At 45.2% G+C, this 230,487-nt stretch overlaps 3 protein-coding genes, 1 long non-coding RNA gene and 1 pseudogene across 9 annotated transcripts; 3 read left to right on the top strand and 2 right to left on the bottom strand.

The window, feature by feature from the left end:
* Positions 1 to 850: 850 nt before the first annotated feature.
* On the top strand, positions 851 to 105,930 carry MYO5C (myosin VC). 4 transcript variants are annotated; one of them, XM_024232524.2, is made up of 41 exons: positions 851 to 1,045; positions 12,104 to 12,214; positions 15,324 to 15,489; positions 15,978 to 16,122; positions 19,259 to 19,415; positions 22,258 to 22,401; positions 23,140 to 23,221; positions 25,109 to 25,216; positions 30,668 to 30,774; positions 33,836 to 34,101; positions 38,325 to 38,406; positions 41,630 to 41,770; positions 43,576 to 43,701; positions 46,276 to 46,359; positions 47,448 to 47,582; positions 48,026 to 48,123; positions 48,995 to 49,081; positions 49,572 to 49,683; positions 50,470 to 50,681; positions 52,818 to 52,983; positions 55,113 to 55,259; positions 57,335 to 57,499; positions 59,110 to 59,203; positions 61,869 to 61,932; positions 65,107 to 65,287; positions 68,907 to 69,000; positions 69,302 to 69,365; positions 69,459 to 69,539; positions 70,716 to 70,896; positions 73,164 to 73,257; positions 74,601 to 74,664; positions 75,730 to 75,898; positions 79,735 to 79,822; positions 81,138 to 81,236; positions 82,542 to 82,696; positions 85,796 to 85,885; positions 88,482 to 88,632; positions 89,301 to 89,583; positions 101,831 to 102,005; positions 102,841 to 102,921; positions 104,190 to 105,930. In XM_024232524.2, the coding sequence occupies exons 1-41, from the start codon at positions 1,019 to 1,021 to the stop codon at positions 104,340 to 104,342; spliced, it is 5,229 nt and encodes a 1,742-aa protein (XP_024088292.2). In that variant the 5' UTR covers positions 851 to 1,018; the 3' UTR covers positions 104,343 to 105,930. The 4 variants fall into 4 exon arrangements, with proteins under 4 accessions (XP_024088292.2, XP_054387464.1, XP_063572226.1 ...); XM_054531489.1 differs by lacking the exon at positions 81,138 to 81,236 and having other exon boundaries at positions 867 to 1,045; positions 104,190 to 105,927; XM_063716156.1 differs by lacking the exons at positions 101,831 to 102,005; positions 102,841 to 102,921; positions 104,190 to 105,930 and adding an exon at positions 90,014 to 91,573 and having other exon boundaries at positions 867 to 1,045.
* On the bottom strand, positions 88,568 to 118,103 carry LOC112129051 (uncharacterized). The gene is made up of 3 exons (XR_002911461.3): positions 117,968 to 118,103; positions 117,169 to 117,321; positions 88,568 to 89,559 (listed from the first exon to the last, which is right to left on the bottom strand). It is a non-coding gene; the product is annotated as an uncharacterized LOC112129051 (long non-coding RNA).
* Positions 118,104 to 118,460: 357 nt separating this feature from the next.
* On the top strand, positions 118,461 to 176,744 carry GNB5 (G protein subunit beta 5). 2 transcript variants are annotated; one of them, NM_001131488.1, is given in 11 exon segments: positions 118,461 to 118,601; positions 143,957 to 144,093; positions 148,101 to 148,142; positions 150,519 to 150,595; positions 156,820 to 156,952; positions 162,199 to 162,342; positions 164,493 to 164,584; positions 169,731 to 169,779; positions 171,954 to 172,050; positions 173,351 to 173,517; positions 175,209 to 175,775. In NM_001131488.1, coding segments are annotated over 11 exon segments (1,062 nt in total). In that variant the 5' UTR covers positions 118,461 to 118,489; the 3' UTR covers positions 175,221 to 175,775.
* Positions 176,745 to 184,967: 8,223 nt separating this feature from the next.
* BCL2L10 (BCL2 like 10) lies at positions 184,968 to 188,460 on the top strand. Of its 2 annotated transcripts, none has more exons than XM_002825465.4 (2): positions 184,968 to 185,505; positions 187,756 to 188,460. In XM_002825465.4, exons 1-2 carry the CDS (start codon positions 185,017 to 185,019, stop codon positions 187,879 to 187,881), a joined length of 615 nt encoding a protein of 204 aa, XP_002825511.3. In that variant the 5' UTR covers positions 184,968 to 185,016; the 3' UTR covers positions 187,882 to 188,460. The 2 variants fall into 2 exon arrangements, with proteins under 2 accessions (XP_002825511.3, XP_024088542.2); XM_024232774.2 differs by having other exon boundaries at positions 185,017 to 185,574; positions 187,755 to 188,270.
* A 13,497-nt stretch (positions 188,461 to 201,957) lies between these two features.
* Positions 201,958 to 202,445, bottom strand: LOC100446395 (small ribosomal subunit protein uS15-like; annotated as a pseudogene).
* Between the last annotated feature and the right edge of the window lie 28,042 nt (positions 202,446 to 230,487).

Below are 230,487 nucleotides of genomic sequence, written 5' to 3'. Positions count from 1 at the left end.
CTTTTATTGTTTTTCCATATAACGGGCCCATCTAATAAATTTTATTTCCCTATCTGGTCCTTAAGGCTACCATATAATGTAGGGCCCTGGGGGGCTCCAGCATGTTCCATTACTCACGTATCCGTTCTCATGCAAGTGTCACACTGTTTTAATGACTACTGCTTTGTTATGTCCCTAAATATATGGCAGGACAAATCTCTCCTCTTTGAGAATTGTCTTAGTTATACAGGGCTTTTATTTTATATGAAATATAGAATCATTGTACAATTCTCCAAAAGTTCTGTAGGATTCTGACCCCAATATATTAGGCATATATATTGATTTGGGTAGAAGTGACACCTTGACCATATTAAATATTCCCAGCCAGGAAAATGGCATGTATCCCGTTTACCTGGGCCTTCTTTTAAGCTCTTTAAGAGAATTTTAAACATTTTCTCCACAAAGGCCAAGGGCATTTTTGCGAGTGTAATCTCTGGATACTTTATATTTTCACTAATATTGTAAATATCTTGTATTGCATAGACAATGCTCATGTAAAGGACCATTACTTATTTTTGTATTTGATTTTGAATACGATGACCTTGCTGGACTCAACACTTTTCTTTGTGTTCAGTACATTGATTCCCTTGGGTCTTCCATTTAAATGGTCGTATCCTCTGCTCTTTGAGGAGCTAACACTCGGGCCGGGCAGCCTCCGGATGCATCTGCTCCTGCCTGGCAGCGCGCCCCGGGCCCCAGCCTTCTCCACCCGCGCTCCCGCCAGGTGCAGCCGCCCGGCCCCGGCCAATGGCAGCGCGGACTAGCCGGGCCAGGCTTGGAGGGACCAATCCCGCCGCTGCCCCCTCCCCTCGCCTCCAACTCGGGAACGGGAACAGGAGGCCGTTGGAAAACTTTGGGCAAGATGGCCCGGCGGTGATTTCCGTGGCGGTCTTTCCTGCGCCTGGCCTCTGCGCCGCAGGCCGAGCCCCCGAGCCTCGCACGTGCGGCAGCCCCGGCCCGGCCCCGGCCCCTCCTGCCCATGGCGGTGGCCGAGCTGTACACGCAGGTAGGAGGGTCCGCTGGGCTCCTGGGAGCGCTGTGGGGGAGCCGGCCCTGCTAACGCTGACTCGACCTGGCGCCCGGGCCACACCTGCGCACCTGACACTGCAGGGCGGGCGGGCGCGCGCTGGGGGCCGCGGGGACCAGGAACACGAGCGAGCGTCGTCCCTCCAGGGCCCCGGCGTGCTCCGTCCCTGCCCGCGGGTAAGCCCCCTCCTGGCTCCGCTCCGCCTGGGTGCCCTGCGGTGGGAAGACCCTGCGGGAGGGGCCGCCCCCTCCGCCGCTCCGGCCTCGGGGCCTAGAATCCCCAGTGCCCAGGGGTCGCGCGTGCGTCCCCATCTCCCGGGACTGGAGCGCCTGGGTCCCTTCCTACCACACCACGGGTGGAATCAGAGTTGCCCATGCGGACGTAGGAAGCTGAGACGCCGGCCAGTCTCCTGGCCCCTCTTGGGACCCCCTTGAACGAGTTGGCATAGAAGCTTATGGCCGCAGTGTTCGGGCTGCTTTCTAGAATTGTCTTCAAAGTGCGTGAACGTGCATGTAGGCTCATCAGAAGCTGAAGCAGCCTGGGTCACAGGCTTGAGGGCACTGCAGTGGCACCAAGCGCTTGGGGAGCCCAGGGGCCACGAGGTGCAGTCGTAGGCTCTTTGCCTAACATCTGTACTGTTAGCAACAGTACAAACACTACAGTTTCTAAAGCGCCTTTCATATACCCTGACTCTGGGAAACACTAGAGCATTCCTCAGAAGCTTCCTTTCTGCTGGCTGGGGCTCCACCTCTTACCTCGGAAGGGCAGCGTTCCCACATACGCCCCAAACCCTCTGAGATGGGCTTGGGTAATTATTTGGATAAAGAGTGTGACAGTGTTAGGACTTTTGAAAAAAAAAATCCATTTGAATAGCCATAAAGCCTGATCCTCCTATACACCAGTTGGGGATATCTAGAGACCTCAGTATTCAGACGAGTGGGACTAGAATCCACCCATTTCCCCGGACACATGCTCTAGCTTTCTACTTTAAAAGATGCTTTTGCTGTAGATAGAAAAGATAGTCATTTAAAAAATCATGTTTCAATGGTTTAAGCAAACGTTTTTCTTCTACTTTGATTACTTAGTAACAGTCCGGACACAAAGCAACCGAACTGTAATTTCTCCTCTAGTGCATCTCCATTAACTGGAGTTCTAAATGGACAGTGTTTGAATTGCCCTAGTTTTGTTCTAGAATATTTTCACCAGTGAGAGTGTGAGCCCTCAGACAGCCAACAGCGCTTCTTCAGCCTTCAGTTTACTGGAAGTGAAAGAAAAGTCTTGGACTAGTCTTCGATGATACTTTGGAGGACAGAGAAAAATGCTGCTGCTGAACCTATTTGAGGTGACAGTATTTCCAGAAGCAGAAACACACAGGTGCAAGCACCCCTATTTTCAGGTGCCTCAAACCTCAAATATTTATTAAATGTCTAGTAAGTACCAGGCACAATGTAAGAAAACTGATAGGAAGGAGTTTAAAGGTACAAGCTTGGAGGGAATGAGAATCTGAGAATCCCAGAGACTGACGCAGCCTGATGGCCAACCCCACCGACCTTGTGTCCAGGTAGACACCTGTTCCTAGGCTGCCACCTCCCTTCCTGGTGGGCAGTTAGCCCCCATTTTGTCTGTTCTAGAGGTGGGAAGGGGAAGGCCATGGCAGCCAGAGTGCGAGGTCAGGGCTTTATTCCCCAGTGTGGGTTTTGAGTGGGGGCTGGCAGAATCCAGGGTGGTGTGTTAGGACTGTTAGATTTGTTATGTATGCCAGCAGTGCCCTTGGGCTGTGGAGGAGAGAGGCCGGGGTCACGTAGCTGAATTCTCAGGTCATTCCAGCTGTTGGAGAAGAATTAGAGCTGCAGTGTTGGCCATGGAGGGTGGAGGCAGGTGAGGCTGAGAGGCTGGACTGGGGAGTGGGGTGGGGGTTGGAGGGACCAGCCAAGGATGACATTTGAGGTTAGAGTCTATATGAGAGACAGCAGGGTGGTGCCCTTGAGTGAATTCGGGATGTGGCATGAGGAGGAAATATTTCTTAAGAAAGTCATCAGGCAAGTTCTGTATTTGCAGGGGTTGAAGGGGTGAGGGGACTTCCAAGGGAAGGTGACTTGCAGGGTGGGAGGCGTCAGAGGGAGGGGATGGGCCCTGCCAAGGGTCTTCTGCCCAGAGGTGGTCACTGAAGCCAACAAGACACTGAGGTCTCACCAAAGTGGGAGAAGGCAGACAGAGAAGAGAGCGAGGGACAGGCCAGCAGGGAATGCATCTGTGCGAGGAGTGAGAGGAAGCAGAAGGGCTGAGATGGAGCCATCCAGAGGAGGAGCAAACAGGGGAGCTGGAAGGCACCCTGTGGGAACAGGGAAGAGGGAACTCCGGGAGAAGTCTTGGTGAGGGGAGCAATCGCTGCCAGGTGAGGTGTAAAATCATCCATCTCTTTTTAAAAGCTACAGGTGCCATGCCTTAGAAATGTTCAGAGCAGCAGTTCCCCTATTTGAAATCTCTCTAAGAAGAGCCGGTCTGGCATTCTCTGCTCGACCACCTCTAGAGGCTCCCATTGCTTTCAGACTCACTGACCAGCCACGAGGTCCTGCCTCTCTCCCTGCCTTCCTGCTCTTAGCTGGCTCACGCTCTGCCAAACTCCTTGCCATTCCCTCAATGCCTTGCCTGCACGTTGCCACTGCGCGCCTTGGCACACGAACTCCACCTGTCTGAGGCTGTGTCTGTCACCTTTGCTCATGGCACCTGCACCTTCCACCTTCAATTTGAGCAGGACCTCTTCTGAGAAAGCCTCTGCAGCTAGCCCCTCCACACGGCGCCTTCCATATTGCCTGTTAACAGCTCGTGAACTCTGTGTCTCCACCATTGACCAAGAGCTTTCAGTGAGCAGGGGACAGTGGGGGCTTCATAAATGTTTGATGTGCATCTGTGTGCATGACTGAACGTTTCTGCTTACAGAAATAGCTAGGACCATGGAGACGATGATATGGATGATGTTATTTTTATCTCTATGTGCTAGATGCCATCCTCAGAGTTTCATGTGCCCCATCTCGTTTAATCTGAATAAACAACTCTGTGTGTTAGATGATGTCACACTTTTAGAAATGGCTCAGGTCAAGTAAGTTGCTAAGGTAACACAAGTGATGGAGCCAGAGTTGAAAACCTCTGTTCTTAGTGTCTCTCACCACCACCACCTTGATTCAACCGCCTTTATTATCTTCCTCTTCTTCAAGGGATCTGACCTTTTCCCCGCACACAGTGGGCTTGTGAGAAGTTCATCCACTTTCTAGCTACCTCTCCTGACACCTGCTTATTTATATTTTTCCTTATAATAACTAAATTGGAACCAATCCCAGTGTCCAGCAAGAGGGGTAAAGTTAAGTAAATTATGGAAGACTCACATGGTAAAACAGCATGAAGCCATTAAAAGTACTATTTCTGAAGAGTTCATAACATGAAAACATGGTTATGTGAAAAATGGGGCACAACAATTGTATATACTGTGTGAGGATAAACATAAAATATGCGGCCGGGTGCGGTGGCTCACGCCTGTAATCCCAGCACTTTGGGAGGCCGAGGCGGGTGGATCACGAGGTCAGGAGATCGAGACCATCCTGGCTAACACGGTGAAACCCTGTCTCTACTAAAAATACCAAAAAATTAGTGGGGTGTGGTGGCAGGTGCCTGTAGTCCCAGCTACTCGGGAGGCTGAGGCAGGAGAATGGCGTGAACCCGGGAGGCGACGCTTGCAGTGAGCCAAGATCGCACCATGTCACTCCAGCCTGGGCGACAGAGCAAAACTCCGTCTCAAAACAAAACAAAACAAAACAAAACCCCATAAAATATGCAAACAAAGAAAAAAGACCACATGTATCACTGCCTAAAGATTGGACGGTCTTTCTTTCTAGTAGCTCCAGAGAAGTCAACGAGGATGAAGGCTGGGGATGGGTTGTTAGATTTGGCCACTAGGTTTGGTCCCTGGCGTCGTTTCTGTTTGGATAGAACTGTGAAGGGGAAAGGGAAACTCTGACATGACCCGCTAAAGGGAGGAAACCAGCAGAGGAGTGCAGTTTGAAGACGTAAGAAAGGCACCAGGCATGGGTTAACCTCGGAAAGGAGTGAGGGCCTGAGGCCACAGTGGCAGGAGTTGAAGGCTCAGAGATACTGACAGAGAAGGAAGAAAGCCCAGAGAGCTTGACAGCTGCTGAGCAGGAAGGGTGGGTAGGACAGAGGGCTTGAGGAGAGTGACAGTGCCACCAACCATTTCTCCGACAGCATCATTCCAGACCCTCAGCATCCAGGCCACCTTCCTCTGGGTGAATTTTCACGCCTTGATGCTCATTTTAGTGGCACTATTCTCTAGCCTTGATCTGCTCAGCCATGAGTACAGTGCAACTTCTTGTGAGCATCCCTCAGTGCATCCTGGCATTATGTTAGTGCTTTAAGCAGAGCTGGTACATGCTCTGCCCCTGGTGGGTCAACTCAAGTGCTGGTCCTGCCCCTTACTAACTGGGTGACACCAGGCAAGTTATTTAACCTGAGTTTCCACACCAGTACAATGGACTGAATCGTGCTTACCAGCTGAGGAGGTCACTATGAGGATTAATGTGTGTAAAATCCTTAGCACAACACCTGACACATAATGCTTAATAAAGGTTACTCAGATACTGATGCTATTATAATACGGTTGATTTTTTTTTTTACCTAAATACAGACTTTACATTTATCCCTACAAAATTTTCCATTTTATTTAGTGCCCAACGTTTCTGTAGCTTGTAAAAACCTTTCGAATCTTGATCATCTTTAGCTAATCAATCATTTCATCTGCTTATTTGATACATGTGTTTTGTTTTTTCATCTACAATACTGGTGAAAATGTTGACTGAAAAGGGAGGCGGTAGAGCTCTGTGGTATGCCTCTGGAGACCTTTTTTTTTTCTAAAGGTTGCTTTTGCTCACTAATTAGAACTCAGGTTATGACTGTTTAGTGACAGATTCACTATAGTCATTCCTCCATCTGTTTCTTTCACTTGTGCAAGAGGAACTCACAAATATCTTCAAAGTTCTGCTGAAACTCAGATGTGCAAGGTCAAAAGAAGTGTCTTGGCTATCAGTCCAGGGTCGCTGTCTAAAATGGGGTCAAATTTCAGTGTAATGATTTTTTTTTAATTTGGCTAATTCTAAATAGTTTTTAGACTTCTATACACCATTAACAACTCTGGAAAATTAAATGTATCCATTGTATTATGTATGGGTAGTTCAAAGAGAAAAAAAAGGGATGAAAAGACTGAAATACTAAGTTTAGTCTTTAATTGGTGCAACTGAACCACTGGGAATTTGAATTTTTGTTCAAAAGTTGTTTATGGAGTGCTAGTTATGGGAAGTCTTTGCGTTGGATTCCAAGCACAAAGACTAGGCTCTTAAAGTTCAAATGCCAGTGGGGGAGATGGGAGGCAGCCCAGATACCTGAGGGAGGGGCAGAGAGCACTCAAGGGAAGCATCCAGCTCTGCTAGATGGCAAGTGGCAAGGAGAGTGCCAAGATGAGGAGTGTCTCCAGCTACTCCAGACTGTTCAGAGCTGTTTGCTCTTGGATGGGGAGAGGATGGGTGGGGCTAGGGTGGAAGGAACAGAAGTACACAGCAGAAAGCCAAAGAAGGCCTGCCGTGTTCCAGAAGGTGCTAGTGGTTTTGGGTGGCCACAGGCAGAGGGTGGATTGAAAAGAGGGTGAGGGCTGAGTAGGAAAATCGGCCAGAATGCTGGTTGCCCAGGCCTGGCTCTTTCTCAAAACCCATGTGGGGGTTGATTTTCAAAGCTTTTCTCTTGCCAGGCCCCACCCACAGGAATTCCAATCAAGTACGGATGAGAGAGTCTGTCTGCTCAAAGAAACCTGGTGCTCAGCCTGGCTGAGGAAGCCTCCGGGGGCTGCTGCACCAGTCAAGAGAAGATTGGTGGGGGTAGGGTTGGGGGCTGACTTATGGCCATGGCAAGGGGGCTGGTGGGCAGAGGCGGACAGGAGAGAGCTTTTAAAAGGCAGTCTTTTCCAGCACCTGGTGACCATTGGGCTGTTGGGGTGGAGACACAGAGGGGCGCCCAGCACTGTCCCAGGCTTCTGACATGAGGGGCAAGAGAGCTAGGAAGGAGGAGCGTCAGCATCACTGGAGTTTGGAATTTATGAGTCTACGAGGACATTTAGGGGCTGACATCTTGGAGGCAATTGGAAATGTGTAGAGCTCCAGTGCACGATCTGGGTGGGAGGTCTCAGATGCACAGGTGCCAGGAGGTTGCAGAAGCTGTGGAATTAGGTGGAACTCTCCAGAAACAGCCTATCGTGAGAAGAGGCTGGGAAGGACCTTGGGAGATACGGACATGGAGGAGAGTGGGAGGGGCAGGGGAGCCAGGGGAGGGGCCCGTGAGGAGCGAGTGAAGAGGAGGAGGAAGAGAGGGGCATGGTGTGACGATCTGGCCTGGCTGACCTGGAGTGTGGACACTCCCAGTCCAGAAAGCGGTTCTAGGAGGGAAACTCATGTCGTCCCATCTTGTCCCATCTTCCATATAAGTCTTCAAGTCATTTCTGTGGCTGATGCCAGAAGATCCCTCAGAAAAGCAGGCGGTGTGAGAAGATGCTGTTCTCATCTCACCCTGTGTGCCTGGGGGGGTGGCTGGCATGGTCTTGAGCTCATAAGGTTCCGTGGTCCCGAGCCTCTGCCTCAGCTTGGCGCCTTGGCATGGGAGGGCACTCGGGAAAGTTGGGAGGTGGCCCTCTCTTTCTTGGCTCTGCTGAAGGGCTTGGCAAGCCGTTCCATCCCCGTCCGCAGACTCCTGCCTCATGGGAAGGCCCCATATTCTGGAGGTCAGTTGACAGCTGGTTACATTGTTTGCATGGACTGCGGACTGCATCTGTTTGGATGAATGCTGTAAAGTTAGCTCTTCCTCCAGTCTGAAGCATTGCTTTGTGGGTAGAGGAATGTGAGGGAGGAGTACACGAATGAATGGGTGGAACTTACCCAGAGCTAAGTAAACTCACCGTGTTTACTTACCAGGCTGGGTTTCAGCTGCAGGGCACTCAATGCCAGCAGAGGCACCAGGATCGCAGGGTGTGGGTGGCCTGGGGTACTGGGCTGAGGAGTCACTGGTCTTCAGAAGAGAGGCCGCCAGTGTTTACGTATGTCCTAATACTGCCTGCCATTTAATACCACTTTTAGCTGAAACCAATCCTAAATTATAGTTAGGCGAGCACATGGACTCTCAAGTAGATGGTTGCAGTTCAGAGTTCAGGATTACTTTCAGGGCCAGATTCGCTTAATTAACACGGAGTTCAAACTAGGAGTCACAGGCCGTAGCTCTGCTGGAGTCCTGGTCCTTTGAGACTCTGTGTGCTGTTTGGTGAGTTATTTCTCTCTGGGCTTCAGTTAGGTGCTCTGTCAAACAAAAGGATTGATTGGCCTAGTGACTTTCACATTGCTTTTCAGAGCCCCGCTTCCTTGGAAGGCCCCCAGGGCTCTCGGCTCCGGCTCCCATCAGAACACCTCCACTTTCATCTGCTTCGCTTAGCCAGCTGTCACAACTTAATTTTTTTTTTTTTTTTTTTTGGGACGGAGTTTCACGCTTGTCTCAGCTGGAGTTCAATGGCAAGATCTTGGCTCACAGATACCTCCGCCTCTCGAGTTCAAGCGATGCTCCTGCCTCAGCCTCCCGAGTAGCTGGGGTTAGAGGCATGCACCACCACGCCCAGCTAATTTTGTATTTTTAGTAGAGACAGGGTTTCTCCATGTTGGTCAGGCTATTCTCGATCTCCCAATCTCAGGTGATCCACCCGCCTCAGCCTCCCAAAGTGCTGGGATTACAGACGTGAGCCACTGCGCCTGGCCAGAACTTCCTTTTGAAGTAGGCTTTCTGCAGCTGTAAAAAGGAGTTTGACAAACAACTTGGAGTAGATAATCAGTTCTGAGACTCTGTAGTGGCCAATTCTTGATAAATTTGGTAATTCATATACCATTCTTTTGGGGGGCATATATTTTGATATTTGCCTTTAAAGATTAACATTCATTGTTCTGATTATGAAAGTAATAGGTACATATTGTAGAAAATACATCCAACTCTCAGGTGTCTCTTATGAGGACCTCAATCCTAATCCATTTTAATGAAGTGAGCTTCATGAGGTTAGTAATAAATGTTTTCAATAGCAGACCTGGGGTAGGAGCTGTGTAGCCCGTGGCAACAAGGATGGGTGTGGATGTGTGTGCCTGAGACAGGCGTGTCTGTGTGTTTCTTTATGAGGCCTCCATCCTCCTATTTGAACAGGAGTGTGTGTCACTGCCTGCCAGGTCATTCTTCCATTCTCACTCTCTCAAAACTTACACATCCATGTCACGTTTCGGCAAGCTTCTGCTTTTTGCTAGCTGTTAAGGATTAAAGCAACTCAAATGATTTAGGGTTAGTCATGATTGATATCCATCCAGTGACTTTTTTGTTTTATTAAGTAAGGCGATTTATATTAACAAATAGATAGGTTCCTCATCCAACATTGTCCTAGTCTAGTACTTGTACTGTGAACTTTGTTTTTTGTTTTTTTTTTCTTTTGAGACAGGGTTTCACTCTTGTCTCCCAGGCTGGAGTGCAGTGGTGCGATCTTGGCTCACTCCAACCTCCACCTCCTGGGTTCAAACGATTCTCCTGCCTCAGCCTCCAGAGTGGTTGGGATTACAGGCGTGCACCACCACACCCAGCTAATTTTTGTGTTTTTAGTAGAGACGGGGTTTCACCATGTTTGCCAAGCTGGTCTCCCAACTCCTGACCTCAGGTGATCCACCCACCTCGGTCTTCCAAAGTGCTGGGATTACAGGTGTGAGCCACCGTGCCCAGCCTGTTTTATTCTTATTATTTATTTCCTCCAGCATTTTTATATGACCATCTTAATCATAATACAATGTTGAAAGAAATTTACAGGTCAGGCACAATGGCTTATACCTGTAATCTTAGCACTTTGGGAGGCTAAGACAGGAGGATCACTTGAACCCAGGAGTTCAAGGCTCCAGTGAGCTGTGATCACATCACTGCACTCCAGCCTGGGCCACAAAACTAGATCCTGTCTCTTAAAAAAAAAAGAAAGAAAGAAAAAGAATTTTATAGTGAACACCTGTTTTACCACCTGGATTCTGGTGTGGACATTCTACCATATTCATTGTATCCCATGTCTATCCATCTTTCTTTCCTTCTATCTGACCTTCAATTCATCTCACTTTTTTGAAGCATCTTTGAGTAAACCATATATCAATACACCTTCTAAATATTTTAGTATGCATATTAACTAGAGTTCCATATTTGTTTAATTTTTTGTGTAAAATTTACAGACAGTGAAATGCACAAATCTTAAGTCTGCATTGTCTGAGGTTTGAAAAGTGCTTAGCCCCTATGTAACCCAAGCTCCATCAAGATACAGAATGTTACCATCACTCCCAGAAGATCCCTTCATACACCTTTGGAGTCACTCCCTGGCCCCACCCACCCTCAGAGGCAACTACTGCTGTGAATTTTTTCCCAGCATGCATTAGTTTTAGCTGTTCCACAACTTGATTTGAAGAGACTCACATAGGAGGTACTCATTTGTGTAAGGCTTCTTTAACTCAGCGTGCTTTGGTGACTCACCCATGCTTTTGCTTACATCAGTAGTTCATTCCTTTTTATGGGTAAGTTGTATTTCATTGTATGGGTATTCTGCAGGTGTTTTTTTTTTTTTTTTATTCTCATTAATGGGCATTTAGTCTGTTTCCAGTTTTTGGCCACCATAAATAAAGTTACTGTGTCTCTTATCACAGAATTTATGTACCATTCTTTGAGGGGGGGGCTTATATTTTGATATTTGCCTTTAAAGATTAATATTTATTGTTCTGATTATAAAAGTAATAGATGCATATTGTAGAAAAAATACATCAAACTCTCAGGTGTCTCTTATAAGGACACTAATTTTTAAATCCTGCCAGGTGTGGTGGCTCATGCCTGTAATCCCAGCACTTTGGGAGGCTGAGGCAGGTGGATTGCCTGAGGTCAGGAGTTTGAGACCAGCCTGACCAACATAGTGAGACCCTGACTCTACTAAAAATACAAAATTAGCCAGGCATGGTGGCAGGTGCCTGTAATCCCAGCTACTCAGGAGGCTGAGGCAGGAGAATCACTTGAACCCGGGAGGCGGAGGTTGCAGTGAGCCAAGGTTGTGCCATTGCACTACAGCCTGGGCAACAAGAATGAAAATCCATCTCAAAAAAAAAAAAAAAATCCTATTGGGTCGGTGCCTTACCCTCATGACCTCACTGAACCTTAATTACCTTCTGAAGACCATTCTCAGATTTAGTCAATTGGGGGTTAGGGTTTCAACATATGAATTTGGGGGACACACAGTTCAGCCCACAGCAACATGGTTCTACCTAAAGACTTGTACATCGGTGCTGAGCCAGGCGTGCCATTGCCTGCTGGGAATTGAGCTGGGTGGCTGTGTCTGGACTTCTGCATTTCCCACTGTGGGAATCCTTGGCAGCCCACCAGTGTGATGAGATTATGATGACATTGCTGTAACAATACTTTCATAGCATTTTACAAAGTTCTTTCAAGTACGAAGTCTAATTTAATCTCCCAGGGAACTGGTGAAATAGGTATTGTGCCAATTTTATGGATGAGAAAAATGAGACACTAGAAGTTAAGTGTCTGGCCCAGAGTTCCATAGTCAAATCAGTGGTGAAAGAAATCCCTCTCCTCTAACCATGTAGACAGCCGTGAGATGTTTCCATTAAGGGACTCGTGGATTTCTTTCCCGGGTACAGGCTTTCAGTGTTCAAGGTTTATCTAGGAGGCTTTGGGAGTTCCGTTGCCTGTAAACTGAGGCAGCCAGGCGTGGTGCATCACAGATGCATGAAAGATCACCTCATAAGCAAAATTAGGTAGACGTATTCCTCATGAAGGAGCTGACCTAGTGGACAGAAAGAAACCTTCCTGTGTCTAACCATGCATTGATCCATGCTTTTGGAAGTCCTGAAATTCAGCTTTTCTCGTCCTGTTGATCAGTACAACAGGGTCTGGATTCCCGATCCTGAAGAAGTTTGGAAGTCTGCTGAAATAGCCAAGGACTACAGAGTTGGTGACAAGGTCCTGCGACTCCTGCTGGAGGATGGAACGGTGAGGGTCCTTGCTGTTCACAGCTACATCGATGTGTAAAGTGGTAGCTGGGGTGTGTGTGAAGATGGGAGCACGTGGACCCTGTGGGAGGCACCCAGGGGAGGGCGCACGAGTGGGCACCAGCACCATCCCCAAACGGCCCCCTGGTGCCAGGACTCACTGATGTGTCTGTACTCCTTCCCTCCCGCCCCTGTGCTGCCCTGCATCCACCGGGCCTTTCTCTGTAATGAGGGCCCAGCTGCAGGAGCCAGGTCTGTGCCACAGCACTGCATTTCCAGGCACCCAGCATTACTGGGAGAGTGCTGAAAAGTGATTCGCCATTTTGGCTTCCTGGGTCTCAGCCCAGAGATTGGGCAAAGATGAAAAACTTGGTGAGAAGTGGTTTGAGCCTAAGGCAGACACTGGTAGAGAAAAACATCAAGACAGGAAGGGGAGGAAAATGAGAAGAGGGAGATAGAAAATAGGCAGGGAGAGGGGGGAGTGGGAGGAGACTGGAGGGAGTCGGTCCACGGATGTATAGAAATGTGTAAGGGAGGGAGTGTGGCAGGGACAAGAAGACATGGACACCCAGCTTTGTGTGACATTATGAGGTGCCTCTGTTGGTGCTGGTGTGGTGAGGGGGAGGTGAGGATGAACTTTAGCAGTTGCTCCTGTGATGGGATGAGCTAGTGAGGAGCTTCCCTGCAAGGCTGCATGTGCCTTCTGATGACGCAGCTTCTGAAGACTTTGCATTTGCTCTAAGTGTCCCTCATGAGTTGTCCTTGCCCACCATTGCTGTAGTGACATCCCACTGGATTAGTAGCCTAGGGTGACTGGACGGGTTTAGAATCAAGTATCTGGGTAGAGAACTGGGCAGGGGATTTGTGCTCCATCTAGATCCCAGAGGTGGGTCTGGGGAGCATCATGTGAGGATTAATTGACAAAGCATGTAAATGGATTCTGCAGGCACAGGACACACTACTTCTAATCAGACTGTCCTGGATTTGGGAGACATTTCCTGAGATCCTGGGAAGGCAGATGAACACAGCGGTTAAAGACAGACCCTCTAGAATCAGATGGTCTGGCGTCAGATCCTGGCATGGCCACTTGTTAAGTCTTTGGCAGCAGGCCCCCAGTTTCCCCATATGTACAAAGGAGGTAATGACTATGCACTGTCCCAGGGTTGCTGAAGTGCGATGAGACAATCCTGTGTGCATGTTTGAAGGCAGGAGCTCTGGGAAGAGGCTCCTGCTCCCCGGGGCTTCCCTTTCCAACAGGAGCTCCTCGCAGTTTTTATTGAGTGTCTCCTGTGCACAGTCTGGGCTCTGATTAGGGATCAGATGGCTTTGTCTGGGAAGGAAAATCTCAAGGCAGCAGCTGCAGTGGCAGTTTGCTGCTTTGGTAATATCTGCAGGGCTTCAGGTGGCTACATTCCCGGCCTTGACCCGGCTGCAGAGGCGAGTAGGATGGCGAGCAGCCAGACCGCTCTTTAGCTCAACCCTTTGTCAATATTGTAAGAGACAAGGCCTGTGTGCTGTAGGAAAATGTCACCTCTGCCTCCACCTGTCAACATAATGTTCATTACATTTTCTCCCCTCCCCCAAAGACTGTCTGTTCTTTCTGTCTCCCTGTTGCTTTCACACATAACACACACAGAGGCCAAACCAGAAGTGGGGGTTGTGGATTTACAACAGAAAAACAGAGACAAGGGAAGTCAGTATGTATGAGAAGCATTTTTCCTGATTTTATTTTCAAAAGTGTTTAGGTTGAGAATATTCTGGTCGGGGTTAGGTCACAATACAATTGCATTGGTAACAGGGGAGCAGGAGCTGGCCTGAGGATCCGTGTCCAGTTGTGGATTGCCCTGAGCTGCTCGCTTTATGCAGAACAGACCAACCAGCCAGCAAAACCCCTGCCATGGACAAGGAAGCATTGTGCTAGTGAGAGAGCACAGGCTTCAGAGTGAGGCCCAGATTAGCTGTGTGACCTTGGACAACAAACTCCAACTTTCTGAACCTGTCTCGTTGACTTTCTTGGTTGGGGTAGTCACGTCCTCCCTGGAAGGCAGTTTTGAGGATTAAATGAAACAATCCATGCCGAGTGCTTGGCATGGGGTCTGCACAGTGGCACTTGCTGAAGGGCAGCTGGGCCACCTTGTGGAGCTGGTCCAGGACCAGAGATCAGAAGGAATCCAGAGATACTGACTGAGTACCAGGAAGGCAGCCTAGGAAGGTGGAAGAGAAACAAGTATGCTGGGTAACCTGCTCAAGTCGCTTTAGTTGGGCTTCACTTCCCCCAGCGGTGAAATGGGAGTGTAGGAATTAGAATACTCTGACATTGGAAAGGCCCAGTCGTCTGTGGCACAGATGCCACGGGGCATGCTCGCCTCACCTTCGTTCTGCGAAGGCAGCTGCTTTGGGAATACTAAGTTAAATCTAGCAGAAGAGGAGCAAGCCTGGGAAAATTCCTTGGCCCAGGGCTGAGAATGATAGGAATAGACAGCCCTGCTGGGGGAGCTGTGAGCCGTCGGGCATGTGGGCCACTGCAGACAGGAGACACCTGCACCAGGGGCCTTTCACGGAGAGACCACCACCTGCATGGACTCCTTTAGGTATCTGTCACCACCAAGTGTGTCAACTTTGAGCAGAGACTCAACAACCTTAGAGTTAAAGAGACCTTAGGTCATTGTGTCATTTTAGCTGCAGCGTCTTGTTTTCAAATGAAAACTTGCATGGCCTCAACATTTAAACCACATACAGGTAGAGCCCCTGTGGGAGATTCAGGAATGGGGCACCTGGATCTCTGCCCGTGTAGCTTCCCCAACACCCCTTATTGAGGCCACTGTAGCTCTAAGGACCCCTGCTCTAGCTCCTCTTCGCAGATGAGAGAAGTGAGGCCCAGAGAGGGTGAGTGACTTGCCCCAGTGCACATAGCCAGTGCCCTAGTCCCCTGCTCCTACTTTTCATTATTCCAGGAGTCAGCTGTGATTTTCTTGTTGCTATACATACATTTGCTTTTTAATGTCAGTGATGACTCTGATGGAGGAGTGGATAGGACAAAGGACAGTGCTTCAACAGAAACACCAAAAATCCTTTATTTCCAGAGCTTTAATTTTTATCTTTGTCCATAGGAGCTGGATTATTCTGTCAATCCAGAATCTCTGCCTCCACTTCGGAATCCTGACATCCTCGTGGGCGAGAATGACCTCACGGCTCTCAGCTATCTTCATGAACCCGCGGTGCTCCACAACCTCAGAATCCGCTTTGCAGAATCCAAACTCATTTACACCTACAGTGGTAAGGAGAGCAGTTCTAGGAAGTAAGGAATGGCACTGGAATGTAAGCTTGCTGTCTAGAGCCTCCTGGTTGTTTTACGTTTATACTGAGCACCCAGAGTTTGTTGTAAAAAGAAGTGTCTAGGTGGGGAGAATCTTCAACAAGAACTAAGACTGGACTACCGAGAAAAAGAGATGTAACAAAGCTTGTGTTTGAGTTTCTTATCAGATTTCATACATTTATTACTTATTTTGGGCAATGATATTACTTACATTGCAAATTGCAAAAACCTCTCCGTTTGCGAGCATTTCTACCTGTCCTGTCAACCAACCATCAGACCAGCCCGAGGGTGTAGGTGACTGGCAGGGAATTAATTCAGTGGATGAAGTGACTTGCCCAAAGTCACACAGCAGGTTTAATAAGCGACAGAGCGGGGGTTTCTTAAAAAAAAAACTGGAGATGCATGTGGCAGTAAGAATCTTTTAACTGCATCTAACATCTTTCCCCAGGAATCATTTTGGTGGCCATGAATCCTTACAAGCAGTTGCCAATATACGGAGATGCCATCATCCACGCCTACAGCGGGCAGAACATGGGTGATATGGACCCACACATATTTGCCGTGGCAGAAGAGGCATACAAGCAGATGGCCAGGTAGCTTCCTGCCAAGCTGGACTTCCCCTTGCTCTGCCAGTGCTCCCTGCATTTGCCAGACCATCACAGTGGAGGGGAGATATCTAGGTTGGGCTCATTAAAAGAGATAGGCCAGAGGTGGTGCTTTGTTGAGCCGACTACCTGGGATGAATAGCAAACGACTGTTCCATGTACCTGACCTGTCAAGACTGGAGTTTCCTGGGTTTTGTTCCTTCAAGGTAGTCAAGTCAGTCCTACCAGTCTGGGAATAGCAGATGCTTTTCTTGCAGTGTGTTTGGTTGGAGGAGTGTTGATTGATTCTCTGCTATGAGACGTTTAAGCTTTTTTTTTTTACCCATTCAAGGAAGTAGGATCTGATGACAGGGGTTTCAGCTGCAGGAGGTTTTAGGTGCAGGAGACTTGGAATTTTATCCTAATTTCACTGCTAGGTGTTTGTAGGGCCCTGTGGAGTTCTCACTTCACTAGTGCACATGTATGAAAAGCCTCCTGTGAATGAGGCACCGTGCACACATTCCCATATATCATCTGGGATGGCCTCAGAATAGCCCACGATGCAAATGTCTGGGCAGTAAACAGCTTCAGGGAATACCCAACCCAGGTTAGGCAGCAAGTAAAAGGCAGATCTGGTATTTGTGCTCAGATTTTTAAACTCTAGTTTATTTTTCCCATAACTATCACTTTTGGCTTCAGTGTCTTCATCTGTAAAGTATGGAGAATAAAAACACCACTCTATCTTTGTAGCTGCCTTTACAGTTTGCAAAAGAACTTTCACATACAGTGGTCTCCCTTGAGTCTTACAGCACTCCTGTGAAGTTGACTGACTTCATTGCCCTCATTTCACAGATGGGAAATCTGAGGCACAGGACCTGGACCTGCTGACTCTTTACCTAAATCTTTACTGTATAACCCCAGCCGCAGCTCCTGAGCTCCCTCCGCTTTATGTCTTCGTCTGTGAGCTGGACTCTCAGAGGGCACCCATTCCTGGTTCTGCTGCTTATAATGAGGGGGCAGGTGGTGCTTATGTGAGGTAGAACACATGCTGCTTTCCTGCACAGATGTCTGATGGGCAGTCTGGGGCTAGACTGAGCTTCTTCAGAGTCATCAGAGACCTGGTGCCGTGCAGCTCCCTGTCCCTGGGGTGGGGCCGTCATCCTCAGGGACAAGCTAGTGCTCACCTCTTTCTTCCATATTCTAGGTAACAAGGCATATGAGGGGAAGGGTATGGCCCTCCAGGTTAGGGAGACTTTCCGGAAGCCCCACAAAGCACTTCTGCTCACAGCTCGTTGGGCAGACCTCACTCACGTAGGGAGGCTGGGATGTGCAGTCTTTCAGATGCACAGAGGGGCACTGCCTGGCCACTGGGGCCTAGTCTCTAAGAAGGAAGAGGAGAATGCAAATGCATACTAGGTAGAGAATTAGCAGCTTCTGCTGCACCAAGATTACTTCTAACCCTAAAACCCCTGTGGTTCTGAGGTTTTTCCCTGGCTCCCTGCAGGTCTCCCAGGTATCGTGGTGATTAGGGTCTGGGTATCGGTGGGATGAGCTCTTTGGCACTGTAGGGCTGTGCTCACTTCAGCCCTAAAGAGCCAGTTTCTCCTTGGAGGTCTATCTGTGTAACTGCCATAACAGAACGGAGCCTAAAGCAGGCTCATGTTGGCCTTGTTTGATGCTAGACAGGTAGTGTCCCTCAGGGCTGTAGAACAGGGCTGGGATTACTAAAGCCCTGTTCTATGCCCTGAGGGACACTGAGCATGTCATTTCACTTCTCAGAGTCTTCATCTTCTCTTTGAAATGAAAATATTGGACTGGGGCTCTGTGCCCAAAGTCTGTTCTAGCATTTACATGAGAGGCTGTGGCTCTGTGCTCTGGGTCAAGTCACTCCACCCCTGAGTCACCATTTTACTCTTCTGTAAAAGAGATATCTATGTCGTAGGATTTTCGTGAAGCTTAAATGAGAATCTGTATTCACCCAGCACCTGGCATGTGAGCGGTGCCACATCCACCATGTTAGAAGCTTCCACCATCACAGTCTTATGACATGAAAAGTTTAATGCATTTTTAAAAATCTCTAAATTATATAACAGAGCATGTTGGCTTACAGAGCGCATATGTTCCCAAGCATCTTTTGAATAATTGCTCTCAAAATAATGTCTTTGAAATGTTTTTATATTTAAGTGGGATGTGCAGAAAGGAGTTGACATAAGGCCTGAGGCTGCTATCTTTAGAGGCCTGCTTGCAAGGTGGCCCATGGCTAGCCTCTGATTTCATGACAGTTCCTGACATTTCTTGGTTGAAAAAGTGGCTCATTTTACCTAAACTCAAGCTGTTTGTGTAAATAATGTGCTTTATGCTGAATACCTGCTTGCCTTCTGGGAGTCTGGAATATTGGCATGTGCTAGTCAGGAGGTGGGCACTGCATCTCTAATGAGCTTCCCTGGCAGCCAGCATTTCACATGTGCCGTCAAATTCTTTGCTGGAAGAATTGAATGTGTCCTGTGTGACCCGATTGGGAGAGGACCCCTGGAAGTTTGCATCCGGGTTCCACTGGACCTCGCCCCGTGTGCCTTTTACCCGTGCTGCTTTTGCTCTGTATCCTCTTGCTGCAATCAGTCTTAGCTGTGAGGATGACTATATGCTGAGTCCTGTGAGTCCTCTTACTGGGTCATTGAACCTGAGGTTGGTCTTGGGGCCCCTCGACATGGTACTCAGTAAATACATGTTGGCAGGCAGCATGATGACCTGCACAGGGTCCGTCTAGAAAGAGGGTGCTCAGGAGAGGGTGGGGAGGGCAGAGGAGAGATGAAATTCAAGAACAGAGTTTAAAAGCAAAAATCCTGCCCAGAGATTGGGAAGGATGGGAAGGAGTGGTTTTTTGGTTGAGTGGAAAGGTTGAGTAGGGAAGCAGTAAGGAGTAGGGATTTGAATAAAGATTGGATGAAAGATGTGAACTTTTAAAATTGTGTGTTGTGCACGATCACATAGAAAAAAAAATCTAGAAGGAAATTGATTGAGATTTAAAAATAGTAGAGTAACAAAACAGTTTCCCTCTTTTGTCTTGTCCGCATTTGTCTTAATTAGCACATATTGCCTCTTTAATGGGAAGAAACTAATATTTGAAAACTTTTATTTGCTTTAGAAACAGCAGAAATCAGTCCATAATTGTAAGTGGGGAGTCAGGTGCTGGAAAGACAGTGTCGGCTCGCTATGCCATGAGGTACTTTGCCACTGTCAGCAAATCGGGCAGCAACGCTCACGTGGAAGACAAGGTCCTGGCATCCAATCCCATCACCGAGGTGCGTACCACTGCGGAAGGCAGCCATGTGTTGGTGATGGAAATGGGGGTTGGTTGGTTTGTGTGCTCTCGTGGCTAATTCAAGTTCCCACCCTTTAAAGACTAAAGAAGTGAGGGCAGGAAAGACCCAGGAAGCCTATTGGCTGGTGGGATTTGAAGGAGATGGGGGCAGAATTGCTAATTTCAAGGCTCTCTCCTGCTCTACCTGCTGGGCTGGAAATCTACCATCAGACTCCAGGAGTCGTCTGTTTACATTTACATCCCAGGGGAAACCAAACATCACTGGTACACTGAAATCGCTGGTGTTCTCCACCCAGCTGGCATCAGCATTCATGAGCTGATTGTTAAAATATTCAGGAATTTTGCAAGCTGATTGATAAACCTTTGGTAGTTTGACATCAGTCAGGGGAGGAGTATTTATACCTTCTGCCTTGTCAAAGGCCACATGTCAAGACTCTTCCTCCTGCCCTCCCCGAGAGCCAGTTCATCAGCACACTACTGACTGGGACAGAGAGTGGGCAAGGCCAACCGTGACAGTGCCCAGGGGGGTGAGGAGACAGTCCTCAAGGAAGAAGAGGCACCCAAAAGGCACAGAGGACGGTCCTGCAAGCCAACTTCAGCTGCCCCGCGAAATAGAAAGAGGATTGATTTGAATTTATTTGGAAGCAAAGCAAAAAATTAAGAACATTAGACTACTAGACTTCTTCTCCCTGTTTTCTCAAATCAAAATCCTCAATGAATATTTATCAGACAATCTACTCTGTTGAAGCCACTGCTTAGCTAATGTGGGAAGTGATGGAAAAGAATAAGACCCAATCTCCAAGTGTAAGATTCTTCTAACCTAATGTAAGAATATTTTAAAATTAAATAGAAACATATGTAGGGGGGGTACTAAGAAACACTGCAAAGCTCATAATTCAGAGCCATAGACTTACTTAGAAACATAAATTACAATCCAAGATACCAATAGAAACGTTATCAAGGCTGGGCGCGGTGGCTCACATCTATAATCCTGCACTTTGGGAGGCTGAGGTGGGTGGATTGCTTGAGCTCAGAAGTTCCAGACCAGCCTGGGCAACATGATGAAACCCCATCTCTACCAAAAATACAAAAAATTAGCCAGGTATGGTGGCACTTGTCTGTAGTCCTAGCTACTCAAGAGGCTGAGGTAGGAAGATTGCTTGAGTCAGGAGGTGGAGGTTGCAGTGAGCCAAGATTGCACCACTGCACTCCAGCCTGGATGACAGAGCGGGACCCCGTCTCAAAATAAAAGTTATCAAGAGCCAGTGCCAAGTTAAATGTCCATTGGATAATTTTGTGTAAATGTTTAGGGTTTGTCTCCTCTACTAGACTGCACACTCCATGAAAGCAGGACTATATCTATTTGGTTTACCTTTGTTTACCGAGCGCATGGCACATAGTAGGTGCTCAGTAAATACATGTTGGCAGGCAGCATGATGACCTGGGCAGGAGTCCATCTAGAAAGAGGGTGCTCAGGAGAGGGTGGGGAGGGGCAGAGGAGAGATGAAATTGAAGAACGTAAGTAAAAAGCAAAAATCCTGCCCAGAGAGTGGGAGGGATGGGAAGGAGCAGTTTTTTGGTTGAGTGGAAAGGTTGAGTAGGGAAGCAGTAAGGAGTAGGGATTGGAATAAAGGTTGGATGAAAGATGTGAACTTTTAATTGAGCATCATAGGTATTTGGGGCCTGAATGAGTTGAGGCACCTCATATTCTCTCATTTAATCCTCCCTACTCTGTAAGTGTTCTGGTCAGTCTGGGCTGCTATTATAATAATAAATATAATGTACTTTAGTATAGTATACTTTAGTGTCATTGACCAGGTGGCTAATAAACAACAGAAATTTATTTCTCGCAATTCTGGAGGCTGGAAGTCCAAGATCAGGGTGCTAGCAGGGGTCAGGTTCTAGCGAGGCTTCTCTTCTGGGTTGCAGACTGCTGTCTTCTCACAGTACCCTTACATGGCAGAAAGAGAGCAAGAGAGGTCTCTGGGATCCCTATTATGTAGGCATTAAAATCCCACTCCCAGGGGCTCCACCCTCGTGACATCATCACTTCCCGAAGGCCCACCTTATGATACCAATACATAGGGTTAGGATTTCAGCATGAAGATTTTGGGAGGACACAAACATTCAGTTCATAACGGTGAGTTGCTTATGATTCTCATATTACAGATAGATAAATTAAGACCTGGAAAGATGAATTAACTTTTTTGTTTGTCTGTTTTTGAGACAGGGTCTCACTAAGTTACCCAGGCTGGAGTGCGGTGGTGCAATCATAGCTCACTGCAGTCTCCAACTCCTGGGCTCCAGCAATCCTCCCATCTCAGCTTTCTGAGTAGCTAGGACTACAGGCATACACCACCATGCCTGTCTAATTTTTTTTTTTATGTTTTGTAGAGACGGGAGTCTCACTGTGTTGCCTTGTCTGGTCTCAAACTCCTGGCCTCAAGTGAATTTCTCACCTCAGCCTCCTGAAGTGCTGGGATTACAGGCATGAGCCGCCGCACCCAGCCGTGAATTAACTTTTAAGACACTATACAGATAGCGAAGATAGAACCCAGGACCCTGAAACATCGGAACCTGTGCTCTTTCTGGTCCTCCCCAGTGTCTGCCAGTGGGACCAAGGAGAACCTTGAGCAGCAGGCTCATGTTCTGATTTGTCATGTTCCCTGCCAGCCTGGGGTTGCTTTCTTTTCCCAGACCTCCCTCTGCCAATCAGACCTTCCCCTAGGGTACAGGATTGCATTTTACTAAAAACTCCTCCAATAATTTTGAGGCAAAAATCTTTTAATGTTGTTATTTCAAAAGAGTCTTATTTTTTTTAGGCTGTTGGAAATGCCAAGACCACCCGAAATGACAATAGTAGTCGGTTTGGGAAATACACAGAAATCAGTTTTGATGAACAAAATCAAATTACAGGAGCCAACATGAGAACTTACCTCCTGGAGAAATCCAGAGTTGTCTTTCAAGTAAGTATTAAATTTCCTTTTCCCCAACTTTTTGAGCATTATTTACATTTACATACTTATTATACATACTTAGGCAAGCCACACTATGCTGTGAGTCGAAGAGTAGGGTTTTCTTGTCTTTCATTTGCAGTTTGGATTCTTTTTTCTGTTTATTAAAAATTGATGGATGAATAGGTGTAATATCAGGTGAGTTGTATGACTGCAGGAAAAGGTTAACGACTTTTTAATTTGGGGGATTTACAAAATCCTTATAGTTTAAAAAGCAAGTATCTCTTTCTAGAGTACAAAAACTGTTTGAAATAGACAAAGCTGACAGACTGGCTTTCCTATCAGGAAGCGAATGGGATCAGAGCTATTGAGAGGGTTTTAAAAGAAAGGCTTTTCTGCCAGTAAATGGAGAAATTTCTTCATCGTTTTGGCCCAGGAGAAGAGCAACAGTATAAGCCTTGTATTGCAGGAAGTTTCTAAAAATTTCACTAGGATAAGTTACGCCATTCCCATTTCATAGGACATTTTCATTTAATAACACCTTCTCTGGGTTGCTCGTTACTTGGAAGGCCATCTCAGGCCACCCAGTTCTCAGCTGAGAGGAAGGGCCTGCTTGTGAACTGGCCAGATCACATCCCAGACAGAGAATTATCTATCCAGATTAGATATCTAGGACCCTCTAGTTAAAATCCTGGCATTTTTGCTTGTAAGGATTTGATGTAATTTTGAGGACATTTCTTTATCTTACAGTCGGAAAATGAACGAAATTACCACATTTTCTATCAGCTTTGTGCATCTGCACAGCAGTCGGAATTTAAACATCTTAAATTGGGTATGTGTTGGATTGTGTATGAAAGGGTCTCTCTTTTATGGGGGCTTACATTCTAGGTTAACTTTCTTCTTATAGTAATATATTTTTTTTAAGTATTTGCCCAAAGATACAAGATTCTTTGGTTTCAAGGACAGAATTGGTGCATCTAATTAAGGGGATGGATTTGGGCCGGGGGGATGAGTTTAGAGAGAGGGGGCACTCTTAAGCCTGAGGGTTATTTTTAAAGCTCATTGGGCCTGTCATGGTGGCTCACGCCTGTAATCCCAGCACTTTGGGAGGCCAAGGAGGGCGGATCACCTGAGGTCAGGAGTTAGAGATCAACCTGGCCAACATGGCAAAACCCTGTCTCTACTAAAAATACAAAAATTAGCCGGGTGTGGTGGCACGCACCTGTAGTCCCAGCTACTTGGGAGGCTGAGGCAGAAGAATTGCTTGAACCTGGGAGATGGAGGTTGCAGTGAGCCGAGATCGTGCCACTGCACTCCAGCCTGGGCAACAGAGCAAGACTCCGTCTCAAAAAAAAAAAAAAAAAAAATAGCTCATTGGGTATTTATGGTCCTCCAGCTAGAACCACCTGAATAAGACCTCCTGACAGCTGGAACATGTGGTGTCACCAAACTTTCCATTTTATTTGAACATGACATGTTAACCCACTTATTAAAACAAACCACTTCTATCATAATTTGACCTTCCTTGATGGCTCAAGGTCATTCATTATTTGTAGTCATAATTAATTATATTCCAGAGATGGCTAAAACACAGGGCTGTTTGTCCTTCAATACAAAAGGCCCCGATCCCCGTGCTGTCACGGCTCTCCTGCCTTAGCCATTTGTGCTATGCTGGTAGATGAGAATTGTTGGAGATAACTTCTAGTACGTTGGAGTTGAACTCACACTCTCTAATTTTGGAGAAGTTGCTTGTACTCTTAGAATCTAAGTTTCTGCAGATTTCACATGAAGGTAATATCCTTGGCCTTGTCTGCCAAACAGAGTGTGAATAGCGAACCTGCAGAAGGGCTTTCTGCAAGATCCTCTACTATTTAAACATTAGATGTATGTGTATATATACATACATATATATACATACATACATATATATAAATGTATATATACACACATACATATATATACATATATAAATGCGTGTATATATATACATATATATATAGAGAGAGAGAGAGAGAGTCATTATCCGGATTGTGCTAATGGTTTTATAAGAGTATATGCATGTCAAAAATTCATTAAATTGTATGTGTTAAACATATGCAGCTTATTGTACAGTCAGTAAACCTCAGTAAAGCTGTATAAAAATGTTAGGTGCAGGAACAAAAACCATGAGCTTTAGAGTTAGGCCTGCATTTAAATTATTGTGTGCCATCAGCTATTGGAACTTGAGAAAGTCACTTCGCTTTTTTGAGTCTCAGCTTCTGCGTCTGTTATGTAGAATTTTTTGTTGTTGTTTTGTTTTTGTTTTTTTGAGACAGGGTCACTGAGGCTGGGGTGCAGTAGCGCCAGCACGGCTCACAGCAGCCTTGAACTCCTGGGCTCAAGTGATCCTCCCACGTCAGCCTCCTGAATAGCTGGGACCATAGGCATGTGCCACCACGCCCAGCTAATTTTTTGTAGAGATTTGGTTTTGCCCTTTTGCCCAGGCTGGTCTTGAACTCCTGGATTCAAGCAAGCACCTTGCCTCAGGTTCCCAAAGTACTGGGATTACAGGCATGAGCCTCCAAACCTGGCTGTAATGCTGAGTTCTAAGGAATAAATGGAATAAACTGTGTAAAGTGCATGACACAGCTCGTTAAGTATGAACTTCTGTTCTTCTGATAAATGTGTATGTCCAAATTTCTGTGTTACAGACATAACAAATCTTACTTTTTGATTTCAGGGAGTGCCGAAGAATTTAATTATACGAGAATGGGAGGCAATACTGTCATTGAGGGTGTGAATGATCGAGCTGAAATGGTAGAGACTCAAAAGACCTTCACGCTTCTGGGTAAGGGAAAATATCCCATCCAAGTATGTAGCCATTTTCTCTTAAAAAAAAAAAAAATTAAGGCCAGGCGTGGTGGCTCACGCCTGTAATCCCAATACTTTGGGAGGCTGAGGTGGGCGGATCACAAGATCAGGAGATTGAGACGATTCTGGCCAACATGGTGAAACCTGTCTCTACTAAAAATACGAAAAATTAGCCAGTCGTGGTGGCGGGTGTCTGTAGTCCCAGCTACTCAGGAGGCTGAGGCAGAGGAATCCCTTGAACTCAGGAGGCAGAGGGTTGCATCGAGCCGAGATCGCACCACTGCACTCCAGCCTGGCAACAGAGCAAGACTCTGTCTCAAAAAAAAAAAATTAAAAGGTGGGGATTCCCATCAAATGTGTGTTCTGAAGACTCCTAATCAATTCTAATTTTAGGACAAACCATCAGAACATATTTGGAGACTAAGTGGTCAAGACTGTGCTTTTCCCTTAAAAGAGCTAGAAATTAACTCGTTTTTTCCCTCAGCCTTCTTGGCTCGCTGTTAGAGGCGTGGGCTGCAAGCCCTGTGACTGCCGTAAGCTCTTCTAGGCTGAATACAAGGATGACTGGTAAAGCCAAGGTCCAATTCGGTTCAGAAGTGGAATGTTGGCCCTCTGTGGCCTTCATAGGTCTCCTAATGATGACAGTAAAATAGTGAGCACTCATCTGGAGCTTACAATAAGCTGGGCACCATCCTAAGCACTTCATATCCCTGTGTGAACTCATTCAATCCCTACAAGCACCCTAGGAAGTCAGTGCTGCTGTTTCTCCCATTTTACAAGAGGGAAACTAAGGCACAGAGATGGGAAGTGATTTACCCAAGGTTAGGCGGCTGATTCAGAGTGGAACTGGCTTTTGCACTCCAGGGTCTTCAAGCATCTCATTTTGGTACAGAAAACCCCATCTTTTATTGCTCAGATGCTGGCACAGGTGGAGCAGGCACGACTGTCACAGCACAGCCAGTTGTTCCCAATCCTTCTCGCCTTACTTTTCCCACACAGAGCTCATGTTCAGAAAGGCTGTCTACCAGATGGTATTTATAAAAACAGGCATTCACTCTCTCATTCTGTATGAGTCTAGACATCCACATGAAGCTGCCAGTCAAAGCTTCTGATCAGGGTGATGCCTTCAGCCATTTCTTTCTTTTTTTTTCTTTCTTTCTTTTTTTTTTTTTTTTGAGACAGAATCTTGCACTGTCGCCAGGCTGGCCTGGAGTGCAGTGGCACAACCTCTGCCTCCCCGATTCAAGCGGTTCCCCTGCCTCAGCTTCCCAAGTAGCTGGGATTACAGGCACGCGCCACCACACCTGGCTAATTTTTTGTATTTTAGTAGAGACAGGGTTTCACCGTGTTGGCCAAGATGGTCTCAATCTCCTGACCTCGTGATCCACCCGCCTTGGCTTCCCAAAATGCTGGGATTACAGGCATGAGCCACCGCGCCCGGCCAGCCATTTCTATGTCTTGCTGAAATCTCTCTTGCTGAAATCTCCCGCCGATTCATACTAAGTGCTTTCATTCTTGTGGCCTGGTTGACTGTATCTGAATGTAAAAAGCTAAGAGTTTCAGGTTAAATATGTCCAAGGAATAGGCAAGACGATCACAGCTGGATAATGGAGAATGAAAACAAGATGGTTTTCTAAGCAAAATCACCATCAGACTGTTCCCTCAAACCTGCTTCGAGGAGAAAGGCAGTTTAAACATTTTATAATAATAGGATAAACACTTTCGGCACTGACTTACATTTGCTGAAAATAATTATAGTCGTCATTTCAATCTTTGTATAATGTACTCCACGGAGAGGGGGCTCGGTGTGTGAGGAGGGGACAGGTGATCAAGCTCTGGCTGGGCTGAAGGATATGCCCTGCCCTGCCCACCCTCATCTCCCTGATCCTTCTACTCTCCCCTACCTCTATCATGTCCTCCTCCTCACGGGAAGATAATGTAGGGCAAATAGAGTAGGCTTTGGGATCAAATGAACGTGAATTCAAATCCTAGTTGGTATGAGTCTAAGGTTACCCACTCTGAGACTTGATGTCTTTTTTTGAGATGGAGTCTCGCTCTGTCGCACAGGCTGGGGTGCAGTGGTGCAGTCTCGGCTCGCTGCAACCTCTGCCTCCGGGGCTCAAGCAATTCTCCTGCCTCAGCCTCCCGAGCAGCTGGGATTACAGGCACATGCCACCGCCCCCAGCTAATTTTTGTATTTTTAGTAGAGATGGGGTTCACCATGTTGCCCAGGCCAATCTTGAACTCCTCAACTCAGGTGATCCACCTGCCTCTGTCTCCCAAAGTGCTGGGATTACAGGCATGAGCCACCGTGTCCGGCCAAGACTTAGTGTCTTGATCTGTGAGTGGCAACGCACCTTACCTTTCATGACAACTCGCGAGGAAGTGTATGTAAAAGTCCCCAGCACCAGGCCAAGCACACAGCAGGTGCATGGTAACTGTTACTCCCTGCCTTCTAGCTCTCTACATTCCCAATTGTCCAAACCCTCACCATACTTTGAGTAAAACCATCTCTTCTTCCATGAAACCTTTTCTAATTGTTGGAGATCAGCAATTTGCAGCCATTTGCCCCCATGTTTCACACAACTTAGGTTATGTTTACAGATTTCCACATCACGTTCCTCAGTCCCAGGGCCAAGACTGGGACGAGATGAGAGAGGCACTCACTCTCAGGGCCCTGCACGTGCAGGGTTGGCCCTGGACACTTAGCCTGTGCACAGACTTAGGCGTTTTGGACAAAGCCCTCTGGAGTTTTGTGGAGAGGTGGAGTACCGTGTCCTCTTATGGCGTTAATGGTGATGGCTGCCTGCTGTGCTGTGTGAAGTGGGCAGGTGGTAAGAGATTGGGGCCACTGCACCTCTTCCCTGCAACTCTCCCTTCAAGAGAGGGTACCTCAGCTCAAACTTTTCCTTTGTCTTGCACGAGGTCATCAGGGACTTCTCTGTTTAGACACGCTAGGGTGAAGCTAGATGGCTTCATGAACGCTGTGGGTCTTTTCTCATATTGCGGTGGGCACTGGTGTTAAACTGCTTAGATATGCCTTACCCAGTGTAACCTCGGGTGAGTTCCCTAACCTTCCTATGCCTTAGTTTCCTCCTCTGTGAGATGGAAACAATACTAGGATTCCTTCGTGTGGTTGTAGTGAGCATGAGAGGAGCTGATGCGTGGAAAATACCGAGGACAGTGCCTGAGGCAGTGTTCCCTTCGCCTTCCCCTCCGTTTCTGCTGCTGAGATCCCTCAGCTAGCAGCGAGATTACCCCTGGAGAAGTGCGAGGGGATGCATTTTGATTAAAAAATCCCTTTCCTCTGCCCTTTTGCTGTGTCTTTCTCATGTGATTCATCCACTGATCCCTGCCATTTGAGTGTTGCTATGACCCTTGCCCTCTGACGGGACGAACACCTTGGAATCAGGCTGCCCCTGGGACCTCAGGCTCTAGGAACTTGACCAGTGAGCTCCTCCTGGAAATCTGATTCAGGCTGGCATTGCTTTTGTGTGACAGGCTCACTAAGGATGATTACTTAACACAGGTCTTGAGTTCTTTCTTTCGTATTATTGCTTTGGAGTTGTCATCTCCCTTTTGTGTTTCTAGAAGGCCTGGAGTAGTTTAAGGGATTTAGTTATGGATCACAGAAAGCAGGGAGGAGTGTGAGAATGGAGGCTCCTGCACTTGGCGTTTTTAGTTGCTGCTCATGATCACTTAACCTGTCATTACCATGGTGGAGGCCTAGGGGTATATTTCTGTTGGACACATCTGTCCTTCAGATGGAGGAGTTACCTCCAAATGGAAAGGCAGCAAGTGCCTGGACTTAGCTGGAGCTGGAGTCTTCCCTGTGTTCTCGGATTGAAATCTTTTGAGACTGATTTTATTTAATCTTTGTAGTAGAGGAGACTCTGGGCCAGGTGCAGTGGCTCATGCCTATAATCCAGCACTTTAGGAGGCCAAGGAGGGTGGACCACTTGAGCCCAGGCATTCAAGACCAGCCTGGGCAACATGGCGAAACCCCGTCTCTACAAAAAATTAGCTGGGTGTGGTGGCGCACATTTGTAGTCCCAGCTACTCAGGAGGAGGAGGTGGGAGGATTACTTGAGCCTAGGAGGTCGAGGCTGCAGTGAGCCTGATCACATCACTGCACTACAGCCTGGACAACAGAGTGAGACCTTGTCTCAAAAAAAAAAAAAAAAAATTGTAGGTTTTGAAATTGTTAAAGAACATGACCTACCTGCTGATGAAAACTCCAGGTATCCTCAAGTGAGGGGTCACTGGCTTCCATTCCAGTGTCCATTCCAGGGTGGACCAGGCAGCCTGCCTGGTGTGAATGAGCCTGCCTGCCACCTCAAGTGCATCTCTCAGCTGCTTAAGTCACCACGGTGTCATTAACACACACTGGGGGGATCCCGACCTGGCAAAACCGGGCTCACAGCGTGCAGGTCTACACTGTGATTTACAGGGTTCAAACACAGTCCTTTCTAGCAGCTGGTTTTCTTTCTTTTTGGCTCCAGGAAATGTGCTAATCCCCTCCTGGTGACTGAATATGTATGGTATGTAGTCATAATTTATATTCTACTTACTACACTGAAACTCCCAGTAGGAAACATGGGGCAGGCTCACAATAGAATATAAGAGGGAGGGGTTATTTATTATTTACAACTACAAAGGTGTGAGTGGAGTCTAGGGGAGCTATTAATACAAGGGGCAGTGGGCACCTGGGGGGCAGCAGCAGAACTGTTCACTGCTCTTTCCCATGTGGGCATCCAAGTGTTTCTGGAGCCTAGAAGGAGACTTGGGTAAAGTCAGCCCCAGAGGAGTGGTGACCTTCTGTCAGTCAGGCCATGCAGCCAGTTGGAGGCAGCTTTGCAGGGAAAGGGGCTGGGGAGGACGCACTCGGAACCTTCTCTTCTCCTTTCTCTTTTCTCCTGCCGGGGCTTCCCATGAATCAAACCCAACCAAAGGCCAGAGGGCATGAAAGGCCATCGCCTTGGTTTATAGCAAGTCCCCTGGGGCAGAGACCAGAGAATCTGGAGGGGCAAACGGAATCCCTCCAGCAATCCCACCTAAAAAATAATTCAGGGATTCAGAGAGCTTGTGAGCAAAAAGAAAAATGAAAAACATTCAGAATCAAGCACAGAATCAAAGCAAGATGACTCCGAGGAACCTGATGCGAAATGGTTACTCGGATATTAATTTTTGTGTTCAACTTCCTAGCAGCCATGGCAAAGGGGAAACCTGTGTATAGACACTTATGATAGGTGTCTACAGAGGTCGACTAGAAGGAACAGTGCACCAGATGCCCCTGGGGTCCACTTCATGTTCCTGTCCCAGAGCTTGGCACTGATGCTACCTGCATATCTCGCATGAATCCAGGTGCCCATCTTACTAGTCAGAGAAGAGATGCAGTATTCTAATCTGGGAAAATGTTTGTTTTCAGGTTTCAAGGAGGATTTTCAGATGGACGTTTTTAAAATCCTGGCAGCCATCCTACATCTGGGCAATGTGCAAATCACCACGGTGGGCAACGAGAGGTCCTCAGTTAGTGTGAGATGCTCATTTTACTTTTCCTTTGTCTAAGGGTCATAGTGGAACCGGCTCGCAGCTGACCCGCCTTTGCTTTTTAGCACCAGGCATAGTTGGCCTCCTGGGTAGACTGGTTTAACAGGAAGCAGGCGGCAAGGGTTTCCAGGGCTTGCCTTCAAAGAGTAAAGCCTCCTCCCCTTGCAACAGTAGAGGAGAGGAAATGGATCTTCTGTATGATTTTCTTTTACTCAATAAGTATGTATGAAGCACCTACTAAGTGCCACGGACTGTCATAGCATCTGGAGAAACAGCAGTGAACAAAACAAAGCAAGAAGCCCTTCAGAGAGCTTATGATCAGGGGTAGGGAGGAGACACGACAAGCAAATATGGGCTCCGACAGCTGGTGACGGCTGGCACAGAGGAAAGTAAAGCAGAGGGGGCATGCAGAGGCGCTGTGTCTTTCATGTGGGGTGGTCAGAGAAAGACTTTCTGAGAAGGTGGTGGGCAGCGGCCTGAAGGGGATGAAGAAGCAGGTTGTGCCTGTGGATGGGGGAGGAACAGCAAGTGCAGAAACCCGCAGGCAGGAGACGTCATTTGAGAAACAGCAGGAAGGTCCATGTATCCAGAGGGTGAGTGACAGGGAGGGTGTGGATGAGACCAGAGTGGGGAAGGGGGATTGCAGACCATGTAGGACCTTAAGGTCACTGGCTAGTTTTCAGCAGAAGGACACCCACTACCTCCTTACACCTGCTTGAATCAGACGTCAGTGGTGCTGGCTTCCTGGGAATGTATTGTAAGTTTTGTGAAAGATTTCTTTATTTAATGGACACAAGTTAATTTAATGTGTGTTTCTTCTATGACACATACTATGAGTAGTGATTCTTGGGGGAGGGGTATGTGTTTAATTAGTCTCATCATTGTCCATGTAAAGAAGAAAACAAATACAAGTAAAAAATGTTTCTATGAAACACGGAATCTGCACACCTGTAAAGCTTTGCATTAACAATGACATGTCTGTCCTAGTCAACTCAGACTGCCATATCAAAATGCCACAGGCTGAGTGGCTTAAACAATAGACATTTGTTTCCTCACCGTTCTAGAGGCTGGAGGTCTGAGAGCACAGTGTCAGCCTGGTCGGTTCTGGTGAGGACTTCCTGCCTGGCTCCTAGACAGCCACCTTCTCATTGTGTCCTCATGGTGGAGCGAGAGCAGACACTGTGATGCCTCTTATGAGAACACTGATCCCATCATGGCAGGCCTCACCCTCTCAACTTTAGCCAACCCTGATTATCTCCCGAAGGCCCCATCTCCAAATACTGTCACGTTGGGGGTTAGGACTTCAACATATGAGTTTTGGAGGGACACAAATATTCAGTCCGTAACAATGTCTGTTTTCATGTCCCTCAAACAACTGATGGGAATAGTTGATCATTTTGTGTAACCAGTGAGTTCTTGGCTGTCTGCTACCAACGGTTTGGGGAGAGAGCAGAGCAGAGTGGAGCATGAGCTCCTGGCTTAGCGTTTTAGGCCTTTTGCCATGACCAGGAAGTAATTCTCCTTCTTTTCCTCCAGCTTTCGCCTCAGCGTCCCCCCCATCCTGCCCGCAGTGTCCAGACCTCGCAGAGTGAGTCAGTTCCCCAAGTGGGAAAGCAGGGAGAGAGGTGACGAGAGGCCTGGGGGAGAGTGTGGTGTGTCTGAAGTGGCACATCCCCCTCAGTTTCCTTGCTCAGTTACCTCAGAGAAGCTGGGCTTCTGCCCTTTTTTCCCCAAACCCCCATAGACTAAAAATGTGATTTCTACCCAACAAATGCCATCACACTGAGCCCTCTCCCGTGAAGCTTCTTATTAAGGTAGCATTTTGGAGGAGGAATTAAAATTGATTGACTGAAAATCCTTTGGAAAGTCTGCTAAGAATATTTGTAGAAAATTCCCAGTCCTATAATTATTGATCCTAGATTTGGGATCCATCTCCACCCATTTGTATCAGGAACTTGAAATGTTGGACATGTTAAATTTGGATGAAGCCATCTGACTTTTTGAAAAGCTGCTGCCCCTTTGCATTTTTTTCCCATAGCAGCACCTGCCGCTGAATTGTTTTTGACTCAGAAGGTTTCATTCTTTCTTAGAAGGAAGGAAACCAAATGCCACCGCCAGTCCCTTCCCTTATGAGGTCAGGCACGTCAAAGCCAGCTCTGTGTTACTGTGATATTGGTCAGCAGCGGGTGTGGGTGGAGCGCAGGGAGGGGCAGGACTGTTTCCATGGCTTCCTGCACTGTGTCCTGAGGCTTTTTAGTGCAATCATGTGGGTTTCCTGGTGGGCTGGAATGGTGCCCACAGGGGAGCCTGCCTTGGGAGTTCTCCTGCCTGAGAGAAGAGCTGGGAGTCACATCCTTGCCTGAGGACAGGAGCACTTTGTTCACACCGGCTGAAGGGAAATGGGAGCACCTCTTCCCTTTTTTTATCTGCTGGCCAGCAGGGCAGCTCTCATGCCCAGTCTTGGGGGAGAAGCAAGATTTCACTTTGTGTATTCAGGAAAAGTCCCACCCCAGCCCTCGTGTCAGCTGAGGCACTAGCTCAGCCACGGGACTCCCACCAGCTTCTGCCTGGCAACAACACCTGGGTACCTCCTGGACCAACCATCCAGGCAAACCGCTGGCAACACGAGGTGGGGCAGGGTGAGTGCACACTCTGACAAGTGGCCCAGGATGGTTCAAAGGGAAGAGAGAGGGCTGCATCCACATCCACAGGAACAGGGCGGGGTCTAGAGAGGATGGTTTCTATGGCGTTAGTCACCGCTGACATTCTTTGGTTAAAATGAAAAATCAATGTGGGACGCAGCCCTGGACTCCCCGGCATTGCTGCAGGGGTGGTCTGCCAAGGGCCAGGTGCAGGACCCGTGCTGCTGCAGCCCCCTTGCTCTACTCCCAGGTCTGTCTCCACCTCCTGAGGCTGGGCATCCTTGTGCCAGCTACTACTCAGCTGTTGCACAGGCCTGAGTGTGGGCATGGGAGCCTTGGCCAAGTGGGATTGTGTGTCTTTGGATGGCTGGGCCACCTGACGGGGCTTGTGCTTGTTTTTGAAGGAGGATGACAGTCACCTGAAGGTGTTCTGTGAGCTCCTGGGCCTGGAGAGTGGCAGAGTTGCTCAGTGGCTGTGCAATCGCAAAATCGTCACAAGCTCTGAGACGGTGGTAAAACCCATGACCAGGCCTCAGGCTGTCAACGCCAGGGATGCACTGGCCAAAAAGATCTATGCTCACCTGTTCGACTTCATTGTGGAGAGAATTAACCAAGCGTTGCAGTTTTCAGGCAAGCAGCACACTTTTATTGGTGTTTTGGACATTTATGGGTAAGATTCTCTTCAGTGAGCCTGTCTTTCCTCCTTTAAATGTTGAGGGCCCCATGGTTTTTAGATCATTTTGTTCTGGTTCTTTTGTATTTCACATGATTAGAAAGATAACATTCTCTGCTTTTGCCCCTATAGATGCTAAGTACACTCTCCTGGGCTATGGTGCCATTTATTTAAAGTGCATTAAAGAGATGCTGAATTAGGAATGACCAATGTCAAGAGCTTACTGTGTGCCAGCTCTGAGGCTGCTTGGCTTCCATGGGCTTTCTCACTTAATTCTTAAACAACCTTATAACTATCCCCGTTTTAGAGCTGCAACAACCAAGACTTAGAAAGAGTCAATAACTTGGTCACAATTGCTCTGCTGATGGGAGAACCCAGCACAGTTGTGAGGCTCCTGCTTCTGCTTTTCCCACCAAAGGCCCCTGAGGTGTGGAGCCCCGAGGTCACTTCCCATTCGAATCACAGGGGATGACAAGTCACCTAGGCTTGCACCTTGCCCAAGCCCAGCGGCCAGAGGTGGACTGAACCCAGGTCTCTGATCAACCACCCCCCGACCCCAATCCTTTTCCGTTCTTGGGTGAGAAGGTCTTGGATTTTCCCCAGCCCTCCTCCAGGAGGTCTTACCCTTCATCCCACCCTGGAGTTGGGTTCTTTTTCATTCTCTCTGCCTGGTCCTCCTTTTCTAAACCCCGGGCTCAGCTCGTGCTGAAACTGCTATGGAGTAACCAGAGTGGAAGCTGGCATGGAGGGCTCCACGGAGATTGTTATCCCTCAGGCTTTTCTAGCAGCTGGCCCCAGTGCCCAGCCCTTGTCCCTCTCCTGGGACCCACCCTGGTTTCTTAGCAGGAGAAGGGGAAGATTGACCCATGAAAGGCATCATGGAGTGTTCACCTGGATTGGGGAATCGTCCCCACACCATGGCAAAAAGCAGCTCAACCCCATTCCCCATGCAAAGGGGAGAGCCGAGCCCTGGCCTTCATGGCCCTGCTGCTGCCTCCTGGGGAGGAGGGGACAGGGCCACATCACGCTGTTGGACTTGCACCCAGGTGGAGAGGCAGCTTTTCCCATAGCTGTCAAATGGGAGACAGTGCCTCAAGGGAGTTGCTTTGTTTAATTTAGATCCTAAGTGAATACATATGGCTCCCAATTAATAGTACATGTCAACAGTTATAAAATGCTTAATACATTACTGGGATAGCCTAGTCAATTATTTACCTTGTCTTCTTCCAAGAAAGTGTTTGAGCAGTCAGTTAAAAGCTTAAGTCAACTTTTAAAAATGGATAGTCCTCATTAAAAATAGTCCTGTTTCATTGTGGTGGAAATACGTAATTGTTCTGTTATTTCCTGTTCTTTTGGGTGTTTTTAAAATGTATTTTTAAATGGCTGTCCTTTATTTTAACAGTATATTATTTCTTTCTTTTTTTTTTTTTTTTTTTTTTTTTTGAGATGGAGTCTTGCTCTGTTGCTCAGGCTGGAGTGCAGTGGCACCATCTCAGCTCACTGCAACCTCTGCCTCCCAGGTTCAAGTGATTCTCCTGCCTCAGCCTCCTGGGTAGCTGGGACTACAGGCACCTGCCACTACGCCCGGCTAATTTTTTGTATTTTTAGTAGAGACTGGGTTTCACCGTATTAGCCAGGATGGTCTCGATCTCCTGACCTTGTGATCTGTCCACCTCGGCCTCCCAAAGTGCTGGGATTACAGGCGTGATCCACTGCACCCGGCCATTATTTCATATTTTTATCTAACAGATGTTTATGTCCCAGGCACTGTGTTGGAGGCAGTGGTTGAACAGCATAGACATACGGCTCCTGCCACCATGGGACTGAGACTGGTGAGGGCGGCAGGCCAGCAGTAGAGGTTGGGATGAGTCCTGGGAAAGGAGGAAGGTGTGCTGGAGGTTAGCAGGGGGTGGGGACGGAGCAAGGGCAGCCATGTGCAAGGAGTAGTGAGCTGGACGGTGGCCCCCAGGCAGGATCCAGAACCACTGTAATAAGGAATTTGAATTTTTCAGCTATGTGGAAAAACCTGAGACAAGAGTATTTATAAATTCACAAAGACTTGTTAGAGTAAATTATTTTAAGATTCCTCTCAAAAATTCTAACAATAGCCTGTTTGCTGCCACCCTTGAGTTCATGATACACCTCCAAAAAAATCAGCTTTCCTCTAGGCAGCAGGGCCGCAGCCTGGGGCCAAGCCTTTCCCGCCCCCTCCAGCAGCCTCGCTTCTAGGCTAACCCTCGCCCAGGCATACCTGCAACTTTTGAGAAAGCTCTTTTTGACTTGGAAATAAGGAAGACTCAAAGGAAGAGTTAGCATCTTTGAAAGCAAGTAAAGCTGAAGCTGTGAGCTTCAAGGTCTAAGCTGAGAGCAAATGAAGGCTGGTGACTCCCCAGCCTGTCGTGTATTTATGTTCTTTGGACCCAGAGTTGGAAAAACCTGGGTCTGGGGGTCAGACCCCTGGGGGTGAGCTCCATAGCATACCAGTTACGTGACCGCAAGAAAGTCACAGAACCTCTCCAAGCCTCAGTTTCTGCATCTACAAGATGGGGCCTCTCTTGCAGGGTGAGTTTGAACATATGGTGGAAGAAATTATGCAGGTACCTTGAAAACCATAAGCATGGTTCCAATATGAAGTGCTGTCATAGCCAATGTGCCTCTAGCATTTTAAGTCACAGATCTAGTTCTTTCCATGGGTCCTAAACTTCAGATCTTTGTGCCCTAAAATAATGCATTGATGTTTGACATTTTGCCAGGTTCTAGAAAGCTCTGCCCTTGGCCCCAGCTGTGAGCTGCAGAGCTCAGTGAGACCCTTTTGAATCTCCCCCAGGCCCAGCCCTGGCCTTGCTTCCATGAGCAGACCAGCCTCCGAATCTCTGAGCCACCAAGGCTGCATGTGGAATGGGGCTGTCAGAGCTGCTGTGAGTCACCCTGGAGCTGTCTAGAGGACAGTCCAGGTTCTTACCCTGCCCAGGAATTCCAGATTGAGCCAAACCAGCTCAGTCAAGTGAGACTCCCAGGGGACCTGTGGTAGGAGCTGGCAGGAACCTCTCAGGATTAGAGCGATTAAGAACAAAGCTTTGGAGGCACCAAGCATTGGGGTCGAATTGCATTTCTGGCACCACTTGCTGGCTGTTGGTCCTCACCATGGTCACTCCTTCTCTGACCCTCATGTGTGACAGTGGAGTCACAGGAGCCCTTCACATAGGGCTGTGTTAGGGTTATGGGAGGTGACGTGCATAAATGCTGACACCTTAAAGCGCTCAGCAAGCTGCCTTCCAGCAGGAGCTCATCTGGCCAGGTGGTAAATTTGGTGCCTCTGTTTTGTTCGGCCCACACCGTGTTTTGCAGAGTGGGATTATTCACTTTAAAGTCCCAGTTTTCTGACTTTTCTTAAGAATCAATTAATCTAACAACCTGGGCCGCATTCATCCATGGCTACAGCCAGCAGGAGCTGAGTAGCAGCTGCCCCTTGGACAATCCTGATGGCTCCAGGCCCCATGTGGCTCACTGTTGTGCCGTATCCAGTCTGCTTCCCAGGCCTGTCCCCAAGGGCTCCTCTCAGTTCTTGAGCTTGCAACTCCAAGGCAACTGCAGAGGCAGCTGATGAAAGTCTGAATATGGAAGCCAGCTGTGTCTGTCTCATCCCTGACGGGGTGTGCTAGGCTGTAGGATATGAAATGACTTTGCCCTTTTCCTCTAGGAACTATGAAAGCACCCCTTAGGGAGGCAAAACTGTGCTGCAATTGTGCTGCTCGTCCCCTCAACAGACAAGGAGAGAATAGGAAACCACATTGCCTTCTCATTGGAGGCACAGGCATCACAGTCAGGCAGCTTCGCAGCTAAGTTCTGACACAAGCTGTGTGACCTTTGGCAAGTTTCTTAACCTCTCAGGCTTATTTTCTGACCTATAAAGTCAGAATAATAATTGCCAATATCACTGTTGTTGTGTGGACTGCACCATATGGTGACATGCCTATTTTAATGCCTGGCTTGAGGTAGGTGTTTTATACCTACCAGATTTCTTCCAGGGGACAACCAGGAAAAGGGTTATTTATAAACTGACTACTAGGATATCATTAAAACCAGAAGCTGTGAGGGGTATTTAAAACTTGTAGAAGACATAGCAAACGTTTAGGCTTTTAAGTGTCAAAAAATATCTATAAACAAATGCATATGTCTTGCTTCAGGTTATGTTTTAACTTGTTTAAATTGTATTTCAGTTTTGAAACCTTTGATGTGAACAGCTTTGAACAATTTTGCATCAATTACGCTAATGAAAAACTGCAACAGCAGTTTAACATGGTAGGTGACCTTTCTGCCTTCTTGACTAGTTCTCAGCCGTGTGTGTGTGTGTGTGTGTGTGTGTGTGTGTGTGTGTGTGTGTGTTTGGGGGGTGGGTGGGTGGGTGTGTGTGATCATGGAAAGAGGCATTCTTCCTTCTTGAGGTTTGAAATTTTTATGCAAGGAGCCTCACGCTGGGTCACTGCACCACCTTGTGGCCAAATCTTGAAATCACACCCTCTCATCTATTTCATCTTTTTTTGAATCACCTGCCAATGTGTGAGCCTCACTGCCCTTCTTGGATACAGACCCTCTGTGCAGCCAGGCAAAACTATTTAGTTGGTTGCCTGAGGCCTCCACTTTCTTTCGAGCCTCTCTGTCTTTGCATTTGCTGCTTTCTCTGCCTTAACCCACGTGCTCCTGTTATTTCCCCATTGCTTTATCTTCACGTGGCCAACTCCAGCTTGTGTTTTGAGACGCAGCTTCCCTGAGAGCCTCCCGCGATACCTCCTGGCCTCTTCCTATGTGCTTCCTTATTGCAGGCCTGTCACATGGAATTATCATCATTTCCATGCAAGTCTCCAAATAGACTTGGTCACCTGGAGAGGCCAGGACTGGCATTCTTTGTCTGTCTCAGCCCAGTGCTTATCTCGACGCATGCAGCACTAAACAGCAGATGGCCAATGGATTATGGGAATGAGTTTCTCCAACCTTAATTTAGAACAAGACATATATGGTACCTTCCTAACTAACAATAAGATCAAATGTATTCTCCCATGGAAACAGACAGGAGATGGATTCCAATTTTTTTTTTTCCACTGGGAAGATTTGTTTATTCCAAAGACGTTTTTGAGTGCATACTGTGTATACCAGGTACCAAGTTAAGTGCTGAGATAGATGAATAAGACAATTTTAAAAATGTTGACTAAATGCTACTTGTGGCTGTTTGGGCATTTATTATTGCTATGTGTATTGAATACAATTTCAGCCTCTTAAATCAGTTCCCTAGATGCAAGAACTTTATTGAATTCACTTTTGAATTCCCAACAGTACTGACGCCTTTCTGCTCCTAACAGAAATCGATGAAATTAAAAGTTGATTGGACATCTTTCTACATTGGCTCTACCATGAAACTACTCTCATATGTTTTTTTTTAATTGCCTCCTTAACATTTATATTTGGCTCTGTTTCTGAAAAGCCATGAAAGCCGAAATGCTTTACTAACTCACATTTTCCTTTTAGCTTACATCCTAAACTTTGGCTATGTGTTCATGGGAAGAATGTTGATTCCAGTTCATAATAGAAATCACACTTTAATACCCCAACAGTTACTCCAAGGAAAGGTTATACCTTTGTTAGTGTTCAGTCTTATGCTCCCTCAGAACCCCTGAGGAAAACATAGCATGACGTCTTGGAGAGCATGGGCTTTGGCTCAAACTAAATTGGATTTGAATTTCAGCTCTACCACCTCCCTCTGGGACCTTGGGCTCTCTGAGCCTCTGTTTCCTTGTTTTAAAAATGAGTCATCATTATACATTGTATGTATGTGTCAAAATATCACATGTACCACAAAACTATGTACAACTATTATGTATCAATTTAAAAAGAGTCAATAATAACTGTCTAATATTGTTAGAAGACCTAACATTGAATCCTACTCAGTAGAAGTTTCTTTTTTTTTTTTAGCCCAGAATTAATTCATATATAACCATTAAATTTCATTCCATTGTAAATTTCTATTTCTTTAGCATTTGCAAGGCTTTCCTGGAAGTTTAACATTAATAACTACAGCTGAGATTTATTCCAAGTACATATTCAGTATAACTCACCTGAAGTCAAACTTTCTGTGGCTGCTAGCCTGTCCCCTGGCTGCAATGGTGTGCTGCTCCCCAACATGTCTACCTTAACCTCAAAGTGGCACTTACACCAGATGTCTTGCCAAAAATCACAAATCAGAAGCTGTAATTCTGGTTGTTTTTTTTTTTGCTTTTGTTCTCCTCTCCTGTTCTTCCTCTTCCATTTCCTTCTCTTTCTCTTCTATTTCCTCCTCCTTCTCTTCCTTTTTCCTCTTCTCCTTTTTCTGAATCATCCGTCAATGTGTAGATCCTCCCAGGAGGGGTAGTACCTTCAATTGTCGGCACAGAAAGCTTTGGGTAGGACTCTCCTGATCTCCAGTCCACCTCTTCTGGCTGCCACTGGGCCTTGCACCTGATGCCCCCAGGGAGCTCAGCAGTAGCAAGTGTAGAAGTGCAGGTGCCACCTTCTCCTCTCAGCCTGCTTACCCTCCACGTGACTTTCTGTGGTCAAGTCACGCCATGGACCCCATGTCCTGAGCCTGACATTCATCCTGACCTCTTCCCTCCTCTTCCTCCTCCCTGAGTCCCAGCCATCAAGAGCATCGGGCTGAGTCCTCATTGGTCTCACTGCCTCTGGTTCTTCCCTCCTCTGAGCTATCCTCCAGGTCTCATCTTAACCCCTCCGCCCTCCAGTGGGTCCTCACTGCTCCTAGAAAAAGGCCATAGGCCCAGAATTCTCTAGGGAGGGTGTGAAGGTCTCGGGTGATTTGACTGTACCATTCTTTGCCACCACATTGCCTGCTGTCCTCCTGTAATTTCTAACCTGCTTGAGGAGCGTTTCTCAAGCACCCATTGAGCTTTCGTGTGGTTCCCACTGGGATTCCTCCATAGGAGGGTTTTCTTGATGCCCCACCCCACCTCACCACCTGCCAGCCAAACTTTCTTTCATCCTCCGTGGTAAGCCTGAGTACATCCTCTGGGAAGCCTCCCTGATACCCTTACAGCCCAAGTAAGTAGTGCACAAAGATCTCTAAGCGGTGGGCTTCTCCCACCGGCCCTGCAACTAGCATTCTCAGGTAGCTGGCTCCACCCAGCCAGGCTGCATTAGGCCAAAGAGGCTGGATCTGTCCTTGGATAGCTGCTAGCAGGAAGGGGCTGTAGGACCACACTGAGTACCATGTGGTGCTGGTGGTGACACAGGCTGGCCCAAGCCATGTCCTAGGAGGTAGAGACCCACTCAGACTAGGTGGGAGAATGACAGCTAGACTTGCTTTAGGAACTCAGCGGTATTGATCACGGTATGGGCCTTGTCTATACTTCAGGGTCCTTCTTTTTAAACATAAATATTGCAGATCAACCACTTACGTTTTCCAAATGCTTACATCCTGCTCTTTGGAAACATATTTTAATATTCTGTTTTACTTTCTGTATTAACTTTGGATTCCCAGCATGTCTTCAAACTGGAACAAGAAGAATACATGAAGGAAGATATACCTTGGACGCTGATAGATTTTTATGACAATCAACCAGTTATTGACCTGATTGAAGCAAAAATGGGAATTCTGGAGTTACTGGATGAAGAATGTTTGGTAACTTTTAAGAATAATTGTTTTTTCCAGCTTTTAAGTAGTAACAGATGAGCATTTTGCAAAGCAGTTTTTTTGAAGTGTGTTTGTAAAGTCCTGATGTTTACCCAATTGGTTGGATGGATATTAATGCTTGGACAGCATCCACAGCAGGGACCCCAGAGGGCCAGCTGGGCCTTTTGCCCTCAGCCTGTGTAGACCACCCTTGGGGAGCTGTACCACCTCTTAGGTGACGTCCAGCATGGAGGCTGTCCCAAGGTGTATGTAGAAACGTGCATGGAAACAGCAAGTGACTCCACTCAAGTTGTCGGTGACTAATAAGAATTGAGTTTTCTTTTACATCCTGATTCTTGTGAGTCGTCAAGAAAAATCAACATCGTATGATTCACCAGAAGAGCTCTCTAGAGTTTCCTTCTTACCATTTCCCTCTGGGAAGCTCTGAAGTAGGCCAGCCTGGCAGTGTCTCTCATGGGGGCACAAGAACAAATCATCCTGAAGAGAGGATTAATAAGGTTTCGGGGTTAAAGGATTTTTTTTATTTTTTGAGACGGAGTCTTGCTGTATCACCCAGGCTGGAGTGCAGTGGTGCCATCTCGGCTCACTGCAACCTCCGCTTCCTGAGTTCAAGTGATTCTCCTGTTTCAGCCTCCGGAGTAGCTGGAATTATAGGCGCACACCACCATGCCCAACTAATTTTTTGTATTTTTAGTAGAGACAGGGTTTCACCGTGTTAGCCAGGATGGTCTCGATCTCCTGACCTCGTGATCCACCCACCTCGGCCTCCCAAAGTGCTGGGATTACAGGCATGAGCCACTGCGCCCGGCCAATTTTTGTATTTTCAGTAGAGACGGGGTTTCCATCTCAAAAAAAAAAAAAAAAATTCACATGTATCAAGAACAAATTTCGCAACTAGCTTAGTACAACGAGGTATGCCCTTATTTCAAGGAGTGAGTTAATTAGGAAGTAAAATAAGAAAAACTATTTTCCTGAGGCAGGGGAAGGGGAGGACTCTCTATTCAGGTGCCAGTCCTTTCCCATTCACCCGTGAATAAAGGTCATGTACATGTAATGGAACCCACGCTCTTTTTTCCTGAACCTTTAGACTTCTTTGGGAAGAAGTAAAATACTGCCTATTTTATAGACATAAAATTCTTCATTCTAAAGTCATTGTGTGACCATTTCTTTTTAAAGTTTTGTTCTTCTAAAGGGACATTGATGTATCCATTAAAATATCACCTCAAATACCCCACAAATATATATAATTGTTATTTGTCAATTAATAATAATTTTTAAAGTGCCCTAAAGATTAAGATCAAGGACAAATTAATGCCTAAAGTTGCTTTTTTAAAAGCCTCTAAGGCCAGGCACAGTGGCTCTTGCCTGTAACCCCAGCACTTTGGGGAGGCCAAGGTGGGTGGATCACTTGAGGTTAGGAGTTGGAGACCAGCCTGGCTAACATGGTGAAACCCCGTCTCTACTAAAAATACAAAAATTAGCCAGGCATGGTAGCAGGCACTTGTAATCCCAGCTACTTAGGAGACTGAGGCAGGAGAATCGATTGAACCCAGGAGGCAGAGGTTGCAGTGAGCCAAGATCGCGCCATCACACTCCAGCCTGGGTGGAAGAGCCAGACTCCATCTCAAAAATAAATAAATAAATAAATAAATAAATAAATAAATGAAAAGCCTCTAATTGAGAGCAGTTCACTGCGTGCCAAATCACCTTGGTTTCTTAGAATTAGTGCTTTTCCTCACCTGTATGAATCTCTGGTTTTCTTACTTGCTATTTGGTTTATTTTTCTTTTCCAGTTACCACATGGAACTGATGAAAACTGGCTTCAAAAGCTGTATAATAATTTTGTCAACAGGAACCCTTTGTTTGAAAAGCCTAGAATGTCAAACACATCCTTTGTCATCCAGCACTTTGCTGATAAGGTACTGCAAAGGTCTCCATCAATGCTGTCAACCCCAGAACCCGTACAGCCTCCAGAAGGAGTAGGCAGGCCAGGAATGTTTCTGGTCAGATTCAAGTCACACTTAACATGTAGCTTTGATGAGTGTGTGTTTAACAGTTCCTGATTTGTTTTTATGGCAAAATACATTAGTTTCAACTGTACTACTTTAAAGACGAATGTGTTGTTAGAAGACCTCACTTCTGATTTTGAATTTACTGAAGTTACTGAATTTCATTAACCTCTTATCAGTTTATTTTCTGTATGAAATTATGATAATCAAGACAGCATAATTCTTTCCTATGATGAAAGCTATATCTTTTTCTGAGGTTCTATTTCATTAAACTGGACTATATTACAATTGCAACATAGGTTAACTCAAGATGATGATGGGTTATCTTTGTGCTTTTTTTCATCTTTTGTGTCTTTTTTTTTCTTTATATGTCTCCTTTTTCTTTTTACTAAACAAATGTTACTTGTCTAAAATGAAAAATTTTTGTTAAAATCGCATTATAGAAAGCTTAGAAAACAGAAGGAAAAAATTGCCATAACCACCTGCCCTGAATGTACATTCTTATTTGTTTTCCTTCCTTAAGGGAGCTCCTACCTCCTCCCATGTCCTGGTTGGGTGTTGCCTTGGTGGCCTAGCCCAGTGCCAGGGCTCACGGGAATGGCTTGTGCTTGTCTGTTTATCACAGAGGCTGGTGCTGTGAGTCAGAGCTGGTCACTCCCAAGTGACTGATGGTGGAGGGAGGGGACAGCAACCTGGAAAGCTGTGATCACCTTTGTGTGCTAGCAGAGTACTGTAAAATATTAAAATATAGGATTGGCCGGGTACAGTGGCTCACACCTGTAATCCCAGCACTTTGGGAGGCTGAGGTGGGTGGATCGCTTGAGGCCAAGGAGTTTGAGACCAGCCTGGCCAACATGGTGAAACCCCGTCTCTACTAAAAAATACAAAAATAAGCCAGGCGTGGTGTCACGCACCTGTAATCCGAGCTACTCAGGTGGCTGAGGCAGGAAAATTGCTGGAACCTGGGAGGCGGAGGTTTCATTGAGCCAAGATCACGCCACTGCACTCCACCCTGGCCGACAGGGTGAGACCCTGTCTCAAAAAAAAGAGATAAGTTTTTAGTGCTTAGACTTTTTCAGAAGGGCTCCTGAAAAGATGCCTATGAAATGAATGATCATATGTCAAATTATATTTTCTAGCTGTTGTCTTACAATTTCAGGGTTCTGGTCCCATAGGAAAAGGGAGGGGGAAAGACCAGACTCCATAAAAAGCACATATGGGATTTCTTTCAAGGGTCTCTCTTTATAGGATGTAGTTTCTGTAAATGTAATTCTCTCACCTGCCACTTCCAAGAAGTCTCCCTTAAAAGAACTAGGCAGCGTTTGGGCTGGACTATGGATTGATTGGTGGGAAGAACCCATACACACTATGGGGTTAGATTAGGTTTTCAATCTCATTGGCCAGAGAAATCAGGTCATATTGAATGCAAGTCAGCTGAGCTTAGATGTAGCAACTCAGCACATCTTCCCTTGGTCCCAGAGTCCCCAGCAGAGGCACCAGCTGCCTGTGACACTGTCCCCACAGATGGTCGCCTGGACCAGGAAAGCTCTATATTTGCCACCTTTGCCTGTCTGTGCTAGTGGCTCACACCACCATTCTAGAAGAATTTGTACAACAATCCACGTACTTCATTCACAAAGAAGTGTTTACAAACAGCCGGTGTTCCTGGATCTTAACCTACTGGCAAGGATACTTCCTTACCTGGGGGACAAAGCAGAGGCCATGCCCAGGGAACCCTCTGCTTCCAGATTCTAGCACTCTCCCGTTTCCTCATTGTCAATTTTTTAAATTAATTTTAATATACGTTTTTAGTTTATGAAAAATATATTATCACATATTAAGATATGCAATCCAGAGGCATAAACTAGGAGGGGTTGAATGTTTAAGCAGCCACCCTGGATATGCCATGGTTTGAGGGATTCAAGAAGCCTTCCTCATCAGAAAGGGCAGCATGTAGAGTTTTCTAAGCCAGATTTAAGCAGTGCAAATGTTGACCCATTCTAAACCTGACTCTGAGGGCTTGGCGGCTCTTGAAGGCTTGGTGGTCAGCTGGTCGGTTTTTCTATCCTTTCTACCACATTAATGTTGATTTAGGAAACGATGTCTGTTTGAACCCAATGAACACCACTAAGCTTTTTCCTCCTCCTGGTGGCTTCAAAGGCAAAGGGAGACCTAAGTCAGGTGTTCTTGTATGAACTGCATATATCGCAGGGCGCAGCTGGACCCCTGTGGCCAGAGGGAGCCGACAGGTGAGTGCAGAGTGATCAGCAGGCAGGTGAGAAATCCAGGTGGTGGGAGAGAAAACACATTCCCAGCTTATACATAATGGGGCTGCTGCCATGATGCACAGAAGCCAGACCTCTTTTTGTAAGATTGCCTCTATAGCCTTTTTTATTAATCTTTCTTAAAAAAGAGGTGAAACTTGTGCTTAGAGGCTATATTGTTTGGCCTCTTTGGGAATAATTAATTCCTTTCTCTGTATAGGTAGAGTATAAATGTGAAGGTTTCCTGGAGAAAAACAGAGACACCGTCTATGACATGCTGGTTGAAATCCTGAGAGCAAGCAAGGTCTGTAAAGTCCTAGGGGTAACTAAAGTTGTTATATAATTGACATGGATCTAGATGTATATAAGGAAAGAGTAAGGAGAGAGAGAGTGCGTGTGTGTGTGTGTGCGTGTGAACTCTCTGGACAGTGGTAAGTTGTAGCTCACAGATACAAAAAGATAACTACCGTAAATCTCTACTATATGCAAAATCAGAAATCAAACATGCAGATGACAGGAAGGACAGCTAATAGAACCATTAAAGAATCACAGTTCCAGCCAGACGTGGTGGCTCACGCCTGTAATCCCAACACTTTGGGAGGCGGAGGCGGGTGGATTGCTTGAGGCCAGAAGTTTGAGACCAGCCTGGCCAAAAAGGCGAGACCCTGTCTCTTCTAAAAATATAAAAAAAATTAGCAGGGAGTGGTGACGTGCCTGTAGTCCCAGCTACTTGGGAGGCTAAGGTGGGGAAAACTGCTTGGCCCTGGGAGATAGAGGCTGCAGTGAGCCATGATTGCACCACTGCACTCTTAGAGCAAGACCCTGTCTCAAAACAAAACAAAACAAAATATGAAGTTCACTCTGAGAGAAGATAAGACATTTAAAGAAATAACTGATACAAAGCAGAAGGTAGTAAGTGCTTTAAACGAGGTACAAATACAAGATGAAGACGGTTCAGAGAAGTTGGAATTAATTCATTCATTGCGAAGGGGGTGGGGCTGGAAAACATTTTAAGAGATTCCTGGGTAGGGTTTGGATCTGCAGGGATGAGAATGTGGAGTAGGAAGGAGGAGACTGCAGGTGGAGACACAGTGTGAACCAGGCACGGAGGTGAGAATTAGTAGATGTTTCCACTTTCTGACACTTAGAGTGATACCCACATACAGACATTTACACGCTTTTCTTCTCTGTTCCCATTCTTGGGAAAGAAGTCATGGGCCATCCCTAGGGAAGACGATCCTCTTGTGGAATTGAGATTTGGCTGTAGACGTTGGTGAGGTTGTTCACCACCCACTAGTTTAGCTGAGTTGTTGTCACCATTTACGTGGCTTGTATGAGTGAGGACTGTGGGCAGTTGCTTTTGGACATTGAGATTGTCTCTGTTCCTTCCAGTTTCATCTCTGCGCCAACTTTTTTCAAGAAAATCCAGCTCCTCCTTCTCCTTTTGGTTCAATGATTACAGTTAAATCTGCAAAGCAAGTCATCAAGCCAAACAGCAAGCATTTCCGGACCACAGTTGGGAGCAAGGTACTGAGAAGGTGTTTGAGAGTGAGGGGTCTAAAGGCAGAGCCAGGCCCTGGGGAGCCAGGGCACTCAGAGGACCCAGATTCCAGGCCTGGACATGGACATACGCTGGGGCTCTTCCAATCTAACATGGACTCCACTGCAAAAAGTTCATCGTTGTCATTCTTCCACTTCCAAGGCAGCACACACTGGAGCAAACCACGCTTTTGCACAATAACATGCTTTATTCAGTTCTCTGCTGTCTGGGAGTATTAGTGTTCTGTCCACAACAGTAGGACATGCTGATAAACCACAGTCGTGGACTGAAACCTTTCATAATAGGTGTTTATGCATGAGGTTAACTTTTCTTCCTATTGAGTAACTTAACAAGGTTGGGCTGCTTTTTACCATGATGTAAGCAGTAAATTATTTCAGAGCCATGTTTGATCTGTAGCTTTGTTTCCTAGTTCCGCAGCTCTCTGTACTTGCTCATGGAGACGCTCAATGCGACGACGCCCCACTACGTTCGATGCATCAAGCCAAATGATGAGAAGTTACCCTTTGAGTAAGTGTTCTTATGCAACACACAGTGAAGACGTGGGGAGGCAGTTTCTGCCATAAAGTTGGAGAATTTGCTTCCAATTGTCTGGAGATTTACCCTGTTTCTGGGTTTTTTTAATGATTCAGAACAATGCTGCCCTTTACATAAAATGTTAGCTCAGCCCCTCTGGTTAAACCCCCTCATCTCCAGGGCTAAGCAAAAGGGCTAGATTTGAAAGAATCTTCTACAACTAAAGTTTTTGCAACTTGAACCTTTTACTTGATTAAAAGAAGAATGAGTATGTGTGTTTGCAGAAGGTCATAGAAGGTCAGAACATTTGTCCTCACACATGACGGCATGAGGCATTATTCTTGTTCTCTGGGACCCATGGAGGAGACCCAAAGCTTGTAAATATAAGGTGTAACGAGTCCCTTGTAGCTTACTAGAGCTGAAAGAGGTGCCTAAAGGGGGATGAGCTGTCTGGAGGTGGTGAGTGTGTCTGTGGGTCACCAGATGGGCGAGACCTAAGCTGCAGAGCTACCTGTTGGGTGTTCTGTAGAGGAAATTCAAGCATCAGTGGGTGCTTGGGCCAGGCGAGCTAGCATATTTCTTTCCACCTGGTTGTCGTTTGAAGCTCAACTCAAAGGCCAGTCCCCCCAAGGTCTTCTCCCTGCCATCTCCATCAGAGTCAGCTGCTCCTTTCTCTATATCCCACTGCACCTTTCTGGACTGTTTTGCAGAGGTGCTATTTTTCTTGGTCATGCAATAGAAACATATTAAGTATCTGCCGGGTACCTGGCATAGGGTCACAGTCTAGCCAGGTCTGCTGTGTCTGTTTATGGGCATGTTGAGCAATTACGATGCCTTAACACATAATAACATTGTCTTTTTAAAGATTTGACTCCAAAAGAATTGTTCAGCAGCTGCGAGCCTGTGGCGTTTTAGAAACGATTCGCATTAGTGCACAGAGCTACCCTTCCAGGTATGTTGTCCGTCCTTGTCTTGGAGGGAAAAGTACCTGACATCAGAGCTATACTGAGAACCAAAGACATGGCTGCCATGATTTTTGTCACATACTTTTGGCTTCTGTAAAGTGCCCCCAAGATTTTCCCACTGCCCTGTGGAAGTCCAGAAGAGGGTGAGAAATAGGCTTTGTGGGGGACGGAGGCCACCACCACCTCCTTACCCCATCACTGCATCTCGGCTGCTGGTGGCGGCCCCACTGCCTCCCCCATGTACTGGGGAAGACGCTGAGTGGGAGAAAGAGCACAATTGCTGGGGCAGACAGGTGTGCTCAGGGTGGTCTTGGTAGTGTCCCAGGCAGGCAGGGTATCAAAGATCAGTGCCTTTATCCTCAGGACAGATTCCACCACCCCGGCCCTATGACAACAGTGGCAGGTAAGGCAGTGGAGTCCCCAGACACGATGTGCTTCCTCTGACACTCCTGGCTTTGATCCCCTTTGATTTTCCAGGTGGACACACATCGAGTTCTACAGTCGCTACGGCATTCTCATGACCAAGCAAGAGCTTTCCTTCAGCGATAAAAAGGAGGTGTGCAAGGCGGTTTTACACAGACTCATCCAGGTCAGTTTCCCCACTTCCTGGGATCATGGTCTCCTTCCTGGAAGCACATCTCCCAAACATGCTGTGTCATCTTTGTCTCGGACGCTCAGGACTGTAATCATGAACACCTGAAAGGAAAGAAAATGTGCCCCGAGCATTTGTCTACTGAAGAGACTATAGCACAGCGCTCACTGGGCCATGAGTCCCCGTTAGGGACCCACATCCGAACTCTGGCCTCCCCAGTGTCCTCGTATCCTGCTTTGCTCTCCCACAATCTAACCCAGTCCTCTGTGGACCAGGCCTATAGGATATGGTCAACTGGGGTTGTCACCAAGCCACGTGGGCTCCAGGCATGGTGCCTTGTGTGGACTGGCATCATTGCTGCAGCGATGAGTTGTGATGGGAAAGAGATGGGGAGTTACAAGGTCCAGCAAAGGGGATGGTGAAGAGAATCCAAAATGGAGACAGAAAACCAAACTTCCCCAGTTTCTTCTCCTCCAATGTGGAGACCATGAGAGAGTGGCTGAGGTTCTCTGGCAGCCCAACTGAGAATCACCGCAAGTGACACTCTCCCCTTCTCACCCACAGATGGATTCCTCAGCCTAAGTCCCATTTCTTCCTCCAGGGTAATTTTAAACAAACAACTCAAAGTATACATTTCTAGATCATGATGTGAGTTTTTCTGCCTTAAATGTCAAAATCACAATATTTCTGGCACCTTTGAATCCCTAAAGGTCTTTCCCAAATACTGTACTATAGAAAATCTGACAGATTTTAATTCTAACTATATCATTTTTTCTCTTCCAGGATTCTAATCAGTACCAGTTTGGTAAAACCAAAATTTTCTTCAGAGCAGGACAAGTGGCTTATTTAGAGAAACTTCGATTGGATAAACTGAGGCAGAGTTGTGTTATGATACAAAAGCACATGCGTGGCTGGCTCCAGAGGAAAAAATTCCTCCGAGAGAGACGAGCCGCCCTGATAATCCAGCAGTACTTCCGGGGTCAGCGAACTGTGAGGTATGTTGGAATCAAGGAACACATGTGGAACTGTGGGGCTTTCTGTGCTGATCATCTCCGGTGGGGAGGACCCATCAAGGACAAGGGACCTTTCTCCTGTGACCCAGGGTGCAGGCGTGCATGGGTCCCCTTTGTGGTCGTGAGCATTAGGGCAAGAAAGGTCTGTCTCTCAGGGGCAGGTAGTGCTGGCTCTGCCTGGCGTCTGTGTGATGAGCCGACACCCAGGGCCCTGCAGGGAGGAAGCCCTGGTGAGAGTGTTACTAAGGAGAGTCAGGGTTCCGGAAGCTCAGGGAGAGGCCCGGGGCCCCTTTCCTCTGGGAACTGAAAATGCCTAAGACCAGCAAGGCCCTAGTGAAGATCCAAAGGACAGATGTCAAGAATAGCGACCAGCCTGCCAGCAACAGGTGGGGTGCACCATGGCAGAGGGGGTCCCTGGCAAGGCCTGGCAGCAAACCAATCGCAGAACCCCTGAGCAGGAAGACCACAGCAGCCCCAGCCAAGCCAAGGGCTGAAGGGAGGGTGGTCCACCAGCTGCGCTGATCCCATCTGCCTCGAGGGGTCCTGAGAGTCCACACAACCCTGCCAGCCCACTGAAGGACCACGGTCATTCCGGGACTTCCAGGGCTTTGGTGTACCTGCTGGAAAGCACGAGACCAGGGTGCCCCTAGATAAACTTTGCGTTTCTCCCTGCCTGCCCTGCCCCTTCCTTGGGATGCTGTGAGGATGCTTGAGAAGGCTAGTGTTTAGGGTCAGGCTGCGTCTGCAAGCTTGACTTCTTCCTGAGCTGGAGGCTGAACTGTGGCAGCATCTGGCCTTCTCTGCATGTGTGTGGTGTGGCATGGATCACACAGCTGAGCTGGCTTGCACTCCTGTGCTTCTGGGCCCAGTTGATAACAGCAGTCTTTGGGGAAGGAAACCACAGTTATCTTCCCTGCCAAGGCCACGCTCCCTTCCCATTTGGGGCTCACCAGGGCCTGATCATCCTGCCCTGCTGGCCTCTTGCCTATCCCATTCATTCCATCCCACTCCTGCCCCCAGTTTAGGCTCATGGCATCACCTGCCTTGCACTCTGATGGCACCGTGCTCCACCTCCTACCTCCTTCCCATCTTCCTACATCAGAGCCTGATTGAGCCACTGCCCTGCACCTGCCTTTAAGGCCCGTGTTTCCTACAGAATAGCATTCAGTCTCTGACATGATATTCAAAGCCCTCCGTAGCCTGGGTGCATTCATAAGAATGGAAGCTCCATGAGGGCAGGGGCCACACTTGTCTGGTCATTCATACCGAGACTTAGCATGGTGGCTGTCATAGAAGGTGTTCAACAAATATGTTTTTAAAATAACAAATGGTGCACATCTATTTTTCTAACCTCATTGATGTCTAATTTTCTTCATCCATCTTATTTTAGTGATTCCAAACAAACTCCTTTTCTGAGTATTTCAGGCACTGCAGGGCCTCCATGCCTTTACTCATGCTGGTCCCTCATCCTGAAAGCCTTTTCCAGCCTTCACTGTGTACAGACATCCTACTGCACTGGGGGCTGGCTCACATATCCGCTTTCCCCAAGCAGAATAAGTGTTTTTTTCCCCTCTCACTTACAGATCTGGTTAGGTGGTATTTTATTTTTCCTCTTTCTTGGCCATTTATTAGTCTTTCTGTACATGAGGTTGTAAACTGTAAAGGTAAGGACATTATCTTCACCTCTAGTCATTTAGACAGGGGCAGCAAACTTTTTCTATAAAGGACCAGATGATAACTATTTAAGGCATTGGGGGCTTGCAGTCTCTCCTGCTGCTGTGTCATGAAAGCAGCCATGGGGGATATGTAAATAGTACATGAATGAGCAAGTGCAGCACCAGTGCACAGTCTCATCATGGTCTCTCTGGGTACCTGAGTGGAGGTGAATCGACTGGCCTGAATGAAAAGAGTGAAAGTTCCCATGTGGTTCCTCAAGGACAGGGAACTGGGGACTGGCCTCAAGTAGGCATTAGAATAAACCGCCCACAGAGTTTAATGTGGAGAGGTGCAAAATATTTGAACCTTCCTTATAAACACATGCTAGCCAAGCTTGCAGCTGTGTTATGGAAGTTGATGCTCTGTGGATAACAGACTCACTCTTCATCCTTGTTTACCAAGGAAAGCTATTACTGCAGTGGCCTTAAAAGAAGCCTGGGCAGCCATAATCATTCAGAAGCACTGCCGTGGGTATCTTGTTCGCAACCTGTATCAGCTGATTCGTGTGGCCACCATCACCATGCAGGCGTACACCCGAGGATTCCTGGCAAGGAGGAGGTATCGAAAGGTAAGGCCAACCTCTGTCTAGAGGAAGGGAGGGTGTACGGGCCTTCCCTACTGAGAACAAAACAGGGCCCAGGGAAAGACTCCACTATGGGCAACCTCACTTTGTACAAAGTGTCAGCCAAGCCAGAAAGGAGATTCTTCCAGGTGCTGTGGCTCATGCCTGTAGTCCCAACTACTCAGGTTGCTGAAATGGGAGGGTTCCTTGAGCCCAGGAGTTCGAGGCTGCAGGGAGCTATGATCATGGCAGTGCACTCCAGCCTGCGTGGGCGACAGAGGGAGACCCTGTCTCACACACACACACGCACACACAAGAGTTGCACTGTTGGTTTCTCTTTCTCCCAGCTGGCCCCAAAGAGACCACACCAAAGGAAAGTACATTTTAAGCCAATAATGTGCACCTAACAGACAGGATGTACACCTAACAGACCTCACCTAAAGCAGAGACTGGGTTGGGGAAAGAAACTTTGAAAGATCAGCACACTGGCTGGGCACGGTGGCTCACACCTGTAATCCCAGCACTTTGGGAGGCCGAGGCGAGTGGATCATGAGGTCAGGAGATCGAGACCATCCTGGCTAACACAGTGAAACCCCGTCTCTACTAAAAATACAAAAAATTAGCCAGTTTGGTGGCGGGCACCTGTAGTCCCAGCTACTCGGGAGGCTGAGGCAGAATGGCGTGAACCCGGGAGGCGGAGCTTGCAGTGAGCCGAGACTGCACCACTGCACTCCAGCCTGGGCGACAGAGCGAGACTCCGTCTCAAAAAAAAAAAAAAAAAAAAAAAACATTAGCACACTGCCACCCCACAGACTGTAGAGAGCTCTCCCAGCCAGATGGGATGTCCAGGGTGTCCAACTCCAAAGAAACAAATTCAAAGTAATATGAAATTGAACAAGTTTTCTACATAAGCTCTTCAAGATTTCTCCAGCACTGACTAATACAAAGCACAATGAGATGGCTCTTTTAGAGGCAGCAGCTTTAGACTCAGAAAAGGGTGATGAGATGAGTTTCATATGGCAAAAAAATAATTTTCTTTCTTTCAAGGAGGCCAGAAAGCAATAAGTGTTCACTTCAACATAAGGGGTGCATGATCCATCCTGTTAGTGGATGGGAAAGGGGTTGAGATAGGACAAAAGTTTGGTCTTAGAGATTTCACAATCTTAATTCGGTCACTTCTGATGAAAAAGTAAAGTTGTCCAAAGATACTTTAAAGCTGAAAACCTGAACAGTATATTTTGGGGGGTTTCGTTCTGGCTAACTCCTGGAATCACCTTTTTAAAAAAATTTATTTATTTATTTATTTTTGAGACAAGGTCTCACTCAGTTGCCCAGGCTGGAGTGCAGTGGCACAATCATGGCTCACTGCAGTCTCAGCCTCCCAGGTTTAAGCAATCCTTCCATCTCGGCCTCCTGAGTAGCTGGGACCACAGGCGTGAGCCACCATGCCCAGCTAATTTTTTTTTTTTTTTTTGGTAGAGAATGAGTCTCTATGTTGCCAAGGCTGGTCTTGAGCTCCTAGGCTAAAGGGATCCTCATGCCTCAGCCTCCTGAGTAGCTAGGACTACAGGTACGTGCCACCACACCTGGCTAATTTTTAAAATTTTTTTGTAGAGATGAGGTATTGCTATGTTGCCTAGGCTGGTCTTGAACTCCTGGCCTCAAGCGATCTTCCCTCCTGGGCCTCCCAAAGCACTGGGATTACGGTGTGAGCCATAGGCCCAGCCCTAGTGCAACTGTTTTGATGCTGAATATGACAAGTATCTTTTTGAAATAACTAGTCTCTCCAAAAAAAAAAAAGAAAAAGAAAAGAAAAAAGGAAAGTTATGGCAGAGACCAATTTCTTGGGACACGGGTTTCTCATACCATTTTTTACCAACAATAGTAAGACTGTTTTTCTGCATAAAGACCTTCCTGGAGACAGGGGGTTCTAGAATGAGAGTGTCTGTTCATACACACCTGCTACAGGTAGGATTTGGTTATTGTTTGAAAAGTCTAGGTGTAATACGTCTCTGCAGGTTGACAAGAAGAAACTCATTTTCTACACTGTGGTAGTTGCATCTTCCAGTGTTGGAGGAGTTGGTTAGAGAAGCAGTTGGGATCCAGTTTATGTTTCACAAAACCTTGTTTTAAAGATGCTGGAGGAACACAAGGCTGTAATCCTGCAGAAATACGCACGGGCGTGGCTGGCCAGACGCAGATTCCAGAGTATCCGACGATTCGTGCTTAATATTCAGCTTACTTACAGGGTCCAGCGTTTGCAGAAAAAGCTGGAAGATCAAGTAAGTGCTCATAGTGTGTCTTTTACATTTACTTTTTCTTACATGGCTGTAGTTTGTTCTGGAGCAGTTCCTTAGCTGTGCTATTAAAATTTATGCCCATGTTAGGAGGTTCAGTTTACGTGGACCACCTGAGCTAGGAAACAGAAGTACACTGTAAAGGGTCGCTATGGTGGTTAGGTTGTGTACTGCACAAGTGTGCTACCTCAGAGGGCAGGTGGGGCTGAGATCCAGCCTGGCTCCACTTGCCAAGGCAGGTGTCCGTGTGTGAAGCTGTGTTGCCTTGAGGCAAAGGTACCTCCTAATTTGCTCAAAGATGCTGTCCACATGCCAAGCGTGCTGCCTTGGGATGACATCAGCTCAGAGGAGCTGCCATTTCTAATTTTCCCACAGGTGCCTTAGGGTCTAGCTGCAGCCCTGCCTAGTTTGGGAAGATTCCCCATACCATTCCCACTGGTATGAAAAGAAACATCCAAGGCCGGGCGTGGTAGCTCACACCTGTAATCCCAGCACTTTGGGAGGCCATGGGGGGCGGATCACCTGTGGTTGGGACTTCGAGACCAGCCTGACCAACATTGCGAAATCTCATCTCTACTAAAAATACAAAATTAGCCGGGCGTGGTGATGCATGCCTGTAATCCCAGCTACTCTGGAGGCTGAGGCAAGAGAATCGCTTGAACCTGGGAGGCAGAGGTTGCGGTAAGCCAAGATGGCGCCACTGCATTCCAGCCTGGGCAACAAGAGCAAAACTCCATCTCAGAAAAAAACAAAAGAAAAGAAACATCCAGCTGGGCGCGGTGGCTCATGCCTGTAATCCCAGCACTTTGGGAGGCTGAGGCGGGTGGATCACGAGGTCAGGAGATCGAGACCATGCTGGCTAACATGGTGAAACCCCGTCTCTACTAAAAATACAAAAAATTAGCCAGGCGTGGTGGCAGGCGCCTGTAGTCCCAGCTACTCAGGAGGCTGAGGCAGGAGAATGTCGTGAACCTGGGAGGCGGAGCTTGCAGTGAGCTGAGATCACGCCACTGCACTCCAGCCTGGGCAACAGAGACTGAGACTCCATCTCAAAAAACAAACAAAAAAGAAAAGAGAAGAAAAGAAACATCCATATGCTCTCAGCTGGTGGGGAGGGCTATGGAACACACAGTGTCCAGATCCGTAAAACTCACTCCCAGGCCTGTTTCCACTAATCCTCAGGCTCTCCTAAGGTGAGCTTTAAACTTAGCCTTAAGCTATATCATAGGGGTCCTGAATGAAAGGGTGAGTGGGTGAACAAATAGACTTGGCGTCTGGTGGGGTTTCCCTCATTGTGCTGTTGTGTAACAAGCCTGCATGCTACAAAGCTTGTGCAGAATAGCACTTAAAAATAGCCGCGGCCGGCCAGGAGCAGTGCCTGGTGGGAGTCCCGATGCTGCCTGAGCTCTGTCCTAGGTGTGTTAGTTTGCTAGGACTGTCATAGCAAAGTGTCACTGACTGGGTGGCTTAAACAACAGAAGTTTACTGTCTTACAGTTTTGGAGGCTGGAGGTCCCATAGCAAGGTTTTGACAGGGTTGGTTTCTTCTGAGGCCTCTCTCCTTAGCTTGTAGATGGCTGCCACCTCCCTCTGTCTTCACATGATCATCCCTCCATGCCTGTGTCTGTGTCTTAATCCCCTTTTCTTCTAAGGACGCCAATCTTATTGGACTAGGGCTCACCCTGAGGGCTGGTTTTACCATAATTCCCTCTCTAAAGACCCTGTCTTCAAAACAGTGATATTCCTAAATTCAGGGGTTAGGACTTCAACAAATGAATTTTGGGGGGGCACAGTTCATAACACTAGGGTTGTCCTGGTTTTCCAGAATTGGAAACTTCCCACATTAAAATAGCCACCAGTTTGGGAAGATGTGTACCCAGCACAATCTGCCATACTGTTTCACCACAAAGAAGATGCTAACAAATGTCAGTGCAGTGATAAGTGTGATCAGTGTAAAGCAACCTCTCAAATTTGGATGCTGTGTCAAAGGCTATACGAATTAAATGGAACAGCATCTTTGTTTGGATAAACCTCTAAACATCTGAATTTTCTTTTCTCTAGAACAAAGAAAACCATGGGCTGGTGGAGAAGCTGACCAGCCTGGCTGCTCTTCGAGCTGGGGATGTGGAAAAGATTCAGAAGCTGGAAGCAGAACTAGAAAGAGCAGCCACTCACAGGCGAAATTACGAGGAGAAGGGGAAGAGATACAGGGATGCTGTGGAAGAGGTCAGCTGCGGGCGTGTGAGATGGGATGGAAATACACAGACTCTCTGTGGAAAAGATGAGCGCTGCAGGCTTTTCCTATGAAGTGGATTTCTGCAGAGCAAATCAGATTTTGCTATCAACTTCCGTTACCAAAGGGAGCCTACCTTTTAGGAAAAGCGAGATCAGAGGATTACAGTCTAGGAGAAGGGAGGAGGTTAATAATGAGAGAAATGCAACATAGGTTTTCTCTTTCTTTCAAGTTTTGCAAAATGATGACAGGCCCAAAGAGCCCTGGCTGGCTGCTTCCCTTTCTTCCAGGATGACCTTGGTTTCCTATCACTTGTCCTTAAGGTCTATGCCCTGGAAATGTCTTCCCCTGAACAGCGATGCAAAGCTAGGGTAGGGTTTTCATCTCTGGTGTAGTGAGAAGAGCAGTCAGCATAAAAACCAGATGCCCTAGATTCAGATCTTGCCTTTGTCTGGCTGGGCAGCCTTGGCTAAAGTCCCTTACCCTCTCTGAATTTTAGTTTCCTCATATAAAAAAATAAGAATAACAAAAAAGGACTGACAGAATTGTCGTGAGAATAAAATCATCAGATGAAATACTTTAGCCAAATGCCTATGGTGAGTCCCTGCAAAAGTGTGAGCTAGTGTGTTCTAAGAAGGTGATCTTTATTACCATCCACTCTGCTGCATTTTGTTTGTTTTTTTTTTTTTTTAAGACAGAGTCTTGCTCTGTCATCCAGGCTGGAGTGCAGTGGTGCGATCTCGGCTCACTGCAACCTCCACCTTCCAGGTTCAAGCAATTCTCCTTCCTCGGCCTCCCGAGTAGCTGGGATTACAGGCATGCGCCACGACGCCCGGCTAATTTTTTGTATTTTTGGTAGAGGTGGGATTTCACCATGTTGGCCAAGCTGGTCTCGAACTCCTGACCTCCAGTGATCCACCCCTGCTTGGCCTCCCAAAGTGCAGGGATTACAGGCGTGAGCCACCGTACCCAGCCTCTGCTGCATTTTCAAAGTCCTAGCACCCAGGGTTGGTGGCTTGGAGGCCCAGAAGACATCCCTTTGCCCTCCCCATGACCCGGTGCTGGGTGCACCAACACTGCTGCCGTGGGCATCGCCAGTTGCCAGTCACCATCAGTCAGCACCACGGGGCCTGCTGCCAGCCCAGCAGACACTTCACCAGGAGAAGTTGAAATGACAGGAATCCTGCTGTGCTCACACATCCTTCCTGAGTCTTAACAGTTGCAAAGTGTGAATCCCCTTTATGCCATCAACTGTGTAATCATAGCATATTCGATATATAAAGTCCCCTGGCTATTGAGAAGCTCGGCTAAAGGAAGAGGTATGTCCTTGACATTGAGGAGCACTTGGATGTGTCCTTTCTCCTTGTTTCAGTCATTGCTGGCCAGGTCGTGAATAGTGTCACCTTTGAAGTCACGTTGAGCTCTTGCATGTGAAACTAATGGCAGCGTCTTACAGTGGCTGGTGCTCGCTGTTATCTATAGACAGGAGCTGAGAAAAAATAAACTAATTTAAGAATATACATCTTTTTGCCAAGAAAGGCAATGGTGATAACTTGAAGTGAGGTTTTCAAAAAAGTTTGTTTTTCCCCCTTCCCTCTGCTAGAAATTGGCAAAGCTTCAGAAGCGTAATTCAGAACTGGAAACACAGAAAGAACAAATACAGCTGAAGCTTCAAGAGAAGACTGAAGAGTTGAAAGGTAAAGCTCGGGGGACTCAAATCTAGACATTCACTGATTTAGTCACTCAGTAAACAATACTGGGGTTGACCAGTTTTAGAACCAGGGGTCTCTGGTGTACACTTTAGTGAGGCAATTTTTGCTCACAAGGAATAGCCATATTTAAGTCGTGGTAACTTTGCCCTGCAGATTCGTCTATTTTATTTCTGTCTTTTGTCAGACAGCACAGCGTTTCCTTTCTGTGCCTCAGAACCTCCTGGGCCCTTTGCAAAGTACAGATGGTTGGACCATGAGCCCGGGACTTTTGCATCGTGAAATGGGTGTGTGTGTCTTTGCGTGCACATGGGTGTGTGGTGGTGTCAGAGGTGGTTCAGACATCTGTAATTTTAGAAAACCTTTATGGTAATCCTGATGTACACTCAGAGCAGTGCTGCAGTCATGTTTGGTGCTCACCAAAGATTTGCAGAAAAAATTCCGATCTGTCAGAGTTACTTAGCCTAAGTGACACCCATGTCCTCTGCTACTGTCCTGCCCTGAATGAAGGGCAGACCCTGGAACCAGTAGGTATCACTTCCTTTTAGGGGTATGGAACAGCTACACTTAGCCTAGCTCTATACATTTGAGCTTTTCAGCTCAAATTCAACTTGACAATACTTGCTGTACCCCAGAAAAGGCAACAGGCAACAGAGCCTGGTGGTCCCTGACCAGATAGTTTAAATCACCACTCTCAGTGATCTTGCTTAGGGATCTCTTCCTTGAGCTCCAACATGGGGGCAGCAGGAACATGAGGGTTCAAGCCTGGGGATTCTACACGCACCTCCAGCCCAGCAAATGGTGGATATGATGGGACCCAGAGGAGCGCAGAGCCCTGGGAGTTCAGGGCGGAGAGTGGGAGGAGCGAATGTTGGTGAAGAGGGAGTAAACAGCCTAACACCAGGGCACTGGGGCAGGAAAGGCTGTGCAGGCACTGACGAGGAGCAGGCCGTGCCCTCCCGTTCCAGGTGCTGTGTGCCCTCCACCCTGTCTCTGTAGGGCTGCTGGTGTGGGCACAGAAGCCATGTGAGTGTCAGAGATGAACAGGAGCATGTCAGAGGTCCGGGAGTAAACCTTGAACCTGAGTTAGGAAAGGGTTTCCTCATCTCCACCCTTTTTATTACAGCACATTCCTCTTGGGTGGTTGTTTTGGGTTTTTTCCCCCCTAATTTCAAATAGAATTTCCCACAAGGGCATTTAAATTCTCAGGAATATAACCTGAAAATTATGTTTCTGAGACCATGTCATGTTTGGGTGAGTAATTTTACATCCTCTTCCAAAAAGGCCGTGAAAACTTTCAACGTAATATTTATAAACTGCTTATCCTGTGCGCCTCCCCCGACGTGGCAAACAGTGTTTTGTGAACAGCACCAACCTTTACCTATGCTTGTGACCTAAGACCCAGGGATGCTATCAAATGCTGTTTCCCCTTTTTGAGATTCTAACTTAACATGGACATAATCCCATTCCTCTTGAGAAGTAAATCACATTCGAGCAGCTTCTTTAGCCCATCTGCAAATGGCCTAAGATGGTAAGCACCAGAATTAAAGCCAATGCTTTTGGTTAATTGAAAATTGAAGTTACATAAAACGTGTTGGCTTCTAAATTAAAGCTTGAGCATTTTCCCCAGTATTTCCTGGCTGCCTTACAATGTTCTGAAGCAGTCATTTTGATTCAGAAACATTTGGCACTACGTTAGACAAACTATCCGTTGGCTTAAAAAAAAAAAGTAATTTGGAGAATTGCTATCAACATTGCACCCCGAGGACTCCTTCTGGTGCGGGGCTCAGAGGTGAGGTAGAGCTGAAGGATGAGATGTCAGCTCAGTGCAAATAGGGACATCACCGTTTGAGGGGCTGCACTGCCATTCTCCCATTTTGATGGACCCTGTGGCATATGGGTGTGTTGGGAATGTGGGGTTGTCATAGCCATGGAATGTCCTGCCGCTCGGCCTGCAGACTTTGTGTTCGCGACTCTTGTATTTCAGTGTTAACAGCTGCCTTTTTTGTACTTCCTCTTTCCCAGATAAAGACAGACACTTGATTATTTTCTTGGTTATCACAGATGAGTGGTTCTCAGCTTTGCTGCCACCTCACCCCCAGACATTTGCCAATGTCTGGAAACAATTTGGATTGTCACAACTGGAGCAGAGGTGCTACTGGCTTCTAGAGGGTAGAAGCCAGGGATGCTGCTCAAAATTCTGCAATGCATGGGACAGCCCCCTCTCCACAGCAAAGAATTATCCAGCCCAAAGTAGCAATAGTGCCAAGACTGAGAAACCTTGTCACAAATGGACCATTTTCTTCCCAAAGGGTTTCTATTTATTTTTAATAATATTCATTGTCTCAAAGCCAATATATCTATTTTAATAAATAACAGACCAATAAAAGTACTATAAATGAAACTATTTATTGATAATTCCAACCTGACAAATTTGTGAGAATTATTATTTTGAAACCCCCTTATCTGTATTTCTTGTTTATAAAAAATGAGCTATATATACTCTCATTGTATATATATACTCTCATTGTAAGTCCTGTTAATAATAAACATCACATGATTGTCCTGACATTCTCACTTTCTTAAACATAACATGAAACAATCAAGGCATTGATTTGGCAGATGTATCTCAAAAAGCATTCTCTTTTTACAGAAAAAATGGACAACCTCACCAAGCAGCTCTTTGATGATGTACAAAAGGAAGAACGACAAAGAATGTATGGAATCTAGTTTGCCTTAAAGCTACTTTCTTTCTTCTGTCTGTGCTGTTTTATATTTTCCATCTCAGTTTGCATATAGCAGACACAGATACAAGAAAGTGGGGTGTGACTGTTTTTAGGAAGTGAGATTAGAGATTTATGAGAGCTAAGTTCCACAATGTGTACTGTCAGATGCTGAACACATTCTAGTGTAGTCCATAAAGCTTCTGCTGGGTGGGTACAGTGGAGCACCAGGAATTAATTAACTTCTTTCTTTCTTTTCCTCTTTCTTTCTTTCTTTCCTTCTTTCTCTCCTTCCTTCCTTGTCTCTTTCTTTCTTTCCCTTCCTTCCCTTCCTTTCCTTCCTCTCCTTCCTCTCCTTTTCTTTCTTTTCTCTCTTTTTTTTTTTTTTTTTTTTTTTTACTTTATTGCTAAGACAGTGCAAAATTCAGAGACTACCACCACCTTCAACTTCCACCAAATCCAAGAATTAAGATTCTTGCCTAGGAAATAAACCTCCCTCCCTTCCTTCCCCACGTATTGTACTTGTTAGTTTGTCTTTTATCCCAAAAGATAAGGTAAGTAATGCACCTCACAGAAATTAAGGCAGGTGCCTGACCTTGTACTGTACCAGCCCACCTTTCCTATCTCAATAGCAAACCCTTTGCTAACCTCCAAGGACTCCAATCTGGGCTTCCCTTCTCTTAAGGAGTCAAAGGTTTTTAGATCTCAAAGTTGGGGTGCATGGCAGGGTCCTGGAAAGAGATAGAACATTCTTGGCACATCTCTTTTGGGGGCTAGGAAGCTCAGGGCTGCCTGTGGTGGTAGGATACAAAACTTCCCCATGCAGTGAGCAGGACAGCCTGGGTCTGGGTGAGGAAGTAGGATTGTAAAGAGAGGAGGGAATATCACAGAATCGCTCCAGGAGTTAACAAATATATGAAGTGTTTCATGATCCTCCGTCAGTTTTTAAATATGTCTAATTAACTCATTTACCTAGAAAAATATAATTGTCGATGAGTTTTTAATGTGAGGAGAAGAGCTCGGCTCTCGGCATCTATCCACATGCAGGGACCACTTGGGAGTGATCATTTCAAGCAGGGGGCTTGGAGAGCCAGGCTGAGGCCAGGTCATTTTGGGCTGTTTGCAGTCCTAACTGGGTCAGGGTGAGGCAGGCCAGTGAAGGGAGTAAAACTCTTCACCCTTTTTAGGCCCGTGTTCTGCCTCCTCGTTAGCACTCATCTGTAGCTTGGTTTAGTCCCTGGTCAGCCAAGTGGGGAATTCCTGGCCCCTGTCACAATTCGCAGGAGGCTCCAAGAGGCCTGCAGTCTGTGGGCACCCTCCTGACCAGCTCAGGCTGTGGGTCTAAGATTCTTTTTACATAAGACTTCTGGACCAGGCGTACTGGCTCATGCCTGTAATCCCAGCACTTTGGGAGGCCGAGGTGGGCAGATCACCTGAGGTCAGGAGTTTAAGACCAGGCTGGCCAACATGGTGAAACACCGTCTCTACGAAAAATACAAAAATTAGCCAGGCGTGGTGGCAGATGCCTGTAATCCCAGCTACTTGGGAGGCTGAGGCAGGAGAATCACTTGAAACCGGGTGGCGGAGGTTGCGGTGAGCTGAGATCGCACCACTGCACTCCTGCCTGGGCGACAGAGTGAGACCTTGTCTCCAAAAAAAAAAAAAAAAAAAGGAAGACTTCTGGTTGCCTTTTTCTTTTTCAAAGGCATTTTGCTGGTCTCTTGGGAGCACTGTAGTTTTTTTTTTAAACCTGGAAACAAAGTTTGTTAATATCTATAGAAAAAAGAGGCTATGTGCAGTGCTCACGCCTGTAATCCCAGCACTTTGGGAGGCCAAGGCAGGTGGATCACCTGAGGTCAAGAGTTTGAGACCAGTGTGGCCAACATGGCAAAACCCCATCTCTACTAAAAATACAAACATTAGCTGGGTGTGGTGATGGGCACCTTACAATCCCAGCTACTTCGGAGGCTGAGGCAGGAGAATCACTTGAACCCGGGGGGCGGAGGTTGCAGTGAGCTGAGATTGCGCCACTTCGCTCCAGCCTGGGTAAAAGAGCAAAACTCCATCTCAAAAAAAAAAAAAATCTATAAAAAAGAAATCAAACAAATTTATTAGGAATGTGGCTGTCTTTCTCAGAGTTTTCCCTTTGTGCTATAAAAGCAAGTTATAAAAGGAACTGAAATGACAGCTCAGCAGGTAGAATGATTTAATAAACTCATAGAGCTCCTGGCACTGCTTCAGGGCCCCTATGGGCTGTGTTGGGCTTGTCTAGGTTATGTATCTCTTTTCAATTATTTTCTTAGTTAATCATCAATTTTTAATTGAGCAACCTTCTAGAGCAGTTGGATTTACATGCACTTTTGGGCCTGTGGATTTGCTGCCATTTATTCTAGAATTTTTGAAGGGCTAGACATAGCAGATAGCTCTATTCTTTAGGATCAAACAAACCCCCAGCAGGATCCTTGGAACGAGGAAGGAGCCAGGACTTAGCAGAGCACGCCAAGGTATTCGCTGAAGGAAACTGGCCCTTCCAGGGGATTTCATGGAACCCGGGGGGTTGGGAATACAGTGCCCCAGAACCCAGTGTGTCTTTTAAGTTCAGCCTCCCTAGCTAGTGTGCCCTGTGCGTGATCACTGTAAAGCCATACCTTTCAGATCAGGAGGTATAAGAAGTTGCCTTTAACCTAAGGGAAAAGGAAACAGTTTGCTACAAATAAGGCCATTACCTGCTGGAACTGTCACAGTAGGTTCTAATTAACTTGTGTCCTCCTGTTGTTTTCAAAACTATGTATTCTAATTCAAAGTAAAGACTGTAGAGACAATTCTAAATTATTTTCTTCTTTTTTAGGGGGTGTTATGGGGAGGGTCTCACTCTGTCACCCAGGTTGAAGTGCAGTGGCACGATCTCAGCTCACTGCAGCCTGGACCTCCTGGGCTCAAGCGATTCATCCACCTCAGGCTCCTGGGTAGCTGGGACTACAGGCGTGCGCCACCACACCTGACTAATTTTTATATTTTTATTGGAGACAGGGGTCTCTCTTGTTGCCCAGGCTGGTCTCGAACTCCTGGGCTCAAGGGATCCGCCTGCCTTGGCCTCCCAAAGTGCTGGGATTACAGGTTTCAGCCACTATGCTCAGCTCTAAATTATTTTCTTCTTTTGCTGCCTAGGCTTCTTGAAAAAAGTTTTGAACTGAAAACACAAGACTATGAGAAGCAGATTCAGTCTTTGAAAGAAGAAATTAAAGCTCTCAAGGATGAGAAGATGCAACTCCAACACCTGGTGGAGGAGGAGCAGGTCACTTCTGATGGCTTGAAGGCCGAAGTGGCCCGCCTGAGCAAGCAGGTCAAGGTAGAGCGGCTCTCACGTTCAGCCCCGCCCTCTGGTTATGTCATTTGATTGCAATTCCAAGTTCCCACAGATTAGACAGCTAAAAGCATCTGTGTAAAGGCCACAGGCAACTGGAGCCTGATTCCTTCAGTCCTTCCAACTGTGCACCTCCAGGCTGCCTTTGATTTAGCAATCATTGTATTCCATATTTTAAAAGTCAACTTTCTAACTTTTTTGAAATTACATTTATGTAAAGTTATTTAAATATGTCGATGTAGAGAATACTCCCAAATTAGACTGTAAATTGAGGTGAATCCTTATTATATAATCCATCACTATAAATCTATAAACACCTGCATTAAAGTTAAGTTACCTTATTATCAAAATCTTTCATTTAAACTGTTATTAGAAAATTTACTAAGACAATTATCCAATGCACAGTGTGGTGAATGTAGTTAATAAGAGCATATTGTACATTCAAAATTGCTATGAGTAAATCTTAAATGTTCTCACCACAAAAAGTGACAAGTATTTGAGGTGATAACGTTAATCAGCTTGAATTATTCCATATTATATTCATAAATTATAACATCAATAAAGCTATAAATTGTCAATTAATGGTAGAATTTTTAAAGTAAATTTTTATAAAGCTGAGAAGGAAAAATCACATAGAATTTTTAAAACTGCATAATCATACATAAAAATATTGTTACCTGCCGGGCGCGATGGCTCACGCCTGTGATCCCAGCACTTTGGGAGGCCAAGGCAGGTGGATCATGAGGTCAGGGGTTCTAGACCAGCCTGACCAACATGGTGAAACCCTGTCTCTACTAAAAATAGAAAAATTAGCTGGGCATGGTGGCGGGTGCCTGTAATCCCAGCTACTCAGGAGGCTGAGGCAGGAGAATTGCTTGAACCTGGGAGGCGGAGGTTGCAGTGAGCCGAGATCGCGCCACTGCACTCCAGCCTGGGCGACAGAGCGAGACTCCATCTCAAAAAAAAAAAAAAATTGTTACCTGTAGTTATCATTAAAAATATATAAATATTCCTGGGCAATTTAATAAAAAGCTCTTGAGAAAAATGCATGAATGGATGAAGTAATGATCCATGCTCGGACAATCAAGGCTTAAGTGAATTGTTTCCCTACCAGAAAACTTAAACCTGAGTGTACCTATGTTCTTAAATGTAAGACATTTCATCATTAAGTTGGAAAGCTTTTAAGCTTCTACTAAATATGTGAAATACATATTAGTAGAGTATTTGTAGGATCATGGAAATATTCTCTGTAATTGTCATGAACCAGCCATGCGTGGTTTAGAAGAGCTTTTGGAATTGCATCCGGGTGGCCACTGAATTCCACAGCTGAAATGTCTGTCTTCTCTGGGCCCCGTCCCCTATTGTTTAAAAGTAGAAGGTCAGACCACATGATCAGGAAGGGTCACTTTCATTCCTGTGACTGCTTCACTCTTAGCAGCCACATGAGCCTGATGTCAGTCACTCTGTGGGAGTCCTGTCATCTGGCTGAGGTCTGAGGTCTGTATCTTAAATGCAGGAAATTGTGAGACTGCGCTTGCAGAGAGGTACCAGTAGATGTCACTCACTTCCTGTTTGGTAGCTAAGACTGGTTCACTCTCCAGTGTGATCTATTAAGATTACTTGGGGCTGGGCGCGATGGCTCAGGCCTGTAATCCCAGCACTTTGGGAGACTGAGGTGGGCGGATCACGAGGTCAGGACATCAAGACCATCCTAGTTAACACGGTGAAACCCTGTCTCTACTAGAAATACAAAAAAAGAAAAAAAAAATTAGCCAGGTGAGGTAGCACACACCTGTAGTCCCAGCTACTCGGGAGGCTGAGGAAGGAGAATCGCTTGAACCTGGGAGGTGGAGGTTGCAGTGAGCCGAGATTGCACCACTGAACTCCAGCCTGGGTGACAGAGCAAGACTCCGTCTCAAAAAAAAAAAAAAAAATTACTCTGGGTTTTTGTTTTTTGTTTTTTGGGGTTTTTTTGAGACAGAGTTTTGCTCTTGTCACCCAGGCTGGAGTGCAATGGCACCATCTTGGCTCACTGCAACCCGCCTCCCAGGTTCAAGCGAATCTCGTGCCTCAGCCTCCCACGTAGCTGGGATTACAGGCATCTGCCACCACACCCGGCTAATTTTTTTTTGTATTTTTAGTAGAGACAGGGTCTCACCATGTTGGCCAGGCTGGTCCTGAAGTCCTGACCTCAGGTGATCCACCCGCACTAGCCTCCCAAAGTGCTGGAATTACAGGCGTGAGCCACCGTGCCCAGCCTACTCTGGTTTTCAAAGAAAATAACTCATCATCATCAAGTTATATGTGTTACAGTCAGTCTTAAAAGCCTAAGTAAATGCAAGTCTGACTTGGAACATTTACTGAAACATTGCAAAGAAAAGCATGGCCTTCAGGATTTGGATAGTCCTGAGTCCCTCATAAACCTGGTATGTGACCCTGAACGTGCCAGTCAGCCTTCAGTTAAACGTAGCTGCTGTTAGCTGATTGAGAAAAGGTCACTCTACTTACCTCGTAGGCATGTTAGGAGGATTAGGTCTTCTAGGTAAAGTGCTCAGCACATATCAGTTTGATTCTCCTGCTTACTCTCTGTAGAAACAGGGGCTGGAGCCCTTAAATACTCAGGATAACTGAAAAAATATCAAGGAGAGTTTATTCACCTCTGCTGTCCCTGAAAGTCCTTATATCTCCCTTAGATACAAAAGCAAAAGCACAGACCTGTGATTCTTATTCAAGCTGAGCTCACAAGGGAGAATAAAGGCAGAATACTGCCTCTTCACCACAACCAGAGCTGCCCAGGCCACCTCCTTCCCAACAGCCAGCTAACTCCCAGACCTCCTGGACTCACCAGTCGCTGCTACTGCTCCACATCTAAGCCGAGCTGAAGCCAAAACCCACAGTTATGAAGGTGGCAACTTTGCCCATGTCCTTACACTCAATATTTTATTATCCATTAAAAGAGAATTTTAGCCCCTGTGATTTTACCTTTCTCAGTCTTCCCCCTGTCCCACCCCACCCCAAGCTTATAGTAGGTATTTTTTTTTCTTTATGTAACAGAGCAGTTAATTTTTTTTTTTTTTTTTTTTTTTTTGAGGTGGAGTTTTACTCTTGTTCCCCAGGCTGGAGTGCAATGGTGCGGTCTCAGCTCACTAAAACCTCTGCCTCCTGGGCAAGTGATTCTCCTGCCTCAGCCTCCCAAGTAGCTAGGATTATGGGCATCTGCCACCATGCCCAGCTAATTTTTGTATTTTTAGTAAAGAAGGGGTTTTACCATGTTGGTCAGGCTGGTCTCAAACTCCTGACCTCAGGTGATCCACCCGCCTCAGCCTCCCAAAGTGCTAGGATTACAGGTGTGAGCCACCATGCCCGGCCCAGGGAAGTTAATTCTGCTGATACAACCCATTAGATCTGGCATTTTGAATAGCTAAGTATGCTTCAAGGCCAAGCTGTGTGGGCAGTGATGGTTTTACAAGATTTTAGCTAAGAAAGAAACTGCAGTGAGGATGTCTTGCATAGACACGCGACGCTGTAATTGTGTTCCCTTTGTCTTATATAAAGCATAATCGTTGTTTTTTCTTTACCTGATTCCATCATTGCTGTGATTCAGACAATCTCTGAGTTCGAAAAAGAGATAGAACTACTTCAGGCACAGAAGATAGATGTGGAGAAACATGTGCAGTCACAAAAACGGGAAATGAGAGGTAATAAAAATATGAGTCTCTTAGTCCATGGGTGCAGACTGAATTTATCATAACTGTGTCGCTGCTAAGGAAACGTGTCCTTTGGTATGAATTTGGTTGGACATGTGGTAGATTGCTTAGTTGATAGGTTGAATAGCTAGTTGGTTGAATACCTGGAAGATTGGTTAGTTGGTTGATTGGATAGCTGGTAAGTTATTTAGCTGGAGACTGTGAAGCTAGAAAACTGGGCCCTGGAAAGGGAATGGGAAAAGATAAATCATCCACAAATGTAATGTATACAACTCTGCCTTTCCAATTTCAGAAAAGATGTCAGAGATCACCAAACAACTTCTCGAAAGCTATGACATTGAAGATGTAAGAAGCAGGTAATCATTTTTGCATTATCAAACATTTTAAGACATGTAAACATGTAAAACATGACAGAGATGATAGATTTTCTTATCTTCCTTATTTTGCAGGCTCTCTGTGGAAGATCTGGAACATTTAAATGAGGATGGAGAACTTTGGTTTGCTTATGAAGGACTAAAGAAAGCAACACGGTTAGAAATTCTCCTCAGGGATCTTCTTTATTTTTCAGAGATAATAAATAGACAATTGGAAAATCCAAAGTTTACCTTACATAGATTGATACACAAATTCCTTATAGTAGAATGACGGAATAACCACTAGAAATATTTTTCTGAGAAGTAAGTAATTAGCTTATTCATGAAGAGCAATCTCTTTGTGGGATAAAATGCCTAGTTAAAAAACCCCATAACCCATACAGTGAAAACTGATTATCAAATAAGTTAGTTAATGTTGCCAGAGATACGTAGATACATTTAAATTTGAGGCATGTGCTGCATTTATTTAAATTAATAAACTTTATTTTTTACAGCAGTTTTAGGTTCACATCAAAGTTGAGCAGAAATACAGAGAGTTCCCGTATATCCCTGTCACCACACACACACAACCTCCCCCACTATCAACTTCCCAAACCACAGTGATGTGTTTACTATGACTGGTGAACCAACACTGACACGCCACTGTCACCTAAAGTCTATAGTTTACATTAGAGTTCACTCTTGGTGTACATTCTGTAGGTTTTGACAAATGTATAATGACTCGTATCCACAACTGTAGTATCATACAGAACATGTTTTGTTTTGTTTTGTTTTTGAGATGGAGTCTTGCTCTGTCACCCAGGCTGGAGTGCAGTGGCAAGATCTCGGCTCACCGCAACCTCCACCTCCAGGTTTCAAGCAATTTTCGTGCCTCAGCCTCCCAAGTAGCTGGAACTACAGGCATGCGCTACCACACCTGGCTCATTTTTGTATTTTTAGTAGAGACGGGGTTTCACCATGTTGTCTAGGCTGGTCTCAAACTCCTGACCTCAAGTGATCCGCCCACCTTGGCCTCCCAAAATCCTGGGATTACAGGCGTGAGCCACTGCATCTGGCCAGTATTTTTTAAACTATTAAGAGTGTAAAATATAATAACTTCTAAAATTTTCTTCATTGTTAACTACATGTTAACCCCCACATAATGCTTCCTAACTAGCTAGAAGATTTTACAATTAGGCATTCCTGATTCTGTAGCCTGTAACCATGAGTGCATAAGTAAACCTGATGTACTTCGTGCACGGCTCTTGTTGTGGGTCTTCATAACTGCCTCCCAGCAGTACGTACAGCAGAACAAAGGCCATGTGGTTTATTTCTCGACCCCTCCTTTAATAGTGTTTTGGAGAGCCATTTCCAGTCTCAGAAGGATTGCTATGAAAAGGAGATTGAAGCTTTGAACTTCAAAGTGGTGCATCTAAGTCAAGAAATCAACCACCTGCAGAAGTTATTCAGAGAAGAAAATGACATCAATGAAAGCATCCGTCATGAAGTTACCAGGCTAACATCAGAGAACATGGTATGGTCTCAGCCAGGGGCCCCAGTCGTGGCCATCATACTAGAGATGTTCTTTGTCAGTGGAGTCAAATTCAGTTTCTTGGCAGTAAAAGAGTGGATATAAATTACTTTTTCCAGAAGTGAAATAACTCGGTCTGGTGATTAAACTATAAAATGACTGCAGACCAGAGAGCACTCTGATATAAGAGTGTGTGTGTTCACCACAGGATGGCTGCAGGTGCTGTGACTGTGTGTGTGTGTGCGTAAGTGTGTATGTTTTAAAGTCTGTATATTTAAATCAAGCCCTAACCCCTGGGAAAGTGACCACAAAATTGAAGGGTAGCTCTTGAGACAGGAGTTAGTCAGAAGGCCAGTCCTCATGCCTGAAATCTCACCTTTTTTTTTTTTGGAGATGAAGTCTCACTCTAATGCCCAGGCTGGAGTGCAATGGCGTGATCTCAGTTCACTGCAACCTCCGCCTCCCAGGTTCAAGCAATTCTCCTGCCTCAGCCTCCTGAGTAGCCGGGATTACAGGCTCCCACCACCACGCTCAGCTAATTTTGCATTTTTAGTAGAGACAGGGTTTCACTATGTGGGCAAGGCTAGTCTCAAACTCCTGACCTCGTGATCTGCCTGCCTCGGCCTCCCAAAGTGGCATAAGCTACCATGCCCAGCCTTCAAATCTCACCTTTTCAAGGGCTTCCTCTTCCATGACGTGCATTCCTAGCCACTGCATTTGTCTCATTCTTTCTTCCAACTCATGCCTACTGGCCTGGAGAAATGCTTTAGGAATCTCCTCACTCAAAAAGCCATCTCTGTCTTAACCCCACACTCCTGTGGCCATCACCCATTTCTTTGGGGAGTTACAAAGACCCTCTAGGCATACTCCCTCCGCACACCTCCCATTCACTGCCCACCACACCATTCTGTCGTGTGCCCCCACCACTGGCTGACTCTGCCTGCACGGAGCTGAGCACTAAGGGTTCTTTTGCACCCTCATCTTAACCCAGTGTCTCAGCAACCTCTGGCGATGCTAATCTTGCCCTCTCCACCTTGTTCTCTTGGCTTCCAGGACACCCCGCTCTCACAGCATTCTTGTCCCGCCTCACTGCTGCTCCCCTACTTCCTTACTACCCCCTCCCCTCCCTAAACTGGGAGTGTTAGGAAATCTCGGGGCTGTAGCAGCAGTTGAGGACCAGGGGTGGACACCGGGAACGGTAGTGGGGGACCTTTACATCTTTGTTTATTCCTTGGATGAAACTTTAATGAGGAATTTGCAGTGAGACCCAATTGCACAATCAAACAAGTACAGATGCTCCTCAGCTTACCATGGGGCTATGTCCCAATAAACCCATCGTATGTTGGAAGTATTGTATTGTAAGTTGAAAATGCATATAATACACCTAACCTACCAAGCATCGTAGCTTAGCCCAGCCTGCCTTAAACGTGCTCAGAATGCTTACGTTAGCCTGCGCTTGGGCAAAATCATCTAACACAAAGCCTATTTTTATAATAAAGTGTTGAATATCTCATGTAATTTATCAAATACTATACTGAAAGTGAAACACAGAGTGGTTGAATGGGTACTTGAAGTATGGTTTCTACTAAATGCATATCACTTTCACACCATCACAAACTCGAAAAATAGTAAGTTGAGCCATCGTAAATCAGGGGCTATCTGTATTCTTCATTTAGACTTCAGAGGCCTGGATCTCAGCCACTCAGTTTTAAAATGAGCGTGTTTATAAACTTGGGGAAGGAAAAAAACCCTGTTTTAACCTAACTGGGGGGTGGAGGCGATGGACATTTAAAGAAATATACAGATAGGGACAAAGGATTGAGAAACTTACTGGGTGATTCCAGACCTCCACTAACAGAGCAGTGCATGTCCTTGAATTCAAAAGTTGCAGTGGGACCCTTTGAGATGGCTTTTCCTGTTCCTAGATGAGGAGACGATGGCTCTGGGCTTGGACCAAAGGGGCTGGCTGCCATTTCTTCACCTAATTCCTCCCTCAACTCCGCATAGGATTTCTATACATGTACACATCCTTCTCTCCCTGTCGTAGCTGTGTGAGTACTGCTTCCTCTGAGCATACTGGTGTTTCCTGAGACTATATAGGTTTTGAGGTTAAAAAAAAATGTTAATCCAGTCCAATGTCATGGCTAGCTCTTTTACACAGCTATATGTTCCGCAGGCTGAACACCAAGACAGTTTAGTTTGCTTCTGAGATTTTAAAGTTCATAGATCAAAATATTTTATATTCTAATATTTCTAATTCTTCTCTAAAGATGATCCCAGACTTTAAACAGCAAATTTCAGAATTGGAGAAGCAGAAGCAAGATCTTGAAATCCGCCTGAGTGAACAAACTGAGAAAATGAAAGGTAACTGAAACCCTCATGAACCTTCTTTTAGAAAACGGTTTCCTGTACCCCAGGAAATGACATTGAAATGTCCTTGTACTCAGGGGTTTTAAACTCTGGTTCTCTAAGGGGCTGGGCAGGTGACAAATGTGAGAACGGGGCTAGTTGAAAGATATGGGAAGGTATTTAGGACATTTAAAGGAGGTGCAGGCTGAGTGCAGTGGCTTACACCTATAATCCCAGCACTTTGGGAAGCGGTGATGGGTGGATCATTTAAGGCCAGGAGTTAGAGTTTGAGACCAGTCTGGGCAATATGATGAGACCTCATCTCTACAAAAAAATTTTTTTTTTTTTTTTTTTTTTTTTTGAGACTGAGTTTCACTCTTTGTCGCCCAGGCTAGAGTGCAATGGTGCGATTTCGGCTCACTGGAGCCTCCGCCTCCCAGGTTCAAGCGATTCTCCTGCCTCAGCCTCCTGAGTATATCAGATTACAGGCACCCACCACCACACCCAGCTAATTTTTTTTTTTTTGTATTTTTAGTAGAGATGGGGTTTCGCCATGTTGGCCAGGTTGGTCTTGAGCTCCTGGCCTCAGGTGATCCGCCTACCTTGGCCTCCCGAAGTTCTAGGATTACAGCCGTGAGCTACTGAACCCAGCCCAAAAATTTTTTAAAAATAAGTCAGGCTTGGCAGTATGCGTCTGTAGTCCCAGCTATGTGGGAGACTGAAGTGGAAGGATCACTTGAGCCCGGGAGGTGATGGCTGAAGTGAGCCGTGATTGTGCCACTGCATTCCAGCCTGGGTGACAGAGTGAGATCCTGTCTCTGAAATAAAAACAATAAAATAAACAGGCTGCTGCCTCCAAGCTCCACTGATTGTTGCCCAGTGGGAATGTGGGCCCAGTATTGCTAGAGATTCCTATTTTTAAAGAAAACCCAGGAATCCAGATTTTTATGTGGAATATTACAATTTTTAAATGATGGTTTAAAAATGTTTAACATTGTTCAGACCAAATAAAAGTTAATCTCTGTCTGGATACAGTTTAAGACAAGCTTGTTCAAGCCGCAGCCCATGGGCCACATGCAGCCCATGAGAGCTTTCAAGGAGGCCCAACACAAATTCGTAAACTTTCTTAAAACATGAGATTTTTTTGCAATTTTGTTTTTCAGCTCATCAACTATTGTTAGTGTTAGTGTATTTTATATGTGGCCCAAGACAATTCTTCTTCCAATATGAGCCAGAGAAGCCAAAAGATCGGACACCCCTAGTTTAGGACCTCTAAAAATTGAAAACAATACCAAACCCAAATCAGAATGCAGTGATATGCGCCCCCGCCAAAGTACTGACAGTTCTTCTCATTATAGGAAAACTAGAAGAATTGTCTAATCAGTTACATCGCAGTCAAGAGGAAGAAGGAACACAAAGAAAGTAAGTGTAAATATGTGTGTACCTCAAGTTCATGCTCGTGTAATGCTTTTCTGAAACTGTAGAATATACCAAGATGTGTTATTAATGCCAAAAAGCAAGATGCTAATTAATATATATGACATATTGCTATTCTGATGGGAAGGAAAGAAATATGTGTATGTACAACACACTCAGCAGCAGCAGCATCTCTGGGAGATTGTTAAGGAACAAAACATTGGTTGCCTCCAGGCAGTTGCCTCCAGGCTTGGTGACTGATACACAGAGGAGGGGAGGACATGTACTTTTCACTGTATGCATACACTTGTACCCTTGAAATGCTATACCATGCACTTGAATTATCTGTTCAAACAACGGATAAGAGTGTGTGAGAGAGAACGGTTTCTATTAGCAGACTATTTAGGGTAAGAATTAAAAGCCCATGTTGATGGAAAATCTTCATTGCTAATACCCCCAAATTTCCATCACGACACCAACAAAGGGCCTCGTGCCCTGGCAGAGCCTTGTGGGGAGAATGTTCTGTTTTGTTGCCAACTTGTTGAGACACTTATTTTTCCAAAATAATAAATGGGCACTTGACATCCCCAAGAGCATCTTTAGTCATGTGACTTTATCAGTAGGATGAGGACCCAAAGTAGTGGAAAAGGAGTGAGGCACCATTTTGGAACTCTTCTCGTGGTCTCTCCTCCTCTCTTCTGTCCGATCCCTGGCTTTGTGAGTGTCTGGTCCCCAGGCTGGTCACAAAGGGGATGACTGCTTAGCTGTCACAGGGTATGGTGGGCGTGGATGTCCCATAGGAACAGTAAGTGGGGCTGAGGTTGGGTGGAGAATGGAACTCTTACTGGGTGAAGGAGACTAGAGCAGTCCATGGACAGTTTTCTATCCCAGCCAGTCCTGGTCTCTTTTCCTTCCCCTGGAAGGACACCCCTATTCGAATACTATTTGCTTTACACAGAAATTGGCCAAGGTGTTCTTCCATCTTTGGAAATATCAGCACTTGCTATGACAGTGAGCGACTTCTCCATGACGGTCATACTCATACCAGCCATTTCTCCCTCCCTTTCTCAGGGCCATGGAAGCCCAAAATGAAATACATACCAAAGAGAAGGAGAAGCTGATTGATAAGATTCAAGAAATGCAGGAGGCCAGTGACCACTTGAAGAAACAATTTGAAACTGAAAGTGAAGTCAAGAGTAACTTCCGGCAGGAAGCATCCCGGCTCACTTTGGAAAACAGGGTGAGAAGTCTTCTAACTTGGTGATAAGGACTGTGTGCAGATGTTGCTGAAAGGGGGGACATGCCACCTAAAGCATATGATTAACATCTATAGAACAAAAGTCCTTCCATCAGAGCAGTCTGTTTTCTTATCCCAAAAGACAGGTGGTCTCTGAGGTTGGCTTTGGGAAGGCCTTGGGGACTTACAGGCCTCAGAGACTTACAGGCCCGCCTGGGGAGGATGAAGGAGGAGAGACAGAGAGGTGCAGGCCATAGTTCCCCAGCACTATCAGTGGATGGCACCATCCAGGATGGAGTCACTGTCCTCTGGAACACACTGAGGATAGCAAGGCCTACATGTGAGTGCTTTACCCAGCAAAACTCACCCCATATAAGTGCCCATGCTTTCTTCTGGGGGTATGGCCTTCCTACAATTTTTAGAGTCAAAATGTTCTTCTATGAAATGATCATGATGTCAATGGAAGGCTTAAAAACTTTTTTAAAGTGTTTAAGGTCTTTTCTGAGTTTTAAATGCCCTTACCAAAATGAAATTGGGTAACCCTATATCAATTCCCAGCAATTATTTTGAAATTGTGATGCTGTGTGGAACCCAGAAGACTGAGAAGTGCTGAAGTGACAGATAGGCCACTTTCCTAGGAGCTGGGACCCTCTCGGGCCCCTTCGAGACCTGAGAGCTTCCAAGAGTGTGACCCAGGAGGGCTGACGACTCCAGTGGGTCAGTGTGGACATGCCCACGTGCCCTTCTCCCCACTGACAGGGCCCCCATTTCCGATCTCACAGGAAAACCTTGATAGAGGAAAAACACATTTTGAGTGTCAGGGTTTAACTTTGAAGAGTGGTTACATCCAAAAAGAGAAATTCCAGGAGTTTAACATTTAATAGGAAGTAACAAATTCCAATCAGTGACACCTACATGACAGCTGCCTTCTCTGAGGTGGATACAACTTTCTCAGAGACTGGAATCCTTGTATTACAACAGAGAAGCAACCGCCTGCTGTCCATGTGTGTGAGGCTGCCTTGCCTTGCCTCCTGTGGGCCCCTGGGATCTCAGTGGAGCCAGCGGTCAGGGAGAAGCTACATGGGTGGGTCATGTGTGTGCTGCGCATGTCATCCCATGTGATCCTTTACTCTGACTGTCCCTGTGCATTGTGATGGATTTATGAGTTTGTTCCTGGTGCCCTGGAGCACAGCCCAGTCCTGGCACCCTCTTGTGGAGCTACTCCGAGTGTCTGGCTCTGCTCCTCACAGGTGCGCTGAGCTAGGGAGCTGGCAGGCCTGACATGCTCATTTCAATAGCTCTTTCTGAACCCAGAGTAGCCTCACTGTTACATATAAGCAGACGGACATGCAACAAGAGTATCATCTCTATACATTAGCTGGCGGATTCCACCCACAAATGAGACCTGATCTATATTAGTTTGCCAGGGCTGCCGTAACAAATGACCACAAACCAGATGCTTTAAAACAACAGAAATGTGTTCTCTCAATTATGGAGGTCAGAAGTCTGAAGTCAAGGTGTCAGCAGGACACACTCCTCCGAAGTCTCTAAGGAAAACCCTTCCTTCTCTCCCAGCTTCTAGAGGGCTCCAGGCATTCCTTGGTTTGGGACAGTGTAACTCCAGCCTCTGCCTCTCTGCACCTGGCCTTCTCCCTGTCTCTGTGTTCTTTTCCATCTGTTATAAGGACACCTGCATTGGATTTACAGCCCACCCTAAATTGTAGTAGTCACCTCTCATACTGACCCTTAGCTTACCACAGCTGCAAAGACCCTATTTCCATCTAAAGTCACATTCTGGAGTTTGGGTTGGACATGAATTTCAAGGTGACACTGTTCAAACCACTATGTGATGCTTTGAGTCAAAGAAATTTCTTTTTTTTTTTTCCAGACTGTTTTGTCATTGAAAAGAAATTCTTATTAAGAGATAAAAAACTTTTAGGAATCATTTCACTATTTATCAAAGAAATTCAAAATTAAAACTAGGTATTATTTTTGCCTGTCAAATTAATAGAGACCTGGGCCTGGCACAGTGGCTCATACCTGTAATCCCAGCACTTTTAAGATGTCATGGCAGAAGTATGATTTGAGGCCAGGAGTTCAACCAGCCAGGGCAACGTAGTGAGACCCCATCTCTACAAGGAAAACTTTAAAAAAAAAAATATGGTGGTGCATGCCTATAGCTCTAGCTACTCAGGAGGCTGAGGCAAGAGGACTGCTTGAGCCCAGGAGATTGAGGCTGCAGTGAGCTATGATGACACTACTGCACTCCAGCCTAGGTGGCAGAGCAAAATCCTGTCTCTAAAAATACTACTGCTACTACTACTAATAATAATTAATAGAGATCTTATGCTGCTGGAGAGAACATCTTGAAATGGGCACTGTCATACATGGTTGCTAGGAATATAAATTGGTATAAACTTTCTTGAGGGCTTATTTGAAGGTATGGATCATGAACCTTTGGAAAGTACATTGCCTTTGACTCAGTAACACAACTTGTAAAGTTCTGTCCTAAGTAAATACTTGAACATGTGGACAAGATTTTTGTTCAGAGTGATCATCATAGTGTTATTAATCATAGAGAAAAAAAGCAACCCAAAGGAAACAAATGCATATCTAACCATAGAGCAAAGGTTAAATTGTTGTGTGATATAATATGACTTGGCTGTTAAAATGATGGTTTGGGTATATTATCAATGACATGGGAAAACGTCTGCAGTATAACTAGAGAAAAATGTAGGATATGAAATTTTGCATGTAATATGATCCCAATTTTATAAAATGTACATTTACCGTATTGGGAAAAAAGGAATGAAATCAAAATGTGAAGAGTGTTTTTTTTCTGGGTTATGGGTTGATGGGTGACCCATTTTATTAGATATATTATAAGATGGGCTTGAATTGGAGGGAAGAAGCTGTACTGACACCTCCGCTTCTAAGGTCAATAGAGTTCCTAACATGTCTACCCAGGGACACAGAATGGTGGCAGGGAGAGGTGGCCGCACAGAGTAGAAACAGCACAATGTCCCTCGGCCCCAAGAGTCCCTAGACGGCACACAGCTGCAGTGACCCTGCATGGTGGGTCTTTCTGGATCAGAGAAGCCTGAATTCTATATGTGTCAAATGCTCAGATCTGGAAGAACTTAAACACTGTATGTCCTTTATAGGAAATATTTCTAGGTATCCAAGGACTCTCCTGGTTCTTGAGCCAACTTCAGCATGGGCAAGGCCACCTCCTTATCAGGAAAGAAAGGCAAAACCAGGCCCAAATCTTTGCACATTTCTCTGGCTCCAGCTTCTGACACCTAGAAAGCCCATTTTCCCACATTCATATTTTTAAATTCTCTATGATGGGCACTCCTATGTAATAAGAGCAAGATAAATGTAGTATATGCATATAATAGGATATTATTCAGCCATACGAATATATGAAATGCTGATACATGCTACGACATGGAGGAATTTTGAAAACCTTATGCTAAGTGAAAGAAGCCAGACACACACACACAAAAACCTATTCTATGAATTTATATGAGATGTCCAGAATAGGCAAATCCGTAGAGACAGAAAGTAGATGAGTGGTTGCCAGGTGCTGGAAGGGAATAAGGAACTAGAGAGTGACACTAAAGGTTAGTTTTCTTTTTGGAGTAACAAAATGTTCTGGAATTAAATAATGGTGATTGTAGCACAACTCTGACTACACTAAAAAACCTTTGAGTTTACACTTTAAATGGGTGAGTTGTACGGTATGTGAATTGTAGGTCAATAAAGCTGTTACCAAAAAAAAAAAAATAGATTAAAGTGCTTCTAAGCTAAATCCTGGTTTCTTTTTATTGCTGTAGGATCTTGAAGAAGAACTAGACATGAAGGACAGAGTGATTAAAAAGCTACAAGATCAAGTCAAGACACTAAGCAAGACAATTGGCAACGGTAAGAAACAATACTTTTCTTATTCTTTTGAGCTACGGCTAACATGCACTCAACTGTTTATTTTCTTTCTGGTCCAAACCTTATGAAACCCAAAGGAATGATTCTCAAGTGGTGAGGTGTGGGACCTAGTGCTGGGCTAACAAAAAGATCCTTTGGGTCAGGAAGACAGCTCCCTCCCGCTCAGATGATACCAGATACGTTCATGTACTCGCAAGAGACATCCTATAATTAACACATTAACCTCTTCCTCTGTTAGCTCCCTTTTTTAAAAAATGAAATTGTGAACAAGTTTTCAATTAACTGCTTTGAAATTCACCTTCTCTCCCTGTTACATATGTAGGATCGGTAAGTATCCAAATTTCTATTAGAAAAGTAGAGAGCTAAGAAGCAGACATCCTGAACATGGACTGCACGGCACACATAAAGCGTCCTCGTGAGCCTCTGTGAAAGGGACCCTCCTCCCTTCTTCCCTCCTTCTGCTTCTGTCACTGAACTTTTCTGTGTTTGGCTCCTGCTCACATTTCTCACTCTTTCATTCTTTATTACCTTTTCCCCTTCCTCCCAGCCTTATTGCCAAGGCTGTATCTTGTTCCTTTTTCTATATTCATCTCTTTGAAGAGCAGCTTTATTCTTACTTATCCAACTCTCACCTCAAATTTGAAATGTCCACAAGCAAACTGAGGATCCTTTTCCTTCAGTAATAAATGACAAATGGCAGTCTGCCCCATGAGAGCAGGGCCCAGGTCTGTGCTTCCCAGCCCCTGCTGCATCCCCACTGCTGGGATGAATGAATGAACCACCATTCACCACCCTGGCTCACCTTTCAGACTTCTGACCTCCAGAGCTGTACGATTAAACATTTGTGTTGTTTTAAGCCTCTATGTTTGTGCTAACTTTTTACAGCAGCCATAGGAAACTAATACAGCCCTCTCAGTAAGGATCATGCACATTGGTACTTTGCACACCAAATGTTTCACAAGTCTTCTTTCACAGTAGCATCGGCATCTTGAAGACAAGGCAACATCTTGGATTTCTTTCCTGTTACCATGTGCTGGATACATATCAGGCACTCATAAGGCTCTTCAGAGGATAACTGGGCCTTTTCAGCAGCAGCTGTACTCACTGATATACTCACAAAGAGGAATCACTACTTGGAGAAATTCTTCAGGATACAATACAGTACAGTTTTAATGTATCTGAAAGCCACAGACATTTACATGCAAACCAGCCAGAATAGGGTAGGAGAGTAGTCACACTGTGAGACCTGTGAAAGCTGCTTTTGGGTATTTAGCTGATTGTTTGCCTCTGTCTACAGCCAATGATGTGCACTCGTCCTCAGGACCCAAGGAGTACCTTGGAATGCTGCAATACAAGAGAGAAGACGAGGCCAAGCTCATTCAGAACCTCATTCTTGGTAGTGAAACCTGGAACTCTGGATTTTTGCTTTCTCTTTGAGAACTTGCACATCAGTCAGTGCCAAAGTCCTGGGCAGGGGTGGTCCTTTTTCTGCTTTCTTCTTCCACTGCTTCTTCCCCCAGCCCAGAGTTTCTCAACCTCAGCACTGTTGACCTGTTAACTCTGTGAATGGGGAGTAACAAAGGATGGAGCAGCATCCTTGACTTCTACTCACTAGAAGCCAGCAGCAACCCCTAGTGATGACAATAAAAGATATCTCCAGGTATTGCCGAATGTCCTGTGGGGGCCAAACCTGTCCTCAGTTGAGAACCACTGCCCTGACCTTTTCCAAATTGTAGGGCCAGGGTAGAAAAGAAACATCACCTCATTTTTGTGTCTCAGCACAGGAGCCACCATGGAAGTAATCGTGGCTCTGTGCTCCATTTGACTTCTGAGAAATTTCTCTGCGGACAATGTGATGGGGCTTCCCAGCCATGCCTCAGTTACAGGAATGTCCCATGTGCATGCTCAAGAGTTGGTGGTCATAGAACCAATCTTACTGCACTGTCTTCACTGTGACCTTCCATGTGGTTTTCTGGCATAGGGAGAAAAATCTGCCTCCCTATCAGCTGGCCCCAAGATCTCAAACAGAAAGCCAACGTGTAGCCTTCCTTCCTCTTCTGCCAGTGACCCCCTCGGCTCATGTGAGCACCTCTACCCCTTTCTTTTCCCCCATCACTGGTGTCATGCAGTGTGAGCCTCTTCTTTGTTCTTCTGTCTTCCTGCAGCCAGGGGGACATCCTTGTTTGCTTATCTTAACTTTTTTTGTAAGATTTCTCTCTGCCCTTCATCCCCACTGAGCGTCTCCACCATTCTGTTCTCCCCAAGGCCAGCCAGACATCCTCTGCTGCACTGGGTATGCCTGCTTTCCCTATTCAAGGCAGCTTTATGTGATTGTGGACACTGTACCCCATCCTCATCAAAGCGCTTGGAGTAGGGGTGCATGGAACTGGAGTTTCTTTCTTACAATGGGGGTCTGAAATCCAGGGTTGCCACACCAGGGAAAAATAAAGATTCTGTCTCTTATTCAACCTTTTAGGAAAGAGAAAGTCCTTTGTAAACAAAAAGAGGAACAAGTGCCACCTGTGTATTTTGTGCCAAGAAAGGAGCCAGATGGAAATCCTCAAAGAGGAAATAAATCCATACACATTCAGGCACTGTGTCAAGCACAGAAAAGCAAACAAGCCCCTGCCCCTAGTCACAGGTTCCTTAGGAGAAGAGCTGACCTGTCAGCTGTAATCCTTATTGGCTCTTTCTGCTTCAGACTTGAAGCCCCGTGGTGTGGTGGTGAACATGATCCCTGGGCTGCCGGCTCATATCCTGTTCATGTGTGTGCGCTATGCAGACTCTCTGAATGATGCCAACATGCTGAAGTCCCTCATGAACAGCACCATTAATGGCATCAAGCAGGTGGTTAAGGTAGGAAATGCCTTTGACATTGGCCCCTGGTATCACATCTATGGAAATAACCAGATGCCCAGTCTTTGCCCATCCTGAGCCTCCATTGTGTGGTGAGCCACGTGATTCCTCAATCAAGTTTGAGGCCCAACTAGTGAAGGGAGCCACGCTGTTAGGGAAAGATAAATGGATGAGCATCTGCCATAGGCCTCAAAGCCTTACCGGCGAGACTGCAACCTGGTAGCCACTGCCCCACCACTGCTATCCCCTTAGGGTGTGAAGTTATCAGCTGTGAGGGGTATAGGTTCTATCTCTGTAACAACAGTAAATCATGAGAAATGAAAAGGAGTGAAAAATTACTCATCTCTTCCCTTGGCAATTATATAATTCTTCTTCCTAAAAGCACATTGTGTATTTTTATTCCCAGTCCACAAATGAAGATGAACTGTGTATTAGTTAGGTTAGTTACTTAGTAAAGTTAAGCTATTGTAGCTATGAGACACCTGCCACCTACCTTTGCCCAATATACAGTGTCTTAAAGAAGATGGAGGATTTTTCTTTGCTGATAGCAGTTCCATAATGAGCCATCTATGTTGGAAGGTAGCTCTGTTCTACGTGATCATGCAGGGACCCAGGTTCCTTCCAACTTGCTGTTGGCCATTCCCTAAGTTGGTGTCCTTATTGGAATGACTGGACAAGCAGGCAGCCAGCAGTTTACCACTGGGCAAGAGGGAACCTACCATAGGACACAGACCATGTGTGTATGGTATACATATCAGAAGTCACCAACTGAACTCTTTATGAGCAATCATCTCTTCATGGTGTGACAAGTGGATAATGATCAAAAATAACAATGACAAAGGGCGGGATTTTGTGAAGGCTAACTTAACATTAACATAAAGTTTATTGCTAATTTCCTTTCCAACTGAAACATAATCCTAAAATCATTCTTAGCATACTGATTATTTTTCCTGGAAACTCCATAAGTGATCAATGAGTAAATAACTGTATCTAAGCGTTGAAGATTTTTTTAAACAGACCTGGATCCTTGCTTACAGGGATAGTTGCTTTGTAAAAAGAGTTCTCTGGTAATGCTTGGTGCATTCTGGAATCTTGGGTGTGGGTAGGGTGGTTGACTTAGTTCTAAGCAAGACCTGGTGCTACCCTGAGTGTGGAAATTCCAGTAGCCACAGTGGAGTCAGTACAAAAACCTTCTCTCTCTCTCTGTTTTTCTAGGAAATGACCAGTTTACAGTTATGTTAAAAAGTACCCGTTTCTGGGAATTACAATGTACTGATCCATATTGGAAGGGGGCAGTAAGACATAAATAACACTAAAATAACAGTGTTTTCCATGCCCCTCCAAAAGGGAACTGATGTTTGATATTAGGATATATTTGAATTTTTAGTTAGGGAGACCCTACCTCATTTTTAGTAAAATATGTGTTCTAAAGAGTAATGAGGAATTAAATTCTATTTTAAATACTCTAGGGAAGGCCAGGTATGGTGGCTCACACCTGTAATCCCAGCACTTTGGGAGGCTGAGGCAGGCAGATCGCTTGAGCTCACGAGTTCAAGACCAGCCTGGGCAACATAGCAAAACCCTGTCTCTATAAAAAAGACAAAAATTGGCCAGGTGTGGTGGTGTGTGCCTGTAGTCCCAGCTACTCAGGAAGCTGAGGTGGGAAGATCACTTGAGCCCGGAAGGCAGAGGTTACAGTAAGCCAAGATCACAGCACTGCACTCCAGCCTGGGTGACAGAGCCAGACCTTGTCTCAAAAATAAATAAATAAATTAATTAATAAACTCTAGGATGAAAGAAATATAAAAACTAGATTTGTGAGAGATCAGAGTATGGTAATTCTCCTCTCCTTCCAAAAATATCATGAATTCATTATTTATCTGGAGTTAGGAATAGAAAATTCACATTTGTTTGGTGCTGGATACTTTATAGTCACCATCTTCACAGGAGCCACCAGAGTGTTTTTGGAAGGGGCTCCCATAAATTGATGTTTTCCCTGTCCATATTTGCATAAATTGGGTTTTCGTAAGACAAGCTGGCATTGTGTTCCAGCCCAGGACACACAGTATTTGCCTCCCCTTGATGCTCTGGAATGTTTAGCCAAATATTCATAAACCAAGAGATGCGTGGCATGAGGACTATAAGACCCCTTTCTCACCAGCATCTTCAGTCTCAACTTCTCTGTGGCCCCCTCCCTCTGCCTTTGCATGTGCCCAGGACCTCCCTCTCCCCACCTCCAGCACACAGCAGTTACAGCAATGTGCCCACATACCCTCTTCAGCCACTATTCCTTTCCCTCCACCCCGGACTGCCAAAGTGCTTAAACTAGTGTTCTCCACCAATTCTCTTTGTCACTCCTTGCAATCTGGCTTCTAACCCATCACTCTACAGAGAGATCACCAGTAACTCCTATTACTAAAACCAGTGGTGTTTCTTTACTTTGTATTCTCTTTAAATTGACCAAAGCATTAGCACCATCTCCTTGAAAGCTTCCTCCCTTGTCTTTTAAATCCCAGGATCTTCTCTGTTTTCCTCTTCCCCCTCTGATCACTGTAGCTCTGCCTTCACTGCTTGTTCCTCTTCTTCCGCCCTGTAAGTGGAGGCCTGCTCCCCAACAGTCCTAGTCCTGAGCCCTTCTCTCTCCACCCATTTCCCTCAAGGGCTAGACCTCCTGCCTCTCTGAGGTTTCTCCGGCTGCTCTGCCTCCCCATCCTCTCTCCTCGTCCTCTGAGCTTTGGTAGCACAGTCTACAGCCATCGTTTGGGCTCTTGACCACCTACTAACCTATGTTCTATCTATCTTCCCAGTGAGAGTGTGAACTTAGGAGAGCAAGAAGTGAAACTTGCATTTCTCATGCATCCCTTCAGGACCCACTTCACACTTCATAATGAGTGACACAACCTGTACAGAAACATGTTACAAACTGTGACCTATTAAATAAATATAAGCTCTTATAATTATAGTATGAACTGGATAAAAGCTTTAGTGAATAAAAGAAAAATTAATTTTGGTCAAAAGCTACAAATAACCAAACAGGTAAGATGCTCAGAGGTACAAGTAATCATCAAGTCCAATTTTGTCTTTTCTTATTTTTCTAAGGAACATTTAGAAGACTTTGAAATGCTGTCCTTTTGGCTTTCCAACACTTGTCATTTTCTCAATTGCCTGAAGCAGTACAGTGGAGAAGAGGTAGGGGGCGCCCACCTGCTTGTTGTTTTGTGCTGACAGCCAGTCTATAACCTCCTCCTGAGCCAGAGCTCAATAGAGCCTCTATTCTCTCCACCCAGGAGGCCAACAGCACATTATCTGTTGGACTCTTCGGTATACACCACAGGTAGGAGACTTATGGAAGCAGCTTAGATTTTGGGCATGGTACTAGGCCTCCTAGGTCTCCATTAATTTTGAATCAATAGGTAGATAAGATGAATTTTAAGTTTCCTTCTGGCTGTAAGACGTTTAGCATTATGACTCTAAAATACAGGCTTTGGTTTAAAATGCCTGTTCTTCACAGCTGTTCTCTCTACAGGACCCTGACTGTTCCTCCATAATCTATAAATATGTTTCCTTTGCCATTCTGACTCTGCTTCCAGGAGGCTGATGTCATAAAAGAGTTCTCCACCTTTAAGTACTCGCAGAGAAAAATTTCATTGAACTAAAATAACAAAGTGGCTTTCAGGGTTTTCAGTGCTCTCCAAAATGGCTGTACCATTTCACAGCCCCACCAGCAGTGTATGATGTTTCCAGTGTCTCATACCTTCACCAACACTTGGTATTGACAGACATTTTTATCCTTTACCAGTGTCAGGGTAAAAAATTATATCTTGTTAACTTAAATTGCATTTATTTGGTCACTAGCAAAGTCAAGCATAATTTTATATGTTTATTGGTCATTTGGGTTTCCTTTTGAATTGCCTAGTCACATCTTTTCTTTCTTTTTCTTAGGGTTGGTTTTTTTGTTATTGATTTGTGGGAGGTCTTTATATCATATGGATAGACTGTAGCTTAGCTTCTAATTTTCTTTATGAAGTCCCTTGTCACACAGTTTTTGAATTTTGATATGCTGAAATCTGTCAATCCTGTTCTTTTATGATTTGTGTCTTAAGAAATTCTTCCCTGCCCTGAGATCATGAAGATACTCTCTTCTAAACTTTTGTAGTTCACATTTAGAGTTCACAATTAATTATGTTTTTACCTATCCAAAATTGATATGTAAGGTAATGATCTAATATCCTCTTCCATATAGATAGCCAGTTGTTCCAATGGAAGGAAGTTAAAATAAAATATAACAGCAATCTTGACTAGTACTATAGAACAAAAGGAGAAGTAAAGAAAATCTAACCTCTGACTAAAAGGAATACCAAAACAGGAGGCACAGACTAGTCCATTTACAACAAACTGGCATCTGTGAGACATTAGTGGAAGAATGTTTTATTCAGCACTGTTTTATTGTCCTTTCTTTGCCCCCTTCAGCCATGTATAGAATGTTCTTTTCCCTGTCTGACTGCTTTTTCAGTTACCATATTTTTATTTCTAAAATTTCTCTTGTTCCTTTTCACCTCTGTCTCTTACCACAATGTCCTATTCTTTTTTTTTTTTTTCTTTTTCTTTTTTGAGATGGGGTCTCACTCTGTCACCCAGACTGGAGTACAGTGGCACGATCTTAGCTCACTGCAACCTTCGCCTCCCGGGTTCAAGCAATTCTCCTGCCTCAGCCTCCTGAGTAGCTGTGGCTACAGGCATGCGCCACCGTGCCCGGCTAATTTTTGTATTTTTAATAGAGACGGGGTTTCACCATGTTGGCCAGGCTGGTCTTGAACTCCTGACTTCAAGTGATCCGCCTGCCTCAGCCTCCCAAAGTGCTGGATTACAGGCGTGAGCCACCACGCCTAGCCCCATAATGTCCTATTCTTAATTTTTTCTTTTTCTTTAGTCTCTTTGAACATGTTAGACATATTCCATTAGTTCACTCAGGCTACTATAACAAAATACTGCAGGCTGGGTGGCTTAAACAAGAGATTTATTTCCTCACAGTTCTGGAGGCTAAACATCTGAGATCAGGGTGCCAGCATGGTCACTTCCTGGTGAGGGCTCTCTTCCTGGCTTCCTGACAGCCACTTTCTCCATCCCTGTGTCCTCACAAGACCTCTCCTGGGTGCATGGGTTGGGAAGAGGGAGAGAGAGGGCAAGCTCTCTCTGGTGTCTCTTCTTATAAGGACACCAATCTTATTATTAGATCACGGCCCTATCCTCATGACCTCATTTAACCTCATTACCTCCCTAAAGGTCCCATCTCCAAATACAGCCACACTAGGGCGTTAGGGCTTCAATGTATGATTTTTAGGAGGACACATTCAATCCATAACACACACTTTAAAATATTTCAACTTTGTCTGTACCCTGTAATTATAAGGTTATGAATCTCATTTATTGTATCCACTTACCTCTTCATAGCAGTTTGTTTCCTTGGATGCTCTGCAGCTTTGTTTCATTTTCCTATGCACTTCCATGGGCCTTCTATGAGCTTTTCCACTTAGTCTATAGGTTCCAGGGACAATGTTTGTAGGGAAGTGGGTGGGACAATGATAGTATGACAGACTGTGATCATATAGGAAATCAGTGCAATTTTTTTCTTATAGAAGGTACATGCTACCCCAAGCATCATTAACTCATTTAATATACATCAGACATTAAGTTTTAAGGTAAAAGAGTTATAGTAGCTGATTATTATGTTAATTTCCTACCTATTTGTATTATTCTAATATTTTATGTTTAAAATTACTTCTAGGAATTCATGAAGCATAATAGTCCACAACAGAATAAGAACTGCTTGAACAATTTTGACCTTTCAGAATACAGACAGATTCTCAGTGATGTGGCTATACGAATATATCATCAATTTATTATCATAATGGAAAGGAATATCCAACCGATAATAGGTAAGAAGAGAATTGATGACCAAAAAATATTTATAGTAACATTAAGACTTTTTAAAACATAACCTTGGTATGTGTAATGTGTGATTATGTGTAACATTGTTTAAAAAGCCGAGGAAATATAATCATGTAAATATCTACCTTTTAATTCTTTGCTTGCTTAAAATGATTCCATAAATAATAGTATGCTGTTGGTAGTTTTCTTTCTATAAGGATGATTTATCCTGAAGGAAAAAACTTGGGTAAACTTCTACTACTGCTATTTATGTGGTACTTCTACTTTTTGGCTTAGCCAAGTATTTTTGAAATCCTAAAGCCCCATTCGAATTCTTGTATACTTTCCTTAATTTCCTGAAATTTAAATACTTTAGGCTTTAACGCCCAGGCCATGAGTTGTCATGCTAACCAGCTTTCTTTCCTGTGAAGCTGAAAAACGTGCTGCTTCAAACCTAGAAGAGGAGCTGCAGCCCCGCTGGAAACAGCCGTCCATCCCTACCCCCGACACACACCCTCGTGTCCCAAACCCATGATTCTTTTGCTTTCTCTATCACAAGTACATCCACTGACTCTTGTAGAAAAATGTCCCATCTCCTGAAACAAACAGAAGAGCGTCGGGAACGTTCCGCGTGTGTCTCCTGGCGTGTCAGCGCAGCCTCCCTGTCTCTCCGCAGTTCCGGGCATGCTGGAGTATGAGAGCCTGCAGGGCATTTCCGGCCTGAAGCCCACAGGCTTCCGGAAGCGCTCCTCCAGCATAGACGACTCGGACGGCTACACCATGACTTCCGTCCTGCAGCAGCTGAGCTACTTTTACACCACCATGTGCCAGAACGGCCTGGACCCCGAGCTCGTGAGGCAGGCGGTGAAGCAGCTCTTCTTCTTGATCGGGGCGGTCACGCTGAACAGCCTCTTCCTGCGCAAGGACATGTGCTCCTGCAGAAAAGGGATGCAGATCAGGTAAAACCCAGAAACCGCCGCTCAGGCGGAGAGGCCTGTAGGAAGGATGCTCTTAAAGTCCAAGGCCTCACAGGCCTGACCCTCCCTGCTGCGATGTCAAACCCCTGTTGAGGCCCTACTGCTGTAGGGATATTCGAGTCACCCTAAGAACCCCCGGATGCTGGCGCCCAGGGCCTACTCCCCTCACACCACACCCTGCCAACTAGATGCACTGGCCTAGCCGCTTTAACCGAGAACCAGTAAATGTTTATCTTAAATGCTGGCCTTCTAGGGTGGTCGTGCACTCAACCAGTAGTGACCACCTTCTCTGAATAGCACTGCCAGGGGGAGAACACAGGAAACAAGGATTAGTCGATATGATCCCTGCCTTTGAGAAGCTCAGAATAGCTAAATAATAATTAAAGGCAACTATGATTAAATCACAAACAAGTGGTGCAGGAAATGTATCAGAGAGGAGAGACATTGCAGACGGAACAGTTGGGGAAGCCACAGAGTTGTGCCTTGAGTGGTAAAGGAAACAGAAGAACGTTCCAAGCAGGAGAAACGGTCAGAGGCATTGCAGGGAGTGAGTGAGGACCCCTGCTCAGGCTGCATGTGGAGTAAGCAGAGGCTGGTGTCGGGAGCAGCAGGACCAAGGTAAAGAGGTAGGTTGGATCCACACTGGGAGGGTCTGGAATGCCAGGCTAAGGCATTTGGAGTTCATCCTGAAGACTTGGGAATCTAGTTTTGAGGTGTGTCTACTATCTCTTAATTGAGAGACCATGGACCCTGAGCTACTATTTGAATTAACACTGATCAAGTGATTGGAAAACACATAATATAGGATAGATATTTAAGTTTCTTATAGTGTGTGCAGAAATTTGATACCTGTATCTGAGAACCTGGGGTAGTGATGATGGTAATGATGTAAGGGAAGGTGACAAAGAAAGTATCTATCATTATGCTAAGTGAAATAAGCCAGGCACAGAAAGACAAACATCAGAGGTTCTCACTTATTTGTGGGAGCTAGAAATTAAAACAATTGAATTCATAGGTGGTTACCAGAGGCTGGGAAGAGTAGTGGGGGGCTGAGGAGAGGTGGAAATGGTTAATAGGTACAAAAAAAGATAGAAATAATGAATAAGACCTACTATTTGATAGCACAACAGGGTGACTGTAGTCAATAATAAGTTAATTGTATATTTTTAAATAACTTAGAGGCCAGGCGGGGTGGCTCACGCTGGTAATCCCAGCACTTTGGGAGGCCGAGGTGGGTGGATCACATGAGGTCAGGAGTTTGAGACCGGCCTGGCCAACATGGCAAAACCCCATCTCTACTAAAAATAACAAAAATTAGCTGGGCGTGGTGGCACATGCCTGTAATTCCAGCTACTCGGGAGGCTGAGGCAGGAGAATCGCTTGAACCCTGGAGGCAGAGGTTGCAGTGAGCCAAGATCACACCATTGCACTCCAACCTGGGTGACAGAGCAAGACTCTGCCTCAAAAATAATAAAAAAGATAAAATAACTTGGAGTGTAGTGGATTGTTTGTAACTCAATAAATGCTTGAGGAAATGGATACCCTATTCTCCATGATGTGCTTATTTCACATTGCATGCCTGTATCAAAACATTTCATGGGCAGGGCACAGTGGCTCACGCCTGTAATCCCAGGACTTTGGGAGGCCGAGGTGGGGGGATCATTTGGGGTCAGGAGTTCGAGACCAGCCTGAGCAACATGGTGAAACCTCCGTCTCTGCTAAAAATACAAAAAAATTAGCCAGGCCTGGTGGTGCACACCTGTAATGTCAGCTATTCGTGAGGCTGAGGCAAGAGAATCACTTGAACTGGGGAGGCAGACGTTGCAGTGAGCCGAGATCGCGCCTCTGCACTCCAGCCTGGAGAACAAAGCAAAACTCCGTCTCAAAAAAAAAAACAAAAAAAAATTTCATGTACGCCATAAATATATATACCTACTATGTACCCACAAAAATTTTTTAAAAAAATTAAGTATCTTAAGTCAAAAAATAAATGTGAGAGGCATCCCTTATACCTTTTTAGCATTAGTGAAACTTTGGAGTTGGAGTCAATCCCCATAGACCATTCCCACAAATTCCAATGACAGCAGGGCGTGGTTTTCAGATAGGAAGGGGTATTCAGAAGGACTAGTCTGTGCAGATCTTTATGTCTTCATTGAGAAATGAGTTATGTTTATTTCACAAGCTCCAAGCAGATCCCGTAGTCCTCCGTAGTAGGTTTCAGCCCTAAAGTTCAGCCACATCAGAGCCTTTGCTCAACTCAATTCTCACTCCATCAGTGGATCCCCCAAGACTGAGTAGAGACATGAATGAAAAGGATCATGAGGGAGACACATGACTCTAGGTCTTAGAACAACTTCTTTGATGACAGGCAAACCCCTGCCCCCCAGGTACCCAGTACGTTTTCCCTTCCACCAGGTGGAAGTGGCCATCAGAGAAGTAATGCTTTGATAGTGTTTTGCTCTGAGGAGCATGTGCATTTTAGAGGCTTTCATTTAGTCATTTGGATATTCGTTAAGTGTCTGCCATAGCAAGACTTACAAAGAATTTGAAGTGGCTTTACAGTGAAAACATAAGCAATAAAATAATGAAATATGAACACAAGTAGAAAACTAGAACCAAAGAAAATAAAAATGTAAATAGTGGGCAGAGTAGCTTGAAAACTGGCTCTGGGCTTCCTGGTTGCCAGGACAAAAAGCAAAACATGATCAGCTCTTAGTTTTATTGGGTATTATAAAGCTGAGTGATTCCTGGGAAGATATAAAGATTTTTTCCTAGTACCTAATTATTTTTTGTTCCCAGTCACGAATTACAAAAATAATGCCTCACATGGAACGTTATCTCATAATCACCGCACTAACATTTTTACAGCAATTGCCATTGTGGCTGCTTTGCCCAGTGTCTCATGGAGACAGTTCTGTTAAAAACTAGAATAATGCAGGCTGAGGAGATCTGGGAGAATATGAAAGGCAAGGATTTAAGCCTTGAAGAACAAGTAGGATTTCAACAGACCAAGAATTACACAAATGAGCACATGGTGAAATGATGGAAAACTGAAGGCAGGATATGAACAGCCCGTTTGAATGGAACACACCAGGAATGATGGAAAAATTGGTTAGAAAGAGAGTGGAATGCTAGGGTGAGAAATGCATGGTTTATTTTTGTTGTTTGTTTGTTTGCTTGTTTTGAGATGGAGTCTCACTCTGTGGGTGAGTGCAGTGGTGCACTCCCAGGCTGGAGTGCAATGGTGCGACTTCTGCCTCCCAGGCTTAAGCGATCCTCCCACCTCAGCCTCCCGAGTAGCTGGACCCACAGGCGAGTGCCACCATACCTGGCTAATTTTTTGTATTTTTGCTTTAGACAGGTTTTTGCCATGTTGCCCAGGCTGGTCTCGAACTCCTGAGCTCAAGCGATCTGCCTGCCTTGGCCTCCCAAAGTGCTGGGATTATAGGCGTGAGCCACCGTGCCCAGCTGAGAAATGCATGCTTTAGTCCCTCAGCAGAAGCAGCCACTACAGATTTTTTTCTTCAACAGGTTTGAATTATGAATTCAATTGCTTTAATAGCTATAGGACTCTTCAGGTTATATATTTGATCTTAGGTGAGTTTTGGTAGTTTGTGGTTTTCAAGGAATTGGTCCATTTCATCTAATTTGTTGAGTTTATGTGCATAGAGCTGTTTATAATATTTCCTTGTCATCCTTTTAATTTCTGCAGGATTGGTAGTGATATTTGTCTTTCATTCCTGATACTGGTAATTTGTGTCTTCTGTTTTTCTATTGGTCAGATTTGCTAGAGGCTTATTAATTGTATTGATTTTTTTCAAAGAACCAGTTTTTTATTTCATTGATTTTTCTTTTCTTTTCTTTTCTTTTCTTCTTTTTTTTTTTTTTTTTTTTTTGAGATGGGGATGGTCTCACCATATTTCTCAGGCTGGTCTCAAACTCCTGGGCTCACACAATCCTCCAGCCTCAGCCTCCAAAGTAGCTGAGACTACAGGCATGTGCCACCACACCTGGCTAATTTTTAGAGACGCAGTGTCTCTATATTGCTCAGGCTGGTCTTGAACTCCTGCCCTCAAGTGATTCTCCCACCTCAGCCTCCTGAGTAGTTGGGATAACTGCCATGAGCCACCGCACCCAGAATTTTTTTGTTTTTAATTTAATTGATTTCTGATATTGTCTTTGTCATTTCATTGCTTCTGCTTAGTTTGGATTTATTTTGCTCCTCTTTTTCTAGTTTCTAAAGGTTAGAAGCTTTGATTATTGACTTTGAGAACTTTATTTTTTTCTAAGCATTTAATGCTATACATTTTTCTCTTAGCACTATTTTAGCTCCATCCTACAAATTTTGATGTTTTCTTTCCATTTTTGTTCAGTCCTAAATATTTTCTAATTTTCCTTGAGGCTTACTGTTTGACCCATGGATTATTTAGAAGTATGTTAGCTTCTAAGTGTTTGGAGACTCTCTTGTTATCTTTGTTTTTGATTTTTGGTTTAATTCCATTATGGCCATAGAACATACTTTTTCAGTAAAACTCTTAGGAACAGAAAGTAGAATGGTGGTTAGGGGATTTGGGGAGTGAGAAAAGGAAGTTGCTGTTCAATGAGTATAGAGTTTTGGTTTTATGAGATGAAAGAGTTGTATAGATCTACTGTATAACAATATACATATAGTTAACACTACTGTACTATAACAGTGGTTAAGATGGCAAATTTTATGTTATACGCTTTTTACCACAATTAGAAAAAAATCTCGGTGTGCATACAGGTTGAAATATACTGTAGATTTTGATACTGAAATGGAACCTGTATGGACTTACCGTTCCACCTTGCCTGGGACTTTCCCAGTTTTACTTTAAAAATAAAAATCTCTAAATATTTTTATGTTTTTTAAAAAAGAACATACTTTAAGGCCGGGCATGGTGGCTTACGCCTGTAATCCCAGCACTTTGGGAGGCCAAGGCAGGCGGATCACGAGGTCAGGAGTTCGAGACCAGTCTGGCCAACATAGTGAAACCCCGTCTCTACTAAAAATACAAAAAAAAAAAAAAAAAAAAAAAAATTAGCCAGGTGTGGTGGTGTGTGCCTATAATCCCAGCTACTCGGGGGGCTGAGGCAGGAGAATTGCTTGAACCCGGTAGGTGGAGGTTGCAATGAGCCAAGATCGTGCCACTGCATTCCAGCCTGGATGACAGAACGAGACTCCATCTCAAAAAAAAAAAAAGAACATATTTTTTATTATTTAAACCCTTTTAACATTTGTGAAGATTTGATTTTATGACCAAGAATATGATATGTTTTTGTGAACATTATGCATGCAGCTGAAAAGAATATGTAGTCTACTCCTGTTGGCTGGAAGGTTCTATAAACATCAATTAGACTTAGTTTGTTGATGATATTCTACTAGTTCTATTAATTACTATAAGGAGTGTTGAAGTTTCCAACTGTAATTGTGAATTTGTCTATTTCTTTTCTCAATCTGTCAGTTTTTGCTTCATGTATGTTAAAGCTCTCTTGTTTGGTACATACACATTAAGAATTGTTATGTCTTCTTGGTGAATGTATTCTCTTATCATTATGTAGTGTCCTTCTTTATCCCTCTCTGGTAATTTTCTTTTTCTTTTTCTTTTCTTTCTTTCTTTTTTTTTTGAGACAGAGTCTGACTCTGTCACCCAGGTTGGAGTGTAGTGGCGTCATCTCGGCTCACTGCAACCTCCACCTCCCGGGTTCAAGCGATTCTCCTGCCTCAGCCTCCCAAGTGCTGGGACTACAGGCGCATGCCACCACGCCCAGCTAATTTTTGTATTTTTGGTAGAGACGGGGTTTCATCACGTTAGCCAAGACGGTCTCAATCTCTTGACCTCATGATCCGCCCGCCTCGGCCTCCCAAAGTGTTGGGATTACAGACATTTACAGACATGAGCCACTGCGCCCGGCCTCTCTGGTAATTTTCTCTGCCTGCCCCAAAGTCTACTTTGTCTGAAATTAATATAACCACTACAAATTTCTTTTGATTAGTGTTTCCTTAGTATATATCTTTGCCTATCCTTTTACTTTTAACCTACCTATATCATATTTGAAGTGAATTTCTTGTAGGCAGCAGATGTTTGTATCTACTTTTTTTTTAATCCAACCTGACAATCTATGCTGCTGCTTCTTTGTTTTGTTTTTGGAGTCAGGGTCTCACTCTGTCCCTCAGGCTGGAGTCCAGTGACATGATCATGGCTCACTGCAACCTTGATCTCCTGGTATGGTGGTCAGATATGGTGGCACTCGCCTGTGGGTCCAGCTACTTGAGAGGCTGAGGTGGGAGGATCGCTTAAGCCTGGGAGGTGGAAGTTGCACCACTGCACTCATCCACAGAGTGAGACTCCATCTCAAAACAAGCAAACAAACAACAAAAATAAACCATGCATTTCTCACCCTAGCATTCCACTCTCTTTCTAACCAATTTTTCCATCATTCCTGGTGTGCTCCATTCAAAGGGGCTGTTCATATCCTGCCTTCAGTTTTCCATCATTTCACCATGTGCTCAAGCAATCCTCCCTCCTCAGCCCCACAAGTAGCTGGTACTACAGGCATATGCCATTTTTGTAGAAACAGAGTCTCACTATGTTGCTCAGGCTGGAATCTATGCTTCTGAACAGGGACGTTTAGATTATTTTAATGTAATATAATATTTATATTTAGGATTACCATTTTATTTCTGCTTGTTGCTTCTGGTTTTCATTTCTCCATTTTCTTAATCTGCTTCTTTTGGGTTATTTGAAATTTTTTAGTATCCCTTTCTAAATTATTATTTTTTTTTTAGTATTATCCCTTTGATCTTTTTTGTTGTTGTTGCTCTAGGGATTCCAGTATATATACTTAACTTTTCACAGTCTATTTAGAATCAATATCTTACCACATCAAGTGGAATGTAGAAATCTTACCATCATGTAGGCCCCTTTAGCCTCCCTACTTTATGTTGCAGTGTCTTATATATTAGATCTACATACATCAAAAACTGTACCATACAATATTGTAATTTTAGTTTTCAACCATCAAACATATTTTAAAGAACTCAATAAGAGAAGAATAGTCTATTATACTCAACCAGGTATTTACCATTTCTGTTGTTTCTTCATTCCTAATGTTCCAAGTCTCATTTTTTTCCAAGTCTCATTTTGATATAATTTTCCTTCTGCCTGAAGAAAGTATTTTAGTATTCCTTTTAGAGCAGTTTCACTGGCAATAAATTCTTAGTTTTCTTTCAGTTGAAAATGTCTTCACTTTACCTTTATTCCTAAAGGGTATGTTTGTGGGATGTAGAATTCTGGATTGACAGTTGTTTTCTTTCACCACTTTAAAAATGTTTTACTTTTTTTCTAGCTACTGTGGTTTCAGATAAGAAATCCATAGTCATTTGAATTATTCCCCATAAATAATGCATAATTTTTCTCTGATTGCTTTTAAGATTTTTTTTGTCTTTGTCTTTAGTTTTCCACAGTTTGTGATGTGTCTGGGTATGGATTTCTTTGGGTTCAGCCTGTTTGGAATTTCCTGAGCTTCTTGAATCTGGCCATTCACCAAATTTGGTACATTTTCAGCCACTATTTTTTTAGATATTTTGTCTGCATCATACTCTTTGTCTTCTCTTTCCAGAACTTCAGTGAACCAACTGTTAAAGACTTTTCATTATTGTCCCACAGGTCCATAAAAATCTGCTCCTTTTTCTTAGTTCTTTTCTTCTGTGCTGTTCAGATTGGATAATCTCTGTTAATCCTTTCAAGTTCACTGACTCTCCTCTGTCATCTCTATTCTGCTAGTAAGCCCATTCAGTGAGTTCTTTTATTTCTATTATTGTATTTTTCAATTCTAAAATTTCCATTTGGTTTTTCTTTATATCTTCTGTTTCTTTTCTGAGACTTTATATCTTTTGATTAATTACAAGAGAGTTTGGCTTTACTTTTTAGAGCATTTTTATGATGACTTCTTTAAAGTCTTGGTCAGATAATTTGAATATCTGTGTCATCTCAGTGTTGACTTCTATTAGTTGTTTTGTTTAATGTGAGTTGAGATCTTTCTGGTTCTTCATATGCCAATTTTGAATTGTATATTGGATATTTTTAAATACTGTATTATGAGACTCTAGGTCTTCATCTTTTAGTTTTTTTATGTTTTATTATTATTATTATTATTATTTTAGTTACCCAGGCTTGAGTGCAGCAGCACAATCTTGGCTCACTGCAACCTCTGCCTGGGTTCAAGCGATTCTCGTGCCTCAGCCTCCCGAGTAGCTGGGATTACAAGCGCCCACTACCATACCTGGCTAATTTTTGTATTTTTAGTAGAGACGGGTTTTCACCATGTTGGCCAAGCTGGTCTCGAACTCCTGATCCCAAGTGATCCACTCGCCTCAGCCTCCCAAAGTGCTGGGATTACAGGTGTGAGCCACCATCCCTAGCCAAGACTCTAAGTCTTTAAATCATATGGAGAACGTCAGTATTTTCATCAGGTGGACAATGCACTTGGGTCCAGACTGCAAGTTCTGACCACCCTCTATGCTTTGTGGTTCTCATGTCATTTCCATGTGTAAGGGTTTTGTGGTGCGCTTTGGGTCCGTTTCATATGTGTGAAAAACGGTGGCCAGCTTGGAACTTGAGTAATGGTATGTTTCATAGTTCAGTTCTCAAATTCTGTATATGCTGTTTAGGGTCAGATTCATGCATGGGCTCAGGGATAAACCCAGGAGTTAATAAAGAACTTTAACAAATTGCGTTTCCCAACTTTCCCAGGCTCCTCCCTTTCTGTGGCATTCCTATTACTTTCTGCCCCCTTTTTGGTGCTTCAGCTAGAAAACTGGAGCGTTCCTTAACTTGCTCTGCAGTGTACTTACTGCAGACGTCCCTATCTGGAGCCAGATGGTGAGGGCAAAGAGAGAACCTTGAACCACAGATCCTCCAATTGGAAAGGAAGTTTCCCTTCTCTTCGAGTTTTGGGTTCCTCCTGGCCTCCTTCACCACCACTGCTGTCGACATGGGATTGGAACTTGAGCATGAGAGAACAGAGAAAAAGGAAAGGGAAGAGGTAGGGCATTGAGCATTAGGAGGCCCCTTTTCAGCTCCTTGAGCTAGAACCAGAGAGCTCCCCTGCAGGTCTTTGTTGGCATTGATGCCCACCTCTGAGTTTAAAACTGTGGCAAGTAGAGGCCAGTGAATAGCAGAGGGGAAAAGTGATGATCTCATTTTTGACTTGGAAGGATTCAAATTCTGGTCATCTTCCCCAATACACCTACTACTATTTACTTTTCCAAGTCCTCAAATAGCTGCCCAGTGCATTCCATCCAGGCTTTATAGCTGTGTTCAGTGGGACAGACAAGATGGAGTGTGGTTACTCCGTCTCACCAGGAACTGGAAACCCACCACACATCTTTGAGTGGGAGAATTAATGTGCTCAAAATTGAGATTTTAGAAAGGACTGTGGCAGTATTTGAATAGGGTGAATTAGAAGGGCTGAGATGGGAGCCCCATTAGAAACCTGTAATAAAAACTAAAAGTAGGGCTGCGCGCGGTGGCTCACGCCTGTAATCCTAGCACTTTGGGAGGCCGAGGTGGGCGGATCACGAGGTCAGGAGATCAAGACCATCCTGGCTAACACGGTGAAACCCTGTCTCTACTAAAAATACAAAAAAATTAGCCCGGTGTGGTGGCGGGCTCCTGTAGTCCCAGCTACTCGGGAGGCTGAGGCAGGAGAATGGCATCAACCCGGGAGGCAGAGCTTGCAGTGAACCAAGATCATGCCACTGCACTCTAGCCTGGGTGACAGAGCGAGACTCCGTCTCAAAACAAAAACAAAAACAAAAAACTAAAAGTAGGCCAGGCGTGGTGGCTCACACCTGTAATCCCAGCACTTTGGGAGGCTGAGGTGGGCAGATCACAAGGTCAGGAGTTCAAGACCAGCCTGGCCAATATGGTGAAACCCCTTCTCTACTAAAAATACAAAAATTAGCCGGGCGTGGTGGCAGGCGCCTGTAGTCCCAGCTACTCGGGAGGCTGAAGCAGGAGAATCTCTTGAACCCAGGACGTGGAGGTTGCAGTGAGCTGAGATCGCACCACTACTCTCCAGCCTGGGCGACAGAGTGAGACTCTGTCTCAAACAAACAAACAAACAACAACAACAACAAAAACTAAGCAAAAGTAATAAGAACTCAAACGAGTGGGACAAAAGTAGCAATGCAAAAATGGGGTATAGTGAGAACCAACCCAAGATATATTATCTCACACTCACTATCCTATGGAATAACATTAATTCAGCATCACTGTCCAAATGTTACAGCCAGGGAGAAGACCTACATGGGGCATTGCTAATCCTTAAGGTCACAGCTGGGACTGACTGACTTTATTTTGTGAAAGTCTCACTCTATCACCCAGGCTGAACTACAGTGGTGCAATCTCAGCTCACTGCAACCTCCGCCTCCCAGGTTCAAGTGATTCTCCTGTCTCAGCCTCCCAAGTAGCTGGGATTATAGGTGTCTGCCACCATACCCAGCTAATTTTTTTGTATTTTTAGTGGAGACAGGGTTTTGCCATGTTGGCCAGGCTGGTCTCGAACTCCTGACCTCAAGTGATCAGCCTGCCTCAGTCTCCCAAAGTGCTGGGATTATAGGCGTGAGCCACCATGCCTGGCCCAGAGCTGGAACTGACTTTAGAGATCACTTTATTCAACACTCAATTTTTTTTAGCAGTTTCATTGGTATGTAATTTATATACCATACAGTTCACCTGTTTAAAGTATATAGTTCAGGCCAGGCACAGTTACTCACACCTGTAATCCCAGCGCTTTGGGAGGCTGAGGCAGGCAGATCGCTTGAGGCCAGGAGTTCAAGACCAGCCTGGCCAACATGGTGAAACCCTGGCTCTACTAAAAATACAAAAATTAGCCGGGCGTAGTGGCAGGCACCTGTAATCCCAGCTACTCAGGAGGCTAAGGCAGGAGAATCACTTGAACCTGAGAGGTGGAAGTTGCAGTGAGCTGAGATCGGGTCACTGTAATCCTGCCTGGGTGATAGAGGGAGACTCCATCTCAAAAATAAATAAATGAGTAAATAATGTGTATAGTTCCATTGTTTTTGATATATTTACATAGTTGTGCAACTATCACTATAATGTAATTTTAGAACATTTTCATCCCTCCAAAATGAAACCTTATACTCATTAGCAGCCACTCTCATCCCCCACCCCAACTCCCTACCCTGCCCAGCCTAGGAAACCATTAATATGTTTTCTTTCTCTACAGATTTTGCCTATTCTGAACATTTAAAAATAAATGGAATCATAAAATGTTATATTTTGTGGATGGCTTCTTTCACTTACGTAATGTTTGGGAGGTTCATCCATGTAGCAAATATCAGCACCTCATTCCTTTTTATTGCTGAATAATATCCCATTGTATGGATAATGCCACAGTTTGTTCATTCATTCATCAGTTGATGGATATTTTGGGTTGTTTTCACTTTTGGGCTATTATGAATAATGCTGCTGTGAACATTTGTGTACAGAGTTTTGTTTGGACATGCTTTCACTTCTCTTGAGTACATATCTAGGAGTGGAATTGCTGTGTCATATGGTAAGTCTGTATTCAATTTTGAGAAACCACCAAACTGTCTTCCCCAAGAGCTGTACCATTTTACTTTCCCACTAGCAATGTTTGAGGGTTCTCAACACTCTCATTGTGCCCAGAGAGGTCGATTAACTTCCCAGGCTCACACAGTGGATTGGCAGGACTAAAACCCATGCCTCTTAACTCATAAACCCATGTGGCAATTAGTGACAGAAATAAGAATAAAAACTGCAGTCGACTCAAAGAAAGCCTTCACTAGTTGAAAGATTTCTGCCAATTCAAAAGAAAACAGTTTTTTATACTTATGGAAGTCTTCTCTTCAGATATCACTGTTTCTTTCCTTTAATCAGTTTTCAAAATTGTATTTTGTAAGTGATTGCAATCACTGTTCTTTGCTCAGATTTTCCCCAAAGTCTGTAGCTGTTCTGGCCCCTCAGCCTAGACCACCATGAGTCTTAGAACTCTGGATTGGGAGAGCTGATTATCGGTCCAACTCCCTCATTTTGCAGATGAGTAACTGCTGACCTGTGGTCTTAAGGATCTCAGCGAACTCTGGTACCCTCTCAGGACACACAGGGTTATCTGGCACCCTTCCCTAAAGTATTCTCTGTTCTTCTGCCTTTCCCTCCAGGTGCAATATCAGCTACTTAGAAGAATGGCTTAAAGATAAGAACTTGCAGAACAGCTTAGCAAAGGAAACTTTGGAGCCCCTCTCTCAGGCAGCCTGGTTGCTTCAGGTCAAGAAGACCACAGAGAGTGATGCCAAGGAGATCTACGAACGCTGCACCTCACTGTCTGCTGTGCAGGTGACCGGGCTTGCCTAGTGTCTCCCTGGCTCTTCCCTGACACATCAGTGCAGTGGGCATTGCCTTTCTTGGTTTAGCCAGCTGTGGGCACCCTGATTCTGTGTGTACTCCCGGGAGCATACCTATCACCCATGGCCCACCGTTTTATCTAATATTTATTAAATACTAACACTAGGTCTTAAAAACATAGAAATGGGCTGGGCGAGGTGGCTCACAGCTGTAATCCAGCACTTTGAGAGGCCAAGGTGGGAGGACTGCCTGAGCCCAGGAGTTTGAGACTAGTCTGGGCAACATAACAAGACGCTCTACCAAAAAAAAAAAAAAAAAAAAGCTGGGTGTGATGGTACACACCTTTGGTCCCAGCTACTTGGGAGGCTGAGGCAGGAGGATCGCATGAGTCCGGGGGTTCGAGGCTGCAGTGAGCCATGATCATGCCACTGCAGCCCAGCCTGGGCAATAAAGGGAGACCCTATCTCAAAAATAATAATAATAATAATGACACACACACATATACACAAATGTCTATGATGCATTCATTCCCTGCCCATTAAACTCACAAATGTGTATGTGGAGGGGTGGGCATGTGGGAGGTGGGGAGGCTAGAAGGGGGCTCCTCTTACTGTTTTTTGATTATCTGATTTGCCTTTGCTCCCTATGGCACTTTTCTCCCCTTGTTTTCTTTTCTTGGAAATAGGTAACATACAGTTCCTGAACCAAATTATAGGCTAAAAGAACCACCTGTGCTTCCCAATGGTTCTCAATAACCAGAACCATTATTTTATGAACAGAGTTATTATTTTGCATGGTCTAACACCATGTTATGTACTGTTTGCAGATCATAAAGATCCTTAATTCATATACACCTATAGATGACTTTGAGAAGAGAGTGACTCCATCCTTTGTTCGCAAAGTACAGGTGAGATTCTTAAGGATGTGCCTTTTAATTTTACTAACTATGGTATAAGATGTTGATACTTAATTAACATTATAGAAATCCAGGATTAAAGTACATTTACCCACATATACAAATGAAAGGCACCCAGCTCAAAGGTAAGCAGGAAATTTTCCTGTGAAATTTTCAGAATCCACCTTAGTCCAGGTGGGAAGGGAATGAAAACACCAAAATCATGTTTCCCATGCTGTATTCTGTCAATATATCTTATTTCTTACTGATCGTTGAATACTGTGCAAGTGGGCAGAGGCTGAATGGAAACAGAGACCATTTTTCTTTTATAATCATTTGTATAACCATTTTTTCTTATATAATCCCTAAAGTTTCTCCCCTAAGGAACTCTAGGGCAGCAGTTCTCCAAGTTCGGCTCAAGGATCCCTGGGAGTCCTTGAGACACTTTCAAGAGGGTCTGCAAACTCTTCCTTTTTCTAAATATGTACCTGTGGATTTTCTAAATAGGTATCTGTGGATTTTCTCAATAGTTATCTGTGGATTTTCTTCGTGTACTTCAACCAAAATAACATATCACAACAAATTGAATGCAGAAGCAGATATATATGATATATCGTATATATGATAATATAGCATATATATTAAAACATGGCATATATAATATATGGTTATATATGATAATATATTAAGTCAGACATGAAAGAGATTTGCAAAAATTGAAAATACCACTTCTCACTAAATTTTGTTTTGGAAACTTACGTTTAACATGTATTGAGCTTATTTTAATGAATTAATAAATCATTTTAATTACTAATATGGCAAATACCTATAGTTATACCCATATACACAAAAGCTTTTGGGGCCTCAGTCATGTTTTAGTATAAAGCGGTCCTGAGACCAAAAAGGTTGCAAACCCATGAATGAAGAAGAAAGATGGGTTCAATAAAAATGTAATACTTGCAATCTACTCATGTTTGACCTTAGAATTATGCCATGAGAATAGATTAGAATAGAAGACAGATTTATGGTCAGCTCATCCCATGGGAAATTAACTTCTGAAGTGAAACAGGGCAAGTTAATTGTTCATGAGAGCTGATGTGGAAGCCCTGGATAGACTTTGGAATTGTGCTGTTATTAAAAAGTTCTCATGTATGTCATTTCATGTGATGGTGCAAGGAGCTCTCCACTAGAGATAGCTGTGTTTTGCCTTGACTTTCAGGTAGCAGTAAAGCAGAACATGTTAGTTTCCTTACTCATTTTTCCTCTGATTCTAATTTCAGGCTCTCCTAAATAGCCGGGAGGATTCATCACAGCTGATGTTGGATACCAAATATCTCTTTCAAGTCACATTTCCTTTTACCCCCTCTCCACATGCTCTGGAAATGATTCAGATCCCCAGCAGTTTCAAGCTAGGCTTTCTGAATAGGTTATAGCAGGAGAAAAAGTCAATGCACTTTTTCTTCAAAAGCTAAGTGAAGGTTCAATATGAGGGATGTGTTTTATTAATTGGCAATGGAAATTGGAATGTGATTTAAGGAAGAAAATAGACTTTTCTCAAATGGACCACATCATTTGTCACTCACAGTGACAGTGCTGCTGCTGTAATTTTGTAAGAATTCACACACACCAGCTGTATTTGGAAAAGCCATGTCTCGCTCTCAAATCTCAGCTGGTTTTCACTGAAATTCCTGGAGGGCTCATATTTTCTTCCACGTGCCTCTTGATCTGTTCTGTCTTGTGGCAGGGCTCTACCAGGAGGGAGTGAGATCTGGGCACACAGTGGCTTCCAAGTTTTCTAAGGTTCATGTGAAACCTGAGTACATTTACAAAGCTGCAAGTGGATTCTAGTGCCAAGTCTTCCAGGAAAAAATCCCATTTGGCCACCATGGCCTGCCAAAAGCTCTCTTGCCCCATGCCTGCTGGGGACGGAAGGTTTTCATGAACTCTTTTTACTGAAAATGCCCTGCATTTAAAAATGTTTATTTTAGACCCTTCTAAATTTTTTTTTTTTTTTTTTGAGACTCCGGAGTCTTGCTCTATCGCCAGGCTGGAGTGCAGTGGCATGATCTCGGCTTATTGCAACCTCTGCTTCCTGGGTTCAAGCAATTCTCCTGCCTCAGCCTCCTGAGTAGCTGGGACTACAGGCACCCACCATCACGCCCAGCTAATTTTTGTATTTTTAGTGGAGACAGGTTTCACCATGTTGGCCAGGATGGCCTCGATCTTTTGACCTCGTGATCCACCCACCTCAGCCTCCCAAAGTGCTAGGACTACAGGCGTGTGCCACCGCACCCGGCTGACCCTTTTAATTTTTAAGAGAGTGTTCAATCTGAGATGAATCATATGAAGTATTTTTATATGTATATCTATTTAAAACTAATATATTATTAAAGCTTAATTGCCATGCCATTTATCTTCTCTGAAAGAACTTTTCTTCAAATCTTACCTGCCAACATATTCACCATAATTTTTTTATTTTTTAATACCTTTCATACAATAACTTTTTTAAAAAAATACTCAGATTGAAAAAGCAACCTAAATTACTTTTGCTCTCTAATCAGCATTTCAATGTATTTATTTTTAAATTTTCTCAAAAAGTAACTAAAAAATTGTGTCGGACCCTCCTTTTGAGAAATCTATGTTTCCCAAGTTTTATGGGAACTGGCTATTCCTTGTCCTGGCACACCTTCTCATTCCTTCCTTTCAGAGCCTAAAACCTCATTTGATAAGCACTCCTAGTCTCTGGCCTGTGGATCCAGTGCTGTTCTGTTACCAACCTAAGAATCCCAATTGCACCTTCTGTTTCTGACAGTCACAGGTGACAGCTATGATTCTATAATACAGACTGGTGTCTTAGAGGTAGGAATAATACATGATTATGAAGCAATATCACCCTGCTAATACATAATAATGTCTTTTCATATTATAAGTGATTAAGTTTAGTTCATTTTAAGACATTGTACATGAAAAAATGAAAAGTAGAACTTTGTAATACTTTAATCAATAAAATTAATTACCAAATGAATTGGGTCAGATTCTTTCATTGCGAGGAGATGACATGTCTCTTAAGTGCACAAGTTTTATGCCTTTCTTTACAGTCATACTGAAAGATGCTAGAATCTTTATAGATTCATAATATCTCATTTAAAGTATATTAAAATGTTTAGAGAAGAAGTAAATATGTCATAAGTGCTGGCTTAGGCTGTGTCTCCAGGGCACTTCCACACTGTGTCAGAATGAGGGGCTACTTGGCAGAGAATTGGCAGGGTTTCTGATCCTGAGCTGCGGCTTCCATGCCCTTTCTAGACCTTCCCAACACCATGAGGAGCCATCACTGTTGGTTTTCGGCTTCCATAACTCAGGATTTATGCCTGTTTTATAGCACTTACCCTGGGCTGGAAGCCAGAAATGCTGCCCATTTCCTCTGTAGGCCTGTGAGCCCCAGAGGGCAGGTGCCACATCCTCCTCATCCCTGCCTTCATCCTACTGCTGATGAGGTGGGAGAGAACTGAAGGAGCAAAGTCCCGTTGGAGGACTGTGTGTGTGTGGTGGGGAGTCAACCATGGGAAAAAGTAGGTCATGTTTGGGGATAGGGAGACCTGTGGAGGCTGAGGAGTTTATGTGTGGAAAAATGGGGAAAGGGAGGCACTCACCCCACAGTCTTGATCAGCTCTACAAAGCTGACAGTGGCAAGGAGACCAAAATAGAGAAATGTTAAGAACATGCGGCCCAGGTGAATGTGAGGGCTGCTCAGTGAGTGGGCACAGACACAGAGGTCAAACCTGCCCAGGTCTCCCTCCACAGCGGGGCTGGGCAGAAGGTTCCAGGGGTGAGTGAGGGATGCAGATGGCAGTGCGTGCCCAGCAGGGAGCACGGAAGTGCTGTAGAGGAAGGAAGCAAGCTGAGCAGCACTCTGAGAAGATAAGGAGATTAGCCAGTGGGAGACGTGCTTCACACCTCAAGCTGCGCGCTGGTCCTCACCTCTCACCGTCTGCTCTGTGGCTCCCAGTGCTGACTCTGGAAGGTATGTGCATGCTGACATTCGGTTAAAATACTCCAGCTTTTGAAATGCTCAGAAAAGCATCCAGATGAGTACAGGCCACAGTGTTAGCAGGTCTTTCTGTGCGGTGGGAGCATGGGTGAGGGGTTTTGTTGTTGTTAATCTGTAGAATCTAATTTTTCTACAATACACATGAATTTATTTTGAAATAGTAAAGTGTTTTTTACATTAATATTGGCATCAGGAAAGAGATTAAGCATACTTAAAATCACTAAGTCAGTTTTAAAATTTGATCCAGGTGACACATGACAACATAAGCCTCTGAGTACAGCTTATGGGGTTAGAAAGAGGTTTTTAGTTGTAAGTCTGAGATACATCCACATTGTTGTGTGTATCAGTTATTTTTTATTCTATGCTCACTTCACAGTTTAGTCTATGACTGGTGAACATTTGGGTCTTTCAAGTTTAGGCCTTCTATGAATAGCTGCTATGACATTTATGTTTTTTTGTTTTGTTTTTGTTTTTGTATTTTAAGGAAATAAGCATTATTTTCTGTGGTGTATGTATGCAGGAGTAGAATTGCTTGGTCATAGAATATATCTGTTTTACTTTAGTAGCTCCTACCAACCAGTTTTCTACAGTGGTTATACCGACTTATACTCCCACTAGCAGAGAAAGGCAATTCCAGTCTCTGCATCCTTGCCCACACTTTGTGTTGTCAGGCTTTTTAGGTTTTCTGATGGGTAAGTAGTTGTAGCACATCGTAGTTTTACTTTGTATTTCTTTGATGACTAATGATAATGAGCACCTTTTTATATGTTTATTGACCATATAAGTATCCTCATTTGTGAAGTGACTACACAAGCCTTTTGTCCACTTTAAAAATAATCTTTGGGCTGGGCACAGTGGCTCAGGCCTATAATTCCAGCACTTTGGGAGGCTGAGGCAGGTGGATCACGAGCTCAGGAGATCAAGACCATCCTGGTTAACACGGTGAAACCCCATCTCTACTAAAAATACAAGAAATTAGCCGGGTGAGGTGGCGGGCGCCTCTATTCCCAGCTATTTGGGAGGCTGAGGCAGGAGAATGGCGTGAACGTGGGAGGCGGAGCTTGCAGTGAGCTGAGATTGCGCCACTGCACTCCAACCTGGACAACAGAGCGAGACTCTGTCTAAAAAAAAAAAAAAATTATTGAGCTATGATGTCCACGTTTTGTTTCATGTTTTAAAACCCATCATTTTAAAACATATTTCAGTGTTTTTTTAGTTTACAAGGATTTGCAACCATTGCCACTAACTCCAGAGTATTTTCATCACTCCGAAAAAGAAATCCCATACCCCTTAAGCAGCCACTCTCAGCTCCCTCCTTCCCCCTTATTCTCTCTACCCTCTACCTTGCAACTACTCATCTGCTTCCTGTGTCTATGGATTTGCTGATCCTGTACACTTCACATAAATAAATCATACAATATGTGGCCTTTTGTGTCTGGCTTCTGTCATAGGATAGCGTTTTTAAGGTTTGACCACGTTGTAGCATGTGTCAGAACGTCATTCTTTTTTATTGCTGAATAGCAGCCTACTGGAGGGATAGACATTTTGTTTTTCATTTGTCAGTTGGTGGACACTTGGGTTGCTTTCACTTTTGGCTAATAATGCTGCCATGAAAATTAGTATGTACATTTTTATGTGAACATATATTTTCTTTTTTTTTGTTCTCAGACGGAGTCTCACTGCATTGCCCAGGCTGGATTTCAGTGGCGCGATCTCGGCTCACTGCAACCTCCATCCCCCAAGTTCAAGCAATTCTCATGTCTCAGCCTCCCAAGTAGCTGGGATCACAGGTGCCTGCCACCACGCCTGGCTAATTTTTGTATAGTAGATATGGGGTTTCACCATGTTGTCCAGGCTGACCTCAGGTGATCTGCCCGCCTGGGCCTTCCAAAGTACTGGGATTACAGGCGTGAGCCACCATGCCTGGCCAGTGAACATACATTTTCAAGTATCCTAGGTATATATCTAGAAGTAGGATTGCGGGATCATATGGTAACAGCTGTATATTTAACGTTTTGAATAACTGCCAAACCGTTTTCCACAGCTGCACCATTGGAAAATGGCTACCCCACTTTACCTTCCCACCAGCAATGTATGAAGGTCCTTTTGTCCATTTTTAATTGAGTTAATGAGGCAGTATTTTAAAAGTAAAAACTGGATATACCCTATCTATCCAAACACAGGAAGTTGGTTTAATAAATTATGACACTCCACAGTATAGAATAATGCTGAACCTATTACCAAACAAGGTAGATCTATAAGTGTTAACAGAATAAGTTAGATGAAGAAAGCAAGTAGCCCTGTTTGCATGACTACCAAAGCTGTATCTATGTGTTTGTACCAGAAAAGTCTGGAAGAATAAACAACAAACTAAGGGCAGTGAAAATGCAGGGCATGTGATGGGGGATTCAAGTTTTACTTTCTCATCTTTGGTATTGGTTCTTTTTAAAATAAACACGTATTTCTGTGGTAATTTTTTAAGTCATATATTTAGGTAAAACATATCAAAGAAAGTTTGTGCTTGGCATAAGGTTATTAGGGGAAGGTTTGAGAAGTTCTATGAACTACTGCAGAGCAACTTCATGTCAAAATTTGTTAAATGGGGCATTTTTGTCTTTCTTGTCAAAATGCTCATCGAAACATTGGCTCTGGCTGTGAAAAATTCTCTCATAAAAAGGATATTAACAATAAGTACAACAAAGTACTAAAATTACATTTAGCTGATATAAATACTAAGTGAAAAACATCAAGATATAGAAATGTAATCAGTATACATGAACAGTATGACCTCAGTGGTCTCAAATCTATTCTTGCTATACCAAAATGTAAAAAGAAGTTTCTCTGAGTGGTGGGATTATAGGTGATTATCTTCTTCCTTATATCTTTTTTTCCCCCAAACTTTCTACCATGCATATGTATAACATTTACAGTTTAAAAATACTTTAGTTTGTAGCTGGCCCATGTTTAACCAGTGAGGTCTAAAATGCTAGCTATGTGATATGACTTAAGGCCCATATGACTCAAAAATTGGAGTCTCCGTTAAAAAATGGTGTTTTCCAGGAATATGCAAAGACGTGAAGATGAAAATGCTATTATATAAAGTAGTATATGGCATATAATTCCATTTTTTTAAAAAGTACACACATATATACTTATAAAGATACTAGAGGAAAACATAAAATGCCAACAGGTCAGTTATTTGTTGGTGTAGGACATGTGGGCGATTACTTTCCCCTTTTTGTGTCCTTCTGTTTCCAGTTATTTATTTATTTTTTAAAAAAAATTTTTATTTTCTTTGAGATGGAGTCTCACTCTGTCGCCCAGGCTGGAGTGCAGTGGCGTGATCTCAGCTTACTGCAACATCTGCTTCCCGGCTTCAAGTGATTGTCCTGCCTCAGCCTCCCGAGTAGCTGGGATTACAGGTGCACACCACAACGCCAGGCTAATTTTTGTATTTTTAGTAGAGATGGGGTTTTCTTATGTTGGCCAGGCTGGTCTCAAACTCCTGGCCTCAAGTGATCCACCCGCTTCGGCCTCCCAAAGTGCTGGGATTACAGGCATGAGCCACCACGCCTGGCCCTCTGTTTCCAGTTATTTATAATGAACATTATCAGCATCTTTTATAATTTGAAAAAATTCAAAATTCAGTTTGAGAAGAAAAACATTGGCTCTATCTAGATATGGAATATCGGCTATCTTTTCAACTTGTCTTTCTCTCCTGTGCCTCCCAGCCATCCTTTTATTCCTCCTCCACTTGGTGCCATGGGTTCCTCTCGTCTTCCATTCCCGTAGCTGCTCCTCTGTCCGCAGCTCATTTCCTCTTCTCTAGAACATAGCAATCTCTTAACCTAGTTTGTTTTCCTGCCATCTCTTCTCTCTCTCTCTCTGACCTACTTCTGGAAGCACAAATGCTGGAATAATCCACGTGGATGACACTGCTCCCTTGCTTAACGGCCTGTGGCTCACCGTCCTAATGCTATTACTGGGAGTGCTCAGCCCGACCTTGTTACTGGCTGCCTTTACAGGGCAGGGAGTGGGATGCAACAGTTAACAAGCCCCACCATGGGCCAGGCTCTGGAGGGCAGGCCCTTTTTTGTTAACTCACCTTTTGTGACAAAACCATGCAGCTTGACCATGCTAGCTTGGAAATTCAGTGTGTATTCATGCTACTTACAGACTGAGCTCTGCCGCTGACCTTGAACTTGTTTAATCCCCCTGCTTTTCCTCCGCTGTAACACAGATGTCCTGCCTCCCTCCCAGGGAAAGGCGAGGGCTGAGCACTCTGTGGCAGTTGGTAGCTGGTTTCCTTGCGAGCTGTTGTCCCTAAGGGATGCCCTGTACGCCTTTGTTGCCCAGAGGTCTCTGGAACTGTGCTGACTGCCCCTTTGCTGTAGGAGCTCAGCCCAACTCATGAGCCCCCATTATCTCTCCAGCCCCAGGGTGGGCTCCACATGGCAGACATTCCTCATCAGAAATGTCCCCAACTGTCACCTCCCCCATAAATGCATCCCCCTCAGATTTGACTCTGTTGAAATGTTCAGACCAGCGCCCCCAATTATCTTTATGTTCAGGGGGTCATTTCTTTGAATCTTGACGGGGCTCACTCTGGAACACCTACCAAATTGACAGGGCCACACTGGCTGCTCCCTTCCCCCTTAACCGCTTTGTCCTCATCTCCAGCAATGGCAACACAACCCCTCGGTCTCCCAAAGAAATCTAGGCCACAGCACCCACATCTCCCTCTCCTCAACCCCACATGCCAAATCCAGCTCCTTCTCTCTTTCCTAAGCATGGTCCAAGTCCATCCCACTACATTGCTTTGTGGGCCTAAAAGGAAGAGGCTGTAGCACAAACCAAGATTTAAGGAGTTTACTTGAGCCAAAGTGAGGACAGATTCCTGGAAGGCCCAGACCCAGGTAACCTTGGACATTATCTCTGTTTGGCCTTTGTTACAAGCAGTTTTTTAAAAAAGGCAAAAAAGAGGGACCGGGAGTGGGCTGATACAAAGTTGTTAGGAATTCTCATTAGTTTACAGAAATAACATTGATTAGTGATTGGCTATACATTGTTACACTACAGGGTGTGGGTTATAGTGTCCAGTGTGGCATTATTAGGTTATTTTTTAGCTACTTGTGCCAATAGCAAGCAGTTTCAAGAGATGAGGCCAGGTGTGGTGGCTCATGTCTGTAATCCCAGCACTTTGGGAGGCCGAGGTGGGTGGATAACTTGAGGTCAGGAGTTTGAGACCAGCCTGGCCAACATGGTGAAACCCTGTCTCTACTAAAAATACAAAAGTTAGCCTGGCATGGTGGCTTATGCCTGTAATCCCAAGTATGGGAGGCTGAGGCAGGAAAATCGCTTAAACCTGGGAGAACGAGGTTGCAGTGAGCCAAGACTGTGCCACTGCACTCCAGCCTGGGAGACAGAGAGATACTTCTCAAAATAATAATAATAATAAAAAGATGAATACACAGCTCAAAGTGGGGACTGGAACATTATTGCTGTCTCATTTTCATGATTCTCTGGGCCTGATAATTTAAAAGGGCTTGCATTCCTCAGATAAAAGTTACTTTCTCACCTTTAGTCCATGACTTCCTCGCGTCTTGTCTGAACCGTTGCCATAGGCTCCTCTTATGCTTTCTTTGGCATCCCCAGCCTCACCCTGCCCCTACCCATGTCCCTGCTTCCCAAGGCAGCCACTGTTCCCGCTATTGCTGCCACTCAGGGCAGCATGACCTCGCTGGCACACTCCCTGTATTACTGACCTTGAGCTAAGTGCTTTATGCACTGACTCTTATCATTCTCTTGACAACCCCAGAAGGGTAGATTTTAAGATCTTCACTTGACAGATTAGCAAAACCAGGCTTCAGAGAGGTCAGGTAACTAGCCTCAGTGGTGGGCCGGGACCAGGCAGCCAGAGTCTGTCCCTATAACCACTAGATGCTTGTGCTGCCTCCCTGCAGCGGCCTGGGCCTGTCTGTTGACTTCCTTGTGAACAGGCAGGGACCCTGGGTCTTTGGCTGTCAAATGTTTAATAAGTGAGTGCTTGCCTTGCACGGAACCCACATCACACTTACTCAGCCCCCTGGCTTTGGTTGGGGTCAGGCTCCATCATTTGCTGACCCTTATCTTTAAAAGTTCACCCTGAGGGGAGGAATGTTTTTAAAAGTTTTAAATTATAGCATCCATTACAACAACATTTTCCATTGTGAAACCCCACAGAATTGATATTGTGCTGCAAGGATCAATCCTGACTCTGTCTGCCAGCTGCCAAAAAACCGGTTAGACGTGTTAAGTTCAGAAAACCTATTGTCTGATGCTTTCTCACTGATTAAATAAATGAGTTGTATTGACCCAGCATGTTGTAATAGCTGAAAGGTTATAAATTAACTGCATATACTCTATCCCACATGTAGATGTCTGAAGAGCTACCATGGTACAAGCAAGAAGAGATTTTAGAAAGTTAAAACCATTGGCTTTTCTCACACCCCCTCCCTTCTTTTCACTTTTTTTCAGCTTCATCTTGGGTAAAAGATGTGTGATCAGACGTTTCTCGTTAATGTATTTGGCTCATGTGACAAATGTTTCAAACAACGAGCTCTGAGACCAGTTTTCAAGAAGTCTCAACAACTCAGCTACTGTTCAACATGTGCAGAAATTGTAAGTGCCACTTAAAAAAATTCAGTTATCTGTCTTAAAACAGTCAAGCGAGGGTCCTGTGACAGATGAGATGCCATAGAATCAGTTTATATAACACACACTTTTCAGTATGCCTGGGCTTGGCGAGGCAGTATAGTACAGAGGTTCAGGGTGTGGACTCTGGTGTCTGACTGCCTGGGTCCAAATGCTATTTATGTTCCCAGTTATTGGTGTGCAAGGAGGTTCTCACCTCTCTTCCTGAAGCCTGTTTTCCCATCTGCAAATAGGAATACTAATAGCACCTACATCATAAGAGTTTTATGAGGATCAAATGATTTCATTTGATAACTTATTTTAAACAGTACCCAGCAAGGAAAGTACTCAATGAATGTTTTAGCTTCTATTATTTCTTAGGGCTAATACTTTTTTCTTCTGACTTCTACAAGTCTGCTTGGCAGGCAATCAAGCTAAAAGAGAAGGTGGAAAATAAACAGTCTGGGAGCATCTTTCCAAGGACCAGTCCCAGTGGTGTGTAGGTCCAGCTCTAATGAAGATGGAATCTTACAGGGCCTCAGTAGTGAGCAAAATTCAGCCCAGAAGTACTCCTTGGGCCTAAGCCTTCAACAAAGACTAGGAACGGAATACAAATCCTGGAATTTTTCGAAGTACACAAAAATCAAGTCCTCACCAGAGGTGGCTGTGCACAGGCTTCAGATCTTGCAGCAGAAATGCCCACAGCATCACTGAAGCCCTAAGAATTAGTCCTATCTGAGAATTTGCAAAGCTGCGCTCAATAGCGCAGCTGAACAGAGCCCCCAGTTGGTGAAAAGTGGTAAAGCACTCCTCCTGAAAAGCCCAGTAGGAAATCCCCGCATATTTAAAACAACAACAAAATCCATAATACAATCAAAGAGAGTAAAGATGACTTTTACATTTTATCCAACTGAAAAAGAAAAGGCACTTTTTATCCTCCTGATTCCATTGTAACCCCTGACCGTGATTACATTAAAAATTATTCCCTTAAAGCAAATAGCAAGTAAACAGCCCAGGGTGGCATAAAAAGGCTTTGATACAGCATAGCAATTTGGATATGTCTTCAGCCTAGGTGTAATGAGCTTCTACCTGTAGTATATTTCTACAGTCTACATTCTAACTTAGCTCTGCAAATTGTAGAACTGAGGACATTTAGTTCTTAAAAATAAACCTGCTTTCTGGGGGCCTTACCCCCCCCCATTATTTATTAATCTAACTCTTCTGCTTTTTAAAGAACTTCCTCTGCAGGTAGAATAAGCCCAAGAATCCCAGATTTTGAGTCCTCTGTGGCACACAGGTTCTCCCTAGCACAGAGGCCATGCCTGGAGATACTCTTCTAGGGAATAGTTGCCAGCTAGCGCTACTATTAGCTTGGTGCAAAAGTAATTGCGGTTTTTGCCATTGCTTTCAATTGAAGCAGTGGCATGATCTCGGCTCACTGCAACCTCTGACTCCAGGGTTCAAGCGATTCTCGTGCCTCAGCCTCCTGAGTAGCTGAGGTTACAGGCACGAACCACTATGCCCAGCTAATTTTTGTATTTTTAGTAGAGAGAGGGTTTCACCATGTTGGCCAGACCGGTTTCGAACTCCTGACCTCAGGTGATACACCCACCTTGGCCTCCCACAGTGTTGGGATTACAGGTGTGAAGCACGGCGCCCGGCCCATACAATCTTACTTAATTCTCATGACAATTCTCATTGCTTTCAATTGAAAGCAATGGCAAAAACCACAATTACTTTAATACAATCTCTACTCTCTACTTCGGGGTTCCCAAATATTCAAACAGCATCATTCAGCTGAGGAGACATCCAGTGACTGACAGCTGGCCTTTCATCCAACTGTTTGGGATTATGTAGACACAGTCCCCATTGGGCCCTTTTTGTGAATAGGAGTGACCCTTTATCTGAACCACTGTGGAATGTAGCTGACCTCAACTTTTCTGATATCCGGCTTCCTCAGTGGGAGTTAACACCAAAATACAAGAAAGTACTTGGAAAACTGCCTAACGGGGGAATGGGGAGGGATAGCATTGGGAGATATACCTAATGCTAGATGACAAGTTAGTGGGTGCAGCGCACCAGCATGGCACATGTATACATATGTAACTTACCTGCACATTGCGCACATGTACCATAAAACCTAAAGTATAAGAATAATAATAATAAAAAAAAAAAAAAAGCAGGGGCTGCAATCCTAGCCTCTGATAAAACAAACTTTAAACCAAAAAAAAAGTTTGATGGCCTCATCTCTAGATAGTTGACTCTCCAGGTTGGAGGCTGTTCGAGGTTTATTTTACACAAAGAACCCCCAGAAGAGGGCACACACCAGTGAGAAGTACCACGTGCCTCAGGTCTTCACAGCCAGGAGGACCCTGAACCACACACACACATCCTGCAACGGTCCAAACAGAGCCAGCCTAAGGAGATGATGAGATGAGGCTGCCTTGCCTGGGCCCCCTGAGATGGCCCTTGTGAGAAGTATCCCCCATGACCCAGTGTCTCATTTAAATTACCTCATGTGAACTGCTCAAGCGTATCAGGCAGCCTCAGTAATAATAACAGATGCATACTGTGTGCCACGCACTGCTCTCTCCGAATGCCATACAGAGTCTGAAGGAGGTGTTGTCCCCCATTTACAGATGAGGAGCCTGAGGCACCGACAAGTAAATCCCTCAGCCCACAGAGCAGAGCCAGGATTTGCCCCCAGGCAGTCAGATCTAGATATAGCCTGTGCTCTTAACCTTTTGCTCTACAAACTCTCAAACAGGTGTAATATTTTTGCTTTTATATATTCTTATCTTATACCTAATAATTGTATTTATATATTCATTTATAAACATGTTTGTTATATGTTTATATTTTTAACATAGTTTATACAGATTTATATATTTTATATATTGTTTTATACATCCATTTAATAAACTAGCATTAACTGAGCACCTACCATATGCAAGTACTATGCTAAATATCTAAATACTAAGGAACAACGACAAGTAAACCTATTATTATATGGATGGGAACGGAAAAGAGAACTAGCAGCGAATAAGCATCTGCTATGTACGGAGAAGTCTGCTAAAGTCTTCACCCACACTATCTTACCTTTTTTTGTTTTTGTTTTTGTGTTTTTTTGAGTCTTGCTCTGTTGCCCAGGCTGGAGTGCAGTGGCACGATCTCGGCTCACTGCAACCTCTGACTCCAGGGTTCAAGCGATTCTCGTGCCTCAGCCTCCTGAGTAGCTGAGGTTACAGGCACGCACCACCACGCCCGGCTAATTTTTGTATTTTTAGTAGAGAGAAGGTTTCACCATGTTGGCCAGGGTGGTTTCGAACTCCTGACCTCAGGTGATTCACCCACCTTGGCCTCCCGAAGTGTTGGGATTACAGGTGTGAACCACCGCGCCCAGCCCACACCATCTTACTTAATTCTCATAACAATCCTATGAAGCAGATCCTATGAAGAAGCTTTTCCAGATAAGGAAACGGAGGATCCCAGACTCTAACCTGCAAAACAACTATGTACAGATTAATATGGAGTACCTTCAACTTTTCTCAGATAGAGAAGGCCCGGGACAGCAAGTGGAGGCTGGCTTCTCTGAGAGGGAGCAGGTACAGAGAGGTGGGGACAGCAACCAAGATTCTGCTTGGCGATGTTCTCGCAGCATCGGTAACTTTGATCTGCCTTCTCATTCTCTGCACAAACGCATGCAAGATCACAGAGGAGGGAAAAAGGAGAAGGCTTGAGTTGGATCATCCACACCAAAGTCCAGAGCACTAGGGAGCCAGCCTGTCTGGGTCCAAATCCTGTCTCTCCCTCTTTCTTGGAGCATGCCCCCGAGCAATTACTCAGTCTTTCTGTGCCTCAGTTTCCTCTTCTGTAAACTGGGAATAAGTGTGCCCATTCAAGTTGACTCCTGTGAGGATTAAACAAGTGCGAATTAAAGCACTTAGAACAGTGCCTCTCACACTTCAGGCGCTTGCGGCGAGGGGATGCTTCAGTCTGACAGAAGTCACTAAACATGCATCCTGGCAGAACTGTGCCAGCTCTTCATTCTAAAGGGCAGGAGGTGGCCTCAGAAGTGAGGGGTCCGAGATGCCTGGGCGTGGGCTCAGAAGCCCCAGGTCTGAGCCTGCGCGCCCACCGACCCACCGCCATCTCCTTTTGCCGCCCCCAGGCCAGGGACCTGATTCCTGCGTGAAGAAAAGAGAAAATAAGGGTGGGCCTCCTAATACCGCAGAGACTCCGTCTCAGAACCCAGCAACTAGTTTTATTTTTGTATATTTAGATCAACAAACGAAGAGGGTTTCCGGTTCCTTGCTGGGGGAGCACCGTAGCTACCTGCGGCCAAGCCTCGTAGCCGTCTCCTCTCCCGTCCTCTCTCTGCCTGCAGGAGCCACGGGCCCGCAGCCCGCAATCAAGTCCCACAGAGCGGAGATCTGCACGAGAGGCTTGGGGATGGGAGGGCCGTGTCGCGGGGGCCTCACCGGTCTCCCCAGAAGCGGGGAGTCCCGACTTGGAATCCCGGCTTGGCCCTTCCCTCTGTGGCGTCCTCGGGCAAATCACCCAGCATCCTTAAGCCTCAGTTTGCCCGGTGGTAAAATGGGCGTCACACTCCCTGCCTCTCCCGGAGGAGAGAGGCTGACGCGAACATCGCACCGGGCACTGCGCCAGAGCGCGCGCCCAGGTGCGGGGGTCTTGGGGCTCAGGCGCAGCAGCCGGGCCTGCAGCTGCTGGCGTCATCGCGGAGGGCGGGGCCGCGGGGCGGTGCTCGGGGCCGGGGACGGCTGCTGGAGCGGCGCCCGCCGCAGCTCAGCGCATCCCCGCTCTCCGCTTCCCTCTCCGCCGCTTCCCCGCGCGAAGATGGCAACCGAGGGGCTGCACGAGAATGAGACGCTGGCGTCGCTGAAGAGCGAGGCCGAGAGCCTCAAGGGCAAGCTGGAGGAGGAGCGAGCCAAGCTGCACGATGTGGAGCGTGAGTGCTGGCCGGAAGGCGGGCGGGGCAAGCCGGACCGGCTCGCCACTTCCCGGGCGGGGGCGGCGGGGGCGGTGAGGGCGGTCGGAGCTGCGACGGGAGCCAGGCCCGCGCCACCGCCCGGGAGCAGGGCCCCGGGGCCCGGGCGCACAGGTGAGGCTCGGGTAGCGGTCCCGATCCCTGGGGCGCGCGGGGGTGGGGCCCTCGGAGGGTCCGGGCACCTGGCCGACCCCCGCCGCCAGCTAGCGGAGGACCGCGGGACTAGCTCCTCTCATCACCTGCCTGGAAGCTGCGAACTGATCGCGTTCTTGCCCCTCCCATGCGGAGGGCAGGGGGTGGGGTGTTGGTGGTGACGTGCGAGCGCGGCGAGCCCGTGTAGGCGCGGCCTAGGAGAGACTCCTGTTTTGTTTTTTAATGATCGTCTGGCTTTCTCCATCACTGTTGTATCTTTTCTCAGTTTTGCTTTTATGAGACTGCAATTTCAAGGCTCATTTTTCCAACCTCTCCCCTATCCTTAGGGCGGGGAGCTGGGTGACGGGGAGAGAAGGGAAACGGAGGTGCTCACTAAATTCAACCGTTCAGTTCGTTTAAGGCTGTTTAAAAAGCTTTTGGATCGATGTGGTGGATTGGCATAAAAGAGCCATAGCAATCTTAAACTTGCATTCTTCACCACCACCGCCGTAATTCAGAACTGGCTCTGTGATTTTTATGAGTGAGCGATTAAATAGCCAGGTTCAGTGGCTCTTGACCAAAACAGCGTTCCTTTACTTTGTCAGAGGGCTCCTCCTCAGCAGAGCTTGGGCTGGGGGCCAGGCTTGGGGAAGTGGTCGTATCTGCTCACTTTTCAGCTCTGAGGGTGGCATCTCCCCTTTGCTGAGCACCTCCCACGGTGCCCTCCTGCATACCTTGACGTTGTTCTCCTGCCATTCCTAATCGGTGCCACCCTTTACATTCTATTTGGAATGGAAAAATGGGGTTCGTGCTGGGGTCTTTAGCTTTTGATCTCTGAAGATCACTTAAGAAAAGTGGATGACCTGGATCTAGCGTGTGCTGTGCTTTCCTAGGAGTCTCCTTTAAATAGGAGGCACTCTAAGCTTAGAAATCGTGTCCAGCAATCACTAACCATAAACCCCAAATAATGTAGTTATGCAAATTGATAGTTACTTTTCTTACATAACAAGAGCAAAGGTGGATGATCACCTGCTGTTGTTCAGCTGCACCACGCACCCCCCACCAAGGGACCCAGGCTCCTTCTGCCTTTCTTCTCCATACCTTAGAGCAGTGGCGTTTGCCCCGTGATTATAATATGATTGCCACAGCTGCAAACATCACTTCTGTATCCAAGGCAGGAAGAAGGGGGAATATGGACACCAATCTCTCTTTGCTCCCTATCAAGAAAGCAAAGCAAAAGTTTTCCCAGAAATCCTCCTCCCAGTTTGAGACCAGCCTGGCCAACATGGTGAAAAGTATTCATAGGTCGTCTAACTTCTCCATTTGACAGACGAGGAAACTGAGGCACAAAGAAGTTAAAGGACTTACCGAAGGTCCCTTGCTAAGTGATGGGACCCGGATTCCCCCCAGGCAATCAGAGTGCCAGCTCAGGCTCACTTCAGATTATTTTTGCCAAACCCCTTTTGAGCTTCATGCAGAGGGCGTTCTCCAGAAACTCACTTATTCAATAGTGTAGGCTGCATGCCTGGATATTTTCAGCTTTTCTGTGAATTTGTAAGTTGCCTTAAGACAGAGATATAGCAGAGATGCAGCTTTTCAATAGGGAACCTCAGGGGGCAAATGTAGTCAATCCAAAAGAAGAAACTTTTTTTTTGTCCTACCAAGAGTGTGGTGCCCTCAAAGGCTAGGGCCAGATTTTAGACCCACAGTGGAAGGGTCTATCCCTACCTGCATATGTCAGAATTTGTGAGCTGAAAAGACCAGAAGTCATGTGGTTGCGTCCCTCTTGATTCCCCTGCAGCTTCCAGACCACTTCTCTTCTACCCCGCATAAAACCTTTGCTCCTTGAAGGTTCTTATCACTGTATTGACCTCTTCCCCTTTGACATGTCTCCTGATCTCCCAGCCAGGTTCTCTCATTTCTCTACTTTCTTTTCTTTTTTTTTTTTTTTTTTTTTTTTGACACGGAGCCTCGCTCTGTCGCCCAGGCTGGAGTACAATGGCTCAGTCTTGGCTTACTGCAACCTCCACCTCCCAGGTTCAAGTGTTTCTCCTGCCTCAGCCTCCCAAGTAGCTGGGACTATAGGCATGTGCCATCACACCCAGGTAATTTTTGTATTTTTAGTAGGCTTCACCATGTTGGCCAGGCTGGTCTTGAACTCTTGACCTCGAGTGATCTGCCCGCCTGAGCCTCCAAAAGTACTGGGATTACAGGTGTGAGCCACTGCACTCAGTCATTCTTTTCTTTATTCATCTTTATTTTTAAGAGACAGGGTCTCAGCCCGGCAGGGTGGCTCACGCCTGTAATCCCAGCACTTTGGGAGGCCAAGGCGATGGATCATGAGGTCAGGAGATTGAGACCATCCTGGCCAACATGGTGAAACCCCGTCTCTACTAAAAATACAAAAATTAGTTGGGCATGGTGGCAGGTGCCTGTAATCTCAGCTACTTGGGAGGCTGAGGCAGGAGAATAGCTTAAACCAGGGAGTTGGAGGTTGCAGTGAGCCGAGATCACACCACTGCACTCCAGCCTGGTGAAGCGAGACTCCATCTCAAAAAAAAAAAAAAAAAAAAAGAGAGAGAGACAGGGTCTCACTCTGTCACCCAGGCTGGAGTGGAGTGGAGTTATAGCTCACTGCAGCTTCAACCTCCTGGGCTCAAGCAGTCCTCCTGCCTCAGCCTCCTAGGTAATTGGGACTACAGACACGTACTACCACACCTGGCTACTTTTGTTTCAAAATTCTTCGTAGAGTCAAGGTCTCACTATGTTGCCCAGACCTGTCTTGAACTCCTGGCCTCAAGTGATCCTCCTGCCTTGGCCTCCTAGAGTGCTGGGATTACAGGCATGAGCCACTGTGCGCCTAGCCAGGTTCTCTCACTTCTTAAGGACTTTGGCATTTCTTAGAACTGTGGCTTGAGTCTTCCTCTTGCCCCTAAGCCCTGCCCCATCCTGTGAGATGACGTGTGGGCCCCCCACCTTTGCAACCCCTGCTGCACACATGCCTGGGTTCTTGTCAGCACTCAGGACTGCTCCTCTTCCCACATCTCCAATTGCTGCCTCCACCTCCAAGCATAGTCTCTCCCTGGGGATCCTCCAGGATCCCAGCTCTCCTCTCCTCCAGTCTCTCAGCCCCTTCCTTTCTTCTCTTCCTTCAGTATCCAGTGTTGAGACTTTGGCCACCATTTCAGCAACAATCTTGCCAAGCAATCCAAATTTCCTTGTCCTTCTGTCTCTTCATGGGAGCTGCCTGGCAGAACCTCAGCCTGGATGAACCTGCTGTCCCCTCTCTCTCTCATGCCTGCAGCTGAACATCAGATGCTGCTGTAAAAGCGGCACACAGGAGGCTCACTGAGACCACTGTCAATCCCACAGTCACTAGTTCACCAAGGCTCTCAGAGCTGGCTGGAGTTTCTCTGGTCAGCTCTTCACAGTAAAAATTTTAGACTCTCTCTATGTGGCATGGGTCTCTGACTTCTCTCCTTCTACCTGGACTCCTTCTCCACAGAAAATGGAAGCTCTAAACTGATCCCTTAATGTCACACTTCCAAACCCACCTCCACATGCACTGACCTCAAACCTGTCCCTGTCCTGGCTTTGTCAGTTCCCTCCTACCACCAGGCGTGAGATCCCATCATCTCCAGCCTTCAGTCACCTTGACCTAGCAGTTACTCCTGTCTCCTCCTCTATTGACATGTATGCACACCGAAGCCTGTCACTCATTCAACACATTCTCCCGGCCCATTGTATGTCAGGCACTGTTCTCAGCCCTGGGGGATACTGCGGTGAACAAGTCAGACCAGCATCCCTCCCTGGCAGAGCTTCCATTCCAGTGTGGGAGTCAGAGGACAAATGAGCGATACGGGTGACACGCTAGATGACACGTATTAGAGAGAAGAGAACTAAAGCAGACAGCGGGACATGAGGTGTTGGGGAGCAGAAGCTTTAGAGAAGGTGGCCCAGGGGAGCCTCATTGAGAAGGGCCTTTGAATCCAGACCTGAAGGAAGAGAACCAGCACCACGACTACCATCCAGAGAGCAAACTTCAAGCAAAAAGAGGAGCTAGGCAGAGGCCCCAGGAGGGGGTGTGTTTGGTGTATCTGATGTATCTGAGGAAGAGTGAGGAGGCAGGTGTGTCTGGAGGGGAGTGTGCAGGGCAGAGTCCAGCCGCAGGTTATGCTGGGAGCTCATGCAAGACCCCGTGGGCACAGTGAAGATTTGGGCTCTTACTCCCAGTGAGTCGGCAAACCCTTGGAGGGTTTCGAGAGAGAGGATGGATCTGATTGCTTTACTGGGCTCACTCTGTCTGCCATGTTTTGTGGCAGAACAAGACAGCTTGAGGGAGGAAAATGAAGTGTGAGAGGTAAGTGACCTGGGATAAGAGTTCTTGACACTTGTCTCTTTCCCTCTTATCAGAGAGCCTGCCTTGGGTGCCACTTGCCAGCTCCTAATGGAAGTTACAGCTGAAGGTGGAAGAGCGAGAGATGATTTCTGAGCTTGTCTTGGTCCCATAGTTGACCCTGCAGCCTCTCTTACCTTACCCCAGCCCAGACCCCCCCAGCTCCTTCCTAAGTGTGTTCGTCCCTTGGCAGTCAGGTGGGAAAGGGAGGAAAGGATGCTGATGAGTTTTACTTGTGGAAGTATAAGCTGGAGCCCTGCCAGGTACAAACAACAGTGCTGTCATTTTTCCCTGTATGAAGGAAAGTGGTATCATCCCCATCTGTGCGATAAGCAAGCAGGCTTAGCAAAGTCAAATAATTCGTTCAGGGTCATGTAGCTGGTTAGTGGTTGTGCCGGGATTCAGTTTGGGAATGATGCAGCTTTCTTTGCAGGGCTCCCCATTGAGCAAGTGGCTGAGAGCCTGGGGGAAGGTGGGAAGGGTCTGGTGAAGCTGGGGAGGACCATAAACTGAATCTGTTCACTCCCCAGAGCAGGGGCTGGCAGCATGCACTTTCCTGTATCTCTTATGGTGACTGGCAGCCCCTTAGTTAACAGATCTGTTTTTGTTTGTTTGTTTTGTTTTGTTTTGTTGAGATGGAGTCTCGCTCTATTGCCCAGGCTGGAGTGCAATGGCATGATCTCAGCTCGCTACAACCTCCACCTCCTGAGTTCAAGCAGTTCTCCTGCCTCAGCCTCCTGAGTAGCTGGGATTACAGGCACGTGCCATCACACCTGGCTAATTTTTGTATTTTTAGTAGAGACAGGGTTTCACCGTGTTAACCAGGCTGGTCTTGAACTCCTGACCTTGTGATCTGTCCACTTTGGCCTCCCAAAGTGCTGGGATTACAGGTGTGACCCACTGCGCCTGGCCGTTTTTGTTTGTTTGTTTGTTTGTTTGTTTTTTGAGACAGAGTCTCACTCTGTTGCCCAGGCTAGAGTGCAGTGGCACAATCTCAGCTCACTGTAAGTTCCACCACCCAGGTTCAAGTGATTCTCCTGCCTCAGCCTCCCAAGTAGCTGGGACTACAGGCACGTGCCACCATGCCTGGCTAATTTTTGTATTTTTAGTGGAGACTGGGTTTCACCATGTTGGATGGGCTGTTCTTGAACTCCTGACCTCAGGTGATCTGCCTGCCTCAGCCTCCCAAAGTGCTGGGATTACAGGCGTGAGCTACTGTGCCTGACCTGACAGATTTGTTTCTGACACACACAGGCCTTGTTTCTTGCCCAGCTGAGATTCCCAGCCCCTGCTTCGTGATGACCTCAGCAGATATTTCCCATTTTGGAATCCAAGGATGGTTTTCTGTGAATTGGGAATGTGTGGCCAGACACATGAGTTTTATAGTACCAAATTAGGGTATGCGGCTGACACCAGAGGGGCATGGTTTATTCCCCAGAGCAACATGTGTTAGATGCCTGTACATTTTTGCATTTTAGTGTTGTTATATAGGTGGCCCAGTAGCCTCTGCCCTAGTCAGGGAGACCCCTTTAGGCTATCAGCTAAGGTAACCAACTCATCCCAGTTTGCCTGGGACCCTAGATATGTGTGTTTGTTTGTTTGTTTGTTTTTGAGACAGAGTCTTGCTCTGTTACCCAGGCTGGAGTGCAGTGGCACGATCTCGGCTCACTGCACCCTCCGCCTTCCAGGTTCAAGCAGTTCTCCTCCCTTGGCCCCACTAGTAGCAGGCACACACCATCTCGCCCAGCTAATTTTTGTATTTTTAGGAGAGATGGGGTTTCGCTATGTTGGCCAAGCTGGTCTCGAACTCCTGACTTTAGGTGATCCACCCGCCTCGGCCTCCCAAAGTTCTGGGATTACAGGCGTGTGCCACCACGCCTAGCCAGACCCTAGGTTTTAAAATGGAAAGTCCTGCACCCCAGGAGACCCTGCGGTCCTAGGCAAACCAGGATAGGCTTGGACTTGCCCAAATTCTTGCCTTAAGGTCAACACAATAAAATTGTATAGCATAAACTTTGAGGAAAAAATGGTTTCCTCTCTTCAGACACTGAGTTCTTCACCTCCATCCCTTTGGCCCTCATCCCCAAGCCAGACCCTTGGCCAACATTAAATATAGGAAGTATTAATAGCTTATATGGGTCCTCTGATGGGAAGCCAGCTCACATCAAACTCCACAGCCCCAAGCCCCATTTTCCCCTTCCTCCCACAGAGCTTCCTGCTTCTCCCCAGAGCTTTCTCCTTGTCACTTTCTGCTTATCTTCTACCACACGTGAGTACTCCCTCGCTTGATTCCAAGGCATTTTAGAATCATATGGTTACAGTGTGCATTCATTTCTGGTTGCTGCTGTACAAAGTTCCACAAACTTAGTGGCTTGCAATAACATACATTTGTTTTCTTACAGTGCTGGAGGTCTATAATCGGTGACTAAAATGGGTGGGCAGGTCCTTCTGGAAGCTTTAGGGGAGAATCCATTTCTTGCTTTTTCCAGCTTCTTGGGGCTGCCCATGTTCTTGGCCCAAGGCTCACGTGATTCTGAGCACTGCTTCTTTGGTCACTTCTCTCTCTGACTGTGACCCACCTGCTCCCTCTTATTAGGATCCATGTGATTATGTTGGGCCCACCTGGGTAATCCAGGATAATCCCCCCATCTCAAGATCCTTAACTTAATCACATCTATAAAGTCCCTTTTGCCGTAAGATAGCATCGCCACTGGTTCTGGGGATTAGAATGTGGATACCTTTGGGGGCCATTATTTAGCCTATCACACAGCTCTTAGATCAGGAGGGTTCCCCTGTTTCAGCTTCAGTCTTCCAGCACAAAACATTTCCTTCTCTTCCTAACAGCCCTGTCCCTTATAGATGAAAAAGCAGTTGAGATCCAGGGAGGGGTGAAGGGATTTCCCTAAGATTTTGTAGCTACTCTAATGTTGAATAGGGAATAGAGAAGATTCAAGCTCCCAGGACAGCTGTCCTCCTCACCATGCTAGACCTTCTCTTAGAAAGTTGAGATTTGCCAACAGTCTCCCTAACTGACCTAGTTCCATCTACCTCTTCTACTTCACCTTGGATCAGTCTATGCTTTGCTCACTGTCGCCAGTCACACTGGCCATCTTGGTGAGCTTCAGACCATCAAGCTTGTTCTTGCCTTCAGCCTTCAGACATGTTGTATACTCTCTTCTGGAATGTTCTCCCACTTCTTTGCACAGCTTACTTCATATATTCTGTCTCGGTTCATATTCCATCTCCTCAGAGGCACCTTCCCTTATTATAAAAAGCAGTAAATGTGCTGGGCACGGTGGCTCACGCCTGTAATCCCAGCACTTTGGGAGGCAGAGGCAGGTGGATCACTTGAGCCCAGGAGATCAAGACCAGCCTGGGCAGCGTGGAGACTCCTTAATATAAAATGGCCATGTCTGTCCCAACTTCCTATAATTTCAGCTCCCTTTCATTGTTCACTTCATCACTCTCTAAAATTACTTTCATTCATTTATTCTTTGTTGACTGATTGATGATTGGTTGATTTTATGTCTCCCTTACTAGAATGTTAAGTACCTTGGCAGCAGGTACTTTATTTGTATCATTTACTGTGGATCACCCTCCTACAAGAGTGAGCTAGGCTAAGTAAATATTTATCAAATGAAAAAAAAAAAAGAGATTGGCATTGAATAGAAAGAAAAGTAAATCCACGTATGAAAAGGTGTCGATTTTTTTATTAAGTAAAAGAAAATAAAAAGCAAAGTGCCAAACAGTATATATAACATGATCTTAATAAACAAGAGGTGCTTGTATATGCAGTAAATGTCTGGAAGGATACACAAGGAACTTGTTATCGCTAGAGAGGGATATGGAAAGTGAAGGTGCTTTTCATTTTATACCCATCTATACATTTACTGTTTTTGAGCCAGATTCTCACTCTGTTACACAGGCTGGAGTACAGTGGCCCGATCATGGTTCACTGCCGCCTCAAACTCCTGGCTACCTCAACCTCTCAAGTAGCTGGGATTATAGTCGCACACCACCATGCCTGGCTAATTTTTTTTTTTTATATAGTTTAGCCATGTTGGCCAGGCTGGTCTCAAACTCCTGACCTCAGGTGATCTGCCTGCCTCAGCCTCTCAAAGTGCTGGGATTACAGGCATGAGCCACCGCGCCCACCCTCATGAATTTTTTTAAGGTAATTCACAAATCTCTGACAAATACAAGTGAGATAAATGTGACTATAAATGTTTTCCTTCCATACAGGTGTTTGAGAGGGGTTTTTTGGTTTGTTTTTTCTTCAGCTTTTAAGTTCCAGGGTACATGTGCAGGATGTGCAGTTTTGTTACATAGGTAAACATGTGTCATGTGGTTTGCTGCACAGATCAACCCATCACCTAAGTATTAAGCCCAGCATCCATTAGCTATTATTCCTGATGCTGTCCCTCCTGCTATGCCCCTGACAGGCCCCAGTGTGTGTTGTTCCCCCGATGTGTCCATTTGTTCTCATCGTTCAGCTCCCACTTATAAATGAGAACATGTGGTGTTTGGTTTTCTGTTTCTGCGTTAGTTTGCTGAGGATAATGGCTTCCATGTCCCTGCAAAAGACATTATTTCATTCCTTTTTATGGCTGCATAGTATTCCATGGTATGTATGTACCACATTTTCTTTATCCAGTCTATCATTGATGACCATTTGGGTTCATTTCGCATCTTTGATATTGTAAATAGTGCTGCAATGAACATGCGTGCATGTATCTTTTAATAGAATGGTTTATATTTTTAATAGAATGGTTTATATTCCTTTGGATATATACCCAGTAATGGGATTGCTGGGTCAAATGGCATTTCTGCTTCTAGATCTTTGAGGAATTGCCACACTGTCTTCCACAGGGTTGAACTAATTTAATTTACATTCCCACCAACAGTGTAGAAGCATTCCTTTTTCTCCACAACCTCGCCAGCATCTGTTGCTTCTTGACTTTTTAATAATCACCTTTCTGACTGACATGAGATGGTATCTCATTGTGGTTTTGATATGCATTTCTCTAATGATCAGTGATATTGAGCTTTTTTTCATGTTTGTTGTCTGCATGAGTGTCTTCTTTTGAGAAGTGTCTGTTCGTGTCCTTTGCCCACTTTTTAATGGGTTTTTTTTCTTGTAAATTTGTTTAAGTTCTTGTAGATTCTGGATATTAGACTTTTATCAGATGGATAGATCGCAAACATTTTCTCCCTTCTGTAGTTTGTCCCTTCACTCTGATGTAGTTTATTTTGCTATGCAGAGGCCCTTTGTTTTAATTAGATCCCATTTATCAATTTTTGCTTGCGTTGCAATTACTTTCGGCGTTTTTGTCATGAAATCTTTGGCCCATGACTATGTCCTAAATGGTATTGCCTAGGTTTTCCTATTTTCCTCTTTTCTTTTCTTTCTTTTCTTTTTCTCTTCTCTTCTTTTCTTTTTTTTTTTTTTTTTTTTTTTTTGAGACAGAGTCTCGCTCTTGTCACCCAGGCTGGAGTGCAATGGCGTGATCTCTGCTCACTGCAACCTCCACCTCCTGGGTTCAGGCTATTCTCCTGCCTCAGCCTCCTGAATAGCTGGGATTACAGGTGCCCACCACCATGCCCAGCTAATTTTTTGTATTTTTAGTAGAGACGGGGTTTCACCATGTTGGCCAGGCTGGTTTCAAACTCCTGACTTCAGGTGATCTGCCTGCCTCAGTCACCCAGGCTGGAGTGCAGTGGTGCGATCTCGGCTCACTGCAGCCTCCGCCTCCTAGGTTCAAGTGATTCAAGTGCCTCAGCCTCCCAAGTAGCTGGGACTACAAGCATGCGCCACCACACCTAATTTTTGTATTTTTAGTAGAGACGGGATTTCACCATGTTGGCCAGGCTGGTCTCCAACTCCTGACCTCAAGTGATTCGTCCGCACTGGCCTCCCAAAATGCTGGGATTACAGGCGTGAGCCCCCACACCCAGCCTGGTATTGCCTAGATTTTCTTCTAGATTTTTTATAGTTTGGGGTTTTACATTTAAGTCTTTAATCCATCTTGCATTAATTTTTGTATAAGGTGTAAGGAAGGGGTCCAGTTTCAGTCTTCTGCATGTGGCTAGCCAGTTCTCCTAACATTATTTATTAAATAGGGAATCCTTTCCCCATTGCTTGTTTTTGTCAGGTTCATCAAAGATCAGATGATAGTAGGTGTGCAATCTTATTTCTGAGCTCTCCATTTGGTTCCATTGGTCTGTGTGTCTGTTTTTGTACCAGTACCATGCTGTTTTGGTTACTGTAGCCTTGTAGTATATTTTGAAGTTGGGTAGCCTGATGCCTCCAGCTTTGTTCCTTTTGCTGAGGATTATCTTGGCTGTATGGGCTCTCTTTTGGTCACATGCGAATTTTAAAATAGTTTTTTTTTCTATTCTATGAAGAACGTCAATGGTAGTTTAACGGGAATCGCATTGAATCTATAAATTACTTTGGGCAATATGGCCATTTTCACTGTATTGATTCTTCCTAACCATAAGCATGGAATGTTTTTCCATTTGTTTGTGCCCTCTCTGATCTCCTTGAGCAGTGGTTTATAGTTCTTGAAGAGGTCCTTCACTTCCCTTGTTAGCTGTATTCCCAGGTATTTTATTCTCTTTGTAGCAATTATGAATGGGAGTTCACTCATGATTTGGCTCTCTAGTGATTTTTGCACATTGATTTTGTATCCTGAGACTTTGCTGAAGTTGCTTATCAGCTTAGGAAACTTTTGGGCTTAGACGATGGGGTTTTCTAGGTGTAGGATCTTGTCATCTGCAAACAAAGATAATTTGACTTCTGTCTTCATATTTGAATACTGTTTGTTTCTTTTTCTTGCCTGATTGCCCTGGCCAGAACTTCCAATACTATATTGAATAGGAGTGGAGAGAGAAGGCATCTTTGTCTTGTGCCAGTCAAGGGGAATGCTTCCAGCTTTTGCCCATTCAGTATGATATTCGGTGTAGGTTTGTCATATATGGCTCTTACTATTTTGAGAGATGTTCCTTCAATACCTTGTTTATTGTGAGTTTTTAACATGAAGGGATGTTGAATTTTATTGAAGGCCTTTTCTTTGTCTATTGAGGTAATCATGTGGTTTTTTTCTTTAGTTTGTTTTTATATGATGAATTATATTTACTGATTTGCGTATGTTGAACCAATGTTGCATCCTGGGGATGAATCCAACTTGATAGTGTTGGATAAGTTTTTTGATGTGCTGCTGGATTCAGTTTCCCAGTATTGGGAATCATTTATTGATGATTTTTGCACCAATGTTCATCAGGGATATTGGCCTGAAGTTTTCTTTTTTCTTTTCTTTTTTTTTGAAATGGAGTCTTGCTCCTGTTGCCCAGTCTGGAGTGCAATGGCATGATCTCGACTCACTGCAACCTCTACCTCCTGGGTTCAGGCGATTCTCCTGCCTCAGCCTCCTGAGTAGCTAAGATTACAGGCGCCTGCCACCATGCCCAGCTAATTTTTTGTATTTTTAGTAGAGACAGAGTTTCACCATGTTGGCCAGGCTGGTCTCAAAGTCCTGACCTCAGGTGATCCACCCGCCTCAGCCTCCCAAAGTGCTGGGATTACAGACGTGGGCCACTGCACTCTGGTAAAATTCAGCTGCAAATCTGTCTGGTCCTGGACTTTTTTTTTGTTGGTAGGCTATTTATTACTGCCTTAATTACTGCCTTAATAAAGACCTCATTATTGGCCTATTCAGGGATTCCATTTCTTCCTGGTTCAGTCTTGGTAGGGTGTATGCATTTAGGAATTTATCCATTCCTTCTAGATTTTCTAGTTTATGTGCATAGAGATATTTGTAGTATTCTCTGATGGTTGTTTGTATTTTTGTGGGGTCAGTGGTGATATCCCCTTTATCATTTCTGATTGTGTCTATTTGATTCTCCTCTCTTTTATTAATCTATCTAGTGGTCTATCTATTTTATTAATTTTTTCAAAAAACCAGCTCCTGGATTCATTGATTGTTTTGAAGGGTTTTTCATGTCTCTGTCTTCTTTAGTTCCACTCTGATCTTGGTTATTTCTTGTCTTCTGCTAGCTTTGGGGTATTTTGCTCTTGGTTCTCTAGTTCTTTTAGCTGCGATGTTAGGTTGTTGATTTGAGATCTTTCTAGCTTTCTAATATAGACATTTAGTGCTAAAATTTCCCTCTTAACACTGCTTTAGCTGTGTCCTAGAGATTCTGATACGTTGTCTCTTAGTTCTCATTAGTTTCAAAGAACTTCTTGATTTCTGCCATAATTTCATTATTTATCTAGGAGTCATTCAGGAACAGGTTGTTCAATTTCCACGTAGTTGTGTGGTTTTGAGTGAGTTTTTTAATCTTTAGTTCTAATTTGATTTCGCTGTGGTCTGAGAGACTGTTATGATTTCAGTTCTTTTGCATTTGCTAAGGAGAGTTTTACTTCCAATTATGTGATCAATTTTAGAGTAAGTGGCATGTGGTGATGAGAAGAATGTATATTCTGTTGTTTTTGGATGGAGAATTCTGTAGATATCTGTCAGGTCCACTTCATCCAGAGCTGAGTTCAGGTTCTGAATATCCTTGTTAATTTTCTCTCTCAATGATCTGTCTAATATTGCCAGTGGGGTGTTAAAGTCTCCCACTATTATTGTGTGGGAGTGTAAGTCTCTTTGTAGATCTGTAAGAACTTGCTTTATGAATCTGGGTGCTCCTGTATTGGGTGCATATATATTTAGAATAGTTAGCTCTTCTTGTTGAATTGAACACTTTACCATTATGTAATGCCCTTCTCTGTCTTTTTTTATCTTTGTTGGTTTAAAGTCTGTTTTGTTGGAAACTAGGATTGCAATGCCTGCTTTTTTCTGTTTTCCCTTTGCTTGGTAAATTTTCCTCCATCCCTTTATTTTTAGCCTATGTGTGTCTTTTCATGTGAGACGGGGCTCTTGAATATAGCATACCCATGAGTCTTGACTCTTGATCCAGCTTGCCATTCTGTGTCTTTTAATTGGAGCATTTAGTCCATTTACATTTAAGGTTAATATTGTTATGTGTGAATTTGATCCTGTCATCATGATGCTAGCTAGTTATTTTGCAGACTTGTTTGTGTAGGTGCTTCACAGTGTACTTGTACTTCAGGTTTTTTTTGTAGTAGCTGGTAACAGTTTTTCCTTTCCATATTTAGTGCTTCCTTCAGGAGCTTTTACAGGGCAGGCCTGGTGGTGATAAATTTCCTCAGCATTTGCTTGTCTGAAAAAGATCTTATTTCTTCTTTGCTTATGAAGCTTAGCTTGGCAGCATATAAAATTCTGGGTTGGAAATTCTTTTCTTTAAGAATGTTGAATATTGGCCCCACTCTCTTTGGGCTTGTAAGGTTTCCACTGAGAGGTCTGCTGTTAGTCTGGCGGGCTTCCCTTTGCTTTTCTCTCTGGCTGCCCTTAACATTTTTTCTTTCATTTCAGTCTTGGAGAATCTGATGATTATGTGTCTTGGGGTTGATCTTTTCAGGGAGTATCTTACTGGCATTCTCTGGATTTCCTGAATTTGAACGTTGCCCTGTCTTCTTAGGTTGGGGAAGTTCTCCTGGATGATATCCTGAAGTATGTTTTTTAGCTTGTTCCATTCTCCCCATATCTTTCAGGTACCCTAATCAGTTGTAGGTTCAGTCTTTTTACATAATCCCATATTTACTGGAGGTTTTGTTCATTCCTTTTCATTCTTTTTTCTCTATTCTTGTCTGCTTGCCTTATTTTAGAAAGATAGTCTTCAAGCTCTGAGATTGTTTCCTACGCTTGGTCTGTTCAGCTGTTGATACTTGTGATTGCATCGTGACATTCTTGTGTTGTATCTTTCAGTTCCATCAGGTCATTTATGTTCCTCTCTAAACTGGCTGTTTTGGTTATCAGCTCTTGTAATGTTTTATCATGATTCTTAGCTTCTTTGCATTGGGTTAGAACATGCTCCTTTAGCTCAGTGAAGTTCATTATTACCCACCTTCTGAAGCCTACTTCTGTCAGTTCCTCTATCTCAGCCTCAACCCAGTTCTGTGCCTTTGCTATAGAGATGCTGTGATCATGTGGAGAAGAGGCACTCTGGCTTTTTGAGTTCTCGGCGTTTTTGCGTTGATTCTTTCTCATGTTTGTGGGCTTATCTATCTTAAGTCTTTGAGGTTGCTGACCTATGAATGGGGTTTTTGTGGGGTCTTTTTGATGATGATGTTGCTTTCTTTCTTTTTATTTTATTTGTATTTATTTATTTATTTTGAGATGGAGTCTGGCTCTGTCGCCCAGGCTGAAGTGCAGTGTCGTGCTCTCGACTCACTGCAAGCTCCACCTCCCAGGTTGACACCATTCTCCTGCCTCAGTCTCCTGAATAGCTGGGACTACAGGTGCGCCCGCCACAATGCACAGCTAATTTTTTTTTATTTTTATGTTTTTAGTAGAGATGGGGTTTCACCGTGTTAGCCGGGATTGTCTCGATCTCCTGACTTCGTGATCCGCCCGCCTCGGCCTCCCAAAGTGCTGGGATTACAGGCTTGAGCCACCACACCCAGCTTTTTTTTTTTTTTTTTTAAGACAGAGTCTTGCTGTTGTCTCCCAGGCTGGAGTACAATGGCACCATCTCGGCTCACTGCAACCTCTGCCTCCCAGGTTCAAGCGATTCTCCTGCCTCAGCCTCCCGAGTAGCTGGGATTACAGGCGCCCGCCATCACACCCAGCTAATTTTTGTATTTTTAGTATTTTGTATATTTGTATTTCACCATGTTGGTCAGGCTGGTCTTGAACTCCTGACCTCGTGATCCTCTTGCCTCGGCCTCCCAAAGTGCTGGGATTACAGGTGTGAGCCACCGTGCCCGGCCTGTTTTTCTTTTAACAGTCAGGCCTCTCCTCCACAGGGCTGCTGCGGTTTGCTGGGGGTCCACTCCAGACCCTTATTGCCTGGGTCCCTCCTACACCTGGAGGTATCACCAGTGAAGGCTGCAAAACAGCAAAGATGGCAGCCAGCTCCTTCCTCTGGAGACTCCATCCCAGAGGGGCACCAACCTGATGCCAGCTGGAATGCTCCTGGAGGAGGCATTTGTAGACCCCTGTTGGGAGGTCTCACCCAGTCAAGAGGAATGGGATCAGGGACCCGCTTAAAGAAGTAGTCTGGCTGCTCCCTGGTGGAGCAGATACGCTGTGCTGGGGGAAACCTCCCTCATCCAGACCACCAGACTCACCAGAGTATCCAGGTCCTACTTAAAGTAGCATTCTGGCCACGATCTGCCACAGCAGCTGTGCTGCGCTGTGGGGAATTCCTCCCAGTTTGGACCACCCTGACTCCCAGGAGCTGGCAGGCCAGGATGGCCTACTTGAGCTGCAGAGATGGTGTCTGTCCCTCCTACACGTCCACCTAGCTCGGTCGTCTCAGGCCATCTCCAACCTCTACCACTGGCTGGCTGGAATTACAAGACAGTGAGTCTTAGCTTGTGAGGTGCTGTGGGAGTGGGGCCCGCTGAACGACGGTGCTTGGCTCCCTGGCGTCACCCCCCCCTTCCTAGGGGAATAGATGGATCTCCTTCCTCACAGGACTTTCATGGGCCCGAGTTTGCGAAAACTCCTGGGTCTCCGTGTGTGCCCACGCTGCCACCGAGAGTCCGCACAGCTCTGTGCTTTGGACCCAAAGCCCTCAGCGTCTTGGGCTCACGAGGTGATCTTCTGATCCAGAGGTTGCAAAGATCTGTGGGAAAAGCGTGGTTTCCCGGGCGTGGTCTCACAATCACTCACCGCCTCCCTTGGCCGGTGGTCGGGGATGCCCTGGCTCAGTTTTGCTCCCCGGGTGGGCCATCGCCCCACCCTGCTTTTCCTCGCTCTCTGTGAGTCGCCCCGACTAGCTAGTCAGTCCCAATGCAAGAATCTGAATACCTCAGTTGAAGGTGTAGAATTCACTCGCCATTCCGTTCTCCACGAGCGCTGCGGATTGCAGCTGCTTCTAACCAGCCATCTTGGCCCGCCTTGTGTTTTTGTTTTTTTTTTTTTTTTGGTTTTGTTTTTTAAGGCTAGTCAAGTGAAGCAGTGGGAGTGGAAAAGGAACAAAGAAATATGTAACTGGTTGTAATCAATTAGTAGTAAACACCATTGCACTCGGATCAGCCTGTTTGAGGGTTTTGTATCCATCCTATCCCATTCTACTTTGGCACAGAATCAGACTACATGAGTTTTTTAAATTAGCGTTAAATTTTTTTTCTCCTTGATTCGTTTAATCTACCAAAAGGTGGCCATGAAAAGACTGTATATATTAGTGCAAATTTGAAAGTGATTCCAGGTCATTTTTTAAATAGTTTTGTTTTCCTATTTAAGACATCTCACTTGTCTTCTTTGCAATCAGTTTCGGAGTATTTATTTTCACGGACATTTTAGAGCTTGTTCATGCTTTGGTTCCTTTTTTTTCATTGCCTTATGATGTAATGACAAGGACCCTGTTGTGAATTTTCACTTTATAAATTTATATGATTTGAATTCTTGTGTATTGAGCTGCACACCATATCTTTTGCTTTCAGTTCATGTATGCACAGATTATAAAATAAATAACAAAAGTATTCCCTGAAAGTTGAGAGTAAGCCACATCATGATGAAAAGTTAAGTTTTTGCCAGAATTATATTTCTAAGGTCCTGTGAGATACTCTCTAATACCGTCATTTTACAGAGCAGGGTGCAGGCTCAGAGGAGACATGTGTTCACCTTTAATTTGTTAACCGTGCTCTTCCCTCAGGCCCCATTTTCCTTTTCTGAGAAGCAAGGGGGCTTGGTGTAGCTCTCTGGCCTTCACGCTTGCTGTTTGGACTCCAGGGGTAGACGTGATATTTGGAACTTAGGGGTAGCCGTGCCTTCGCGTCTGGCCGTCACCCTCCCTCCACTGTTCACCAGCTCAGCTCTGCCTTCATCTGTTTTCCGTATTAGACTTCTGGTAAGATTTTGTCCATAAGCCAAAGCAGAGGCAGTTGGGGGAGACTTCTACAGGTAAAAATGGGAGCTTGAAGACTACCGCTCCACATGGTTACCCAACTCCAAGTGCCATCCACTTGGGACCCGTCCATCATGTTCAGCCTGGCACACAGCACAGGGCCAGCCTGCGAAAGGTGCTCAGTCTTTGCTTGTTGAGTCATTCAGGTCTCTTCTGGCTCTAACTTTCCATGATTCTTCCAGCCAGGTGGCTGCCAAGCCAAGACCCAGGCAGGTTTCTTCACTCCTGATCTAGGCTCTCTAGCTCTGTGACCCATTGATCTGGCTACCTCAAAGAGGTATGGCCGGGCACGGTGGCTCACACCTGTAATCCCAGCCCTTTGGGAGGCTGAGGTGGGTGGACCACTTGAGGCCAGGACTTCGAGACCAACCTGGACAATATGGTGGAACCCCATCTCTACTAAAAAAATACAAAAATTAGCCAGGCATGGTGGTGCGTGCCTGTAATCCCAGCTGCTTGAGAGGCTGAGGCATGAGAATTGCTTGAACCTGGGAGGTGGAGGTTGCAGTGAGCCAAGATCACGCCACTGCACTCCAGCCTGGGCAACAGAGCGAGACTCTGTCTCAAAAAAAGAAAGAGGCATGGAGGATCCAAAGTTAGGATGTCTCCTGGACTAAGAAGCCATTGTCAATGCCTCACCTACTCCTTGATTTTCTAAATAATGATAGCTACCCGCCCACAGATTCTCCCATTATTGAAAGTATGTAAATGTTCTTAGGGATCCAAGTATGTGTGCATGAGGTCCTTAGCCTCTCTGAGCTCCAGGCTCCTCATCTGTAGAAGTGGAGATAAAGCCTTTGTCCTCAGGCTGTTGTGTAAAGCACTCAGCCCAGTGCCCGTCACCCAGGAGATACACAATCAATGGTGGATATTGGCAACATACATCAAAAGCCTTAAAAAATATACTTTCCCTTTGACTCAGTAATTCCGCGAATTGGAATTTATCTAAGGAGATAATACAGTACAAGGGTATCATGGTAGCCCTGGGACAAAGTAAGTGTCCACCAGTAGGAGATTCAGAGATTATAGTATGCGTATACAGTGGAATGTTATGGAGTCATTAAAAATGATAGATAGACTGGGTGTGGCAGCTCACACCTGTAATCCCATGCCTGTAGTCCCCCAAATTTTATGTGGCATGTTGTCTGCTTACACACATATATATGTGTGTGCACATATGTGGAGGAAAGGCTGTAAGGGTACACACCGAGTGATAAGAATAGTCAGGCTAAGCAGAATTATAAGTGACCATATATTTTTATTTTATGATTATTTTCAATGAATATACATTTACTTCTATAATTCTATAAAAGGCAATCAAGACAAAACCATCTCTCCACTCACAACCCCTCTTTTCATTCACCCATTCTCTACTATTCTAAACATGATCTCTAGTTTTCATGGCTCCTCCATTTCAAAAGCCCCGTTTCTCTCCGGGTCATGTTGTTTCTAGTCTTCTAGTTCTCAGCTCCTAGTACACCAACTCTAGATTTGCCACTCCTGGCCTGCCAGCTGCCTGTTAGGCACTTTAATTTGCCTTCTCAGTTGAACCTCAGAACACTCCCATGGATTGGGTCATTGTCTGCCATTTTCCTAAAAAACAGCAACAAAAGTAGACATTAGGAAGCTAATTTCCCAGTCGGGCGCAATGGCTCATGCCTGTAATCCCAACACTTTGGGAGGCAGAGGCGGGTGGATCTCCTGAGGTCAGGAGTTCGAGACCTGCCTGGCCAACATGGTGAAACCCCATCTCTACTAAAAATACAAAAATTAGCCGGGTGTGGTGGCATGGGCCTGGAATCTCAGCTACTCGGGAGGCTGAGACAGGAGAATCGCTTGAACCCAGGAGGCAGAGGTTACAGTGAGCCAAGATCATGCCATTGCACTCCAGCCTGGGCAACAGAGTGAGACTCCATCTCAAAAAAAAAAAAAAGAAGCTAATTTCCCACCTACCTTTTTCCACCCCAACTCCGATGCATCCTTCAAACCAGGCTTCAGTGACATCACCTCTAATGACCACACCTGCCAGCAGAGTCAACCCTGTTCCCCTCTGGCTCCCTGACCCTGGGTGAGAGCCTCTGTCAGCCACCATGACACTGCACTGTAGTTGCTACGTGGGTGCTGACCTGTCTGCCCCCTCCAGACTGTGAGCTCAGTAAGAGCAGAGACTGTCTTACTCTTTTCTGTACCCAAGCACCTGGCACAGTTCTTGGCACATAGTAGAGATTCTGGAACCATCATTCAAGCAGCAAACATTCACTGGCCTACACTTCCTCTTGAGTTCCAGCCATGACTTTGATTCTGATTCCTTGGTCTGGACTGGCATCCAGAATATTCAGCATCTCAAGCTTCACAGGACCCAACTGAGCAGGGAGGCCACAGAGGCAAGCGTCCTCTCCCTGGACATGGGAAGGAGAACATCCAGGGACAGGGAGCAGTTTCTAGGCTGTTCCAGTCTGACCTTGGGGGGACCACAAAGAAGGGTGGTGCAGCAGATGGTGTGTCCGCTGGAGAGGGGGCTGCCAATGAAGAGGAGTCTCTTCCCTGGTTTCCCTCCTCCAGTGTTGTCTACATCGACGCTGTCCTCCAACGCTGCAGCCACAGATAGTCATGAGAAGGCAGATCCGACCATGCCACTCTTCTGATGACAGCAGGCTGCTGTCACGGTGGGATAAATGAGCTCTGTCACGGGTGTACAGCGCCATTACTTGCCTGCACCTACCCCTTACTCTGCAATCAGGTTGTTTATTCCACCCCTAAAAAATATTGATGTAAAAATTTTACATCAGTATTATTGTTGGGCCTTTGCTTTTGCCATTTCCTCAGCTTAGCGTACCCACCTAGGACCTCCTCTCATCTGACTCACCTTTTTATCCTTTCGACTGAGCTCAGATGCCACCCCAAAAGACCCAGTGCGGTGCCCATCGTCTGGGACAGAAGCTTGCTGTGTCCACACATCTAGCTTAGCAAGTCCCACGTTGTATGGAAGTCATCATTATGGCTCCATCTCTTCCCTTGACTCTGAACTCCAGTGAGGGCAGGGACTGACTCTCATACACCTGGGTGGTCCCAGAGGCTGGTACAGACGGAACCGGAATGAACTAGGAAAGAGTTTGAGCTGTATCTAAACGGTGTAAGGGTTTGTGCGTAGTAAAGACCAAATCCAAGTTGCTCAGGGAACAGGATAGGGCCAGGAGGGGGAAAAGAAAAAAAAGGAACTTTTTTTAAAAAAAAAAGGTGAGCTCCTTGGATCAGAAAATAGGTCTGGAACCATCTGTGTGCCTCCCACTCCCAGTGCTAGTGAGCGTGCCCTGTTAAATTGGTGAGTTGCTTGACAGCTGAAGTGGGGATGATGGATTAGGGATAGGGATAGGGAGAGGTACAGAAAAAGAAGGCAAAGAGGCATTGTTTTGTTCACCCACCAAAAACTGCTGCTTAGGATTGCTACCGTTGATTGAAGTTTAATAAATACTAAGCATTTCATTTATTCCTTCAGTAAATATTACTGGGTACTCACTGTGTGCCGTGCTGGAGAATGTCATAGCCAACCCTTATGAAGTGTTCCCTTTATGCCAGGCTTGAATAGTTGTCCCCACAACCCCACAGGGGAAGAGAAGTGGTGAGAAAGTACATGATTTGCTCAAGGTTGTGCAGCTGGTGTGCGGCAGAGCCAGGCTTTGACCCAAGCCCCCAAATCCAGAGCCTAGATTTTTAACTGCTTTGCTCCAGTTTTGCCTCTGAAGAAGATCAAACAAGACAGCACTCCTGTCTTCCTGGAGCTAGTGGAATTTCTTAACAGGTCGCCATTATATTCTAGCAAATTGTTATTATAGAAACCAGCTGGTTATATTCAACATTAAAAAAAAAATTAAATCCTGGAGGAATGGTCCTCCAGAAGGCAAAGGAGAAACCACATCTGTCCTGAACCAAGTTCGCACAAATAATACCCAGCACATATTCAGCTCATTTCCAGGTCTTTTTTTTAACTTCCTAATATTTAATTTTTAAAATTTGTTTTAATTCAGTGGATGCAAAATTTGGCAGATAGAAACAGGATGGAGTGGGTTGGCAGTGATCTACATGTGGGAAGAAAAAATGTAGTGAGAAAAAATAATTAATAGTTGGGATCTATTCAAATTCACATTATGTAAGGAGGGCCCTATTTTGGTTGGGTGAATCATCTTTTTTATTAAAAGGGAAATTATCAAAAAGCTATGGCTATCCTAATGCTGCATTGGGGGAAGCAGCAATAATATTGATGTAAAATTTAAAAGTAAAATACTAAATAAAATATGCTCACAACTCTGGGCCGATAGAGCCTTATATATAAGGCCTATATGGCTGGGCGCGGTGGCTCACTCCTGTAATCCCAGCACTTTGGGAGGTGGAGGTGGGTTGATCACGAGGTCAGATGATGGAGACCGTCCTGGCCAACATGGTGAAACACGTCTCTACTAAAAATACAAAAATTAGCTGGGCGTGGTGGTATGTGCCTGTAATCCCAACTACTCCGGAGGCTGAGGCAGGAGAATCGCTTGAACCTAGGAGGTAGAGGTTGCAGTGAGCCAAGATGGCACCACTGCACTCCAGCCTGGGTGACAGAGCGAGACTCCGACTCAAAAAAAAAAAAAAAAAGGCCTATAAGAATCAGGCTGGGTGCCATGGCTCACGCCTGTAATCCCAGCACTTTGGGAGGCCGAGGCGGGAGGATCACAAGGTCAGGAGATCGAGACCATCCTGGTCTAACTTGGTGAAACCCCGTCTCTAACTAAAAATACAAAAAATTAGCCAGGCGTGGTGGTGGGTGCCTGTGGTCCCAGCTACTCGGGAGGCTGAGGCAGGAGAATGGCGTGAACCCGGGAGGCGGAGCTTACGGTGAGCCAAGATCGCGCCACTGCACTCCAGCCTGGGCGACAGAGCGAGACTCCGTCTCAAAAAAAAAAAAAAAAAAAAGGAATTTGGAAAATTCAATCTGTTTTTAAACTTCATTCGATGTATTTTGTAAAGAACGTATCTGTAAAAGACAAATATGCTGTTTGTGGCAGTAAATAATGCAATGTTTTCGCAGAAGCAATGGCATAATAATTGAACATTCATGTAGCACTTTAGAGTTTAGCAAGGTTTTTGTTTTGTTTGTTTGTATTTTTAGACAAGGTCTAGCTCTGTCACCCAGGCTGGAGTGCAGTGGCGCAATGTCAGCTCACTGCGACCTCTGCCCACTGCGACCTTTGCCCCTGGGCTCAAGCAGTTCTCCCACCTCAGCCTCCCAAGTAACTGGGACCACAGATATGTGCCACCACATCCAGCCAAGTTTTTGTATTTTTGGTAGAGACGGTTTCACCATGTTGCCCAGGCTGATCTCAGACTCCTGAGCTCAAGCAATCCACCTACCTTGGCCTCCCAAAGTGCTGGGATTACAGGCGTGAGCCACTGTGCCTGGCCTAGTTTAGCAGGTATTTTTACAGTTTGGGTTTTCACAAAGACTTTTAGCCCATGTGCAACTTTGCTCTTTTATCACAAGGAAATTAGGCAACTAAAAGGAACTTTTAGTTCCTTGGAGAAACAGCTGATTTTAGAGCAAGGACAGGGAAGGAACAACGGAAGCTTGGAATGAGAAGTGCTCAGACTATGAGGGGGACATGTCAGAAGGTCACGGGAACCTGCTTGACGGGGCTCCCCATCACCTGGGACAATTTGAAGATCAAAGTCAATAGTATTAGTAATGGATTACAACCTCTTGAATAAAGTAAGAACCCATGAGTCTCTACTAATGTAAATGAATGAATAAATAAATAACTGGGAGAGGAGGCAGAGCTCCTCCTTAGAAAGCCGACTAATGAATGCAGAGGGAAGGATGGACTGAGAAAGATCACCACTTGCCAGCTATCATCACAATCACTCATTCAGGCCAGAATCATTAGTAGTATTAAAATAAGGCCGTTGAGGTTTGAGGGTTAACACAATGTTTACATAGCCTCAGAGTACCTCCCTAACAAGACACTTTGCATTACAAAAGGTAAAATGGTAACTCTCCAGTGGAGAGACCTGGCAGGTGCCCCCTTAACCAGATGATCCCCGGTGACCCCACCAGCAGTGGGACTCATGGGCCCAGGTGGGATGCAGTGACATTAGCTCAGCACCCCATCTCTGTGTCCCTGCCAAATGTGTTTTACCCAAACTAATCTCAAGGAAGCATTAGACCACATTACAAGAAGGAACCAAATAACTGGAAGCTAAATATAACTGGAGGCTAAATAAACATGCAACTGAATGCATTCTATGACCGTGGATTTTCTTTTGCTGTGAAGGTTATTATTTGGACAATAGGCAGTATCTCAATAAGTCTGTAGATTAGTGTTGTTTCAGCATTAATTTTCTAATTTTGATCATTACACTTTGGTTATTTAAGAGAGTTCCTTGTTTTTAGGACATACACACTGAAGCATTTTGGGGAGGGAAGGATAGGAGGAAGGATTTCCCAGGAAAGGACGCTGCTGTCATAGGACTCAGACCACAGAGCTGGCCCCTCTCAGTGCAGGCTTCCAGTGGAAGGGAAATGGGCCACGGCCCCGTCAAGCCTCGGCAGCTCCCTGGGAAGAAATGAGGAGCAGCTGCCTAGCCTCTTCCCACCCTGTTCCTCTGTCTGTATGCGTAGGCTGTCCCCCCCTGAAAACGACCTCTTCCCTCCTCACCTGCCTGGAGAAAGGCCAGCTGAGAGGTTTCAAGGAAGGAGATGTAGATGGACAGTTCAGAGCCCTGGCTTCTCCTTCTCACATAGCCACCAACAAGAGAGGGAAGTGGGGAGTGGCCACGGGATCCCTGCAGACCTCGGCGTCCTCCCCTGCATGTTGAAGGGCCTGGACGAGCTGGTCTTTGTGGCTTTCCAGCCACTTCCTACGAACTTGTCCCTCTCAGACTCATCAGTCTCAGCTTCTCTACAAGCCCCTAGAAAGCTCGCCCTTGGCCTCAGGAAAGAAGCTGTGGTCCCAGCCCTGAAAGACTGACTTTTGGATCTCCTTTCTGGTGTAGGTGGTGCTGTGAGTGGATCGTGTATTCAGACTTTTAGGACATTGTGTTGATTTCTGTAGACACTAAGTTTTTCAGTAAACTCACAGGTGTGCAGTTTGCAGACAGCTTGCTTGGCAGTTTGCTGGTTCATTCTTTCCTGTGCCATGTGTATGAGGTACCTGCCATGTCCAGGCCGGTGCTAGGCACACAGAGGGTCAGCTAGACACAGCCAGCTCTAGAGCTGCAGGGTGTACCTTATAATCTTGATGGGACAGTTTTGTAAAGTCAGTTTTCCTTGTGATGAGAGAGTGGTAGGCAGGAGAACTAGAAGCCCCAGCCTGGTTTGCTGTTGATTGTATGAACTTGTCTTAGCCAGATAACCTCTGTGAGTCTCAGTTTTCCCACCTGCTAAATGGGCATAGCAGTCTCACTCTCCTGCCCGTCCTGCCCTCCTCTCAGAGCTGTGGCCCTTAAAGGGAATAATTTTATGTAGTGCTTTATGAATATGAGGTGGTCTTGTTGTTAATCCCTCAACATGCATAGATAAAACTGCTTTGAAAAATATAGGGTCTTAAACACAAAGAGAGAATGGCAGTGTTGTCTCTACCCTCTACTGATCTTAAAAGAAGGTGTGCTGCTAGGATGCAATGGTAAGGAATCAGAGAATCAAGCTGTGGCTTGTTAGGGAGGAAACCCATGGGGCTGCCTCCCTCTGCGGAGCATATGTCTGTGCTGTGCCAGCCCAAAGCCCAGAACCTGGTCCTTAGCAAGGGGACTGACTATGGCCTTGTCCTTCCAGTGCACCAGGTGGCGGAGCGGGTGGAGGCCCTGGGGCAGTTTGTCATGAAGACCAGAAGGACCCTCAAAGGCCATGGGAACAAAGTCTTGTGCATGGACTGGTGCAAAGATAAGAGGAGGATCGTGAGCTCGTCACAGGTATGTCACACCTGCTGCATAACGGGTGAGCGGGTTTTGGATTTTATAGCTAAGGGGGAGGAGAGCTGTCCCTTTCCAAAAGCCGTTTTCTGATCTTTGTGAGTTTGCTCATTCTCCAAAGGATGTGATTTAGCATAAAGAACTCTCTTACGTATTATAGAACTTCACGAATTTGGGTAGATTTGAAGTTGGTAATAGTTGAAACAGTGTAGACTATATTTAACCAATATGATGAACCATTGAAAATAATTTCAAAGTCTTATTTGTAAATGAAACCAGTTTTTAAATAGTTTCTTTTTTTTGCAAGTTGAGGGCATAAGATTCTATCAGTGACTTTCTTTCAATTTAAGGAGTTTAGCAATTCTTGTGTCATAAAGAACAATGTTAAGATACATATCTTGTAAAATACAATTTTAAAAATCATATCATTTACATAGTTTATTTTATATATTATTTATTAGTTATCTATTACTCCAAAAAATTACCCCCAAATTTAGTAGCTTAATTATTTCGCATGGTTTCTGAGAGTCAGGCATCTGGGAGTGGCTCCACTGGATGGTTCGGGCTCAGGTGGTTTGTGAGGTTGTGTGAAGATGTTGGTCAGGGCTGTGGTTGCCGACAGCTGGACTAAGGTGGAGACTCACTTCCAGGGTACCTTGTTCACATGGATCTTGGCTGGAGGCCTCAGTTCCTCATCAATGGACCTGCTCGCAACATGGTAGCTGGCCTCTCCCAGAGCGAGTGATCCACAAGAAGGGGCAGAGGCAGGGCCATGCCATATTTCATGACCTGGCCTCAGAGGTGACAGTCCATTGCTCCTGTTGTATTCTGTTGTTCACACAGAACAACCCTGATATAAAGAGGAAAGAGACTATAAAAAAGTGTGACTATCAAGAGGCTGGAATGATTTGGGACTCATTTGGAGTCTGGCTCCCACAGCTTAGTACTTTTGATGTCTATTTTTATGTAACATGTATTGAACATAAAGCTATAAACTGAAGTCACATGAGATATTCTATAGGCTGGTTATAGTGGCTCATGCCTATAATCCCAGCACTTTGGGAGGCCAAGGTGGGAGGATCACTTGAATCCAGGAGTTCGAGACCAAATGGTGAGACCTCGTCTTTACAAAAATAGAAATACAAAATCAGCTGGGCATGGTGGTGCATGCCTGTAGTGCCAGCTACTTGAGAGGCCGAGGTGGGAATATCGTTTGGGTGTAGGAGGTCAAGGCTACAGTGAGCTGAGATTATGCCACTGCACTCCAGCCTGGGCAACACAGTGAGACCCTGTCTCAAAAAGAAAAAAGAGCTATTCGGCCGGGCATGGTGGCTCACGCCTGTAATCCCAGCAGTTTGGGAGGCCGAGGTGGATGGATCACCTGAGGTCAGGAGTTCAAGACTAACCTGGCCAACATGGTGAAACCTCGTCTCTACTAAAAAATACAAAAATTAGGGCCTGGTGGTGGGAGCCTGTAATCCCAGCTACTCGGGAGGCTGAGGCAGGAGAATCGCTTGAACCTAGGAGGCGGAGGTTGCAGTGAGCTGAGATCATGCCGCTGTACTCCAGCCTAGGCAACAGAGCGAGACCATTTCTTTTTTCTCAAAAAAAAAAAAGATATTTTATAAATCATATTTTTATGATCAGCATAGGTTTCCCCCAACCCCTGCCTTGTGCTCAGTTTTTCCAAAAGCAGGTTGGTTTGCTTTTTTTTTTATAACCCTTGTAAAACTGGATATACTCTAGATAATCCACAAACTGTAATGTCTGTGTCAGTTTTGCGTTTGATAGGACAAATGTTATTACTCTCCTGGATTACCTACAAATCTAGTATGTCACATTGCACTTGCTTTTTTTTTTAAGATCAAAATAAATGTATCACTTATGTATTCTACCACATTAAAGAAACAAATAAAAACCTTTTATTCCCACCATCCTGTCACAACCATTATTATTTTTTTATTTTTCTTTTTTCTTTTCTTGAGATGGGGTCTCACTCTGTTACCCAGGCTGGAGTGCAGCTCACTTCGGCCTTGACCTCCTAGGCTCGAGTGATCCTCCTGCCTCAGCCTCCCAAAGCACTGGGATTACAGACGTGAGCCACCTTGCCCTGCCCATTATTATTATTTTAGAGCACTGCTTTCTAGTCTTTTTCAAGAGCTTATTCTTATAAGGTGCTTATCAGGATATCCATGTCACTCTCTAGCCTTTTGACTTCTTAAATCCAGATAAGGTAGGCTTTGTGTTGGGTTTTCTGTCACTCACATACTGCTGTTGGGAGGGGGGACCTTCAGCAGGGCTGGGCACACCCTGTCCATCTCGCTCTGCTCCAGAGCAGGAAGAGGTGGATGTGGGTGTGGGGAGGAGGCTGGAAAGCAGGAAGCCTCTAGAACAGACTTGGACTCATCAACAGCCTTCCTGCAGGAGAGTAATCACCCCAGCCACGTGGGATTAAGGCTTGGGGGTAGAGGCACATTCTCTCTGGGTACATAGGCCCCTGCACATAAATCTGTGCTCACCGAGGAGACCACACTTAGTTTAATGAGACCCCACAGCACACAGTGGGTGGCACACACTGGGACTCCAGAGCACACATGGGGGGACAGGCAGGCAGTAAGGTGGAAGAAGCCCCTAACGTGGTCGCTGATGTGGGCAATGCATGGAACCAGTCCCCAGCCATCAGGGGCTCCAGGTGCGGAGGACCCCATGATACAGATGTGTGGCCCCACTCCAGTTTCTGTGCTAAGGGCTTACCGAATCCACCCCACACATTGTGTGTGGCCATTTAGGCAGAAATTAGACCAGAAGAACCAGTGTGCTTTGGAATCTCAGAAGGCCGCCAAACCACCAACTTTGACCTTGCTTCAGGGTCCATCTGCCATGCATGGCGTTAACACAGAAATCTTCCATCAGCTCATGTAAAGCAAGCAGCTGTGTCACTGCAGATCCGATCTTGCTTCTGCCCTTAAGTGATGTTTTCCATCCATATCTCTGCCACCTCATTCATCAAAATTTGGCTCCAAATGGCTTGAGTGATTAAAAAATCGAGCCTGCCATAGAGGCTGTAGATTTCCCATCCCTGAGGATCCGATCCTCTTCCACTGTCTGCCCAGCAACCTGCATGTCACGGTCTGGGCAGAGGACTGCTTTGCAGGGACCAGGGCTCACGTGCATTTACCTCTAATAGGTTTTCATTACAAATAGATGATGCTGTAGTCACAACCCACACCCACGGGAGGCCGCAGCTGGGTTACAGTGAAAGTGGCAGCATTCTCTGTGGCAGGGCCAGCTCTGCGTTCACCCTGGCAGGGAGTGCTGTTTGCTTACTGATCGGCTGCCCACAGGGGTTCCCACCACGATAGGTACATATCGCATGTTGTTCTCAGTGTAGGTGTGAAATGTCAGAGCTGGAGCTGTGACATCTGTGAGCACCTGGAGGAATTAGACTGATCTCAGGCCCATACAGCCCCCTCTGCAGCTGTCCCTGGCAGAGAAATGGACAGAGAATGGGGAGGGGGGTTCCTGGATGGTGCCACAGGGACCAAGGACTCCAAAGCAAATGGGAGAAAGGACAAAGTAGTGGAGATGTTGTGGGAGAAAAAGATCTGTTATTTACCTGTCACATACCTAAAGGTAATGTCAGGTTTATCTTTCCCCTTTATAATTTGTTGACATTTAGGGTATGGCGGGTAATGATAGTGTACCAACAATCTGTGTATGGTTTGTAAATAGTATGAAAGAAGTGTCTGCGTGTTGTTTCGTGTAGTTGTATCTTTCCAAGGAATGTAAGATTGAGAACTGATCCTTTGGCTCTGCTGGAATATCCAGCCCCTCCTGCACTCACCCTGCTTTTTTTCATGGATAGGTTAGGGGGTCTTGATTATCCAGATCCTCATTCTGGCTTTCCACTTCACACTTCCCTGCTGGACACAGCTTTTATGAGGAATTCTCAGCAGTAATCTGTAAGAACTTGACAACCCCTAAACTGTTTGCTCTTCTCCCTCCAGGATGGGAAGGTGATCGTGTGGGATTCCTTCACCACGAACAAGGTGAGGCATTGTTTCCAGCCACGTTATAGGCACTTCAGAATCCCAGCCTACTTAAAGGTGCTCTGGTCCAGCTGCCCGGCCCTGTCCTGATTTCTCTCCATGTATCCCTGCAAGCAGTTGCCTCTAGGGATGGAAACCCCAAGAAGGCCCATCCATGTTTGAACAGCTCAACCAGCCCATTGCAGCATTTATTCCCCTCTTGCCCCAAGAGGACTATTAGAGCCACCATAGGGGCTGCCAGTACCAACATGGGAATAGGCAGAGCACGGAAAACTTGCATCCACATGTGCAACTGCATGTACTATTTGTCTTCTGAGTGATAAGAGGCACCAAAATTCTCCATTCTCTCTCCCCTGTCTTTGACCAGACTCCATAGCCCTGTGGGAATACATGGAGGGTGGGGAAGATGAGGCTGCAGTGGGATTGGGCAGAGCTACCCTGTGATGCAGTCTGATCCCCTTGCAAGTCTGGCCTGGGCACAGCTCAACTTAGATTTAAATTTTAGCTGTTAATGAAAGATAAGACCAAAACCTATGTGTGGGTATGCTGGCACACCTGCATTGCATTGGCATTTACAATAAAGAGTATTGTGTATTAAATAAGAATTCCTATATTTATTTAGAAAGCCTTCCTTTATGCTATGAAAAACATGAGACCTGTCTCTGTCTCTGTCTCATAGTGAATAGCAGCCATATTCTGCATTGTTGAATGTGTTTAGTCAATGTCGTGGGAAGCAGCTGGTACATGACCTGGTCAAGTGGGGGGCCAGAACCATTTTGTAGAGTTGAGTCCCTAATGGTCAGTCCCCTGGGGAATAAAAATGACAACAATTTGCACAGGGCTTTGCTATATAGCGCCTAGCTACTTGGAAGACTTCGTCTCTCTCAACACCTTCTGGACTGTACAGAGGTGTAGTTGCTTCTGTTTACACCCTATCCTGGCATAGAGTACAGACTGATTTCTGGGGAGCCAAGGGTGCCACTTATGGCCCGTGGCAGGGAATATAGCCATTACTTGTGAGGAAAGGGGCCTGGGATACCCTGTGCTGAGAGTGGCTACCTCAGCTCATTCTCTGGAGAGCAGTAGATTATTCTTGGCCTCTGAAAGCCTACAAGGCTGCTATTGACAATAGTATTTGGGCAGACAGTATTGGGGCCTGTGTTTCCCCGCAAAAACACATATAATTATAACAGAAAAGAAGACCAGCACTTGAATGTACATTGGAAACATTAAGAACTAAGTGCGCCCATCCCTGGCTGTTGGCTGGCTGAGTCACCCCGTCCTCCTGCATGCAGATATGCAAACAACAGAGCCATGTTCCCAATATATCTGAGCCTGAGGTCTTATTCCCATGGGATACGTGGACCATGGTCCTGGTTCTGCCACCACCAAGATGTGGGACCACACACAGGCCAGCTGTTTGTGCCACGGTGGTTCTCATTCTTCCTCTGTGAAGCCAGAAGCCAGGGACTGTCGTGCTTAGTTCTTAATGTTTCCATTTTACCAGTTCTCATTTATCCGTGAGCACAACCCAAGATCACCCTCCCCTCCCCCGACCCATTCATACCTTCCCTGGGATGGTTTAGGACCCATAGTGGACACAGGTTCTTGCAGATTCACAAGTAAACAAACTTAAAATACATATATAAAAAGTCATTCCAGAGTATATTTTGAAAATGGAAATCAGAGTAAATAAGGAAAAGTAAGTATCTGAAAGGAGATTTGGGCATACCTTTCAAAGAAAAGGGGCCCTGATACTCAGGCAGAGGAACAAAGGGAGTATGACATTAAGAAGGAAGTAAAACATGAAGGTTTTGTTTTTTTTTTTTGCTTTTGCTAGTTGAGCTTTTTAACTTTTCGAATATGTGACATCAAGTTGATTATAAGAGTCCCCTCATAAGTCTTGAGCCCATCTTTACCCTATACCACTTCCTTTTGAAACTATAATGTAATTCAGTAGGCATCTGGTGATTTTATTTTCTAAAATTTAAACATTAAGATTTTTGCGGCTGGGCACGGAGGCTCACACCTGTAATCCCAGCACTTTGGGAGGCCAAGGTGAGCGGATCACTTGAAGTCAGGAGTTCGAGACCAGCCTGGCCAACGTGGTGAAACCCCATCTTTACTAAAAATACAAAAATTAGCCGGGCATGGTGGTGCATGCCTGTAATCCCAGTTACTCAGGAAGCTGAGAAAGGAGAATTGCTTGAACCCTGGAGGCGGATGTTGGAGTGAGCTGAGATTGTGCCACTGCACTCCAGCCTGGGCAACAGACTGAGACTCCACCTCAAAAAAAAAAAGAAAAAGAAAAAGAAAAAAAAAAAAAAAAGATTTTTGTGTGGAAGTGCTAGTTGTTCACTCTGTGCTGTGTTTCAGGAGCACGCGGTCACTATGCCCTGCACGTGGGTGATGGCATGTGCTTATGCCCCATCAGGATGTGCCATTGCTTGTGGGTAAGTTGGAGCTACAGCAGCTTTTCAGAGTTTGTGTTAACCATAAAATACTGTTCTCTTAGCAAAAACAAGCAAACAAACAAGAACTCAGTTTTTGTTGTTTAATTGTTTAGCAGTATGCTAAATCCTTCCCTGAAATCGATCAAAGAAGAAACCATAAGCCAGCACAGTGGTGCCTGCTTGTAATCCCATCCACCTGGGAGGCTGAGGTGGGAGGATCACTTGAGCCCAGGAGTTCAAGTCCACCCTGGCAACATAGCAAGACCCCATTTCTTTAAAAAAAAAAAAAAAAAAAAAGAACCATAAAACTCTCTTTCATAATTATTTTCATTACAAACTGACAGTAGTTAACATTTCAAACCTATCTCCTGCTCTCTCAAATGCTTTTGGGCAGAACCATAAACGTTGCAAACATTTTGGAAAGCAACTTGGTAATGTCTGTCAGAAGCCTTGAAAAACAGATAGCCTTTGATCTGGTGACTCCACATCCAGGAACTTGTTTGAAAGGAATGATCCAAAACATAGAAAAACCATATGGACAATGACATTAATTGTAGTATTTTAAAAAATAAAGCAAAAAGTACCAGGTGTGGTGGCTCTTGCCTGTAATCCCAGTACTTTGGGAGGCAGAGGCAGGAGGATCACTTGAGCCCAGGAGTTCGAGACCAGCCTGGGCAATGTGGTAATAATACCTTGTCTCTACAAAAAAAAAAAAAAAAAAAAAAAATTCTAATTAGCTGGGTGTGGTGGTATGCCACTGTAGACCCAGCTATTCTGGAAGCTGAGGTGGGAGGACTGCTTGAGCCTGGGAGATTAAGGCTACAGTAAGCTGTGATCATGCCACTACACTCCAGCCTGGGTGAGAGTGAGACCCTGTCTCAAAAATAAAATAAAGCAAAAAAGGAAAGAAAAAAGGAACCAACATACCCATCCAAGAAAACTTAAGTGAATTGTGGTACATGAATTGAATGGAATATCATACAGCCATTAAAAAGGAAAATTCTCAATTACACTGTGTGAAAAGGGCATCAAGATTACTAGGAAGAGTGTGTGCCTTATTCCCTATTCTCCTGGAGCTCAGTTTAACAGGGTTGACAATGAGAACTGAAACCGACATAATTCCCAGTCCCTGTGTTGAACAATTCTGAGACCATTCAAAATATTTCTGCCACAGTATCTCAGCCATGTTTTTAAAAAGAGGCATATTAGGCCAGGCGTGTGGTGGCTCACGCCTGTAATCCCAGCACTTTGGGAGGCTGAGACCGGCGGATCACGAGGTCGGAAGATCGAGACCATTCTGGCTAACATGGTGAAACCCCGTCTCTACTAAAAATACAAAAAAATTAGCCGGGCACGGTGGCGGGCGCCTGTAGTCCCAGATACTCGGGAAGCTGAGGCGGGAGAATGGCATGAACCCGGGAGGCGGAGCTTGCAGTGAGCCGAGATCGCGCCACTGCACTCCAGCCTGGGGGAGACAGCGAGACTCTGTCTCAAAAAAAAAAAAAAAAAGACATATTATAAAGGCTGGGAGGAACTATACCAAATAAAATAGTAATTCTTTCTGGATGATGGGACTATGGGGATTTTTCTCCTTATAATGAGGAAGAAAGAATTTTATTTTAAAAGAGGGAAAGCCCGAGCCCCAGGCAAACGCTTTGGAGCCCTCTCCAGCCAGACACACCAACCATCTTCTCCAGTGTCCCTTCCCTTCAGGTGGCTGCTTTGGGGACATAGTCTCGCTCTCCTTCCAGTGGCCAAGACCACTTATCCCTTTGGAGCCCATGTTCACATACATGTATTTCACTTTTTATTTTTTGAGATGGAGTCTGGCTCTGTCACCCAGGCTGGAGTGCAGTGGCATGATCTCGGCTCTCTGCAACCTCCGTCCCCTGGGTTCAAGCAATTCTTCTGCCTCAGCCTCCCAGGTAGCTGGGACTACAGGCATGCACCACCACGTCTGGCTAATTTTTGTATTTTTTTTTTTTTTTTGCAGAGATGGGGTTTTACCATGTTGGCCAGAGTGGTCTCGAACTCCTGACATCAAGTGATCTGCCTGCCTCAGTCTCCCAAAATCTTGGGATTGTAGGTGTGAGCCACTGCACCCGGCCCATATTTTTTAATTTTTAAAATAGCTCAAAAGTGGATTGTGTCTCCACTTTATAGATGGATGCCAGTATTTATATAAAATTTATTACCATCTACTTCCTAAAAGGATAAGAGGTGCTATAATAAAAGATATATATATTTGTACTACATGTGTAACACATCTATTAGAGAAAGCAAGCAAGAGAGAAATAGGCCACAATGATAAGGTTGGTGCAAAGGAGTTTAGCCAACTACAGTTAGAAGGCACAGTTCCAAGACTGCCCCTGGCTTCAGATACTGGCTGCAAATTTGAGGGTCCCCACAACCCCAGGAATTCACTAAAACAACTCGCCAAACTCATGAAAGTGCTGTACTTACTACCACAGTTTTATTACAGTGGAAAGGTACAAATTAGAACCAGCCAAAGGAAGAGACCCCTGGGGCAGAAGCCAGGAGGCATCCAGCCATGGAGCTGCCAGTCATCGTCTCCCTGGTGTGGTCACTGACGGCGTTGTTTCCTCTTGGCCACGGTGTATGGTAATACATGCAGAGTATTGCCAGCTGGGGAAGCTCCTCTGAGCCTTAGGTGTCCAGAGGTTTTATTGGGGGCTTGACCACACACTGCCTGTGTGGTTTACCTTTATAAAGTCTCCAGTCTCTCTAGAAGTTCGGGCAGATACCTTTAGTCTCAAGTTCCTTTGGAGATCAGACCTGATATGATGCATCCAAAAGCCCCCATCATAAATCACATTATTAAACTGGTGGCCAGAGCCCCCAAGCAAACCAAGCCACTCTTACCAGGCAGGACATTCCAGGGGCCCAGAGATCACTTCCAAGTAGCTGAGGGCAAAAGCCAGACCTCTCCTGCAGTGTCAGTTCTTCACTACTCAGTAGGAATCGTAAGTTCTCCACATTTTTTAAAATCAAATAGGGTAATACGTTTAAAACAAATAGGGTAATATGTTTCTAATTGGACATGAATTTTAGCAGATGCATAGAGCTGGATGTGTTACATAATCCATCAATGTCCAATATTGAAATATTAGATATGCAGTTCTAAATTACAGAAAGAATATATTGGGTAGGCCCTTCTGCAATGTATAGTGAATATAATAACAGTGAACAATGTCTTCAACAGTAGTTTAGAAAATGATGCTGTGGCTGTTTCTTAATTTTACCCTCACTAAATGGAATGCAGCAGCAGAATTCCCATGGGGGTAGCAGGACGGAAGGAAGAGAGCAGCCTTACCAGGCCCAGATAGATAGCTTTCTGGTGATTTAGCTTGGTGCAGAAACAGAGTTCAGAGTGGAGGGATGGCTGGCGCCCTAATCTTTGTCATCTCTATTTCCCCACCCTGGCATGTGGGAGGTGCTAGCACCTTTCCTGGCTGCCTCACTGGCTGTTACGAGGGCCAGACAGAGGAAGTTCAAGGTATGAACATTTGTGAAGGCATTTTTCAAAATATGGCAGTCTAGTGGATGAGAGAGCGTCAAAGACGAAAGTAATACTGACTCCTTATCGCAGGTAAAAGTACCATCTCCCCTTCCCAGACCTTTCCCAAAACTGCTAAGAGCAGCTGTGATTCATTTGAGTTTCTAGTGGTAAGTCTGACATAATGTTTCCCAGCCATGACTGTGTGACATCCCTGTGACTCTGTTATCTGTAATAGACCCACACTGATGCCACATTCTCTAAAAGTCATTGTAGGTAATAATGGGGATATTTTTTATCTCAATTTACCTGGCTCCTGGGTCTCTCTCTCAGTTGTTTCCAAACTTGAAAGCTAAAACCCAAATGGTATTGCCACAATCCCCTTTCCTCAAAAAATGTGTCAATTGATTATATATACAAGTATTTCTTATTTAGGAGCCATATCCCCAAGAAGCTTTCATTCAGGTATTGTACAGTTAGTACGAGCTCCTGTGTGCAAGGCACTGGGCCAGGTGTCATACTGGAATTCAAAGATGAATACGTAACCAAGATCACAACATTAGTTAGGTACTAAAGCAGAGACACTGGATGCATCACCCTGCAAAACCTTCCTGCTTCTCATAGCAATGCAAATAACCCTAAGTAATAAGTATCTCAACAGAGAAATTACTCAGGATGGAGAGGACATATCCCAGCTCAGGGGTCAGGGAGGACCATAGTCCACAGCATGCTTGTCCCTTACCATAGCCAGGGAGGACCATAGTCCACAGCATGCTTGTCCCTTACCATAGCCTAAGTGCAAATCATTCTCCACACATTCTTTTTTTTTTTTTTCTCTTTTTTTTAGTCAAAGAGTCTCACTCTGTTGCCCAGCCTGGAGTGTGGTGGTGTGGTCTCAACTCACTGCAACCTCTACCTCCCAGGTTCAAGCAATTCTCCTGCCTCAGCCTCCCAAGCAGCTGGGATTACAGGTGCCTGCCACCTTGCCCAGCTGATTTTTGTATTTTTAGTAGAGATGGGGTTTCTCCATGTTGGCCAGGCTGTTCTTGAACTCCTGACCTCAGGTGATCTGCCTGCCTCAGCCGCCCAAGTGCTAGGATTACACTGTGAGCCACCGTGCCCAGCCTTCTCCGCACATTCTATAAACAAGTTTGCCAAAGCTAATTACTGATAAGAAACTACCCAAGAATACACCTGTGTACCTCCCAAGCAGCTGGAAAAGCAGAAGGGACCCTTGGCTTTCCCAGTGCCTCAGAAAAAAGTGACCCCATTTTAAATATTGTTCCCTACAAAAAGAAAACAGGGCACCTTAGGGTAAGGCTGAGGTTAGGTCTTTGGGAGGAAAAGAATAAAGTGAGGCTAGGATATTTTCTTGTTCTAGAAAGTAAAGGAACGTTCAAGGACCAATAGGGGTCATATATATATTTAAAAAACAAAAACAAAAAAACAGTTGGCTTGAAGAGTCCCCAAATTTGGGGTAATTTGAGCATCAAACGTAGTAATGATAATAATAGATCATGATACAATTAAGAAAAACAAATTTATGGGTGTACAGTGATATTGGGAAGGAGGATTCTTCATTACAGAAAAACACCAGCTAATAAATATGGAAGACATTATCAAAATAAATCACCCTTTTGCACCCCTAAAGTAATATCTGATTCAAGCAAGGATAATCATGTAAAGCCTTTGTATGAAAGGTGGTTGGAGAAAAGGATATTTTTATGGTCTCAAAATATCACACCACAGATTATTACTGATTACAAACAAATTACCTTTACCCTGGAGATATCTAGTGGACCACCTTAACCAAGTAATCAAAGTTGGCTTTACCAATCTTGGAAGAGACATTACAAGCCTTCTGACATGAGGCAATAAGAAAGAAGTACACAGTAGCACCTTGATACTCTTATTGCCAAAATGTTCTACAGTACTTGAATCTAACCATTAAGAAACCATCTGACAAATCCACCATATGCGACATTCTATAAACAGCCAATCTAAGATTTCCTGTCATGAACAACAAGCAGTAGGTAGTGTCTGTTCCAGGTTAAAAGATCTTAAAAAGACATAACAACTGAATGGAATATGTGAGCCTTGGTTGGTCCCTGGATCCTGGTGACAATCAGGGAAGATTGAATATGGCTGGCTTATTAAATGGTGTTATGGAGGTTTTGTTGATTTTCTCAAATGTGATAAGGATGTGGTAGATAGGAGAATGTTCTTATTTTTAGGAGATGTAAATTTGCAAGTGGAAGTGTTTAGAAGGAAAATGTCATATCTGCAGTTTGCAGTCAAATGGTTCAGAATTTGCTCCTATAGATGTGACAAAATGTTAAGACTGTGAATCTAAGGGAAGGGATCTGGGTGTTCACTGTACTATTTTTTTTTTTTTCAGTTTTACAGTAGGTTTGAAAATCTTCAAACTGGCCAGGCGCAGTGGCTCACACCTGTAATCCTAGCACTTTGGGAGGCCAAGGGAGGATTGCTTGAGGCCAAGAGTTCAAGACCAACCTGGCCAACAGAGCAAGACCCTGTCTCTATTAAAAAAAAGAAAAAAAAAATCTTCAAAGTGAAAGTTGGAAGAAAGGGTACAATATATGATACTGCTAAAGAGAATATGTTGAAAAGTTCATGTGATTGGAAAAGTAGACACATATTCTGTTACTCTGCATTAATCTTTGGTACTTCTTTCTTTCCATCCTAGTGGTTTGGATAATAAGTGTTCTGTGTACCCCTTGACGTTTGACAAAAATGAAAACATGGCTGCCAAAAAGAAGTCTGTTGCTATGCACACCAACTACCTGTCGGCCTGCAGCTTCACCAACTCTGACATGCAGGTAAATAGGCGGCCCCCAGTGTCAGGTTGACCTGCCAAGGAGCACTAAAGAGGAGCTGAGAGGAGAGGAAGCATTCGGCTTGTCTCTCTGAACAAGATAGCTGTGCTCCAGTAGTTTGCTCTAAGAGGAAGCTCCTATTGTTTCTCATTAGTTATTATTATTTTTAATAACATGAGAAGGTTGGGGCTAGTGATTGTTGATAGCGTTGAGATAAAACTGCATGGCATATTGAAAATCCTCCTCTGATGGCTGTGCTCCAGTAGTTTGCTCTAAGAGGAAGCTCCTATTGTTTCTCATTAGTTATTATTATTTTTAATAACATGAGAAGGTTGGGGCTAGTGATTGTTGATAGCGTTGAGATAAAACTGCATGGCATATTGAAAATCCTCCTCTGATTGACTTGGCGAGGGTGGGAGTGGAGCAGGGAACCCCCTGGGGTGGAGGCAGTTATTGTGCCCTGGTCTGTGTGCTAAAGTGTGTAAAGCTTCACTGAGCTGTCAGGCTTCAGAGCTGTGCGCTGCGTGCATCTCACTTTACAGTCCTATTTTAACCAATGCAAAAAGAAAACGCCTCACCATATTAAATCTTTGCACTACTTTAAATACACTACAGTGAAAACAACACAACCTTTATCACTTTGACTAAGTTTTCTTTAGCAAGTGGTGAAAGCACTGCATCGTTTATTTATTCACACTTATTCAGCAAACCTTCTCAGTACCTACTACCCATATTGCCAGATACGACATGGCTCTGGGGCCAAAAGCTCAGTCTTGGCCCTCAGGGACCTTTATGAAAACCAATAATGGTTAGACAGTGGGGCAACTGGGGAGCTCTGAGCAGGAGGGGTTGGTCACAGACTTGCTGCTGCCAGTGAAGAGGGACCGCTGCCACTCCAGGCGGCCGCAGCGTGTGAGGGAGCACAGTGGGAGGCAGGCAGCCGAGAGGTGGGTGGGGCCAGATCCCAGGGCTCCCTCAGTGCCTGGGCTGGACCCTGTAGGTGACGGGAGCCCTTGCAGGGGTGAGTCAGATTTTGGTTTGTTTGAAAGAGAAGAGTGTCTGAGTTAGATTAAAGCCTTCCATAGTTTACTCTGGCTTCAGTGAATTGATGTCAGGAGGGATGGGGAGGTTAGAGGCAGGGAGGTCAGGTGGCTGGGTAATTGTTCAGTTGCTGACTGGAGGGATGTTGGGACTTGCAGTATCACCATTGTACCCCTGTTGTTTACACCTATTATTTGAGCCTAACCAGGAATCTTGCAGACTTGTTCAGCAGGGGGCGCTGTGGCCACTGGCTGGTGCAGTGGCCAAAACCAGATGTCTTTGGGCCTGAGGCAAACCAAAGCAACAGAGGACATTTAGGCTGGATGAAGGCAGGCTCAGGGGGCTACCACGACGATCAGGCATCTGAAGCCCCTCTGTGGAGACCCATCAGACTCGCTCTGTGTTGCCACGGGGCAGGGTTGGGGATGAAAGGGGGCACCAGTAGGTTAGAAAGTGCTTTCTTTTCCAACAAGCAGCTTAGCCGGAGATAAAGGGAAGTCCCAGCTGGCTACCTCGGCGGGGACGCGGCCTGGGAGGCAGAGCAGGTAAAGCGTGGCTCCGGAGGCAGACAGCAGGATTGGATCTTGGCTCCGCTGTGTTCTAGCTGGTGATCCTAGACAGCGTTTGAATTTCTGCGTGCTTCGTTTTTCTCACCTGCACATGAGGATAGTAAAGTAGTAAATCTGTCCCGCATAAGGTTTTCTGAGGCTTAAATTAGATGATTCATGTACATAGTATAGTCCCTGGTAAATATCAGTAAGCATTAACTTTTATTATTTGTTTGTTTGTTTGTTTTTTGAGACAGGGTCTCACTCTAGTACCCAGGTTGGAGTGCGGTGGCACAGTCTGGGCTCACTGAAGCCTCCACCACCCAGGCTCAAGTGATTCTCCTGCCTCAGCCTCCCAAGTAGCTGGTAGGCCTGTAGTGGGTCTGCAAGCACACGCCACCATGCCTGGCTAATTTTTGTATTTTTTGTAGAGATGGGGTCTTGCTGTGTTGCCCAGGCTGATCTTGAACTCCAGAGCTCAAGCGATCCACTTGCCTTGGCCTCCCAAAGTGCTGGGATTATAGGCATGAGCCACTGCACCCAGTCAGTTTTATTATTATTAACACAAAGCTTCATGGGTGATGCTGATACACAGCCTAGTTTGGGTACTACTGAACTCATGAACCTCCAGCTTTCTTCAATCCTTGGGATCTAGGATGATAAAAGAGAAACTCAAGCGGCTGGTATGAGACTATGGTATTAAACCTACAAATTCTCTGCATTCCAGAACAAATGAGTGACAATGAGTTAGGGGTTCTGTTTCATGCATTTATATGAATAAATGTTTGGTCTTTAAAATTTATTTTTACTTATATTATAATGAAGATCAAAAACACAAAATTGAAAAGTATTAGAAATCTACTTTTAACTTTTAAAAACTATTCATTTCTTTGATCAAACAGTATGGTATGAAAATTTCCTAAATTAAAGAGCAAGACTGGGGTAGTTGCTTAAAGAAAATTGTTTGGACCTGGTATCTCAAAATAAACTAAGTTACTGCAAGTGTTATTAGGAAAGCAGTGAGTTGGAACAACCACTAGTGGGTGTGGGCCAGGAGAGACTGAGGGAATTCGAGCATCCAACAAAATATTAGTACCCAAATTTCAGCCTCAGTTCAGGTTTTGTGTGTCCATAAGCTACTTTGCCAGCTTAAGTCATCTTGTTGGATGTATGCAGGCCTCCTGAGGGAAGTCAAGGCTGGAGGGGGTCCTGTGGACAGCCAGTGGGTGCAACACCAGGGCGGGAGCAGATTCCCCTCCTTGTAATTTGTTCCTTCCCTGCAGAAATTTTTTTTGTTTTGAGACCGAGTCTCACTCTGTTGCCCAGGCTGGAGTACAGTGGCGTGATCTCAGCTCACTGCAACCTCCGCCTCCCAGGTTCAAGAGATTCTAGTGCCTCAGCCTTCCAAGTAGCTGGGACAACAGGCGTGAGCCACCACAACTGGCTAATTTTTGTATTTTTAGTAGAGATGGAGTTTTACCATGTTGGCCAGGCTGGTCTTGAACTCATGACCTTGGGTGATCCACACACCTCAGCCTCCCAAAGTGCTGGGAAAAAAATGAGATTCTTTATGTGCAAGGCCTAACATATAAGAGAGAGGGGAAGAAAAAGAGAAAGGGGGCAAAGGGTGAGGCAGAGACATCCCATCAGCAGCTGGAAATTGAAGGTGTGGTGTGGTCAGTGGTTGTATTGCATGCTAGCGGTGCATAAGGCCTGATTCCTCTTTTCTTTCCTCAGCCATCAGTAATCACCCACAAAGGGCTCTCTTGCGGACACTTATGCTGCAAGAGCCACTTCCTCCATGGTCTTATCACCTCACCCAGGCCCTGTGGAGCAGCCAGAAGGCGGGGAGAGCTTCTCCCTTGCAGGTCCCCTCCATTGCTGTCAGTACCCAGCTGGCTCCAGGGCTCTGTGATGCCGCCAGCTGGGCCTATGAGGGCCCCGAACCCTGAGTCTTCACTGCCTTTCTCCCAACCCCAGGAAGGTACGCTCAGCCAGAGCCCAGGCCTCATACACACTGGCAGTGACAAAAAGTAAAACTCCAGCCCCGTCCCCATGTCTTTCCCCGGGCACCCCTGAGTGCCTTTACTCTATGGCTGACCTTTGTACTTGTAAGCTATCCAGAGGCTCTTTGGGCCTCTGCCAGAGTTTCCTAAAACATACGTTTGCTCTTCTCATTCTCCTGCCCAGAAGCTTCCAGAGTGCCCTCTTGGCTTCAGACTGAGTCCTCACCTGTGAACGGGCTCACCTTTCATTTAGTGCAGACATAGGCCCCCCTGGAGTTTGTCTCTCCCCTTCCCTTCCTTCACCTGGCCAGCTCTCACTCTTCCTTGAAGACCAACTCAGATATCACCACACTGGGTTTGGGACCCTCCTGTGTGCACACCTGGATCCCAGCACTTCTCATGCTGTTGTCATTGATCCTTGTCCACTGGTGATGTCAACTCCCCAAGCGAACATCAGAAATACTTGCAACCAAGCAAAGCTAAGGTTATCTGACCTGCCACAGTAAGGGAGAACCTCCACTTGGCAGAATCTTAGTAGGTTCTGAAAATGGAGGAATTAGGGAAGGGTACTTAGAGGGTTTCATGGTCCAGGCTTGGTGATTTTAAGGTGGGTCTTGCAAGGCCGTTTTAGCTTTGGATTGGTGAGCCCAGCAAGGGAACAGTCTTGAAGTGAGTCTGGATGAGCAAGCTGTTAATCTTGGTAAGTTGTCTAATCGATTCACAGTCTTTTCTCCCAGGAGCAGGTATTTTCTGCAGCAAGCAGTTAAGTTATTTTTACTTGGTCTCAGTATGGTTTAACATAGTAGCAGGAAAGTTGGCCTGGTCCCAGAATTGTTTAACACAGGGATGGGGAATTATGTTGGTTTCATTCTTACTGGCAATCCTATTAAACTGAGTTCTGGGAGAACAGAAACTGAGACACAATCTTTCTGCAAACCCTCATGCATTAGCAGAGTGCCTGGCAGACACTGTCAGCACACAGCAAATGTTTCTTGAACCTGTGTATGCATGAATATCCTCTGGCACCCGTCAGTGGTCCTGGGAAGCCTCTGGGCAGCACTGTGCTCGGGAAAAGCAGCAACAGAGAATGTCCAACAAGATGCTGCTTAGACCCCTGCTGCTCCCAGTTGCCCCGTGACCAGCCTCAGCATTCCCTGGGAGCCTGTGAGAAATGTAGACGCTCAGGCCCCACCCCAGACTCTGTATTAGCAAGCAGCCCAGTGATGTGTGTGCATCAATATCCAAGAAGCACTTTAAGTGTCTGGCCTGCACAGCAGTGGGAGGCATCGAAGGTTTCAAACATTCAGCAGAGACTCACGGAACACTTCCTACGAGCCAGGCATGTGTAGAGCCCTGTAGGTACCACCATGAAGCCACCAGGATTTCAGCTCTGCTGGGAGGCAGGTCCATAAACACAACTCAAGGACTGTGAGGGTGTAGGAAATGCACTCTTTCCTTCTTTGTATAGGAGAGAGATTTCTGTGCATGAACCCAGATACAGCAGGTGTGTCTGCGTGTGTGTGTGTGTGTGTGTGTGTGTGTGTGTGTGTGTGTAGAGTCTGCTTTTCCCTACGGAACGTTAAGCCTCTGATTGACTGCCCCCGGCATAAGCAATAACCACAACCACCCACTTCCTGTCCTTTTCTACGGGCAGATCCTGACAGCGAGCGGTGATGGCACGTGTGCCCTGTGGGACGTGGAGAGCGGGCAGCTGCTGCAGAGCTTCCACGGACATGGGGCTGACGTCCTCTGCTTGGACCTGGCCCCCTCAGAAACTGGAAACACCTTCGTGTCTGGGGTAAAGACCCAGTGGAAATTCCCTAGGGCTCCTGTGTCCACTAAGGAGGCTTATGGTGGCAGTTCTTGTCCATTCATGGGATTAGCCTAGGCACTTCCCTAGAAGGGGCTGCAGGAATTGTCCTCAACTCCCCACCAAAGCCCCAGCTCCTGCAGTGGCCGCACTGGCTCCAGGCCCCTCTCGGGGGCTTGGTGGGCAGCTACAGGGCTGAGCTGTGAGGGCCTCCTTCTGTTCTGCCACTGATGTTAGCAGTCTATAGAGTAATCTGGAATGTTCTCCTATATGAGTGCTGCAACTCAAGGTGCATATCTGCCACATTTTAAAATGTCATTCCTCAAGTAAATAGCAGAGAGTTAGCATCTGAGAGCATCAGAGATGCGCACAAGGGCATGGCAGGTCAGATGGCTACCGAGCTGAGGCAACGCTGTGATGCCACCAGGGCTTTGAGTCCTGTGGGGCACTCTCCCACCCCACCCCTGCCAGCCACCATCCTCCCTCCCATTGCAGGGTGCAAGAAACAGAGGCTTTGAAAGCTCAGAGTTGGCAGACAGGGCCACAGAGACTCAGAGAAGCACTAGACTAGGACTCAGGGTGCCTGGGTCAGGGCTTTGCTACCTGACTGTAAGTTGCATCTGCTATAAGTTGGACATAGTGCACAGTGGTATTTGCACTTCCCCTCCCCAGGATGGTACAAGCAGTAGATGGAAGAGTTTGCAGTGTGTATGCAAATGGGAGGGGCAAGTCTTTCTGTGGCCAGCCTGAGAATAAGGACAGAGAGCTGGGCCAGCTGACCTTACCATGGGTCCTGTCTCACCTCCGTCAGGAGGCAGTGGTGAGACAGGACAGTGACGCACACACTGTCAGGTGACTTCTGCAGCTGGGACACATAAGGGACCTTTGCTCCAGGCTGCCCACACATCGATCCTGGGAGCCAGGCCAGGGCTGTATGAGCTGTAGTTAGCAGGGACCCTGATTTTCTTCCTGGGTATTTGGCCATGTGTAGATGTTTCATCCCTGTGCCTTGGTATCACTGTATTTATCTCTCCTCAACTCTACTGTGTTTTTTAAAAATTACTGCTATTACTGTAGATCATATTGTCTCTTTCAGAGCACTAAACTGCATCCAATTGAGTGTCCTCTAGAGATGTGAAGGCCTTTCTGGTTTCTTTGCCCACATTTTCAGTAAAGACACTCGGGGTGCTGAACTCCCACAGCGGGCCTTCCTCAGATGTGTGATGGTGCTTCATTACACACCTCCCTCTGCTCCAAGTTGAAACCAACAACTTAGACACCAGTTTTAAGCTGTTATTTTTTAGCTGTTTGATCCTATAAGCTATTTGACTATTGAAAGTCCACATTGTACTACTTGAGCTTGATAACATGACCACTCTGCAGGAACTTATCAAACTGCTCCCAGAGCCTTGATAGGATAATGGGAAAACCCTCATGTCTGTGACCCTCTAGGTCATGTTAGCAACCTGAAGAGAGCGTTGACTTTATAGGTGTTGAGGCAGACGCCCAGGGAGGTGACTTGCCTAAGCCACCCTGTGCGTCGATGGCAGCACCCTTATAGGCCCCTGGTTTGCAGATTCCCAGCCCAGCATGCGGCTGAGGGTTCAGATGGCCTGGGGCACCTGGCTCTCCAGCTTTGCTGAGGACTGCCCCATACACCAAAACAAAGCTGGGACTCTCGGCTGCTCCATTTGGGCACTGCCAACCCATTTATTAATGTCACAACTAGAGAGGTCCCACCACGCACCACTGCCTGCCTGCCTTGCCCTCTGGGCTTAGGGAGGCAAGTATAAAGAGAAGAGAGAAAAGAAGGAATAAATGAAGGGAAGGGAGATGCCCAGGGGAGGGTAAGAAGGGTTTGCCTCCATTCAGAAATGTGCAAAAGAAGAAAACAAGCTAAAAGAGGAAGCTGAGTGCCTTCCCTCCTGCCTCCCATCCCAAGACCTAGTTCTAGGCGTCTAAGGGCTTTCTGACTAAGGAAAGTGCCCTCAAGTAAAGCTAGTCTCAGTCTCAGAAAAGTGTGTTGTCAGCCATTTGCTAATGGGAAATAAATGGTCCGTGTTATATAACTGGGACTTGTGCCTTGTCTATAGACATTCCTTAAAGTGGCCATAACTCTGGGTAATTTTCATTTGTAGGGATGTGACAAGAAAGCCATGGTGTGGGACATGCGCTCCGGCCAGTGCGTGCAGGCCTTTGAAACACATGAATCTGACATCAACAGCGTCCGGTCAGTGAGTAGAATGTTCATGCCACCTCTCTATTCTGCCGGCATTGCCTGGCTTGGGTAATCCTTAGCCCAGGAACCACCTCCAGACTCAGTTTACTTGGCTGAGAGAGGCCTTCCCAGGAAGAAAGGCTGATTGTGGTGGAACTGAACAGTGCTCCAGAACTCATGGAGAATTTTAATTTAATCGCATTAGGAGCAATTAATATCCTCCCTAAGTTGAATCAGCATTTTTCATCCATTCATTCAATAAATATTTTTAAGTATTTATATGCTAGATATTATTCTAGGAACTGGGAATATACTAGTGAACAAGATGGACAAGGTCTCTATGCTCTTATAGGAGACACACTAGACCAAACACAAATATACAATTTCAGATACTGATAACTACTATGATAAAAGTAAAACAGGGAGATAGGATGGGTCATTTCTTAGAGGTCAAAGACAGCCTCACTGAGAAGGTGACGTTTACATTGAGGCCAGGATCATGAAAGAGCCAGGCACGCAAAGAGCTGGGGGAAGAGCACAGAGATGAGAGGTTAAGGGACCTAACAAAAGGCCAGGTGGTCACTGGAGAGTTTTGAGTTGGGAGGGGTAGGGGTGGCTAACCTGATCATGTTTTGCCTTTAAAAGATCGCTCTGTTGGGAAGCTGAGGCGGGCAGATTGCTTGAGCCCAGGAGTTCGAGACCAGGCTAGGCAACATGGCGCAACCCTGTCTCTACCAAAAAAAAAAAAAATACAAAAAATTAGCCGGGCATGGTGACGTGCGGAGGAGGCTGAGGTGGGAGGATCAATTGAACCCAGGAGATTGAGGCTACAGAGAGCCGAGATGGTGCCATTGCACTCCAGCCCAGGCAACAGAGCAAGACAGTGTTTCAAAAAAAAAAAAAAAACCCCAAACAAACAAAAAAGATCACTGGCTGTATGGAGAATACATTGTAGGGAACAAGAATGGAAATATGACGACCAGTTAGAGGTGGTTGTGTGAGTTCAAGAAAGAAACGATGGTGACTGGAACTAAGGAAGACGTGGTGGAGACAGAGAAATGTCAAGAATTATGAAATGTCTGAGATTTTATCTACCTACAAGTTAACAAGTTGGGCTGCCATAGCTCATGGATGCTGGTAGAAGACACGAGACTCCTGAGTCAGAGATGAAGGACAGTTTATTACTCACAGCAATGGCAGTAGCCAGGCTATCAGCCTGGCTTGTGCTGGTACTTGAGCCCCAGTTCCACAGGGAGATATGAAAAGGGCCAAATGACACTGGCAGATGCAAGGGATGCACTATAGAAGAACCCTGAGCTTAGGGAACCCACATCTTTTATCGAGGGCAGCAAGCAGCAGTCCATTTACTAAGACGGAAGACTGGAGGGATGGGGGAGGAGGTGGGCTGGCTTTGCACATGGATTTAGGAGCTCTGTTTGGGGCTAGTTAGGTTTGAGATGCCTATTAAACATTCAAGATGGCAAGTAAGTGGCAGGATCCATGAATTAGATCCCAAGAGAGAGGTCAGGACTTGCCACGTATGGAAGATGGTACTGTTGAGACAGTTTATAAAGTATTTTCATTATACTCAGAACTCCCAAGAATCTTCATTTTACTTAGTGGGAAAACACAAGAATTATTTCTCTTGAAAACAAGAACAAAAAAGAATACTTACTTACTTTAGTACTCCATGCCCTCAAATGTGGGATAAGGAAAAAAGAAAAAAAGACTGTCACTTATTGTAAATATGCAGTAATTACCTAGAAAATCAAAAGAAATCAATATGAAAATTACTACAGATAGTAATTGATGTTAGTAAAATGCAAGATAGAACATAAAGCCACAAAAATAAGCCCCTATGTATTAATAAAGTACAGTCATTCCTTGGTATCTGTGGGAGATTGGTTCCAGGACCTCCCTCAGATACCAGAATCCTACATAAAATGATGTAGTATTTTCTCAGGGTATGCTGAAGTTATAAAAATAAATAAATAATAAAATTAAAGTGGTATAGTATTTGCATATAGCCTATGCACATCCTCCCGTGTACTTTAAATCATCTGTCAATTACTTATAATATCTAATAAGTGTAAATGCAATGTAAATAGTTATTAGATTGTATTGTTTGGAGAATAATGACAAGAAAAAAGGTTCAGTACAGATGCAACATTCCTTTTTCTTTTTTAGAATATTTCTAATCTGCAGTTGATTTTATCCATGAGTGTGGAATCCATGGCTATGGAGGGCCAATGTACAGCTTTAAAATGCACACACTCAGCTGGGCGCTGTGGCTCATGCCTGTAATCCCAGCACTTTGGGAGGCCAAGGTGGGCGGATCACTTGAGATCAGGAGTTCAAGACTAGCCTGGCCAACATGGTGAAACCCCGTCTCTACTACAAATACAAAAACTAGCCACATGTGGTAGCACATGGCTGTAATACCAGCTACTTGGGAGGCTAAGGCACGAGAATCGCTTGAACCCAGGAGGCAGAGGTTGCAGTAAGCTGAGATGGTACCATTGCGCTTCAGCCTGGGCAGTAGAGCGAGACTCCTTTTCAAAAATAATAATAATAAAATAAAATGCACACTCTCTCACCTGAGCTGTTTCATCTGCCCTGAACCCTCTGCCTCTAACCTCCTTTGACCATCAGTTTTCAACTTAGGCTTCCTTCTGTCCAGAAAGCCCCCCTGGTTTCTAGGGCTGAGTTAGGTGCCCTCCTGTGTGAGGGAGACCACACTGCATGGCCAATTTACTCATCGATCTCCTGCACTGAGGAAGTCAGAGAGAGAGACAGAGAGAAAACATTATGGTGGTAACCAAACTTTTTAAAGTATTTATGAATTCTTAATGGCAGAAATAAAAGAAGATGTTGATAAATGGAGACATAAACCCAATTCTTGACTGATAGGGAACACTGTAACTTAAAAATTTAAATGGCCATTTTTCTATATAGAGTGAATGCAATTTCAATTAAGTTATTTTATGGAATGGTGTAAACTGACACTGAGACTCATCTGACGGATGCTACAGGGACTGATTCAGTGGGCCATGTTCAGGGTACCTTTTGATTTTCTTCCATGGTGAACACTGGCTACCATGTCCACCCAAGGCTGAGGTTATACTGAGCATTGTCATTGTTCTCTTAGCATGCCCTTGGTTATACACTGAATTAGTTAGGACATGGGCTTGTATGAGAGAAGCCCAAATAACAGTGACCTAAACCAGATGCAAGTTTGTTCTCACCTTAAAATCTGAGCTGCTATGATAGCTCATTCTGTCTTCACAACCCATTTCCTAGGATGGTGCTCAGTCTCCGGCCCCCACTGGCCTACGACCATGCCTTCTTTCCAGCTGGTTGGTAGAGGAGAGTTGCACTTATCACTTCTGCCTGCATCCCATTAGCCAGAACATGATCACATGGTCACATCTGGCTACAGGAAGACTAGAAATATAGTTTTCATTCTGCCATGTGCCCAGGAAAAACAAAACAAAACAAACTAGTGTTTCTCAATGGGGTTCACTATTAGCATTTTGGGAAGGACATTTCTTCATTGTAAGGGAATGTTCCATGTAAGACATTTACCATCCCTCTGGCCCAGCCACTGAATTCCAGTAGCACCCCCTGGGTTTAGTGCCATTCAAAAAATCCTGCTTTTATTTAACCATAGCTATAGGAGACAGAGAGAGGGGACACTGGGGGCACAAAAGGTCTCTTCCAGATAATCTATGTATTACCTGGAAGATAATACACTTGGTCCCTGAACTTCCAACAGCAGAAGGAAATCATAGCGCATGTGGCCCCAAATGGTATTTAATCTAGAAATCATTTTGACATTGGAATATGGATGCGTCAGATACTCCATGAATTCATAATGCTTTCAAAAATATAATGTGCCCACACTCTGATGGACTGACTGGGGCAGAGCTGAAAATGGTTAACATCTCTCATCCAGCTTTTCTGTTCTCCATCCCCGTCTTTCAGGCCAGTGTAAGTTAGTCACACAAAGTCAAGCTTCCCTCTCCTTTGCCAAATGTTTTGACTCTCACCTCCCGCTGGTAGGAGGAATAAATAATGTTTTAAAAGGACTCTTCCTCCTGCGGCTTTTGTGGAACTATAGGGTAGGTCACTGGTACGAGAAAGGAGAAACGGCGCGGGTGCGGTGGCTCACGCCTGTCATCCCAGCACTTTGGGAGGCCTAGGAAGGTGGATCACTTGAGGTCAGGAGTTCGAGACCAGCCTGACCAACATGGTGAAACCCCGTCTCTACTAAAAATACAAAAATTAGCCAGGCATAGTGGCATACACCTGTAATCCCAGCTACTTGGGAAGCTGAGGCATGAGAATCGCTTGAACCTGGGAGGTGGAGGTTGTAGTGAGCCAAGTTCACGCCATTGCACTCCAGCCTGGGAAACAGAATGAGACTCAGTCTCAAAAAAAAAAAAAAAGGAGAAACAATGGAAGATGTGGGGAACACAGCTGGGTGAGGCAGAGCGGAGGAGTTTAAAGACGTTTGCTCTCATTCTGCCTCTGGCTTATAATTTAGGGCCCATATTTCTCACTAATCATTGAGAAGACAATGACTACAGCAGTAATAATCATCATTTATTGAATGTGTTTTAATTGGCACCATGCCAGATTCTTTGCATGGACTGTCTTATGTAATCTTCACAGCAGAAAATATGCATTATTACTCTCACTTTTCAGATGAGGAAACTGAGGCTGGGCAAGAGGAAGTCATTTGCCAAAAGTATCGCAGGTAGTAAATGGTCAGTGCAGACATCCAATGTGGCTTTGTGCGTCTGATTCAGTGTCTGTGCTCATAACCACTTTCTTATCCCTGAGCTCTGGGCCAAGTCTTAGGAATTAGATATGTGATTGAGGGAAACTATATTTACAAGGGGTCTGCTCTGTGTTCTGTGCCTGATACCAACACATATTATCTCACTCTGCAAGGCCAGTGTCACTGTCCCCCACTAACAGGGAAGAAAACTAGAGATCAGTGGGCCCGACATAGGAGCTTCCTCTTCCGTCTTCTGCTGCAAATGTTCCTTGAGTCCCTAGAAGTAGAGATTCTGATTCCAAGGGCCTAGCATGGTTCTGATGGGCATCCAGGGTCGGGAATCACCACCCTAGATAAAGTACTTTCTCTCTGCAGGTACTACCCCAGTGGAGATGCCTTTGCTTCAGGGTCAGATGATGCTACGGTATGTTTCTAAGTTTTTGAGAGCTTTTCCTAGTCAATAGAGGGATCTGCTAACTTATTTTAAGAAAATAACTATTTTTCTGGTTACAGAAGTAATGAGTATTCAATGAAGAAAATTTAGGGGAATATTGAATTACCTTGATCCCCTTACCCAAGAAAAATCATAGTTGGATGAATTCCTTTCTGTCTTTTTTTCTTTTTAACAAACAAAATGCTTTATAATTTGGCATTTTCACTTAACAGAATGTGAACATTTTCCCAGGCCGATAAATATTTCCATTATATTTTCTTAATGATTGAGTAGTATTCCATGCTATGAACGTGACATTCGTCTTCAATTTTTAGACATTTGGCTTTTCTCAAGGTTTTTTTTTTTTTCTGTTAAAAACACTACTATAAGTGTTTTTGTACCTCTCATCATTTCCTTAGCATCCTCAGACATAACTTGCTGAGCCATAAATAGACCCAGTTTTACGGCTTTTGATACTGATTGCCAAATTATTTTCAAGAGAAAAAAATATTTTCTTGTTGCCCTCAAAATATCAAATATCTTACGAAATAATGGTTTTCATTCTAATTTTCTGCTAAAGAAATTACAAAAGAATAGATTGAGAGTTTTGAAATAATGAAAATTTAAAACTTCTGTATATCAAAGATATATAACAAAATATATATGGAAATATATATGAAAAAATATATATGGAAATATATTGTGACAAAATTATAACAAAATATAATTATAACAAATATATATGGAAAAATTCTTGCCACATACAGTACAGACCAAGTTGAAATCCTGTAGATACGAATGGAGTTACATAAGCAATAAAATCAACACTCCAATTAAAGAAGAGGGTAAAATGCAGGTCATTTACAAAGCAGTGAATCCACAATGGCAAGTAAACACCTGAAAATATTTTCAAAGTCACCCATAATCAAAGAAATGCATGTTTTAAGTTTTAAGTGACCAGATGCCCATTTTGCCACTTGGATTAGCAAAGAAATGCCCAGAGGTTGGGTTGGTGGGGAGCCTGGATCAACCCTGGGGTCAGGATAGTTGACACCACCCTCCTAGAGGGCAGATTTGCCATATGAATCAAGAGCTTGAAAACATCTCTACTTGGCCGGGCACGGTGGCTCATGCCTGTAATCCCAGCACTGTGGGAGGCCAAGGTGGATGGATCACCTGAGGTCAGGAGTTCAAGACCAGCCTGGCCAATGTGGTGAAACCCCATCTCTACTAAAAATATAAAAATTAGCCGGGCATGGTGGCGGGCATCTGTAATCCCAGCTACTCAGGAGGCTGAGGCAGGAGAATAGTTTGAACCCTGGGGAGGCAGAGGTTGCAGTGAGCCAAGATCGTGCCATTGCACTCCAGCCTGGGTGACAAGAGCGAAATTCCATTTCAAAATAAAATAAAATATAAAACAAAACATCTCTACTTCTCATCTGGTCATGCTATTTCCTGATAACTCTTCTAAGGATTCTATTTCTTAAACCTAGTCTAAGGAAACCTAGTCTAAGGAAACCAGAAACACATGTAAAGATTTTTATATAAGAATAGTCATCATAATATTATTTATAAAAGAGAAAAATTAAACACAACCAAAACAATAGGGTTTGGCTAAATAGATTCTGATATATTCAATAACCATGTACATAACGTTTTTTGAAGTTCTCTTTTAATGATATGAGAAAGTACATATAACCTAATGTTAATAAAAGCAATAATGAAACATCCAACCCATTCAGATACACACATAAAATACAAATAAGACTGAAGGAAACAGCTCAGAATTAGTAAATACCTCTAGGATTTAGGGTGACCTTCATTTCCTTCTGTATACATTTCTGAATATTTCCAAATTTTCTACAGTGAACATATGTCCTTTATCAGAAAAAAAAAAGTGGGGTCTCATTTTGTTTTTATACCTGAAGAAATTTGCTGTATTTGCCGTTTCTTTACTGACTCATAGAGATTAATAGGAATCAGGACTCTTTACTGACTCATAGAAATTAACAGGAGTCGGGACTAAAGGATGAAATAACAGTAGGGAAAACTAAGAAGTTTTTCCTTCATCTTTTAAGTCACTAGCACCTACCTGTAGCTCTGTGGTCATCACGTCACCAGACTGAAGCCAGAAGTAAGTGCTTCTTTATTTATTTGCTCCCCAGTGTCGCCTCTATGACCTGCGGGCAGACAGGGAGGTTGCCATCTATTCCAAAGAAAGTATCATATTTGGAGCATCCAGCGTGGACTTCTCCCTCAGTGGTAAGATTTTATTTCAGAAACTTTTCCCAGGACTGTAAGACAGGACCAGAATGAAACTAGCGCTCCATCATCACTCAGTTCCTTTTCATCGACTGAGCTTCCTGTGGACCAGTATGCGAAATCATCCATATTTGCACGAGTTTTCCTCCTCTGAGCTTCTGACCTCCCACTTTGCCTTGCCCCAGGCAACTTCACTCCAGGGGGAAATGAAGGCTGTATACAACCTAATGCTGTCCTTCAAGGCAATGAAGTGTCAGAAATTCACTTCCACAGTGCTCTCAGGCATTTTCTCCCCAGCCTTTGCTTCTCTTCATGCCCCAAAGGGAACTTTTCTGTAAGGTGGAGGTGAAGCAAGAGTCCCTTCTCGGCCGGACACTGTGGCTCACGCCTGTAATCCCGGCACTTTGGGAGGCTGAGGCAGGCAATCACTTGAGCTCAGGAGTTAAGCCTGGCCAACACAGTGAAACCTTGTCTCTACTAAAAATACAAAAATTGGTTGGGCGTGGTGGCGCATGCCTGTAATCCCAGCTACTCGGGAGGCTGAGGCAGGAGAATCGCTTGAACCTGGGAAATGGAGCTTGCAGTGAGCTGAGTTTGTGCCACTGCACTCCACCCTGGGCAACAGAGCGAGACTCTGACTCAAAGGGAAAAAAAAATGAGTCCCTCCTCAGTGCCCTGAAGCTCATGGCTCATTTGTGGGAAGCTGCTAGTGAAAAAGCATAGCTCCAGAAAGATCATGTCAAAGAAAGAAAGAAAAATAGAAAGTTAAAGCAGAGGTAACAGGCTGGCTACCTGGACCACCCCATTTCCCCAGACACATCCCTAGACTAACTGCACATGAAGTTCCTGCTACTGCCTGGAACATCTTTTCCCTGCCTTCTCTGCATGACAGACTCCTATTCAACCCTCAAGAGCCAACTCAAATGTCACTTTAACTTTCTCTCTTTAAACAAGTTTTACAAGTAGTTAACTAGCAAATGACTAAAAATAATTTACTTGTGTCTGCAGTGCCCTCCTTAATCCCCCTTCCTCTCTGGTCCCATGGCACTTTATGTGTGTAAAGCACTTGCATTATGGCTGTTACCATGCAATGCCACAGTGATCTGTTCCTCTCAGCCCCACATCCTCCACCGGGGACAGGGACTGTGCTTTCTCCCCTTTGAATCCTTGAGGCAAAGCACAGTGCCTAGGACTCAGTGGGCCTGAATCACTGCTTATTGAATGAGTGAGTGACAGTCATGTAATGAGAAACAGGAAGCAAGGAACTGGCTTAACAGCTATCATCTCACCCTGCTTCAAGGTCGCCTGCTGTTTGCTGGATACAATGATTACACTATCAACGTCTGGGATGTTCTCAAGGGGTCCCGGGTCTCCATCCTGTTTGGACATGAAAATCGCGTTAGCACTCTGCGAGTTTCTCCCGATGGGACTGCTTTCTGCTCTGGATCATGGGATCATACCCTCAGAGTAAGAGGGATGGTTTTCTGTTTTCCTGTGTGTGAGAGGAGAGAGGAGGGGTGACGGGCCTTCTGAAGCAGAGGGAAGGCTATCAGAGTAAGCTCAGGTGGGCCTGGTCAGCCTCGCCAAGCTCTAATTTCCCCTCTGCCCACAGCCACAGAGGGAATGAGTTGCCTGGAGAGGTAGCGAGTGCCACATCAGTGCGGGTATTCTCGCACAGATTCGACAACTGCGTATCAGCCTGTAGGTGAGAGAATAGTTAGGCTTGATCATCCAGAAAGTTCCTTTTGACCCTAAAAGTCTGATTCTTGTGATTCTAGCCTTTGGCAAACCACAGATAACCAGTCTCTCCTCCTATAGTCTAGGGTTCTTATTACGATTATTGACCTTGTGATGACAAGGGCCACAGATCCAGGAGGCTGTGAAGCCCCTGAAATTATTACTTTTTTCTTCCTTTTTTTTTCTTTTTCTTTTTTTTTTTTAGTTTTTCTATAGCTTAATCTTGGAAATGAAGCCCCTGAAATTATATGCCAAATTTGGGGTATATGCATTTTGTCCTCATGGCTTTCATTAAATTCTCAAAGAGAGCTCCATAACCTTGTTGAGTGTTGGCTCACCCAAAATACTACCAAAATAGCCTGTTTAAGCTGGGCATGGTGGCTCATGCCTGTAATTGCAGCACTTTAGGAGGCCAAGTCAGGCAGATCACTTGAGGTCAGGAGTTCCAGACCAGCCTGGGCAACATGGTGAAACCCTGTCTCTACTAAAAATACAAAAATCAGCCAGGTGTGGTGGCATGCACCTGTAGTCCCAGCTACTCGGGAGGCTGAGGCTGGAGAATCGCTTGAACCCAGGAGGCAGAGGTTACAGTGAGCCAAGATCATCCCACTGCACTTCAGCCTGGGCAACAGAGCAAGACTCTGTCTCAAAAAAAAAAAAAAAATAGCCCATTCATAGAGCAAAGCTAAATTTATTGCTTACCTCAGTGTGGAACATCAAGAATTGGTAGAGGTGTAGCGGCATCTCAGAAGAGGATGACAAAGGCATGCATGAGGTTTTTTGGTCTGGTTTAAGGCAGGTCTTTGTTGGGGGGCACTTAATTAGGATTGGACAACTTTGTGGCATAATAGTTTTAGGATTGCTGGACACGGGTGGGGGAGGGTTTCGAACAAACCCTTTAAAACTAAATAGTCATTTGATGCTCTATATTGTCCTGAGACATGGGTGTGTTTTCTAAAGAGGGTAAGTTGAGTAGTCTAGTGTTAGGATAGAGAAAGGGATTTTTGCAAAATTCCTGAAACAAATAAAAAAGTTATCTGTGAGTTCATCTTCCTGGGTAAGAGTGTCCTAAGTGAGTAGTCATGTTAATGTATATGGTGAGCTGTATGGGTTCAAATGGTTTTGGTTGTCAATCTGGAAGAGTAGCCAGGCCCTAGTAAGGAGGCTGCAGATGCCCCACAGACAATTAACTAAGGGAGGAGAGGATCAGGTCCAAAGAAGCACCTTTGCATTGCTAGGAGTACAGTGTTATCCTTCTAAGGCACATGAGCACCCTATTTTGGATGGAGTGTGTATGTTTGTGTGTGTGTACATGTATGCCCATGCATGTGTGTGAATAGACTAATTTTATCTCTTTAAGCTCAAGTTTCATAAGTTGTTAACTACAAAGGTCTAAAAACTATCTGTTTGTGTCTTCACAGGTCTGGGCCTAATCATCTTCTGACAATGCACTCATGTATACCTGAGAATTTGAAATCTTCACATGTAAATAGATATTACTTCTAGAGGAGCTTAGAGTTTATTGCAGTTTAGCTTAGGGGAGCAACCTATGGCTCACAGGTCACTAAGCGTCTCCAACATGACTATTAAAACTGTCACCTCTGGAAATACACTAGTGTGAGCCTTCAGCACTGCGAGAATACCTTCAAGTACAGTATTTTTCTTTTGGAACACTTTTTAAAATGTATCTGTTTTTAAGGTTATTCTAAATTATAGTAGCCTCAACTCATTCTGTCACTAGTAGAATTCAGCAGTTAATATATTCCATATTATTTCTTTGAATCAATTCATTTTCAGAGCACTTTAAAGTCTGATATTTCTTGATGTGCACTGTGATGCCTGGAACCTTCCTCTGGAAGTGCTGGTTTTATGGATTGAGGACTGGTAACTGGTCTGTGATAGAAGCAAATTCCAATTCCAAATGTAATTAGACAAAAAGCACTTTTTGTGAATGTGTTTTTATTGTAAATGTATCTTTTTCAGCTTCCTGTTCTATTGTCTTTTTTCAGATAAAACATTTTTGTCTGTGGTGAACTGCTGTAAATGATGCAGAGAAATGCCTAAAAAGGACAGGTGGTTTGACTAATGGATGATGATGATGTCACTGTGTCACTTGGACAGGGCGTTTTCTCTGAATTGAAGGGAAAGCCAATGCTGTTTGTAAACAAATGCTTCTGAGAGCAAACAAAACTCTTCTGTGTGGGAACACAAGATAGTAAACTTATTAAAAAACCTATTAGTAGAATTAGTGGAAACACTTAGGTTAAAGTGAATCTTGTCCATATAAATTATATTCATATGTATTGCATTGCAATTATAATTACATATGCAGATTGATTGATAGTCATGAATAATAACGTCTGCTCCTCTTACATAGAAAGAAAAACAATATTAAAAGAAGATCTTCTCTTTATTTGAGACTCAGAATTCCTTCTGGAAGAAGGAAGTGCTTTTTGTTATAGGATCCCTTCTTTTCCTTTTTTTGTTTTTTTGTAAGATGTAGATGCTTATTCTTTGCTTTGGAAAACTTCTCATTTAAAAAGATGGCATGCACCTAGGGGAATAAAAGGTCACCTCAGACACCAGATGTCATTCCTGGTGAGGCCTGCCTCGTGGGTGGCCTGGGGTCTGCCGGCAGGTTCTGGCTGCACCTGAAGGCTGCATGCACCCTGTCCCCTGGACAGGTCTCCTCTCCTGGTCCTGCTCCAGCCCAGCCCTTCTTCTAGTGGTAGCTCTGGCTTTGCAGGCCCTGCTCCTCAGAGAGACTCTTCCAGAGCTGGAGCTGGGCACAGCCATAGGACAGGCCTGGGCCAGATGCTCCTGTAAACATCCAGGGGTGTGCCAGGCCCACCCTCACAACTGCTTGTTCAGGTATCGTGATGGGCCACTCAGTCCAAAATCAGCCAGGCCAGCTTTTCCATCATCTCACTTCAAATAAACATAATAATTATATTTGATCATTTGCAGAGCAGTTACTGGTGGTTTTACTGTACACCGGGGTCTGGGGTAGAGAGAGAAAAATGAAGGGCCTCTGCCTGCCTCCAGTGAGCGCAGAGAGAGTGCTTTTTAGTCCCAGTAGATTCCAGTCTGGGCAAGGGCTCAGGAAATGGGCCCAGTGTCTGGCCAGCTCCTGCCAGCCGCTGAAGGGGTCAGGGACACCATGGGATTCCTGAGCTCTGCTCCAGAATGTCCCAGAGTGGCCCCTGGTGCAGCTGGCCTCCTTGTGGTGGCATCCCCAGCCCTCTCTCTCACAGCCATTTTTTTTTTTTTTTTGTCTCTGCACTGTGCCTTCCGGCTCCCAGAAGTGAAGGAAGGCACGGGAAAGGAAGGAAAGGTGGCCCAGGGGAAGCACATTCCAGGTTCTATGTTTGGAGGGGTGGAGAGCATCTTCAGGATATGTGCAAAGTAGACTGTGACTTTCCAATCCAAAAGGCCACTTTAAGGGTCCAGGGAAAGTATTCCAGAGAATGCTTCCACTCCCCTCATTGGCAGGAAGCCCCTCCGCTATGAGCATGCGCTCTCGCAGTGGGCGCTGTCGGGATTTGCTGATGAGATACTTGATTTGGACTATGTGACAGCATGTGGAGACTCAGGGGTAAGCTCCATGGAATGGATTGTATTTTGCAGATGGAAAATAATGCTGAGTGCATTTTATAATCAGCTTTTCTTTTTTCCAGAGGACTTGGGGATAAACCTACCAAACCAATTGTGGTGAAAGGGCCAAACAGATGGGCCCCCAGAGGTGTAGAGCCTTGGGCAGCCCCCTCCTGGGCCAGAAAAAAGGAAGTTCAGGCAGAAAGATGTGGGTGATGGGTATTTACGGGAAGTATCTGTGACATGAAGCCAAGTCCAGTGCTTTAAAATGCACGGTCAGCCTCTCACCGGTGGGGCCCTGGCAGCCATCCCTGTTCTCCCAGGCGAGCCAGAGGTGGGCCTCCCGTTGCCACTGCCCTCTTCCTGCCCTTCTACCTCCTTCACACCCCTCTCTAGATTATAAGTGGTTTAAAACAGCATAAGGTTGTAAGGGCCTTTGTGTCCCGGGCTCTCGTAGTTGCCAGGCCAGCTGGCTGAAAGGTGGCACCACCGATACTGGGACTCCTCTGTGAGTTAGAGGGATCCCATGGTGACAAAGGAGGGCTGACCTTGGTTCACACTGACCTCTGTCACGTTCACAGAATATATGATAATATCTGAGTTTTTCTCAGCCTCAGTTTCCCCATCTGTAACATAGGATGGGACTAAAATATGTAAAGTGCCTACCTCAGCCTTTAGCACATTTTCAGGAAGGGTTAGTTCCCAGCTTCTCCCTGTGTCCTCCTCAGTCCCCTTCCTATTTGCCCCTCTCCCTTCTCCCTCCACCTACCTTCCCTCTTTCTCTTCCCTTCCCCTCCTCCTTCCTCTCTCCTCCTTCCCTCCCATCTCCCCCTCCCTGCCTTCCATCTCCTCACTCCCTCCCATCTCCTCCTCCCTCCCTCCCATCTCCTCCTCCCTTCCTCCCATCACCCCCTCCTCCCTCCCTCTCATCACCTCCTCCCTCCCTCCCTCTCATCACCTCCTCCCTCCCTTCCATCTTCTCCTCCCTCCCTCCCTCCCGTGTCCTCCTCTTCCCTCCCATTTCCCCCTCCCTCCCTCCCATCTCCTCCCTCACTCCCATCACCTCCTTCCTCCCTCCCATCTTCTCCTCTCTCCTTCCCATCTCCTCTTTCCTCTCCTCTGCCCCCTCCCCATCTCCTTCTCATTCATCTGGACTCCTTTTTCTAACCCTTCTCAATCGTCCTCCCTTCCTCATCTCCTCTTCCTCTTTCTCCCTGTTCCGCCTCTCTCCTGGTCTCCTTCCTTCCCCTTCTGCTCTTTCTCCCTCCCTCCTCCTCCCTCCACATTCCCCTTCCCCCAGCTCTTTCTTTTCTCCCCATCTCCTCCCCATCCATAGGCAGCCTCTACTCATATAGCAAATTAGTAATTCTCATCAATTAGAGCTTTGTCTGGGCTAGTGGTTCTCAAACTTTTTGATCTTAGGATCTCTCTACACTTTTTTTTTTTTTTTTTTTTTGAGACGGAGTTTTGCTCTTGTTGACCAGGCTGGAGTGCAGTGGCACAATCTCGGGCTCACTTCAACCTCTGCCTCCCGGGTTCAAGCGATTCTCCTGCCTCAGCCTCCCGAGTAGCTGGGATTACAGGCATGCGCCACCACGCCCGGCTAATTTTGTATTTTTAGTAGAGACCGGGTTTCTCCATGTTGGTCAGGCCGGTCTCAAACTCCCGACCTCAGGTGATCCTCCCACCTTGGCCTCCCAAAGTGCTAGGATTACAGGTGTGAGCCACCATGCCCAGCCTACACCCTTAAAAGTTATTGAGGACCCCAAGTAACTTGTTCATTGTGGATTATATCTGTCCATATTTATCGTATTAGAAATTAAGACTGAGAAAAAGTTATAAAACACAAGAATACAGATGCACACGTTCCATTAGCCATCAAGGTGATCTTTCACCCATGCCAGTAGTCTCTGGAAAACTCCTGAGAGAATGAAAATAAAAAAGTCACCTATACAAAAAAAAAAGTGTCAATATTATTATGAAAATAGTTTTGACCTTGAGGACCCCTGAAAGGGTCTCAGGGACCCTCGGGGGCTCTGGATCATGCTTTGAGAACAGCTGATCTGGGCTAATGAGCCCTTTTCCAGCCCCTCTGTGTGAGACCTCCCAGAAGCCATTAAGGGCCTTGGAAGAGCTTGGCAAAGAAAGGTGACAGGATGATTGAGGAGAGCCACTCTAGGGAAAGCCTTCGGAGGAGGCTTTGGGGCAGCCCTGGTCGGTGGAGTCTCAGAGAGGCAGTCGGAAGGGCTAGGGACCAGCTGAGGCCTGTGACCTGAAAATCCTTTCAAAAGAGGACGTCTGGAAGCCTGGGGAAAGCACAGTGGGTGGGGCAGAAGACTGGGGCTGAGGCCCAGGCCACTCCCAAGCCTGGGAGAGCTGACTGGGGATTTGTAGATCTTCATTTCCCAAACTTGCCTGCTGAGAAGAATCGTCCCACCCATGGCAGGTTCATGCACTGCACCTTTAGGGCCCTGCCCTGAGATCTGGACTGGGCGGGCCTGAGATGGGCCAGGAAATCTGAGCCAGAGGCCCAATGGGGAGGCCGCGAGTGAATCTTGTCTCTGTGGATCCTTTGTGAGGATTTCAATGCTAAACCACTTGCCCTCTCATCCGTGACCGGAGAGAATTGGGTCACTCTTCCGGACATGCCACAGACTCCTGCTTCTAGACAGGACTTGGCTGGAGCCAGGCTGGCCTTCAGGGTTGGTCAGTCTCCACAGGGGACTCTGGCCTCTCGTGGGCTGCCGCAGGGCCAACCCCAGTGAAAGAAATGAAATGACTGAATATGTTCGTGTCATTAGAAAAAGGATGCAGCGGGGGGCAGGGGGAGGAGTTGGTTAATGGAATCAAATTTGCAGCAAGATGGGAGTCTAGTGTTTGGCGGCACTGTAGGGTGACAACAATAATTTAGTGTGTATTTTCAAGTAGCTAGAAGAGAGAATTTTGAATGTTCCTGTCAACCTAAATAACAAAGACAGGCTCTCTAAAAGAAAAAGATATTTAATCAAAAGTAGGGCATTGCAACAGGAATATGTGTGCTGTAGTAAACTGTGTGCATATTCCAGGAGGTAAAGAAAAACAAAGGTGGCTAGGCACGGTGGCACACGCCTGTAATCCCAGCACTTTGGGAGGCCGAGGCGGGCGGATCACGAGGTCAGGAGATCGAGACCGTCCTGGCTAACACGGTGAAACCCTGTCTCTACTAAAAATAAAAAAAATTAAAAATAAAAAAAAATTAGCTGGGCATGGTGGCAGGCGCCTGTAGTCCCAGCTGCTCGGGAGGCTGGGGCAGGAGAATGGCATGAACCCGGGAGGTGGAGCTTGCAGTGAGCCCAGATGGCACCACTGCACTCCAGCCTGGGCGATAGAGTGAGACTCTGACTCAAAAAAAAAAGAAAAAAAAAAAGAAAAACAAAGGTTTTTAAAGGAAAAAATGAGGAGGATTACATAATGGTTTTGAAATAATTATCCTTGGCTACAAATATCAGTAACAAAGGTCACACCAGTCTGAGGTTGGACAGGCAGTTGCTAGGCAGATGTCCTTGCAGAAGTAATTTTTGTGTGAGGTTGCAGCAGCCTGTGTGCAAGGTTGTAATTTTTGCAGAATCTTTTGTGATCATTTTTGGTATTAGGCATACAAGCATGAGAATCCCCTCTTCATGGCCTCCCCAGCTCTATTTGTCACGGTTTGTTTTTTTAAAACACTAGTGACTCTATTTGAATTCTAACAACTTTCACACTCCCAACACAAATAAATGATAGACATTTAAGGGATTAATATGCTAATTACCCTGATCATTACACATTGTATACATGTATCAAAATAACACCCCGTACCCCATAAATATGTACAATTATGTGTCAATTAAAAATAATTATTTTTAAAAACAGAACCAGAAAAAAAGATGCAGACCCTCTCGTAAGGAGATGGGATCAGGAGTGATTCCATGGTTAATTTAACCCACATAAACAACTAATCGTAAGTATGGTATGAGTGTTTACATGTAAAGACTGTGACAACAGGAAATGTCTGTCTTTGAACCCAAGGTTATCTAACCAGCACACCAATGGTGAAAGATTAACTTTGTCAGAAACCAGGAACCATGAAGCAGAGGTCACTGTTTCCAACCTGTGTGTTTTCCACGGTAATTGGCAGCCTCCCACTCCTAAGTTTATACCCAAGGGAAATTAAAACATATGTCCACACAGAAATTTGAATGCAAATGTTCATAGCAGCATTACTCATAATAGCCCAAAGTTGAAACAGCCCCAATGTTCCACAGTGGATGAATCGATGAACAAAATATGGTGCATCCACACAATGGAATACAAAGAAAGCGTGGACACATGCTACAACATGGATGAACCTTGAAAATATCGTGCCAGGGGAAAGAAACCAGAGACAAAGAGCCACATGTTGTAGGATTCCATGTATATGAAATGTCCTAATAAGCAAACTCATAAAGACAAAAAGCAGATTAGTGGTCACTTAGGGCTGGGGTGAGGAGGGACGGTTAGTGGGCACTGAGTTTCTCTGGGGGGAACTGAATTAGATGGTGGTGATTGCGCAATTCTGTGAATGGACTAAAAACCACTGGATTGTAAGAGGGTGAATTTTATGGTATATGAATTACATCTCAATAAAGCTGTTACTTAAAACATATGTGGAAAAAATAATAAGCAGTCACTAGCTATTCTCAATAAAACAGAAACCACATAGGTAAGACCAATATTGTCACATTTTGGTTTTGGCTGAGAATGGGGCAAGTAAGCATAGTCACCCTTGCCAGAGGATGTACCATTTACAAATAAATGTTTCTCTGGAATGACAACCTTTTACTATGTGCCAGGTACTGTACTAAGCACTTTGTAAATACCAATTCATGTAATCCTTGTGACAGCCCCGTTTTGCCCCATTTTTAGATAGGGAGATTCAGATTAGGAGAGTTGAGTAACTTGCCCATAGCTGCACAGCTTCCAAGTTGCAGAGACAGGATTTTCACCGAGTCTTATCACAAACTGCCTCATATTGTGTGGACTGGAAATTCTATGTTGAGGTTAATTTATTCATTTGTTGTTTAGTTCTCTTCATCATTGTTGAGTTACCAATGGCAGTTCCAGAGGATTTATCATTTACCCCAAAGCTACTGCAAATCTAAGAAAAAACAATGTTCTTGCTGCTAAAGTTTAATGTACAAAAAGTTAAAATCATGACTGTCTTGCAAATAAAACATGAACATGTATGCAAGCTTTTAACTCACTGATTAATAAGGGAACCAGTAAGATGTCAAAACCAGTTCAAATGGGAATTTGATGTACAGAAATTTATATTCTAACAAAATTTATTTAGTTCACTGTAACAAATCATTTGCTTTGGCAGATTAGGCACTCAGCAGAAGCATCAGCCAGCTCAGCCTTTGGAGGGAGAATTCCGTGTTGTTGGACCCATACATATCCTCTGTCCCTGCCGCCAAGAGCTCTTTGTTCATCGGCCCATTGAGCAGACACCACAGCAGCTGCATAGAGAGGCTGGCTGACAGCCACAGAGCATGTAATTCTGTCCATCTGATTCAGGGTCTTCTCTGCAGTGGATGCCCTTTGGTGGGCATTCACGTGAGATGCACATATCTTCAGTCTGCCCATTCAGAGGGATTCAGCTACATATCTCTTTCCAAGATTTTCTTGTCACCAATCTTCCAGTCCTGTTCTTTTTAAGGCCCTGACCATCCAGCTAAACCATCAGCGACTGTCCATGAATTAATGTAGGTCTGTATTCTGGCCATCTCTCGCTCCAGACATAGTGGACAGCCTTGAATTTCTGCCCAATGGAAGGATTCTCCTTCACCACTGCCCTTCACAGTCACCCCTGAGTGAGTGTGAGTGAATGCTGCAGCTGTTCTCTTTCATGTGGTACCAGCACATCATATAGACCCATCTATAATCCAGGCTGGAGGTTTTTCTCCCTCAGTCAACTGGACATAGGCAGCATCCTAAGAAGTCATAGGTGTAGAATGAGGGAGAGGAGGCAAAGCAACAGGAGTTGATGTTGGAAGAGTCTGAGCCGCCTGCTCATACAATTTACTTACACCTTCTGAACCTGCCTGGGCTGTTTCTAATACGCCATTTCCATTTGATGATAGGTGGCTGCTGTATACATCCAATTTTATGGCTACGTTGGTCAGATGACATCCAGTTCATGATGGGAGCTCAGGCTTCATGGTCAGGCATGCTACTCTATCAAGGCCTAGTAGCAAGGCAGAACCCGCTTCTCAAAAGGAGAGTAGTTATCTCCAGAAGAGGTTCTAGATTTACTTTAGAATACTAGAGGTCTGTACTCTCTCCTGTTAGTGCTTGCCAGAGGCTCCATACAGCATCCCTGTTGGACAAAGTCCCACTGGATCTGTTGGATCACAAGACCCAAGTGGTAGGGCAGCTTTACTGCAGCCTGAACCTTCTGCAGAGTGTTCTCTTATTCTGCTCCTCAATCCACCAGCCTGTCAATTGGGTTGAAATAGCACAAACACAGTATATGTTGCCTTTGAAGTCCAAAATGGCTTACTGTCCTAGGCTGTGTCCCCCCAAAATTCATATGTTGAAATCCTAACCCCCCAGTGTGATGGTATTCAGAGATGGGGCCTTTGGGAGGTATTAGATCACAAAGGTGGAGCCCTTATGAATGAGATTATTGTCCTTATAAAAGAGACCCCGGAAAGCTACTTCACACCTACTGCAATGTGAGGACACAGTAAGAAGCCTGCTATCTATGAACCAGGAAGCAGGTCCTTACAAGACACAGAACCTGCCAGGGCCTCAATCTTGGACTTTTTAGCTAACAAAACTGTGAGAAATAAATGCCTTTATTTATAAGCCACCCAGTCTATGGCATTCTGCTATAGCAGCCTGGACAGACTAAGACAGCTGCCAAGTGCCATGCCTCTTTTGTAGTGATGCAAGATGCAGCAACTCATCTTTCACCCTGGGAGGGCTATTTCAACATGCTCCAGACCCCTGAACCCCCAGAAATATCACTCCTAGTATCCATTCTGCATCAGTCTGGATTCAATCAGGAGAAAGAAGCCACGGAGTAATATGAACTGAGAAAGTTTAATATAAATATTAGATAGCTGGGCGCGGTGGCTCACGCCTATAATCCCAGCACTTTGGGAGGCCGAGGCGGGCGGATCACGAGGTCAGGAGACCGAGACCATCCTGGCTAACACGGTGAAACCCCGTTTCCACTAAACAATACAAAAAAATTAGCCGGGTATGGTGGCGGGCTGTAGTCCCAGCTACTCGGGAGGCTGAGGCAGGAGAACGGCGTGAACCTGGGAGGCGGAGCTTGCAGTGAACCGAGATCGCGCCACTGGAGCTCAATAACCCCAGAGTCTCACAGAGCACCTGATTGCTACGCAAACACGTGCGCACCACCAGGCCTTGCCTTGGGGACTGGAACAGGTGCAGGTGGGATTCCCATCAAAGGCTCTTCTCTCAATCCTGAAAAACAATATACCTGGGGCCTGGGGCCTGGGGCCGGGGGCCGGGGGCCGGGGCGGGGCACGGCAGCCCTACCCTGGGGGAGGCGCGGCCGGGCCAAGAAAACCAGCGAAGGCCCGGGCTCCCAGCAGAGGCCGGACCATGGTTGACCAGTTGCGGGAGCGCACTATCACGGCCGACCTGCTGAGGGAGCGCACCGAGCGGCTGCTGGCCGACTACCTGGGGTGCTGCGCCCGGGAACCCGGCACCCCAGAGCCGACGCCGTCCACGCCCGAGGCCGCCGTGCTGCGCTCCGCGGCCGCCAGGTTACGGCAGCTCCACCGGTCCTTCTTCTCCGCCTACCTCGGCTACCCCGGGAACCGCGTCGAACTGGTGGCGCTGATGGCGGATTCCGTGCTCTCCGACAGCCCCAGCCCCACCTGGGGCAGAGTGGTGACGCTCGTGACCTTCGCAGGGACGCTGCTGGAGAGAGGGCCGCTGGTGACCGCCCGGTGGAAGAAGTGGGGCTTCCAGCCGCGGCTAAAGGAGCAGGAGGGCGACGTCGCCCGGGACTGCCAGCGCCTGGTGGCCTTGCTGAGCTCGCGGCTCGTGGGGCAGCACCGCGCCTGGCTGCAGGCTCAGGGCGGCTGGGTGAGCACGCGGCGGACACCGGGACACGGGGCGGGACGGGCAGCCGGGAAGCGCCCACGAGGCTGGCACGATGAGGAACCCACCGCGCCAGGCCCCTGGAACGAGGTTTCGTGAAAGCAGAAAGGCTCGTTTCAGCGGGCCTAGAACGTTCGGTGTGAAGTTTGGGGTTTCTCCTCCCCTGGCAGAAAGGCCTGCAGAAATCGGCCTTGTTAGACGGCTATGAACCGTTCCGAAGCAGCTGCGCAGGCTTAGGTCTGCTCACTTGGACCTTGCCCTGACCTTAGCCGTCGGGGGCTTTAAGGGGGGCACCTACGTTAGGTCTGAACGCTTTGCTCCTATAGAAATCCCCAACCAGTGAAGTCAGCAATGGCGGGGCCCGGCCAGGTGGGATGTTTTTCTCCTTTGCCTATTAAATGCGCCTTTGGAGAGACTCAGACCCATTGATCACAACCCCCAGGCCTCTCAGCCTGGCCAGAGAGATTGTGGAGTGTGGTGGTCGCCCAGTGGTGGTGCTGACCCAAGGTTCCTTAACTTCTAGTCCACTGCACCCAGTCCTCGGTGAGAACGTTCTAGGCCCCTGGCTTTCAGCTGCAAGCCTTCATCTCTGTGGTCAAGGTTAGAGGGACAGGCCCTTGCCCTGCAGCTGATGATCAAGGAAAGCCACCTGGAGGTGAGCCCACCGCATGCCTCTGGGGCTCTGAGCTAGACCCCATTTCTTTCCCCACCACCTTATTGGCATTGATTCAATGACTGAAGTGGCCCGTGTTATCAGATACCTATAGCCAAACTATTAAAACTGGCAAGTTTTTTGATCCGAAATGTAGCCTCCTGGGGGCAGTTTCCATTTAGACCTTTTTCTTTTTTTTTTTTTTTTCTTTTTTTCTTTGAGGCGGAGTCTCGCCCTGTGGCCAGGCTGGAGTGCAGTGGTGGATCCCAGCTCACTGCAACCTCTGCCTCCCGGGTTCAAGGATTCTCCTGTCTCAGCCTCCGGAGTAGCTGGGACTACAGGCGCACCCCACCACACCTGGCTGTGTGTGTGTGTGTGTGTGTTTTCAGTAGAGATGGGCTTTCACCATGTTGGCCAGGATCTCGATCTCTTGACCTTGTGATCTGTCTGCCTCAGCCTCCCAAAGTGCTGGGATTACAGGCGTGAGCCACCTCACCTGGCCCCCATTTAGACTTTCTATAGTGACAAGTTGGGTTCTATCTGAGAAGGGAAAGGGAGTGGGAGGTGTGTTAGCATGAACTCTTGCCTTGTTCATAATGTTAGTGTTGGTCTTCAACCCTCTGGGCCGGTGAACTCCCTTCAGCTGCGTGTCTAGGAGCCTCACCTGAGCCCTGTCTCAACACGGCATCTGGCCCCTTGGGGCTCTCTGTACCTGAAGAAGAGATTAGAATTGGAAAGGGGCCATTGAAGGCTTTTTTTTTGTTTTTGGCTAATCACTGTTGACTAAAGAATAATCTCTTAACACCAAGGAGCTGAAATTCTTGGCTGGGTGCAGTGGCTCGCACCTGTAATCCCAGCACTTTGGGAGGCCAAGGCAGGTGGATCACCTGAGCCCAGGAGTTCAAGACTAGCCTGACCAACATGGTGAAACCCCCTCTCTACTAAAAATACAAAATTAGCCGAGCATGGTGGCGGGTGCATGTAATCCCAACTACTAGGGAGGCTGAGCCAGGAGAATCGCTTGAACCCAGGAGGTGGAGATTGCAGTGAGTTGAGATCTTGCCATTGCACTCCAGCCTGGGCACCAAGAGCGAAACTCTGTCTCAAAAAAAAAAAGCTGAAATTCTCAAATTGGATAAACATCGTTCACCCTTGTCTCTGCCCATTGCAGTTAAAATGCCACAGCCTGGAGTTCAATTCCCTTCCTAAATGGGGTTGGTGCTTGCTGTAGTCTCAGGTGATAACTTTTCCATCTAGTGACTTGACAGTTTCCCAAAGGGCATCTCTTCTTTGCTCAGAAAAGAGCATAATAAGCTGCCTTCCTCTTGGTTTTGAGTCAAGATATGAGTGTTCCTGCACCAAGTGACAAAGTTAAATGGTTGCTTCTGTTCACTCTGTTAGACTTACCAATCCTCACTCCTCACGGGCTCCTCATTACTGGATGTGTATTGGTCAGAATTTCCTTTCCTTTTACTTTTTAAATCCAAACTTTACTTTGCTGTTTAATCTGGAAGTTCCTGCGTGTTTTGAGTGAGGTTCTCAGCATCATGAGGCGATCTAACTTTTCTCTCTCCCCACTGTAGGATGGCTTTTGTCACTTCTTCAGGACCCCCCTTCCGCTGGCTTTTTGGAGAAAACAGCTGGTCCAGGCTTTTCTGTCATGCTTGTTAACAACAGCCTTCATTTATCTCTGGACACGATTATTATGAGTTTTAAAACTTTTAACCCGCTTCTACCTGCCCAACTGTGACCAACTAAATGACAGATGTGTGAGAACAAGAACTGAGGGAAAGCACCTTCCCCCACCCCAGACGTTTTTACCTGAACGCATACAAGGAGTCCTGACGTGGTGATTTGGCCAGTGTTTTAACTTGTGACAAGTACTCAGGTGTGAGGACAAGAATGCAAATGGCTCTTCCTTGAGTGAAAGAAATGGGGAGTCTAGAGCCTCATTATGCCAAAGAATTGCAGAAGAAACTGCATTCCATTAAATGGGAAATACGGTGCTATTTGCTAAAACTTGGATAAGAGTGCGAACCTCTCATCTCTCCACAACTTCATGTGCTGCTGTCTAATTTTAATCATGGCCACAGCTGGGCAAAATAATCCCCAAAGTAGAAAAAGTCCCAGTTTTTAACAAAGAATGTAATGTTAAAATCGCTTATAAGGAATTCTTTGAAACCAAATCCTTTGAAATCTAATTCCTGGGACTTCTAGGTTTTTATAGTTAACATACTAATTTCTTCAACAAATTGTTAACTTCAAAGATTTAATAAATTTGTACATTTTAAGAAAAAACTTAGTTGTCTTTCCTAATTCAATAAGCGTTCATTCTTAGGAGTAAGTAGAATTGAGGACAATTTGTTTTTATTGTCTCCTTAAATATACATGTAACAGTGCTTGACTTTTTTTTCCCCCAACACTTAACACACAAGCTCAAAGTCCCTCCTTCCTCTCCCGCTTCCATTCTGCAAACTATCACCCACCTGCAAGGTGGTTAACAGCGTGATTCCCTGCAGGCCTTTCTGTTCATTATTATACTTGCATTTTATAAAACTTAACTGGATCTGCTCTTTTGACTTAATCTTATGAGGTCTTTCTCTCCAGAACATGCAGCTCTGCCTCACTGTTTGGACTGTTGCAGTGCATTCTTCATTATCACAGGATATGCTGATTTAATTACCTTTTCACTGCTGTGTATTTCAGGGTGTTTCTCCTTTTGGGGCTACTAGAAACATTGCATGGAATTTTTTGTGCATAGCCTTGCACACATACAATTACATTGGTAAAAGAATCTTAGAATGAGAATATAGAGAATCTAGTCCCAATGGATATGTATTAAAATTTGGCTACTCGCAAGTTATTACTCAAAATAGGCTCAACCAGTCCAAACTTACATCAGGGCATGAGAGTGCTTAGTTCTTCACTCTTGGCAGTGTTGTTGTTGTTGTTGTTTTTTTTTAACTTGCTCTGTTGCCCAGGCTGGAGTGCAGTGGCAAGATCTCAGCTCACTGCAACTTCTGCCTCCCGGGTTCAAGTGATTCTTGTGCCTCAGCCTCCCGAGTAGTTGGGATTATGGGTGTCCGCCGCCATGCCCAGCTAATGTTTGCATCTTTAGTAGAGATGGGGTTTCACCACATTGGCCAAGCTGGTCTCAAACTCCTGACCTCAAGTGATCTGACCCCCTCAGCTTCCCAAAGATCTGGAGTTACAGGCATGAGCCACCGTGCCTGGCTAGATCACTCTAAATGTTTGCCTTTATGGCTTCAGGGTTTGGGGCCTTCTTGAGGAATCTCCTTATTCCAAGAGTATAAAAAGTATACTATGTCCTTTGTCACGAATCCATTCTAAATTTCTTTTAGTGTAATATGAAGTAGGGCTCATTTCTTGAAGAGCTGGGGTAGATATTTCAGCATTATTCATTGACAGTACTTTTTTCCCCTGCTGATTTGAATACATGCTCTATTCTGTTCTATTGACATCTTTTCATCTACTAATAGCACTCTCTCAACTGCTATGTGTTCCCAGTACATTTGAATATCTGATGGGATGAGTCTAATCCCTTCCGCTCTTCTTCAGAAAAATACTTGGCTCTTTTAGTAGTGTAAGGTGAATTTTTTAAAAATCAGCTTATTAAAAATCCCTTCAGGGACCCGGCTCAGTGGCCTGGAATCCCAGCACTTTGAGGGGCTGAGGTGGGCGGATCACTTGAGGTCAAGAGTTCAAGACCAGCCTGGCCAACATGGCAGAACCCCATCTCTACTAAAAATACAAAAATTAGCTAGGCATGGTGGCACGCACCTGTGATCCCAGCTACTCCAGAGGCTGAGGAAGGAGAATTGCTTGAACCTGGGAGGCAAAGGTTGCAGTGAGCCAAGATTGCACCACTGCACTCCAGCCTGGGCGATAGAGCAGGATTCCATCTCAAAGAATCCATTCAGGTCAAGTGTGGTAGTTCACACCTATAATCCCAGCACTTTCGGAGTCCAAGGCTGTGGGATCACTTGAGTCCAGGAGTTTGAGACCAGACTGGGCAAGATCGTGAAACTGTCTTTAGGAAAAAAATTTTTAAATTAGCCAGTCTGGTCTGAAGAAAAAACAGAATAAAGGAGGAACAAAAACCCAAAAATTAGCCAGGCATGGTGGTGCACACCCGTAGTCCCAGCTACTGAGGAGGCTAAGGCAGGAGAATTGTTTGAGCCCAGGAGGTTGAGGTTGCAGTGAGCCGAGATCACACCATGGCACTCCAGACTAGGTGACAGAATGAAAATGGATCAATTTAGAAATATATAGTATCTTTACAATATTGTCTTCCCTATTTTTGTTGTTGTTGTGTTTTGTTTTTTGAGACGGAGTTTCACCGTGTTGCCCAGGCTGGTCTTGAGCTCCTGAGCTCAAGCGATCCGCCCGCCTCGGCCTCCCAAAGTGCTGGAATTACAGGCATGAGCCACCACACCCGGCCTAATATTGCCTTCCCTTCTAAGAACATAAACTCCTGCTCCATTTATTCAGGTCTCTTATGGTTTTCTCTATATAGGTTCTATATAGATGTTTTCCAGCTCTTTGGCTTCTGTCGCTATTGGGAATGGACTCTGTAGAGGATGTCTGCCTTCCCCAAAGCCATGTCCTCTTGTGATGACAGCTCAGTTTTCCTGTGGGAACCTACCCATCCTCTGTTCTTAGACCATGTGGCTCTGGTGGGGTTGACTCCTCACTTCATTCCACCCCAAGATCGGGACTATGACCCAGATCTGGCCTAGAGAGCCGACCCCTAAGCAAAGCTGGCAGGAGTCGATGTTAGAGTTCCTGTAAACACTATCAGGTGACATTTCTTTTCCACTGGAGTATGGAGGGAATCTGCCTGGGGGAGAACACCGCACAGGATAGAGTCTAAAATTCGGAGGCGGGATGGGGTGTGGAGAAACAGTTCTGGTGACATTACTTAAATCTCACAATTTGGCTGTGCCTAAAGCTACTTGGGACTCAGATTTCCTTTTCTACTTTGTTGTTGAAAGTGAAACTCAATTCAGTCCCAAATCCGATTATCAATTTTTCCCTATTACATTTATTATTCGGTTATGGATGCCATAAAAAGAAACTTAATGTAGATTCTAAACTGGCTATTTAGAACTATCATTAGTGCTGTTTCTTTTTCAACACTTAAACTTTCTTTTTCTTAGATAATTGCATAGATTCATGAAGGGTAGTGATAACGTTCTCTATGTACCAGGAATTCCCTCAGTCGCTGGTCTATTGTTGGCCACCTTTTCTTCTGGCATTCTTTTTCACTTTAGCATTTGAAGAGGAAGAAGACATGGAAGCCTGGCCCAGACCACAGTTCAACCTAGACTCCCTCTAGACATACGTGGGTTTATCCTGCAGCAAGAACCCATCTCCTAACAGTGTGCTGAGCCGATGGCACAGTGGTGAGGCTTGCCAGGCTCAGGGAATGGTTTTGACTAGAATGGCTGCAAGAGGGAGTTATTTTTCTGACGTGATAATCACGTCATTGTTTTCTGGCGTGTGGATGCTTGTTCCACAAGCTAAATATTCTTGGCTCATAAGAGGAAGGATGATTAGCATGATGCAATGCTGATTGCTAGGACAATTTCAATTCTCTCAAGATACAGATTCTTACACCCTGAGATACCATTACCCATCAGCCTGGAAATCACAGGTCTGTCCACTTCAATAGCAGTTCTCAAGGGGTGGCAGTCGTGAAGTCTTGGAGCTCAGAGACTTTTGGCCTGAAACATGACTGTTTGTCTACTTTGAAAACTGTTGTCTTCTCTCAAGTTTTTCCTGCATTCCTGCCTTCTAGCACTTCCAGGTAAATGCTGTTTTGCTTCACTCATTTTTTTTTCCAGTTATACTTTCCCTATAACTTTGGAATCCTTCTGGACCTGCCTCCCTCATCTCCCTGCTGTTTTTCCCCACCAGCACCTGATCATTCCCAGGACATATTCTTTTTCTCTATTAATCAAAATGTCTTCCATTCTCCCTCTAGTATCCTCGGTGTTCAAATACTTACTAATGACCTTAGTAACAACCTTCATTATTGTTAATGGCCCACAGGTGCACAAAAATCACATTAATCATTAGTTCATAACATATTCCTAATTGCTTTATGCATGCTTTTTAAAATTTTTATTTATTTATTTATTTTATTTATTGAAATGGAGTCTCACTCTGTCTCCCAAGCTGGCGTACAGTGGTGCGATCTCAGCTCACTGCAACCTCCACCTCCAAGGTTCAAGTGATTCTCTCGCCTCAGCCTCCCGAGTAGCTGGGATTACAGGTGTGCACCCCCACGCCTGGCTCACTTTTTGTATTTTTAGTAGAGACAGGGTTTCACCATGTTGGCCAGGCTGGTCTCGAACTCCTGACCTCAGGTGATCCACCTACCTTGGACTCCCAAAGTGCTGGGATTACAGGTGTAAGCCACCGTGCCCGGCTCAAGCTTCCCAATTTTAAGTCCTGTAATGGTGACCCCCAACTTTCAGATATAGTTCAAATTGCTGAAATTAATTCACAAGGGCCTATGTGATCAATATTTTATTCAACTGTTTATTCTAAAAAAAAAAAAAAAGGGGATACATGTGCAGACTGTGCAGGCTTGTTACATAGGTATACGTGCGCATGGTGGTTTGCTGCCCCTATTGACCCATCCTCTAAGTTCCCTCCCCTCAACTCTCACCCTTATTCAAATTTCTGGTCTTACATCCTGCTATGCACAAACCACCCCACCACATGCTGTGCCTTCTCCTCCTCCAGGCTGGGAGGCGGAGGTTGCAGTAAGCCGAGATTGCACAACTGCACTCCAGCCTGGGCGACAGAGCAAGATTCCGTCTCTTCCCTGCTTCCATCTGCCTTTCTACCTACTGCATTAGTTTTGCAGCTGAATCCTGCTTGCTATTCAAATCTTCTCTTCTAGAAGTCCCCTTGGGAGGACCCTGTCCTGCACAACATCCTGTACTGTGTGCTCATTCATGGCTCAGACTGTAGCTCTTGACTTGTCTCACCCCATGTGAACCATAACGTCCTTGAGGGCAGCACTGTGTCCTATTTACTGCATTTGTATACCCAGTGCCTAGCAGTGTCTGGTATGGAATGGAGGAAGGGACCTATGGAATGAATCTGAGCACCCGTGCTAATTATACACTCCCAGGCTGGGTGAGGTGGCTTATGCCTGTAATCCTAGCACTTTGGGAGGCCGAGGCAGGAGGATCATTTGAGCCCCAGGGGTTTGATTGAGACCATCCTGGGCAACATAGTGAAACCCCATCTCTACCAGAAAAAAAAAAAAGAAAGAAAGAAAGAAAAAGAAAAATTAGCTGGGTGGCTAGGCGTGGTAGTTCATGCCTATAGTCCTAGCACTTTGGGAGGCCGAGCAAGGTGGATCACTTGTGCTCAGGAATTTGAGACCAGCCTGGGCAACATGGTAAAACCCTATCTTTACAAAAATTCAAAAATTAGCTGGGCATGGTGGCGCATGACTGTGGTCCCAGCTACTTGGGAGGCTGAGGTGGGAGATCGCTTGAGCTCAGGAAGTTGAGGCTGCACTGAGCTGAGATCGTGCCACTGCCCTCCAGCCTGGGTGACAGAGGAGATTCTGTCTCCAAAAAAAAAAAAAGAAACCAGCTAGGAGTGGTGGCACATACCTGTAGTCCCAGCTACTCAGGGGGCTGAGGTTGAAGGATCACTTGAGCCCAAGGAGGTTGAGGCTGCAGTGAGCCGTGAGCACACCACAGCACTGCAGCCTGGGCAACAGAGTGAGACTCTGTCTCAAAAAAAAAAAAAATCATATACTCCCATTTCCGCTTCTAAGCAAGCAGCTCTCTTGGGGCTGCTGTGGGCCCCTGTTCAGATGGTCACAGGAACATCCTTTCCTACTGATCATGCAGACCTGTCATGAACTGGCCCTGATTTCTGAGCTGTCTTACTAATGGTTATGACTCAGCCTCACTCCTGTGACCCACTGCCAACATTTGCATTCTGCCTGGGAACACATCCTTTCTTTGTACAAAACTAACACCAGGATGGGAATCAAATCTACAGTCTGGGTTTCAGAAGTAATTATTTACTTGATGGAGTTAAGGAGGTAAGAATAACATTAATACTGTTGACAACTACAAGTTCCCTGCCAGGCTGCCATCCTGGAAGTGAGGTGAAGAAAGTGTTTAGGGTGGAAGGAATGATAACTATCCAGTTTAGTTGAGGGGTCATGTAAGATAAGGACTGAGAAATAACCATTGGATTTAACAATGTGGAGGTCATTCATGATCTTAAGAAAAGCAATTTTGCTGGAATGGTAGCGGGGGAAAGCCTGAATGAAGTGGGTTCAAGAGAGTATGGGAGGAGAAAAATCAGAGTCAGCATGTAGAGAAACAATTTCAAGGATCATTATTATAGAAGGAAAGAAAGAATGTAATCGCTGGAGAGGAAATAAAATTGAGATGATTTTTAAAACCTTTTTTCATGTACATTTTCCAGCATACAAAAGAATAGAGGGAAAAATAAAATGAACCTACATGTACTCATTATGCAGTTTTTTGTTTGTTTTTTGAGAAGGGGTCTCACTCTATTGCCCAGGCTGGAGTGCAGTGGCGCAATCTCAGCTCACTGCAACCTCCGCCTCCCACGCTCAAGGGATTCTCGTGCCTCAGCATCCCGAGTAGCTGGGATTACAGGCTCCCGCCACCATGCCCAGCTAATTTTTGTATTTTTTTGTAGAGACAAGGGTCTCATTTTGTTGCCCAGGCTGGCCTCAAACTCCTGGGCTCAAGTGATCCACCTGCCTTGGCCTCCCAAAGTGCTGGGATTACAGACGCAAGACACTGCACCCAGCCAAGAGGGTTTTTTGTTTTGTTTTGTTTTCAGGGAGAATTAATAGCATTCATGAATGCAGATGGAAGTGATGCAAAAGATGGAGCATTTGATGATGCAGGCAGCAGAGGAGAGGAGATCTAGTGCTGTGAGGAGGAGGAGCCTTGAAGGTTCATCCACAATAAGACGACAGAGGCCAAGTACAGTTGACCCTTGAACAACACAGGTTTGAACTGTGTGGATCCACTTACAGGCAGATTTTTTCAACCAATTGCTGATGGAAAATACGGTATTCAAGGGATGTAAAACCTGAAAGGCTGATCTTTCGTCTACACTGGTTTCTGTAGGGCTCACTGTGGAACTTGAATATGTCTGGTTGGGGTATTTTGAGGGGTCCTGGAACCCATCCCCTGCAAATACAGAGGGATAACTGCATATGGACACAGATGCAAGGTATTGGGAGATGTAGAAGAGAGAGGGTGTGGACGTTCTGTTCAGATGGTTTTCATTTTCTCTGTGAAATAAGAAGCAAAGTTCTCATCTGAGAGCCAGGATGAGCCAGGCATTAGAGGTCTGAGGAGAAAAGAGGAACTGAGAGAGCAGGGGCTGAGTGCTAATTATCCACCACGCCATCCTTAAGATGAGGAAGAGGAGGGCAAGTCCATCAGCTTGGCTGCCATTAAAACACAGTACACAGGGAACATCTGGGGCATGTGGCGTGGAAGTGAAATCTCATCACCTCAGGGTTTGGGAATTTATCTTAACTTTGGATGTGATCTGAATGCCAAGTCACTGAAAATTTTATTTTTAAAGAATCAGCATTAATTAATGAGCCATTTCAAGGCCTAATAAGCTAGTTATTGCAAAGTTCTTTCCAGTGAGCATGAAAGGGGAGAAACTGCCTTTGCTCCTGTTTTATTCCTTGAGGTTCTGTTTTCTGATTTGAAAATTTGCAAAATCAGGTTGGGTGTGGTGTCTCACGCCTGTAATCCCAGCACTTTGGGAGGCCGGGGCGGGCGGATCATGAGGTCAGGAGTTCGAGACCAGCCTGGCCAATGTGGCAAAACCCCATCTCTACTAAAAATACAAAAGAAAAAAAAAATTTGCAAAATCAACTTGGAATTTTTCTGAACTGTTTGTTTCATAGTTAATTGGAAATAAAAGATTATTCAAAGTATACATGATTTTTCCTTTCTGTTTCCCTCCTTTACCTTTATCTCTGCTCTGTGTATTCCTGCCTCCTTTCATGAGGATCAGTAACTTATGATGGTTAATTAATATTTATTCATCATTGACTCTATGCTGAGTTCTACTTATTTGAGGAAACTGAGACCCAGAGGTTGAGTAACTTGCCAGAAGACATGTAGTTGGCAAGAGGACAGTTCTTGAACCAAAATCATCTGATTTCCAAGACAATTGTTTTAGCCATGACACTGTTTTTTGCTTTTGTTTTTCTTTTTGAGACAGGATCTTGCTCTGTCACCTAGGCTGGAGTGCAATGGTAGGATCACAGCTCAATGCAGCCTTGACCTCCTGGGCTTAAGGAATCCTCCTGCTTTGGCCTCCTGAGGAGCTGGGACCACAGGCACAGCCACATCCAGCTAATTTTTTAATTTTTCTTTTGTAGAGACGAGGTCTCACTATGTTGCCCAGGCTGGTTTCAAACCCCTGGGCTCAGGCAATCCTCCTGCCTTAGCTTCTCAAGGTGCTGGGATTACAAGCATGAGTCACCGCCCGGCCCTCAGCCATGACTCTGCGTCTGCCTGGTTCTTACCCAGAGGTTCCCCTCTGGGTTCCAGTCACAAGATGACATGCTGAAAGCAAACTAAGAAGACATGGCTGGCCTCCTGACCCTGCCTGTTCTCATCTCAGCCTTGCCACTTTTTAACTGAATGACATTGGCCAAATGTCATAAATTGTTTTAATACAGTGGCTGCCTCAGCATCCATTTTCAGGCCTGACCTAAGTTGTCTGAAGCCCAGTCTCACTGTATCACCTCTGGTCTGGGTAACACTTCCCCTCCCTGAGTGGTTGTTTGTAATGCGGCCCATTTGTTCTTCATCCCACTGACCCAGAACCCACACATCACACAGCTGCTGACCACGATCAAACCTAATGGCCAACACCAGACTCCTGTAAATAAGCTCTGCTTTGCACGTGTTCTTGTTGTATCAGCCAAGCCACACCCCCACGGGAAAGCCCCAGGACAAAGCTCCAGGCCCTTCCTCTGCTCTCTGGCTCCCCATGGCCTCCAGACTTCCCCTCGGGCTCCCTCCGCTCGCCGGACCTCTCTGGGATGTGTAAGTAAGAGATTTCTGTTCCTGCGTTTTGGTTTCGCCTCCTCCTTGTGCCTCACCTGACTGACACCCTAGAACCTACCCTTCCCCCTGGCCACAGCTCTCCTGGAGATTGGCTGGTTTCTGACCCCCTCCAAAGAGAGACCTCAAGACCAAATTAGAGAGACAGCTACATATATAAATCACAATACCACATTATTTAGCCTTCCTTAACTTCTGTAACCTCATCGGGAAAGTAAATGCCTATTAATATTTATCCCAGCACTTTGGGAGGCTGAGGCAGGCAGATCACGAGACCAAGAGATCGAGACCATCCTGGGCAACATGGTGAAACCCTATCTCTACAAAAAATACAAAAATTAGCTGGCGTGGTGGCGGGCACCTCTAGTCCCGGCTACTCTGGAGGCTGAGGCAGGAGAATCGCTTGAACCTGGGCGGCGGAGGTTGCAGTGAGCCGAGATTGGGCCGTTGCACTCCAGCCTGGCGACAGAGCGAGGCTCCGTCTCAAAAAACAAAACAAAAACAAAAACAAAAAGTTATAACATGAGTTTGTCTTGCAATCCAGAGCCAGGCCTATAACAAGTGCTAAATAAGTGTTACCTGAGACCATTGTTGTTCTTACCGCTCGTCAGTTTTGGGCAAGAGACTTCCCGTCTCTGAATATCGCCCGCCTTGTTTGTAGAATGAGCCTCTAATACTCCTTTGATTCACCTGATAGAGTTTTGGGAATCGCTGTACAATGTAAGGTATGCCCAGGGTGATCATGCGCCCTGATTTTGCCCTGTTAGAATGATAAACTATAAGGACACCCAAATTTCCCTTTTTCTGGTGGTCCCATGAACTCATATCTTCTTTTCTTACAACGATCACATTTGTCCTGGTGAGCTGCTATAAGCTATCTGCCTGTTTATTTGTGGGTACAGTACAGAGACTTTTTACTTCTTGTCAGTGCTGCTTTCCTACAGAAAAAGATTAATTCTAAGAAATAAGTCATGCAAGAGTTAAAAACAAAAATCAAAGATTCTTTTTAGGGAGAGAGGTATATAATATTCAGGTCACCAGAGATTAAAAATGTAGCACACGAGCTCAGTGGTGCCCAGTTCCATACAGTAATCAGATAGGCAGAAGTCGGCAAAAAGCGAGGACAAAGGAAAGGCTTTGGGTTGGGTTTTTTTTTTTTTTTTTTTTGAGATGGAGTCTCGCTCTGTCACCCAGGCTGGAGTGCAGTGGCACAATCTCGGCTCACTGCAAGCTCCGCCTCCTGGGTTCACGCCATTCTTCTGCCTCAGCCTCCCAAATAGCTAGGACCACAGGCGCCCGCCACCAAGCCCGGCTAATTTTTTTGTATTTTTAGTAGAAACGGGGTTTCACCATGTTAGCCAGGATGGTCTTGATCTCCTGACCTCGTGATCCGCCCGCCTCAGCCTCCCAAAGTGCTGGGATTACAGGCGTGAGCCGCCGCGCCCGGCCCCGGCTTGGGGTTTTGAGGGGAGGGGCTTGGTCTAAAGTCCTCGGCTCTTATTCCACCCAGAGGTTCACCTGGGCTTGGGCAGCAGAGCAGATGGGCGCCCCTCTGCGTCTCCGTTTGAAAGGTCCACCTGGCAACAGATGGTCTTTACAGCACCAGGAAACCATTTTCTTGCTTTGTCTTCAAAGCTCATTTTGGAATTAACTGTTACCTATAGAAGAATGACTCAGGCTTTAATAGTTGACTTTGGAAGAGGAGGGTATCTGCGTCTTTAGACACCTTGCACACAAGACTTTTGGTCTTTAAAAATGCTCAGATTTTTGTACTTTGAGAGGTAAGACCCCTTGATTTCAATATGGTTGAAAGTTAATTTCTTTTTAAATCAAAATCAGAAAGTTATCTGATTCCTCTGGGGAAAATGTACAAAGAGATCTGATAGTGTTCAGTAGTTGCGCAACCACTTACTTGGGTCTTTGGTCTTGAAGGTTTAAATTATCTGGACTTTAGCTTCCTCACAGTGGTTGCAAAGTTGAAATGCACTCATATATGAAAACTACCAGCTGTCATTAGTATTTCAAAATGGGAAGAAACTGGATTTTATTTTAAGACACTTTAGGAAACAAGTGTTGACCATTTCTATATTTGTGCCGTAACAAATACACCCAAATTCCCTAAAAAAAAAAAAAAAGATTCTTCCTCACTCAAGTATCATTAAGTACATCTAATAATGTACAAGGCAAATGGTTATTAGCAGTTTAAAAAAATGAATTGTCCTTTTATTCCTTATGTATTATTTAGTGGATATTTTATTTAGATTTCTGAACATGGAGGATGATACGTTTAAAGGTGGTGTTCTTGTAACCAGTTGTAAAGCTACTTAGTTGAATGAAATTTGAATTTCATGGTTGTGTTTTATCTTTACCCACTTTTCTGTAAGAGGCCTCCACTGGCCAAATTTGGGACAATGTGAGCATCAAATAGGTAATAGGAAAGGATTAGAACCCACTGATAGTTAAAAAAATAAAACCATGAGCCAATGCTAATATAAATAAGTGAACGAGGAAACCCTTTCTGCAAGGAGTCCTGGTTCCTTTTAGTGGCCAGTGGTATTAACATCTGAGCTGCATTTTACTTTCATACATCTGTATTCATTTGACCTTAACATTTTTGTTAGCAAGATTACATTTAATGAGATAAAACTTAGTGTTTTATCTTTATATTATCAATTTTATCAGAAAATTACTTGTATCAAATTTGATAATAGGAAATCAACTATTCATTTTTTGAATGTATTTGCAAATAATTGAATATATGTTTTAAAGCTTTAGTTTAAAGCATAAGTAGTGCTCATTTTTTTCAGTCGGATTATATCTTATCCTCCCTCTTCAAATTCTGTTGAAAAGATCTATTACAGCTCAATAATCAATAATAGCATTAACACACTGGAGGTGGGGGGTGCCATCAGCAATGTGGAATTTCCAGATTTAATGTCAATGGGAGTAAACTGACAATAGAACCCAGCTAGAGGGATCTCTAGCCCACTTCAGGCAATAAAAACCACCTCTCAAAAAAGTGAAATTTTTCTCTTACAAAATGATAGAACAATGCCAAGATGGGAAGCAGCAGTCCCCAGCAGTTGGCTGGGCCAGTCTTCCACCCCACACATCTTAGCTCTAGCTATTAACTGACCCCAAGGATCACCAGATATTGAAAGAAAACTAATTGCATGGGAGAAGTAACAGACTCAGCAGAAAGAATATTCTCAAGGATGCATAATCAAAGAAGAAACTAGAATGAAACTCTAAAGGAAACATGGATATCTCAGATTTGGAAGAATCTCCAGCCATTTTTTTTTTTAAATTTCTGTCATTACAGTTCTTGGAAATCAAACGTATTGCTGAAGTAAATTTGCTGGGCATTATTTTTTTCTTCTTTTTATCTTTTCTTTTTTTTTTTTTTTTTTTTGAGACAGAGTCCTGCTCTGTCACCCAGGCGGGAGTGCAGAAGCACGATCTCAGCTCACTGCAACCTTCACCTCCCGGGTTCAAGTGATTCTCCTGCGTGCCACCATACCCAGCTAATTTTTGTATTTTTGGTAGAGATGGGGTTTCACTATGTTGGCCAGGCTCGTCTCAAACTCCTGATCTCAGGTGATCTACCCGCCTCGGCCTCCCAAAGGGCTGGGATTACAGGTGTGAGCCACCGCACCCAGCCTGGGCATTACTTTTATAACAACTTTTTATTAAAGTATATGTTGGCCAGGCAATCCCAGCACTTTGGCGGGGCTGAGGTGGGCGGATCACCTGAGGTCAGGAGTTTGAAGCCAGCCCGGCCAACATGGTAAAACCCCACCTCTACTAAAAATACAAAAATTAGCTGGGCGTGGTGGCACGTACCTGTAATCCCAGCTACTCAGAAAGCTGAGACAGGAGAATTGCTTGGACCTGGGAGGTGGAGGTTGCAGTGAGCGGAGATCATGCCACTGCACTCCATCCTGGGTGATAGAGCGAGACTCTGTCTCAAAAAATAAAAATAAATAAAGTATCTTTTAAGGTGGTTTTTTCTTCCATGGTTTTTGCAATTTAAAAATTTAGATAAAATTTATATAACATAAAACCATTTTAAATTATACAACTCAATGATTTCTAATATATTAACAATGTTATGCAACCATCATTTTTAATTCCAGACATTTCTGTAATCTCATAAAGAAACCTCATACCCATTAGGAGTCACTCCCAATTTCTCCCTTCCCTCACCTCCTGGCAACCATTAACCTACTTTTTGTCTCTATGGATTTGCCTATTCTGGACATTGTATATCAATAGAATCAGACAACACATGGCTTTTCGTGTCTGACTTTTTTCATTTAACATAGTGTTTTCATGGTTTGTCCACATTGTGGCATATGTCTGTACTTGATTCTTTTTTTATGGCTGAGTAATACTACACTATTTGAATATACCAAACTTTGTTTATCCATTCATCAGCTGATGAACATTTGGGTTGTTTCACTTTTTGGCTATTACGAATAATGCTGATATGAACTTTAGGCTTTTGTGTGGACATGTTTTTAATTCCATCTAGGAGTGGAATTGCTGAGTCACATGGTAACTCTATGTTTAATGTTTTGAGAAACCACTAACCTGTTTTTCACAGTGGCTACATTATTGGTTTTTTTTGTTCTTGTTAAGCAATCATTTTATTGCTTGAGTACATAGACAAATTTATGCTACCAGGGCAGAGGCTGTAGATGATTCATATTTCCAATTGGGAGGGAGGACTGGCTTGGTCTTGTAATATGGAGCCAAGTGGTGAATCCGGCTCTCTATCAGAATCAGATGGAATTTAGCATCCTTATCCTTTCTGCTCCTCTCAAGATGCTTTTGAACAGCGACTGCTTTCTTAATTAAAGGTATAGATCTTCAGGGAGATCAGGAGCAAGTCCCTTAGACTTCAGATTTCTGAAGATTTTATTGCCTGTCACAAAACATACTTGTGCAACACTATGTGACTCTCTCAGGATCACACCAATTTGTGAAGGAGTCAGGCCCTTCTTGGCCACTTTGTAAATCTGCTCCTTCACATCGTCAGATGTCAACTTCAGCCAAGTGGGGATGCTGTGGCGATAGGGCAAAGCCAACTGGGACAGGCCCTTCCCAGGAGCATGCATGCGACCCATGATGGCAGCAGTCAGGCAGCGAAAATTGTGGCCGCATTATTAAACGTTCCCACCTGCAATGTAGGAGGGTTTCACCTCCTCCCATGTTTAAACCTCAGGATTCTCAAGGAGAAAGGGAAAGGACTCACCAGGCAAGACCTGGAGAAGAAACACCTGTGCCTTTAAAATAGAGAGGACTGGTGACTTCTGGCCACTTGGCTTTCCTGACACCACACGGCCACCCACCCTCTCTTGCCAACACCACAGCTGGAGGGCAGGGCAGCCGTCCTAGACTAGGTCAGAGGTCAGCTGCGATCCATCCTCCCTCTGCCTCTTACACAGCCAAATGGTGCTGCTTCTAACCCTCATCACTCAGCTGCTTCTTACCCTAAGGCCTCCATCTGGCACTGTTTGCCATCCAGCTGCTGTTCCAAGTTCTGCTCAAGTAGCTAACAGTGTCACGTTTCTAAACCATGCCTCTTGTAATATTTGAAACTCAAAGGAATTGAAAATGTGGGTGACGGTAGTCCGTAAGAACCCAGAGCCAAAGCACTACAGTCCCCATGTAGTTAAGCATTCCCTTGGGGGCTGGGTTCATCCATCAACCCCCTTGAGCATGGCTTGTGGAAGGACTATGCTTATGTACTGGCTGTAACTCTCCAAGTCTGGCCAATTGAGTAAGGCATCCCTGAGTCAGAACACCTAGATCTGGATAGTACCTTCCTCTGCAGTACTAACTTCACAGAACTGCATTTTAGCAACCTTCGGAAGCTCGTCCTGAGGTGCAACGCTGTGCAAAGCAGCCACATTGCATTGCGATCCTTACATAAGTGCTTCCAGCTGCACGGCAGGCCACCTCCGTCAGCCAGACTGTCCTCTCCAGTCTGCTGGCTCCATAGACCTTGGCACCAGGGTGGAAGCCACTTGCCTCCTACTACACATTGACACAGCCATACACATCAGGCCACAGGGGAGTGGCTGATGCTGGGGTATTCCAGGCCCCAACAGCCGATATGTTTTTCCAAGGAAAGGATGAGAGGGCAAGCAGCTGAGATGAGCTAGGACAGGCAGATGGGGAGGAGAGGATCCAGGAGTGGGCTACCCGGCAACACCATCACCTCTGCCTCCTATGGCCTCCCAGCTTCCCAGCCTCCCTCCTGACCTGTTTCCTAGATTGCCTTTTCTCCATGAGTATTTAACCTAGTACTGTTCCAGCAGGAGCCTTATACTGTGAATTCTGGTTCTTATTTGACCATGATGTGGCATTTGGCAAGTTAGCAAGTGTGGTTCACCCAAATACCTCAGGGATGAGGATATGCACGAAGCACTTAGAACACCGCCTGGCACATGGCGCCTGCGAAATGTTAGCCATCCTCGATCCTGGGGCTACCATCAGGCAGGTCTCATCATGCCAGAAGGGAGCAGGAGACTCCTTTGGGAGGTGGGATACTCTATTTTGCTTAAAAGCCAGTTTCCATCCTGTGCCTCAGGTAAGGACATTCCCTGAGAATTGAGACCATATAGAGGCCATTGCTCTTGACTTGGAATGTAATGATAGTGACCTTGACTTCCTGACACAGCCCTGAATATCCGGCATGGGCTTGCCTCCAAGTGTTTTCTGCATCTGATTTATGAAATATGCCAAGTGGGAAGGAAGTTTCTGCTGACCTAATGCTTGCCCATAAAATGTGTTTTTAAAAATCAAGCTCAGACCTGGTGAATCATAAAGTCATTCTGCCTCCGAGACTAATACAGGGTGGTTCCAGCAGCCCAAAGAGTGGGAAGGGATTGTGAAGGGACCATTGGTTTGCACTTATCATCTACTAAACATGATTGTTTTGAAGGTTTGGTTTTATGTGTTTGTGTTTTTAAGAGTCACAGGCTAACTTGTGCTCTGAACACATGATAAAGAGGAATTCTTCCAGCATTTTGTTTTCTTCAGGAGGAAGAAAATAAATCCGTGGCTTGCATCCCCACTCTTCGCCCTATGCTAAGGCCATGAAGTCTACTGCTCTCATGACTTTAGGATTATATTTAGTAGCAACACTGATTTTGACTTCCTCGTACAGCCTGGATTCTCTGTTGTGTTCCTACCTCCAAAGTGGGGTCTTCAACTTCCACCTAGCCTCCCTCTCTTGGAAATGGGACCAAAACTTAGATTCCATGCTGTTGAGTAAGTATCCTATGAGTTGCATTTAAAGGCAACTTAGGAGTGAATTTAAAAACATTTCCTCAGGTCATCATTAGAACTGTGGTTCTTAATCTTGATACATATTAGAATTTTTTTCTTTTTTCTTTTTCTTTTTCTTTTTTTTTTTTTTTTTGAGATGGTGTCTTGCTCTATTGCCCAGGCTGGAATGCAGTGGCGGCAATCTGTGCTCACTGCAACCTCCACCTCCTGGGTTCAAACGATTCTCTTGCCTCGGCCTCGGGAGCAGCTGGAACTACAGGCACAGGCCACCACAACTAATTTTTTTTATTGTTAGTAGAGGCTAATTTTTGTATTTTTAGTAGAGGTGGGGTTTCACCATATTGGCCAGGCTGGTCTCGAGCTCCTGACCTCAAGTGATCCATCGCCTCGGCCTCCCAGAGTACTGGGATTACAGGTGTAAGCCACCAGGCCCAGCCACCTGAAGGACTTTTAAAACTAGGAATGGGCCACGTGTGGCCAACTGAAGGACTTTTAAAACTAGGGATGGGCGGCCGCGTGGGGTGGCTCACGCCTGTAATCCCAGCACTTTGGGAGGCCAAGGCGGGCAGATCACGAGGTCAGGAGATCAAGACCATCCTGGCTAACATGGTGAAACCCCGTCTCTACTAAAAATACAAAAAAAAAAGGTAGCCAGGTGTGGTGGCACACGCCTGTAGTCCCAGCTACTCAGGAGGCTGAGGCAGGAGAATGGCGTGAACCCGGGAGGCAGAGCTTGATCCCGGGAGCCGAGATCGCACTACTGCACTCCATCCTGGGCGACAGAGTGAGACTCTGCCTCAAAAAAAAAAAAAAAACTAGGCAGATCACAAGGTCAGGAGATTGAGACCATCCTGGCTAACACGGTGAAACCCCGTCTTTACTAAAAATACAAAAAACTAGCCAGGTGTGGTGGCGGGCACCTGTAGTCCCAGCTACTCGGGAGGCTGAGGCAGGAGAACGGCTTGAACCCAGGAGGCAGAGCTTGCAGTGAGCTGAGATCGGGCCACTGCACTCCAGTCTGGGCAACAGAGCAAGACTCCGTCTCAAAAAAATAGATAAATAAATAAATAAACTAGGGATGGGCTGGGTGTGGCGGCTCATGCCTGTAATCCCAGCACTTTGGGAGGCTGAGGCGGGCGGATCACTTGAGGTCAGGAGTTTGAGACAAGCCTGGCCAACATGGTAAAACCCCATCTCTACTAAAAATACAAAAATTAGCCAGACATGGTGCCATGCACCTGTAATGCCAGCTATTTGGGAGGCTGAGGCAGGAGAATAGCTTGAACCCAGGAGGCGGAGGTTGCAGTGAGCCAAGATCACGCCACTGCACTCCAGCCTGGGTGACAGAGCAAGACTCTGTCTCAAAAATAAGATAAAATAAATAAAAATAAAACTATGGATGCCCCTGTGAGCCCTAGAGGCTCAATTTGAGTGGCTTGGATGGGGCATGGCATGAGTAGGCTCTAAAAATTCCCCTGGTGGTTCAGTTGTGCAACCAGGGTTGTGCATCTGGGGTTGTGAACCATTGCATCAAACAAATATCTAATACTCAACATTTTTATAATACTGCTCCATTTGAGCTCAGTCAAGCTAATTGACCCACTGAAGATTTCTCTTAACTTTTAAGATACTTAAAATAAGGACACCCACTTGAATTAGATGAGTATCAACTTTTTATTTTTCAAAATTATTCAGTCATAATTTAAAGAGCCAAATGGTTTAATAAGATCTCTTAGGAAAAACAGCAGTGCCTAGTCTCCCTCTCCCAACTTCCCAGCCCCAGAGGTAACTACTTTTAATTTATTGGGGTTTTTTTTTGTTTTTGTTTTTTTTGAGGCAGAGTCTCACTCTGTTGCCCAGGCTGGAGTGCAGTGGCACCATCTCGGCTCACTGCAAGCTCTGCCTCCCGGGTTCATGCCATTCTCCTGCCTCGGCCTCCCAAGTAGCTAGGACTACAGGTGCCTGCCACCAAGCCCAGCTAATTTTTTCTGTTTTTAGTAGAGACGGGGTTTCACCGTGTTAGCCAGGATGGTCTCGATCTCCTGACCTCGTGATCCGCCTGCCTCGGCCTCCCAAAGTACTTTTAATTATTTTAACTGATCTTTTTACTGTTTATCTCTATCTTTAGTATTTAGTATTTATCTCTATTTAGTATTTAGTATTTACCTCTATTTTAGTATTTAGTATTTATATATTTTAGTTTTTTAGTATTTAGTATTTTTTTAGTATTTAGTATAATATCTCTATTTAGTATTTAGTATTTCTAGTATTTATATAAATAGAATGCTTGGATGGCTATGTCTTGATTTTCAGTTTGGGACAGTATCAATTGTCTTTGCACTGTGATAAGTAGGGATTTAACTCTTTCATCTCCTCCTGCCCCATATTATCTGCCACACACACAATTTCTATTTCCCAACCCCATCCTATATAATTATATCATAATTTGGATTAAATCAGTATCATTATTTACATTGACTTTGTATGCTATTCAGAGCTGAGCCATGTAATTAACTATGATTACTTTTCTTGCACCATTTTCTTCCTTGAGTTAATTGTCTTAATTTTTTTTACTTGACTTTTGACTAGCCTTCTGTAAACTTTCAGGAAACTATCTTTAAATTCTCTAACAGTTATTTAAATCTCTTCTCAAGACATTTATCTGCCTCAGGTATTTTGTATATTTTATCTTCCTGAAGAAGTCTCCCATAGCCTTCTCATCTTCTCAAATCTGGACTGATTGTCCTCTGTGACTGCTATACAATTGTTATCCTGCAACATCCCTTCGGTATCATTATCCTGGGATTTCTTTTGCTTTCCCCTGTGTTGGATCTCTTGTTTCTGTATCCCTGGGCTTTCTCTTTCTTGGTTTGCTCCCTCATTTTGATGGAGCATATCCTCTAATATCTTTCTCAGAATAGGTAGGAGGTAAATATTTGAAACCTTGTACATCTGAAATGTTCTTTATTCCACCTTCACAGTTGAATAATTCTTTATCTGGTTATAACATTCTATTTTAAAATTTTTTTAAATTTTTTGTTTCAATAGGTTTTGGGGAAACAGATAGTGTTTGGTTACATGAGTTCTTTAGTGGTGATTTCTGAGATTTTGGTGTGCCCATCATATCTGGATATAAAACTCTAGATCTCAGATTATTTCCCTTCAGAATTTTAGAGGCATTTCTCCATTTTATTTTATCTTCCAATATTAAAAACATTCTTCCATGTTATTTAGCTTCCAGTGTTGATTCCTGATCATGTGTGTGGTCTGTTTTCTCCTGTCCAGAAGCCTGTAGGTTCTCTCTTTGAACCCAGAGTTCTGAAATTTCCCGATGATACGTGGATATACTTTTGTCCATTGTGCTGGGCACTAGGTGAAGCTTTTCAATCTGGAAACCCATGTTCTTCCATTCTGGGAGATTATCTTGGTTCATTCCATCGACTTTCTTCTTACTGCTTTGCTGTTTTCTTCCTATTGCTGTTAATATTTGGATGAGCTTCGTTGATGGTATCTAATTTTCTTATCCTTGTTCTACTATTTTCCATTCTTTTGTTTGGCTTTTTTGTTTTGTTTTGTTTCAGCTAGATTTATCTTCCAGTTATTCTTTTGAATTTATTTCTTTACATTCTTTGTTTCCTAGAGTTATTTTTTGTTCTCTGAATATTTTTCATAATATATTCCTTTTATTTTGTTCCATGGCTGCATAATATTATCTTCCTGTGGATATTAAATATATTCTCCTTGTAGTCTTCATTTATTCCAAATACTTCAACCCCCCCATTTATTATTATTATTTTTTTTGTGCTTCATTTCTTTAGTGTTACAGGTTTTCCTTGGATGTTTTGTTATCTTAGATTCTTGGCTTGTATCTAAGAGCAGGGCCTGAAATAAAATGCTGATTGAAAGCTTTGAAAGTATTTATTAGCATGCTTCACTGTAGGGTGATCTGGTTGGTCTATGTGTTGGGGGATCTCAAAAGTTGTTATCCCAAGGTCCTTGGGAGGGTCAGAGTCCCTGAAGAAGACATTCTCAATCTCCTATGATCTGAGATCAAAACAGACAAAGAGCCAGGTTTGGTGGTATACCTGTACTCAGGAGGCTGAGGAGGAAGATCACTTGAGCCCAGGAGTTTGAGGCTGTAGTATACTATAATGACACTGGTGAATAGCTGCTGCACTCCAGCCTGGGCAACATAATGAGACCCCATCTCTCTCTTTTTTTTTTTTTTTTTTTTTTTTAAAGTCCTGGCCAGGCGCGGTGGCTCACACCTGTAATCTCAGCACTTTGGGAGGCTGAGGCAGGTGGATCACAAGGTCAGAAGATTGAGACCATCGTGGCTAATGCAGTGAAACCCCATTAGTATCTCTAGTAAAAATACAAAAAATTAGCCGGGCGTGGTGGTGGGTGCTTGTAGTCCCAGCTACTCAGGAAGCTGAGGCAGGAGAATGGCGTAAACCTGGGAGGCAGAGCTTGCAGTAAGCCGAGATCATGCCACTGCACTCCAGCCTGGGAGACAGAGCAAGACACCATCTCAAAAAAAAAAAAAAAAAAAAAAAGTCCTTGACCTCATGAAACCTATGTTGTAACTGGAAAAGACAGACAATGAATGGAATTAATAAATACAGTATGTCAGAAAGCAGTGTGTGCTATCAGAGGGAGGGGAAGAAAAGTGGAGTAAAGGGGATCAAGAGTAGGTAGGGAGGGGTTATCCTCATTGAAAAGATGAGATTTTTATAAACAGTTGAATGGAGTTAGCCAGGCAGATATCTGGGAGAAGAATATTCCAGGCAGATAGAAGAAAGAAGCGTGCATGGTGTGTTGAGTGGTATAACGGCCAGTGTGGTCAGGAGCAGAATGAGCCAAAGGTATGTGGCCGTCACTGAGATGAGACAGGCAAAGGGCTGTGAGGGTGCAGATCATGTACAGTCCTCGGGACTGTGGTGAGGACTTTGGCTCTCACTCTAGGAGGAAGGGAGAACTAATGCAGAGTTTGGAGCAGAGTGGTGATCTGATGTGACTTAAATTTTACGTATTGTCCTTTGAGAATAGAGGGTGATGGGCAATGGCAGAAACAGATTAGTAAGGAGGGGCTATGGTAATAATGCAGGTAGTGAATGATCACGGCCGTCATCACAGCAGTGACATGTGTTCAAATTCTAGATATATTTTGAGGTTGGAAGTGATAGGATTTTCTGATGAATAAGAGACCGGAGTCAAAATGACAAGGATTTTGGCCAAGACAGCCGGAGGAACATAGTTGCCATTATGAGATGGAAAACACTAGGGAAGCAGAGGTGTCAGGGTAGGGAGACGACATCAAGTTCAGTTTTGGATTAACATAAAAGATTTGTGATTTAGGCCCAGCACAGTGGCTCACGCCTGTAATCTCAGACCTTTGGGAGGCCGAGGTGGGTGAATCATTTGAGGTCAGGAGTTTGAGACCAGCCTGGCCAACATGGTGAAACCCCGCCTCTACTAAAATTACAAAAATTACCTGGGTGTGGTGATGGTCGCCTGTAGTCCCAGCTACTCTGAAGGCTGAGAATCGCTTGAACCCAGGCTGTGGAGATTGCAAGTAGCCAAGATTGTACCACTGCACTCCAGCCTGGGCAACAGAGCAAGACTCTGTCTCAAAAAAATAAAAGATTTGTGATTTAAAGAATCATCTTGGGCTGAGGGACCGAGTACTAACGGGGAGACTTGTTGGGAGGCTGTGCAATGTCAGTAGATCAGAGAAAAGAAGAGTCCAGCAAAGAAGACCAGGAAGAAGCAACCAACTGAGGTAAGAGGAAAATCAAGAGTGTGATGTCCTAGGGAGCCCAAAAAGAGAAGGGCATCCACGCCATTCATTCCGTGATGGCCAGCTGCACCGTTTAGGTTCAGTAAATTATAATTGTACTTTCTTGAATAAACATATATATGTACAGTCGTTAAACAACTTGGGTTTGAACTCTGTGGGTTCACTTATATGCAGATTTTTTTCAACCAAATAGGAATAGAGGCCAGGTATGGTTTAAACCTTCACTGGAATTAAACTTTGACTTAAAATGCCAGGTATACACATCTTATTCAATGCAGTTCTTCCCCCTCACATACACTGAGTCCCTTAATTGCCCTTCAAAGAGAGTTTGGCCTTTCTAGTTCATCACTTATCTTGAGCAGATAATCTCCCATAAGCCCCTGTTCTTCTCTGTCACTGTATTTGTCATCTACTGTCTGTAAGTCTATGCCCCCATCCGACACACAAACACATGTTAAGAAACTGGTGATAGTGGTGACTGAGAAAGGGAATATCATAGCTACAGACAGCCTCAGAGTCACATCATTCCAAAAAACCAAAGGCCAAAGAAAACATCTCTCAGCATATACAAGTAAAGATTTTTAGAGAGAGTCTCTGATTGGCCTTACTGTCACATGCAAGTCACTGTAGCCAAGGAGATGGGGCAATGTGATTGGTCAGTAGAGTCATGTGTTCTGTCTTTGGCCAGGGGGTGGTAAGTACTGTGATTGGGAGGCCTTTTGAAGACCACAAGATGTCAGAGGATTCTCTAAGAGAAAGAGGTGATGTTACCAGAAGTGGGTAAGGAATGCTGGCATCCCAAACCAACAGATATATACTGTTATAGGACCAACAGTTTTGTATGCCCACTGTGATGTGACATAACAATACACCAAGACAGCAAGGTTTGCAGCAGAGAAAGACTTTAATGATTGCAGGGTGGCTGAGCAACGAGATTGAAGGAGACCCTCAAATCCATCTCTGAAGAGTTCTGGGCTGGGGTTTTTAAGAGAATTATGAAGGGCAAGGGGCTAGAAAATTGTGGTTGTTGATTGATCGAGGAAGGGGTATGAAAATCAGAACATGGAAACTGCATTCTTTGAGTCAACTGCTTGTGGGGTCCTTTAGACCAGCCAATGTCACTAGTTTCACTGGTATGCAAAACCTGAAAGAATATATCAAAGGGAAAACTTAATATTTCATAATGTTCAAGTTGTTTTCTGTAGAGCAGTTAAGGGGAACTATAGGGCTTATGTGATTATAGTATAACAGGTACCAAACAACTATGAGGAAGCAAGTCAGAGAGCAAGCTGACTGAATGATTAATGCTGAATGTGCTGCAAGCATAGTTTATTTTTGTTTCTTTCTCTTCCTTATTCCCAGATTAATTTTATAAAGTTTTTGTTTGTTTGTTTTTTTGAGATGGAGTCTCACTCTGTAGCCCAGGCTGGAGTGCAGTGGCACAATCTTGGCTCACTGCAAGCTCTGCCTCCCGGGTTCACACCATTCTCCTGCCTCAGCCTCCCGAGTAGCTGGGACTACAGGCGCCCGCCACCACGCTTGGCTTATTTTTTGTATTTTTAGTAGAGACGGGGTTTCACCGTGTTAGCCAGGATGGTCTCAATCTCCTGACCCTGTGATCCACCCGCCTTGGCCTCCCAAAGTGCTGGGATTACAGGTGTGAGCCACTGCGCCCGGCCAATTTTATAAAGTTTATAGGGACAGTTTCATTAACAGAGTCCCACTCATTTATGCAACAAACATCCATGGAGAGCCTATATGGACCAGGTGCTTTACCAGGACATTTCATGTACGCCTATTTGAGCTAATTCTCTCAATAGCCCTGTACAGTAAGAAATATTAAGAAATATGTTACAGGTGAAAAAAATCAAGGCTCAAACTATATGCCACCCAAGATTGCAAAGCAAGCCATCTTTGGAGTTTTGACACAATGACTTATCTTCTGGCTTTAAGCCAAGATTCCTCCTGCTCTATTAAGATGAGTCTATAGTTGTTAACTGTTTAGCAGGAGGCAGGAAAGGGCTAGCTAATAGGTGGTAGGAAGCTAGGAAGAGAAGACGAGTTGGAGGGTAAGGAAATCTGAACTTGACCTCACCAGACCATCTCTAAAGCACATGTTAAATTCCAGTAAGAAACTCAAAACACAATTGGAAGGATCTCACTCTGCAGATCTCATGGTTTGGCTGCCCCATACCCATTCCCAACTTCTTTCTTTCTTTGACTCTACATTTGGAATTGGAAAAGCCAAACATTTGCATTCTCAGCCACCTTTGCAACTAAATGTGGCCATGTGACACATTCTGGCCAATTATATATTAGCAAAAGTCTGTTGGGAGGTTCTGAGAAATCTTTTGCTTTTTTAATATAAAGGGATGAACAATACCAGCATGATCCTTTCTTCTCCTTGCCTTGAATACAGATTCATATGGATGAATATGTAATAGTAACAGATAACGTAGTATGAATATGTAACTATAATAGCTGCCTTGAACCCATAAGGGAAAGGCAAAATAATCAGATATTATCCCTGATATATATTTTTTTATCCCTGATAATTTTTAGCCACTGAACCAACATCAGAAGCTGCATGTCTCCTGAATTTTTGCTACATAAAAAAAATGAATCTCTTCTTTTAATGAGGTGTTTTTTTGTTTGTTTGTGTTGTTTTTTTTTTTTTGAGACAGTTTCCCTCTTGTTGCTCAGGCTGGGGTGCAATGGCACGATCTTGGCTCACCGCAACGTCCGCCTCCTGGGTTCAAGCGATTCTTCTGCTTCAGCCTCCCAAGTAGCTGGTATTACAGGCATGCACTACCATGCCTGGCTAATTTTGTATTTTTAGTAGAGATGGGGTTTCTCCATGTTGGTGAGGCTGGTCTTGAACTCCCAACCTCAGGTGATCCATCCACGTTGGCCTCCCAAAGTGCTGGGATTACAGGCATAAGCCACCATGCCTGGCCCAAGATTCTCTTTTTTTTTTTTTTTTTTTTTTTTGAGACAGAGTTTCGCTCTTGTTGCCTAGGCTGGAGTGCAATGGCACGATCTTGGCTCACTGCAGCCTCCACCTCCCAGGTTCAAGAGATTCTGCTGCCTCAGCCTCCTGAGTAGCTGGGGTTACAGGCATGCGCCACCACGCCTGGCTAATTTTTTGTATTTTTACTAGAGACAGGGTTTCTCCATGTTGGTCAGGCTGGTCTCGAACTCCCACCCTCAGGTGATATGCCTGCCTTGGCCTCCCAAAGTGCTGGGATTATTAGGCCTGAGCCACCATGCTCAGCCCAAGATTCATTTTTAATAAGGCTCTAGGCAGAATGATTTTTTTTTTTTCTGTTACTTGCAGCCAAATATCCTCCTAACATACATGTCTGCTGGCAGTAGGCGCTTGACCAATGTTTGGCTGAATTCAATGTTTATTTGGGGATGAGAGCTTTGAGCTCATGGATGTCATGTCTGCAATCATGTCATCTCTGAGTGGGGAAAAACTGAATATCTTCTTGGTGTCTTCAGAATATCTGTAGAAAGGGATTAGGAAAACCAAGAAGAGTTTTTCTTAAAGGGAAGCAAATGAAGATACCAGAGGAGCTTGGAGAGAACAAGAAAATATCAGCATCATGGCAATGAAAGAACACATGAAACCTCACCACACTCAATGCCACGTTTTCTCTTTACAAGCTCAGAGTTTTACAGTATTTGGACAACAAGGGGAGGCATCTGTTAAAGCAGCAGGAGAGAAAAAGACCCAAGAGGTCTGGCAGAGATTGTTTCTAAAGCACAGTTGTATCCATGTGTGCTACTTCCTTGTTATATATGTTGAACCAAAATAATAATCACCCTGTAATCTGTGCTCCCGAGGTAGATCATCCTGGAATGAAGGTTTTAACAGGGAGCAAAAGAATGTGTAAAAAATAAAGCTTATTTTATTCTAAAAATCAAACATTGAAGCTTTCTAAAAACAAATGCAGTTCAGCATGATTGTAATTATATGTTTCCATTGCCCCAAAAAATCAAGCAGCTAGAGCAAGAGTAAATTTGATTTAAAAGATATGTATTTAGCACCAATTGCACATTCCGAACAGGCCCCATCTGGCTAAGAAGTTGGTTTCCTACTGAAAAATCAGGTCAGATAAAGAGAGATGAGGGCTATCATCTACCCACAGGATTGTGTCATTCATATACCTTTAGAGACTGAAGTTTCCTCCAGTGGAGATAGACCAGCTATTCAAGGGGAAAAGAGCATTTCTCAGAATCAGTTGTCAGGGCTGGGTGTGGTGGCTCACACCTGTAATCCCAGCACTTTGGGAGGCTGAGGTGGGCGGACCATCTGAGGTCAGGAGTTCAAGACCAGCCTGGCCAACATGGTGAAACACTGTCTCTACAAAAATACAAAAAGTAGTTGGGCATGATGGCAGGTTCCTCAGGAGGCTAAGGCGGGAGAATTGCTTGAAACTGGAAGGCAGAGGTTGCAGTGAGCAGAGACTGCGCCATTGCACTCTGGCCTGGGGGACATGGTGAGACTCCATCTCAAAAAAAAAAAAAAAAAAAAGAAAGAAATCAGTTGTCAGGAGGGAGAAGTTGGGTATTCTGTGGTTTGACAACTCTCACAAGTGCAGTCTTTACCACAGCTATTTATACTTTTAAAGCTGCTTTCTAGTAACTGAGCAAACTCTCAAGGTTGGCAATTGTCCTGGGAGGCCTGCAACTACCAAGACCCTTCTGCCGAGGCTCACAGCTGGCTCCACCAGGAGGTGAGAGGTGTGGTGGGCTGGATTTTTAAAAGAGGCCAAAAGATAGTAAAAAGCAATGTAGTGAGTGAGGGAGGGAGTACCCCGTAGGCTAAATACAACCTGGTTACCTGACACATTCTGGGCCACAGCCTGGGACATGCCAGGCATCTGTGCTGCCTGATGAGGGGCACTCAGACACAGCCCTGCTCTCCCAACACAACCTGCTGCTGGGAGCTGCAGAGATGAGAAGCAGCTCTCAAACAAATTCTAAGTAACTCTGGCTCTCTCTTTGTGTGGGATAGGTAATGCACCCTAGGCTGTTGCTTGCAGTGAGGTAGAGCGCTAAGCAGTCCCCAGGAGCCCTGGATATGCAGTGGCAGAAAGGCTGCCTTTGCCTCTAGACTCACAGTTTTGGTCTTCTGGGAACCAAGCATGCTTGGCTTGCTGCTTTTCTGCTCCTAAAGGAGAGAACAATGGAGAACAGAGGCACCTGGGCATCTCAAGATTGCCGGTGTGTTTCCTCCTTTGAGCAGAATTTAAATTCTCTCTCAACCTGAACTCTTCATCTGTTGAAGCCAGAGATTCCAATTACTTCTTCATTTATACATATGTAGAATTGGGTCCCTGTAATTTTTTTTTTACAACTCAGTCTTTTTTTTTTTTTTTTTTTTTTTTGAGACAGAGTTTTGCTCTTGTTGCCCAGGCTGGAGTGCAATGGCACAATCTCGGCTCACCACATCCTCCGCCTCCCAGGTTCAAGGGATTCTCCTGCCTTAGCCTCCCGAGTAGCTGGGATTACAGGTGTGTACCACCATGCCTGGCTAATTTTGTATTTTTATTAGAGATGGAGTTTCTTCATGTTGGTCAGGCTGGTCTTGAACTCCAACCTCAGGTGATCCATCCGCCTTGGCCTCCCAAAGTGCTGGGATTACAGGCATGAGCCACCGTGCCCGGCCAACTCAGTCTTCTTTATACCCAAATTTTTCAAATTCCCAGCCTATATAACAACATATCTTTAAAATATATTTAAAATACAGGCCGAGGGCAGTGGCTCATGCCTGTAATTCCAGCACCTGGGAAGGCCAAGGTGGGCGGATCACTTGAGGTTAGGAGTTCGAGACCAGCCTGGGCAAAATGGCAAAATCCCATCTCTACTAAAAATACAAAAAATAGCCAGGCATGATGGTGGACGCCTGTAATCCCAGCTACTCTGGAGGCTGAGGCAGGAGAATTGCTTGAACCTGGCAGGCAGAGGTTTCAGTGAGCCAGATCGCACCACTGCACTCCAGCCTGGGTGACAGAGTAAGACTCTGTCTAAATTTAAATATATATATGTATATATATTTAAATATTTATAATAGGCTGTATAAATGACTCAATACTTCATGTCGCCATCTAAAATTACCATTATGATTCTACACCTCTGCTGGAGGGAATGGAAATTGGTACAGTCACTTTTTCCTTTTAATGTTTTTAGACTTTTTTTATGAACAATTTCAAAAATGCAAATTTAGAGAAAATAACATAGTGACTCCCTCACATACCCATCACCCAGCTTAAATCATCATCAACTTACAGCCAATCTTGTTACATCTCTACCCACGCTCACTCCCCATCTCTTCCTATGAGCAAAGCTCAGCCTCTCCAGGCAAGTGCCTGAGTTCTCTGATATGAGCACAGTGGTCTTCAATATGTTCCTCGTTTTCTGGTGTGACAGGATGTTCCAGGTTCATCCCGTACCTTTGCTGCCCCAGACTAGAATGAGCTGTTTCCTTTCCATGGACAATAGTACTTACAGAACATAATCTGGGTTCCTGGGGTGCTGTTCTTCCTAGGATGGTCACTGTTGCTAGGTTACGATGCCCACTTTAGAGTTCTTCTCAGGGTCTGTTAGACACTTGGACTCGGATGACTACAGCATGACATGCTTGGCACTAACTATTTATTTTGAGATGGAGTTTTGTTCTTGTTGCCCAGGCTGGAGTGCAATGGTGAATCTCGGCTCACTGCAACCTCCACCTCCCGTATTTGAGAGATTCTCTTGCCTCAGCCTCCCGAATATCTGGGATTACAGGAGTCTGCCACCACACCCGGCTGATTTTTTGTATTTTTAGTAGAGACAGGGTTTCATCATGTTGGCCAGGCTGATCTCGAACTCCTGATCTCAAGTGATCTACCCGCCTCGGCCTCCCAAAATGCTGGGATTATAGGCGTGAGCCACCGTGCCTGGCCTAACTTAATTTAGAATAAGGATGCAAAGGCATGAAACAGCACGCCAGCTGCGTGATGGCAGGTGTCTCTCTAGCTCCTTTTCCCCAAGTAGGGTTGCCAGATAAAATACAGGATACCCAGTTAAACTGAAATGTCACATAAACAACAAATTAAAGCCTTATTCCAATGAGAAACTGATATTTCTAGTAAGAGTCTCATGGGAATAGCTTCCTTGTCTCCTCAAGGGTCATGCAGAGCTCCAAGAGTCAAGATTCAGAACTCCAGAGCCACAGCTTCCCACCGGGTACTTATGATTCATTCATGGCCCTTGCTGTCCAGATGAAGTGGATCATTTTTACCACGAGCATTGTTGCCTGGTAACACAGCCAACGTTCCACCTTTATCAGGTTTCCAGGAGAACAGAGCTAGAAAGAAAATGCCAAGAGAATGAGAAATGAAGTTTTAAGATTAATTATTAGAGGGACTATTTTTTTTTAATGAGAAATGAGGATTTTTTTTTTTTTTTTGCCCTCTACATATATAGGCCTTTTTTCTGGTCAGAACTAGGAATGTAGAGAGACAGTTGGTAGGTAGGTAGATAAATGATGGATATTGAGATTAATAATATGCAAAATTATAATCAGCCTAGATGACTTACAAGAGGGGAATGGTAAAATAAATCATGATATAACAAAAGGGTGGAATATTATATGCTCTTGTTGATTACCTAGGTTTACAAATAATTTTTAAAGATGAAAACCAGCAGATTTATATAATCTTAAGTCATCTTCTCACAAATGCTTATTTAGTACCTACTGTGTGCTTCGAGCTATTCTAGGCATTTGGGGTGCATCACTGAACAAAACTGACAAGGATTCTTCCTTCTTGGTGCTTATATTGAGGGGCAATTGAGAGATGCACAGTAAACATGATACATAAGGAAACTGTAGAGAGGGGAAAGGTGGTAAGTGTTGAAGAAAACGAAAGTAGAACAGGATAGGGAAGCTGGGGTGCCAAGGTGTTGGGGGAGGGCAGGCTTCAAGGCTTCAGGCTGAGTAAGGCAGGGGGTGTTCAAGGCCAGAGGGCTCAGCCACGGTCTGGAGGAGGCATGGCCTCAGCCGCCAAATTTATATTTTAACTTCTATGTTATGTATACCCATACGTAGATTCTTTACATATTTCATATATTTTCATAGAAAAGGGACTAGATAAAACACCAAAATGTCAACAGTGGCTATCTGTGGAAGGTAGGATTGTGGTAATTTTTTTTTAATGGGATCTTTTTTATAATTTTCCTCACTTGATAAATTTTATGACATGAATAGGCACAGTTTTATTATCAGTAATAAAGCATATGCATTATTACATGTTTTTAAAAGCAGAGCGAATCTACTCTCTAATCTTAGGAAGGGTTTTCTGTCGGGGGCAACGTGTGGTTTGCAGGCAAGGAGCGGCACTTGACCTCTCTGAGGAGAAGGCATTCTTCCACAAGGGGGCGCCTGGCTTTAGGGCAAGGAGGCGACTGAGCCCTGATTTTGGGAGTGGGGTTTTAGGGGAGGAGTGTGCCATGGGTGTATCTTGGGTGTAGCTCCATCAGTGCGCCTAAGAGCCACACTCAAAGTGGTTTGAAAGCTTTTGGCCCTCTAATGCCTGCCTCTTTGGTCACTGATAACATACAAGTCGATGTTCCGTGAACTCAGCCGGTAGAGTAGGAAGTTTGCACTCCACAAATGCAAGGAGGAAGAGTGTTCTCCTCGTCCTTGCAGGGAGTTTGCATCCAACCAGACAGACCAGACTCAGGGTTATCCATGTACGGTGCAAAGACCTGTGGGGCGAGGAAGACCCCAGGGAGACCAATACATGCAGAAGCAAATGTGAGTCAGTGAGAGGTCCTCAGATGCTTGGAAGATGAGTGCATGCAGAGGGAAGGGACCTGGGGCAGGAGAGCAGGTAGAGGTGGAGAGATGCCAAGGCGGGTTGTGTGGGGAGACATAGATAGTGCTGGGAAAAGCAATCAACCTGATGACACTGGGGATTTTGCAACCTAATGACCCCAAGGACTAAGTTGCCAGGAATTGCACTCCTGGCCCAGGTCTCTTAGCAAACCTGAGCTACGTGAACCCAAAGAGAAGTCCGTGGCTCACAGCCAGTTTGGCTTGCAAGTTTTCTGGTCTGAGGGAAGCTGGATGCATCCCCCACCTCCACTAACAAGGCTTGCTTCACTGCATGCGTGGGAAAACCGGGGGACAGGCCCTGGCCAGAGGACTGCGAAACAAAGCTGGATAAGACATACCCCCAAGGGAAAATGTACCTTGTACCAACACAAGGTGCTATGGGAAGAGAGAAGAGAACCACCCAACCCAATCCGAGAGGTCAGGGAGGGCTTCCTGGAGGACATGGCACTTGAGCTAATCAGGAAGGACATTTGAGAGTTTTCAGAGAGGAAAGGGTTCCATGCAGAGGGGACAGTACGGTAGCAAGAGAGAATGGGCCATCTATCCATGCAAGTAGCTCAGTATGTCTGGAGCCTGGGGTGAGTGTGTGGAAGTGATAAGAGATGATGCCAGGCCGGGCGCGGTGGCTCACACCTGTAATCCCAGCACTTTGGGAGGCCGAGGTGGGTGGATCACGAGGCCAGGAGATCGAGACCATCCTGGCTAACATGGTGAAACCCTGTCTCTACTAAAAATACAAAAAATTAGCCGGGCGTGGTGGCAGGTGGCTGTAGTCCCAGCTACTCAGGAGACTGAGGCAGGAGAATGGTGTGAACCCGGGAGGCAGAGTTGGCAGTGAGCCGAGACGGCGCCACTGCACTCCAGCCTGGGTGACAGAGCGAGACTCTGTCTCAAAAATAAAAAAAATAAAAAAATAAAGATGATGCCAGAACGAAGAGTACTCTATCTGAAAGGCACTGGGGAGTCTTAAAGGATGTTAAATAGTGGAGTTACCTGATCATGGACATGGAAGTTTGCTAAAGTCGCCAATGATATTTCTGTTGCCAAGTCCATTGTGTATCTTTTAGTCGGCCTCGTATGTGAATTCTCTCAGCAGCATTTGATCCTGCTAGCCTCCCCCTCCAGGCTGAAGCACTTTTGTCTCTTGACCTCTGAGTCCCCCTGTTCTCCTGATTTTCTGTCTACCTCTTTCATCACTTCATCTTGGCTTCCCTTGCTGGCTGTGTCTCCTGTCTCTAGCCTCTGACTGCTAATGTCCTACAGGGGTCAGTCCTGGTTCCTTCTCACCATTCACTCTTGTCCTCAACCACCTCATTTCTTCCCATAGCTTCACATGCATCTATTATATGTGATCGTATCAGCGGAAGGGGAATACAGAATCAAGCTGAAGGCCCTGTCTCCTGGGTGTCACGGCTGAGTGAGACATGTTCAGACTGAATCGTGAGCAGTTGTGGGATGAGTCAGGATGAGTTGTTCAGGGATAAGCAGAAACACGCATTAGAGGCTGACAAGTTGCTGATTAGTATAGTTGGTGCCCTGGATCTGAAAGAAAGCAGCATCCAGGACTCGCTGTTCCCAAGGGTAGAGGGGAGGGGTGGACACTGTAATATGCATTAAAAAGCCAAGTCCAAGGTCTGAGAAGAACACAAAAGCAGGGAGGGGCAGGGAAGATGGGCAGGCGTGGCAGGGTAAGCGGACTCCAAAGTCCAGAGAGACACCAGAGGCAGGGACCCAGGACCACTGGATCCAGGGGATAGATTGAGGAGTGACTGCTAGTGGGGACAGGGTTTCTTTTAGGGGACATGAAAGTTTTCTGAGATGAGAGTGTGGTGATGGTTGCACAATCTTGTTAATATAGTAAAAAGCATGTCACTGTACATTTCTTAAGGGCAAATTGTATGGTATATGCATTATATCAAAATTAAGCTACTAAATACATTTGAGGTGGGCCAGGCACGGTGGCTCATGCCTGTAATCCTAGCACTTTGGGAGGCCAAGGTGGGTGGATCACTTGAGGCCAGGAGTTTGAGACTAGGCTGGCCAACATGGTGAAACCCCATCTCTACCAAAAATACGAAAATTAACCAGGTATGGTGGCACATGCCTGTAATCCCAGCTACTTGGAAGGCTGAGGCAGAAGAATCACTTGAACCCGGGAGGCAGAGGTTGCCATGAGCTGAGATCGTGGCACTGTACTCCAGCCTGGGTGACAGAGCGAGCCTCTGTCTCAAAAATAAATAATCTGAAGTGGATTACAGATATAAATCTACAACATTAAATATAGAAGACTAGTTCAATAATTTTGGTATGGGGAAGGCCATCCCAAGTATGGCTATATAAAAGACAATATTAACAGATTGAGCTACATTGAAACAAACAAAAAAAACTTTGTGAAAGACACAAGAAAAAATATATATCATGGACTTTTGCAACCTCTGTGACATATTTAGAGAGTGTTCTTTAGAATCATTATGAGGCCGGGTGTGGTGGTTCAGCCTGTAATCCCAGCACTTTGGGAGGTCGAGGTGGGCAGATCACGAGGTCACGAGTTCGAGACCAGCCTGGCCAACTAACATGGTGAAACCCTGTCTCTACTAAAACTACAAAAATTAGCCAGGCGTGGTGGTGTGCGCCTGTAGTCCCAGCTACTCAGGAGGCTGAGGCAGGAGGATCGCTTGCAGTGAGTCAAGATAGCGCCACTGCACTCCAGCCTGGGCGATAGAGTGAGATTCCATCTGGAGGGAAAATACATATATATATAAATATATATATATATATATGTTTTTTTTTAATATGAACTCCCTGATAATATGCAGCACTGGCCAGAGTGAGGAAAAGTGGGTACTTGGGTGGAGAAACAGACTGTTTGTGGATATAAATTTGTACAGCCGTTTAGAGGACAATTTGGTATCCAGGAGTGAAATGCACATTTCCGACGGGTATGACACAGCCTGGGTCAGAAGCACCAGCTGACAATAACCCATCGGCTGCACTGGGGCAGGCAGGCTAAAAGTGGGAGATCCACTGAAATGTTCAGCATAAACCAACTCTGTTCCAGAGTTTCTGCTTCTAAAAGCATATCCTCAGAAATGGCTCAAAGACACACAAAGAATGTTTATTACAGTGTTGCTTGTGATAGTAAACAATGTCCACTCATAGGAAATTGGTTCTACAAATGATGATGCATCTTCATAATTACATACTCTGTGGGCATTAGAAACAACAAAGTCAATTACTACCAACATAGAAAGATGCTTGAAATGTATTGTGAGAAAAGAAAGTTGCAGAACAGTAAGCAGAATAACCCAATTATAAGTACATATATGTTTGTATATACATTTGAAAAATTCTGTATAAATGTATAATAAACTATTAACATTGGTTACCTGTGGAGATAGGGATATTTGGAGGGGAGAGAATATAGAGGGAGGGAAAAGAGGAAATTATTTTATGCATCTTTGAATGATTTTTACCTTTGTATATATGAAAAAATAAAGCAATTAGCTTGGAGGGAGTGGAGGGGAAGAGGAAAGACCCAAAATATTAATAGTAATTAACAGTGATCATACCCAGGTAATGGGATTCTGGGGAATTTTTCCCGCTTCCTTACCTGCATTTTCTAGTTTCTCAACAATGAGCTTTTATTTCTTTTTCTTTTTCTTTTTTGGAGACAGAATTTCGCTCTAGTTGCCCAGGCTGGAATGCAGTGGCAAGATCTTGGCTCACTGCAACCTTTACCTCCCAGCTTCACACAATTCTCCGGCCTCAGCCTGCTGAGTAGCTGGAATTACAGGCACCCACCACCATGCCCGGCTAATTTTTATATTTTTTAGTAGAGACAGGGGTTTGCCATGTTGTCCAGGCTGGTCTCAAATTCCTGAGCTCAGGTGATCCGCCTGCCTCAGCCTCCCAAAGTGCTGGGATTATAGGCATGAGTCACCACGCCCAGCCTACTTTCTTAAAAGTTAGAAACAAAACAATGTCCTCATGCTTTTCTGCTCAGCAGCTGGACAGATAAGGAAAGGCCTGGTGATGCAGGGGTGCAGGAGACAGATTCTAAATAGTGAAGCCATTTAGAAGATAGTGCTAAGGGAGTTGGTGATGGAAACATTTATAAAAATGAAACACCCTAAGTCACATATTTAGTATCATGTTAGTGTCCTTGTAAGTCCTCTCTGAGACATCATAATGTCAAACTTTAATGTACGTTTTGTGAAACATGGACTTGAACCTCTATAATTCTTTTATGCTAATTGGTCATTATGAACAATAGTACCTAAATGACATCTGAATGCAGATGGTACATAAATTTGTTAGAAGTCTTAGAACTCCGTTGTCTTTTCTCCTGTTGAGCATGATGGTAGCTAAATCAAGGACTCAGGCAGGTTCTTTGTCTTAAAGCAATATGTACAAGAATGTTGATTCCAACATTCTCATTTTTGAAAAACAATCCTTTAATAGCTCTGCAAAGTGTATATGTGTGTGCATGTGTGTATATACATACACATATGTATAAAATGGGAACACTGTGTTAGGATAAATATGATTACCTGGCATGTATGGTGGGGTTTTCTGATAGTGAGGGAAGTGGTAGGCCGGTCGTGATAGCTCACGCCTATAATCTCAGCACTTTGGGAGGCCAAGGCCAAGGTGGATCACCTGAGGTCAGGAGTTCGAGACCAACCTGGCCAACATGGCGAAACTCCGTCTCTACTAAAACTACAAAAATTAGCCAGACGTGGTGGCAGGCACCTGTGGTCCCAGCTACTTGGGAGGCTGAGGTGGGAGGATGACTTGAGCCTGGGAGGTGGAGGTTGCAATGAGCCAAGATTGTGCCACTGCACTCCAGCCTGGGCAACAAAGTGAGACTCCATCTCAAAAAAAAAAAAATAGATTTAGCACGTCTTTTGAGGGTTTATGATTTGCAGGTCTTGTTCTAGGTGTTGAGGTCCATCAGTGAACAACTCTGACAAAGATTCTTACCCTCATGGAGCTTACGTTCTAGAAGATAATAAACCATAAGCAGAATATAGTTGGTAAATCATAAATTACCCAACTGTGATGTATAAAGAAATTAGCCAGGCATGGTGGCTCACGCCTGTAATCCCAGCACTTTGGGAGGCCGAGGGGGGCGAATCACATGGTCAGGAAATTGAGACCATCCTGGCTAAACGGTGAAACTCTGTTTCTACTAAAAATACAAAAACTTAGCCGGGCATGGTGGTGGGTGCCTGTGGTCCCAGCTACTCAGGAGGCTAAGGCAGGAGAATGGCGTGAACCCGTGAGGGAACCCGGAAATGCAGTGAGCTGAGATCGCGCCACTGCACTCCAGCTTGGGTGATAGAGCGAGACTCCATCTCAAAAAAAAATAACTAGTGCCAGGCACAGTGGCTCACATCTGTAATCCCAGCACTTGGAGGAGTGCTTAAGACTAGGAGTTTGAGACCAGCCTGAGCAACATAGCGAGACCCTGATGCTACAAAAAAAAAAAAAAAAAAAAAGAGGAAACCTGTTTTAAAAGATTACCTGGGAGTAGTGGCACACACCTGTAGTCCCAGCTGCTCGGGAGGCTGAAGCAGGCAATATCACTTGAGCCCAGGAGTTCAAGGTTGCAGTGAGCTATGATTGTGCCATTATATTCCAACCTGGGTGACAGTGAGACCCTGATTCTAAAAAAATTAAAACTTTAAAATCAGTAAGCTGGGTGCAGTGGCTCATGCCTGTAATCCTAGCACTTTGGGAGGCTGAGGTAGGCAGATCACCTGAGGTCAGTTCAAGACTAGGCTGGCCAACATGGTGAAGCCCCATCTCTACTAAAAATACAAAAGTAGTCGGGTGTGGTGGTATGTGCCTGTAATCCCAGCTACTTGGGAGGCTGAGGCAGGAGAATTGCTTGAACCCGGGAGGCGAAGGTTGCAGTGGGCCAAGATCGCGCCATTGCACTCCAGCCTGGGTGACAAGAGCGAGACTCCATCTCAAAAAAAATAATTCAGTAAATGAAATTAATGGTCTTAAGAATTATATTGTAATAAAATTGGAACATATTTTAAAATTAAAAATTGCTCAATCAGTAACTTTAACAACAAGAAGTGTATTGGCATGACACCTAACAGACAGTTGAGTCCATTTTATAGTCATTTAAGAAAACTGAAAAAAAAAAAACCTGTCTAGGAATTAATAGCCTAAATTCTAGTCATGATTTCACTACTGCCCAAACTTGGGCAAGTTACTTAATTTATTTCTGTATCCTTCACTCGCAGATGGGGATAATATCTGGTCTACCTGACCTCATAGGATTATTATGAAACTCACATGAAGTATAGAAGTATGCTCTAAAAATCACCAAACAATCATCACTATACATAAGTCAAGGGATTTGTTTTTGTTTTTGTTTTGTTTGTTTGCTTGAGACGGAGTCTCGCTCTGTCGCCCAGGTTGGTGTTCAGTGGCGCCATCTCGGCTCAGTGCAAGCTCCGCCTCCCAGGTTCACACTAATCTCCTGCCTCACCCTCCCGAGTAACTGGGACTACAGATGTCTGCCACCATGCCCGGCTAATTTTTTTTTTTTTTTTTTTGTATTTTTAGTGGAGATGGGGTTTCACTGTGTTAGCCAGGATGGTCTCAATCTCCTGACCTCGTGATCCACCCGTCTCAGCCTCCCAAAGTGCTGGGATTACAGGCATGAGACACTGCACCCAGCCATAAGTCAAGGGATTGTAATTGATAAAGCTATAAACTGTCCTGATAAACCCCACAAGAGACAAGCTGGGGCCGGGTGTGGTGGCTCACACCTGTAATCCCAGCACTTTGGGAGGCCAAGGTGGGTGGATCACTTGAGGTCAGGAGTTTGAGACTAGCCTGGCAAACATGGCGAAACCCCGTCTCTACTAAGAATATAAAAATTAGCTGGGCGTAGTGGCACGACCCTGTAATCCCAGCTACTTGGGAGGCTGAGGCATGAGAATCACTTAAACCCAGGAGGCAGAGGTTGCAGTGAGCTGAGATTGCTCCATTGCACTCCATCCTGGCTGACAGATTCTGTCTCAAAAAAAAGACAAGCTGGTAACATCAATGCCTGGAGGACCCCAGTGGGTCTGGCTGGAGAAGCAGTGTCCTACAGAATAATATGTCTGACAGCTGACTATAAAAAAATAAGCAGGAAGAGATAATTTATTGCCATGTGTTGCAGGTACATCTGGGGACAGCCAGCTAAAAATGATTCTCCTACCTGCCTTCCATTCTCTATCAACAAGGGTTGACTCCCAATAGCAGCAGCAATCCCTCAACATAACCCTGCCACCTGGCCATAGCTAACTAGACTAGTGGGAGGGCCAATATGATTTGCTTTCAGAGAAACCTTGAATTGAGAGAGAGAAATAGGCAGAGGGATGGACAGACAGAAGAACTCTATATAGCCGGAGGGTTACATTTGAAGTTGAAACTGTAAGTAACCGTCTTCTACCCACTGTTGGGATCAGAAGCCCAGCTGGCTGAAAAAGAACAGAGCAGAGATGAGATGCAGAGTCCTGCTTGGGCTGCTGGTGCTCCCCGACCCCTGGCCTGGTTCCGGTTCTTCCTGAGATCCGGTTCTTGGGCTCCACAAATCACACTTGAATCCTGATAAATTTACTGTTTTTGCAAAGGCTACCATGAGGTGGTTTCTGTTGCCACAGATCCTGAGTTAGATGTATAATCTAGGCTTGGTTCGGCTGGCAGGGCTACGAACAGCAATAGTGCAGAGGCAGTTGAAAACCAAACTGCACGGCGCTGTCTTAACTGGGTCACGAGCATGTTGTGCAATCCTAACAGGTACAGTCATCCCAGCAAGAACAGGGAAGCAGTTAAGCAGCTGACTCAGGAGCAGTACAATCGTTCACCTAAACTGCACCTACACTTGACAATGCAATTAAGGATAATAAACCAGCCCAACCAGCCTTACGTATTCCGAGAATTTCTAACTGCTCTCAGGATTGCAACTTGGAGCTTGCTGGTTCAGGAGAGTCACATCTAAGGAATCCCAAAGTTAGATACCCCTTTCCAAATTACACAAAGCTGGAGAACTACAAATACTATAACCCAAAAACTAATAAGCTAACCCCAGCCCTATCTACAGAGCTTCACTGTTCCAGAGCACCATCAATCCAGAGGGAATTTACAAACGAGACAGTCAGCATTAGTTTCCTTCATGCTTTCATTCAGTAAATACAGTGTGCTCACCATGTCCCACACCCTGTGTCAGGGGCTGGGCATAGAGCCAAAGTCCCTGCTTCAAGGAGCTTATATTCTGACAGGGGAAGACAATCTGTAAATAAAGATATACCATGTCAGTGGTTATGTGCTGGAAGGCAAAATCAAGTGGGGCAGGGGCATATGAGTGATGGGATGCATGCTATTTTATATGGACTGGTCAGGCACAGCCTCTGTGATAAAGTGACATTTGACCAAAAACTTTTTTTTTTTTTTTTTGGAGATGGAGGCTCACTCTATCGCCCAGGCCGGAGTGCAGTGGCGCAATCTTGGCTCACTGCAAGCTCCACCTCCCGGGTTCAAGCCATTCTCCTGCCTCAGCCTCCCGAGCAGCTGGGACTACAGGTGCCCGCCACCACACCCGGCTAACTTTTTGGTAGAGATGGGGTTTCACCGTGTTAGCCAGGATGGTCTCGATCTCCTGACCTTGAACAAAATCTTCTAATGAGGGAGGGAGGGAGTGATGCAGCTCTCTGGGCCAAGAGCTTTCGAGGCAGCCAGAAGAGCATGTAAGAAACCCTAAGGTGGGAGCAACTGTGGCCCAGTGCTGTTGGAGCCATGCGAGCACAGGAGGGAGGAGTGGAGAGGTGCCTGTGAGCCTCGGTAAAGACACTGATATTTACCCTCAGGAGGGGAGTCATTCAAATTTTGAGAAACTAGAGGAGTGATGTAGTTTGACAGGTCTTACAAGGATCACTCTGCTGTACTGACCATAAACTGCGTGGTGGCCAGTTAGGAGGCTATTGGCATGGTCCAGCAGACTGGGAGGGTGGACTGGATCACAAGGCAGCAATGGAGATGGTGAAAAGTGGTCAGATTCTGGATATGGCCATGGGATTCATTGATGGATTGGATGTGAGTTTTCAGAGAAAGGAATGTAAGATGACTCCAAGGCTTTTGGCTTCTAAATGAAGATGCTTGTTCTGGGGGGTGGTGTGGGGGAAGCAATTGCAGACTCGTGGGCTCAGTCTAGTCTTTCGGAGTCTGAGAACTGCTACACTGAATTCGTTTGGGCAAGGGTTTGACTGGTGAGAAAGGACCAGAAGCTGGGGCCAAAAGTTGGATAGAGCTGGCGGGCACTATGGCTAGAGCAAGAAGCCATCTGTAGGTCAAGGCCAGAAGTTTAGATCGATAGGAGAATGCAATACTGAAGGCAGTGTCAAGGTCAGAATCCAGTGTTCAGTACAATTTGGGTGGCATGGGCAGTAATGCAAACAGGACAAGGGCAATGGTGATTTATTAAGTACCAGGCATCATGCTAAAAAGGCTTTGTGTACAGTATCTCTTGAATTCTTACAACTCTACGAATTAGGTATCATTAGCTCTACTTGACAAATGAGGAAAATCAAAAGGTTGAATAACCTCTACAAGGCCACAAGGCTTGTAAGCAGAAGAACAGTTTTAAGCTTTGATTTGATCTGACTCTGAAGCATGTGTGCCTAAACACTATGCAATGCTGCAAGGTTCAATGTCCCAGCTGGCAGCTGAGGTTGCCTCAGAGGTTCCAGTCAGGAGGGTGTGGGATTGGTAAGTCCAGGTGGAAGCAGAGTCTAAATGTACAGACGTGGATCCAAGTTTGTGGTTTACATTAGGCATGAAGAAACAGGCTTGGACTGGACTTTGAACCAGGAGACTGGGAGCAGCATCTCAAATCTGGCACCAGCGTTCGCACTCACCCAGCTACAACAGCACTAAGACCTAATTAAGCAAGATGTTGCAGAGGCTGACAACTGTAACGGAAAGTCAGTATTCTGCTTAGCTAGGTTTGTAACACTACCACTGTATTATACTAAGATAAACATGCGAATCCAGTGGAATTTCTTTGTTACAGCTCTGCATTATAACGGAAACAGTGCTCTAACGTGGATGATCAAACACCCTTCCCTTCTGTAAGATATTTGTTACATAGATGTTGGAATCTATGTTGAAAGAGCTCACAAAGATTCTTCTCTTCATCTGGCTTAATTAAGGAGACTGCCCTAGATCCTACAGGAAAGAGCTTAGTGAGTTTACACTGCTCTTTCAAAGGCAAACAACCCTGGAGTTCTAATACTTTTGCCTTTTCCTCTACCTGTCAACTGGTAAGGGTGCACTGAACACAAAATTTCATTCTCAATCTGCTTAAAAGGCACATTTAATGCAGCCAGTTCAATAAAGATATTATAGAAATAAGATCTATAGGCAAGCACATCCTGGCAAGAGCTAATCGCTGTGCTATTATAATGGGTTAGAATTGAATAAGACACTGTCTGGTTCAGAAGTTGTTCCAGGTCGGTCTCGAGTAATACACATTTCTAGTTTAATAAGGAACTTAGGCTCACCAAGATCATGACACCCAAGTGACGGAGAGTCAGTGGTAAAACTGGGTCCAGAACTCAGATCTCCTGATTTCCAGTTCAATCTTCTTTCTTCTCTAGTCAGAAGGTACTAGGATCTGAATGATAAACAATGCTCACATGGAGAGGTATCAGGTAAAACTGCAATTGACTAATATGCCATACATGATGAACCTACTTAGAGTAGAGCTTCTATTGGTTTTTAATTCAATAGTGAACAGGTACTGAAAAGGCTGGGCGCAGGTCAGCGGTTCAGACAACTGTCCACTTGCTGACTAGATCACTAACTGAATGTGCTCTATATAAAACACACCAAAGTACCAAATGGAAAACAGTGCTTGCAAATAAAGTAATTTCATCACCAATACTATGTAGGTGTCTTAACTGAGAAGCAAAGGTGATATTTGCTTGGATTTTATTTGAAAACCCTATTTGATTCACGATCTGCTTCTCCTTAGATATGGACCCCAGTGTAATTACATAATTGGCTCAGCTTTTAAGATTTAAAGCCTCTGTTCCCAAGCTGCAGTGGCTGGAGTAATAGGAAATGAGAAACAAGGCAATCTCATATTGAAGTGGCTACTTAAGGATCCCTAAGGTGT

The sequence above is a fragment of the Pongo abelii genome, chromosome 16 (genome assembly GCF_028885655.2).
Source record: "Pongo abelii isolate AG06213 chromosome 16, NHGRI_mPonAbe1-v2.0_pri, whole genome shotgun sequence".
In the NCBI taxonomy this organism is placed as follows: Eukaryota; Metazoa; Chordata; class Mammalia; order Primates; family Hominidae; genus Pongo; species Pongo abelii.
The sequence above is the reverse complement of the archived record's forward strand: the minus strand, read 5'-3'. Positions and strand labels throughout refer to the sequence as shown.

Excerpts from the sequence above, each read along its gene's own strand:
- MYO5C (XM_024232524.2), top strand. The coding sequence starts at position 1,019 with ATGGCGGTGGCCGAGCTGTACACGCAG. Across the intron at positions 43,702-46,275 it reads TCCAGCACTTTGCTGATAAG|GTAGAGTATAAATGTGAAGG; the intron begins GTACTGCAAAGG and ends TTCTCTGTATAG. Across the intron at positions 89,584-101,830 it reads AGAAAAGGGATGCAGATCAG|GTGCAATATCAGCTACTTAG; the intron begins GTAAAACCCAGA and ends CTTTCCCTCCAG.
- GNB5 (XM_009249833.4), top strand. The coding sequence starts at position 144,001 with ATGAAGACCAGAAGGACCCTCAAAGGCCATGGGAACAAAGTCTTGTGC. Across the intron at positions 150,596-156,819 it reads GGATGTGCCATTGCTTGTGG|TGGTTTGGATAATAAGTGTT; the intron begins GTAAGTTGGAGC and ends TTTCCATCCTAG. Across the intron at positions 169,780-171,953 it reads CAGGGTCAGATGATGCTACG|TGTCGCCTCTATGACCTGCG; the intron begins GTATGTTTCTAA and ends TTTGCTCCCCAG.
- BCL2L10 (XM_024232774.2), top strand. The coding sequence starts at position 185,017 with ATGGTTGACCAGTTGCGGGAGCGCACTATCACGGCCGACCTGCTGAGG. Across the intron at positions 185,575-187,754 it reads AGCGCCCACGAGGCTGGCAC|GGATGGCTTTTGTCACTTCT; the intron begins GATGAGGAACCC and ends CTCCCCACTGTA.